Source organism: Sebastes umbrosus, chromosome 17 (assembly GCF_015220745.1).
Source record: "Sebastes umbrosus isolate fSebUmb1 chromosome 17, fSebUmb1.pri, whole genome shotgun sequence".
In the NCBI taxonomy this organism is placed as follows: Eukaryota; Metazoa; Chordata; class Actinopteri; order Perciformes; family Sebastidae; genus Sebastes; species Sebastes umbrosus.
The window spans coordinates 27,767,555-28,055,912 of NC_051285.1; the positions used below are offsets into that span (position 1 = coordinate 27,767,555).

Below are 288,358 nucleotides of genomic sequence, written 5' to 3' on the forward strand. Positions count from 1 at the left end.
AATCAGACTCATACTATATTTCAGTAATACAGCATATTCAAATTTTCAAAAGTTATTCTTACTCTGCATCATTTCAAATGCTAACATCTGCATGAATTGCACATTTTGTTTCTTGTTGTTAATTGTATCAAAATTGATGAATTTACGACTGCAGACTTTTGATCTTGATGTTTAACAGAATTATTTGATAATCACCGTTTTATTTTAAATTTAAATTAAATTGAATTTGTTGTGATGCTCAGATAAACTCACTGATGTAGTCATTTTTTGATACAGATGTTTTGTCTGCATCTTTTGTGTGCTATGGGAGATTTTGAGACCATAGCTTTTAGAGTTTTGCACATTTTTTTTGTTAAATTTGAGCCAAAGCAATTCTGAAATGTTGTAATTAAAGCATTATGTGGCAGTTCAGGTTAAATAAGACAGCACCCTCTGTGCTGAATAGAAAAGATATGCTTGTTTTCCATGCTGGGAATTAAGGATTTTGTCACTTAACATATGATTAGTCAGATCAGATGTGTTCTAGTTTAATGACTGATGCATGTTACATACTGTATGTTCACATTATAAGTGCACATACAGTACAGTTGTCCATTGGACCTCCATATGTGGCTTTTTGGCTGAAGTGCAAAGCAATGCACTAAAAATAGACGTGGGTTAGATCTGTGGAGGTGTCCGGTGATCATCAGGTACAGGCATGTGTCGAACTGAATATTTACACGTGCTCATGTTCACTTGGGATATCCTGTGTGACAGGACTCTTGATCCTGACATATTACACTGTAGTTATACTCCATGTATTACTGAATCATATTCAAATAGTGGTATGGTCTTGCTTGGCAGCGCATTACTGTGGTTTATTTGCTTTTTTTTTGTGTGTGTGTGTACAGATCTGTGATGTATTAGCTTATAAACACGCTTTTGCTTATTTATTACAATTACATTGAATTAATGATTGATTGTAGATGTGGGACACACGTCATAATCAGATATCTGGCAAAAGAAATGGACCTTTTTCACATGCTCTTAAACACAACCTTAAACAATAAATCTCCTCGGACTCACTCATTGGCACATCTATTGATATTTATATCTATTGTCTTTCGTCCTGTTATTGTTAATAACTTTGCCCAACAGGATCTAATCTTCACTGAAGATTGGAGACATGGATCCCATCAGGAATTCAGCATCCAGCTTCGGGTGAGGAAAAAAAAATACAAAATGCTTTATTCTCAATATCACATGAGCTTAAGGTTTGAGATTCAACTTGAGAAAAATCAGCTAATGACATAATATTGACCTTTTCCAAAAAGCCAGGAATGAACAGCTGTCAGGAAGTTGTGCGGTTGCTGTACAGTCATCTCACACAAGCCAGACGGCTTCATGCCAGAGCATATCTGCTGCAGCATCGGTAGGATGCGGACAGATGAATGCAGGATAATGGCCCTGACACGGGTCAGCAACCTGCAGCTCCGGAGCCACATGCGGCTCTTTAGCTCCTCTCCGGTGGCTCCCTGTGGAGTTTTAAATATGGAAATGAATAACTGTTTATTGTTTACATTTTCTTTCTCGTAAAGTTGTGACTTTATTTTCATTAAAGTTATGACTTTATTCTTGAAATCTCCGATTTTGTTTTCCCTCAATTTGCCTAAAATGTCTCTTTTAATGGTAAAGGTTGCTGACCCCTGACCTAACACATATAAAATTGAACCGTCAGCTCATGTGAGGGAATGTCGCCCCCTCCTGATGGAGCTAGTAAATGCACCTCTTACTTACAGATTGTTTCTACAGATCTGTCACGGTACCAATCGGACACAATTCTGTAAACAAACAGGAAGGAAGTTGCAAATGTCACATGGCCCACAAATGCACAGGAAGCGATCTTCAAATGCGCAAATGGCATTCCACGTGTAGAAATAGATGCACAAATGCGTGTTTACCACTTTACATGTAAACCTTAAAATACGTATTCACAGAGTAAGTTATGTGTATTTGCAAATTGCCCTGTATTTCTGTGGATGTGACTTTACACAACACAAATACAAAAATACATGTTTGTGGATAGTGAAATATTTGCAGATCATGGTACACATTTGTGGAATGTCTTCTGTGGATTACAACTAATAAAGTCCAATAAAAACTTCCATACATGTCTCATTCATGCATGTTACTAACTTGATTTCTTCCCCAGAGTCTTTGTGCTTTCTCGTCTCGCAGGTATCCATGGATCGGGGTTACATCTGCTGCCGCATCTGCTGCCTGCTTGAGACCCACTGGTACCATCATTATTATTAGCCTTTTTATTATTATTAGTATTAGTTATATTTCTATTATTATTACAGCTATTAATTCCAATAGTTGTATTATCACTCTTTTACATCCACTGCTATTGATTTTTGTTTTTAGTCCTATTTGTATTAGTTCTTACAGCTGCTGTGCTATTATTGGGGTTGCTATATCTCTCTCTCTCTGCAATGTTTGATTAGCTTTGTCACTATTTGTCAGTGTCCTAGACACTTTTTGTTTGACACAGGATTGTATTTCAGTGGTTCTAATTCCCTTGTTTGAACTTTGTAAACAAATGGTTGACAATGGTAGTGCACAGTAGTAGACTGATATAAGTTATGTTAATGTTAATAACAAGCAGCTTGTAATACAAGTAAATAAATACAATAACAGAGAAATGTCGTAATGATGTGGATCATTTTATTTGACAAAGAAAGGTTTGTTAAAAAAAAAAAAATGACTTAATGCATGCATTTGTGTGTATGAAGCTTAAAGCGAAAGTTCAGACAGGAAGACCCTCTTAACACGCTTTCATTCACAACCTTTCTGTCTCTTATCTCTACTGGCTCCTACTCTATCAGCTGACTGGGTGGTTCATTCTTAGATAACCAAACAGATTCTGCCACGCTCGCTCTGAGCCAATCATATCGTTGCAATCAGATTTTTCTTCAGTACTCCCTTCACCACCACCACCACCACCAGTGTCTAGACTCCAGGGGCGGAATATACCTAATCTCATCACATGCATCACCACCCCCTTTTATATACTACGTCACGATGGACTCTAATCGCTAAAGACTTCGTACTATTCTTCTTATCATGCATGATGTAATAAATTATTGTTCAATTGATATGGGGTCTGATTGAATTACATTTAAGCATTAAAGTTCACACAGCTGTCTTTCCACAGAGCTTTCCCAGGTGGAACTCATATATGCCTCCTTATTACATGGCTCAATTTGTATACATTTTTAACATTTGATTTATGAATGCTTTATTTAGTTATAGTTTAAGTTTTTGTAACATAATGAAATTGTAACATAACATGGTAAACATATTAATACTTTAAAAGACGAGCAAGAAAAAACAAACCAGCAGCAGCAACAACAAAAATGGTGTCAACTTGGCAAGATCAGTTCTTCAACATTTAAGATGTTGTGGTCATTGGTTCTCAAGTTTAATACATTTGTTTGATATTGCAATACGGACTGAGGTTTCACAAACGGCAAAAATGAAAATTAAGCACTCACTCTTAAAAAGTACACTATTAAATCTTATTTTGCTAACCAACAAATAAATGATTTTTACATACGCAAACCAACATGTTGTGATAGTGGTGCCACTAAAGGTAAAGCATTTATCAAGACACAAAAGCCTCACAGATTTTATTAACCTGTTTCAAATGTTAAGTTGTTATCTGTGTATTGCAAGGGATTAAGCCAAATACTTGTTTAAGAAAACTAAAAATACTCTCACTACATTCAAATTCATCATGACAGATTGCAGACTTGCTTGCAGCAGGCACAGGGTTGGCAGCAGCATCGACGGCAGTAATGCCGGAGCTGACCGAGGAGTCCACTGGATGTCTCTGGAGCTGCTTCGGTTTCTTCTTCCTTCTCCTGCTCTTGATCACCTGTGGTCATATCGACCTGCGGTGTTTGATTAGCTTTGTCACTAGTTATCACTGTCCTAGACACTTTTTCTTTGACACAGAGTTTGTCAATCTCGCTGAGCATCTGAACCTTAAGTTGTTGGAGCTCTGTGTATTTTTCATCGAGCGTTATGTGGTCTCTCTCGCTGTCATTTTGGAATGTCATATCCTTACTGACTCCTTGTTTCAGCTTCTTCTCCAATGGTTCCTTTTCTTTCTGTAACCATGTTCTCTTAACAAACTGATTGATCACCTTTAGTCTTTTCTCCAGGTTATTTCTCTTCTCATGGCTCTTGCGCTTCATCTGATCAATCTCCTTCCGTTCCATTTTAGTGTCTTTCCAGATCTTTCGCAGACAATCTCTTTTTGACATTTCCTCGTGTGTAGAATCATCTTGCTCTGAAGCCGACTCGGACAGTGCTGCAAGCTTCTGTTTCTGTTCATTTTTCACTTCTTCATCCTCCGTTAGCGTCAGCAGACCTTCCCTCTCAGTTTTCAAGTATTTACCTTTTCTTTCAAGATCATGTTCATCTCCCTCTGACTTCCCCTGAACTTCGTCAGTCTGGATCGCTACATCTGACACCAGAACAACCTTCTCACGTTCAAACTCTTTAAGTTTATTCAAATACTGTTCCTCGGCATCTTGCTCCAGTGGCCATACTTTTACAACCTCGGTTTGTACGGCCTTGTCAAACTTCAATGTCACCATGTGTTTCTCCACTTTTTCTATCAGGTCATAATAACCAGTGATTTTATTTTTCTGTTTCTCGAGTTCATCACCCTTGTGTTGCAGTATTGAGTTCAGTTGAAGGATGTCTTCATATTTCTGCCCTAATCTGTCCATATTGTTTGTAAAGATTTCATGTCTCCTTTGATTCAGCTGGTTGAGTTTTGATCTCAGATTTCCCATGGATTTCATTAACCTGGTGAGCCGGTCCTCTCTTATTTTCATCTCAGACAGTTCTCCTTCCATCCTTTTCATTTCATTTAACATTTCTCTCTCACTAATAGTTGTCTTCATTTGATGCGGTTGTTCTTTCTCTCTGTTTATCTCATCAAACTGACTGTCTGCATGTTCTGTCTTCTTTTGTAGCTCACGCTTTGTGATTTCCAATTTGCCTCTTTCCTCTTTTACATCTTGTTTCTCTTGTTCCAACATGTCTCTTTGTTTCAGGATGTCAGACCTCATCAGCTCCAAGTCCAGTTTCTCTTTGTTCATCATCTCACTCTCTCTATCCAGATCATTTCTGTCTTGCTTCAGCTCTGCCTTCAGTTTGTTAAGATCTTGTTTGTCCAACTCAAACTTCTGCTTCAATTGATGTTCCATGTCTTCTCTCTGGATGACCATGTCTGACAGCATAGTTTTTAGACTTTTCCTTTCTCCCTCCAACAGCTCAGTGATATGAGCAATGTTTTCTCTCTGTACATCTAGAGCTGTGAGCTTTTGTTCCAACACAGCGTACAGCATTACTACATCTTCATTGTTCGTTTGTAATTTTTCCATTTTCTTTTTCATGTCTTCACTCATCCTTTCATTCAGCTGTTGAAGTTTTTCCCTCAGAGTTTCAACTGATTTCATTTTATTCAAGAGTTGATCTTCTCTTATTTTCAGCTCAGACCTTTCTCCTTCCATTCTGTCCTTTTCATTGTCAAGCATCCGTCTGTCCATGTCAGTACTACTCTTCATCTGATTGAGTTGTTCTCTCTCTCCACTGATGGTGTTCATGGCAGCTTCAACCTCTTCTTTCTTCTTGTTGAGATCCTTCCTCAAAACATCCAGTTCTTCTCTTTCTGCCAATACACTGTTCTTACTGGTTTCCAGTTGTTGTGTTTGTCTTTTGAACTCGTCTTCCTTCAGTTCTTGTTCTTCTTGTTTTGAGATAATCGTTTTCATGACGTTCTCAAGTTTGTCTCTTTCTGTTTGCAGCTGAAGGGTCAGATCTTTAATGTTGCTATTCTCTCTGTTTATCTGAGTCATTGTGACTTGAAGCTTATCTTTTCTCTCCTTCATTTCTTGTCTGTGTTGCTCTAGCAGGTTTATTTGTTTTTTCATGTCTGATTTCATCGATTCCATGTCCAATTTATCTTTGTTCATCATCTCACTTTCTCTATCCAGATCCTCTCTGTCTTGCTTCAGCTCTGCCTTCAGTTTGTAAAGATCTTGTTTGTCCAACTCAAACTTCTGCTTCAATTGATGTTCCATGTTTTCTCTCTGGATGACCATATCTGACAGTGTAGTTTTTAGAAGTTTCCTTTCTCCCTCCAACAGCTCAGTGCAATAAGCCATGTTTTCTCTCTGTACATCTAGATCTGTGAGCTTCTGTTCCAACACAGCGTACAGCATTACTACATCTTCATTGTTTTGTTCTAATCTTTCCATTTTCTTCTTCATATCTTCTTGCATCCTTTCATTCAGCTGTTGAAGTTTTTCCCTCAGAGTTTCAACTGATTTCATTTTATTCAAGAGTTGATCTTCTCTTATTTTCAGCTCAGACCTTTCTCCGTCCATTCTGTCCTTTTCATTATCAAGCATCCGTCTGTCCATGTCAGTACTACTCTTCATCTGATTGAGTTGTTCTCTCTCTCCACTGATGGTGTTCATGGCAGCTTCAACCTCTTCTCTTTTCTTGTTGAGATCCTTCCTGAAAACATCCAGTTCTTCTCTTTCTGCCAGTACACTGTTCTTACTGGTTTCCAGTTCTTGTGTTAGTCTTTTGAATTCGTCTTTGTTGAATTCTTGTTCATCTTGTTTTAAGATAATCGTTTTCATGACGTTCTCAAGATTGTCTCTTTCTGTCTGAAGCTGAAGGGTTAGATCTTTAATGTTTCTTTTCTCTCTGTTTATCTCATCAAACTGACTGTCTGCATGTTCTGTCTTCTTTTGTAGCTCACACTTTGTGATTTCCAAGTTGTTTCTTTCCTCTTTTATGTATTGTTTCTCTTCTTCTAACATGTCTCTTTGTTTCAGGATGTCAGACCTCATCATTTCCAAGTCCAGTTTCTCTTTGTTCATCATCTCACTCTCTCTATCCAGATCCTTCAAGAGTTGATCTTCTCTTATTTTCAGCTCAGACCTTTCTCCGTCCATTCTGTCCTTTTCATTGACAAGCATCCATCTGTCCATGTCAGTACTACTCTTCATCTGATTGAGTTGTTCTCTCTCTCCACTGATGGTGTTCATGGCAGCTTCAACCTCTTCTTTCTTCTTGTTGAGATCCTTCCTCAAAACATCCAGTTCTTCTCTTTCTGCCAGTACACTGTTCTTACTGGTTTCCAGTTCTTGTGTTTGTCTTTTGAACTCATCTTCCTTGAGTTCTTTCTTCATTACTTTCTCTAGTTTGTCTCTTTCTGTCTGAAGCTGAAGGGTCAGATCTTTAATGTTGCTTTTCTCTCTGTTTATCTCATCAAACTGACTGTCTGCATGTTCTGTCTTCTTTTGTAGCTCACACTTTGTGATTTCCAAGTTGTTTCTTTCTTCTTTTACATCTTGTTTCTCTTGTTCTAACATGTCTCTTTGTTTCAGGATGTCAGACCGCATCAGCTCCAAGTCCAGTTTCTCTTTGTTCATCGTCTCGCTCTCTCTATCCAGATCCTCTCTGTCTTGCTTCAGCTCTGCCTGTAATTTGTTAAGATCTTGTTTGTCCAACTCAGACTTCGGCTTCCACTGTTTTTCCATGTCTTCTCTCTGGATGACCATGTCTGACAGTATAGTTTTTAGACTTTTCCTTTCTCCCTCCAACAGCTCAGTGATATGAGCCATGTTTTCTCTCTGTAGATCTAGAGCTTTGAGCTTTTGTTCCAACACAGTGTACAGCATTACTACATCTTCATTGTTCGTTTGTAATCTTTCCATTTTCTTTTTCATGTCTTCTTGCATCCTCTCATTCAGCTGTTGAAGTTTTTCCCTCAGAGTTTCAACTGATTTCATTTTATTCAAGAGTTGATCTTCTCTTATTTTTTGCTCAGACCTTTCTCTTTCCATTCTGTCCTTTTCATTGTCAAGCATCCGTCTGTCCATGTCAGTACTACTCTTCATCTGATTTAGTTGTTCTCTCTCTCCACTGATGGTGTTCATGGCAGCTTCAACATCTTCTTTCTCTTTGTTGAGTTCCTTCCTCAAAACATCCAGTTCTTCTCTTTCTGCCAATACACTGTTCTTACTGGTTTCCAGTTCTTGTGTTTGTCTTTTCAACTCGTCTTCTTTGAGCTCTTGTTCTTCTTGTTTTAAGGTATTCGTTTTCCTGACGTTCTCAAATTGATCTCTTTCTGTCTGAACTTGAATGGCCAGCTCTTCAATGTTGCTTTTCTCTCTGTTTATCTTATCAAACTGACTGTCTGCATGTTCTGTCTTCTTTTGTAGCTCACACTTTGTGATCTCCAATTTGTCTCTTTCTTCTTTTACATCTTGTTCCTTTTGTTCTAACATGTCTCTTTGTTTCAGGATGTCAGACCTCATAATTTCCAAGTCCAGTTTCTCTTTGTTCATCATCTCACTCTCTCTATCCAGATCCTCTCTGTCTTGCTTCAGCTCTGCCTTTAATTTGTTAAGATCTTGTTTGTCCAACTCAAACTTCTGCTTCCATTGATGTTCATTCTCTTCCCTCTGGATGACCATGTCTGACAGTATAGTTTTCAGACTTTTCTTTTCTCCCTCCAACAGCTCAGTGAAACAAGCCATGTTTTCTCTCTGTACATCTAGAGCTGTGAGCTTTTGTTCCAACACAGTGTACAGCATAACTACATCTTCATTGTTTTGTTGTAATCTATCCATTTTCATTTTCATGTCTTCTTGCATCTTTTCATTCAGCTGTTTGAGTTTTTCCCTCAGAGTTTCAACTGATTTCATTTTATTCAAGAGTTGATCTTCTCTTATTTTCAGCTCAGACCTTTCTCCTTCCATTCTGTCCTTTTCATTGTCAAGCATCCGTCTGTCCATGTCAGTACTACTCTTCATCTGATTGAGTTGTTCTCTCTCTCCACTGATGGTGTTCATGGCAGCTTCAACATCTTCTTTCTCTTTGTTGAGTTCCTTCCTCAAAACATCCAGTTCTTCTCTTTCTGCCAATACACTGTTCTTACTGGTTTCCAGTTCTTGTGTTACACTTTTGAACTCATCTTCCTTGAGTTCTTTCTTCATGACTTTCTCTAGTTTGTTTCTTTCTGTCTGCAGCTGAAGGGTCAGATCTTTAATTTTGCTTTTCTCTCTGTTTATCTCATCAAACTGGCTGTCTGCATGTTCTGTCTTCTTTTGTAGCTCACACTTTGTGATTTCCAAGTTGTTTCTTTCCTCTTTTACGTCTTGTTTCTCTCCTTCTAATATGTGTCTTTGTTTCAGGATGTCAGACCTCATCAGCTCCAAGTCCAGTTTCTCTTTGTTCATCATCTCACTCTCTCTGTCCAGATCCTCTCTGTCTTGCTTCAGCTCTGCCTTTAATTTGTTAAGATCTTGTTTGTCCAACTCAGACTTTGGCTTCCACTGTTTTTCCATGTCTTCTCTCTGGATGACCATGTCTGACAGTATAGTTTTGAGACTTTTCCTTTCTCCCTCCAACAGCTCAGTGATATGAGCCATGTTTTCTCTCTGTACATCTAGAGCTGTGAGCTTCTGTTCCAACACAGCGTACAGCATTACTACATCTTCAGTGTTCGTTTGTAATCTTTCCATTTTCTTTTTCATGTCTTCTTGCATCCTCTCATTCAGCTGTATAAGTTTTTCCCTCAGAGTTTCAACTGATTTCATTTTATTCAAGAGTTGATCTTCTCTTATTTTCAGCTCAGACCTTTCTCCTTCCATTCTGTCCTTTTCATTGTCAAGCATCCGTCTGTCCATGTCAATACTACTCTTCATCTGATTGAGTTGTTCTCTCTCTCCACTGATGGTGTTCATGGCAGCTTCAACATCTTCTTTCTCTTTGTTGAGTTCCTTCCTCAAAACATCCAGTTCTTCTCTTTCTGCCAATACACTGTTCTTACTGGTTTCCAGTTCTTGTGTTTGTCTTTTCAACTCGTCTTCTTTGAGCTCTTGTTCTTCTTGTTTTAAGGTATTCGTTTTCCTGACGTTCTCAAATTGATCTCTTTCTGTCTGAACTTGAATGGCCAGCTCTTCAATGTTGCTTTTCTCTCTGTTTATCTTATCAAACTGACTGTCTGCATGTTCTGTCTTCTTTTGTAGCTCACACTTTGTGATCTCCAATTTGTCTCTTTCTTCTTTTACATCTTGTTCCTTTTGTTCTAACATGTCTCTTTGTTTCAGGATGTCAGACCTCATAATTTCCAAGTCCAGTTTCTCTTTGTTCATCATCTCACTCTCTCTATCCAGATCCTCTCTGTCTTGCTTCAGCTCTGCCTTTAATTTGTTAAGATCTTGTTTGTCCAACTCAAACTTCTGCTTCCATTGATGTTCATTCTCTTCCCTCTGGATGACCATGTCTGACAGTATAGTTTTCAGACTTTTCTTTTCTCCCTCCAACAGCTCAGTGAAACAAGCCATGTTTTCTCTCTGTACATCTAGAGCTGTGAGCTTTTGTTCCAACACAGCGTACAGCATAACTACGTCTTCATTGTTTTGTTGTAATCTTTCCATTTTCTTTTTCATGTCTTCTTGCATCCTTTCATTCAGCTGTATAAGTTTTTCCCTCAGAGTTTCAACTGATTTCATTTTATTCAAGAGTTGACCCTCTCTTATTTTCAGTTCAGACCTTTCTCCTTCCATTCTGTCCTTTTCATTGTCAAGCATCCGTCTGTCCATGTCAGTACTACTCTTCATCTGCTGATTGAGTTGTTCTCTCTCTCCACTGATGGTGTTCATGGCAGCTTCAACCTCTTCTTTCTTCTTGTTGAGATCCTTCCTCAAAACATCCAGTTCTTCTCTTTCTTCTAGCATGATGATCCTGTTGTTTAACAGATCTTGTGTTTGTTTCTTTATCTCAGCATCTTTGAGCTGTTGTTCTTTTTGTTTCAAAGCAATAATTTCCATCACATTCTGAACTTTGTTTCTTTCTGTCTGAACTTGAAGGGCCAGCTCTTTAATGTTGCTTTTCTCTCTGTTTATCTGAGTCATTGTGATGTGAAGCTCATCTTTTCTCTCTTTCAGTTCTTGTCTGTGTTGCTCTTGTTTTAAGATAATCGTTTTCATGACGTTCTCAAGTTTGTCTCTTTCTGTCTGCAGCTGAAGGGCCAGCTCTTCAATGTTGCTTTTCTCTACGTTTATCTCATCAAACTGACTGTCTGCATGTTCTGTCTTCTTTTGTAGCTCACACTTTGTGATCTCCAGTTTGTCTCTTTCTTCTTTTACATCTTGTTCCTTTTGTTCTAACATGTCTCTTTGTTTCAGGATGTCACACCTCATAATTTCCAAGTACAGTTTCTCTTTGTTCATCGTTTCACTCTCTCTATCCAGATCCTCTCTGTCTTGCTTCAGCTCTGCCTTTAACTTGTTAAGATCTTGTTTGTCAAACTCAAACTTCGGCTTCCACTGTTTTTCCATGTCTTCTCTCTGGATGACCATGTCTGACAGTATCGTTTTTAGACTTTTCTTTTCTCCCTCCAACAGCTCAGTGATATGAGCCATGTTTTCTCTCTGTACATCTAGAGCTGTGAGCTTCTGTTCCAACACAGCGTACAGCATTAATATATCTTCATTGTTCGTTTGTAATCTATCCATTTTTATTTTCATGTCTTCTTGCATCCTCTCATTCAGCTGTATAAGTTTTTCCCTCAGAGTTTCAACTGATTTCATTTTATTGAAGAGTTGATCTTCTCTTATTTTCAGCTCAGACCTTTCTCCTTCCATTCTGTCCTTTTCATTGTCAAGCATCCGTCTGTCCATGTCAATACTACTCTTCATCTGATTGAGTTGTTCTCTCTCTCCACTGATGGTGTTCATGGCAGCTTCAACCTTTTCTTTCTTTTTGTTGAGATCCGTCCTCAAAACATCCAGTTCTTCTCTTTCTGCCAGTGCACTGTTCTTACTGGTTTCCAGTTCTTGTGTTATTCTTTTCAACTCGTCTTCTTTGAGTTCTTGTTCTTCTTGTTTTAAGATAATCGTTTTCATGACGTTCTCATGTTTGTCTCTTTCTGTCTGAAGCTGTAGGGCCATCTCTGTAATGTTGCTTTTCTCGCTGTTTATCTCATCAAACTGACTATCTGCATGTTCTGTCTTCTTTTGTAGCTCACTCTTTGTGATTTCCAAGTTGTCTCTTTCCTCTTTTATATCTTGTTTCTCTTGTTCTAATATGTGTCTTTGTTTCAGGATGTCAGACTTCATCAGCTCCAAGTCCAGTTTCTCTTTGTTCATCATCTCATTCTCTCTATCCAGATCCTCTCTGTCTTGCTTCAGCTCTGCCTCCGGTTTGTTAAGATCTTGTTTGTCCAACTCAGACTTCTGCTTCCATTGATGTTCCATGTCTTCTCTCTGGATGACCATGTCTGACAGTGTAGTTTTTAGAAGTTTCCTTTCTCCCTCCAACAGCTCAGTGCAACGAGCCATGTTTTCTCTCTGTACATCTAGAGCTGTGAGCTTTTGTTCCAACACAGCGTACAGCATTACTACATCTTCATTGTTCGTTTGTAATCTTTCCATTTTCTTTTTCATGTTTTCTTGCATCCTCTCATTCAGCTGTTGAAGTTTTTCCCTCAGACTTTCAACTGACTTCATTTTATTCAAGAGTTCACCTTCTCTTATTTTCAGCTCAGACCTTTCTCCTTCCATTCTGTCCTTTTCATTGTCAAGCATCTGTCTTTCCTTGTCAGTACTTGTCTTCATCTGATTGAGTTGTTCTCTCTCTCCGCTGATGGTGTTCATGGCAGCTTCAACCTCTTCTCTCTTCTTGTTGAGATCCTTCCCTAAAACATCCAGTTTTTCTCTTTCTTCTAGCATGATGATCCTGTTGTTTAGCAGTTCTTGTGTTTGTTTCTTTATCTCAGCATCTTTGAGCTGTTGTTCTTTTTGTTTCAAAGCAATAATTTTCATCACATTCTGAACTTTGTTTCTTTCTGTCTGAACTTGAAGGGCCAGCTCTTTAATGTTGTTTTTCTCTCTGTTTATCTGAGTCATTGTGATTTGAAGCTCATCTTTTCTCTCTTTCATTTCTTGTCTGTGTTGCTCTTGTTTTAAGATAATCGTTTTCATGACGTTCTCAAGTTTGTCTCTTTCTGTCTGAAGCTGAAGGGTCAGATCTTTAATGTTGCTTTTCTCTCTGTTGATCTCATCAAACTGACTGTCTGCATGTTCTGTCTTCTTTTGTAGCTCACACTTTGTGATTTCCAAGTTGTCTCTTTGCTCTTTAATATCTTGTTTCTCTTGTTCTAACATGTCTCTTTGTTTCAGGAAGTCAGACCGCATCAGCTCCAAGTCCAGTTTCTCTTTTTTCATCATCTCACTCTCTCTATCCAGATCCTCTCTGTCTTGCTTCAGCTCTGCCTCCAGTTTATTAAGATCTTGTTTGTCCAACTCAAACTTCTGCTTCCATTGATGTTCCATGTCTTCTCTCTGGACGACCATGTCTGACAGTATACTTATCAGACTTTTCTTTTCTCCCTCCAACAGCTCAGTGAAACAAACCATGTTTTCCCTCTGTACATCTAGAGCTGTGAGCTTTTGTTCCAACACAGTGTACAGCATAACTACGTCTTCATTGTTTTGTTGTAATCTTTCCCTTTTCTTTCTCATGTCTTCTTGCATTCTCTCATTCAGCTGTTTGAGTTTTTCCCTCAGAGTTTCAACTGATTTCATTTTATTCAAGAGTTGATCTTCTCTTATTTTCAGCTCAGACCTTTCTCCTTCCATTCTGTCCTTTTCATTGTCAAGCATCCGTCTGTCCATGTCAATACTACTCTTCATCTGATTGAGTTGTTCTCTCTCTCCACTGATGGTGTTCATGGCAGCTTCAACCTCTTCTAACTTTTTGTTGAGATCCTTCCTCAAAAGATCCAGTTCTTCTCTTTCTGCCAGTAAACTGTTCTTACTGGTTTCCAGTTCTTGTGTTTGTCTTTTGAACTCGTCTTCCTTGAGTTCTCGCTTCATGACGTTCTCAAGTTTGTCTCTTTCTGTCTGAAGCTGAAGGGTCAGATCTTTAATGTTGCTTTTCTCTCTGTTTATCTCATCAAACTGACTGTCTGCATGTTCTGTCTTCTTTTGTAGCTCACTCTTTGTGATTTCCAAGTTGTCTCTTTCCAGTTTTACATCTTGTTTCTCTTGGTCCAACATGTCTCTTTGTTTCAGGATGTCAGACCTCATCATTTCCAAGTCACGTTTCTCTTTGTTCATCATCTCACTCTGTCTATCCAGATCCTCTCTGTCTTGTTTCAGCTCCGACTTCAGTTTGTTAAGATCTTGTTCATCAAACTCCAACTTCTGCTTCAATTGATGTTCCATGTCTTCTCTCTGGATGACCATGTCTGACAGTATAGTATTTAGACTTTTCTTTTCTCCCTCCAACAGCTCAGTGCAACGAACCATGTTTTCTCTCTGTACATCTAGAGCTGTGAGCTTTTGTTCCAACACTGTGCACAGCATAACTACGTCTTCATTGTTCGTTTGTAATCTTTCCATTTTCTTTCTCATGTCTTCTTGCATCCTCACATTCAGCTGTTGAAGTTTTTCCCTCAGAGTTTCAACTGATTTCATTTTATTGAAGAGTTGATCTTCTTTTATTTTCAGCTCAGACCTTTCTCCTTCCATTCTGTCCTTTTCATTGTCAAGCATCCGTCTGTCCATGTCAGTACTACTCTTCATCTGATTGAGTTGTTCTCTCTCTCCACTGATGGTGTTCATGGCAGCTTCAACCTCTTCTTTCTTCTTGTTGAGATCCTTCCTTAAAACATCCAGTTCTTCTCTTTCTGCCAGTACACTGTTCTTACTGGTTTCCAGTTCTTGTGTTTGTCTTTTGAATTCGTTTTCCTTGAGTTCTTGTTCTTCTTGTTTTGAGATAATCGTTTGCATGACGTTCTCGAGATTGTCTCTTTCAGTCTGAAGCTGAAGGGTTAGATCTTTAATGTTGCTTTTCTCTCTGTTGATCTCATCAAACTGACTATCTGTATGTTCTGTTTTCTTTTGTAGCTCACACTTTGTGATTTCAACGTTGTCTCTTTCCTCTTTTACGTCTTGTTTCTCTTGTTGTAACATATCTCTTTGTTTCATGATGTCAGACCTCATCAGCTCCATGTCCAGTTTCTCTTTGTTCATCGTCTGACTTTCTCTATCCAGATCCTCTCTCTCTTGCTTCAGCTCTGCCTTCAAGTTGTTAATTTCTTGTTTGTCCAACTCAGACTTCTGCTTCCATTGTTGTTCCATGTCTTCTCTCTGGATGACCATGTCTGACAGCATACTTATCAGACTTTTCTTTTCTCCCTCCAACAGCTCAGTGAAACAAGCCATGTTTTCTCTCTGTACATCTAGAGCTGTGAGCTTTTGTTCCAACACAGCGTACAGCATAACTACGTCTTCATTGTTTTGTTGTAATCTTTCCCTTTTCTTTTTCATGTCTTCTTGCATTCTCTCATTCAGCTGTTGAAGTTTTTCCCTCAGAGTTTCAACTGATTTCATTTTATTCAAGAGTTGATCTTCTCTTATTTTCAGCTCAGACCTTTCTCCTTCCATTCTGTCCTTTTCATTGTCAAGCATCCGTCTGTCCATGTCAATACTACTCTTCATCTGATTGAGTTGTTCTCTCTCTCCACTGATGGTGTTCATGGCAGCTTCAACCTCTTCTAACTTTTTGTTGAGATCCTTCCTCAAAAGATCCAGTTCTTCTCTTTCTGCCAGTAAACTGTTCTTACTGGTTTCCAGTTCTTGTGTTTGTCTTTTGAACTCGTCTTCCTTGAGTTCTCGCTTCATGACGTTCTCAAGTTTGTCTCTTTCTGTCTGAAGCTGAAGGGTCAGATCTTTAATGTTGCTTTTCTCTCTGTTTATCTCATCAAACTGACTGTCTGCATGTTCTGTCTTCTTTTGTAGCTCACTCTTTGTGATTTCCAAGTTGTCTCTTTCCTCTTTTATATCTTGTTTCTCTTGGTCTAATATGTGTCTTTGTTTCAGGATGTCAGACTTCATCAGCTCCAAGTCCAGTTTCTCTTTGTTCATCATCTCATTCTCTCTATACAGATCCTCTCTGTCTTGCTTCAGCTCTGCCTCCAGTTTGTTAAGATCTTGTTTGTCCAACTCAGACTTCTGCTTCCACTGATGTTCCATGTCTTCTCTCTGGATGACCATGTCTGACAGTGTAGTTTTTAGAAGTTTCCTTTCTCCCTCCAACAGCTCAGTGCAACGAGCCATGTTTTCTCTCTGTACATCTAGAGCTGTGAGCTTTTGTTCCAACACAGCGTACAGCATTACTACATCTTCATTGTTCGTTTGTAATCTTTCCATTTTCTTTTTCATGTTTTCTTGCATCCTCACATTCAGCTGTTGAAGTTTTTCCCTCAGACTTTCAACTGACTTCATTTTATTCAGGAGTTCACCTTCTCTTATTTTCAGCTCGGACCTTTCTCCTTCCATTCTGTCCTTTTCATTGTCAAGCATCTGTCTTTCCTTGTCAGTACTTGTCTTCATCTGATTGAGTTGTTCTCTCTCTCCGCTGATGGTGTTCATGGCAGCTTCAACCTCTTCTCTCTTCTTGTTGAGATCCTTCCCTAAAACATCCAGCTTTTCTCTTTCTTCTAGCATGATGATCCTGTTGTTTAGCAGTTCTTGTGTTTGTTTCTTTATCTCAGCATCTTTGAGCTGTTGTTCTTTTTGTTTCAAAGCAATAATTTTCATCACATTCTGAACTTTGTTTCTTTCTGTCTGAACTTGAAGGGCCAGCTCTTTAATGTTGTTTTTCTCTCTGTTTATCTGAGTCATTGTGATTTGAAGCTCATCTTTTCTCTCTTTCATTTCTTGTCTGTGTTGCTCTTGTTTTAAGATAATCGTTTTCATGACGTTCTCAAGTTTGTCTCTTTCTGTCTGAAGCTGAAGGGTCAGATCTTTAATGTTGCTTTTCTCTCTGTTGATCTCATCAAACTGACTGTCTGCATGTTCTGTCTTCTTTTGTAGCTCACACTTTGTGATTTCCAAGTTGTCTCTTTGCTCTTTAATATCTTGTTTCTCTTGTTCTAACATGTCTCTTTGTTTCAGGAAGTCAGACCGCATCAGCTCCAAGTCCAGTTTCTCTTTGTTCATCATCTCACTCTCTCTATCCAGATCCTCTCTGTCTTGCTTCAGCTCTGCCTCCAGTTTATTAAGATCTTGTTTGTCCAACTCAAACTTCTGCTTCCATTGATGTTCCATGTCTTCTCTCTGGACGACCATGTCTGACAGTATACTTATCAGACTTTTCTTTTCTCCCTCCAACAGCTCAGTGAAACAAGCCATGTTTTCCCTCTGTACATCTGGAGCTGTGAGCTTTTGTTCCAACACAGTGTACAGCATTACTACATCTTCATTGTTTTGTTGTAATCTTTCCCTTTTCTTTTTCATGTCTTCTTGCATTCTCTCATTCAGCTGTTTGAGTTTTTCCCTCAGAGTTTCAACTGATTTCATTTCATTCAAGAGTTGATCTTCTCTTATTTTCAGCTCAGACCTTTCTCCTTCCATTCTGTCCTTTTCATTGTCAAGCATCCGTCTGTCCATGTCAATACTACTCTTCATCTGATTGAGTTGTTCTCTCTCTCCACTGATGGTGTTCATGGCAGCTTCAACCTCTTCTTTCTTCTTGTTGAGATCCTTTCTTAAAACATCCAGTTCTTCTCTTTCTGCCAGTACACTGTTCTTACTGGTTTCCAGTTCTTGTGTTTGTCTTTTGAATTCGTTTTCCTTGAGTTCTTGTTCTTCTTGTTTTGAGATAATCGTTTGCATGACGTTCTCGAGATTGTCTCTTTCAGTCTGAAGCTGAAGGGTTAGATCTTTAATGTTGCTTTTCTCTCTGTTGATCTCATCAAACTGACTATCTGTATGTTCTGTTTTCTTTTGTAGCTCACACTTTGTGATTTCAACGTTGTCTCTTTCCTCTTTTACGTCTTGTTTCTCTTGTTCTAACATATCTCTTTGTTTCATGATGTCAGACCTCATCAGCTCCATGTCCAGTTTCTCTTTGTTCATCGTCTGACTTTCTCTATCCAGATCCTCTCTCTCTTGCTTCAGCTCTGCCTTCAAGTTGTTAAGATCTTGTTTGTCCAACTCAGACTTCTGCTTCCATTGTTGTTCCATGTCTTCTCTCTGGATGACCATGTCTGACAGTATAGTATTTAGACTTGTCTTTTCTCTTTTTAACAGCTCAGTGCAACAAGCCATGTTTTCTCTCTGTACATCTAGAGCTGTGAGCTTTTGTTCCAACACAGCGTACAGCGTTACTACATCTTCATTGTTCGTTTCTAATCTTTCCATTTTCTTTTTCATGTCTTCTTGCATTCTCTCATTCAGCTGTTTGAGTTTTTCCCTCAGAGTTTCAACTGATTTCATTTTATTCAAGAGTTGATCTTCTCTTATTTTCAGCTCAGACCTTTCTCCTTCCATTTTGTCCTTTTCATTGTCAAGCATCCGTCTGTCCATGTCAGTACTACTCTTCATCTGATTGAGTTGTTCTCTCTCTCCACTGATGGTGCTTATGGCAGCTTCAACATCTTCTTTCTCTTTGTTGAGTTCCTTCCTCAAAAGATCCAATTCTTCTCTTTCTGCCAGTAAACTGTTCTTACTGGTTTCCAGTTCTTGTGTTTGTCTTTTGAACTCGTCTTCCTTGAGTTCTCGCTTCATGACGTTATCAAGTTTGTCTCTTTCTGTCTGAAGCTGAAGGGTCAGATCTTTAATGTTGCTTTTCTCTCTGTTTATCTCATCAAACGGACTGTCTGCATGTTCTGTCTTCTTTTGTAGCTCACTCTTTGTGATTTCCAAGTTGTCTCTTTCCTCTTTTATATCTTGTTTCTCTTGTTCTAACATGTCTCTTTGTTTCAGGATGTCAGACTTCATCAGCTCCAAGTCCAGTTTCTCTTTGTTCATCATCTCATTCTCTTTATCCAGATCCTCTCTGTCTTGCTTCAGCTCTGCCTTCAGTTTGTTAAGATCTTGTTTGTCCAACTCAAACTTCTGCTTCCATTGATGTTCCATGTCTTCTCTCTGGACGACCATGTCTGACAGTATACTTATCAGACTTTTCTTTTCTCCCTCCAAAAGCTCAGTGAAACAAGCCATGTTTTCCCTCTGTACATCTAGAGCTGTGAGCTTTTGTTCCAACACAGTGTACAGCATTACTACATCTTCATTGTTTTGTTGTAATCTTTCCCTTTTCTTTTTCATGTCTTCTTGCATTCTCTCATTCAGCTGTTTGAGTTTTTCCCTCAGAGTTTCAACTGATTTCATTTTATTCAAGAGTTGATCTTCTCTTATTTTCAGCTCAGACCTTTCTCCTTCCATTCTGTCCTTTTCATTGTCAAGCATCCGTCTGTCCATGTCAATACTACTCTTCATCTGATTGAGTTGTTCTCTCTCTCCACTGATGGTGTTCATGGCAGCTTCAACCTCTTCTAACTTTTTGTTGAGATCCTTCCTCAAAAGATCCAATTCTTCTCTTTCTGCCAGTAAACTGTTCTTACTGGTTTCCAGTTCTTGTGTTTGTCTTTTGAACTCGTCTTCCTTGAGTTCTCGCTTCATGACGTTCTCAAGTTTGTCTCTTTCTGTCTGCAGCTGAAGGGTCAGATCTTTAATGTTGCTTTTCTCTCTGTTTCTCTCATCAAACTGACTGTCTGCATGTTCTATCTTCTTTTGTAGCTCACTCTTTGTGACTTCCAAGTTGTCTCTTTCCAGTTTTACATCTTGTTTCTCTTGTTCCAACATGTCTCTTTGTTTCAGGATGTCAGACCTCATCATTTCCAAGTCACGTTTCTCTTTGTTCATCATCTCACTCTGTCTATCCAGATCCTCTCTGTCGTGCTTCAGCTCTGCCTCCAGTTTGTTAAGATCTTGTTTGTCCAACTCAAACTTCTGCTTCCATTGATGTTCCATGTCTTCTCTCTGGATGACCATGTCTGACAGTGTAGTTTTTAGAAGTTTCCTTTCTCCCTCCAACAGCTCAGTGCAACGAGCCATGTTTTCTCTCTGTACATCTAGAGCTGTGAGCTTTTGTTCCAACACAGCGTACAGCATTACTACATCTTCATTGTTCGTTTGTAATCTTTCCATTTTCTTTCTCATGTCTTCTTGCATCCTCTCATTCAGCTGTTGAAGTTTTTCCCTCAGACTTTCAACTGACTTCATTTTATTCAGGAGTTCACCTTCTCTTATTTTCAGCTCAGACCTTTCTCCTTCCATTCTGTCCTTTTCATTGTCAAGCATCTGTCTTTCCTTGTCAGTACTTGTCTTCATCTGATTGAGTTGTTCTCTCTCTCCGCTGATGGTGTTCATGGCAGCTTCAACCTCTTCTCTCTTCTTGTTGAGATCCTTCCCTAAAACATCCAGTTTTTCTCTTTCTTCTAGCATGATGATCCTGTTGTTTAGCAGTTCTTGTGTTTGTTTCTTTATCTCAGCATCTTTGAGCTGTTGTTCTTTTTGTTTCAAAGCAATAATTTTCATCACATTCTGAACTTTGTTTCTTTCTGTCTGAACTTGAAGGGCCAGCTCTTTAATGTTGTTTTTCTCTCTGTTTATCTGAGTCATTGATATTTGAAGCTCATCTTTTCTCTCTTTCATTTCTTGTCTGTGTTGCTCTTGTTTTAAGATAATCGTTTTCATGACGTTCTCAAGTTTGTCTCTTCCTGTCTGAAGCTCAAGGGTCAGATCTTTAATGTTGCTTTTCTCTCTTTTTATCTCATCAAACTGCCTGCCTGCATGTTCTGTCTTCTTTTGCAGCTCACACTTTGTGATTTCCAATTTGTCTCTTTGCTCTTTAATATCTTGTTTCTCTTGTTCTAACATGTCTCTTTGTTTCAGGAAGTCAGACCGCATCAGCTCCAAGTCCAGTTTCTCTTTGTTCATCATCTCACTCTCTCTATCCAGATCCTCTCTGTCTTGTTTCAGCTCTGCCTCCAGTTTATTAAGATCTTTTTTGTCCAACTCAAACTTCTGCTTCCATTGATGTTCCATGTCTTCTCTCTGGATGACCATGTCTGACAGTATACTTATCAGACTTTTCTTTTCTCCCTCCAACAGCTCAGTGAAACAAGCCATGTTTTCCCTCTGTACATCTAGAGCTGTGAGCTTCTGTTCCAACACAGCGTACAGCATAACTACGTCTTCATTGTTTTGTTGTAATCTTTCCCTTTTCTTTTTCATGTCTTCTTGCATTCTCTCATTCAGCTGTTTGAGTTTTTCCCTCAGAGTTTCAACTGATTTCATTTTATTCAAGAGTTGATCTTCTCTTATTTTCAGCTCAGACCTTTCTCCTTCCATTCTGTCCTTTTCATTGTCAAGCATCCGTCTGTCCATGTCAATACTACTCTTCATCTGATTGAGTTGTTCTCTCTCTCCACTGATGGTGTTCATGGCAGCTTCAACCTCTTCTAACTTTTTGTTGAGATCCTTCCTCAAAAGATCCAGTTCTTCTCTTTCTGCCAGTAAACTGTTCTTACTGGTTTCCAGTTCTTGTGTTTGTCTTTTGAACTCGTCTTCCTTGAGTTCTCGCTTCATGACGTTCTCAAGTTTGTCTCTTTCTGTCTGAAGCTGAAGGGTCAGATCTTTAATGTTGCTTTTCTCTCTGTTTATCTCATCAAACTGACTGTCTGCATGTTCTGTCTTCTTTTGTAGCTCACTCTTTGTGATTTCCAAGTTGTCTCTTTCCAGTTTTACATCTTGTTTCTCTTGGTCCAACATGTCTCTTTGTTTCAGGATGTCAGACCTCATCATTTCCAAGTCACGTTTCTCTTTGTTCATCATCTCACTCTGTCTATCCAGATCCTCTCTGTCTTGTTTCAGCTCTGCCTTCAGTTTGTTAAGATCTTGTTCGTCAAACTCCAACTTCTGCTTCAATTGATGTTCCATGTCTTCTCTCTGGATGACCATGTCTGACGGTATAGTATTTAGACTTTTCTTTTCTCCCTCCAACAGCTCAGTGCAACGAACCATGTTTTCTCTTTGTACATCTAGAGCTGTGAGCTTTTGTTCCAACACTGTGTACAGCATAACTACGTCTTCATTGTTCGTTTGTAATCTTTCCATTTTCTTTCTCATGTCTTCTTGCATCCTCACATTCAGCTGTTGAAGTTTTTCCCTCAGAGTTTCAACTGATTTCATTTTATTGAAGAGTAGATCTTCTCTTATTTTCAGCTCAGACCTTTCTCCTTCCATTCTGTCCTTTTCATTGTCAAGCATCCGTCTGTCCATGTCAGTACTACTCTTCATCTGATTGAGTTGTTCTCTCTCTCCACTGATGGTGTTCATGGCAGCTTCAACCTCTTCTTTCTTCTTGTTGAGATCCTTCCTTAAAACATCCAGTTCTTCTCTTTCTGCCAGTACACTGTTCTTACTGGTTTCCAGTTCTTGTGTTTGTCTTTTGAATTCGGTTTCCTTGAGTTCTTGTTCTTCTTGTTTTGAGATAATCGTTTGCATGACGTTCTCGAGATTGTCTCTTTCAGTCTGAAGCTGAAGGGTTAGATCTTTAATGTTGCTTTTCTCTCTGTTGATCTCATCAAACTGACTATCTGTATGTTCTGTTTTCTTTTGTAGCTCACACTTTGTGATTTCAACGTTGTCTCTTTCCTCTTTTACGTCTTGTTTCTCTTGTTCTAACATATCTCTTTGTTTCATGATGTCAGACCTCATCAGCTCCATGTCCAGTTTCTCTTTGTTCATCGTCTGACTTTCTCTATCCAGATCCTCTCTCTCTTGCTTCAGCTCTGCCTTCAAGTTGTTAAGATCTTGTTTGTCCAACTCAGACTTCTGCTTCCATTGTTGTTCCATGTCTTCTCTCTGGATGACCATGTCTGACAGCATACTTATCAGACTTTTCTTTTCTCTCTCCAACAGCTCAGTGCAACAAGCCATGTTTTCTCTCTGTACATCTAGACCTGTCAGCTTTTGTTCCAACACAGCGTACAGCATTACTACATCTTCATTGTTTTGTTGTAATCTTTCCATTTTCTTTCTCATGTCTTCTTGCATCCTGTCATTCAGCTGTTGAAGTTTTTCCTTCAGAGGTTCAACTGATTTCATTTTATTCAATAGTTGATCTTCTCTTATTTTCAGCTCAGACCTTTCTCCTTCCATTCTGTCCTTTTCATTGTCAAGGATCCGTCTTTCCATGTCAGTACTACTCTTCACCTGATTGAGTTGTTCTCTCTCTCCACTGATGGTGTTCATGGCAGCTTCAACCTCTTCTAACTTTTTGTTGAGATCCTTCCTCAAAAGATCCAGTTCTTCTCTTTCTGCCAGTAAACTGTTCTTACTGGTTTCCAGTTCTTGTGTTTGTCTTTTGAACTCGTCTTCCTTGAGTTCTCGCTTCATGACGTTCTCAAGTTTGTCTCTTTCTGTCTGAAGCTGTAGGGCCAGCTCTTTAATGTTGCTTTTCTCTCTGTTTATCTCATCAAACTGACTGTCTGCATGTTCTGTCTTCTTTTGTAGCTCACTCTTTGTGATTTCCAAGTTGTCTCTTTCCTCTTTTATATCTTGTTTCTCTTGTTCTAACATGTCTCTTTGTTTCAGGATGTCAGACCTCATCAGCTCCAAGTCCAGTTTCTCTTTGTTCATCATCTCATTCTCTCTATCCAGATCCTCTCTGTCTTGCTTCAGCTCTGGCTCCAGTTTGTTAAGATCTTGTTTGTCCAACTCAAACTTCTGCTTCCATTGATGTTCCATGTCTTCTCTCTGGATGACCATGTCTGACAGTGTAGTTTTTAGAAGTTTCCTTTCTCCCTCCAACAGCTCAGTGCAACGAGCCATGTTTTCTCTCTGTACATCTAGAGCTGTGAGCTTTTGTTCCAACACAGCGTACAGCATTACTACATCTTCATTGTTCGTTTGTAATCTTTCCATTTTCTTTCTCATGTCTTCTTGCATCCTCTCATTCAGCTGTTGAAGTTTTTCCCTCAGACTTTCAACTGACTTCATTTTATTCAGGAGTTCACCTTCTCTTATTTTCAGCTCAGACCTTTCTCCTTCCACTCTGTCCTTTTCATTGTCAAGCATCCGTCTGTCCATGTCAGTACTTGTCTTCATCTGATTGAGTTGTTCTCTCTCTCCGCTGATGGTGTTCATGGCAGCTTCAACCTCTTCTCTCTTCTTGTTGAGATCCTTCCCTAAAACATCCAGTTTTTCTCTTTCTTCTAACATGATGATCCTGTTGTTTAGCAGTTCTTGTGTTTGTTTCTTTATCTCAGCATCTTTGAGCAGTTGTTCTTTTTGTTTCAAAGCAATAATTTTCATCACATTCTGAACTTTGTCTCTTTCTGTCTGAACTTGAAGGGCCAGCTCTTTAATGTTGCTTTTCTCTCTGTTTATCTGAGTCATTGTGATTTGAAACTCATCTTTTCTCTCTTTCATTTCTTGTCTGTGTTGCTCTTGTTTTAAGATAATTGTTTTCATGACATTCTCAAGTTTGTCTCTTCCTGTCTGAAGCTCAAGGGTCAGATCTTTAATGTTGCTTTTCTCTCTTTTTATCTCATCAAACTGACTGTCTGCATGTTCTGTCTTCTTTTGTAGCTCACTCTTTGTGATTTCCAAGTTGTCTCTTTGCTCTTTTATATCTTGTTTCTCTTGGTCCAACATGTCTCTTTGTTTCAGGATGTCAGACCGCATCAGCTCCAAGTCCAGTTTCTCTTTGTTCATCATCTCACTCTCTCTATCCAGATCCTCTCTGTCTTGCTTCAGCTCTGCCTCCAGTTTGTTAAGATCTTGTTTGTCCAACTCAGAATTCTGCTTCCATTGATGTTCCATGTCTTCTCTCTGGACGACCATGTCTGACAGTATACTTATCAGACTTTTCTTTTCTCCCTCCAACAGCTCGGTGCAACAAGACATGTTTTCTCTCTGTACATCTAGAGCTGTGAGCTTCTGTTCCAACACAGCGTACAGCATAACTACGTCTTCATTGTTTTGTTGTAATCTATCCATTTTCTTTTTCATGTCTTCTTGCATCCTCACATTCAGCTGTTGAAGTTTTTCCCTCAGAGTTTCAACTGAATTCATTTTATTCAAGAGTTGATCTTCTCTTGTTTTCAGCTCAGACCTTTCTCCTTCCATTCTGTCCTTTTCATTGCCAAGCATCTGTCTGTCCATGTCAGTATTACTCTTCATCTGATTGAGTTGTTCTCTCTCTCCACTGATGGTGTTCATGGCAGCTTCAACCTCTTCTTTCTTCTTGTTGAGATCCTTCCTCAAAACATCCAGTTCTTCTCTTTCTGCCAGTACACTGTTCTTACTGGTTTCCAGTTCTTGTGTTAGTCTTTTGAACTCGTCTTCTTTGAGTTCTTGATCTTCTTGTTTTAAGGTTTTCGTTTTCATGACGTTCTCAAGTTTGTCTCTTTCTGTCTGCAGCTGAAGGGTCAGATCTTTAATGTTGCTTTTCTCTCTGTTTATCTCATCAAACTGACTGTCTGCATGTTCTGTCTTCTTTTGTAGCTCACACTTTTTGATTTCCAAGGTGTCTCTTTCCAGTTTTACATCTTGTTTCTCTTGTTCTAAGATGTCTCTTTGTTTCAGGATGTCAGACCTCATCAGCTCCAAGTCCAGTTTGTCTTTGTTCATCATCTCACTCTCTCTATCCAGATCCTCTCTGTCTTGCCTCAGCTCTGGCTTTAGTTTGTTAAGATCTTGTTTGTCCAACTTAAACTTCTGCTTCCATTGATCTTCCATGTCTTCTCTCTGGATGACCATGTCTGACAGTGTAGTTTTTAGACGTTTCTTTTCTACCTCCAACAGCTCAGTGCAACGAGCCATGTTTTCTCTCTGTACATCTAGAGCTGTGAGCTTCTGTTCCAACACAGCGTACAGCATTACTACATCTTCATTGTTCGTTTGTAATCTTTCCATTTTCTTTTTCATGTCTTCTTGCATTCTCTCATTCAGCTGTTGAAGTTTTTCCCTCAAAGTTTCAACTGATTTAATTTTATTCAAGAGTTGATCTTCTCTTATTTTCAGCTCAGACCTTTCTCCTTCCATTCTGTCCTTTTCATTGTCAAGCATCCGTCTGTCCATGTCAGTACTACTCTTCATCTGATTGAGTTGTTCGCTTTCTCCACTGATGGTGTTCATGGCAGCTTCAACATCTTCTTTCTCTTTGTTGCGTTCCTTCCTCAAAAGATCCATATCTTCTCTTTCTGCCTTCACAGTGTTCTTACTGGTTCCCAGTTCTTTTGTTTGTCTTTTGAACTCGTCTTCCTTGAGTTCTCGCTTCATGACGTTCTCAAGTTTGTCTCTTTCTGTCTGAAGCTGAAGGGTCAGATCTTTAATCTTGCTTTTCTCTCTGTTTATGTCATCAAACTGACTGTCTGCATGTTCTATCTTCTTTTGTAGCTCACACTTTGTCATTTCCAATTTGTCTTTTTGCTCTTTTATATCTTGTTTCTCTTGTTCTAACATGTCTATTTGTTTCAGGATGTCAGACCTCATCAGCTCCAAGTCCAGTTTCTCTTTGTTCATCATCTCACTCTCTCTATCCAGATCCTCTCTGTCTTGCTTCAGCTCTGCCTTCAGTTTGTTAAGATCTTGTTTGTCCAACTCAAACTTCTGCTTCCATTGATTTTCCATGTCTTCTCTCTGGATGACCATGTCTGACAGTATACTTCTCAGACTTTTCTTTTCTCCCTCCAACAGCTCAGTGAAACAAGCCATGTTTTCTCCCTGTACATCTAGAGCTGTGAGCTTTTGTTCCAACACAGCGTACAGCATTACTACATCTTCATTGTTTTGGTGTAATCTTTCCATTTTCTTTTTCATGTCTTCACTCATCCTTTCATTCAGCTGTTGAAGTTTTTCCCTCAGACTTTCAACTGATTTCATTTTATTCAGGAGTTGATCTTCTCTTATTTTCAGCTCAGACCTTTCTCCTTCCATTCTGTCCTTTTCATTGTCAAGCATCTGTCTGTCCATGTCAGTACTACTCTTCATCTGATTGAGTTGTTCTCTCTCTCCACTGATGGTGTTCATGGCAGCTTCAACCTCTTCTTTCTTCTTGTTGAGATCCTTCCTTAAAACATCCAGTTCTTCTCTTTCTGCCAATACACTGTTCTTACTGGTTTCCAGTTCTTGTGTTTGTCTTTTGAACTCGTTTTCCTTGAGTTGTTGTTCTTCTTGTTTTGAGATAATCGTTTGCATGACGTTCTCAAGATTGTCTCTTTCAGTCTGAAGCTGAAGGGTTAGATCTTTAATGTTGCTTTTCTCTCTGTTGATCTCATCAAACTGACTATCTGTATGTTCTGTTTTCTTTTGTAGCTCACACTTTGTGATTTCAAAGTTGTCTCTTTCCTCTTTTAAGTCTTGTTTCTCTTGTTCTAACATATCTCTTTGTTTCATGATGTCAGACTTCATCAGCTCCAAGTCCAGTTTCTCTTTGTTCATCGTCTGACTTTCTCTATCCAGATCCTCTCTCTCTTGCTTCAGCTCTGCCTTCAAGTTGTTAAGATCTTGTTTGTCCAACTCAGACTTCTGCTTCCATTGTTGTTCCATGTCTTCTCTCTGGATGACCATGTCTGACAGCATACTTATCAGACTTTTCTTTTCTCTCTCCAACAGCTCAGTGAAACAAGCCATGTTTTCTCTCTGTACATCTAGAGCTGTGAGCTTTTGTTCCAACACAGCGTACAGCATTACTACATCTTCATTGTTTTGTTGTAATCTTTCCATTTTCATTTTCATGTCTTCTTGCATCTTTCCGTTCAGCTGTTGAAGTTTTTCCTTCAGAGTTTCAACTGATTTCATTTTATTCAAGAGTTGATCTTCTCTTATTTTCAGCTCAGACCTTTCTCCTTCCATTCTGTCCTTTTCATTGTCAAGCATCCGTCTGTCCATGTCAGTACTACTCTTCATCTGATTGAGTTGTTCTCTCTCTCCACTGATGGTGTTCATGGCAGCTTCAACCTCTTCTTTCTTCTTGTTGAAATCCTTCCTTAAAGCATCCAGTTCTTCTCTTTCTGCCAGTACACTGTTCTTACTGGTTTCCAGTTCTTGTGTTTGTCTTTTGAACTCGTCTTCCTGGAGTTCTTTTTCTTCTTGTTTTGAGATAATCGTTTTCATGACATCCTCAAGTTTGTCTCTTTCTGTCTGAAGCTGAAGGGTCAGATCTTTAATGTTGCTTTTCTCTGTGTTTATCTGAGTCATTGTGACTTGAAGCTCATCTTTTCTCTCTTTCATTTCTTGTCTGTGTTGCTCTAGCAGGTTTATTTGTTCTTTCATGTCTGATTTCATCAGCTCTAAGTCCAGTTTCTCTTTGTTCATCATCTCACTTTCTCTATCCAGATCCTCTCTGTCTTGCTTCAGCTCTGCCTTCAGTTTGTTAAGATCTTGTTTGTCCAGCTCAAACTTCTGCTTCAATTGATGTTCCATGTCTTCTCTCTGGATGACCATGTCTGACAGTATACCTATCAGACTTTTCTTTTCTCCCTCCAACAGCTCGGTGCAACAAGCCATGTTTTCTCTCTGTACATCTAGAGCTGTGAGCTTTTGTTCCAACACAGCGTACAGCATTACTACATCTTCATTGTTTTGTTGTAATCTTTCCAATTTCTTTTTTATGTCTTCACTCATCCTCTTATTCAGCTGTAGAAGTTTTTCCTTCAGAGTTTCAACTGATTTAATTTTATTAAAGAGTTGATCTTCTCTTATTTTTTGCTCAGACTTTTCTTCTTCCATTCTGTCCTTTTCATTGTCAAGCATCCGTCTGTCCATGTCAGTACTACTCTTCATCTGATTGAGTTGTTCTCTCTCTCCACTGATGGTGTTCATGGCAGCTTCAACCTCTTCTCTCTTCTTGTTGAGATCCTTCCTCAAAACATCCAGTTCTTCTTTTTCTGCCAATACACTGTTCTTACTGGTTTCCAGTTCTTGTGTTTGTCTGTTGAACTCGTCTTCCTTGAGTTCTCGCTTCATGACGTTCTCAAGTTTGTCTCTTTCTGTCTGAAGCTGAAGGGTCAGATCTTTAATGTTGCTTTTCTCTCTGTTGATCTCATCAAACTGACTGTCTGCATGTTCTGTCTTCTTTTGTAGCTCACACTTTGTGATTTCCAAGTTGTCTCTTTGCTCTTTAATATCTTGTTTCTCTTGTTCTAACATGTCTCTTTGTTTCAGGATGTCAGACCGCATCAGCTCCAAGTCCTGTTTCTCTTTGTTCATCATCTCATTCTCTCTATCCAGATCCTCTCTGTCTTGCTTCAGCTCTGCCTTTAACTTGTTAAGATCTTGTTTGTCAAACTCAAACTTCGGCTTCCACTGTTTTTCCATGTCTTCTCTCTGGATGACCATGTCTGACAGTATCGTTTTTAGACTTTTCTTTTCTCCCTCCAACAGCTCAGTGATATGAGCCATGTTTTCCCTCTGTACATCTAGAGCTGTGAGTTTTTGTTCCAACACAGTGTACAGCATTACTACATCTTCATTGTTTTGTTGTAATCTTTCCCTTTTCTTTCTCATGTCTTCTTGCATTCTCTCATTCAGCTGTTCGAGTTTTTCCCTCAGAGTTTCAACTGATTTCATTTTATTCAAGAGTTGATCTTCTCTTATTTTCAGCTCAGACCTTTCTCCTTCCATTCTGTCCTTTTCATTGTCAAGCATCCGTCTGTCCATGTCAATACTACTCTTCATCTGATTGAGTTGTTCTCTCTCTCCACTGATGGTGTTCATGGCAGCTTCAACCTCTTCTAACTTTTTGTTGAGATCCTTCCTCAAAAGATCCAGTTCTTCTCTTTCTGCCAGTAAACTGTTCTTACTGGTTTCCAGTTCTTGTGTTTGTCTTTTGAACTCGTCTTCCTTGAGTTCTCGCTTCATGACGTTCTCAAGTTTGTCTCTTTCAGTCTGAAGCTGTAGGGCCAGCTCTTTAATGTTGCTTTTCTCTCTGTTTATCTCATCAAACTGACTGTCTGCATGTTCTGTCTTCTTTTGTAGCTCACTCTTTGTGATTTCCAATTTGTCTCTTTGCTCTTTTATATCTTGTTTCTCTTGTTCTAACATGTCTCTTTGTTTCAGGATATCAGACCTCATCAGCTCCAAGTCCAGTTTCTCTTTGTTCATCATCTCATTCTCTCTATCCAGATCCTCTCTGTCTTGTTTCAGCTCCGACTTCAGTTTGTTAAGATCTTGTTTGTCCAACTCAAACTTCTGCTTCCATTGATGTTCCATATCTTCTCTCTGGATGACCATGTCTGACAGTGTAGTTTTTAGAAGTTTCCTTTCTCCCTCCAACAGCTCAGTGCAACGAGCCATGTTTTCTCTCTGTACATCTAGAGCTGTGAGCTTTTGTTCCAACACAGCGTACAGCATTACTACATCTTCATTGTTCGTTTGTAATCTTTCCATTTTCTTTCTCATGTCTTCTTGCATCCTCTCATTCAGCTGTTGAAGTTTTTCCCTCAGACTTTCAACTGACTTCATTTTATTCAGGAGTTCACCTTCTCTTATTTTCAGCTCAGACCTTTCTCCTTCCATTCTGTCCTTTTCATTGTCAAGCATCCGTCTGTCCATGTCAGTACTTGTCTTCATCTGATTGAGTTGTTCTCTCTCTCCGCTGATGGTGTTCATGGCAGCTTCAACCTCTTCTCTCTTCTTGTTGAGATCCTTCCCTAAAACATCCAGTTTTTCTCTTTCTTCTAGCATGATGATCCTGTTGTTTAGCAGTTCTTGTGTTTGTTTCTTTATCTCAGCATCTTTGAGCAGTTGTTCTTTTTGTTTCAAAGCAATAATTTTCATCACATTCTGAACTTTGTCTCTTTCTGTCTGAACTTGAAGGGCCAGCTCTTTAATGTTGCTTTTCTCTCTGTTTATCTGAGTCATTGTGATTTGAAACTCATCTTTTCTCTCTTTCATTTCTTGTCTGTGTTGCTCTTGTTTTAAGATAATTGTTTTCATGACATTCTCAAGTTTGTCTCTTCCTGTCTGAAGCTGAAGGGTCAGATCTTTAATGTTGCTTTTCTCTCTTTTTATCTCATCAAACTGACTGTCTACATGTTCTGTCTTCTTTTGTAGCTCACTCTTTGTGATTTCCAAGTTGTCTCTTTGCTCTTTTATATCTTGTTTCTCTTGGTCCAACATGTCTCTTTGTTTCAGGATGTCAGACCGCATCAGCTCCAAGTCCAGTTTCTCTTTGTTCATCATCTCACTCTCTCTATCCAGATCCTCTCTGTCTTGCTTCAGCTCTGCCTCCAGTTTGTTAAGATCTTGTTTGTCCAACTCAGAATTCTGCTTCCATTGATGTTCCATGTCTTCTCTCTGGACAACCATGTCTGACAGTATACTTATCAGACTTTTCTTTTCTCCCTCCAACAGCTCAGTGAAACAAGCCATGTTTTCTCTCTGTACATCTAGAGCTGTGAGCTTCTGTTCCAACACAGTGTACAGCATTACTACGTCTTCATTGTTTTGTTGTAATCTATCCATTTTCTTTTTCATGTCTTCTTGCATCCTCACATTCAGCTGTTGAAGTTTTTCCCTCAGAGTTTCAACTGAATTCATTTTATTCAAGAGTTGATCTTCTCTTATTTTCAGCTCAGACCTTTCTCCTTCCATTCTGTTCTTTTCATTGCCAAGCATCCGTCTGTCCATGTCAGTATTACTCTTCATCTGATTGAGTTGTTCTCTCTCTCCACTGATGGTGTTCATTGCAGCTTCAACCTCTTCTTTCTTCTTGTTGAGATCCTTCCTCAAAACATCCAGTTCTTCTCTTTCTGCCAGTACACTGTTCTTACTGGTTTCCAGTTCTTGTGTTAGTCTTTTGAACTCGTCTTCTTTGAGTTCTTGATCTTCTTGTTTTAAGGTTTTCGTTTTCATGACGTTCTCAAGTTTGTCTCTTTCTGTCTGCAGCTGAAGGGTCAGATCTTCAATGTTGCTTTTCTCTCTGTTTATCTCATCAAACTGACTGTCTGCATGTTCTGTCTTCTTTTGTAGCTCACACTTTGTGATTTCCAAGGTGTCTCTTTCCAGTTTTACATCTTGTTTCTCTTGTTCTAAGATGTCTCTTTGTTTCAGGATGTCAGACCTCATCAGCTCCAAGTCCAGTTTCTCTTTGTTCATCATCTCACTCTCTCTATCCAGATCCTCTCTGTCTTGCCTCAGCTCTGGCTTTAGTTTGTTAAGATCTTGTTTGTCCAACTTAAACTTCTGCTTCCATTGATGTTCCATGTCTTCTCTCTGGATGACCATGTCTGACAGTGTAGTTTTTAGACGTTTCCTTTCTCCCTCCAACAGCTCAGTGCAACGAGCCATGTTTTCTCTCTGTACATCTAGAGCTGTGAGCTTCTGTTCCAACACAGCGTACAGCATTACTACATCTTCATTGTTTTGGTGTAATCTTTCCATTTTCTTTTTCATGTCTTCACTCATCCTTTCATTCAGCTGTTGAAGTTTTTCCCTCAGACTTTCAACTGATTTCATTTTATTCAGGAGTTGATCTTCTCTTATTTTCAGCTCAGACCTTTCTCCTTCCATTCTGTCCTTTTCATTGTCAAGCATCCGTCTGTCCATGTCAATACTACTCTTCATCTGATTGAGTTGTTCTCTCTCTCCACTGATGGTGTTCATGGCAGCTTCAACCTCATCTTTCTTCTTGTTGAGATCCTTCCTCAAAGCATCCAGTTCTTCTCTTTCTGCCAGTACACTGTTCTCACTGGTTTTCAGTTCTTGTGTTAGTCTTTTGAACTCGTCTTCCTGGAGTTCTCGCTTCATGATGTTCTCAAGTTTGTCTCTATCTGTCTGTAGCTGAAGGGCCAGCTCTTTAATGTTGCTTTTCTCTCTGTTTATCTCATCAAACTGACTGTCTGCATGTTCTGTCTTCTTTTGTAGCTCACACTTTGTGATTTCCAAGGTGTCTCTTTCCAGTTTTACATCTTGTTTCTCTTGTTCTAAGATGTCTCTTTGTTTCAGGATGTCAGACCTCATTATTTCCAAGTCCAGTTTCTCTTTGTTCATCATCTCACTCTCTCTATCCAGATCCTCTCTGTCTTGCTTCAGCTCTGGCTTTAGTTTGTTAAGATCTTGTTTGTCCAACTCAGACTTCTGCTTCCATTGATCCATGTCTTCTCTCTGGATGACCATGTCTGACAGTGTAGTTTTTAGACGTTTCTTTTCTCCCTCCAACAGCTCAGTGCAACGAGCCATGTTTTCTCTCTGTACATCTAGAGCTGTGAGCTTTTGTTCCAACACAGCGTACAGCATTACTACATCTTCATTGTTCGTTTGTAATCTTTCCATTTTCTTTCTCATGTCTTCTTGCATCCTATCATTCAGCTGTTGAAGTTTTTCCCTCAAAGTTTCAACTGATTTCATTTTATTCAAGAGTTGATCTTCTCTTATTTTCAGCTCAGACCTTTCTCCTTCCATTCTGTCCTTTTCATTGTCAAGCATCCGTCTGTCCATGTCAGTACTACTCTTCATCTGATTGAGTTGTTCTCTCTCTCTGCTGATGGTGTTCATGGCAGCTTCAACCTCTTCTCTCTTCTTGTTGAGATCCTTCCTCAAAACATCCAGTTCTTCTCTTTCTTCTAGCATGATGATCCTGTTGTTTAACAGTTCTTGTGTTTGTTTCTTTATCTCAGCATCTTTGAGCAGTTTTTCTTTTTCTTTCAAAGTAATAATTTTCATCACATTCTGAACTTTGTCTCTTTCTGTCTGAACTTGAAGGGCCAGCTCTTTAATGTTGCTTTTCTCTCTGTTTATCTGAGTCATTATGATTTGAAGCTCATCTTTTCTCTCTTTCAGTTCTTGTCTGTGTTGCTCTAGCAGGTTTATTTGTTTATTCATGTCTGACTTCATCAGCTCTAAGTCCAGTTGATCTTTGGTCATATTTTCATGGACACTTTTCTGTTCCTCTCTCTCTTGGGTCATCTCTGTCTTTACTTTTTCACCATCTTGTGTTTCCAAAACCACCTTTGTCTTCCCCTGACCTTCCATTTCTTTTCTGTATTCGAACATGTTTGACATCATAGTAATAAGAACTTGCTTTTCTCTGTTAAACACTTGGATGTAACCAAGCAATTTCTCTCTGTTATCATCAAGTTCTGTTTGCTTTTCCTCCAACACATTGCACAGCTTCTGGACATCTCCAGTGTGTTGTGCTAATCCCTCCATTTTGTATTTTATATTTTCTTGTGCTGTTTCACTGAAATGTTTGAGTTTTTCCCTCAGAGTTTCAACTGATTTAATTTGTATTATGAGTTGATCTTCTCTTATTTTCAGCTCAGACCTTTCTCCTTCCATTCTTTCCTTTTCAATGTCAAGCATCCGTCTTTCCATGTCAGTACTACTCTTCATCTGATTGAGTTGTTCTCTCTCTCCACTGATGGTGTTCATGGCAGCTTCAACCTCTTCTCTCTTCTTGTTGAGATCCTTCCTCAAAACATCCAGTTCTTCTCTTTCTGCCAGTACACTGTTCTTACTGGTTTCCAGTTCTTGTGTTGTTCTTTTAAACTCGTCTTCCTTGAGTTCTCGCTTCCTGACGTTTTCAAGTTTGTCTCTTTCTGTCTGAAGCTGAAGGGTCAGATCTTTAATGTTGCTTTCCTTTCTGTTTATCTCATCAAACTGGCTGTCTGCATGTTCTGTCTTCTTTTGTAGCTCACACTTTGTGATTTCCAATTTGTCTCTTTGCTCTTTTACATCTTTTTTCTCTTGTTCTAACATGTCTCTTTGTTTCAGGATGTCAGACCTCATCAGCTCCAAGTCCAGTTTCTCTTTGTTCATCACCTCACTCTCTCTCTCCAGATCCTCTCTGTCTTGCTTCAGCTGTACCTTCTGTCTTTCAATATCTCCATGCTCTTTAACAAAGTCTGGCTTCCACTGTTCAATCACATTGTCCTTTTCAATGACCACATCTGACATTTTTATTTCACCTTCCCTTTCAAAGACCTTAATGTTCTTTTCCCTTTTTACTTCTTCTTTATCTGGTTCCAGTTCACTTTTTGCCTGCTCAATCTGTTTCATTTGTGGCACGTCTTTGTCTTTTTCTGCATGTTCACCTTCTTCTAACTCGTGAATGTCTTCATGGACATCTTGTTTGCCTTTCAACTGTTCAGTCCCAGACAGGTCTTTCAGGTCTTTGTCTTTCTGCTGGTTTAGATTTTCATGGTCTGATTCTTTAAACCAAAGCTTCAGTTTCCTTTTACTTTGTAATTTCTCTTTTCCTGGTGTTTTTTCAAGTTTTTCATGTTGTTGTATTTCTCTTTTTAAAATGTCTGCCTTCTCTTCAATGTCATCTTCAAGTGGTTCATTCACTTGTAACACCAGTGTGTCCTCAGAGTCACTAATCACTTTCACCTCTTCATTTTGCTCTTTTCCACGTTGGACTTCCTTTGTGATCTCTTTTGCTTCATCGTCCTTATTCTGCATTAGTTTCCTTTTAGTTCTGTGGATTTTTAATCTTTTCTCTCTCCCAGTACTGATTGGCCTCTTCATTTCTTTGCGTTCTTTATTTTCTTTCTGCCATTCATCTTTGAGCATCATTGCCTCAGCTTTGAGAAGCTCCTCTTTATTCTCCTGCTCTTTTTCTCTCAGGACTAACTCTTCAGATTTTTCTTTGATTCTCTTCTTTTCCTTTTCTATTGATTTTTGCTCTTTTATGATATTCATCTCCAAATGTGTTTGCTTTTGTTTCATGTCCTTTAAAGCACATATCATCATTTCCTTTTGTCTTCGAATCTCCATCTTGATATTTTCCACTTCCTCTCTTCCCTGGGTTATTATCTTTGCTCGGGCCTTCATGTGACGTTTTTCATCTTTAATCGCTCCACTCAAATCTTCACTCTGTTTTTTCATGACTTTGCATTTCTCGATACATGTCTGAAATAGTTCCCAGTGCTTTTGAATTGGATTTGTGACAGTTGCCATCCTGGACTCTTCCATTCCTACTTTGCTCTTGTCCTTTTGTCTTTGCATCTTCAGTTTCATGATCTCCAGCTCATCCCTCTCTCGGTTGATCCTCTCCAATCGCTGGTCGAACTGTTTCTTCCACCTCTGTGTCTCCCTCTTGAGGGCATCTCTCTCTCCTTTGACCTCTGCCCACATCTGTTTAACTTCCTGCTCTTTTCGAAGGCCTTTTCGAATCATTTGTTGATTTCCTCTTGTTTCGATCTCCAACTCAGACTTCAGCACTTCCATCTCTCTTCTTTCTCTTTTTATTTCTTCTAGTCTGATTTGAAGCCCCTGTTTTTGTTTTTGAATATCGTTCCTCATGTGGACCATTTCATCCGTCTCTGCTTTTGCTTGTGTTGTCATTTTTTCAAAGTCCATCTTTATGTGATGTTTTATTTGGCTCATGTTCTGTCTTACAGACCTGTTCTCAGTTTTTAATGCTTTGAGCCCTTCTCTTTGTTTCCCTAACTGAACATTTACATCTACCAGAATTCCCATTTCCCTCCTAATTATTTCCAAATGTTCATGAATCTTTTGTCTCGTGTTTTGAAGGTCAATAATGGAATCTATGGCTTTCATTTCATCGTTCTTCATGATGCTTTTTTCCTCTTGCTTTTCATGCTCTCCGTATTCTTGGATAAGAGTAGTCTGATCCTTGAATCTCTGCTTCTCCTCAGCCAGGTCCTCCTTCTGCTGTTGCAATTTAATCCTCAACATTTCTGAATCACCCCTCTGTATCACGGTTTCTTCCAGTCTTTGGTCCAATTCTCTTCTTCTCTTTTTGGTCTCTCTCCTCGGTACTTCCTTTTCTCTTTTCATTTCTTCCACTTCCACCGTTCGCACCCTGTCATCAAGCTCCTGTTTCTGTTTTTCGATACTCTCCTTTAAAAGCTTCATCTCATGTATTTCTGCCTCAGCATGTTGTCTTTCTATTCTCACATTCTCCTTCTCTACTTGAATCTGTTGTTTCAACATCTCCTCTCTCTCAGTCGCTTGTTTCACTTGCTCACTTAGAGCCTTTTTCAATTGTTCAATTTCACTGTTTTTCTGATCCAAACTGTCAGTCGTCAGTTTTATATCCTTCTCTAGTTTCTCCTTTTCTGATCTGAGTCTGAAAATGTCATTTTCCAATTCCTCCATTTCTTTGCCCGTTCTGGTCTTTGTGTCCCTTTCTGTATCGGTTTCAGTTCTGTCACGTTTCTTTATGCCTCCCTTCTCTCTCTCTGTGCTTTCCAAGGTAGATTCTCTATCCCTTTTCTGCATGACGTCAGTGTTGAATTGTTCAAGTTCAGCTCTTTTCTGGAATATTAAACAAAGACTGTTTTCAAGTTCTTGTTTTGTAGCCTCAAACCTATAGTTGAGGTCTTCCAACTGTCTCAGTTTTACTTCAGTTTCCTTCATTATAATCTCGATGTTTTCACTTTTCTGTCTGGTCTTAGCAACAATCTTCTCTATGGTGCTCTTAAATTTAGCTATTTTCTCCAACTTCTGCTCAGTCTCTGCAGTTTGTCTCTGCATTTTTATTTTTAAAATATCAAATTCGTCTCTCTCTCTCAAAGTTTTCTCTAATCTCTGATCCAGTTTTCTTTCCTGTTTTTTCGCTGCGATCTTCATCGATTTCATGTTGCTCATTTCTTCCTCCTGATGCATTTTACTTTGACTCATTGCAGTTTTTAGCAGTTTCAAAAGCTCTTGGAATTGTTGCATGTCTTGTATCAATCCTTCGATGCCACTCTCTTCATCCTTCTGATGTCGGTTGATATTTCTTTCTTCAGCTTGGTTTTCAAGTTCTAGTTTTACTTGTTTCATGATTTCTTGTGTTCTATAAATCTCCGCACTAAGTCTTTGTACATCAACACTTCCTGTGTCCTCTTCATCACGACCTCCGTCTATCTCCTCGGTACGTGTCTGTATATCTTCTCTTGACTCCTGACTTTGTTTTTGCTTGTGAACATCATCAATAACTTCTTGTTTCACCTTATTGCCATTCTCCTGTTTTTGCACTTTCAGCTCATATTTAATTATGTCATGTTTGAAAACAGTGGTGCTTTCCCAGACTCTCATTTGGAAACCATTTTCAGTTTCTGGTTTCCGGCTCTGCAGGTCATTTATTTCCTTTATGATCGTTTTAATCTCTTGATTTTTTTCCTCCATGTCCTCCATAGTGTACTTCATTTGCTCCCTTATCTCCTCCTCTCTTTCCTTGAGTTTGGAGATCTCATTTTCCACTTCTCTTACATGTGTCACTAATTGTGTCTGATCCTCATCCATTATTGTTTCTTCATGAATTTCTGTCTGCATCTGTAAGAAAACCTTCTGAGTTTGAGTTTCCAATGTTTGATCTCTGAGAGGGTCTCTGTCTGTTTCTTTCTGTAGTTCTTGAAGTTTAGATGTATTTCCTGAAAAAGTCTTCCTGATTGCAGATTCAGTCAATATCCATCTGCTGACCTGAGCTTTAATGGCAGTGATCTTATCCTTCACAAAAAAAAAGACAGAATTGTCATTGTTTTTCTTATTCTTTCTAGAGCGACCAAGGTCAACAATCCAAAGAACTGTCTCAGTTTTACTTTGACATTAATTGTATTTGTTTTTAAAATTATCCTCGGTTATATTCATTGAGTACTTCCTTATTGTTTAATGATGACGACTTCTATTCTCCCGCTGAGTCAAATATCAAGCAGGAATGAATGAGTGATTTAATATGCAGTGTCAGAATGTGACACAGGCGACGACGACAAGGTGGAAGTTAAAATCACTAGGCCTATGTGTAGAAATTCTCTGTTTTATACATCAGAATAATTTGAAAGACTAAAAATTTAGATAATTTAAAAGGGAAAAAAATAAGAAAAATGTACTTACCATGTGCTTTTTGACCTCTTCCTTGTTGTGATACATCATTCTTTGGACTCCAAGCATCTCCTCCCTGGTGTTCTTCATCTCTGCAGCAGCTTTTTCAATGCTAGCTTTTATCTCACCCACAGTCAGAACGGTAGTTATTGTATCTTCCAGTTTTTGTTCAACCTCCTCCCTGTGTCGTCGAATCTTTACCTTCATGATCTCTAACTCGTCCCTCTCTCTCATGGTCCTCTCCAGCCGTTGGTCAAGCTCTCGTCTCTTTTTCTTAACTTGAAAATTCATCCATTGGATTTGACTCTTTTCTTCGGTAAAGTCCGTCCTGCTTTGCTCGGTATCTTCTCTCACCCTACGCAGCTTCTGTCTGAGTTCTTGTACTTGGAGAATCACGCTCTTCATCTCAGTGTTCACTTTATTCTTGGTGCTTGGGTCTGTGTCGTCTTCGTCAAACTGATTTTCTTCATGTTGTATTATGTCTCTGGTTCTGTCCCCCGTGCTCTCTGACCTCTGCTCCTCAGTCTTAGCTTTTCTTTCCTCCAAGTCTTGTTTAGCATGTTCAGTCTCTTCCATCATCTTGCTGATCTCTTCCTTTTGTCTCCTGCTCATTCTCATCATTTTGGCCAGGTCCTTTTTCTTTATTTCAATCTCAGAGTTCATCACTTCTTTCTCTCTTAATTCTTTCTTTGTCCTTTGTAACAAGTCGTCCAGCTGCTGCGTTTGCCTCTCGGTACTCTCCCTCACACTCTTCAGTGCATTCATTTCTGCTTCAGCTACCTGCCTGTCTCTCTTTATGTTTTCTCTCTCAGTCTGTATGTTAGTCTTGATTTTTTGTATCTCATCTTTTTCAGATTGGACCTGTGCTTCCAGTTCAGTGTCTTCCAGCACGTCCCAAAGTTTCTCCATCTCTTCCTGGATTCGGCTGAGTTTAACCTTCACATTGTCAAATGTGTCTTTTTCTTCTCTCTGTCTCTCTCTGCTTTCCATCTCCGGGACTACGGCTCTCTGCGTTTCAGCAGCTCTTTGAATCTCTGTCCACCTTTGCTTCATCTTGTTGATTTTCACATTCACATTATGTTTGATGTGCTCAATTTGATCTCTATGTTGTGAAACAACCTTTTTATTTCTCTCTAACTCTTGCTTTACGTCTGCCATGTTTTTTTCCATTTGTTCTTTTGCCTGTTTTGCTTCAAGCATTATTTCCTTATTTCTGTTAATGAGACTCAGCAGACTGTCGGCCATCATCCTCTCCGTTATCTCCCGCTCCATGGGTTCCTTACTTTCTTGTGATTTTGTCTCATCGTACTTGATCATTTCCAACTTGTGTCGCTCACTAATGAGCTCATTACGTCTTCTTTCCAGCCTTTCCCTCTCTTGGTGTATTTCAGTCTGCAGTTTCAGAAGTTGCATTTTTTCTTGAGCAGCTTCATTTTTACTCTCCTCGAGTTTCTCAATAACATTTTCTACCTGTGATCTCAGTCTTTTAATCAATAAGTGCTGCTCATATTTTTCAGCTCTCAGTCTGTCAATGTCCCTCTGTTGCTGCTCTGTATTCGTCTTCAGGTAGTCCATTTCATTTCTCTCTCTTTGTGTCTCTTCCCAAAGTTGTTCAATCTCCCCCATTATTTGACATGACAATTGTCTTTGTCTTTTAATAGTCTCCCTTTTGGTTTTCATGATGGCTTTTGTTTGTTCGTCTTCTAATTGCTTGTCGTCTTCCATTGTCCACTTCTGTTCTGTTTGAGTTATCCAGCTGTTCTGTTGTCTTTGCTCTATTGGTCATGAAAAGGGATAGAATATCACTTTGCCAGTCACAATTCATCCTATATCGTGTAAAACCAAGCCAGAAAAAGGCCTACTGTAACAAAGTATTATTACTACGTAACATTACACCACTGCTTACTTCATCCATAGAAATGACCATTTGCAGCCAATATCAATTACTCACAGCGTGTTTCCAAAAACGGAGTAAATCCTTCATGAATTGAAGTGGGTCCAGGTTTAACAACAGCAAAACATATATATCAAGACATCTGTTTACAAACTCTCACACAACTCATGGAGTATAATTTAACTTAAAGGTCCCATATTGTATAAAGTGAGATTGTCATGTCTGTTATAGTATAAAGCAGGTTTAAGTGCTATATAAATACTGTGAAAGTATTGAAACACGGAGAAATACGCACAGCCCATATTCAGAAATTGTGCATTAGAAACAAGCCGTCAGGATTTCTGTCAGGATTTGTGATGTCACAAATATACAATATTTAGACCATTAAACGGTTTTAAAACGTAAACATTCTTAATGTGTCCCAGTTTATTTCCGGTTGCAGTGTATGTAAATGACATCAGCTGACAGGAAGTAAACAAGCACCCAAACTGTTGCCTAGCAACGCAATTCCGTTGAAATTAGCTAAAACTGAGCATTTCAGGCAGAGGGTAAATACAGGCATATTCAGGCAGACAGTGTGAGGAAAATAATTTTTTTTTTAACATTACAGCATGTAAACATGTTCTAGTAGAAACACAAAATACAAGTATGAACCTGACAATGAGCATAATATGGGACCTTTAATTTTTGTATTTAAAACACTTACGCCGCTACCGTCTCATGCTTGCGCATGTGCGATGCAAGTCCGTGCAAGTCCAGACCACAGAGTTTGGTCCAGATGAGTTGTTTTAAATTGTACATAATTATATTTAGCCAGAATACATGTTGAATGCATTCATGTATGTTTATTGTTGAGAACCAAGCACAATCATTTTGAGGAATAGAATAAACTTACCGTGGTCTCTTGGTTGATATGTTTCAGAACTGTTGTTTCACATGAGATCACCGGCCTGAGCAGGAGTGATATAACATTAGAACATTATAGAAAACCCAGCACACATAATATATTGAACGATTGCAATTTATATTATTGATATTCTTTCTTTTCTTACCTCATCTGCCTTTTGTCTTGAGTTGTGTCCAAAAGTCCTAGAAGACGAGACACCCTTTAGCGAGTCGTCCGAGGGCTCTGCTCTTCTGCTTAGGTGTTAAACTCTGTGGAGATCTGTGGGGATGAAGCAAGCTTGCACTATTATCTTTAGAAATATTCCTTATCTCTTCCCTCCATGCGTTAGGCGACCACCAGGTCGGGCTGTCAGATCGATGTGACACCCAGTAAGTTGTGTATGATTGGATGGTATGTGATGTTTGGGTGGTGAAACATCTTGCTCTGTGAGTCTGGTCTCATCTGATAAGGGTGGGGTCCATGTTTGGCTTGGTGGGCACAGCTCAGCTCTCCTGATGTTCATAAGCATTCAATAATCACATAAGAACAGGCTTCCATACTCATATACACGTATTATTTATTAATACACATAGAAAGGGTTGTGCTATGTTTTGATACTTGATATGATAGTACGGGTACATCACATTATTGAAACGTATTCATCAAACATTTGTCTTAGTTTCTAATGTAATCATGCATCAGAATTACCAGCTGACTACATAAAAAGAGGGGGATCTGGGAAAATGTGGGATGTGTAGGCTAAAATTGTCATAAGCTAAATACAAACAGCAACTAAGGTAAAAAGAATACTTGGTTTAAAGTCATCAGTCCTTTTAGTGTTTTGAATGTGTAAAGATTACATATGCATGACGGTATACAGTAGATTACATTTATCCATGAATTGTGAATTTACAGCCAATTCTCCTCGTGCCCAGATAACTAACATGTCAGTAAAGCGCATTGACTTGATTTTGATTGTTTAGATACGTTTAAATACATAAAGTTAACCTGACATTTATTAAAAGAAATGGTTCAGATTAACGTTCATTCCAAACTACCTCTCATCTCTGCTTCATTTTACTCCCATGCTTCATTCAACTGCAACTGGGTTGTTGACGTGACATAGCATTTTCACTGTCACACAAGATAAAATGAATATAATTAGTATATTATACATATATATAATTAGATTTTTTAAATTTTTTAGCCAAATATCAAAATTGTCTTATGATGTGACTGTTTCAAGCATGGTTCAATAAATTACAACTTTTATAAAGTAAAAAGAAAGCATACAAATAGTGATAAATACCTGAGGCATAAGAGTTCATTTATGTTTATTTTAGTAAATACTAAAGCAATCTTTTTTTTTACCATTACATTTTATCACTAAATACCAGGCAATTCAATTGACAACTTTATTTAGTTGAAGGACCCCATTCAAGGCCATGTTACTGAAGCCCATATGACATGTGTACATGACAAGTCTTTGTCTCATAATTGTTTGGTGTGACACCTGTACTTTCACACCGAGAGAATAAAGATGTCACACAAGTGGACAAGGTCTCTTTAAGAAGCATTTTAAATAATTAAATACGATTGGTTTAACTCCATGTTATGCTTTTTTGACAATTTTCAATGTTTTTAAATGCAATAATTACTGCAGTTAAAATATTTTCTGCAATTTTTGCATTTCAAAAATGGAGTTTTACAAAAGAAAATACTGCATATTTGTCAACAACCCAACTACCAGTTTACAGCTTAGTTTAACTGTCAGCTCTTTGATGAGCAGAGTGTATTTTAAAGAGGAAAGAGAGAAAAAACATTTTCTTTTCTATTGAGGTACACCTCCCTCTGGTGGGCAAATTTCAGACCTAAAAAGTACAATCAACTGTGATTTTGTTAATAAAATGTTGCACTAACATAAGTTTTTATTTAGTCTTTATAGAGGAACTACGCCCATTTTCAATTTTCATACATGTTATAGTGTAAGACAGTCCAAAACATTTAAGTAAACATCAACAACTCTCAATGTCTGTTGTAAATTGTATAGTTATGTTTGTGCTTGAAGTTATATTTGATGTATTGTGTATAAAAACATGTGCACACACAAACTGGTTGTCTGCACACATGAACACATGTGCCTACACTGTATATATGAGATGTAAGGTTCTGTTTTCTGTGTGTACAAACAGAAAAAACATCACTTTCTTTAATTTGTATGTTTCCTATGACTTCTCTCTGCATCTTAATTCTGTGTTGCCACTCCAGTTTCCTTATACAGGCTAATCACTATATGTAATAATGTTTGATATTCTATGTATAGGCTATGTCTCTTAACTTAATCACTGGTTTATTCTGGTTATTTAGTTGTAATGTGACTGGTCTCATTGCTGTTGTGGTTGTTATGGTTGTTATGGTACACCCACGCTGCTGCTTGTGTCATTTCCGGTAGAACACTCTTCGTTTGTTCACAGTGAGAGGAGTTGTGTGGATTTTATTTGGGAGCGGCCCTTCAGTCCATCTCCTCTGTTTGTGCATTAAGACACCTGCTGCAAGCAAGAACCACACAGGAAGTTAGGACTCCAGAATAAAAGCATAAATCGCCTTTGCTTTGGGATGTGATGGGAAGTGATCAATGCAATCAATACAATGCAAGTGTAAGTAAGCCTAAGTGAACGTCAGTAAATGAAATGTATACACAAATGCAATATACACAAAGTCTAATTGGACTCCAGGATACTCTTCATCTTCTACAGGTGCATCATTGAGAGCATCCTGACCGGCAGCATCACCGCCTGGGAGGCAAGGCAAGGCAGCTTTATTTGTAGAGCACATTTCAACAACAGGGCAATTCAAAGTGCTTTATATAAACATTCAAGAACATTGTGACAAAGTGCAAAAGAACATTAAGACATAAATAAAACAGTTATAAAAACATTAAAGATTAGAAAATAAAAACAAGCTAAAAATAAAAAGCTAGAATAGAATATAACACACAAAAGTAAAAGCTCTAGTGCAGTATATAAGATCATTATCTGGTTTAATAAAAGGCAGCAGCAAACAAGAAAGTGTTAAGCTTTGATTTAAAGGACTCAGAGTTGGAGTTGGTCCTGCAGGTTTCTGGGAGCTTGTTCCAAATATTTGGTGCATACAAACTGAACGCTGCTTCTGCATGTTTAGTTGTGACTCTGGGGACACTAAGCAGACCTGATCCAGATGACCTGATAGGTCTGGAGAACATAGCAGAAGATCAGAAATGTATTTTGGCCCTAAACCATTTAGTGCTTTGTAAACCACTTTTCTTTTTTTAAATTTATTTACTTATGTGATTTTCTTTTAATGAGCATTGTTGAAGGGAGCCTGAGATCTAAGATTTTCATTGCCAACGACTGCTTCTTTGTAATTGGTTGCACATGACAATAAAGAACTTTGAAAAACTATAAAAAGCTAAATAATAAAGATAAAAACAAATGTGTAATGTTTTAATTTTGTGAATGTAAACAGTAAATATGCATACATGTGTAGATAAAGACAATTACCCTGTTATAAAGTCAAATAGTATTGGTAATTACAAATTATCCTTCACTGTTTTCCCGTCTTGTCTTTCCCGTCTCCCCTTAGTGAGACAAGGTGAGAAGGTCAGTCATCCGTGAGGGACTCGGAGTAGAGCCTCTAATCCTTTGCTGGTTAATGTGGCCCGTAAAGGGAAAGGGAAGTTTGGGTTCCCCTGCTGGAGCTGTTGACCCCGCGACCCGACCCCAGATAAGCGGTTGAAGATGATGATGAGTGAGTGTTTTCCTGTCTTCTGCTCCTTTTCAGTGCTTCATCAATGTGCTACTTACGCCTACAGAAGGCCATGTGTCCAAATGTGCTTTTAGTCTTCGTAACGGGGTGAGTTGCCGTAAAGTGGGAAACTGCCTAATGTGGGACACTTAAAATGCCTAAATGCTTCTAAACTATTATAGTCTTTATTCATTATTTTATATGTATTTATTAATATTTAGCTATAGTCTTATTGTTTGTTTGATGTTGTTTTAGTCTCCGTGTAACATCCACATGTAAGCCTAGGTTTATAACAGAAATAACATTAATTAAGGTGATTTTTAGGCCACTTACCAGACGTCTCAGTGTCCCATATTTCTGACATGACTGTCCTACATTAGAAAATCAAGATTTGTCTGAGGCAACTTGGCACTACGAGTACTGATATGTCTACCATGTCTTTTATGAGTGTGATATCTTAATTTGTTTTTTGGTTATGGTTTGATTAGGACACATCCTGGGGATTTGGGAGTGGTACTGGTTTTGGATTTAATGTATTGGCTTCAATATATTCCAGAAATGTGAAATACATTAGGCTAATTCACCTTATAGAAAACAACAACATCAAATGAACAGAAAGGTGTTTTGAAATCATTAAAAAGCTCAATATTATTATCATCCTCTGGGGGTCATCATAAAGCCTTTAATCTGGAGTGTTGAGTGTCTCTGTTCCTCTCTGAGTCCCTTTAACTTGACATCAGTGACACCCTCACAGAGCACCAATGGGTGCCTCTCTGGACTCTTCTGTCATTGCGTTGGTTGGTTCCTGGAAAATATTGCTTCATACTCCCAATGACCCTCCCACCGCTGGAACAGCTGCATCAAGCCAGCTGGAACATAGACACACTTAACCGGAAGTAACCAACCTTCCTTCAGAATAAAGGAAGAAGCTGTGGCATTATTGAGTGGAAAGGAAAAATACTGGGGAGACTAGAATAAGATTAACTTAAAACACTTAATTGAACGACAGCATTGAATGAAAGGTGGGCATATAGCAGCGCGATGTATTTCAACATTTTTCATTTCAAAATTTATTTCGAACATGTAGAATACAAACAAATTAAGAAATAAAAAATAAAGAAAAAGTGAATGATCGTACCAACAAGTGATCAGTCAGAAACAAGTAGTATTTACATACAATGAAAAGCATAAGAAAAATAAATTGTCAAACACTTGATGTCTTGATTTACATATTCCAAAAGGAGTGAGAAGAAGTATAAACTTATTTAATCCCACCTCTTCTCCATAAATCAATTATTAATTATTAACCAGCTTCCTTATTGAGCCATACATATACTCTAATTAAATTCTCCTAAATTTGTCGAACTCTAATTATTACCTTTTATCTGTGTCATACAGAAATATAAATTAATTACTGATATAATTATCCTTATCAAAATATAAACCTGTTATCAATCCAGAATACCAATTCATTACTTATAATATAACTTAATCACAATACCAATTCATTACTTACATATTTATCTTAATCATTTTGACTAGTTGTTATCTTTTCTTATATGCGCAAATTATTATTTATAATATACAAATTATTATATACAATATGCACATGCAATACAAACTGCAGTACATACATACATACATACATACACATACACATATACATACATATATATATATATATATATATATATATGTATGTATATATACACATATATACACACATACACATACACATACACATATACATACATATATATATATATATATATATGTATGTATATATACACATATATACACACATACACATACATACACATATACATACATACATATATATGTATATATACACATATAAATATACATACATTCACATACATACATACACATACACATACATATATATATATATGTATGTGTATGTGTATGTATGTCTATGTATGTATATATATATATTTGTATATATAAACATATACATAGACATACATAGACATACATACACATATACATACATATATACATATATGTATGTATACACATCTATATACACACATACATATACATACACATATACATACACACATATATATGTATATATTTATATATATACACACACACACATACACATACATACATCGCACATTGCACTACATGCACACATTGCATACCACATATACATATATATAGACATATATACATATATACAATACACAGCATCCAACCATGCATACATTATTCTTATACCCAAAATCAAATATCCACAAATTTGCATTATTCTTTACAGAAAAAGTAAAAAAATAGAAGATAAATGATTTTGTAGGCTTTATTTTGAAATGTGCAGCAGGATGTGATGTGTTTAAAGCCTGCTGTCTAACTTGACAGAGATGTGGACGCACTAAACCTTCTGTAGGAGCTGCGCGTTGATCCAACTCCTCCGACCGCAACAGCTTCTAGTGTTTCTCGTGAGACACGTCTGTGATCATATGGAGGCTTTATTGTGAAGTGAAGGGATTAAAACACGCTGGAGACTTTCTCACTCTCTCCTCTCTGGACTCTTGGACACTCCTTAATTTTTTTTTTTTATTCGCCTTATGTGGACCTTAGTTCAGCAGCAGGATCCCAGCAGACAGTCCCTGGTGGTTTGGTAAGTTCACACTTTGTGTGTGTTTTATTCTAAATGATCGATGAGTTCCTGTTTAAAACACCAGAGAGACTGTTAAAGGATCTATAGGCGAGCAGAGAGCCAGAGAGGCTTCACAGAAAGCTACCCACGAAAAAACACACAATGTAGGAGGTCATAGGATGGTACAGCAGCCTGCAGCCAGAACAGCAACACTACTAGTAACAACAGAATATAACACCAGTAATACCAGCAGATCACTATGGAGGACCACAGGAGGCACAGACATATCAATAAAGCATTTAATTGATTAATAACTAATTGCACAATAAAAATAATAAATATTATATTAATTAATCTCTGAATAAATACACTAAATTACAAAGTAATTCAATTATAAAAATGAAATATTAATCTATAGTTCAAATTGAAAAAAAGGTATTTACAAAAAGACCATAAAACAGTAATTAAGTAAAATACATTAATTAATTAATGAATAAATAATGTCATTATTAAGGGAAATGCTAATGTATAATTATAAAACCTGTATTCTTAATTCAATTTGTGCATCCAGTTATTTATTCCTCTTTTTAAAACAAATATAATTTTAAATTCCATTATTTACTTATGAATTCATTAATGTATTTTAAACTGTTTTTGTGAATCCCTTTTTAATTTGAACTATTTATTGATGGATTCATATTTCATCTGTAATTTTTTTTCTTTTAATTGCCCATTAAAATGTCAAATAAAGAATTTAGTCAATTTATTCATAGATTAATATATATATATGTATATATATATTTGTTTACAAATGTATTAATAAGATAAGATAAGATATTCCTTTATTAGTCCCACAGGATAGGATAGTGCAGAAACAAGAAGCATCAGTAAAAACAAAAAGCAAGATACAACACATTAAAAAACAAAAGTGAAACAATATATAAACAATTTTAATAGAAGGAAATATATAAATAGGAACAATATATACAGTACGGTACATATAATGTCTATTTTTACTGTACGATTAGTTATTAATCAATTAAATGCTTCATTACTATTTATGTGACTGTTGTGGTCCTCCATATATCACAGCATAACCAGTGTAATCCTTAGTCTAACCACAAAATAAAAAAATTTATAATCAGCAGTTTATTACGTGCAATATGGTTAGTTTCATTTTGCAGTTAAATCATGAGTTATTATTATTATTATGTGTGATCATCAGAGGACCACAACACTCCCGAGGGAAGACAATAGCATGCATCAAAGATTCAGACATGAAGCCCACACAGGACTATAATAAACATTTGTTATGTGATTTGATGTATTTTGATGACCTCTAGTAAATCAAATAAGATCACTAAATGAACCGAAGACCCTCTGCACACCTTCGAAGACCTCTGGCGGTCCTTTCCTTTTACAAACAGGCCTGTTAGGCGTCAATCAAACACAAAGAGAGCTTTCAGGTATCTGTTGAACAGTGAGTTATCTAACGGGGGACACCTAAGCTCCAGAGGGTGTACGTCTTCCTCAAACAAACAAAAAGTCAATAAAGATATTGGTTAACACAAGCTGGTGTTATGTGAGACATGACTGTCCCACATTAGAAAATCAAGATTTGTCTGAAACAACTTGGCATTAGAGTACTGATATGTCTACCATTTCTTTTATGAGTGTGATATCTGCATTTCCTTTTCTTGGTTTGATTAGGACACATCCTGGGGCATTTCAGAGTGGGACTGGGTTTGGATTTAATGTTTTAATTGGCTTCATATCACAATGTATTCCAGAAATCTGAAATGCAAAAAATGTCCCACAGTAGGCTCATTCATCCTACTATTGGTTCAGTTCATTGGAACGTACTTTTGTTAACAAACTAAACAGATCCAGCTCTCTTTTTGTTTCATGTAAAAGTGGAGGAATTGACAAGCAGCCAAAAAAAGCTTCAAAATTTGACCGTCTGTAATTCCTTTTCTCGGCTCAGTGCATTTAGGAAATGGCAACTGCTCTCAGTGGCCGCAACCCCGGGGGACGAGGACCCAACCGAAGCAAGGGGCGGATTTTAGGCATCATCGATGCCATCCAGGATGCGGTGGGGCCGCCGAAACAAGCGGCTGCCGACCGGCGGACTGTCGAAAAAACCTGGAAACTCATGGACAAAGTTGTAAGTCTGGAGTGATAAATGCATCAGGCCTGTCTGCCAGATGGTAGCAGATGCACACGCAGAGGTGGAGCTAATGATAAATGGGGTGCACATGTATTCTCTGATCATTCTCTGATTCACTTAATTCAAGTATATGTTTGATATCCTCTAATGTTACACGTCTAGGCTCGTAAATATATGCACATATCTATGATAACTCATGTGTCCATGAACATTGATTTGTTAAACCTAATACAACCAGATGGTAAATAGTGATAGGCCTTCTGCTAACATTGCTAGTTAGTTGGCCGAGGTGGAGATGTGTGTTGAATGCAATAAGGATAATGAAGTAATTTGCATAATGCTCTTTATTTTATGTACTCTTCTATAATACTCTTTTATTATTGACCTCAGTTTGCCTTTGAGCAGAGTTAGAGCTTCAAAAATCTGCATATAAGATGCCATCAAATGTCCATGTGATCCTGCTTGGCTGTTCTGTCAAATGCTTGCTCACTTTTGGTAAATGCTGGAGCATCAAGCAAGCGGTCATTAATGGATTTCTTTTGCCACAGGTCCGCCTCTGCCAAAATCCCAGACTTCAGCTGAAAAACAGTCCGCCGTACATCCTGGATATCTTACCCGACGCCTACCAGCACCTGCGACTTACACTGGGCAAATATGAAGAGAACCAGAGACTCACGCTGCTCAGTGAGAACGAGTACTTTAAAATCTACATCGACAGCCTTATGAGGAAATCCAAACGGGCCATCCGGCTCTTCAAAGAGGGAAAGGAAAGGATGTATGAGGAGCAGTCACAGGACAGGTAAGAGAACGTTTTGATTTTGATTTTACGATGACAATGGAGGGTGACCGTGCTCATGGCATACAGAGGGTAACTGACTTGACCTGCTTTGACCTCTCACTGGAACACCAAAGATTACAGATTACATTTGTTAAACTGGACGCTGGACCAAGGTGCAATCTGAACAGATGAGTTTTCAGTCTGTGGCAGGAGATGGGTAGAGTTTCCGCTGTCATGATGTCAACGGGAAGTTTGATCCACCAACGTGGAGCCAGGACAGCCGACTGTCATGACTTTGTTGAGCTGCAGCCGGGCCCCCTTCGTAGTGGTAACTGGCCGCAGCAGAGCGTAGTGGAGAGATGATTGTTCTGTGACGCCTTCCAGGCACACTGGGTAAAGCAGACAATGTGAAAGTAGATTAATAGATTACTGTTCTGTTGATGATTTAAGCATTAAAATGCTCTTCTTCGTTCAGGTGCCCCTAGTTCCAAGGCTGCATGTGTGCAGTATTCTGTGGGTTAAGCATGTCAAGTAGATGCTGCAGGATGCCCTCTATTCAGCTCAGCTGTCACTGTTGTTTTAGAATAATATAACAGACAGGATGTGAGTCGTCTCTGGCATCGCTGCGCTCGTTTTCTTACTCACTGACAACGATGGTCACGGTGGTAAAACAAGAGATGACAGAACTGAAAGTTTCATCAAAACTAAATGAAGCTACATTTCATCTATAGCTCAGCTTTGTACTTTAGATGTGTATCATCTTACTGCCCACAGCATCAATTTAAATACACAATTCACTCATATCTGGCATACATTGAATTTCAGATCTAAAACTGTGTGGTGATATACCTCTTAGTTCTAGAGCTCACTATATCTTACTTAAGGTGTACTCCAATTAACTCCAACATGATCTTGATCATGAGGAGGCAGGAGTCAATGCGGCGTCTATGTATATGTGTCTATGACTGTGATGATGATGATGATGATGGTGATCTTAAGTGAGAGGTTTGCCCGTTGCAAGGGTTACAGGAAGGACACCCAGCAGTTCTATCCTCTCCACGGTCTAATTTGCAAGCTGCGACATATCAAACACTGATTTTGGTTTGTGGCCCTGTAACCGTCCGTCTGGCATGTCATCTTTACTTAAGTCAGCCCACCGTGATGGTGATGTGTTAGATGCGAGCCTGACTGAGTCGGATTAAAGAGAGAGAGGGAGGTGAAGACGGAGAAGTGAAAGAGAGGAGAGTTGGAAGGAGAACAGAAAGCAGCGGCATATTTAGCAGAAAATGTACGTTGCAGTGTGTTTTGGTTATCTGTGTGTAGCAGCCGATGCTGCTGAATTCTTCATCTTGTGATGCATTATGCTAAAAAATGTCACATTACTGCAATTGCTGACAGGAAGTTTGCCATTATCAAAGCTGCAGTGGGTAGAAATGGAGCAAATATGATTAAAAAAAGTTATTTTTACAAAACGGTCACTATATCCTGACAGTAGTGCATGAGACAGGTAATCTGAACAAAATCCTGTTCCTCTGTGTCCTCCGGTGTCCTCCTAATGGCATCTGCAAGATTTCACAGACCGGAGGAAAACAACCAGTCAGAGCTGATCTGGAGTCTGCCGTCTCTGAGCAGCTGTCAATCACTTGCAACCTCTGATCAAACGGTCAAACTCTGCAGCGCTGATCAAATATGAATCAATATTCTGTTACTGTAATGCCTATTTCTCACCTCAGATGTTTTCAGAATCATCTTGTAGTGTACTGTTTAGTTGTAAAATGAGAAAGTTTGTGACCCGGCAGCCATGTTGAGATCAAGTTGAGGAAATACCAAGCACCGCCCACCAGCCGGAGCACAGCCAATAGGAACGCTCTCTCTCTGAAATGACCAGTGAAAGTCTCCCGTCACAGGCTAGATTTTTTGAAGCCTGAAAACAGAGCCATGAGGAGGAGCAGAACTTTTGTTTTCTCTCAGAACACTTGAATTACAATATACTGAAAGGTTATTATTATGTTTTGCCCAATGATGCCAAAAATATTCTGCCTACTGCCACTTTATATAATAGCGTTTTTGTATCAACCATTTATTTGGGATTATCACAACGAAATTTGCTTTGAGCTTGCATGATTTCCTCTTTAGCAATGACCTAAAACACATTATGATCAATTAGTATTGACTGGAGCAGCGGATGTCAGGAGAATGAGACAGGATGAGTGGAAACTACTAAGTAGTCAAATTGTTATGGATGATAGTAAAGTACTCTGCAAAAACAATGCTCCAAAAAAAGCATAGAAAGTGGACTGCCTCATTATAAACCACTGTATGTTTTGAAAGACACGATACGTCTTGTTTTTGATACCATGAAAGTGAATTTAGTTCTTTATTTGTTAAACAGTTCGTGCGAGAGAAGAGCAAGAGATAATGTCGGGTGTGAAAGAGGCTCCAGTGATTCTCTCTGGTTGCCATGTGCAGAGCAGAGGGAAAATCCCCGTGCACTTTACATCCTGTTCATATATTTCCTCTCTGGTTGAGCTCAGAAAGCAGATTTTTTGATCTATCTGTGTGTTAACAGTATTTACAGTAAACACTACACATTGCTTTTGTACTTACAGTAAAAAAGGAAATCCAAAAAATGTTAAGGATTTTTCAAAACTGACTGTCAAAGTTGATCACGTGATCAGTTATTCCGTACATTGTAATTTAGCAGTTTTTGTTTGGAAGTCACATGATACTACGACTCCCTTTAACGCACACTACTCTCTGCCTCTCACATTTTCGGCAGGTTTAAACAGGTAGGAATACGCTGCGTTTAACATCTTTCATATTTGCATTTCAGAGTCATGCAGGATGTCTCAGCCGTCCTGATAGAAGGACTGAATTATTTTTGATAAGCAGTGAGAGAAAGTTAAAGCATGATTAGTTGAGAAAGGAAAGCTCCTGCTTTAATAGATTAAAACCTAACAGGAGGTCCTTGCTGCCACTTTTTAATTTGGTTATTTAATTACTTAAATTACTTAAAACTTTACTGAATATTGAGTTTGATTTCACCTCGGTTTTATTAAAAAGTGGACACATTATTGCATTACTGGCAAAAACAATTTAGTACGACTGTTGCAGGATTTCATTATTGACTGGTGTTATTGACTTTATTGCATTGACTTTCATTACATTAGGGCGAGCTGTTACTTTGTGGGCAGGTGTTGCTGGACGCCACAAGCATCGTCTGCTGAAGGAGAGTGACTCAGACGTGTTTAGCAGCTTCTTTGTCTCCTCCACTGCTTTGACACATGCTCTCATACTGCACCATCCCTCCTGGTGAACCGGAAGACCGTCCTTCAACCAGGGGTCTCGTTTTCAACAAAGCTGCCCCACCCCCCCAGGAAGAGCGCCGGACTATGAAGCAAATTTTACGTAGTGGCCAAATGGTGGAATTACAACTTCCGTTTCCGTCACGTATCATTCTCTCTTCTGAGAATTAAAGTAAATTTCAGAGTAGGCCGGGGTCTACTTAACATAGAAATGCTGTTGCAGTGTGCTTATTATTTTGCTATTTTCATTCTTTAAAAGTCACCAGAATGCAGGACACAAAGTCTCTGAAACTCAAATCTTTGATTTACAAATCCTCCCTATTTTGAAGTATGATTTGATGAATTTACTGTTTTTCAGTAGTCAGCCGTGCTTCATCAGGGAAAGTGTATAACTCATGTTTTACACACAATATCCTCTGACAAAAGATGCATGAAAGAAGCAAACTGTCTTTGAGGAAGTAGCAAAGTGATCTCACATCTGTCTCCGGGGACGTGGGTACCCATATGTGTCCTGCTGTGTCTTTGTCTAGCACAGGTCTGTTTCATACGCTTCATTAACTGCTGTGATCACCCCCACAAAGCTTTGTTCAGGGCTGCACACCGTTTTGAGCCATCTGATGTTCACGCATCACCCCCCAAGCCCCCAGCCTTCATTGTCCTAGCCTCCACATCTGACCACCTGATCCCCCCCGCCCCAATGCATCTTTCTTTTTCACAAGCTGAGCAAGACATTGACATGGATGTGATAGGAATATTAATTAGGAAATTAAAGGATGGAAGAAGATAGCAAACTACTGTTCTTGTTAAAAAGTTCCTGTCCTTACTTTAAATGTTCATGTCTCTTTGAGTTAATTGTCTTTGACCCTGACGTTATATTTGCCACTTAAGCCTGAAAAACAATTTGCTTTTGTAGCCTCTTTTGAATCAAAATGCCCGAGAGCCCCTCGTGTGAGTCTGCAGGCTGTTTTAGTTAATTAGGCAAATTGGTTTCCTTGACATTTTTTTCAAGATCCTTTTTAATTAAACCTTTTGTAGAACAATCCTTTGGCACCATAACACCTTGGCAGTGACTCTCTGCATTTGTCAAAAGAGATCAGTGTAGAAGATGAGTCAACAATGCACGGTGGCACTTCATTCTTTATTCAGACAGATTCATCTTTTCTCAGATAAAATCTCTTCTCGAGAGAGAGACCTGCTGCTTGCAACCACAGCATAAAATGACATTGACAAACACAAGAGCTCTGGCTCTCATAACTCACTGCTGCAAAGGATCAATTCACTGCATGATATGTAATTTGCTGAGGCTGAGCTGTAAAACATAAAGTTGTTCTTTAAATGGCACCAGTGCTTGAAGTGCCGGTATACTCCCCTTATTCACATGTTGGCCGGTAGAGCAGTCCCTGGGCCCTTGAGCAAGGCACCGATCCCCTAAAAACTGCTCCCCGGCTGCTGTATAGTAGCTGCCCACTGCTCCTAATATATCTACTAGGATGGGTTAAATGGAGTATAGTTACATTTTACTCTGCGCTGTGCTATGTACATGTCTTAATTGCTACATTGAATAAAAGATAGTCTACTAGGAGAAATTGGGTTTGGAGGGACTGTTTTTGACTTAAAATTATGCAATTTTACATTATTAAAATATGACTATTTATAACGCTCTAAAAGTTTAGCAATTACTTTATTATTTATGCATATTACAGCTTTCGTCTGAACATTTAATTCTTCTGGAAGTTTTTGCCCTGTAAAATCCTATTCTGTAAATCAAAAGAGCAGATTCAGAAAAGTTTAAATAATATTTCAATAATTATATTTATTCAGAGAAAAACAGTTCACTAATTATTGTAGAAAAAGTATGTGAACGTTGTATTGATTATAGCACCCTTGTTCTCACCCTTGTTCTCACCCTTGTTCTCACCTCCGTGCCGTGCGTTGGCTCGTCTGGACGCTCTCCACATTGTTTTTTTAATGTTCTCATGAGTCTCGGTGCAAATTCACCGGCGTTGCGTGATTATGAATCACCCAGACAACCTGATATGGAGAGGGCAGAAAAGAGTACCGGCAGCCAGCTTGAGCACTGAATGAGACATCTGCCTCTGCATTAGAAATCTATGAATTTTAATTAACCGAGTCAGAGTATGCAACATCACAATAATGTTCATTTTATACATTTTTGAATGTCTATAATATTTTTAAGCCATTTAAATTAAATCAAGCTTTGTGCATCATTGTAAATATTGATATAAAAACATTGTTTTAACGATAGGAGATTTCTCTTCACCCTGAAGACAATAACAATAGATGTCAGTCGTCATTCACAAAAATATAAATATATAATATGTTGTGTTTTATGACAGATGCGGAAATTACATTTCTGCTCATTTTGCAGATAAATGGCAACTAACAAGGCCTGCTACTTTAGCTTTGACTCTTAGCATAGCATACACATGTTATCATATATATATATGTGTGTGTGTGTGTTTGTGTGTGTGTGTGTGTGTGTGTGTGTTTGTGAGGGCATGTGGCTGGGCTCTTTCATGCCCTTCTGATGCAGCCACAGAGCACGTCTGAAGTGATGTGCTCAGCAGAGCGTTTTATAGCCGGCATGACAAGCGTGGCTTTAGCAGCTTCCTAAAGTGATTGTCTCTAAATCAGCTGGATTAAAAGTGCACTTCTTTTGCCAGGAAGCAGAGTGCAGCAGATAAAAGACAATCTGACCTCCCTCCCTCCATCCATCCACTCGTCTGCTCCCGTCTGATTGTGCAAAGGAACATGTTTGAGGAACCTGCTCAGTAATAAATGAGGAAAAGGTCTTTTCTAGATTACTTCATCACTTGAATATCATGAGCAAATAACTCATTTGTGATTCGCTGACTCTGGAAGTACCAAGGTACACAGTGCAGCTCAGTGCTTAGTCTAATTGCCAGTTTATCAGGGGAATTATTTTAATGATTATGTAGGGGAAGTATGAAGGCTTGCTTTTAAATATTTCTGATTAGAGGTTGAGCCTCTGCAAGCCTGACAGTGTTTGCTATACATCACCAAAGTCATCATTTGGAATTATTCATCAGGAAACCTTTAGAAATCATGATGAATAGAAGTCTGGCAAGCCTTTCCAGTTCAAGGAGAGGAGGTCTCGTATCTCTAGCATCTACATGACAGCCAACTAGTTGATGTTTGCTTTACATTCTTTTTCCCCGAAGTATATACAGAGTTTGCTGTTTGTGGTTAAATATAAGATTACTGTTCTTTACTTAAACTTTATCACTGTGCAGCTGAGAGACCTGGAACCAGCTCCGGCTACAGGTGTCACATTTGTCATATTTTCATAATAAATAGCAATTTATATACCTTCATTTTTAACATACCAAGCTATTGCAGAAGTCATATCACACTGTAAAAGTGACATTCAATTCACCTCATGTTAATAATTGATTATCAATATTTAGAGAGTCTAGTGAAGTTACTTAGTTACTTATTGTTTGGCACGGAGGGATGCAGACACAATCATTCATACAGTAACTTTCTGTTTTCAGAGCTTAGTTGGACTTTCCTTTTACCAGTGCAGGCTGTAGGAGGACAGATGGAAGTGATGTGTCTGACTGCTCGCCGTCGGGCCCGGCCGCAATTTGATCTTTCGGAGGTTGAAGCGGGTTCGGTTTAGGCTATAGAGTGAAGGTACTGACATCATATGAAACTAGAAAACCTTATGAATCCATTGGTACCAACCGTGTCACACTAGCTTGTTAAGAAGGAGGATAAATAACGCTCCTATGTTACGCAAAATTTTGGCGAGGAAAAACTGGCATGGTGATTTTCACAGGGGTCCCTTGACCTCTGACCTCCAGATATGTGAATGTAAATGGGTTCTATGGGTACCCACGAGTCTCCCCTTTACAGACATGCCCACTTTATGATAATCACATGCAGTTTGGGGCAAAATCAATTGTTTTGCATGCAGTATAAATGTGTTGCCTATTCTAAAAAGGTTTATTTCTGTATGACAGTTTTCCTAAAATGTAATTTAAAAAAAAGTAATATATCGCCTTGCTTACAGTATTGCAATTTATTGAATCGTTAGCCTAGTATCATGATACATATCGTATCACCAGATTCTTGCCAATACACAGCTCTGGTTTGAAGTACTAAGCTGAAAGGACAGGAAGTGTTTCCTGGTGACTTTTTTTCTGTCTTTCATTTAATACTCTTTATAGTCTTTATAGCCTAGTCTCATATTTAGTCAATACTGGCACTTCTTGGCAGTCCTCTGATCTCTTGAATCTACGTGCATGATATTTAATGTGGAATGTAGTTAGGTATCCGGTATCAGTTCTGCAGAACGATCTCGTACGCGTCCTCACATGCCGGTACGTCACCGCGAACAGTCATGCTTTTGAAGTGATGATGTCACGCGTTCCCGTGGAAGGCTTTAAAGGCCTGAGCCTGGCTGAGATGAGTAAGCTTCCAGAAAGTAGAACCATCTGGGGAGGAAGCGGAGCAGCAGAGGAGGAAGCCAGAGCGCTTCAGTCAGGAACCAAGAGGCTCAGAGCACGGGGGAGGTGTGTGTGGGTGCGTGGTGAGGGTCGTTGCTAGGCTTACTCACTGCACTCTGACTAAGGTTTTCTCTCAATCTGCTGACACACATTGTGTGGAATGGGCACGGAGGAGTATTTCCTCTATGACTCGAACTTAAACCCAACTCACTCATGACATTTAAGGAATACTTCACCCATAAAAGGACCATTTGACACATTTTAAAAACGGGAAACCCGCTAAAAATAGGCGATAAACTCCTTTCCCATTACGAGTACGCCGTGACGTTGCACTGGCCTGTGTGTGCTTTTTTTTCCTGGTGTGTCCTATTCGACGACATGGATGCGCCAGCCGGCACCAGAAGCAGAGTTAGTAAGATGTTACGCTGGTTAATTATTTTTGTATATATATATATCTCAAACCAGAGTTTGGGATTGTTGGAACAGTGGAAAGTCTAACAAAGATGGTTTTGATGAGTGTGTTTTATGACGATCAGCAAGGTAAAATGACCATTGTCTGACTGGAGTCTGGTGGCTTTGTACGTTAATAAATCATAATAATTGTCCAGATCCCTGTTGATTTATTTTATTAAATATTCACTTCGACGCAGATCACAAAGCATTTCAAAGGAATAGGGGGAGGAAATTAGCGCGTGTACCCAGTCACGTCATGTTTCCATCACTGCCGATCGGAGCTGGAGCCGATAAGTTCCTATGACCTTTGTCCCAGGAATGAATGCTGATTGTAACCTTTCCCACTGAAGACAAAAGCCAGATGTTAGCGGGTGTTAGTGGTATGGTTGGAAGAAAATATCGAGCATCGCAATATTTTGTTTTGTGATACTGTATCGCTTTTCAAAAACCCTGTATCGATTTTTAATTAATAGTTTACATGCGAAGATGAACTCATCCGATACTTTATTTCATTTCCAAAGAGATGCACCATCTCAGTGTATGAGTCCCTCTACGCCAAATAGCAAAACCTCCAACACTCGACTGACCAGTGGTGTAACTTCATCACTGGCTCAGTCAGTCAGGGACAGGTTTCTGTGTTTATAGGGCCGGCCCTGCAGCTGAGGTCATCAATCAAGAGCAATAAAAAGCACAAGAAAGATAAAGAATGGGGGAAAAATACAAAACCACAAGAGTTTGTGTTCATGAAGATGTTTTTTAGCCCATTCATCCTGACTCAGAAGCTCTGATTATATAATGGACGTGTGAAGAGGAGTAAATCACAGATTTCTCCTCCCTCTCTCTGGAAATAGAGACGTACAGTAGGGAACAGACCGTTAGAGTTAAAAAGAGAGTCTAATAGGAAGCACTCAGGAAGAAGCCCAGCTTAAAAACTTAAACTTTATTACACTCATAGGCTGGGCAATATGACGATATAAACCGTCAAAACGATATCAAAATGTCAATGATTTTGGCCGTATTGCCCAGCCCTATTTGATACGTATATTTGGTCATATTTTAGTTTGAAGCTTCCTTCTTTTTCCTGTTAAGTTTTTGTTACTGCATCATGCTGATAATACAAACTCAATACTTCCTGTATCCCTTTCAGATTAAAAGCCCCGTAGCATTTAAGTGGACAGAATCCCTTCATTTCCTATTAAGGTTTTTATTCTGAAACTTTTGCAGAAATTCAGTGACCTGCATGAAACTTTTAAATGTAGTTGAATGTCTTAAAGCTGTGGAAGTGTAGCCTACATTATGATGAGTTTGCACATTATATGACAATCCGGGCAACTGGACAGAGATAGGAATGAGTCTTGACCTTGACCTCCACAGTTTGGACATCTGACCCTGGATGCACGTGGGTCACCTGTCCAACAGACCAGAGGGAGCGAGGAAGTCGAGGATCCATGATCGTCACTTCTTGTCCACACTGAAGGTTGGTGGCATTCTTCTGCCACTTAGGTCGAGGGTGCAGGTCGGGTTCATAATGCCGGATGAAACTCAACCAGAAATGACCAGAAAGGGTTTGATTATGGCGCCATCTCCTCTTCCCAATCAAGTCGGTGTTGATGTACTAAGCTTGAGGAAGAGAGTCGGCCCTGCCACCCAAAGAGCAGGATATTTTGAGTGACTGGGTCAGATCGGCCACGTTGGAGGTGATGTATCCCAATGGTTTGGAGTTCAATATTCCCTCAAAATCCACCAGCACAGTGTGGAGCCGCTCTAGAGGACAGGCATGAGGACGGGCGGAGCACCTCTGGAGGACGACTTGACGGAAGCTCCTTGGGTGGATGACCCCACTGGAGGAAGGCCACGGAGATGGGACCCTGCTGGAGGCGACCGGACAGCAGAGACCGGTGACAGGACTAGGAGGTCTGGCTGGACGTCAGTGGAGGTGACAGCCTGAAGATCTGGCAGGGCGGAGGCAGCAGGGTACCTGTGACACCAGTAGAAATGGATTGGATTTACTATCTCCCAGTTCTCCCAGACTTCAACTTCGTCCGCCCTGGTTTGTCTTTCAAGACGTGGTCACATGGTGCAGCTGCATCTGGTGTGTTTTGAGTGGGAGTAGAGATGAAGGACGTTTTAATCTGTAAAAAGCTGGAAACTGGCGTGGCCTCCTCAAGCTCTCTCTCTCTCTCTCTCTCTCTCTCTCTCTCTGCCTGTCTGAGCCTCTTGGCTCTAGAGATCTGAGAGTTTAAGAACCGCAGTTCTCGTGTGGCCTCACATGCTTGGTCATCTAGTTTCCTGTAGTAATCCTCAGCTTCCATTTCTTCTTCCTGTTGTCTCCGGATTTCTCGGATTTCAAACCTCTCATTCAACAGGAAACACCGCAGGAACCTCAATCACGTTGTCAGCAGGCTTTTACAGCGAGGCGCGGACAGTCATCAATTATCTGACTCAAACTCAACCTAAACATGCATGTGATATGTGATATGTGATATGTGATGTGTGATATGTGATATGTGATATGCTACTTCAGTACACTTTAAAACTAATATTACTGGGGCCACTACAGAAAATTGCAGATGAACATTCATTATGAATTCACATTATAGACACCACCGACTATCCGTGTAACAATTTGACCACAAGCCATGTACTAGATTTCCACCTTGTCTTGTTTAGCAGCTCATTTTCGACCTTCTGTCTCTGTCTCTCTGTCTTAATGGACAGCGTTCTGTAGCTCTTTTCTGTGACAAATGATTTGCCTGAATAATTGATGCTAATAACAATCCAACGAAACAATTAAATCAGCGACTCCTGAGTGCCCTCCCTCTTCCCATTTTTCCTCCGTCTTTCTGCTTTGACCCGCAGTGTGTTTTCACCCAACCGTCCCTCCCACTCCTTCTCCTCTGCACTCTGTATTCTCCTCTTCGCCCTCATTGCAGCTGATTGTCCTCCGCCAGCCTCCATCCTTGTGGCGGCAGCAGCAGCAGCAGCAGCATGTTAGAGATCTGATAGACATCTCATGTTTCTGATAGTCCCTTTGTGAAGCCATTACAGTCCCTTATGGCCACTCTGCTCTCACCGTATCTCTGCTGTCAGCTGCACAAACACACCTGGTCCTATTGGATCAAAGCATGTAGCTTTTATTCAGGTCGAAACATTTTAAAAAAAATGTTGGTAATGGTTATCAAAATGGGAAAGTCTTTTTATGGTACATCATTATCAATTAACTGCATTATTTTGAGACTTCTCTCACTGTTACAGTGAGCTGGAGGAACAACAGTTTGTGACAGAGGTTGGTGATATCTCTGAGGTGACAGGAAACCAGTAGGAATAGAGGTAGTGGGCGGTTGAGCTGCACTGCAGGTGTCACCACAACAACGGAGTGACACCATGTAGGCTGCGTTCAGCAAGTTTGTGTTTTCACCCGATTCGACTGTTTTCAGACCATTAAATAGGTCTTATCACTCGCTATAAGCACCATAGGGGCCTACTATGCCATAGGGGCCTACTACGCCTACTACGTTGTAAAAGTGAAAGTGAAAGTTAAAAGCAACACGTTAAAACATGTTGTAAAACTGAATGAAACGTCATGTTTTGAACACAAACAAAAAGGCTTCTTTAGTTCTAGGCAATAAAACTACAACTTAAAAAAAGTTAAGTATAGGGAAAAGCATAGTGTTTTGGGTTTAAATAATTACGAACACAAACAACTACACATTGTTGGTTTCACATGGGATGCGAACTCTGCTCTCCTTGGTGAAAGTCCTGTGTCCCATCCATCATCCAACCTCCACTCCTTATAGAATATCTAAACCACAGTGCCTGACTTCCGCTTCTGCTCCCGTCATAATAACTACCGTTGCTTAAAGAGGTCGCTGTCGTGTTCTTTTATACCTTCTTTCGGTGATCTACTATGTGAACAGATGATACTAGTGGATGTAGTAGGCCCCTACTGACCCACATCTATGAGGCTTACAGCGACTGATAACGCCCATTTAATAGCCTGACAACCGTCTAATCGGCTGGTGTTTTGCTCTATTTTATCTTTATTGGATATACATGTACTGTATATGCACATAACAGAGCCAGCTGTGTTAGTCAGCCAACAGTTTGTGGACACCCGGCTCCACACACTCTGAGTACATTAGCCCTAATGAATGGGCTGGCTTTCCTGGGGCACAGATTACACAACCAGTCTAATGGCACAGGGCATGGCAAGGACACTCATGGAAGATTAACGAGCCAAACCAAGTAGGATGTTATTGCAGAGGACTTGACCATACAATCTGCCCTTTGTCCAGTGAGATTCTACAAAAATACATCTATCTGTCTCATCGTCAGTGAGCAGAGCATGATGCAATAAGCAAAGAGTAATTGGAGCTGAGCCCTGCTCCACAACGAGGTTTGAAATTGAGTTCAAATCACAAGCATTGTGTAAGAATCGGCAGTGTTTACCTCTGCATCCCAATGGAGGATTTTTTTGGCTGGTCCTTGGTTGATTAGAGACCTAATGCTGACTGGAGAGCATGAAAGCATGAGCATGAAATTACTGAGACGGGCTTGGCTTTGTCAGTGCAGACACGCACACACACACACACACACACACACAGTGGGGTGTATGCTACCGCCAAGGCACAGAACAGTGATTCTCACTCATCCCACTTTAACCTGCAGCTCCCCTCTTTACTTTATTCCAGTCACTACTCTGCAATTGCAATGCACGGGAAACCCTCTGGATTATTTGACATCTTGATCAATCTAGTATGGAAAGAATGCATCTGGTGTTTGCCGTTTGAAGGAATTGGAGTCTCAATGTGTTTTCTAAGTAGCTTATGCTTCTTGTACTCAGTCACAGTCGTGGATTGAGTCACACCACTGTCAGCGTTGTTGTGTTAACCGCATGCAAAAGCCGTGTGTGCGTGGTCAAGGACAGAAAGTATACGCAGCTACTTTGTCGTGAATAATTTCACCCAAACAACATTGAGCTTTACTGTAGTCTGTTATCAGAACACATTTCAATCATAAGATAGATCATACCTGCTTCACTTTGTAAATACCATCCAGATGTATAGGCCAGAGAACTGCACTGCTATTCAGTACCTTCAGCATGAATCAGCAGTCCAACATATACTAAAGACAGGTTTATCATGAGAATAAGTGCACTCTGATTTCACAATAATAATAATAATAATAATACATTTTGTTTGTATAGGCCTTTAAAAAGTACTCAAAGGCACTTGACATGGTAATAATGAGAATAAAAGCAACAAGAACAGCTACACCAATCAAAGAGGAAGAAGGAGGGGAGGACTAATGGATCACACATTAAAAGCAGATTTAAAGCTTCAGTAGGTAGAATATTTTTGGCATCATTGGGCAAAACATCCATAATAACCTTTCAGCATATTGTTATTCAAGTGTTCTGAGAGAAAACTAGACTTCTGCTCCTCCTCATGGCTCTGTTTTCAGGCTTTAAAAAAATCTAGCTTGTGATGGGAGACTTTGACCAATCACAGGTCATTTCAGAGAGAGAGAGCGTTCCTATTGGCTGTGCTCCGACTGGTGGGCGGTGCTTATTTTGTTGCGGAGATATCTACTGAAATGAGCATGCTTGCCCTGGCCCCTTGAAATACCACTTGTACCTGGAGAGGAGGATAGCGAGTCACTAGTCTGCCTTCAGTCCAACATGAGAGGACGGAGAAGTAGAGCTGCCCTGAGAGCTCGTCACGTCGAAGGTAGAGCGTCCGTGTGTTTGTTAATTGGATTAAATCCAAAGCAGAAGAAACAAGAAATTTTAATTGATATTGGAAAAAATGACACAGTGTCACCCCAAACACAGACCTACTTAAGATGATTAATTCAGTGGAGTAATTCTTGAATCGCAGAGGAGGTGGGGTAAACAAAACTTATAGCCTGTCGTGTGCAGGTTTGAAAAACGAATTTAAAAGTTTGGATGATGTGCTCCAGGTACAACAAACACACACACACACACACACACACGCACAAAGCTTGTTATCAGCACCCCACAGCCAGTGAGCTGTCTTTGTCCCACACACTCACATCTTGGGCAAAGTCACCCTGTCTACTGTGTGTTACCCTGAAGTGTTTACGAGCATGCAGTCTAATCTCACAGGGAGCTAGAGACAAATCCCCATCCCAGAGGAGAGGGAGACGAGAAATCACCAACGCTTCCCAAAGAATAAGCTAAAAAATAACTCTCCTGAAGTGTCCTTCCCTGCTTCCCTTTAGGATTTAGGAATATTGCTAATTTATATGTGGCTGCTGGACTGTAAACTTAAACTGCACTATCCCTACCTCAGCTATTTCAGCAGTAATCTCACGACACACTTCAATACCTCATCAAAGTCTAACTGCTGTGAAAAAAGATTTAACTCCACTGTTCTGAAAGTCTTTAATTATCTCTCTCCGGTGGCATTGCTCCACTGTGTTTTATTAATGCAATTTAAATGCAAATTGTACATTGTTTGAATTGAATGGAAATGGATTAGAAAATACCAAATTATGGAGGGAAATATTTGCTCCCACCGGCTGGTGGGCGGTGCTCGGAATTTCTTCAACTTGATCTCAACATGGCTAAGCTAAACAGTACACTACAAGATGAGAACAGTTGATCATCTGATGGCACCATTTTTACAATACCAGCTGTGGTCAGATGTGCAGAACACGTGTTGCTAATGTAAAGATGTAAAGAGAACTGCAGCCTGACTAGCTAAGTAAGGGTGTGTCCATAAATCCTGATAGCTGCCCTGGTGAAGGCCGACACTGCAAACCTGACTGACTATTGATGGTACCGTGAGGTGAGGGCCTCCTGTATATATTGTAAATAATCACTGTTACTGAACTGTGAATACAGACGCTGCTATTTCTAATTCAAACAGACGTTTGAGTTGTCTTTCTTTTTGTGGTTGTGAACAGGATTGAACTGGAACTTAACTTTTTGGGGGTTTTGGGGAAAACAAAGCGGACTCTTTACTGAGTGGACTGAACTCAGAGACTGTGGGATGAGTCTTTCACGTGCACACTCATGCACACACCAATATTGCTTTGCTTGCTTGGTTTAATACACCTATTGAAAACTGAATGGAGTTGTGGTCTATTTGTATTTTGCATTGCTGGATTGTTCTGTACGGTTTGACGGAGCTACTTTCTTTCTGTTTTACAGTTATTATTCATCAGATGTGACTCTGACTGGCACCGCTCAACGTGACTTCTCTTAACATGACATCTACTTGATCAAACATCTTGGCTTGTGCTAGACAGTTAACAAGGCGTTATCGGTTTTAAACAATCAGCACTGAGTTGATTCGAGCAGCTGTGTCACTGTGACATTACATTTTAAAATTGCAGAAGTGACATTGCAGGCTGGGAAATGATAGAGCTGGTTTTGGTTTCGAAGTTATCACATAATGATCTCTGAATGTGATGGAGTGTGACCGTCATTACATCATGCAGGGCTCCAGATTAACTTTTTACATTGGTTGCACTGGTGCGCCCTACTTATTCATTTAGGAGCACCCAAACATTTTCATTACATCTTTTAGCGCCACAATAATACATTTAAAGTGTTTTGTCAGTTCTTCTTCTTTGTAGGCCTAAATTTGCAAATATGTCCAGAATTCTGAAGGTCAAATCATTTCCATATATGCTTAACTGTAATAAGTGTTTCCTCTCTCTTCTGGCCTCTTTTCTGCAGGAGGAACCTGACCAAGCTGTCTCTGATCTTCAGCCACATGCTGGCTGAAATTAAAGCCATTTTCCCCGGAGGACACTTCCAGGGGGACAATTTCAGGATCACCAAAGCTGATGCGGCCGACTTCTGGAGGAAATTTTTTGGAGAAAAGTAAGCTTTGCCTCATCTTGGCTGCTTCTCGTGCAATTACACGCAAAGATTCACTCAGTCAATACTTTATTTTGTTTGCAAAGAGATGCACTATCTCAAATTAGTGCTATGATGTTGGATGTTACTGGGACTGTGATAAATGCAGATCCCGATTTTCTGATTGCATAAAGAAGTAAAAAGAAAAAAACAATGTTTTTTATTCAGATTTAATGCATGTGAGTTCTTTATACTATGACAGTTTTCCTAAAATTAGATTAAAAAATCGCAATCGTGAAACCCTGTATTGTATCGCCAGATTCTTGCCAATACACAGCCCTACTTGTAGCCTTATATGCTTGTCATCTATCCGGAAAAAGGACTGTTGGGAGACCAACACCCTGCATGAACTTACCAGAGGAGCTCTGTGAAAAGGGTTTCTTTCCTCATAAATTACCCAGTCAAGGTCATACTGAATAATTCAATCACAGATTGAGCATAGTCAGCTTCAGTAAATGAGCTAACTCCATTACCTATGTCACATGATCTCTTTCAGATCAATGAATTCTATGTGTTAAATATCTGCATGTGATATATCGAGCTGTTTAAATCATATGTGCAGGATAACCAGCTATACTTCTTGAAGTACAGTTTGCAATTGATTGCAACAGATGCATAATTAAAGGTATCATTCTACGTGTGTTCCAGTAAGGTGGCGTCAGACACAGAAGTGAGCTAATGTATACAGGCAAGTTAATATTAACAGTTGTGGTCGGCCATGTGGTGAGCCACACAGAGATGTTCCCGTCAGTGCAGTTGATTATTATCAAAAGGGATTCTGCCGTCATGAAGCATTCAAGTATTCTTTCTCATTACTATCTCGCTGTCCTTGTGGTGTCTCTTTTCCCTTCTGTCTCCCTCCCTCTGAGCTCATTTTCCTCTCCTCTAACTCTGACTGTGTGCTGGTACTAAAAGCTGTTTCAGCTAGTAGCTCAGGAGCTGCTGTGATATCACCAGCTTCTGTCCAATTTAGTTTATTACCGTCATCGTACCAGCACTGAATTAACAATCAGCTGGCCTCGTAGCGTACTCTGATTCAGAAATCAAATGTCACTCTTCGTTGTGTTGCACACGGCTGGGCATCATCTGAAACCGCCCACTACATACTACTGACGAACGCAGTATGCAGTGTGCAGTACATACTGCGTTCGTCAGTAGTATGCAGTACGAAGCGGTTAAAGCGATGTATTTTGCAGTATGCTAAGCCAGGCCTTTAAACCAACTCTTAAAGCACTGGACAAAAATACAAATTGTTTATGTTCTGTTGGTTTACTTTTTAAGATGCTGCAGGTTTAAACTATTTATTCTAACAGCTCACAGTGAAGTCAGACAAACAGGATCATCAACGAGGGGAGACAGGAAATATAAAACATTGATCCACAACATTTACTCAAACTGCTTTTTCAGTTAGAGCAACAAAACAGTGGACTGATCTCCCTCCAGATATTCTAGTAATATGTTGTCTCAGCAGGTATGTCTCTTTCCTCCTCCTCTTCCCTCGCCACTGCCGGCCGGCTGGCAAGCTTTGCCCGCGGCCGATTGTGGAGCTTTTCAACTCCAAAAAGGCAGATAAACACAGGTTCTCGTTGATTTATAACGCACATTTGTGTTGTGATATTTAAACAAACTGTCCGTCAACAAGCAAATAAAAGCCTCTCGTCTACAGACCGGTCTCTAGAGAGCTCCAGCCAGCTCATAGCGGGGTCTGTGAGCGCGACCGCCCGGCTGGCGAGGTAGTGACCCCGGCAGGCACTAGCTAGCTGTCACTGCAGTTTGCGGAGCTTCTAAACTCTGAAAACATCAGAGCAAATGTTCGCTTCGCCATCTAATATTGTAAAACTGTCAATATTCAAAATCTACACAGTTGATTTCTCGCCTCAAAAACTCTCAGAAGTGAATTTAGTGATGAAGCAGCTACGAAGAATGTAACAAACGTTTTTGGCTGCTGTTGTTGTTGTTGTAACTGTAGCCTGTACCATTCCAGCTATTTGCATATGTTTGGCCACTGAGGCTGCTGATCACACCATCAACAACACATACCTTTTTTTATGTTGACATTTGCTAGAAATGTCATCACCAACCGATACTTTCGTTTCCCAACGGCACATTTCTATCAGTTGTGGGTGAGAAACTTCACGCCCCCTCAGTTTGTACCACCAGACTTCACCATCACTTTAATGTGTAACTCTTTCTGTTCATAGTTTTATCTAATCTAAAGCCATAAGAGCTGTGTGAGTAGAACAAAAGTTCAACCACATCTATGAATCTTCACATCAGATGTGAATTTGCAAAGTTGTTGTCATGCAATTGATGTACAGAAACTCTTTCATTGCATTTGTCTAATGTACATTTATATCTTTTGTCTCGCAAGTTGCTGCATCTTTGCTTTTTATGATTTGGCTCGTTGCTCTCTTGCAGGACAATAGTGCCATGGAAAGTGTTCCGACAGTGCCTTCACGAAGTGCATCCCATCAGCTCGGGCCTGGAGGCCATGGCCCTCAAATCCACCATCGACCTCACCTGCAACGACTACATCTCCGTGTTTGAGTTTGACATTTTCACACGCCTCTTCCAGGTTGGTCAAAATAAGGTTTAAACATGAGAATCAAATTATTTTTACACATAGCACTTAACTATTGGTTCTTACTGTATGCAGATACAACAGGTTTTGGCGTTTACATGCGAGGCCTTTCAAGGAATTCTTCACAAAAAACGTCTTTAGGATCTGTTCCACTGTGGATTACATTTTTACATAATAAGCCAGATATCTGCTGTTGAATTACTGCTAGAAATGGCACCCTTCAACATAATCTGTACCGGAGTAATTTTTTTTCTGAGAACCCAGAGGACAAACCGACAACAGAAAACATGAAAACTGAAATTTCTGTTTCTGTACCAGAGATCGACAGCACCACATGTGACACAGAGTGGCTTCATCTTGATAACAGCGGGAGCACGTCATATCTGATCCTGGGATCATCTTTGCTAGTTTACTTTTCCTTAAATGTAGTCAGAGTGATTCAGAGAAAGGGAGACCATTTCTTCAATTGAGCTGAATAATGTAGATATCAGGCCTCTCTGCAGAGGGTCCCAGTCTGGAAACTCCTCTATCCAACCACATGTTGGTGAAGATGGGAAGGAAGCAAACTTAACTCTGAATAATCTAGAAGAGGAGGCTTAAGTAGAGCATTGATTGTAAAAGGCAGTAGAGGCAGCAGTGCCTGTTTGAGAGCTAAACTGAGTCCAGGTTTAAGGTCAGATAATCCTTCATTATATGTTGATGTAAAGTGTTCCAGCAGCAGAAGGACCTGTGGTATCTCTCTTTAACACACCGCAGGTGAAGCACTGAAGTCACTGAAGGAGCTATTTAAGAATGCACGGGGGGGAAGCGGCGTCTTTGGTAGTCCATCTTCGTTTCCGAATTGTAGTTTTACCACGGCAAACCTGCGTCATAACATCCGCCACCGTCGCATCATTATTACGGAGCCTATAGTGTAAGTGCAGTCGGATTCTCTGAACACCACAGTTGTCTTTTCCTTTAAGTCCTTCTGAATTCTCCTTCACATCTTTCCTTGACCTCATGATGTTTTCCATCCAGGTCAAGGAAAAGTGGTTAGGAAATGACATCAGGACGTCATTTTTTTACTTTTCGACCGCAGCCCATACCGGCCCAGTACTGTGGTCAAAAACAATAAGTAAATAATGAAATTCTTGGAGGCCGAGTCACATACCTTGTTTGGTTTTAAGCAGCAGAAGTTATGTTTGAATATATGCAGAGTCACAATGACGGTGGCTTTGCACCACGGCTTAGTTTACCAATTAACTCACATCAAAACAGCACAGTGACTGGAACAGTGTGACACAGCAGCACAGGATCAAAGCCGTATGTATGGGTTTGATACACTAAGTTAACAGTGGAGGAGCAAAATAAATGTAGAAAATGTTTGGTCTGTTTGATGTTTTTGGTTCTATTTTGGTGCTTGTGTGTGTGTGTGTGTGTGTGTGTGTGTGTAGCTTCCCTCCTGTTGACAGATTACTGGCCATGTGGCTTCAAGATGGTGTGTGGGCGGTGAGGCTTTAAAGCAGTGTTTTACTTTGGCAGAACTTTTGTACTTTGCATGCACACTCTGAACAGGAAAACTGAGATTGTGAATACTTGAGGAATTATTTTGTCAGGGTCAGTGTCCCAATCAAGAGGGTGGAGCTAAGCACAATCAAAAGCTGAATAAGAGATTTTTAGGCGACCAAAAAAGGTTATAAATAACCTTCATGAACTGAAAACACTCAAAGTTAAAGACGAAGACACGTACAACTCCGCCATGGTAGCAACCTGTCAATCACAAGGTAGCCACAACCTAAACCTATGCTCTTAATTAAGGGATATTATGTAAACTGATTATCTGACCGATGGCAATGGTTCTTTCAAGAGGATATTTGTGCAGAATTTCTGGATTCAGTATTTGTGTGACAGCTGACATAAAACGAAGAATCGCTCAAGGATAGCAGATACAATCAGCCTTGATCGGCCCCCGATCTTTGAGATCGGATCTGGACGTCTCATCTATTTGTGGCGGAAGCGCTGACTCAACGTGACTTTATGCTGAACATATGAAAAAAAACATGCACAATGCATATTAATCTGTTTAGTCTGTCTTTTTCAGCCATGGGGATCAATTCTGAGGAACTGGAACTTCCTGGCAGTGACACACCCCGGCTACATGGCCTTCCTTACATATGATGAAGTCAAAGCCCGACTACACAAGTACATAAACAAGCCTGGCAGGTACGGTAACTGTGTCTTTGTTTTAAGTACCTACAAATGTGGTTTCAAAGTATTTCACTACAACATTACATATCCATGACTAAATGAGCAAAGTTCGGTTTATTAAAGGTTGCCTGTAGGGAACTTGATCTTCCATATCTACATGTTGGTATACATGTGATGTACTGTGAAAAGCAACAGGAAACATCAAATAGCAGTTTAAAGATAACAGAGGAATCTGGAAACTGTATTTCTGCTGAACAGTGAGCATTGATGGAGTATTAATACACTTGAGGAATAGAGCAGCGTAGGACTGTGTCCAACAGTTTCTGTAACTTAATGATAACCAACAATCATTTACACCCGCTTCACGTCGATTGGCCAGCTGTGTGGCAGTGAGAAAGTAAGCAGGATTTGAGCTTCTCTCTATAGCTCTCTTTACACAACTGTTTCTGTCACTGATGATGTGAACAACTGATAAATGCCTTCCAGGAGAGACTGTCTGAAAAAGGGTGCTGTTATCCCCACCAATGTGACGGGTGTAGCCATTCAGAACAACTAGAAACACTTCTGCATCCTATATATATATATATATATATATATATATATAATATATATTATATTTGATGGTCCAAAAAGTCCGGTTTTGTTTACCTTTGACTTTATGAACCCCTTCCGTCAGTCACATGCAGCTTCCCCGTTGTTATCTGTGTGCAGACACACAGCCAGGTCTGAAAGTCAACATGCCGTTTCAGAATCCAATTGATCTCCTCAGTCTGCACATAATGCTTATGAATATTTACAACGTGGGTCGCCGTAGCAAATAGCCTTGGAACTCAGGCTCAAAGGCAACGGATATCAGTCGGAAATAGAGAATGTTTATGAATTTGCCAAATTTGCATTTGGGATTATGTGTGTCATAAACAGGCCACGCTTTGCTGTCACACCTCTTGAGTCTCAGTCTGAACAACCTTCCCAAAGCTACTTATTACTGTCGTATATATTCATAAAACATGTCTTTGTTTCAAAGCTTATGACAGCAGCAGGGTGTATATAGCCCCTAAACACACAGCAAGAAGCTTTTTCAGTGAAGGAAATCTGAGAAAATAGTCCACCCTAGGGTGCTGGAAGGTGTGGTTCACCTAGACAGACAAAATAAATCAAGAATAACTCCACAACCACCAGGATTATATGCATGATCTTGGACTCTATGGATAGCTAGGACCTCAGAGAATTCATCCCCAGTTTAAGTAACACTATGCCTGAGTAAGTACACGTTAAGGCCTCGTCTTTTAGAAACTATTCGGGGAAAAAAGACCAGCTCCGCATTTTATGAAGTTTTTAAAGGCAGCATTTTAACACACAGCTCAGCCAAACCTGGTACCGGGTCCGTCCGGTAGAAGAGGTTAAATGTTCATATGTGTGTGTGTGTATTGCAGTTGCCTGCACACTAGTCTCCGAAATGAATGCTGGCAAGTTGTGTTTTTTTTTTTTCCTTCCACGTAGCAAGTTCCTGGTGGGGGGAAGAAAGTAGCTGGAGAAAATACCTTTAACATCAGCGCTAATTCATTGCGAGCAGCTCGTATAGCCTTGAGCTGAGCCATGCATGCCCTGTGATTAACCAATCTTGCGTGGCAGCATGGTAGAGCAGAGCAGATAATGACAGGACAGGAAACGTGTGTGTGTATGGGTGTGTGTGTGTGTGTGTGTGGGTCTGTGTGTAAGTGAGCGTGGAAGAGGCTAGTGTGTGTGTCTGAGTATGCAAATGTGGAGGGGCGCTGATCACAGAGTGAATCATGCAAATACCATTGTTATGAAGCAAAACTGGATCAAACACACACAAACACAGCTGTGTGGGAGAGGGCAGTCATATGTCATGAACCACTACATGTTACCACTTCAACTCCCTCAGACACACACCCACACCACATTGACACACACACACACTTCTACGCATGCACAGGGGATAAGCAGTCTTATAGACTGTTGACAAATCAACTCAGGATATATTGATCATACCTCTGGTAAACAACTAGAAAAAGTTCACTCGGTAGAGTGCAGATCTCCGCCAGGTGTGTCTACAACGACCACTGCTGTTTAACGCTTCCTCTGAACAGAAACTGTCAGTCCGTTGGGCGACGTGTTAAAATCTTACAACCGCCGATTGCCAATATATTTGCACAGGTGTTTCAGCTGGGAGATGTGTTTGAGTGGCGAGTTTGCTCCACCACTGTAGTATTAGTACTATTCTTAATTCAAGTTTCTCTCTGTTACTAAACTAAGACCGGCTTAACTGCCTTGTTAACTCATCGTAAAACACATTTTATTCAAAGTCGGCAGAAACAAAATAAAACTCACCAAAACCATCTTGGTAAGTCTTTCCACTGTTCCAACAATCACCACAACTGTGATTTGGTCAAAATAAAACTCTTAATTCAAAGAGAAAGATGTTGAAGAACAGACCATTAAATTAGCAAAATAAAATGTTAAAAATTGCCCAAAAAAACAACAGTGACTGCTAACAGCTGTCCTCCTACTGACTAGGCTTGCTGCGGTAGTCGGTGTTACACAGTGTTTGGGCATTCACCGATTACATTACTTTCCAACTGCCCCCACCAATATATATATATATATAAAAACAGAAAAAAACATTTAATTAATTTTCTCATATCAGCGCGGTATTATCAACACATAGTCGGACGACGGGTGCTACAAACTGAAAGGGAAAGTGTCTGCTCCAGTGTCGGCAATTCAGTGATATCCCCGCAGTCGTGGTTCTTGACCAGTCTTGAAATAAAATCCAGAGTCCTCTTTTTTTCTGAGACCGAGACAAGGCCAAGTAAAAATTCGGTTGATTCAAAGACGAGACCCAGACCTTCAAAAAGTGATTTTTAAGACCGGTCTGGAGAACAAGACCGATCTCGAGTACTACAACACTATCGACAACACTACACAACAACACCAGAGACCAGCCACACAGCCATCCAACGTTAAAGATCAAAGTAAGCGCTCTACATATTGAGTGTCATCTATTCTTATAAAATATCCGGTGTAATCGGTAACACGGGTGTTGTCACAAGTTTATTGACTGGTCGGAAAATGTCCTCTCTGTGACATCCCTAACCTGCAGTAGGTGTACAAATCAAGAGAGGAACAATTTGTAATCCGTAGTGGAAACAAGAGTCCAAACCGAAGCAGCTGTTGATGCCGTGCCGTGCGGCCCCTAACCGGCCGGTTAAGAGTAGCGAGGAGTCAGCAGCCGATGACGGTATTAAACATATGAGATAAAATATGTGGTTAGTAAATTATGTTTCACTGCAATCACGAGAACACAAAAAAATATTAGGCTGATAGGTCCTGCAGTATGCGAGACAGACAGACACAAAGATGCACACATGCACGCACGCACACTCACAACCGAATACATAATCTCCTGGCGGAGATAATGACATCAAACATGGTTATCACACTGAAAGTGAAGATTACTTTGCTGCATGTGTGATTGTAGAAGCATTTCATTATCATGTTCACAGATAGGCAGATTTCCTGTCCTCAGCAAAGCTCTTCCCATCAGAGGCGAAACACAGCTTATTAGCATCAGTGAAACCGTCTGAAACTCTCAAACCGTCTTCTCACATCTCTCTTCAGTCAAAGCCTCGGAGGATTTAGCTCGGTGCCTTTGTTGCATGTGGAGGTGGGATCATACTGTGGTCAAGGCTCGCTCTAAGCCCGGTACTCGTGCTGCACTGCATTTATAATACCTCTATCTTTTTCACATTCAGATTGCTCCATCTTCTGCTGAGCTGCTTCTTTTGAATTCAGCTCTGATTTTGCACAAGGAAATCCTAAAAGTTTCAGAGACGCAGCAGGAGCACCATTGTTTGTTGCAGTTTTAGTTTTATATAAATAACAAAGGTAGAAAGTTCATATTTCACCGTAGAGAAAAAGAAACAAAATGTTTTTGGGGTTATTGGCTCATTTCTCATTGGATGAAGCTGGTGTAGTTTTAATTATCTCATCTGTTCTACCCTCCAGCGCTCACTCAGGTGTAATTGATCACATCAGGTCTCTGCAATTGCATTAAGAGGCTATTTGAAAAGGCTATTAGCGTTAATTACAGGGATAGACCCGCCGTGGCTGTTGATGAAATGATCCCATAAAGTGCCAAATATGACTAAAGAAAATGTCTTTCCTGACTTTAGGCAAATTTGAAGGACGATTTACTTGTTCAAAGACTACTCGAGAATGGTTTTATATGGTATATGTTTGCACCCAATAATGATATCACCTCAAGTCCCTCTGATCTGGAGCTTCATTTCTTCTTCTTTTTCTCCTTAAACCACCAGCAGCCCACAACACACACACACACACACAAACACACTCACACACACACACACACACACACACACACACACACACACACACACACGCACACACACGCACACACACACACACACACACACACACAAACAGACCATGTTCAAACGGTTGAAAAGATTAGAGCTTGCCTTATTTGTTGAGGCTAGTTGTTAAAGTTCAACTCAACTCTGTTGTGTATTAAACATGTTGAATCCCATTTAGACCGGATCTATTTGCTTTTAAGATATGAGTCCCTCATAAAAACACTACAGGTAATGAACTTCTTTTTAAAACACAAAAATGTGAAATTATTGGTTATAGTATCGGCTGAAAAATCCAATTGTGCTCCCTACAGTTGTATTTATTCAGCATGTTTTATTACAGGTAAACTACAGTGTGCTTTACATTTAAATGCATAGAGTATAACAACAAAGAATACAGAAGAATACAATCCAGGAAAGTGTGACGGTAGAAAATACAAGACAAAAATAAGATCTTATCTTATCTTAATTATGATCATATAATCATGATATGATTCAGCTAAAGGTCAGTAAAGGTACATTAACAAGTAGTTTACTGTTTTTATGACTAGTCAAAGTTTGATAAGGATGCCATAGTGTGTTATCAAAAGTGAATTATAACAGTCCACACACAGCTGTTTGAGTGATCTTGATACATTACTGCAGGAAACTTGACATTCAAATTGAGTTGTGTTGTTTTAACATCATTTAAAGTTTGTTAAACATGTTTGTTTACATGCACTTCTGTCCTCTCTCTCTCTCTCTAACAGTTACATCTTCAGACTGAGTTGTACACGGCTGGGCCAGTGGGCCATTGGCTATGTGACCAATGACAGCAACATACTGCAGACCATCCCTCACAACAAGCCGCTGTTCCAGGCCCTCATCGACGGCTACAGGGAGGGCTTGTATGTCACCTATCACTCCCTCTCTCCCTCTCTAGCTCACTCTCTGTTTGTATATTGATCCGTTTTGTGTGTATGCACTGTATACAAAATGATCAACTGATGCCCCTTTCACATAGAAATTCCACAATACCGCCGTTACGCCGGCTTCTCTCTAACATATTTATGTTTCGGAGGGGAATCACTGTCGCCTACTATTAATGATGTCTGTCTCAAGCTACTTTTTATTGGCCTGACCAGATGATAATGGATGAAGAGAAAATTATAGGCTGCTGTTGTGTGGGAATTTCTGATATGATGATACTAAGGCCATGGAATAGTTCTGCACTGGAGCGCAATCACAAGACACTTTGGGGTGTACTAGTATCAAATATGTGCATTGATTCAGGCTATTTTCATGCTCTTATAATGTGCATAAAATTTGGCATCAATCAACATTCATTTCTAGCGCAACGCTGAACCTCGAATGCACCGCTTATTCGGGTTGTGGTAAAACCGGTCCACACTGGACGCATTTTGCCCCAGTGTGTGATTTTTAGATAGCACGCCACCATCACAGGAGCAAAAGAGGTGTGACGTTTAACTCAACACCTTCTGCGTCCGGTGTGTGTGCGTGCATGTAGTCCCACCGTGCCAGCTGTCCCTTCCACTCAGACATCAGCTCGGCTCTGTGACTACCTCCGCTGGTAGTAGCTCCTCCGCACCTTTCATACGGAGCAGCGAGGCGTAATAACGGTGCAACAATCCCGCCTTGAGCAGGCTGTGTGAAAGGGGCTCGTGTCTCAATCAGTCACATCTGATTTGCATAGTCTTTAGTGTGGTGCCATTTCTGAAAGCCACTTCCTAGATGACACATGTCTCAGACAGACAAGAGGATGTCTTTGAGCCCTCAAGTAGTTTTGTAAGGCCATCTGTTGCGATCATACCTGATAATCTGACAGGCCCCCAGACAAATCAAACATGCTTCCCTCCATTTAGTGCACTTCCCTCAGCCGTCAGTCACGGCTGGCTGAGGCTGTTCAAGGAGCGCTGTGTCTTCTTACAAGTCCACTGTAGCCGGAGAGCGGGGGCGGGTAGGAGGGGGGGGATCCTGTTTGAAGCACCTCTGTTTTTGATCAAGCTGGGAGACCCCAGCAAGTCTGGGGAAAGTTAAGTTCCCATCAGTCCCTCTTTCAAACGTCAATCATTGTGGTAATACCCAGGCTTCTAAAAGCTGAATTCATTTGCAAATTTGACTTTAATTGGAAAAGAGTTTATGCTCATTTTGATCTTTTTTTTTAAGACCTAGTATATATTTTTTATTTAACAGCTGCTCATAGCTGATATTTCAGGTCAGTCAGAAATAAGGATTAATTAAAGTCTCATTTAAAGTAAAGCTATTACTACAAGTGCTCCTATTGCTGCTTGTGGTTCTACCACTACTCATTATATATATATAACATGTACCACTAGTAGGTAGACATGACAAACAAAACATGACTTTGATCAAAGTATTTAGAGTAAATATCTTGCTGTGTGTTTCTACTGCTTATTTCTTCTAATATTTTTTTTCTCATTCGCAGCTACTTGTTCCCCGACGGTCGCAGTTACAATCCTGACCTCACTGATTTGTGTGAGCCAACGCCTCATGATCACATCAAAGTGACACAAGTGGGTTTGTGTGTGTGTGTGTGCTGTGTGTGCTGTGTGTGTGTGAAAACATGCTTCATCTGGATACGTAGAGTAATGTTCATGGTTCCTGCTGGCCATGGGATTGCTTAGCCTCACAAAGCCAGAATACATCATGTAAGCTCAGGCTAGTTCCATAGCTGTACTTCTATGGAAGTTTCTTAAAGTAACCAAATGCTGCACCTTATGGCATGTTAACTTTGTTGTGACCAGGCAAAAGAAAAAGAGAAGAGATAGATGGCAGCAGAGGAGGCGTAAAGACAGTGTGAAACTACACAAACGGTGGAGGGGTGTAGGTTAGGGACGATGGATGGGACACAAAACACAGAGTTTTCACTCAGGAGACTGAAGTTTGCATCACGTGTGAAACCAACAGTGTGTAGTTGTCTTTATGTTCAAAGTTATTTTCACCCAAAACACGATGCTCCCTAAACTTAGCTTAGTGGGGTTTTATTGCCTAAATCTAAAGAAGCCTTTTTGCTTGTGTTCAAAATGTGATGTTTCATTCAGTTTTACATGTTAGAACGAGTTGCTTTTAAGTTTCACTTTCACTTTTACAACGCAGTAGGCCCCTTCTGACCCATTAACATGAGGGCGTGACATGGTGGGAGGCGTGTACATACTGCATGTGTGTGTGTCTGTTCTCTTGTATAGTTTGATATATGCATCACTTGATGACTAACAGGAGTTTTCTCTGCCTGAACAGGAGCAGTATGAGCTGTACTGTGAAATGGGCTCCACCTTCCAGCTCTGTAAGATCTGCGCTGAGAACGACAAGGACGTCAAGATCGAACCCTGCGGTCACCTCATGTGTACTTCCTGTCTCACGGCTTGGCAGGTATCGTAATGAACCGTACTGCGTGTACTCATTTTGACGTCAAATCTTTGAGCAAAGGGGTACATCTGTGGCTTCGACAGATAGCAGTTGCCATTACTCATGTACATGGGACATTGTGTGGTTCATGCCAGAATGTGTCCATCCCATCATTACATCATCTCTGTCTCTGTGCAATATTCTGATCTGATCTGAACATTTTTAACTGTTCAACACTGCTAAAAGGGAGATTAACCCCTTAACTCTCGGACCCGGCCGTTATCTGTCTTTCAGAGATTGTAGCAGGCTCAGTTTTCAGGCTAGAGGATACTGAGGAAGATACTGGTATCATGAAACTAGAAATACATTCTATTATTTATTCTATTACTGGGGTCCCTAAACAGTCTTTGAATTGCATTAATTGGGTATCACTGTAAAGCTGAGACTCTTGTGGATCCAATTTGCCCAACTGTATTCATGTGTGATGATGTTAGTCCCCATAGGAGACATTTTAGTGAGTTTGACCTCACTGTATAAACTGACCTGTGGTGACCTCTAGGATAATCACAGCCTCATGAAACTTTACAGCCACAAACTAGAGACCTAGAGCATTCAGAGGATGGATGGCTTTCCTAGCTAGATTGACAATAAGGGGGTTTCTGAGCAGTTTACACAACAGAAGTGCTCGCCATCCAATCGCCAAAAAATGCAATTCTTGCAGAAATCTCCAAATGTCAAAAGTTTTTGATACCGAATCACAGCATGGCTTTTTCTCTGGTGTTCCTCAAGGTCTTGTTGTCTTAATGTGGTATTTAGGAGGGATTATTGATCATTTTTATAAACTCTCGTGTGGTAAAAAATGGTTAAATTTAGCACCAAATCTGTGTAACAAATGGTATCAACCCAAAAAGTGCTGCAACAATTTCTGAGACATAATAGATCATGGGGATGGCCATCAGGTATTTAGATCATAATGTTCTAACTTTCACTCATTCATTTATTAATTAATATTTATTACAGATTTATGACTAGAACAAATTGACACACAGTGCTTAGCTGTATCTCAAATTAATCTTCAGGATCCCAGCTTTTCCAATTCTAGGAGACATCTTGTGTTGACTTTTATCTACCCCTGAAAAAAAGAGTGCAGAATGGTAAGGGGTGAATAAGCGACTGCATATAAGTGAGAAAAGAATACTGAATAATAGAAGCGGCTTTCAGCCTCCAGTGCAAGATACATGGTATAAAGAAAAACCTCCCTCCGTCCCTCACTTCCTCACGGTGTCCTTGCATCTGCCCTAATCAAATTTCCACATATCAGTCAGTAGCGGAAGTGAAAACTGAGCGTGTGTGCACACAGTATCTCCCAGTGTTTCTGCTTGTGTTTTTTTCTGCCTTCTGCTGTGTGCTATTTTTCGTAATTTGTGTATCCCAGAGCACCCTGTCCTGCCCTGCTGTGTTCATTGTGCTTGTGCACTCATCTGTGCATCAGAAGCTGTGCCAGCAAAGTGTGTTTGTAATTACCTTCCCCTAATGAGCCATTAGCATCGGGTCCAGAGACTCCCTCCTCCTCCTCACCCCTCTCTCCTCTCCTTTGCGTGGGACATCTGTGTTGCAGTCACACAGAGAGAGAGATGGCTCTCCAGACATGTAGAGGTCTGCACTGACTCTGATGCTATTGATCTCTGGCAGGGACACACACACACACACACACACACACACACGTATTCTCTCTGCAGTCCTGGACACAAGCCCAATTCTGTATCAAGGTTACTTTGAGTTGACTGAAAGTACATTTGTTCTAATTCTCAGAGGGGTTCATATCAAAGACATATTAGGCCTCACTTTGAATTCTCTTAGTCAGAGCTGCACGATTATGGCCAAAATGATAATCACGATTATTTTGATCAGTATTGAGATCACTATTATTCATCACGATTATTCACAGATTTTAGGGACAAAATATTTTGATTGCAAATTCACATTTAAATAAACAGAGCGCTGCTTTCACCTCCAACGTGCTTCATTCGACTGTCAAAAAATTCTAAATGTAATCCTTTCACTTTGTTATTTTCTTCTATAGTGGTTATTTGCATAAAAACAAATGATTAGCAAAGAAATGATTTTATTTTCATTGCTAAAAAAAGAAATCTTGGAATTAGTAATTATAATTATATATATATATTATAGGCTGCTTAGAGCTAGTGTCAGGAAGTTAAACAGGTCATAATTCCCTCTCTAATATCTGTATTATATTGCTGTGAAAACATCTCCTTCAAACAACTGTCAATTTCTCGGCAAAAACTAAATTTTATATTTGAACGCATCATGATAGCGTTATAATTCGCCATCGCCCAGTACCCAAGTAGAGCTTGAACGCACCATAACGGAGCTGTGTAGCGTCATGCTGTCAGCAGACGAGCCGGTCACTGAGATCATTCTGAGCAGCATCATGGGAATTAATTACTATATAATAAGATAAGTTAGTTGTTCCAAGGTTGTTGTAATGTTGTTCCTCCACGGCTTATTTTGGATTTACAGTTGTTACAAATTGCAGCTTTATGTCTTCTTCACTCACGCTGAAGAACTTCAGTGTGTGATGTTACTGACTGTGCCGCTGTGTGCCGAGGTAAAACCATCATGTGGCGGCTGCACGTGTGTGTGACCGGCAAAAAAACGGATATATGAGCATATGAGACGCTGATAACCAGCCAGCTTCAATTGGCTGCTGATTGACGGTGCATCTTTAGCCATTAGTTTAGGAAACGCTTTATGCTGCAGAGGTTTCCATGAGCAGAGCATTTTAAATGTGAACACCGCAGTCATGTACATTTAATTATGTGAAGCCAAAACCGTGATTAATATTCGATTAATTGTGCAGCCCCTACTCTTAGTGGTGTTGAATATGCATGGTATTGTTGTGCAGGTGAAACCTATCACTGGAGTCACGTCTGTTTTCTAACTGGAACAGTTTCAATTAACAGTAAATCTTGCATTACGTGTATTTTTACATATCCCAACACTGCGTTAGATGTTTGGCAGTGGGGCTTCCGCGAGGGAGGACATGGAAGATGATTCAGAGGACAATGAGTCAAGGTTTTATACACGTTGAGTGTGCTTTGTTTTTTCAGTCAGTGCTATGATAGTTTCCATTTATCACAAGTCTTTGGTTTGCATTGTGTTAGTAGTCGGAGGAGTTGATGTCTAAATGAACAAAAACATGCTGCACCATTGAAACATCATCGCTTTCAATTCTATTTTACTGACCAAAGTAATGTTAAGATGGAAGTGTTTTTTTGATGAAAATGCAAATAAGTCTTTGCGGTAGCTTCTGTGATAATGCAGTCAGTCTGTGTTTACCGTCACAGCACAGGAAATCATCCTCAGTGGTATTTTTAAAGACATTTTGCATGTCTAATGCAAATTATACCAAAAACATCTTCCCCCCAGATCAAAATGTTTTTGGTCACAGTTGTCACAACAAAGAAATAATGAATTATATTCATTAAATGTGGATCTATTGTCCACAGAATTTAAGTTCCTTGACATGAAAGTCCTTGGAAAACCCTTTTTGAGCAGATTTCGGAGCACACACACGAGTGTTTGGTTTTCTGCTCTGTTCTCAAGAGATTCATTTTTGACGCCTACAAAACTGGAAAGATTTTTCTGGGTGGCTTTCCTCTGAACATGAGCGCAGTCTTTCCAGAGCTCAGTCCTGTGCTCAGCCCACATTAACACTGTTTGTTTGTCATACTTCCTGTTATGACAACTCGACGTGACCCCGCCTTCTCGACAACCTCATTCAGTGATTGAATGACGTCTGTCATCGTGTGTGTGTGTGTGTTATATACGGGTGCTTCGGTAATTAAATATTTTCCTCCACATTAATGAAACAGTGAGTCAGAACGAGAGGGAACCCTCCTACCCTGTGACAGTGAGTAACCCAGCTCTGGTCCGTTCAGGTCGTGACTCACTGGTGGTGGTCCCCCATCTTTCCTCTCACTCTGTATATTAGTCAGCTGGGGTGGATCAGGCAACACTCCTCCGTCACAGCTGCATGATGATCTATGTAATTCCACATCCTGTTTGTTTTTGATCTCTGCAGAATATGAGAGGGTTCCCTTGTTCTAGTTATTAGTTTGATCCTGAATCAGTGCAGAGATGACTCAGACTGACTGAGTGGTTCGGGGCTTTTCTGCGTCTGTAGGTTTCACTCGATAAGGTTTGTGTACCTTAGTAATGAATCATCTATCAAGAGCGTTGGCAGGTAGTTACTAGTTCTTTCCACAAAGTGTAAAGTCAACATTGTCCAGAGTGATGCAAACAGAGACAGCATGCTTGGCAATAAACTCCATATTTGGTGACTTTCAGTTTCAAAAGACATCTAGACGTATGGGCTAAAACTAATTTATTTATTTATTGAGATAAATAATATATACAACATACTAGGGGAGGGGTGGGAATACGATTTTGAAATATATTTTTTAATGCCAGAATCGATATATTTGTTTCATTTGAGTCTATGCAGAGGTAGAAGGAAGTTAATGCTTTTATTGTTGTAGTCTGAGTAACGTGACGTCATATCTGTTCCGTATCCGTCAACCAGAACAAACTAGCCGGTTGGCATGCACCAAAACGAGAAATTAGAAAACGTTGGAGGGTCCGCGTGGATACGACCTGCACCCTCCCATGTTAAATCCAGTGTGGTAAACACTACACATCCAGTAAAGGATGGAAACACTTTGGGTTTCACACATTGAAGGAAAAGCAGAGCTAGACATCACGGCTAAAGCTGCATGCTAACTCTGTCACGGACAAGAAACGTTATCGCATCACGGTAACGTTGCGGTGTCCCTTATAAATTAAAAAGAAAATAGCACTAATCTGTGAGGGGAATGTCTTTATTCTTTGATTTTTTCGGTTGCTGTAAAAAAATAAATAAAAATAATGCCTGACAATGACTGATATATTTGAAAAGTTAAAAAAAAGTTAACAAAAATCTCAAATAGGAATATCAAATCGCAATATTTTTAGAATCGCGATACTTAAAAATACATACCGAATCGGCACCCAAGTATCGTGATAGTATCGTATCGGGAGATGGGTATATCGTCCCAGCCCTACAACGTACAGTGAAACAACATATACGGTCCATACATACATATCACATACTGTATACATACACATAGACATGCCATGACCTAGAGAACCAATCAATCCCCTAAACATATATCATAACGTATACACATATACAATACACATATATGATACATAAACACACCCACATACATCCACGGATAGTGTAATACATAATAATGCACTCAGTCATGCTGCAGAAAATATTCAATATCCTTTGGTACATATTTTTGGTAAATAATTCTACATCAGTGTAATGAGGTCCCGCTGGGTCAAGGCTGCATCCCGCATCCACCTACCCCACAGCCCTCCACAGCAGAGCTTAGCATGTAGATTATTATTTTAAAATACCTGTGATTTTACAGTGTTGAAAGCTGCTCCATTCAATATCTTCATTTTAACAATGGATCTACAAAAAATGCACAATCTGAAGTGTGTCTTACCTGGTAAAGTAAGCAACAGATGTTTGTGAAAACACTCATTTAATTTCACCATTGACATTAAATTCATGAAAGAAGGGATGAGCCGTGGATCAGCCCGGACACTGTCACGACTATACTCTATAATAATGTGAAAGGCGTCACTCATAGTGACAAACCCACAGACAATAATCACCTAAATGCAGTCCCTCCCACCCCAACCCCCAGCTCTACTGAGTGTTTTAGCATCTTTGAGCTCACAACTTGACTGTTTTGGCTCATTCTCACTGCTCTCATCAGCATATGTTCACCAGCTAGTTGCTGGGACATTTAACAGCTAAAGAGCCAGATATTATTCTCAGGAGATGGTGGAGACCAAACCAGAGCTAGAATATTGGGATGTGGGAAGATTTTTTCTCCTTCACCATGACAGAAGTCCAGGAGCAGTTTCTTATGTCCCTTCAGCCATGTCTGTTTCTTCTCTGTCTATGACTATCATACCATCTCCTCCCGTCTGGGATCCCTTCCTTTTAACCTCCCACTCCTTCCCTTCTCCACCCACTCCAATAAGGATTATATTTCAAACATGCCTTTGGTGCCTCCCCCCGCCAAGTCCCCAACCATATGGCCACCACAAATGCAGCTTTGTTCTCTGTAAACATTGTCTGCCTTTGATTGTAGCCCCTGAGTCAGTTGAGAGAGATGCACTGTAAACCAAGACCTCTTTTATCCTCTTATTTATGACCCCTGTTTTACAGGGGCTGCCATGTGGAATATATACATGTGGCCAATGAATGTTGTAAAGTTGCAAAACAGTTTTTCCCTGGAGAGGATTTCACAAACATGTGTCCAGTCGACTTTGCCAGAGTCCTTTCATGAGTCGAGGAAATGAGAGATATAGGGGCAGTAGTGTAGCGCATAACCTTAACCATGCATATCCCAGCTGTGTGCAGAAACCACCTTCCTGCTCGACGGCCCAAGTAGTTCCTCATGTTCCCAAAACACAGCAAGCAACAAAGCCATGGGATCATTCGATTTAGAATGGGGTCACAAATGTCACCGCCACACCTGTGTGTGTCTGTGTGTGTTTACCTGAAATATCCTGTTTGGTGAAAACTCTTTCCGTTATCTGTTCCAGGAGTCGGACGGTCAGGGTTGTCCGTTCTGTCGTTGTGAGATCAAAGGCACAGAGCCCATTATTGTTGATGCCTTTGACCCACGAAATGAGGGAAACAAGATCTTTTTCCTGGACCAGCACAGCTGCCCCATGCTGGAGCTGGATGATGACGAGGACCGAGAGGACTGCCTGGTCATGAACGGACTAGCCAACATCAGGAAGGTAAAGACTTGTCATATTAGGGGAGTGAAAGTGAAGGATATTTACTTTTATCTTTCACTTGAGTTCAGAATTGTACTTTTAACAGTTTGATAAATATAAACAGATGATTAACTCTATTCCAATGCTTACAGTAAACAGCACAACAGCTGGTCATAAATGAGTAAACACCCCTTTAAGAGATGATTTACTTTTCTCTCAGCACTGTGCAGAGCGCCAGAACTCGCCCATGGTGTCTCCCAGCTCTTCACCTGTCAGCCAACACAGGAAAGTCCAAGGAGGAGACACCAGCCACTGCATCCAGCACCTCGGCCTTCCCCCCGTCCCGCCACGACTCGACCTCATCCAGAAGGGCGCCATACGTTCCCCATCCGCCAGTCCCACCGGCTCCCCGAAGGTCAGTCCCAGCATTCCACACAAAAACAACAAGAAAACATGAAAAGTGTTGTGATTTAGAAATGAGGCTAGAATTATTTAGATAGTCTTCTGTCATTTCAGTGAACAAACCATATCTCTCCACCTCTCTAGGGTTCGCCAGGCATGTCCAGGAAGCAGGACAAGCCTCTCCCAGCCCCACCTCCTCCCCAGAGGGACCCACCTCCACCACCTCCCCCCGAGCGTCCGCCTCCCATCCCCCCAGAGTCACGCCACTCTTGGCTCCCCACCACCTCTCCCTTGTCATGTTCCGTCTCATCTTCTACGGGCACGCTGTCAGACCCCCAGATGCCACCTGAGACGCGGTGTCCTAAAGACAGCCACTTTGCAGATGCCCACAGGACCGGATCCGATCACCCGCACCAGCTGGAACCCACCGTGCCCTCTCACCTGAACGGAAGACCACTCAGTTGTCCGTCTGCTGGATTTGGGAGGTTACATCACAGAATGGAGGGGGCAGGAACGTCAGAGAGCTCCAAGGTAGGGCTTTGATATCAGTTTGAACACATGCAGAGTGGCACCCGTCTCCCTCCATGCCAGTATTTGGTGTAGCTCTATTGCTGTCCGGCAGGAAACAGTAGAGCTTTTGCATGTTGTACATGCTGTACAGTGCCAGAAACATGTTGAGATAACAAAAAGGGAAAAAAAGGTGCTATAAAACGGGAGAAATGCGGAAGAATTGTGACCCCCGGAGGAAACCGAGAGAGGGCGATGAAAAACGTGTCTTCCGGGAAAATCATGAGGGTTGGCAAGAATGGAAATAAACACACAGCAGGTCTGTTCAGAGGAAGCGTTAAACAGTCAACATGAAGTGTTACACAGTGAACTGAGGTTTAGCGGCTGCATAAATTAAAATGAGAGTGTATCTGTTGCGTGAGACGTGCATCTGATACGCTTGTGGTACAGATGGGGGGCAATTGTGGTTTGTATTAATTTAATCAAACATTACAGCAGCGGTTGCTGCAGACACATTTGGTGGAGATCTGCACTTTTCTAGTTCCTGACGCAAACGGTTTACCACCCTCATTGTCATAGACAATGACAGTCACTTTGTAGATAAGGAATGCAGCAGGCGCCAGACTGATGAGCTGCTCTGCCATTCTTCCAATGTGTACTGGAAGTGTGTTGGACGGAATGTAAATATGCTAATCTATGCTAAATATAGAAATCCCTGATTGAACTGAAACTCTGACCATTCAAATACAACCAGTCAAATCCTGCAGAGACATTTAGTGGTTAGGAAACCAGAATACTTCTGAGATCAGAAAGTTTCTGTCAATAGCATCGTCACTTTCGGTAATTATCAGGAAGTTGATTTGCATACTTTTTGTCCTCCATATAGGGACACTTTAATTTCACAGATAGGTGTGCGTTGCATATGGAATATATTTCTCAACTAGTGTTACTGAAGGTGAAATGGACCAGGATTTTCAGAATTGTCCAATGATATGGCTTCATAAATGAAAACAGTACTTTGTGCAGCCGTGTGTGTCTGTGTGTCCCACAGGGAGCTGACCTTTACAAGGTTTACAAGATTTGTTTATTGTCACACTACGACACAGCGTTGCACAGTGAAATATGTGTGGAGTACGAAGGATGAGTTGAGGAGTCTCACAGGCTTAGGAAAGAAGCTGCTCTGTTATCTGGTGGTACGACAGCAGACGGCAGCAGGATAAACAGGATAAACAGGCTGATATAGGTTATTTATAAGATGTCATTTTGCTACATTTATGACAGAAATACACTCATCAATATAGGAAAAAAGGAAGCTCTGGGATTGTGCAGCGATAAGACGATCACCACCCACAACATCTTCCGACCACCCAGTCAGACCAGCTAAACCAAACGCCACTGAAAGCGGCCAGGAAGAGAGGGAAGTAGAGTCTGGATAAGGGCTAAGCTAACCCAGCTAGGACCCAAGGCTATTCCACTACCCAGCCTTCTCCTGGCTCATGTCCGGTCACAGGAAAATAGAAATGATGAAATAAGACTTCAGGCTAACCCATTAATGGGAAACCAGAGACTGTTGTGCCAACATCTTTACAGACCTGGCTCCATCATAACATCCCGGATCAATCTATTGCACTTGACGGGTGGACTGTATTCCGCGCAGACAAAACGCAGGACTCCTGCAAAACGAGGGGGAGGCGGACAGACTGTTTACATCAACGATGCTCGCTGCTCAAATGTGGTCAAAGTTGATGGACGATGTTATCCTGATGTCAAATTTGTAATCTTCAAGTGCAATAGCTTGATCGGAGAACGATTTCGGTGGCGTTTGGTCCGGCTGGAACCTCACTTTTGTTGGCTAATCAGGCAGAAGATTAACAGGCCACGCCTGCCCTGTGAATGCAGATTATTTTTGACATGGGATAAATATGAATTACTTAGTCAGAAGATGTCTATCAATCAGTGCTGTGTTGCATTCCTTCTCAGCAGCACTGCTTTTACGTGACACACACGTGGCTTTTCCAGTCAACAAGCCGAAGCGTCCTCGTGTAAAATACGTAACCTCAAGGCTGAGCCATCGGTGTGTGAATGAGTATTTAGATTAGATCCTGAAGGGCAGGTTGCATGGCAGTTGACATGTAGTGTAAAGTGCTTTGAGTGGTCGGAAGACTAGAAAGGCACTATATAAATGCAAGTTCATTTACCATTTACTCATCCTGCTCAGAACACTACAGGCTGATGATTGGACAGAGCGTCCTTTATTAACAGCCGTGACAGCGATGCTGGTGTTGTTTTCACCTTGTGAGTCTGTGTGTGAGTCATCACGGCAAAATGTGGTCCAGGAGACACCTACCGTAGCAGTAGCAGGAACTACCACAGAAGAGGTTTGGAGTACTTTGCCAGGTGTTTATATTAAGTCTGCACAATATGATTAAAATCTGCGATGTGTGATATCATTGTTTAATATTGCGATCATCAGATAAAGGGGGGCAAAATGGACTTTGAGTGTGCACTTATTGAAATGCTGCATACATTGGTGAAACAAGTGTGTGATCGGTCTCACCTTCTTTAGACAGAATAAACCAACTGAAGTGACTTTGCTCAGCTTTGTGAAGCCCAAAACTCGCTCGCTGCTGCTTGCGGCTTCGATTTTTGGCAATTTAGCTTCAAACTTCTGTTGACCGAGAAAAGTGTTTGAACCCGGAATGGCGGCTTCTGGCTGTATTTCATCAAATTCAATTGACATTACCTTTCAGTTGTTCCTTTGTGTTTTTTTTTTATAATTCTCCCCCTTTCTGTTGTGTGTGCAGCCCTTCTCTAATGGTGTGCAAGTCAGCGATGAGTATGACATCCTTCCCTCACGGCACTCGCCAACGCCGTCCGCGCTTGCCAATAGCCACAAGTGAGTATTACACAGATACACACATAATAGAACTATTTATCCAGGGAGATGACCAAAGTTTCCTTGGAAGTATCCTCAAAAAATAATATTGAAATGCTATCTCTGTACGGCACATTTGTATTAATATGAGCAGAAAAGATTGCGGAAGCGTGTGTGTGTTCTCCGTATCCATGCAGTGGTACTTTACCGCCACCAGTGAGTTCCCGGGGAACTTTTTTTTATAGTTCCCATGACAAGGCTGTATTTTAAAACTGTGTATCAAAATAAAAGTATGTGGAAACCTTAAAGACACGATCAGTTGATCACGAATGCAAAATCTTATTTCGAGACTCAGCTGTATCTTATTTCCCGTATTAGACTGAGTAAAGTCATTTGATGGCAGAACTGTGTAAACCAAAAGGGGAAGAGAACAAAATAGCTCAGTTTAACACTAGTCAGTTACTTTTAGCCTTTCCTTTTAGTCTAAAGTTCCATCTCCCAAACCTCCTCCTTTCTTTTCTCGCTGGTTTCAGACTCAGGGAAACTTCTCCCAGTGAGGTCTGGAAGCCTCAGGGAAAAGTCCTGGTTAGAAACAGCTTTAAAAATGATGGCTGAACGTCTAATAGCCTTTTAGCTGCAGCCGGGATTAGATTAGGTATTTCTGTGTATCGGGGCTGAAGTGGAGGCAGGGGATAGAGCTGTCACTTCTGATGAAGCTTGAGCTGAAAGGGGAAGTTCTGGTCTTGCTGAAAACAATTTAGCGTTGCAAAATATTGTGAGTGATGTACACACACTTCCTGTACACAAATGTCTGCAGCTGACTTGTGTACAGTATATGCATCACAACATACAGTAGGTTTTTATTACTATATATATGAAGACCTCCATTCATTCCCTGAACCTGAATGTGTATTTGGTAATTACAGCATGTTTTGGTTTAGTTTACATGCTCATGTTTAATATGTAACAGTGGTTATGGTGAGCCATTTGGCTGGACTGTTGTTTTTTGTAACTGATTGGCCAAATACATTCCTGCATCATTCGTAGTAGACACTTCCTTTCACTGTTGCCTCGTTTAATTATTACTTACAGAAGACACAACAGGTATCGTACTTTGTACCTTTGCTGCACAATAACATTGTACTGTAACATATCAGGTAGGTAATCACAGCTAGCCGGGTGGAGCCAGCTGATAAGTGGTGCTGCTGAATATTTTCACATCACAGTACACAAATTAAAGTCTTTATGAATTTGGCCTGATGGCTCTGGTCTGCAGCCTGATTTTGTGGAATTATAGAGACACTGATCAGCGATGTTTGGGGATATTTATCCATTCAGAAAGAACCTGATTATTAAGGTTCAAACCCTGAAGGGGTAGAACCCTATTGAGTTTGTGCTGGTTTAACATTTTGTCGTCTTCCACCGCGGCTCAAATTGCCGCGAGGGTACAAGCTAGAAACATGAAACTTGGCCCAATAACTGGAAATGGTGTGCAAGTGCTTCCCAAGAAATATGAATCCAATCGGCCACATGGTGGCGCTGTAATTAATGCCCTAAAATGCAAATTTTGAAAGACCTCAAGGCGTGAGTCTGATTGACGAAATTTGACACACATATCCAGCTCAATGTGCTCTGCAGAAAAGCCTCTTCTTGGATCATAAAAGTCTGCCAAGATGGATTTTTTGCTGAGAAACAGTAATATGAATAGACCTCAATAACCAACAGAATTTCCCCAAATTCGATGCACATGCTCGGGGGGGACAAGTAATAACCAAGATCTGAAGTGTCATGTTGATTGGTGTGTGGCTGTGGCATATTTAGCATTATATGCTATATTATGCCTTTGCTCAATTTACTGTGAGCTGGAACGAGCCAGAGACATGAAACCATAACTGGAAATGATGTCCTAATGCTTCATATAAAATATGATCTCAATTGGCTTGATGGTGGCGCTACAATTAACAGCTGAAAAAGTGAAAAGTCTTAGGAAATTGGCCTTAACTCAAGTTGTCTTTGAGCAATCACATCCTGCACTGAGACCTGAACGTGCACACCAAAACCGTGTTTCCACTGCATGGTACGACTCACTTTTGGTACCAGGTCCTTTTCCCTAGCTGTGTTTCCACTGCAGATAGTACCCCCCTCAGTGTAGGCGGGATTCTCAGCTGATCGCCGCACCTGTCCTTATGGCACCCCAGAACTACCATCATCCTCCTAATGGGACTGAGAAGATATCAGTGATTGTAGTTTGAATGTAATAACTATGAGTGACACTAATGGAAAGGTTGGGTTGATTAATCGTGGTCCTCTCTACAGGCCCTCCAACCCTTTCAGCAGCCCTGTGGTGGAACGACAGCGGGTAGCGATGGAGAGGGCGGAGGACGACTATCAGATCCCTTCATCCAACCTCTGCTTGAGCCAGGCTCCCATCTGCATCTCCGTACCCAGCAGGTACCGGCCGTCTTTCACCGTGTTAAAGTAACTATGGTGATACAACAGCGATGTTCCATTAGAGTTTAATTAGGCCTCTGTGAACCAAACAGATTTTCCTCTCATGCAGGCACTTAGAGAACAGCTCTCCAGAGCCCTCCGTCGACGAGAAGAAGCCCCAGCCCCCCGAGCCTGGTGAGTCCTGAAACCAGCAGACACAATTAAACATCACAAGTAGTGAATCTTTTATTTGACTTCCTATGACTGAGATCATTCATCTGATGTAGTGAATGTTGCACTCCATAGTTTTTATTCTGTCTCATTTAAGGATGTTAAACCTGAACGTGCATAACAACCAAGTAGAACGATCTAATGTTCTCTGCTTCTGTTCCTCAGGTGGACACTCAGACTCGGGTAGGGGGTCGGGCTCACGGGTGGCACATAGCACCCTCTGCCCCTTCAACACCAACAAGATACCCTCCGACTATGACATCCTGCTGCCGCCACAAGGTAGCCAACCCCAACAGGATCACATCTCCCCCCCCACACCCAGCCACAGCTCCCTGTCCGTCACAGCCTCTCTGCTCTCATATCCCGGACAGTTTTAAGGCATTGTTGCTAAATCTATATAAATATATCCGTGGACTGTGGGGCGATCACCCTGTTGATCAGTTCATTCTTATCGATTTGTGGAGCGTGACAGCTCGGTGTGACCCGCTGCTTTGCTAGCGCTGTGACTAGAATGCTTTTGCCCATCAGGCCTTGATCCATAATCTCCTTCTGTTTTTAGCATGCGATCCACTCGGAATATTAAACATTTTAAATCCATCTTTTCAGCGGTTGATGCAATTTTACTGCAAAACAACTACTTGTCATCTCTGCTTTGGAGCTTGGCTCTGCCAGACATGCTGTGTTTTCTGCCCCCCCTAGTTGCGCGTGTGATGACGTTGCACAGAAACCCGTCTACAGCCTCCACTTTTGCCCAATGATGCCAATAATATACTGCCTACTGCCGCTTTAACCCAGACTACCCACACCAAGTTTCTGCTCTTCTGCATGTAATCCCATTGCTGGAACTGCACATGGTTTTGACTTCCTAGCAGCATCAGCCACCTCCTCACGGAATAAGTCTAAACTCTGAATCAGAGCAGAGACTTCAGTCTGTTGTGTTTCTGTTGTGTTTCAGCATTAGAAGTTCCCTTCATCAGCCGCCCTCCGTCCCAGCCTCCTCCTCCACCGGCGCGACACAGCTTCACCGACCTCTCCTCCTCTTCTACATCCCCGTTCTGCAACTCCTTCACATCCTCCTCCTCCTCCTCCTCTGTCATCGCACGACCACACCGGCCCTCCTCTGGACACTTGCTGTTAACCCCTGGTGAGCTTGTGACATTTTGTTCCGACCAAATTTGTGAAAAAAAACAACATATAAATGTAGTGCATCTCCTACGGTGTTATGTTAATCTAAGGATTTTCTCTCGCAGTGGATTAAGTGTTTATTATGCTCACCGAATTGTGGAAAATACACACAATACAGACTTACAGATACTTTCAACAGCCGCAGACTTTACCTGAATTTTCTCTTTCGTCTGTGGTGTAGACACAGTGTTGGACATGCTGAACAGTGCTGCTCCTCTTCCTCCAATCAGACGACACACAGAACATGTTAAAGGCTCCAGAGGCTGCCTGGAGTACGACCACGTACCAGCCAGTCAAGGTAGTTACCTCTCCTTCTCAGCAAATGCACACATCGTCCAGGTCTTACTGAGTTCACTTTCACACAAAACATTGGAAAATATACGTAGTGGTAATATACATAGAACTGCATCTTCTCTGTGTTTAAGACCTCAGTCATCGAACATATTCTGACTGGACGTATGATATCAAAACCTTGTACTCTAGTAATTAGAGATGCAGTAAGAAAATGTATGAGTATTGTGCAATTCAAAGAAGAAATTATAGCTGCTGCGCAACGAAGAAGGAAGAAGGAAGAAGGAAGAAGGAAGAAGAAGGAGGAAGATGAAAAAAGGAAGACAAATGATAAATACAGAACAGTTTATCATCTTTAATCCTTTTAAGGCATTAGCATGTTCTTTCTGCCTCGATCGGGTCTCAAACTCACAACCTCAGACACTATATTGGTGAGTTTACTGCCCGGGCAGAACTACCACTTCACACTATCAATCAACATTTATTTGTATAGCCCTTTACAACAACCAAACGGTACCCAAAGAGCTTTACATTAACATCAGGAAATAACAGGAATAAAAACACAACATATTCTAAAAGGCATAGGGAAAAAGTCACAGCGCTACTAGGTATTAAAAGCCAATCTAAATAAAAAAGTCTTGAGCTTAGATTTAAAAAGCCCTAGGTCAGTGACAGTGCGTATATCAGAGGGTAACTTGTTCCATAGTTTAGGAGCAGCGACAGCAAAAGCACGATCACCCCACAGCTTATACCTCGACCTCGGGACTTCTAAAAAAGGTTGACCAGATGACCGCAAAGCCCCGTTATGCTCGCGGAGAGATAAAATCTCGGACAAATAAGGTGGGGCGAGGCCGTTAATGGCTTTAACAAACAAAACATTAAGAGCTTAAAATCGATTCTAAAGCAAACTGGGAGCCAACAGAGCGAGTAAAATACGGTGGGTAATGTGTTCACGTCTGGACGTGTTAGTTAAAAAGCGAGCAGCAGCATTTTGCACAAGTTGGAAGCGCGCGAGGGAAGACTGGTTGAGACTAACATACAGAGCATTACAATAATCAAGTCTCCAGCTAATTAAGGCGTGAACTGTCTTCTCGAGATCGTGCCGATTGAGGAAGGGCTTTACTTCAGCCGGAAGACGAAGCTGGAAAAAGCTTGAGAGTTAATCTGTTTATCGAATTTCAAACAGCTGTCACATGTCACACTATGACTGAGGCAGTCGCTAGGGTTGTATGTAAAGGCAGATTGTCAAAAATTCAGTTTTTGAGACAAAATTCTGACAACGCAGAGATGTCAGGAATGAATTTTAATACAGATTGATTGCTTTATAAGTGACAAATTGAGGTTTAAAAAATGCTCTATTTCCATTGACTGCAGTGGTTCACGTGAGGAAAAAATAGATATTTACCCCCCTTACATCTACCTCAACATGTTGTCATTTATTTTCATGAACATTGGAGCTTTATTTAGCAAGAATTTACAGTAGCTGTGCTCATTACTGTTTACACTAAAACGTTTTGATGCACAATTTTTGAAAATCTGTGCTGGATGGTTTGTGGAGGATGGTCTGAAGATGCAGCACGTTTGGTGTCAATTGAGCAAAAAATGTGGGAGGAGATAAGTTTAATAAGTTTTACAGTTTTTGAGAAAGACAGAGTGATGTACTTCATAATTCAGCATCTGAACATGTCTGCTCACCTGAGCTACATTTTGGTGGAAGTTGCAAAGTCGTAGCACGTACGGCTGATTTGTTATGAATTTTCAAAGTTTTGAACTTTCAACGTTTGCTGCAGCGCCACCATCAGGACTGTTGGCCCACAAAGCCAGTTGAGTAAGTTTAGCATAGACCTGGACCCATGTGGGAGGTTTGGTTTATTGTCATGCATGGGAAGGCAGATTTCCTAGGAAGAAGAAGAAGAATATTGATAAAAAAAACAACTGACAGCAAAGTTACTGTCAAAGAAAAAATCCCCCTCGGTTGAAAGAATCCTCTCATGGACCCAGAGTGTCTCATCAATATGACCGACATGAACAGGAAGTCCTGAGCAGCTCTTTCAATGATCGTAGGAGTCACTTTGTGCAGACGTGCAAAGTTTGTCTGAATTTGAATTAGTTTCATTGTGTTTGATTTCATTACTTTTATTTCCCAAAATGTACCTCGTTTCCCTTGAAGCAGGTTTTACCATCTCTGGCATTCCACTGTGGAGATAATGTGCAGTGAATACCTCAATATCTGCTTTCCAGCTATGAAGGACAGTGATTACTTAAAAAGGTCAAAACTCAGAAAGTATTAGAAACAATGTCAAAGCTTTTGTTCTGTGACGGGCAGCGTTTAGTCTACAAACGTCTCCTTGACCACTTGACACTCTGCCTGTGTGCGAGGAGGCATTTTGACGTGATTTCTCTCCTCTTCTCTTCAAGTATCGATGGACTGTTTGCAGGCCCCCGCCAGGCCGCCCAAGCCACTGCCCAGGAAGATCCCTCCAGACATTCAGCCGGGCAAACCCCACAGCTCGGAGTCGCAGAACGTGGACGCCAAAATCGCCAAGCTGATGGGCGAGGGTTACTCCTTCGAGGACGTGAAGCGGGCGCTGATGATCGCCCAGTACAAAGTGGACGTGGCCCGAAACATTCTGCGAGAGTTTGCCTTAGTGGCCCCGAGACTGAACCTCTAGTCCTAGAGACAGTGAAAGGGGGGAGCTGTGCCTCTGAATGGACCGACTTAAAAAAAAAAAGGGCTTCTTCATTCTGCTTGGCCTGGGACTGTTGGATCTACAATAATCAACAGAAACCCAGACTTTTTTCAAGAGACTTGCCTTTTGTTGCTGAACAGAGATAAGGATGCACAACAAAGTGGCTAAAAACCAAATCACAGTAGAACACAGAGATAAAAAAAAAGGGAGAAAAGACCGTCTGTGAATGATTTAAACCTGTGAAATAAAAGGAAACCAGGCTCTGTGTTGTTTACAGTGAGCTTTGCCGGTGCTGGCCTCTGGTTTTCAAATGCTCCTGTTGATCTCCAGGCGTGGACTGTCTGCCTGTTTTAAAGCCCTGATCCTGCTACTGCTGCTACTGTTCCTTTCACATCCTGCCACCCTTCACATTTAGTTTGAAGGGCCTTTCCATAGAACAACACACCTCCAGCTCTTTTTAGCTTAAATGTACAGCCAATTTGTAGGGGGGCATTTTTATTTACAACCAGTAGGGGGAGCCAGACTCCACCAGTTTTGTTACTTTCTTCTCCTCGTGTTTCCTGTTTCACCCTCCTCTTCCTTTGTGTGTTGACTCCACTTAACAAGATGTGGTGAGTCTGGAGCCAGAGGATGCCTTATTGATTCACTTGTTTCCCCCCAGACCTGGAGAAAAACTGTACCACATCTCCAGAGGAGCACTTTTTGTTAGACTTGGTATCTTCTTTTGGACAAGAAAAGTGAAGCAGGGAGAGGGTGGACGGGTTAGTTCTGCTCTGTGTTTCTGTTACTAGATCAGGGGATTAATCAGCTGGGGCCTTTTTTGTTTACTTTCTTCATCTGAGGACAGCAAGCCTATGAATGTATTTGTTCTTGCGTGAGTGAGCGATACCTTTATACTCTGAGCTCCTCTCAGGCCCCTTCTTTGCCCTGAAGTGATTTAAGTGGTGGAAAATATTTAGTGGATTTCTCAAATGACCAAAAGCCAGACGATCGTGCCTGCGTTTCAGCTCAAGCATTTAAATGGCAGGAGCAAATCTGTCGTGTAGATCAGCGAGTCAGACGTCGCCTGTTAAGAGCTCAGCCGTCACACTGCCGCTGCCTGTCTCCACTTCAGGTACACAGCCATCACACGTCCACATTCCCAACAGCTTTGAGGAATCACTCTCAATCTGATTTGCAGTGAAAGACGCGTGATAGCTCTACAGCAATTATGCATTTTCTGATGTAGAGTTGTAATGTGAACACAGTAGAGATGAACAGAATACTGCAGATGAGTCATATGCACCTTCACTACAGGTGGAGTTCAAACCCATTACCTCAGAATCTGGAATCAGGTGGATTTCTCCGTAACGACTGCAAGCTGTCTCATCAATGCATATATTGGATTTCTTCAAACAGCATTGTTTTATTATGTTTTTATTAGTATGCAAGATCTTGCCAGACTCGTTAGGGGTGTAGTTTACCATAAAACAAGCTATTATTCTCATACTCAAACTTTGCTTTGTCCTATTTTAGTGATATTTCTGGGTTTCCAGATTTCAACAATTTTAGGGTACAATGGTATTCTTATGGATTAAAAAACTGAATTATCATGGTTAAAATCTGGCTTTAAGATTGCTACCTGTAGAATCTGAAATGTGATGACAGTCCCTTGGTAGTATTTGCTTCCATAACAGTCGCTACTTCCTATTTGGTTACAGCTAGATTATTTAAGCAACGTATCTGAATGTATTGTGTTGGGAAACATCGGGTTTAACAGAGATAGACAGCTTACTTATTGGAGTGTACATAGATTGGTAGTGTGGATCTTTTCTTCCTGACAGTACAATGTGATGTATCAATATGATATGGGTCTAACTGTGTCATCCTAACTACTGTGTATCAGGACTATAGTAACTTTTATTATATTAATAGTTGATGCAGCACGCTGAGCTAAGCACCTTGAGACTGTGCAACATCTGGGTCTGTCTGTTTGGACTGAGGTTCCTCTTAGGGATGCACCGATTTGACTTTTTCAGTCCCGATACCGAGTACCGATCTGATACCAGTGTTTATTACACGGCTTTGTTGAATACTTGATTCCGATTGGTCAATCACAGCGTTCTACGTTCTGTTATTTCTTTATAGCAGGCCGCTGCTATGTATAACAGACCGTTGCTATGGGCACAGTAATGATGTTGGTCCTGTTGTCTGTCTGTCGCTGTACATTATCCCTTACATAATTCATAATCTGTATACCTCACTGTGTGTGGAAGTGACTGAGATCATTCTTTTATGTGTTAAAGGCAACAACAGGCTCGACTTGAATGTCACTTTCCTAACTTTGTAAAACAAAAATGTAACAAATAAATACATAGATAACATAAATTCAGTGAATTGGTTATTTATAATTAATATAATAAATCATACACCGACAACTTGGCAAAACAAATCTGCAAAATTAACAGGAATTACAATTACAAGTGTAAAAATGTTTAATGCAGCTACAAATTGGTTAAAACAGGAATTAAAATTCCGGTATGTAATGTGTATGGCATATAAACATAGAATTGAATTAAATAGATCGGCCCCGTTGTCACCGATATCCGATCCGGTATCGGTGCATCCCTAGTTCCTCTTCAGTCCAAAGTGTACCCAGGGACGAGCCGAATAAACGCAGCGACACATAGCGCTGACCCATTTTCACCTTTCATTTCTCTGCAGCCATTATTATGCTATCAGGATTAATGTGAGGTGATGTATTGTAGTTTTCTTTCATGGAGGAGCTTTAATATCTTGATTGATTTAGGTCCACCTGTGATTGAGGCTCTTCACAAAGCAGACAGCTCAGTGTTTCTGGTAAGAAGACTTCTTCACAGTCTGGATGCGTAAATGGAAATAAAATGGTTGAGTTGGAACGCCCTGATAATACCGCAGGAGGAGAAGATGACCCCAGTCCTAATGATACAGCTCACTGACTCACATGTATTCATAATATGTGAGTGAAACCAAACCATGAAAGCACTCTCCCTACTTGAGTGGTGTTTTTAATGTGTCAGGCATCTTAACAGGTTTCTCATAATTGTTACAATAAGATCTTATCAGGTCATCTTAACCCCGATTTGACATTTATTCTTCCAAGCAAAACCATGTTACCATAGCGACTAAAAGGTTGCTGTGTTCATGTAGATATCGTGAGTTTGGCTCTCTGTGCTGCGTAGTCAACCGAGGGAATAAAACGATGCTTGGTGATGGGAGACATCAGTGAATTCGCTCTTAAAGTCTGGAAGTTTTATTGTTTTAATTTGTTTATTATTTTAGTCATCTGGTCAGTGACGGATCGCAGACATCAAATGACCCCACCCCCACCCACGTCTTTCCATAAAGAGGATGTATACACCCCTCCGCCATCCTTTCCTCACTTTTTTTAGAGCAGCACTTTAAAGGGGAACGTCACTGTAGTTTAAAATGCACATATGTTAATATTGGGGCTTCAAACAGTCCGTAGAGAATCAGTGATAAGGAGCGATGCTGTGTGAACCAAGTCTCTAATCTCAGTACAGACACAGATTCACCAAACATCCCAAGCAGCACAGCCATAAAAAAGTATGTCAACTAAACAAAAACACGTATATAAATTTATGATTAAGCACTTAGATAATGCTAGGCTAAGCAGCTTTATCCGCTCCCCTAACTCACCAAGTTAATTTACATTTCAACATTCAAATGATGTTTATTGTCACAATTGATAATGCTATTTGTACTGAACCAGAAAATCCTGCTCTCCTTTTCCAACTCACGGATTATAGCGTAGTTCCTGTTGCAGATTAGACAATGAGTTAACCCTCATCTGGTTTAGAACGAACCACCGCACATATTCAGATATGAAATTCAGTGGCATTCCCCTTTAACCTGTGGCTTAATTTTCGCACTGGTCTGTTTTTAACTTTTTATTTTCTCAAACTTGAACTACTCTGAGCTCAGTATCGTCCGTTCCATTGGACGTGTACTTGTGAAAGGGGGGTAAGTGGCCTTAGGTTGCAAAGGGCAGTTTTTATTTTGTAATGCCATTTTCGTATTGATGTGCTGTGGTGACAAAAAAAAAAAAATGATATGATAATATGTAAAGCATAGAGTAATGTGCAATTAATTTATACATTATTAATGCTTTTCTTGATATGTTATTTTCATGAATAAGTAAATTAAAAAGTCACAATTCCTTTGTTTTATTGAATGTTTTGTGTGCGTGTGTGCGTGTGTGCGTGTGTGCGTGTGTGTGTGTGTGTGTGTGTTTGTACAGCTATCCTTCTGAGGACCGATGTGAGTTTTTAGACCTTCAGAGTGAGGACATTTCGGACAGTCCTCACCTTCAAAAGCCTGTTTGAGGGTTCAAACTTGGTTTTAAGGTCCAGGTTAGAATTGGGTTTATGTTAGGGTTAGGTTTGGGTTAAAACCAGAGATGCTCGGATTACAACACACACAGAGGGAGAGTGACTTCATTCTCTGCTCAGGTAGACATTACTCCTCTATACCTTTACATAACAAATAGTTTTTTACCGCCATATTGATGCTCTGGATATCGTATAGAGAACCTTTAACAAAAATCACCATCCTTATCCTTAAAACGTCCTGAATACATGCGATGTACTCAGGTTTAGTTACTTCAGGAGCTATTTCAGGTTCATAAACATCAACAAATATGCACTGATGGCAGTTTAACTTAATTTGTTGATATACTCTAAACATGATCTGATCTGAGAATTCAAGGTTTAGGGGGTATTTTAATGTTGTACCTTTAGTTGTGTTAGTGTTGGATTGGATTCAGACTATAAATCTCATTTTGGAGTGTAAACATAGAAAACATGACACCTCCAAACATCTCCAACATGATGCTCAGTGAGCTGAATTTCCTGGGAACATAATCTCTTAAGGCCTTTCCCTGCTCTCTCTCAACGACAGCTCACTATATACTACAACTGCTAAAAATGGATTGGATTTCATCGCACTAACACACTCTGGCCTATTTTGTTTGTTCAAGACATCAGATGTAGGATTTGTTACACAACACACTATTAGCTAATGCAAATGCCTTGGACAGTATGTTGGGTTTGAAATGCCAAAACCAAGAGGAGCCAGTGATGTTTTTTTTTTCCCCCACAGTGAGCCAAACTGAATCATCCAAGGAATGTGATCAAAATAGCTGCTTCCTGTGGGTGCTGCGTTTCTGCATCTATATTTTTACACAATGCCTTAGAATTACATGCAAAGGATGCAGGGGCTTAAGAATGAGACTCCCTGAGAAAAAAAACAAAAACAAAAATGTGAATCTGGCAGGAAGCTGAAATAACAACAAGGGCGCGCATCTCCTCCGACACTCAGTTCACTAAATACATTTTTATAACTAGTTTTGGGAGCAAAGACCACGCACAAGAGTATGTAAGTTCATTTCCCCTTTGACCTGTGACAGACAAGTCCAAACATTATAAAACGCTTACCTCAAACCATGGAGCAGGAGCTTTTCCTCAACCCTACAAATAGCGATCTGTTTGAAGAAAATCTGCAAACTCCTGAAGTCCCAGCGTCCTCTCCGTCTCCAACCATCCTAGACCACCATCAACCTCAGTTGCACTCAGCCATCCACGTTCGATTTTGGTTGATTTTACGTGATTTTTGGTTATAGTTATTAATTTAATTGTTAATCAGAGTTCCAAATTGATAGTTTATTATCATTTAAGAGTATTTTTTTTTTTTTTTTTTAATTGCAAGACAAAAGACAACACAACAACAAGAGGACAACAGAACAGTGAGTACAGGCCAGTTAACACATTTCTGCCAAAGGATGAGAGAACCAATTGCATGCGTTGACACACTGACTGAACTCTTTGTCCTTGCTCTCTTTTGAAAGAGAATCGACAGAATCCTTGGAATATAAAGAAGTCATTGCAGTATTCATCACCCACCGAGCCCCGTTGTCTCCTGCTGTAATCATCAAAGGTAAGCCAATTCATGTTTTCGGTCTGTGTTGTAGCCTGTAGTACTATTGTCTATTTCATGTGTGGTGTATGTGGCCGCCGAGCCAGGCTACCGGTATGTTCACGTATTGTTTTTAAACATACTATCCGCTATCCATTACTATCCTGCTGGTTTGGTGATGCTGTTGTGTTGCGTCTGTCAGCTGTGCTGTGTGTGTGTGTGTGTGTGTGTGTGCATGAGTGTGTTTTGGGGTGGAGTCTATAAGGTGGATATATGGAGAAAGGAGAGGTTAAAAAAAAAAATAGAATAAATAAATAAAATAAATAAAATAAATAAAATAAATAAAATAAATAAAATAAATAAATAAATAAGTAGTTAACTAAGGATAACTAAGGGAAAGCACAGGGAAGGAAATTACTAAATAAATAAATGAGCAAGGAACATAATTAATTCTAATCTAAAATGTAATCTTTGTTAGTGAAGTCTCAGTTGTCGTCCTACCCCTCACATCTCCAGGAGATGGGGTAGCCTTCAGTTGGCACAAACAAAGTCACATCGTCATCACACACAGACACAAACCTGCTAATTAGCAGCCAACAGAAGACGTTACATCACAATGTGAAACACTGGAATGATGTTACAGCTGTGTAATTTGTTTTAGGGATCACAACAAAAGAAGGAAATTAAGTCCTGGCTTGAGCACAGTTAAATTCTGAGTCTTAATGTCTATCCAGCTGGATACTTGGAGGCTAATTGGATCTCCTCTAGCTGGAGCCACTGTGGTCTTTCTGCTGGGACAGACACTGGGCCAAAACTGTCTCACTGGTAGTTTTGGCTGCATGTCTACTGTGGCTGGAGAGGATGATAAGTCTGTTTTCAGCTTGCTATGTTGAGTGTTGTGATGTGAAATGAGTTCATGTTTTCACATAGATTTGTGTGAGTGGCAGATGCAGGAATACATTTTTGCTACAGAGAGCATCAGTATGGCTCGTTTCCATATGTATTACCCAGCGTAACCATGTGGTTGTGTTGATGTCTGACTCGATTTCATTAATTTGATGAGCTCTAAATCCTCATTAAGGTTATATAATGGTACAATTACAAACCCATCTGTTCAAAAACACAATTCCCCTTAAAGTATATGTACAAGTCTGTGTGCCTATCAAAGATTGAGCCTGACGTTAGTTCAGGCAGGCCACAAAGTCAAGCTCAGCTCATATCACAACCCGATCAGACATCTAGTCTTTGCCCTCAGACACACCTGTGGACCCGGGGGGGCTTTGCTGCTGCTCTCCCTGCCTTGGGGCACATAGAAGGGGCACGGAGAGGTGCTCTCCTTGCCTTAGGCATTTTACATATCCACGTGGAAGGGCGGCGAGGTCCCAGAACAGAGACAAACTGGCAAATATATATTACTGAAATATAAGTTTTCTTTGACTAAAGTGGTCCTGACTAAACTTAGTTTACTACTGGACCACAAGTCAGTAGCTCTAAACCATGCATGAACCTCCTTGCCAGTGATCCGAATAGATGAATAAAAAAGGTCTTTGTAAATACTGTGTTTTACAAATGTTGTATTCTTCTTCTTCAGCTTGAGGTTGTCTTGACAGTTAACTTCACTTTTTTTTTTTTTTCGACATGCTATACTATGACTTTTTTTAACGTACTATACTATGACTTATTTTCAACATACTATACTACGACTATTTTTCGACATGCTATACTATGACTTTTTCCCGACATACTATCCTATGACTTATTTTCGACATGCTATCCTATGACTTTTTCCCGACATACTATACTATGACTTTTTTAACTCTTTTTTGACATACTGTACTGACTTATTTCGACATACTACACTATGACTTTTCTTTGGACATGCTATACTATGACTTTTTTTAACGTACTATACTATGACTTTTTTTTCGACATACTATACTATGAATTTTTTTTCGACCTGCCATACTATGACTTTTTTTTTGACGTACTATACTATGACATTCAGTAGCTCTAAACCATGCATGAACCTCCTTGCCAGTGATCCCGATTGGATGAATAAAATAGGTCTTTATAAATACTGTGTTTAACGAATGTTGTATTCGTCTTCTTCAGCTTGAGGTTGTCTTGTCAGTTATCTGGTTGAGATTAGTCCTTGATGTCAGTGGTGCAGTTCAGTAATTGCCATGTGAAGATGCACACTCAGCTTGATGATTAATGATCATGAAGCATGATGGAGTAATGTATTTATACAAAAAAACAACATACACCAGACTTAATACCGTTTTTGTTTCAAAATGTACACTTTATTGTCAACAGCAGTACAAAAACAAAAGTCTGTATTTACAACACTACTATGGCCTTCTCATCTTACCATCTTTGGTTTCACTGCTGACCTGATTATTTGAAAAGGCATGAGAAAACAACGGACTTAGGTACTGAAAATGTTGATCGCAACCATCCCACAACACGATTACACATCGCTGTCATTTTTGAGGATGCTAGGTGGGAAAGTGCTCTGTATTGGTATTTTCTACACATTGTTTTTAAAAAAAATATAAGCAAATGAAATGTCATCTCTTTAATTCAGTTTGGAGAACTGGCATCCAAGAGACAATCAACTGGTTCATGGTTCCTTCAAGTTAACATTCAATATTTTATGATCAACCAACATTATCTGCATCTGAAGCTCTTGACGTCAACTTTAAATACTGTGATTTTTACTTTCTTGCCAGGTGCTGAAAATCATTGCAGTCTACAAACAGAAGTTGTTGCCAGATGATGACTCAGACTTCTTACAAATCTGACTACTGGCAACAGTCCTAAGCCACTGGTATTCTCAGAAACATTAGCAAATAGTTGAGGTGAAAGGTTGATGCTTCTTTATTATTTATCAGAACAACTTGCATCATACATCCAGTGTGTAAATGTATTCAAGAAGTTTACATGAAGTGAACTGAATTATACATGTTAACTAAGTGTATGATTCCTCTCAAACTGTCTTAACAACCATGTTTCCTCGGCAGGTCACTGGGGTGTTGCATTATGTGCAAAATGGTATAAACCCAGACAGCTACCATCTTTATGCACCTCATCTAATCTCCCAATCTCAACCACAGTCTTCAGTAAGGGTTATCCTTCACACCACTGAGCTAAAAATGACATCATAATAATAATGATACAGCAGAGACTAAGCACAGATACTGCATAGCCTTATTCTTATTCACTCTCATGTAACACTCCTACTACATAGTACCTTTCCAACACTCGATGCCTTCCACGTAAGCTTAAAACAAGAATGTTCTTGCATGCTGCAGCATTGCCATCCAGGGAGGTTGCACACAGAATATAAATACATCAAAAACACAAAAACAGATTTCAGACCTGGCATAAAGTAAAGCTCTTCCAAAAATGAAAGCGTGAAAAAGAAAATGGATCTGTCGAGCAGACAGATGACATGAAGACGACAATGTAGTGTATTAAACTAAATCACAGGTGAACAAACTCGTTTTAGTATGAACTTAAAAAAAATAAAAATAAAATAAAAACATTATGGCAGAACATACTTTTGCATTTCTTACAAGTTGTTGTACTTTTCTGAGGACTTCTTGCCTTTTCATTTCTTTTTGCCTTTTCAGATAAAACTATTTGTAACATAAAGGAATTCAAAAGTCTCCTTTGAGACTAACAAAAAGAGGGGAAAATTAACGGTAATTTACAAAAACAACTTATTAGTGGTTGAGTGTGTCATAATGTGCCATTTGCAAATGTCCAATTTACCTCTGCACAAATGTAATTTTAAACACAGTAAGCTTTTTTTTGAGGGGGGGGTCACAGTTACAAAACTGCATGTACATATAGAAATCATTCTTAGTAAATCCAGCTCCTTATTTATTATCATGATTATAACTATGACTCTTTCTGCAGTGGCATCCATCAACTAGACAATCTATTTACCAGAAAACTAGAGAACAAAAGTGAAGAGGTTAAGAGATGTTGAGGTTATCTTAAAGTTTCAGTAGGGTTCAACACATTCTCACTCCCAACTCGTCAAATACCGCCGCTTGGTCAGTGCCCCTCGGCATCGGACGCCGACGCACCTTTGCATCACGTTTGTATGGACCGAGGACAGCCGATCAATATACGCTCATTACATGCATAGTGACCTTTCAAAATTAACTTAGGTTTAGGAAACGGTCGTGGTTGAAGTCAACTTCACTGACTAGCGACTCAGGGGACTGACGATACCAACAAGTCACGTGACTAAAGACTGACATGACGTTACCTTTAGTTCCACACGGGACACAAACAGCGGTCTCCCGGTTAAATGTCTTGTGTTTGTTTGACCTATCCACCAATGAGTGGACTCTCACGCTATTAATACTACGTGACTTGCTCCGACCGTCGAATAACGCCGCGGGGGGATTTAAGTTGAAGTTGAAAGCCTGGCTCGTCATATACTGTCGATAAAGGTTGCCTCTGTGCGTCGGTTTCCGATGACGAGGGGCGCTGCCCAATGGGCAGTATTGGACGAGCTTGGAGTGAGACCTGGTTGTAGGGTTATACAGCAGTAAAGTGTATTTTTCTCTGAGCACAGCCAAACAAAGGCTTTTTTCCACACACATCGCACAAAAAAGTAAAAAACAAACAATAAGAACTAACATTGGCATGCTCAGACAGGGCGCACGCATAATTGTGATTTGTTATACAGGCCTTAAAAAGTGTACAAGGGATTTACATTCTTTGAATAAATTCAAGAACAAACAAAAAAAATCCTAAAGGAAGAAAAAAGCAGCAAAAAAAAAAAAAAAAAAACACCACACAGCCTGAGTGGAATTGCTCAAACAAAACTTAACAGGGAGCATTCACCAGGAACACAAGAACACAAAATAAAACAGTAACACGACTGACTTCAAACAGTGAGGTGGGACAGCAGGCTGTGGGCAGGCCTTGGTGGAAAATTACACTGGTCGTTGCTCCTTATGTGGAGCCTGATGGGTGCCTGATGCGTGTCAGCAGCCGACTGGGAGTCTGTGTTTTCAATGTTGCATGGCTGCTTTCAACTGCTTCTTCCCCACAAAGACATACAGAGAAATAAAGTCATTATCATTTCAATCACGTAAGATTTTAACTTATAAAATAAAAAAAACAAAAACTATACACAAATATCAATTCATATTCATCTTGAAGGATAATTCCAGTTTATTACAACATAAACCTTATTTCATTAGTTTTGGCCATCAGTCCTATAAACATGACAACTTGTACTCACCAAAGTAACTGCTGAGATCTGGGAACACAGCCACTCGACATACTATGACTTTTTTATTACTTTTTTCGACATATACTATGACTTTTTTTTGACATACTATACCATAACTTTCTTCGACACACTTTTTTACCACTTTTTTCAGCATGCTACTATGGCTTTTTTTTTTTTACCACTTTTTTTTTTACATATTTATGACTTTTTTCTACATACCTGAATGAAATAGTCAAATACACAAAGAAACATTTTTCAAGTGTATTATGTGAAATAGCTCAGCTGGTAGATATCTGATTGGTATGCTTAAGGTTGTGAGGTCAATCCTTATGATGGGCAGTCAGTATTTAGGTCTAACCTCAAATGAAGAAGTCAAATACATAAAGCAAAACTACTTCAGTGTATTCGGTCAGATATCTCATTGTGGTATATATATATACACTGAATACTACGAGGGTTTTTATCGACATACAGTACTATGACTTTTCTTTCGGCAAACTGTACTATCACTTTTTTTGATATACTATACTTTGACTTCTTCATGACTTTTTTTCTACACACTGCCACCCAAATGAAGAAGTCAAATACACAAAGAAACATTGGTTCAGTGTGTAAATGAAATAGCTCACCTGGTAAATATTGGGTTGGAACTCTGAAGGTTGTGGGTTCGATCCTTATGTGGGGCAGACAGTTTTCAGGTCTAACTTCTAATGACGAAGTCAAATATACGAAGAGAACAGTCCTCACTGCGTGTGGCACTGGTGGCTGGGTTGCTGAGTTCTGGTTCGGGCTGCGGTAGATCGGGGTTCAATCCCCACCCTCATCAGTGTCCGGTGCCCGACAGTGGAGTGAGACGAGCGTCTCCTCCCAGGGTTTACCAGAGATACAACTGGGGGGTTATGCATCAGTATATATGTTAAATATATACTTTTATGCGAGACATACAATATTGTATGCGACGCATATAATGTTATTTAATATATATACTTTTATGCGACGCATATGATATTATATGCAACATTATGTGCGTCGCATAAAAGTTTATATATTAAATAATATTAAATAACATTATATGCGTCGCATATAATACTATATGCGTCGCATAAAAGTATATATTTAACATATATACTGATGCATAACCCCCCAGTTGTATCTCTGGTAAACCCTGGGAGGAGACGCTCGTCTCACTCCACTGTCGGGCACCGGACACTGATGAGGGTGGGGATTGAACCCCGATCTACCGCAGCCCGAACCAGAACTCAGCAACCCAGCCACCAGTGCCACACGCAGTGAGGACTGTTCTCTTCGTATATTTGACTTCGTCATTAGAAGTTAGACCTGAAAACTGTCTGCCCCACATAAGGATCGAACCCACAACCTTCAGAGTTCAGAGTTCCAACCCAATATTTACCAGGTGAGCTATTTCATTTACACACTGAACCAATGTTTCTTCGTATATTTGACTTCGTCATTAGAAGTTAGACCTGAAAACTGTCTGCCCCACATAAGGATCGAACCCACAACCTTCAGAGTTCCAACCCAATATTTACCAGGTGAGCTATTTCATTTACACACTGAACCAATGTTTCTTCGTATATTTGACTTCGTCATTAGAAGTTAGACCTGAAAACTGTCTGCCCCACATAAGGATCGAACCCACAACCTTCAGAGTTCCAACCCAATATTTACCAGGTGAGCTATTTCATGTACACACTGAACCAATGTTTCTTTGTGTATTTGACTTCTTCATGTGGGTGGCAGTGTGTAGAAAAAAGTCATGAAGAAGTCATAGCATGTTGAAAAAAAAAAATCATAGTGTAGTATGTCTGTAAAATAAGTCTTAGTATATTATGTTGAAAGAAAAGTCATAGTACTGTATGTCAATAAAATCCCTCATAGTATTCAGTATTCCAACCAGATATCTACCAAAAAGAGATATCTGACCGAATACACTGAGGTAGTGTTACTTTATGTATATGACTTCTTCATTTGAAGTTAGACCTAAAAACTGACTGCCCAACATAAGGATCAAACTCACAACCCTAAGCATTCCAACCAGATATCTACCAGCTGAGCTACTTCACATTATACACTTGTACAATGTTTCTTTGTGTATTTGATGTAGTATGTCGAAAAAAGTCATAAAAAAAGTCATAAAAAGTCGAAAAAAGTCATAAAAAAAGTGATAAAAAAGTCGAAAAAATTTATAAGAAAGTCATAATATAGTATGTCGAATGACTTTTTTCGACATACTATATGATGACTTTTTTTTAACATGGTACGCTATGACTATTTTTCAACATACTACACTATAGCTTTCTTTTCAAGATACTATATGATGACTTTTTTTCAAATATTATGCTATGACTATTATGACAGTTTTTCGACATAGTATGATTTCTTTTCGACAATGATCTTTTTTTTAAATCACTGAACAAATCAGTGATGTGGAAGCAGAGGCCTGTACTATTAAGTGAGTTGAATCTGAGGGGTCGCAAGATAATTAATGGGATAAGATAGAAATAAAAACAAAATTGTGTGTAATTGGTTGAACTAGTCCCAACCTCTTGACTTGTGCTGTGAAGAGGGGTCCAAAGTAAATATAGATTTGTTTCAAGGGTGACAAGCCAAACAGAAAGGACACCACTGATCCAAACCACTTAATTTGGAGTCAAAACCGAAAGTGGGTGCATCTGAAATGTCGACAATAACTCCTCATTACACGGGAAAGTCTGAGGTTAAAGTTGAAGCTGGGAGTCAGTCTGTAACGTATTATGGATTTTACAAGGTATTTATTTTATCATTCACCTTTGTTTTCTCTTGACCTGTTTATTCTATCTGTCTGAACACCTGATTGTTTGTTGTATCATTATGAGATCTCAGCAGTTCATTTGCTGAGTACTCAAAGGAATGATGGACAAACCTACAAAATAAGACACGTAATAAACTGAAATTATACTTGATAACTTGCATATTGATATGGTGTATGTACAGATTTAAAAGGGACAATTTCTACCTCTTTCATCCAATGTAGTACAGCCTTTAAACAGTGTGATTGTTCTCCTCTAGTTTCTTGCTCTCCTCAGATGTTCCAACCTCCTTCTCACCAGTTTTCCAGCTTCCTTGTCTGTGTTGAATACAGAATTGCAAAAGCGTGAAGCACCAATACTACGGAGTGACCTTCTCATCCTGCTCCACACGTCACTGTAAACTCATCTCTTCAGTATACACACATCACATGCTTACTTTCTCAAGAATTTTCTAAGTTTTTTGCAAAAACTAATTTTATTTATTTTTTTAATCTCATCACAAAACATCAAGTCAAATAGCAAAAGGAGAAAGTCTCTTTATGTAATGCATAAATCGTTGGCTTACTACATAAAGTATACTTGGGGAAATATACTTGAACTTTACTTCACAAAATAAACTTGAAGTATACGTCTTTTTCGAGTAGAAATTCAGGTTTGCACACCAGTTGGTCTTGCACACCGGTGTGCGCTCAAGTGTGTGTTTCTTTCCATACCTTGAATTCTTCATGTACAGCCAGTAGATGAGTCCCACGATGCCAGCGATTAAGAGGAGCCCTACCACGAGTCCCACTATGAGCGGGGCCTGGTCCTCCGACTCCGCGTCAGTGCCTGAAAACAGACAGCAGCACTCGGCTTCAGCTGGAGGACTAACACGTGCACTCTCACAGAGAAGCTTTCCAACGACGAAGCAATAAAGTCACACTTTATTGCTTCGTCTTGTGTTTATAGTTCAACAACTTGTTACTGTAGAGACATGAAACCACTCTGAGTTGAGTTGTGTTTATATTCCAGGAAACCAGCAGCATATTTTGGAAATGGTGGCTGACGTGTTTCTATTATAGAACAGCGGAGGTTTATCGGTGTGTTAGGGAGACGAGAAGATCCGTTCAGTAACTGCACGTTCTGCTGCATTTAGCAAATACTCCAACCAGTCTGTTTCAGTCTGACTCACCATCACTTAACACCATCACCTGCGGCTGTCAGGCGTGTGGAACCTGTCACTGTCGTGCATAATTTGTGTATCCTGTACGCCGTATAGTATAATTAAGGGTTACAGTGACTTGTTTTGTTGACATGAATTAAAAATGTCAGATGATGGGAGACTGTGTGCAGCTACAAATCACCGCTCAGCGGACAGAAACATGATTACTCATCTAAAACGTTTTAAAAATTATTATCAGCTATCAGCAGTTAATGAAGTGTCATCTTAAATATACTGTATAAATCTACAGATGTTTTATAACTAGAAGACCATATAATGTACTTTAAATAGAAAATACTTTAAAGCTCTCCCCCCCCCCCCTCCAGTGTATTTTGGCATTTTTATGATATTTCAGATTTATTTGAGTAATTTCCTGACTAAGTTGAGCCACACTGTTTGCCCTTTTTTTTGACAAATAACTTAATTTTGTTTTCATTTTATTTTTCAGTTTACTCCATCTTAGTTTAGTGTGTTTATTTTCACAATGGGGCATTTGTGTAAGCGGTGAATGGATGAAATCAATGCAGTGAATTACACAAAATCCCAGCGGCAGAATTAAAACAACACACTGACTGTCTCTCTCAGTCGCTCTCTTCTTTACCGTCTCCTCCTGCTGGAGATAAATGAACGGAAAGCAGCCGATTGCCAGCCTCTAACAGGTCAGTACACCGAAGAGCGCACAACTTTCAGCCCGAGACAAAACAAGAGAAAAGTCCCGTTAGAGTAATAGACGAATTACAATGCAGCCCGGTGCGGTGTCGGTGCTGGAGCTGAGGAGAGAGCGGCCGGTGAACCACTGCATTTCAAACGGCGAACCTCGGCAACATGTCTATCCGTCCTCCGGTGCGCTGTGGCTGGCGTGCGGCGGTGCGGTTCCACGGTGCAGCAGCAGCCGGATGGCCGCCTCGCCAGGAGGACACGGCGAAGAAGAGAGCGAGTGAGAGAGGATCAGGTGTGTTGCGCTAATTCTTGTCTCATTTGTCATCTGGTAAACAGTAAATTCATCTAAACTGGTTGCCATGGAGCCATGGTGACACATGGATGGTCTGATGACTGTGTTTTCATCATTTTACAATGCGCAGTCCTTTAATATTCATCAGGCACTGTTCAAAATCGTTCTAATCTGCCTGAGAGCTCCTCTGCAGGATTTAGCCAGACAAATAATGAAGATGGAAAAGCTGAGGTGAGGGTGCATATTCAGACAGGATTGTTAGATTGACAGTTTAATTTAGTAAGTTTTACCTCAAGAGCAGGTTGATATTTTTGAAAAGAAACTTCTATAGAACCTCTTAAGAAAGTCTAGAAAGTAAAAGATAAGGGCAAAGAAAACAAAATCTTACCTTTTTCCCCCTTTTCAGGTTCCTTAAAAACTGAAATCAAACATAAATAAATTAGAACTCATAAAAATAAAAAGGCAAACGAACAAACAAATCATATAATATGCTGTTTGTGTAAAAAACAAACTAAATTCTGCACTGATCAGATGTGAGCGAGGCCTGGCGGCTAAGTGCAGCCTCACAAAATGAAATCAAAAGGGTGTTTATTTCTGATAGTGCCTCACAACTAGCAAACTGTACCTTGGAAAGAAGAAAGCAACAATACATTCTAAAAGCACCAATTTACTATGCTTTCAGAGCATGTCAGGCAGTGGCTCTTACTGCACAGACAGGTTTAGCACCCCAACAAACAAGCAATGCTGCCAAATCCAGAAGATAAAGTGAAGGAGGGGAGACAAAAGAAAGAATGATTATCACAGACAAAGTGAAAGAATGAGGAGGAACAGCACGAGCACAGTATGAATGCATGAAATGATATCGTTGTAGCATTTAACATTAGCCTTTGACAGTCCCAGCCTTATCCTTTTTGTTTTGTTTCATTCCAGTATCCGTAGGCGGCGGATGTGGCTCAGATGTTGAGCCACCAACCGGATGATCGGTGGTTCAATCCCCCGCCTCTCCAATCTGCACGTCGAAGTGTCCTTGGCAGCAGATACTGAACCCCAAATTGCTGCAGAAAGCTGAGCCATCGGTGTGTGAATGAGTATTTAGATTAGATCCTAATGGGCAGGTTGGATTGGATTTTACACAGTGCACAATGGTAGAATGTGATGATGCACAGGGTAAATGTCATGGCCAAATGCTCCATTGTGTGCACATAGCCTCCTGTAGTGGATATCAGGAGTATTTTATTGCCAGATTCCCTTTCAAGAGGTAGAAAACACATTTGGCACACTTTGGGTATCCAAGTGGCCAAATGGAGAGTCCTCCTGGTCCTATCCTGACTAAAACCTTTGTAGAATCTATGAGCTTTGTGTTATTTATATCTGCTTTGGCACAGCTGTAGTCAAGGAGTTGCTGAATGAATTCAGTGGCATCTCTGTGCATGGCATCATTGCTATAATGGTGTTATCCACTGTCTAATCTAGAAAACATTTTAGGCGAGGATAAAAATGTAAATTTTTCTTTTGGTTCATCACAATTTACTCAGGCATAGTAACAGTCACAATGTGACTTACACTGGGGATGAATTCTCTGATGTCTTACCTATCCATAGAGACCAAGATCATGCATATAGACCTGGTAGTTATGGAGTTATTCTTGATTTATCTTGGGTATGTGTGTCTAGGCGAACCACACCTTCCAGCGCCCTATAGGGCTTAAGAGGTTACCTTCATTACCGAAGACGAGGTGCAGACACGGTGAGGTCCTACTGTTATAGTCAGTGTGCATTCATTAAAATAAGAAAGTCATCCTGAATGCTCCCCGTTATGACTTTGTCCTCTAAATTGTGTTCTGATCATTTTTCTTGATCTTTGGTCGGCTTCATAATGACAAAAAGAAAATCTCATTTGGACTCACTTAGACTTCAGGTACATCTGATCCAACAGACACGATCATTATAGTGTAGTCTAATTATAGCAGAGCCCGTTATAGTGTAGTGTAATTGTTTTTACGCCACTGAGGAATACGGATGAACGAAAAGAAACCTAATATTACAAGTCTTAAAACAAAGCTGCAAAGAATATCCCTGTGATGAGCAAAGAAATCAATACTCTAGATGCACTGAGTCTTGTGTTAAACATGATATTCCAGTATGTATCATTCATACTTCATGTGTTTAATATTTGGTGTACAGTATTCTTATATTCCAGATATTATTAGTTAACTTTCTTTTTCTTATATTTATAAAACCCCACATTTATATATATATATACTTTGTTATTCCTTATTACATTAAGTTTGTGTAATGATGCAATTTCACTGTGAAGTTTTATCTCCTGGGTTGATCATAAAAGATAAGATAGCTCTCACCCAAGCAACTTGAGTTGTCCCAGAATGCAGAAAGGCTTTGACTTGTTTAGATGTTTCATTTAGCTTTTTTTTGTTGTTGTCGTAGCACAAGAATTGCAGTGTTATAATGAGCAGTCATTAATAAAATGAGGCTCCAGCAATCAAGCTGCAGCTGAAAGCTGCTGGCAGAGATTCCCTCTAACTGTGAATCCACACTGGCAGTAACACAATCATCAAGTTACCAACAGCAGTTTGTTTCCTACAGAGCTGAGCTGCAGAAGAAACTCAACAAGGTTATTGGCTGGGAAAAAGCTGTCACTATCCTCTGATTCCATGCTTTAAGGAACATTTAAAGCCTTGCACTGAGAGTTAAGCTTTCATTTTAATTTGTCTCTCTCCGTCTTCAGTTTATGCTGTTTAATTAGCCCGATGCATTAACTCTAAACAACAGAAGGCAGTACCACAGTGAAGCGAAAGAAAATACAAGATTTGTCTCTTCAAAGCCGTAGAACTTCCACTAGAAGCGTTATTATATCTCATTCATCATATCTCGCATTAACTTACCAGAGGCTACATTGATGGTCTTGGTATCTTCTCCCAGCATGTTGATGGCGCTGCAGGTGACAGTCTGATTCACCTTAGGGACCACCGTGATCTTACAGGTGGCCTTGCCATTGGCGTAGGAGCTCTCCTCCTGGAGGCACAGCAAAAAAAACACACACACATAAGAAGCTTCAAACTACTCACACACGTAGCAGCCTCTCTTGTTGAGCATTATCGACTTTTCCATTCTACAGGATGTTATGTTCAGTATATTGCTCGATAAGGTGGGGGAGTGGTGGGATGGCGGGAAGACAGATAATGGGAGGAAAATATTGCAAATGTCTTCATCAGACAGGAGTTCTGAACTCTGCCGATACGCAGCGGAGTCGAGGAAGCAAACTCATTCTCAATGCAGAAGTAAACACAAAACACTTCCTTGCCAACAGAGAGGTGTGCCTCATTGTTAGAGCATTAACCGGCTCATGATAAGGCCTAGAGTGCCTCATCACAGAGCATCTTGATGAGTACATTATTCATTAGAGTGAATCATGTTCACCTGCTCTGAGGCTGAACTTGTTGTGTGTGTATATATATATTTATATATTTATCCTCACGCAGCTGCGACTGATGCGTTATGGCTCCAGCAGTTGCCTGTCAGGGAGATAGTTCACAAGTTCCAATACATGGCTGCTAAAAACAGTTCTGCATTATGCATACAGCCTCAACGAAACAACACTGTACAGATGGCTGTCATAACGGAGCAAAGAGTGAAAACCTCAGTAGGAGCTCCTTTTAGTGACAAGGATCCTCAAAGAACACTTTAATAATGACACCTCGCTGCACTGTTTTGCTGCCGTTACCAGTCACGACAGCAATGCTGGTATTATTTTCACCTTGGGAATCTGTGTGTGTGTGTGTGTCATCATTGCAAAAATGTTGTTTTGAGTACTTTGCCAGGTCTATATATATATATATAAATATATATATATATATATATATATATATATAAATATATATATATATATATATATATATATATATATAGCTGTCCGTCTATGGACAGATTTCTGTCACCTTGATAGCGGCACAACCGTACAAGATGCAGTCACAAAACTTAACAGGTGTGTAGTTGAGATCAGAATGAAGGTGGAGTATGAAGATGGGTGTGGACCAACACCCCCGGGAAGGCCGCCGGTCGTTGATTCCAGTTTTCGTAGTGGCCAAACGGCGGTACTACAACGTCCGTGTCCGTCACGTTTAAATCATTAGGTCCTAAAAGTTGTCACTAACAGCTGAATCCAGAGTTATTTCCCTTCCTCCGTTCATGTGAATGAGACCCAGACCGAGGCTGGAGCGAGGGCCGGGAGGCGGAGTTAAAGGAAACGCTACTGAACCTGCTCTACGGTCCTGTTGGATGCGGAAGATCGCCGGATGATCCGGGTACTTTATCTCTCGGCAGTCAAGCCATTTTGGCTTCATGCGCCGCTGAGCAACTCTCATAGGAATGAACAGGAGCCTGCCTCCAACGCTGTAACGCTGACCGATAAATCATATTTTCATCATCATCCTCATCATCATGATATGAACATGATTGATGAACACATCGCAAAAAGGCGGTCTGAAACGTGATGAATAAAGAAAAATTATTATATTTAGGGATGGTTACCGAAACCCGTTATTAAACGGGCTCGTGGGCTAAAGACTGTAGTATTTATTATCTGCTGCAGCCTCTTCCTGCTCTGTGTCAGAGCTCTCCACACACATAAACACACACACATAAACACACACTTACGTTTGTGCCATTGACGCTCCATTGGAAGGTGGGTTCTGGGACTCCCTCAGCCACGCATGTCAGAACTTTGTTATCACCAGCACGATGCTCGTTTAGACTGGTGATCACAGGCTTTCCTGATGCAAACAGATTATGTTGTTACTAACATAGTTTAGTTCAGTAACATTTTATTACACACACATATGTCACGTGCATAGCTCCCAACTTGTCTTCTCTCAGACCTTTTAAAACCACATCTTTCATCAAGGACACTCAGACCCACTGAGGTCAAAGTTAAAGCTCAGGGGTGACCGAGCCTTTTCAGCTCTGGACCGCTCTGCCTCCACATGTCGGGCTGTCCCCCACACTGCCTGTTTTAAATCAAACCTTTTATTCCGTGGCTTTTGGCTCAGCATGAGAGTTGCCTTTCTCTAATCCTTTTTCCTTTCCTATTGGTCTTAACGCTTTTATTACTTTAATATCCTGTTGGTTTTAAATTGGTCTTAGTGTTTTATTGTGTTGTTTTTGTGTTTAATTGTACAGCACTTTGGTCAACTTCTGTTGTTTTTTAAATATGCTTTATAAATAAATTTGGATTGGATTAGATTGGATGTGATATTCAGAGTTTACAAAATGTTATGACCTCAAGCATTTTCCAGATGAAAGCAGGGTGCACTTATGGATTTCAACTATTATTCAAATATGATTTAATATTTTCATTAATGAAAGACAGAGATACACTAGACAGTGGATATATACAGTATAATATGCAAGTGTGTATCTCAAAGTGAGTGTCATATACTCAATGTACACTTCAGGTATCAATCTTAAAATGTTATAATTGAACCCTGGCAGGTTTATGATTTATTCAAAGAAGAAGAAGATTGTGCGACTTAATATAAGAGTTAGACATGTTTAGTGTTCCACTCATTTCAGCCAGCAGAGGAGTTAACTATGACGCGCACACACACACACACACGCGCACACACAGACACACTTACTCACCTTCTACGACCAGTTCAAAGCTCTGACGTCGCGTGATGCCGGTTATGGAAACCTGACACTCGTAGACTCCTGCATCAGCATAGGTCAACTCGCTAAACACCGGCTCCTTCGTTGCCATTCCATCCTGAAAACCATGAGTCACAATGTCAGTATGTGTTTTCTAAAGCAAAATGTACCTGTACCTGTAATTTAAATACCACAGTAACACACGTCTAGTGTCATGTTCACTTCTCCAGCTCTACCGAGGACAGGCTGTAAATGTCTGAACGCAAGATGTCATCTGTCCATCTATTTCCTTTACCCACTTCTCCTGTTCTGAGTCACAGGAATGATAATTTCAAGGAAATACAGTAACCATTTTACTATATAGTATTTCATCATTGGCTTTTTCTCATATTTTATACTACATGAAATTGACCCAATATATCAACTATATCTTACTAGGTTTCTACTACTGCGACTCTAAGCTTTTGAACAATAGTTTCCCTTTACGAACACTTCTAAATCTACCATCCCTTCTATAAATGCAGCGTTATGTGTTTTCTTTTATGTTTTTTTGTAGTTTAGGCTGTCAGATACAGCGCAGAAGAAATCGTCCGACACTACCATCTAGCTCCGGAGGTGGAAAAATAAATCAGCAGCGTCCAACCACTACTCACAGTATATACGAGTCAGGTTTGATTACTGGCTTTATTTTGATACCACTTCTCTCCGATCAACGACCCGACCCAACGTTACCTTCGTCCATGTCACTTCAGCGTCACCCGAGGCGCTCTTCTCCATCTTCACAGACAAGTTGTGCCCTAATGTCTTCACAACCTCCCCAGTGGGAGTCAGACTCAGGTCCAGGTCTGCGAAAACAAGACAGAAAAAGGACGGTTCTGTTGAGTCATATGGGTTGTTGCAGGCTGTCAGAAGACACAATTCACTGCTGAGAGTTCGGTTTTTATGTCTTCTGTATTAAGAGCCAAAAGATTGTTTTTTTTTTAACACATCTGCAAAAAAAAATCACAAAGATCAGACAACATTCATTCAGTATTTGCTTACAGAAAATCGGCCTATCATACATCGTTTAAATCTTCAGTAGGCAACAAGTTTTTGGCATCAGAGGAGATGTACGTTAGCCGGAGCAACAGCAACGTTCCATCGATACACACACGGTCACAAAAATAACTTAAACAATTCCCAGTTTAGGGAGTTGTTGTATTCTTTCCTCAGTTACTAACTCAATTCAAAAGTTAAAGAGCTGAAAAAACACTTCTTTGTTTGAGATGTGTGAAGCTGCAGTACGGGACGTAGAGCGGGGGAAAATGAGCCAGACTTATTCTTTATTACAATGATAGGGCCCATTTGAACTGGAGGCTCAGAAACATACACCTGGGAAGAAGGGAGTAATTACTTGAGGGAGTGCTGGTGGATGGTAGGAGGGAAAACAGCTTATCAGTTGCCTGAGCTCCTCGGCCGTGCACCCAAAACACTTTTGCTCACTCGATGTCATAAATTTCTAATTAGTTCTCCTCCTCCCAGCCTGACACTCCACGATCTGCCTTCCTGCCAGGCTGCGCTCTCAAAGTTTAAATTTGATTACTGTTTCTCTGCTCTCACGACTTTATTTACAGTGAATAAAAAGTGTCTTATTATATTTATAGGAAGTTAAGAAATTCCAATCAAGGTGGAAAGAGCGTGAGGGAGTTTTGGGGCTCGAGGGAAAGGGAAAGCGAGGACGACGGTTGGAGGTTTCTGTCTTGTGCTGCAGCAGTGATTTCCCTCCTTGTTTGTGGTACAGTATGCTCAGGCTCTGCATGTGTCATGAGTACTCACAGCTAACAACAATGTTTTCGGAGGCCTCCATTTTCTCGTTGTCAGCCAGGGAGCATTTGTATTCACCCCCCGCATCTCTGCCGATATCAGTCAAAGTGTAGGTGTCCGAATTTTCCACCGGCATTTTCTGGCCCTGGTGCAGAGAGAGAGAGGAGCAGGAGAGAGGTGCTATTAGCTTCAGTCATTCTTATATGATATCAGGAAACGAGGAAGAAAGTCAGATTGATGAGGCAAATAGGGCTTTTAAAAAATCCATAGCAATAACTCAAAAGCAAACACTTGAAACTGAACCATTATCATCCCATTCTAGTCTACTTTTTGAATATATCTTTTTTTTTACGCTCGAGACAATTTCAAAAGAGGAAATTCAAATTAGTGGTAGAGCCGGGCATGCACTGTACGACTTTGGAAATGTTGTTGTGTACTTCCTACTCCGACTGTACGAGTAGATCGTTTGCGATGTAAAGCCAAAGCTCACGATGTATGAGCTCACACTGTACGGTTCAATCGTCAGCCACGACCTTTGTCCATCGGCTCGTGGCTCTGCTCTGCCTCAACTGTGTGACAGCCTGTGGTCGGTCGACCAAAATCGTACAGTGTATGCCCAGCTTAAAGTAGTAATGACAGTTTGCCACTGCTTGGATGGTAAAGCAACGGCTGAATTCTCAACGACCAACTATTATTCCAGAGCAGACAGCCGTACGATGTTTGAGGTTGAAGTTCGGGCTCTGACTGACCTTGATGTGGAAGAAGAAGGAGGTAGGTGGAGGGTTTCCATCAGCGAAACACTTCAATGTCACGTTATCTCCTTCTATGACGGGACCCTTGGACAGAATTTGGAGGCTCACCTTCTCCGACGGATCTGAGAGGTTCGGAGGGCAAAGGGGGGAAAAGGGAATGATAGAAAAGAGAGAAAGGAAACACATGCGTCAAAGCTTCATAGACACACATGACTTGCTACTGCCAAGGCCTTCCAAGTTCCCCGCTTTCATTTATTGATCCCAAACCTCCCAATCCATCAGCTCTTCAGAGATCAGGGACGTGATCAGGAACATAACAAGTGCACTCACTGGAATTCTCCCAAAACCCACCAAATCCTGAAAAATCCTTTAGCCAACCGCAGCGAAGGCTCAGCGAGCACGTCACTCACTGCGTCGCCGTTACGTGCAGTTTCCAGAGCCTTGTGATAAACCGCCTCCCACGACAAGTTGCTCAACTATCTCAACTGGCTGCGACTGTTTCACATGTGGTGAATAGAAAAAGTCTCACCCACACACCAAAGGCACTGGGCACTTTTCTTCTTATGTCCAATTTCTATACAGCACTTCTATACATTCTTCTTGAATGCATTCATCCTATAAAGTATTCATCAAACTATGAATCCATGAAACGATAAGCCAGACTGTAATTATATAATAAGGGGTCTATTGTAGCTAGATGTCTAGCAGTGTCCTTGCAACAGCTGAGGTCCTGTTGTCATTGTAGTATAAGTCAATACGCACCGTTTATACTTTGTCATTACCTACAATGACGCATGGACTCCACATTTATTGTTTGTGAATACAACAGCATGTTGATTATTGAATTAGACGGCAGAAAAGAGTGAGGTAGATTTTTATTTATTTATTTGTACTGTTACTCAGGATGACTCTGTGGCTACACTGGAAAAGAGTGACTCATGACAGAAGACCCTATTTCAAAGCTTAAATTTCTCTTTTATTATACTCATAAATGATCAAGTGTTAAATCAAATAAAAGTATTTCTAAAGGTCCTACTTTTCTAAGGCAGTTTCACACTGTGAACATCTCACAGCTAGGCTCCTGATTAGTCTCTCTCTATATATATATACACAAAATGATTGCTAGAGTTGTCCAATTAGAGCGTTTCAGTTCCCACATCTGAATCAGCCAATCAGTTCAGTATTGAGAGGATTTCATTCACTTCATTCAATTTAACTAATTAAAGTCAGCCTTTTAATTAATAATTAATTAATCAGAAATAAGCTTGAAGAACATTACCTTGAATCATGGTGTATTTGGTGTGTAGAATAATAATGTGTCTGATGCATTTTACATTTGTACATTTTAGACATTCTGCTGGTTGGGAGTTGACGGTGAGTGAGCGAGCATCTTCATCGTCTTTCATGCAAACGCTCATGGACACAACTTGATATACTGCAATTCTCTTCATGAAAATATGCAAAATATATTACATTTCTGCAAACTTGTATTGAGATGGTTTGCATCTTTGTATCCACTCTACATCTCAAACAGATCCTGTGTTAAGGAGGAGATTAAATGTTTTCTGCTGCTGAACTTTGGAATATTAGTTGAAGAGAAAGTTTGGAACTGCAAGTGAGGACATTTGGTAAAACCTTTAACCTCCTTTGACTAGATTACTTCTGTTAACATATTTAAAAATATAATATAACAGGCCTACTTAATAAGTAGATAAGTAAAGCTTATTTCTGTGTGTGTCTGCAGTGGCTATTTGTATAAATCTTCATTCCCTCTGTCCATATTTTGTACCTCTGAACAGGAGTACTATAAAATACCAAACACACAATTTTCAGCGGTGCTGCTTCTCTTCCAAAGAAGCAGCACTTCTACTAAACCTTAATAAATATCCCCCCTAGTGTCAGATCATTAAACCACCAAATAAACAAGTATCATACTTGTATACCTCGACTAGATAGACACACTCAATCTTCTTAACAACCTACCACATGAGAACAAACAGAAGGTGTAATACAGTTATGGAGCCTGTCGGCGGCGCTGTGTTCCACTTACAGTGAATGGGGAAGGGCTCCAGGTCGGTGTCCTGACTGGTCAGCTCATGAGTGGACACGCAGGTAAAGACTGCAGCGTCGTCCTCCTTAGAAGCTGCGTACATGAGGGTGGAGGAGGTGGTGGAAAGGCCCGTGGCTGGATCCATCTTTATACTGGGGGTGATCACAACAGCTGCAGAGGAAGGGATGGACAGACAGGTGACAACCACACACAAGTACACACCATAGTGACTGCAGCTAGTAAGACGCAGTATCATATTATTCCTTTGGTGGCAAGTAAACAACGTGTTTCTATTGGCTTGGGTAAATACGAAACACTATGATTTCATTTTCACTCTCCTGTCATCGTACTAAAACACTTGATGGCCCCCAGAGGGATCTCCATATGACAGCATCTTGTGTGACTGTTGGGTAGTTTCCGAGTGTGTCAGCGTTACCTTTCCCGTCGGCTACCAAGAGCTTTCCATCCTTTTTCCACGTGATCGTAGCTGAGGGGTTGGCATCTGCCGCGACGCATGTTCCCACCTGAACAGAAACAATAAAATATGAAACAATAAAACAAAGTGTGCACACTCACAAGACTTTTTTTAATTCTTTTCTGGCATTTAGCTCTAAGAAGCAGATGCAGGAGGACTTTACAGTTCCATTTATTTTATTTTACTCTGGTTTCATCAGTATCCACTGTCAGTACGGATGAAGTTTGATATTTATTAACTGAACAAATTGAAACTGTCTGTTTATGCCCTTAACCTGCATTGACACATGAATACATCAGTATAACATTATCTTGTGTTTTTAATGGGGATGGTGGTGTAAATATTATTCCTGAGGCTATTTTCACCCTGAGAGGAATAATAAAAAATAAAAATAAAAATCTGCTCAAAATATCTGCTATTAGCAGCTTCACTCTAAAACTATGCTAATTAAGCCCTAATGTCTCTGTCCTGTATAATGTAACGTCTGCTTTCCAACATTAGCGGGAGAATGTTGGACTTAGACCAGAAAAGACAAACAACTTTTCTCATTTAGGAATGAACTAGTTTTTGTGTTGCTATCTCGTTGCCACATCTCCTGGACTGAAGGTCAGTAACGGTTAGCAGAGATACGTATACTGTGTGTGAACCCGACAACGAATGAGAGTCATAAGAACATTCCTTTTCCCCCCCAAACCGGTTTCATATCCTGTACTACGGCCTGCACGTGGCTCACTGCAAACATGCCTTTGAGTCTTCTGTCAAGAAATACAACAGACAAACAGTATCTCACATGGCTTTTCCACAAAAACTTTAAATCATCTTGTTAAGAATTCTTAAAATGACATCTACTCCTTCTCCCTCATTAAAAAAAAATCCAGAATCTATGAATATGCATATTGCATATGCAATCATGAAAGTTTAACTGCTCGACACCTACTTCACTGAAAAGTCCATTATTAGTGTATGTTTGCTGGAGGCGTCTGGAGTTTCTACATCACACTTGTGAAAACTCATGGACCACCACTGGCTACCATTTAAGACGAACAGAGAAACTTTCCTGCTTCATCACGACTGTGAAAACAGACTTATAGTGTCAAACTTTGCATAGTGCAGCTTTAACATCCATGCAGGAGGAACAAAGCTAAAGGCATTTATTTATTATTTTCATCATGACTCAGTTCTTCATCTTATCAGACACGGCCAGCTCTGATGATGGTCAAGAAAAAAGGGCAAGAAGAAACCGACACCGGTCTCACCCATAGTAAATCAGATCCACTAATGAGGTCCATGGGTATAAATAAGTAAGCAGTGATACTACGGTGTAGACCTGGTGGTGACTCAGTGATGTATTGGTGGAACATGTTCTTATCTGTACTGTGTCAACATCTGATCACGACTCCTGATCATGTTCATGTCACACAGACGGTACGATTCCCATGTTCCAGGCTTGGAAATAATGTTTGGTGTAACGTAACTGTAATAAACATATTTACTAAATTGTTTATTGCCGGGTATGATACGTCAAATTGGCCCTCGGGGACATTAAAGCTTTACTGGACTTGACTACAGATGAACACGCTGTCTGGCAGTGCTTCAGCCTTACAGTTTCTGGTTGAGCTTTGAGCCAACAATACAAGTGAACTTCATGGACATTTCCACAATATCAACAAGTAATGTAGTAAATTAAAGCGTACATGCAGCTGAAATGTATTGTAAAGACGTAATTATATCACCATTCTCTCTCCCCCCTCCCTACCTCTCTCTCTCAACCCAACCGTTGGAGGCAGATGGCCGCCCACCCAGAGCCCGGTTCTGCCTGAGGCTTCTACCCGTTAAAGGGGAGTTTTTCCTTTCCATTGTCACATAACAATGCATGCTCGTGGGGGATCTCTTGTTGGGTCTCTAAATTATAGAGTACGGTCTAGACCTGCTCCATATGAAAAGCGTCTTCTGTTATGATTTGACACTATATAAAAAATACATTTAATTGAACCATAAATATCAGAATAATATATATATTTTTTTTAGCTTGGGGCTTTTCAGCTTTGTAGCAGAATTTTATTTTTATTTTATTATTTTTTTTACAGTGGTAGTCAATCACTGAGCAGATGAAAATGCCAGTAGGTGGAGAGCGATTGTGAGTTCTTGAAATGCAGTGCATCGTTGAGCGTCATTGTGCCAAAGAAACCTCCTGCAGGTATATTATGATTATAAGGTAAGGTGAAGCAGGGAAAAATGATGAGCTTATTGCACTTTTAAGAGAGAAGTGTGTGTGAATGTATGTGGCTTTGGTTGTTGGCCAGAGAAATGCAGGAGACCCCCCCCCCTCCTCCTGCACTTAACAAAAGCCCCCTTTAGCTTCACTCCATTGACAAATTACAATGGCTTAAATTCCACAGTGTCAGTTGTGCTGCATATCCTTTATTTCAACCAACTTCAGCGTGTACTGTACGGTCTGATCCAACAGGCTGGAGAACGCAACGTTATTTAACTTGACAACAGGAGGAAAGAATGTACCGTCCAAGTCAGATAACAAAAAAACATCCCCCAGCAACCATCCATCGTCCGATAGCCTACAGTAATACAAACTAAAGAGCTTTTAACATACTGTAGGTCCAGGAGGGAGAGCTCCATTTAAATGAGTTACCATCAGGCCAGCACTGGCTCCGATCCAAGTATGTATAACTTTTACTTTTCCCAAATGCACCGTCCACTATCACATGCAAGGGAAAAATAATATCTCATCTACATCATCTCCTCCCCCGTCTCATCAAACTCATGAACTTTTCAAAACATTCTGGCTTGGTGTAGTGTATGTTGCACTCCTTCTACTATCCCATACAGGTTCTTAACATGTGCTAGAGTTAACTGTGAAAGAGCAAGTCACACCAGGACACAGTAACTGTTGGAAAATGTGACCCTTTGTTACTCATTACAACTCTGCGGATGTTACACTCTTTCTTAATCATACTTGCTAACCCTCCCGATTTTCCCGGGAAACACTTTTTTTCCTTTTCGTTATCTTATCCTGTTTCTGGAACTGAACATGTGTGTGTGTATAATCCCGACTGTTTCCACCCGGACGAAAATAAAGCTACACCAACTGTCATTTCCCGGCGGAAGAGAGTCGTCTATGCTCGCGACGCAGCGCAGGTTGAGCTCATGTTTAAGCTTCGCTCGCCGCTGGGTTCGGCGCACATAGTTTATTTGTCAAAAAGGTTCTAAAAATAATCATGTGTCATGTCTTTAAATTGTTTATTTGTTCAGATAATTCAGGTATTGAGAAACAGAACAGGATTACCTGAAAATGACCTGAACGGTTTAACTGATGATGAATAAATGATAAACTTTGTGCTTGAGGAACTGCAGGTACTGCCTGTCTGATACAAGAACAGAAACTGGTACAGCGCCTGCTACGAAGCATCTGACACCAACCCTCGGATTCAGCAGCATGGCTCGCTTCATTTCTTAATAAAAAATACACATGGGCTGACTTTTTGTGATCAAATGAAAATGCAACCTCCACTATTCCACGACTGAGACAGCCAGTTGAGGCTCGCTGCATTCTCCACCTCTCAACATGACACTTTCTTCTAATTTGGAATTCCACTTGAGTATGAAGCAGCCGTGCCCTCCGTCATCCCTCCTGCAACTTATCAGAACTGAAATCCCTCTCTTCCACTCCCAATTGTCTTTCTTTCCCTACATCTCTCCCTGTCTCTCTCCCCTCACCACAGAAAGCTGTTCAATAGAACCTGGATCTTTAGGTGGGAATACCAACGAGTCAGCAGTATTCACTTGATCCATAATAAATGTGTAAACACTGCATGTGGTAGAATAAATGTGCATTGCTTGCTAGAGAGAGAGAGGAGGCAGATGGCCACTGTGAATGTGCTGCCCAAAGCTTTTAAAAAAGTTCTTTCTTTTATTCCAACAGATACTAAAGTGGATGTGACAGTGGGTGTGTGTGTGTGTGTGTGTGTGTGTGTGTGTGTTCAGGGAATGAACGTTAAATAAGAGAGAAATTCTTGCATGAGTGGGTGTTTAACTATGAATGAAAGTAAGTTCACATTTTGCAAACGTATGCATGCATTGTTCTTAAAAGGGACTGTATGTCACTTTTTACACGGATAAATCGTTGTTTTATTGCCAAATGAGACAACTTTCTGGGTTTCCTCTCTCAGCCTGCAGACTGTTTTTAATGTGAAGAACCCCGGCCCGTTTTTTCCGGGAAAATCAGATGGATGTGACGTCATGATTGCACGTGAGTGCCATAGCCGTAGCTAACGTTCGATTAGAAATATGGATGTCATGAGAACCGATACTTCGGTACCAAGTTGATGCCAAAATTTAAAAAAAGCGTGACGGTACTCTTTTTCTACAGTACCGAAGGTACCGTACGATGCCTGTAATGGTCATTTGGTAGGGACCGGACATTTTACAAGAAAAGATGACGATCAATATGTGCAGAGCGCTGACTCTGATCTTTACCGTCGGGTGGCGGTGTGTCTGGCCTCTTCGGCCCATGCACACTAGCTGTGACAGCTCCAGCCGCCTCACGGCGATTATCTCATTAACGTTATGGTTCCCTTATGGTGATGGGATTAAACATGAAATATTGCCAAATAGGTGCGTTTACTTTTCGCTTCAACATCAAATCCTCCTCCATTTCTCGGTCTGTCAACTCTCTCTCTCGTCCCGTGTGTGAAATATGACACCCGCTGCTCTGAGCTGACGGACCAGATGCATTCACGGTCATTTCACTGTATGGAAATTGCGATTCGATATCATGATCTATTGAGATTTCTGTTAACTTTTTTAACACTAGACCAGGGGAAAAAGTTAAATCATACACTTCTAGGGACTTTTACTTTGGAAAATATCTAAATAAATACAGTCAGAATTTTTGATTTTCTGATTCTTACAGCGAGTCCCTTTAAAGCCCAGAGACACATGCTGTCACATCCTGACATTTGTCGTGTTTGGCACGTCAAGTGTTCTCCAACAAAAGCATTTCAACAGCAACCATGCGAGACATTTTGATCCCGAGTTCAGTCATCTTTCACCGCAGCCTTCCTTTGACGGCAGCTGAATCATAAATCTCATATCAACTACTCTTCTTGATCTCCTGTAACGCCTCAGGGCTGCTTGGACTGTGTGTTATCCAACATGTCAGCTAAGAAGCTGCAGCACGGCTCACTTCACAAAGTGTGCCCCCCCCACGCCACCAGGGACCACAATGGCAACTCATGCGATACTCTCAACTGGTTTTCATGTCACGTTCTGAGCGGTATTCACCGCCGTATCAACAGTATGATAGAAACTCAGTCAAACAGAAAAACAGCAGTTCCCAGAGTGGGTCAATATTTACATTCAGTACATAACACAGCTGGAAAAATACTATAGCCGAGTACACATGCATTTACGTGTGCAGAATTAATGTAGTGTGATGAGACGACTTCACACTTCGCACTGTACAGGACGCTGAGATGTGAATCTTACCGTTGTTGCTTTGTCCTTCTGCAACACTGCAGACTTGTCCATAATCTGGACTGAGGTCGGTTTTTCTGCAAAGACAAAAAGAAACTTTGGAATCACAAAAGAGTGGCTTTGGGAGATTATGCATAAAGTTGTTCAGATGTTCTTAATAATGTCAGTAATTTCTAAATGTATCTACAGAACTGAGGGGCACAGTGAGGACAAACACAAATATTTCATCTAAATGCTCACTGAAGCTGCAAACTTATTGCATTGTTAATATTCAAGCTGTAGGAGATAATTTCAACTTGTCCTCTGTTAACTATAAACTAAAACTCTCTCTAAGGCCATATTGAGCTATTCACGTATGTCCCATTTCATGCTTGGGTTTGCAAAGCCCATTAGCAGGTGATACATGGACAGTCCTGGGTTGGAGGAAACAAAAGGGACAAATCCACATTGAGTTTTAATGTAATTAAAACCAAGCTGTTTGTTAGGAAAACCACCATGGCACTTTATGTGAGACAGGGACACAGTGTCACTGTGAGAATAGCGGTTGTGAGGCAGCTCTCCTCTAACTCTCTCCCTCACTTCACACACACTTTTGGGGCGATCAGGACTACGCCCAGATTCGCCCTCTTTCGCCTGAAGCTGTCTAAAGTCTGACAGATAGACTCTCCTGGACATTACAAACTTATACACCTCTAAACCACCTCCAACTGTCATCTGGTGTGAAGCGCTTCAAGCACAAAAACCACTGATGTGCAGAGGGAATGTGGCTATGGTGGAAATAAACGTATTGGACTTGAAGACGTGTTCTTGTGGTTCTAATCGATCACCTGCAGTGCGCTACGATTTAAGTGAATCCAGCATAGATATATAGCAGGGAAGCTGCACCTTCATCACAGCAGTATTATATAAAAAATATATAACAATGTGATGGAAGAAGAGTATTAGTAACAGATAAGGCGTAGAGCGGTACTGCAGCAGTGAAAACGCCAACCCACAAAACGATAATAATAAATTCAGATGAAGTTCTGTGAGAAGTTGATGAGAGAAAAGTTGCTAGAATCAGGAAGACACCACAGTAACTGTAGAAAGAGCTGTGATGTGTCGAAGTGGTGAGAAGAGAGAGAAGAGTCACTTTCACCGGACTGCTTCTCCTCTCCGTCGATTTCACGTTTCTGAGACACACGGTAAAATAATACTGTAACATGTGCTCTGTGGTGGATTATGTGTTTGCTGAATTAAATTACAATTGGCCCATTCGCAGTGTTTCAGTTTATTAAACTGATTTCATTTTCTTTGAGCGCAGGAGATGATGAATAAATGATACTGCAGCAGTCTTTACATTCATCTGGCAGCGTTCACTTCAGATTCATGCAGAAATGTCTTAGGTTCAACCTCGTCAGATTACCATCGTGACTTTTATGTAAAAGCTCACTAAAACCGACGGAACATTTATGTAACAGGGTGCACGCTGACACTTACTGATTTAAGAGAAAAAAAGAATTTCCACATAAAAATGCCTTAAGTGGAATGATTATATGTTGATGTTGATTAATAGCGCAGACACACCGCAGACACACATGCTTAGCGCGACAGCTACTGTCATTTTTGGGAGGTTAAACATTGTTTTAGTGTTTTGTGTCAGTCGTGAGCTTACTGTGAACGACGACAGAGACGGGGTACTCCATGAGGTTGGAGCCTGACACCACCATGCAGGTGAAGGTTTTCTGGTCTTTGAGTGAGCCCTGCGTGATGCGCAGGCTGGACTCGTCATCGATGCTGACCCGCTGGGCATAATCGTCGGTGGCCTGAATGGTGGCCTGGTCCTGGCTGACCTGTTTGATCAACAGATCGCCAGCATTGCCATCATCTTTTTCCTGAAGAGACAGAGAGGGGCAGAAAAGTTTTTGTAAATCACAGTTCCTCATTCCTCAATTATAATTATACTTGATGTACAAAAATGTAACAATACAACAAACCTCCAAAGAATATCTAACTGTGATATAATTCAGAGTTGCAACACCATGAAACTGGAATGTCACAGTAATTAGAAGAGGTACACACTGCCAAATTATTCTCTCATAGTTTCATATTACTCGCTCCCTCATACTGGAAGGTCTGAGCAGGATCATATTGGACATTTCAGAAAACCTCTGAAGGAAAACATTTATTCATTTAATTCATGAGAGATTAAAAATGAGTCGATTTTCAAAGCGTTTCAATATAATAATGTAAAGTGTTTTATATGGTCATAGGATATACTCTATCTTCTCAGTAAACTTAATATGGACTGTTATCATATTATATTTGTTATCATATTAGGACTTCTTTGGTGACGTCACATATTCAACAAGACTTATTTAATAAATGATGTGTAATACATTATTGTTGAAATGCGAGTCTTTTTTCCTCCGGTGCATGTGGTAGGGCCGTGTATTGGCAAGAATCTGGCACTACGATACGTATCATGATACATTGCAATATATTGCAATACTGTAAGCAAGGCGATATATTACGAGTTTTAGATATAATTTTAGGAAAACTGTCATAGTATAAAGAACACACCATTTTAGACTAGACAAAATGCATATTTTTGTGTATTTCAGAATTACTCATATGAGAAAAACCACAAGCTTAAAAATGCTAAATATGCAAGTTTAAAATGTGTCATTCTTCCAGGAAAACGGATGTGACAATGTGTCATCACATATGCCAAAGAAAAGCAAAATTATTTCATATGGTCCTCTTCTTCCACGTCTTTGAATGTCTTTGGAAAGTGTTGCGTTCAGTAAACCTCAGACACTTCATAGTCAGTATCTACTTACGTATTTCCATTTGACGAACATCAGATCCTGTGGTAATGGAGCTCCACCGTTGCATGGTATAACGATGACCTCTCCATATGTGGCAGTCAGACTTGTCGTACCCAACCCTGCAACAAAAACACAACAGACTGTTAACAATTATCACAAATATACCGTACTATCACAAGACCCACTCACACGTTAGGGCTGCACGATTATGGCCAAAATGATAATCACGATTATTATCACAGTTATTCATAGATATTAGGGACAAAATATTTTTATTGTTGTGCTACATTCTAACCGTCAAAAATTCAAAATGTTAACCTTTTACTGTTTTTGTCATCTATAACGGTTATTTGCATAAAAACACACAATTTAGGAAATAAAAGATTGTATTTTTATTTAAATATTTGCTTCGATTAAAACAAAATCTTGGCATTAGTGGTTCTAATTATATATTAGAAGCTACTCAGAGCCAGCGTTAGGAAGTTCAACATTCCTCTCTAATATCTAACCATCTTTCTCACCAAAAACTACATCTTAGATTACATTGGAACGCATCACAATAGTGAAATAATTTACCATCGCCTGATACTCATTTTTACTGAGTAGAGCTTGAATGCACCATAATGTGCTCCGTGCTGTCGGGGAATGAATTACAATAAGTGTCTGATTAAGTTAGTTGTTCCAAATGTTTTATGTATGTTCCTCCACGGCTTACTTTGGACTTACAGTTGTTACAAATTACAGCTTTATGTCTTCTTCACTCCGACGACATGTTGTGTGTGTGTAACATTACTGACTGTGTCGCTGTGTGCCGACGTAAAACCATCATGTGGCAGCTGCACATGTGTGTGACCGGTAAAAACTTGGATATATGAATTTGCATCTCTAGCTGTGAGTTTAGGAAGCACTTGATTTATGCAGCAGAGTTTTCTATATATCTTAAATGTCAACATCGCAGTCGATCATGTTCATTTAATTGTGGGAAGTCACAATCGTGATTCGATTAATTGTGCAGCCCTATCACAGGTGTGCAACAACAGTGGGAGCTTTTGACCAGAGAGCTGCTGGTCGGGAGCCTGATCAGTCAAATCTGGGCAGGTGAAGTGAGCTCTCTCCCACACCTCGAGTAGCGTTACGATGTGCTCGTGCACATCAAAGCCCAAACGTTCCGATAGAGCTGCGTTACAGTCAGTCACAGGATGTGAGAATCGTCTGAGATCATAGGAAACCCAGCAACAACAACAACAAAAGTATGGAACTGCTTGTGGGATTCACACTTTTTATGTGGTGAGGAGAAACCCGATGTCTTAGATCACTAGATCTGGAGGCTTTGATCAGTGGAGAGGGCAGGAAGAACAGAGGAGTCAGATCAAATATGTGGCCCATATCCCTGTGATCCGAGCCTTCGGACACCCTGAAAGAGGCTGTGGTTAGACTGGGCAGCTCCTCCAAAAGCTCCTCTAGAAATGGATGAGTTTTAACAAAGCGAATAAAGCTTCACCACGCTATGTTGTCACTCCAAATGTCACGACACCACATTTCAAGCATGCCTCCCCATTAAGTCTGATGAGGTCGAGCCCGGCGGGTCAAGCTCGGTGCTCTGTGTGCAACGCGACGAAATGGGTCTCCTCTGACCACAAAAGTGAGGGAAGCACGGAGGTGGAGTAGTTACTATGGCGTTGCACAGCCCAGTCATGTGCAACGTGGGAGGAGGGAGATAAAGAGAGGGGAGAAGATGGATGGACGGAGGTCAGAGCGGAGTGGAGTGACACCAAGGTCTTCACGCTCCAACTCTTTCTCTTTGAGCTTTTTAGCTAAACAGGCAGAACAAGAAGCGCTTCAGATTCTGGTCATTCCAGAGAGATGAGGACAAGTGCAGCTGCTGACTGAAGTGGCTGCTTTTGCTCAAGCCGTGCCTCTTGCTCATCTTTCCATACTTTCTGATTTTTACCGATATCGAATCTTTGACTACAGTTAAAAACACAACCATGCATCTAATTCTATTCAAAGTATGTCGACAGTAATCAAGCAAAATATTCACACAAACCACAATTAACAAAACACGATTATTTTTTTTCTATCAATATTAACTATGTTTTTATAAACAGGGACAATTTCACCAACGGCACCGTGTCATTACTGAATGCATCGAGGCTGTAACACTTCAGACCACTCTTTTCTTTTCTTTGAAGATAAAGTAGTAGTAAAGTGGGTTTGACACCTCGTAGCAGAAAGGAGGGAAAAGAAAGAAAAGGTACAGAAAAGCCGTTTTCCACCCTGACAGGAAAAGAAGGTTGGGGGGGGGAGGGGAGGTGAGGAGATAAATGAGACACACCTGTGAGCTGGTGGGGGGGAAGGGAAATCAACTAACCAAAGCAGCATGCAGGAGAACAGAGAGTGGCTTTAGGAGCAGTTCAATTCAGTTTCTTTGCTCTTAAAAGAAAGAAAACGGTGACATATATAACCGTAAACTGAGCAGCAGTTGGATACTTTCTTGGACAATAAGGCGCTGCTGTTCTGCTGATCCCCGGAGCAGACAGGATGACTGTGTTCATATTGGAACTGTGTGGATGCGACTGTGGTCTCCTTGCCTTTGTTGTAAGATAAGTCTCCTTTACTGAAACTCACCCCGTTCATTCAGATTGGAACGGACATTCAAACTCCCCCTCCCCCCTCACACACACATTCACCCCCACCCCACATCGTTTTCATCTGGAGTCCTCATTTAATGAAATGATTTAAAGGACATTTGGTTTTCTTATCTGGACTTAGATTAACGGTTATGTCTTGTATAAAACTGTTTTGAGTATGAACCATACCTTTTTGATTTGATTACTGCTATTTGGGTTAAATACAGCAAGATTTAATATGATAAAAAATGAATTAATGGTTTGTGTTTTGTTTATCTTGTTGCAGGAGTAGCAGGCTATCCAGGCTATCTCTCCAGTCTCCAAGTGGTTTCCAGTAACAGTTTTGTCTGGACCGCAGAGGGCCAGCCCTACAAACACTAAAGTCTGTCACTAAGTGACTGACTGAGTGATCAAGTTACACAATTGGTCGGCCGAGTGTTGGAGTTTCCTCATTGGCCGTTGCTCTTTCAAAATGAAAAGGCGGGAACAGTCCTTCGCGAAACTTGGACCAAGCTGTGAAACTATGCGATTTAGCTCTAACCAGATTCAGCAGTGGCATCATCGCCTATTTCTCGCTTAAAATGTTTTCACAAGTAGATTTTGGTGGATTGTTTTGACGGAATAACAGAAATTTTGTTGTTTGAAACGGCTAGCAGAAAACCATAAACCAATCGGGTGTGTTCAACGATGTCACCGCTTGAACGGCCAGTTGAGTGGAGCAGCGCGTCCTCTAGTGTCCTCGCCGGACCTGGTGGACATGTACTGCTGGATTTAATATTATAGACATGACCACTGACTATTTGTAGAACAATTCAGCCACAAATTCACAGACTGACCACGTACGGTCCAGACATATACTCTGTTTGAACGAGTCTTGTTTAAAATCACAGGGTATCATTTTTGAGTATTCTCCTGTCTGGCGCCAAACTCTTATTTTGGATATCGGGGAGTTAAACCTACGCTACGTGCTAAGAGTGCATCCAACCACCAACACAGATTACTACAGTAATCCTGTGATAATATTACACATTCACCAATTCTGCTATTTGAAGTCAATCAGCCTTTGCGTGAATATTAACTTCCTTATCCTGCAAAATCTTGGCAAATGCCAGGTTTGACTTGTGGTTCTGTTTATTCAGAGAATAGCCAGCATTGTTTGAACGTCTAAAGAAATACATCAGCTGTGTGAACTTCAAATAACACAAAACTTCCATCTTTTGTTTTTGTTTGTTTGTTCAAGGAAATCATGCACCAAGCTGCTTTCAAATTAAAACAACCCTGTACACAATGTGCAACTCTAGTTATGGTTTAATGAATAAGACTGCATGTTTTCTCTGGTAATGCAAGGCACAAGTCACATGGGAATGCAGCTCAAAGAGTCAGCTAAATTTATCATCTTTTGAACACATAACAACAGTTATGGAGAAATAAACAAACTGTCTCAGTGAATTCGAGCTGGATGGCCAATTATGAGAATCTGTTTGCCTGAAAACTTCAGAGTGCAGCGAACTAAAGTGGGACCAAAAGAAAGAGAACGTCGTTTCCCTGCCCAGTTTCTTGTCACTGGATTTCACGGTTATACAAAGGTGACAGTTGCAATTTGCGTGCAGAACTTTGAACAGGTTATATGAAACGGTCTCAACTTAATACTGACACCTATGTTTTATTGAGCTGCAATACCACGATAAATCTGCCCCAAACCTCATTGTAGTTCTGAGCATGTTTAGTTTTAACCTCTTAAGCCCTATAGGGTGCTGGAAGGTGTGGTTCGCCTAGACAGACATACCCAAAATAAATCAAGAATAGCTCCACAACAAGGTCTACATGCATGATCTTTGTCTCAATGGATAGGTAAGACCTCAGAGAATTCATCCCCGGTGACGGTAACATTGTGACTGTTACTATGCCTGAGTAAATTGTGATGAACCAAAGGAAAAACTTACATTTTTATGCTCACCTAAAATGTTTTCTAGATTAGACAGTGGGTAACACCATTATAGCGGTAATGCCATGCACAGAGATGACACTGAATTCATTCAGCAACTCCTTGACTACAACTGTGCCAAAGCAGATATAGATAACACAAAGGACATCAATTCTATAAAGGTTTTAGTGAGGATAGGACCAGGAGGACTCTCCATTTGGCCACTTGGATACCCAAAGTGTGCCAAATTGGTTTTCTAACTCTTGAAAGGGAATCTGGCAATAAAATACTACTGATATCCACTACAGGAGGCTATGTGCACACAATGGAGCCTTTGGCCATGACATTTACCCTGTTTATCATCAAGTTCTACCATTGTGCACAGTATAAAACCAACAAAAAAAACCAACTAAATTGTATAATTTTGACTCCAAATGGAGTAGTTTTATTATAATAATGAAAAGTAAAACTTAGATAATAACAAATAAGATAAATAATGATGTAAATAAGATAACAAAAAATAATCAAAGTACATGTGCATTCAATATAAAAACGGTCAAAAGTATTATAAAGTAAAAATACAATTTCTTGTGCGTTGCATTTTGTAAGTAAAATATTGAAATCATTGCCAAACAAACATTGTTTGGACAAAATACAAATGCAAATGGAATAAAGTATTGACTGAGTTCATCTTTGCATCTAAACTATTGATTCAAAATCAATACAGTGTTTTTGAGAATCGATACAGTATCGCAATTCATAATATCACAATATTTGATTTGTTTCGATATTTTCTTACACCCCTATTATAGACAGCAGACTGTCTTTGGTTTACTTTACTGTAAAACACTCTCCTCTCCCAAAAATCACAAGTATTAGAGTGGTTGCATTCTTTTCCGCTGTGCAATCTTTCTGGTGGGTTATCTATCTCTATCTATCTCTAACGTGGACACTTTTTCCTTTCAGTCTGGCTGCAAAGCAACTTTGAATTTTTAACAACAGCCCCCGCTTTTTTTACCGCCACATTTTGTAACCGTCTTTCACAAACAAAAACATGCAACCCTCTCCGTCCTGAAGTCTCTAGTACAATAACAGCAACTGAGCGCAGTGACATGAAAAGGCATCGACTGAACACGAGGCCTACACGAGGAACACGGTATATATTACTCTAACAAGAGCATAAAGACTTCCTCATGCAATAATCATCCCAGTCAGCCTCGCCTGGCAACTCAAACTATTATCCAGAGGATAGGTGTTCGTGAACTGGCGCATAGCCCCAAGCCATGCCAGCTTGCAGCTGTCACAGTGAAATGTGATTCCTCGCGTCAAACACAGCCTCCAAATCAAACTGGAACTGTGATTGCACCTCCCCCCCCTACACCAGCACCACATCCCTCCTGAAAGAAAAAAAAACACTTAAACTCAGGGAGTTTGGTGGATTGAACGCTGAGTGACAACACGACGTGACACTGCGACGCAACAGAAAACTGCCGGATACGTCCCTCATCACCTTCAACGCTGCCAGCAAACATAACAAGACTCAGCTTCTTCCTTTTGCAGGTGTGGAGTGTCGCGGCTTTGGGACAAACTCACTCGGTCCTTTGTCAAATGTGTTAGTGTCAGTGTGTGTGTGTGTTTGTGTGTGTCAGTGTGTTGCAGCTCAGTCAACAGCAAAGGCCATACGTGAAGACAGGTATGTTGGAGATGAACTGTGCCTCGCCCGGAAAGTAAACAACAACAGGCGGCAGCAGTAGCAGGAGGGGCGGAGAGAAAAAGCTGCGGTCAAGTCGGACAGTTTTCAGCACTGAATATACATGAAGCCACAGAAAAAGTTACTTCCTGTTGGATCCGATCTGTAGGCCACTTGTAGTTTTCAGACCACGTTGGGATTTATTTATATTTGTTTGTAAATCTATGTGGAAATGTGCGTGTATCTCGTGTGGCTCTAAAAACTGCGGCCGCCTCGATCTCCTGAGGTTATCGTTGCCCACGTGTGCATGACGTCAGAGCAAATCGGCATCGAGTCGGACACAAATCTAACCGGCATGAATTGCGCGGCGATCGATTCTGAGCAGGCCTGACTCCTCTTCAACGAGCCTTTTAGCAAAAAGATGTTAATGACTTGACCTCACGGATCTACCAGACGCTTGATAATTATTTTACCTTTGATATCAAGTAATAATAATCTTAGGCTGCAGTCAAAAGGTAAAAAGAAAATGACGTCCTGATGTCTTTTCCTAACCACTTTACCTTGACCTGGATGGAAAACGTCATGAGGTCAAGGAAAGATGTGAAGGAGAATTCAGAAGGACTTATAGGAAAAGACAACCGTGTTCAGAGAATCCGACTGCACTTACACTATAGGCTCCGTAATAATGATGCGACGGCAGCAGGTGTTATTCTGCCGTGGTGAAACTACAATGTTCTGAAGATAAACTACAAAAGGCTCTGCTTCCCCCCCCGTGCGTTGTTAAACAGCTCTTTCAGTGACAGACTGCTTCACCCGCGGTGTGTTAAAGAGAGATACCACAGGTCCTTCTGCTGCTGGAACACTTTACATCAACATATAATAAAGGATTATCTGACCTAACGTGGACAACCGGTGAGAAATATCACTTCATTACCGAGGTTGGAGGGGAAATAAAAAAGGAATAACCTACAGGCTTTCCTTTGGTGAAGGATGCTCCAGTGTATCTTATGCTAAAGGAGATAATAAAGGAAGCATTGAAGCTCCTTTCTTTAACATTTAGAGGATTCAAACAGCTCTTATGGCTGCTACTCAGATACTTCAGGGTCATTTCACTTTGTCGCTCTTTTAGAAAACATCAGGCAAAGACAGTTTTAGTGCATTCACAGGTATGTGTGTTTGTATGTTTACCCACAATAACAAAGGAGGCAACACATTTATCAACCCATCTGATTGCTGTGTCTGAGCATTCAGGTATAAAATGCTCACCACGATCACGTTTCTCTGCTTCTATCAAGCTCGGCGGACAGCAGAGGAAACATTTGCATGTGTGCTGTTACGCCGATAAATAATGTTGGAGGGTAAGCGCTCGTTCAGGCGAGAAGTTGATTATATGCATTAGCATAACAACGCATCCACTTGTCTCTACTCTGGAGCGTAATGTGAAAAAGCTTGACATTGCTGTGATGGCTGACAGTTTCCCTTCTCTCAGAGAGGTGTAATTTATATGAATGCTGGGTTTGTGCTGGATGGTGTAAAAAAAATTACAGTGGCCCTTATATGCCCAAGGGAAGAAGTGTGAAAATATCTGCCACGGTGCAAAATGTAGTTCCCTTTAACACATGAGAGATGATTGAGAGCAGCATCCTCACACAGGCTGCATGGTTTGAGTTTTCTAGTTGAGCATGTGGAGCTTAGATACACACTATCAGCAGTTTAGTCGGCTATACAACAGTTTGTAATGTAAAAGTTTGTCTTTCTAGTTATTGAAGTTATGACTAGGGATGTACCAGCCCCGATACCAAGTACCGATCCAATACCAGTGTTTAATTAATAAACTGTATGCCTCACTGTGTGACTTTATATGATTATTTTATGTGTTGAGAGAACATCAGCCTTGAAATAAACTTTGCTTTCCTAACTTTGTAAAGCAAAATGTAACAAATAAAATGTTATTTATCATTAAAATAATAAATCTTACACCAACAATCTTCAAAATGAACAGGAATTACAGTTAAACATTTTAAATGCAGCAACAAAATGGTCAAAACTTAAACAGGAAATCAAATGCCAGTATATAATGTATATAGTATATAAACAGATCTGAACTGGAATAGCGATATCTCATCTAGCTATTTGAGTCGGTATCGGCCCGATCAGTATCGGTATCAGTGCATCCCTAACCCCTGACACTTTCATGTAAAAGTATATTAATGTACATTCAGTTCATGAAAGGTTTTCCTGCTTAAAGTTGCTATAATCGATATAATAACAATATGAAAGGTGTCTCTGGTAGTGATGAGAAAGACCCCTCGGCTTTAAGGAGCCGGTGAGTTTCAGCTCACTGTTTATCCGTCTGGTTCTCTCTCACTGCTCTCATGACGTTGCTCTCTGCAGCCTCCAGCAGCTGTTTCAGAGAAAAACACTAAAAATCCACTATAGTCGACCTGCTCAGCAGCAAACTGCAGACAGACAAAGTTGGAGTCTAGAGACTCGATTAGCAGCTAAAGAAATAGATATTACCCCTCTGGAGTTGGTAGAGACAAACAACTGAGCTAAAAGAACATTCGACTTAAACTCCTCAGGTGGACACACATGACTGCTGGATGTGTAAATAATCAACTTAAAGACCCCCTCCGGTGTATTTCAGCATGTCTATGATATTCCATATTTATTTCAATTACCGATCGCATATCAGCCCACGTGCCGCCAAACAAGATGAGTGTGTGAGCGAGCCAGAGAGAGATTGTTTCTGCTTGAGTATGGATGCCTATCTGTATGAGTCATCAGAAGGGTTTCTGCCACAGCAGTGATCAAAGGCAGACTGAGAGTCAGACCGGCTAAAAATGGAAGCTTGGTTTGGGGGGGGGGGGGGGGGGGGGGGTAAGCAGCGATCCAGCTCTGTGGACTCTGTGTGTCATCAGCGTATGCAGGTAGGAGGAGATGTTTATGCTTCACCCACACGATGTCTGTCGCAGGCCTCAGACCCCCTTCCCACCTCGTGTTAACAACCTGCTGTTGTATAGAAGACAATACCTGGCTGCAAAGTCTCTTTTAAGGGGTCCTCCTGTGTTGCCCTTCTATAAAGTTGAGGCACTAATGAGAGATCTGAAAATCTGTGCAGCAAAGGTGTCCTAACTTTTTGTCCTTACTACCCATAATGCAACATAACGCATCTTTCCGTTACACCCACCTGGCTGGAAAATGCCCTTCAAACCTAGTTTACCACAGCTAGGCTTTCTGTGTTCTCCTCATGACAAGTAAACTGAACTTGATGTGTACGATAGGTGGAGTGTCGCTTTACGATTTGTCCAGGAATTTAGTAAAATGTCATTACAAATACTGCTACACAAATTCACCATAAGAGTCCTGAAGTGTCCTGTGATTGGTCAAAGTCTCCCATCACAAGCTAGATTTTTTTAAAGCCTGAGAACAGAAGTATCTCAGAACACTTGAATTACAATATGCTGAAAGGTTATTATGGAATTCTTGCCCATTATGCGAAATATACTGCCTACTGCAGGTTTAAGATGCAAGGAATAAAAGGCTTCTTGAAACACAAGTGGTGCGATGTAGGGAATATTAAGGACTTCTTTAGGAAATGAAGGAGGGCAGGAGAGATGATGGCAAAAAAGAAATGTCACAGGATATTCAAACAAGTCAAAGATGCTGGAGCTTCAAGGAAAGAGGCGAAAGGTCTTGAATGTGGGATGTTTAGCTTGCAGTGTTCTGCACAAAAGGGGAGAAAACATAAATAATGACTCTGTAGCCGAACCATTCAGCTCCACTGCTCTGAGCCCTCGACCCCTTCATCAACACAGTGGGCAGAATAAGCAGCTGGCACTTCCTACAGTCACACATAATGGTCCTCACCTGGTGAAGATGCAGCCACGCTGCCCTCCTCGGCCCAAAAATCAAAAAATGAAAGCTGTAATCTTATTTCGGGAGACTGTAATTGAAAACAAGCCAGCGTTTTCGGGGCCAGGAAGTGTAAGTTAGCAGATGGTAATTAGCTCCAGCATGATCCATGGATCAGATTAAGGCCAGTCTCCAGCACATTAGAGCTGTGCAGCTAGGGGAGACGTTTGATCCCGCAGTTTACATCTTAATTTGAGCTTTTCTGGCAAATGTAAGGCTACACTCAGATGGAGAACGCCTTCCCCTCTTCCAAAATAAATCCTCCTTTTAGCATTCTACGTTGAACTCCTTTTTTATAATTCAAATGCATCCCCACTCCTGAAAGACACAGCGTGGCATATTGATAAGATGGTCTGCAAGAAGAGGGCAAGACGAATCATTCTTACCAAGGTCAAACGGCGAGCATATGGAATGAAAACATCTTCCATCTTGGCTGGCGTGATGATGTGAGATAAATGAAGAATCTAATGTTTTACACAAACCTGTAATCCTATTGTCATTCTCTACTGCCTCCATCCCCCTCCCACCCAGAGATGCTGGGTTACAACATGAGGGATTTGGGATAACTCTCAGAGGTAAATGATGGATACAATGTCAGCACTTAAAGAGGACAGTCCTGTGCCATCTGCAGGGTTCCTCACCCCACTGTAAAACTACACCTCGAAGGCCAGCAGCCAAGCTGTTAGGGTCAGTGTCGGTAACGGATCGGGTTGCTGGCACTTAACAGATAATTTGTCGCCAACATAAACGGCAATCAAGAGGCCATATGTACATCAATGCCGATGTCAACATCTCCCGGCAGCACCATCTGTATCAGAATACATTCAAGATAGTAGTCAATGTAAACCTCCTACATAGTCTCACATTACCAACCATCATTTGCTATAACGCCTAATATGAGGTACCAAAAAGGTCCATTTTGATCGGCTGGCAGACGGACATTGTTTTTCATTGATTTTGTACATTACAAATATAGTTAAATCAGTGTGCGACCGTGGTGAGTAATGATATTAAGACCGCGTAAACACGAGGGCTGGGACGATTTGCCTATCTCCTGATTCAATACTATCACCACACTTGGGTGCCGATTCGATATGTATTGCGATTTTTAAGTATTGCGATTCCATATTACGATTAATTGTTAACTTTTTTAACACTAGACCATGGGAAAAAGTTGAATCATACACTTCTAGGGACTTTTTAATTTAACATTTAACAGAAATGTCAGTATATGGGTGCTCTACAGTCGTAGCGTCGGCCCATTTGACCACGGAGATGAAAGTGATGGCCGGCTTGACCGCCACGTTACCGCGATACGATAACGTTTCCTGTCCGTGACAGAGTTAGCATGCAGCTTTAGCCGTGATGTCTAGTTCTGCTTTTCCTCCAATGTGTGAAACCCAAAGTGTTTCCATCCTTTACTGGATGTGTAGTGTTTACCCCGGGTTTGTGAGGGTGCAGGTTGTATCCACGCAGACCCTCAAACGTTTTCTGCTTTCTCATTTCGGCTCGCTGCGGTTTGTTTTGATTGACGGATACGGAACGGATATGACATCACGTTACTCAGACTACAACAATAAAAGCGGTAACTTCTACCTCCGCATAGACTCAGATGAAGCAAATATATCGATTCTGGCATTAAAACATTGATTTCAAAATCATAAAAAAAAGAAAATCTTGATACATTTCTTTTCCCACTCCATATCTTCGCCTCTACATTGTCCAGCAAAACTGCTTGACACAAATATACCTTGTATCATTACAGTAACAACAACACCGAGCCTTCAGCAGATAAAGGGCAGCCTCTTCGTCTGCTCAGCATTTTAGCAGACTACATCAGGAATCAGTGATTTTATATTTCCTGCTGTCGTATAGCTCAAGTATAAACATGTATATCTATTTTCCAATCAATAATACAATCTGCCTGCAGACACAAACAGTACCCTTCTATGTGGATACTTCACGATTGTTACCATTCAGTTCACAATCAAGAAAACGTCACCACCCTTTGTATGTAGGATTCTACTTTAAGGACACGCTGACACATATCTTTGGTTTGAAAAAAAAAGTCACGTGTATGGAAATAACAGAGGGATAACTTTTTTTGGTGGACTTTTCCTTTGAGCCGTTTCAGAGTGGGAGCAGTAAAAACCGCCGTCTTGAAACCTGTCCCAGTAACCACACACAGAGCTTCAAACACCCAGTCAGGCTAATCACAGCTTTTGTTACAGTACAAAGATGTGTGCAGGGAGCCTCAGATGTTTCGGAGTGCTATAAAAACCGTGATATCCTCTACAGATGAGGGTGAAAGTTCTCCTGTGGCTAATCGCAAGTCCTGGAACCATGAGTTATATTTAGGCTTGAAGCCCGAGAGGGGCAGAACACATTTTTGACATCTTCCAAAGCAGTTTGAGCCACAAATGTGTACCTCAACAGAACTCAAACAGGACAGAGTTTCACCATATTAACCAAGATCTGAAGTGTCATATTGATCTGTGCATGTGGGCATGGCCTATTTATCATTATATGCTATATTATACTCCTTTGCTCAATTTGCTGTAAACTGGAACGAGCCAGAGACATGAAACTTGCCACCAAAACTGGTCATGATGTCATAAAATATGATCCCAATTGGCCCGATGGTGGCGCCATAATTGATAACCAAAAAAAGTGAACATTTTTAAAAGGCCCGCCCTTCACACCACAAGTCCGATTGACTTGAAATTTGACACACACGTCCAGCTCAATGTGCTCTGGAAGCCTCAAGATCTATTAAAGTGGCAGTAGGCAGTATATTTTTGGCATCATTGGGCAAAAATTCCAAAATAACCTTTCAGCATATTGTAATTCAAGTGTTCTGAGAGACTTCTGCACCTCCTCATGGCTGTTTTCAGGCTTTAGAAAAGGCTGACTAGATTGTCCGCAATTTCGATATTTTTTAAAAACACATTTTCGACATCTCCTCCTAAACCGTAGGTTCGATTGCAACCAATGTTGACCAATGAACTTTAAAAAGGGCGTGGCTCAGCACATAAATAGACCCGTGTAGACAACCATTGGGCCACAGTCATCACAAAACCTGCAGGATATGTCCTCACAAATACCTGGAACATACTCTGGAAGTTTCATTCAAATGGACCACTAGGGGGTGCTACAAAATGCAAAAAAAAAATGGGTGTGGCATATCACAAATCAGACTATAAATCAGAAATGATTTGTCCAATCATTACAAAACTTGCAGAATATGTTCTGATTTTGGCGGTTGAGCTGCTTCCTTCTGTTGAGCGGAAAAGGACTTGAACCCGTGATTGCTGCATGTGGCTTTACTTGTTGCTATTTTTACTCGTCTTGCAGAGATCAATTAAGCGTGAAGACGAGGTCCCTATGGTATTAGCACCTCTCTGTCTTGCTCCACGCGGAACAACAGATGTACAAAAAAGTGGAGGTGGAGTTGCGACCTTTGCTTTGACACTTCTAATAAAATCACGTTCTAATAAAATCAGGCTTTAGGCCAAACAAGCAGCTCTATACTTTTCCATATGCCCTGTGCACTCATAATTGTCTCACATCTTTTTCTCACACACACACACACACACACACACACACACACAAGCGAGTTTGCTGCATTCCAGCACAGGCTTTAGAAACTGCTTGCAGGTTTAGGCACGTCTCGTCTCCAAAAAACTGGCAGCTGAAGCTTTTAAAAACCATCACTGCAAACCCAGACATGCTAAATGAAAAAATAAGACAAATAGATCCTTTTTTGATATGGTGATGACAGGGGAATGTTAAGTATATTAAAGTACACTTAGCAGCTGCACAAAAGGCAGCAGACAGACAGTTTGTTTACCTGTATTCTTCTAATCTGTCCTATAGCTCTGCCACTACAGAGAAACGCCTATAGGGTTGCTTTTGGCAAGACAGCTCAGGTTTTTATGACATGCAGAAAAAGTCAGCATGGCTTCCACGTTGCCAGCTGGATTTAAAAGAAGGAGGACAAGGCCAGTGACTCGGAGGTCAGAGCAGGCCTGGTGTGTCCCAGTGGATTCCTCTGGCACAGTTTAAATTACTGCCTCTGACCACCAGCCTGCCTTGAAACAGAGGGCAGATGTTTAGCGCATTCCTGCCGGCTCTGTTTTTCTCACGCACACATGCATACTAAGTTTTACAAAAAATGCTGTCATGGATTTATAGGAGCAGATTTTAGCTCTCCCCTAGCTCGCTAACATTGCTATAGTGTTACTAAGATGTCTAAACCTTACTGACCCATGCATTGAGAATATGGAGAGTGCTGTAATGACAAATCTCTTGGGGGGAGGGGGGGCGATGGATCACTGGCTTTCACCAGTCATGACTGGCTTCCTCCCTTTCTATTATTCCCTCCATCCGTCTCTCACAAAGCTTAATGATAGAGCAGCTCTTTGTGTCTTATTATGGATCTTTATAGATCGGGCTAATTAGCAGTTGTTAGTCAGCTAAGTGCAGCTGCCCCCACCTCCAACACACACATGCGCACAACCTCCGTTTCACAAGCTGAGGTAGTGTACATTTAGAGAAGACGAAGCCACTCATATGCGGTACCAAGCCTTGAGGCTTAAGTTTGGCCTTTTGGCTGTATAGTGCATTGGTTCCCAATAGGAAAGTCACGATTCTCCAAATCCACGATTCGATTTGACTTTCGATTTTAAGGTTTAAGATAAGATTTAAACATGCCGTTGTTAGACTATGGGGTCTTGATTCGTAAAGATCAACAGATCATTGGTTTTATGCCCTGGCAACTGTCATTTACACTTTCGAATTCTTCTTTAAAAAGAGAACTAAACTCCCTTTTTATTTATTCAGAAAGTGTTTCAAAAATTTGACTTCAACAGTCTACAATATGTGTGGAGTTTGCATGTTCTCCCGGTTTCCTCCCACAGTCCAAAGACATGCAGGTTAGGTTCACTGTTGACTGTAAATGTCCCGTAGGTGTGAATGTGAGCGGGATGTACCCTGCTTCACCCAACGTCAGCTGGGATCGGCTCCAGCCCCCCCGCGACCCTGAACAGGATAAGTGGTTACAGATAATGGATGGATGGAAATTCTTTTGCCAGCGATTGCTCAGAAATTACATCAACCTAACAATAAAAAACTCAACAGAGTAATAAAAAAAAAGTAAAAAGTAAGACTAATTTAGTAAAATAAGTAAGTAAAAGCAATATTGTGCATGATATTGAATATATAATATTGAAGAAGTAATACTATTATTACTATTATTATAGTCATTGTGTTACTTATGGATGGAATTATAGTGAAAATAAATTATTCCAGTTTTTGCCGGTGACCTCCTGAAACCCCCTCAAGGACCCCTGGCTTTAAAAACCACCGGTGTAGTATTTCACAGTATGTGACAAGAGGACCGGTATCAGGGATTGCTGTGTTTGAATATTTTTGGTATGCAGTGTGTTATCTGTCCTCGTGTTATTCACTGCACCAACTGCCAGCAGGAGACATCTTGACCTCCATTAAGGAAGAATCGCTCTCAGCAGTCTAATTAAACGGTGCAGTCAGACCTGTTTTTGCAGTCTGACCTGTCTGGGCTGAATCATCAGTCATTTTTCTATGAATTAAATGAATATATTGCGAGAAAGCATCAATCAGTGAACCAATTTCATTTGATTTAATATATGACTCACTGGAGTGAGGCCTGCTGTCAGCCAGACGGCTCTGCATGAACAGAGAGAGAATGAGAGCAAACAGGAGGTCTGAGGCTCGACGGTTTCATCATTTTAAAGACACGCGGACGCTTAATGAAACCTGCCTCCATTACTGAAGGGACCGGTAGAAGAAGATTTGACCACAAAAGGCACTATTTAAACTACTTATGACGGAAATAAACCGTGTTAAAAGAACACTTCACCCACAAAATGACCAACGGAGAAAAGTCTTGATCAATTGAAGTAAATGGAGGACGCATTTACCAACAGCGAAACTATATCAAAACATGTGTTGACAAACTCTCGCAGTATAATCTCATTTATGCATTCGGATATTGCTCACTACTTACTGGATTTTTCCAAAAGAGAAGGAAGAATAAGAAGTTAACCTATGTAGTAACTTTTCAAACTGAGAGATCATTTTGAAAAGTTACTACATAGGTTAACTTCTTATTCTTCCTTCTCTTTTGGAAAAATCCAGTAAGTAGTGAGCAATTGTTTAGTTTTTACTGAATATTAGAAGGCAAACTGTTACGTTTATGCTGACATATAAAACACTTATGTTGCTGCCATTTATGTATATTCTTAAAATGAATTCATTCATTAATTGTGCGTGTTATTTCGAATATTTTCGCCGCTTTATCTTGCCGTCGGACGGCCTTTTCTGATGGGGAACTGAGCGGACAGTGAAACTCATCCATGCTCTCTTCAAAGCCACCAGACTCCATTAACAATAACAGTGTAGATAACTTTCTGCTGCAGTACATTGCTTTGCTCCCGTCTGTTTCTCCAAACTGGGAGCGTGCCGACCGTCATCTACTGTAGGTAATACACTGACGATAAGTACCTAAAACAACCCTTACTATCCCTTTAACACTTCCATACGCTTCATGAGTTCATAAGTAACACGTCCTGCTTGTCTGCAATTTTTATATGTAGAAATGTCACTACTTCTTTTCCAACTTTTAAACTGCATGCCCTGTTTTATGGTTTTGTTCTGGTGTATTTTAGGAAGACTTTTGTAACACGTTGGCCGGAGACTACAGATGAAAAATAGCCTTTTGGCTAATTCTGTCATTTTTAACACCACATGTATTTATTAATTTGCGCTGTCCCTTCTAAACTAAACTAAACTATTAGAAGCACAGATGTCTATTTGTTACAATCCACTAATAAGGAAAACAGAGAATTGTATTTGCTACGTGTCACGTCATTCCTTATACATGAAGTAACCTTACTTACTCTCATCCCTTACTTTTCTCTTGCTGACCCGAGTGTACTCAGTGTGGTAATGATGTCATATAAGTACTACTTCTAACCATCAGTAGCAAAGCCCTGCAACATAATGCAAACTGAACTGAGGCCGACAATGAGCACAATCCACTTTATTATCTCTTCCTCCTTTTTCCCCACCCACACCAGCAGTGGGAAAATACACAGCTTTCTGAGAGAAAGAGTGTACAATCATTGTGCCACACACTGCCTGGGTACATTGCCAGATGGCACGCCTATCAAATGGCCCTGAGAATCCAACAGACAACCCGTGTTCCCCACAGTTAATGCGCCAAAAAAGACGAACAAATACTTACATAAGCCTTAGCTTCAGATGCTACAGAAAATAAGGAGGATGACAGAGACATGTGGAATTTTTCTAACAAGCAACAGAAAGGAATATTTCCCCGGGAGGGTTCGGCTCTAACATCTATTCACACACAGACATGGTTTCTTTTGCAGATATACATGCTCTTCGTCTGGACTCTGCCTGGGCATTAAGTTGTTTCAGAAGGGCTCACCGCCTGCGGCTACTGTGAAAGATTCTCCTAACACTGCAGGTGTTACAGCACAGCCCTGTCATTACCCTCCCTCCCGCTTCAGTCCACCCTCCTCAGCTCCTCGTCTCTCCTGTCTGTTTCAAACCAAGTTTTAGAGCCTGAATAAGTGCTTTGATCCAGCCCTAATCCCTAGCCATGCTGCTCAACAAATTTACAGTCGGGAGCAAATTGATTGACAGTTCATAATCCCCTTCTGCATGCACTAACACACTTCAGTACCTGCCTTGTCCTCACCCCCCATTAATCAAAATCAAGTCCTGCACAAAACAATATGTCTTTTCTTTGGTATGAGGTTTAGAGGCAGCTGGACAGCCTGACAAGGTGGAGGAGGAGGGAGCGATAAGGCAGCGCTCTCTTTGTGTTTGCTTTTGCCTTCGGTACTGAAAAGTAGACCTGCATTGGCACACACACAGTGCTGAGTTAGCACTCCCCCGGGCCTACCTAGATAACACTATTTTGACACACACATCGAGGCATGAATACATGCATACACACTTCACTTGTTTTTCCGTTAGGCAGTGTGCATGGAAAGGGATGCAGGTGGTCTTATCTAAACAAAGTCCTTGAAAGCAAATCTTGTCCTAATGTATGAAGGAGTTGGAGACATTTAAGACTAATGTTTTATGTTGCACTCTATGCTGCAAAGTCAACTGTCCCTCAGGGAAGAATAAAGTTGAAAGTTGAAGATTGTTAAACAATAAAGTTGTCAATAATAGAGCTGAAATACAGCAAGCCATCAATACAAGGCACATAAAGCTCTTTTGTTTCTCACATGAGTGGACATGAACAGGAATGCAGGGAGGACACGGCCTTGACCTGATGCTACATTCAGGCACCAAAAAAACAGTCCTCTGCTACAAATCATCACAGCCCGACATGCCAGGGTTGTAAGAGGCAGCGGGACAACAACGGGACCGGAGGCCACGGATGTTTCAAGTGTTTTCATTCTGCTACAATGGGTGGAGATCAGATTCCCTTCATTCCCGCAAACACTTGCCACGGCCAAAAACTCCTGGCATTCCCAAAGTAAACAAGACATGGTTCCCCTTGGTCAGGTTTCAGAAACTACATTTTGACATCTTTAGCCGTCTCCATATTTGTATCTAACTGAAGGTTTTGATATTAACTTCATTTCATTGTCCTCAAGCTTGGTGATTTGAGTTGTTGGAAACTTTGTACTGAAGGTCATCTAGTGAGGAAAGCTTGGCTTTGTCATTATAAGATAAAATAAAATAAGATACTATCACGATACTTGGGCCGATTTGATATGTATGTATTTCAATTTTTAAGTACTGCGATTCTATATTGCAATTTGCGTTAACTTTTTTAACACTAGACTATGGGAAAAAAGTCGAATCATACACTTCTAGGGACTTTTAATTTGAAAACAATATCTAAATGAATGTGTAAAAATGTTTGATTTTCAGCAGGTATGTTGTCAGAGATGTCCTGAAGTCAAATATATCAGTAATTGTGAGGAATTATTTATTATCCAGCAACCCAAAAATCAAAGAATAAAGACATTTCCCCTTACAAATTAGTGGTATTTTCTATTTCATTTTTAAGGGACATGAAATGTTTTATACCTCTGGTTAATTTTTCTAGCTCTCCCGTCAGCTCCGTTCTCTTTCTCCATCCAAGGTCAGCTCCATCGGGGCCGTTTGAATGCATTCAACATAAATGTCAGTATATGGGTGCTCTACAGTCGTAGCGTCGGCCCATTTGACCACGGAGAGGAGAGCGACGGCCGGCTCGACCGGAAACATTACCTGTCCGTGTCAGAGTTAGCATGCAGCTTTAGCCGTGATGTCTAGCTCTGCTTTTCCTGGTAATGTGTGAAACCCAAAGTGTTTCCATCCTTTACTGGATGTGTAGTGTTTACCACGCTGGATTTAACAGGTGATGGTGCTGCAGGTCATATCCACGCAGACCCTCCATCTTTTTCTGCTGTCTTGTTTCGGCTCACTGCGGTTTGTTTTGGTTGACGGATACGGAACAGATATGACGTCACGTTACTCAGACTACAACAATAAAAGCGGTAACCTCCTTCTACCTCCACATGGACTCAAATGAAGCAAATATATCCATTCTGGCATTAAAAAATCTATTTCAAAATCGCAATACATAACTGAATACATTTTTTTCCCACTCCTACAATATACCAAAGTCACAATGTACATACACGCATAAAGCACAGATCATACATACACTCATGTATGAACGTGCTTAGATTCACATGTTGGGTGTGAGGCAGCAGTTCTTTTAAATAATAAAAGGTAATCAGTACTTTCATATTGGCATTCTGAACAATCTACAACACTTCAGATTCTGGGTTCATAATGTGTGTTATGGATCAATCATAATCTTCTGTGCCTCCCTAATTCTCCCTCACTGATTCATTACATATTTTCGCTGGCTTATTTTCTCCATATTTGATGTTTTTGGCCTTCTTGCCCTTCAAGCACTGTTTGGTGAGTATGTTCGTCTTCTCAAATACAAAACTATTCATGAATATGATTTGCAGAATATGGATCCGTCTAGGATAGACTGTTGTATCACACAATAAAATGCATCGTCTTCTGGTTGTTTTTCCCCAATTTCCAGGTGACAAATTATACATTTGTCTGTTTGTACTCTCTGTACACCAGCTACTTTTTTACTTTCACCCAAGTAAATGTTTACTCCAGTAATTCAATTTGACTTCAGTGAGGAAAAAATACTATTTCCCCCGAACAGGAAATTGTGGCACTATTTTCTCTCCTGCGGTTCCCACCGGCCCCCGTAGCCTGAGGAGAGAAACAACGGAGCTGAAAAGTGAAGGAAAACAGCCTTTTACCATCCTGCCTGAGCTGAAAAAGGTGTTGTGTAGTCCGCTGGTGAAGGCAGAACATTGTCTATGCAAATATTGACCATGTGTACACAGACACACACTCCCTGCCGGATAAAATGTTGAACAGGTGGCTCTCTCTATGTGTGTCTCCTCCAGCCATGAGGCCAAATGGATAGAATATGTCAGGGAGGTCAAACAAGCTCTTCCCACTGCCTCTGAAGTGTCTCAGTGAGGGGGTAGGGGGTGTGGGTACTCTGAGGTCTGAGGGGGTCAGCTATTTATATTTCAACCATGACAGAGAGAGAGAGAGATTGATTAAGGGACGCCCGTGGGTTTAAGTAAAGCCAGAACAAAAGGCGAGTGTGATTAAAAAACAATTGACCCAAGAAACAAAGCAATGAGACTCCTTCTGAGAAGTGGAAGACATTAAAAGGGTCACAGAGAAACCTTCAGTGGGGATGAAACATCACAAGCAATAAAAAAATTCAAGTGATTTGAAGATCTGGCCATTAAAAGCTTGATACTCGAGATGAACGTTTCAGTTGCGACCTCAGGTCAAAGGTCAAATGAGACGCAAAACAGGCTGATAAATCATTGCGTGCACACGTTAAGTTAACTAAATTGTTTTGTAAAAAAGAGATAAGTATTTGATCAGTTTACTTTCACATTTATGCTCATATGTCTGCTCCAGCCGGCTATTCACCATCTATTGTAGGTGAAATATAGATCTATTTTATAAACCTGTCCTTCCTGTCCTGGGAAAAAAATATTTGTGAAGGCTATCAGCTGCTTATTCAGCCACTGTTTACCGCTGACTGACTGAGACAAAATCAATGTGGAAGTGGTTCTGTTGGTCTTCTCGTGGTTTATGATTCTCACAGGATCCAGTGTCCTTAAATCACATGAAATGTGCACGTAAGCAGCCACCGCTTTGCATTTTTTAGAACAGGCTGACTCAGAGCTGATCATTTTGCATCTGAAAGAACAAAAGAAGTGCATCTCATTGTGATGTTGTGTTGAGAACCTTTTCCCTCCTGCCTCTCTGAAGACACTGTATGTTATTACTGGTCTACTCCCAAAGCGCAACACACACACACTTCATTTAAACTTCCTGATCAGCTGCAACTTGGCCTCTTTGTGCTCCCCCCATATGGGGTTCCCTGTAGATGGAGGAGGAGATGGAAAGGCAAGTACCCTTGAGACTTGAAGCTAATTCATTGTCTATGGAAAAAATACCCTCTGCTGCTTCAGCAGGCTGCGGAGGCACCAGCATGTCTGGAGAGCAACATTATGCTCGTCAGCGGGGGTGGACACAAACATAAGACCATCTCTTGTCTAAAAGAATAAACCTTATTTACTTGCTAACCACCTAATTTGCCAAAAAACAACGGGCACTGCCAGCATTTGTTTCCCGAGCTCAGGAGCCAGTCTGCAATTAAGAGCGACAAAGAAATGTTGACTTTCAGCAGATGTCCAGTTAGTGTGGATGCATAAAGTATGCCTACTCAGCGGAGGTCCATTACCAGAAACACAGAGAGAGAGTCAAGTCTCCATGTTTATCTGAGTGGACATTAATGGACACTATTAATGGACACAACCCGTCAAGTGATGCTATCCAGGAAATGGTTAAAAAAGCGTCCGTCAGCAGCAGCGAGCTCCGACCTCGGCTGATATGGAGGAAAGAGACGCTGAACAGAGTTGTGGATGGGAGCTTTATCACAACGAGGTCTGTGGACGGTTATCTAGAGAAGACAAATCCAAGAGGCCTATTTTAGCCTTATCTGGGAACGATGTAGATATCAAAAGGATTATCTATCAAATACCGTGGAAAAGATTTTCTGTTTGTGGGATTCTGACATTTAAGAGGAAAGCCAGAAGTCGCTATAGTAACTGTGGGTTTGATTAACCCTCGTCCAACCGGCTGGGGTCCCCACAGACCCCTCAGAGGTTTACTCTTTGACAAATCTCACAGCTGCTTTATTCTATCATTCCAATTTTTCATGACTTTGTCAATCGATTTGTTTCTAATGATTTCATATCGTTGTTTTCTGTTAATTAGTTTAACTAAATATTACTTGTATATAATGGACTGGAAAACTAAAGAACATGAGCCTGTGTGTTTTTTGTCTTCCAGAGACATACAGTATATGTCTCCTCTTTGAGAAGATGATGTGGGTTTGTTCAGGTGTTAAACAGGTCAACCGTGCACGAGGCCCCACTCAGATTTCATCCTCTTTGCATCAGCCCCACCTTCAGTCAGAAGTCTTATCTCTCGGTTTCAAAATGACAAGCCGGAGACAATGGGGGGGACATCATGCTCACTCCATGCACCATTACTCACAACTGCAGTTTCAACTCAGGGAGTTTTTGCCTTTGTGCCTTTTTTTAAATTAAAGTATTGGTCCCATTTTATAATGCTTTCTTAACTTGAAATAATACTTCAATTTGAAACAAAAAAAAAATCCAATTATGTTGGCTGCAGATATTTTCCATCGTCCGTTAAAGAACCACGAAATGGGGTTCAAAAGATTAAAAAAGTTAACAAGTGGCACTGCAGCTTATCACTTGTGAAAATATGGCATGCAGACGGGGATCAAACAATACACAAACAATGCACAGTTAAATTTATCAAATGTCTCTCCTCCACTTTATCCTAATTAGACAGGCAGACAAGCATGAGTGTTTAACAGTCTCAGGTCGGAAATGGAACAAAGGTCAGACTATGGGGCCTTTAGCTGCAAAGGGAAGAAGAATAACGTTTTAGTCCCATGACAAGTAAGATGTGACACAGGAGTGACTAGAATTACAATGCCGGGAATGTAGCAGCCCGGGTTCTGCAGGTTTGTCAGTGTGAGTTGAGGATGAAACAATGACAGGAAATCAACAGCTATGCTGACAGCAATCTGCTCTGCTGGAAAAGATGTATCCTCAAGGTGATGGCACCAATTCATACAATGCCAACAGCTGATTAAGGGGAAATTAATAATTTCCTCTGGAACAACTTGACAGGCAGCAGAGGGTGATTAAAGGACTCCACTGCTAAATGGCAGAGTTGGTTTCAGGCAGAGTTCCTCATGATGATTTATTGTTTTTTATTGCTTTTCTAGTGCAAATAAGACAACTGACAGACTGAAGTCTGAACAGGCCTACTGAGCTTTATAATTAGGGGTAATGATTCATCTACTACATCGATAGGTACAAGTTGTCCTTCACGGGGGACGTATATCGATCTAAAATCAATTTGCACCTTGTATTTAAGCACGACAAACGTCATATGGATGTATATTTTAGCACTCTTATTAGTAAAGAAATGTTACTCGAATAACGTACTCGACGTGCTCCAGCAGCGCGTCTCAGAAAGACGACAACATAACGAAAGCACGGCTGATGGCGAGGAAGAGCCAGACGAGAGAGAGTTTTTCAAGCCCCGGTGGAAACCTTTTGGCTTCCTTTTTTTGTTAAATATTAATGCTTTTGCTTTGGAAAAGAGAACAGAAGCAGCAGGTTAAACCACTCTTTATTAAATTTGAATAGAAGATTTTATTTTTTGTTAAGTATTGCACTGCCTTGTATCTTGAGATCTGAATCAGCAGGTCCTGCAGTTGCACTTTATCATTTTCGAATAAAAAGTGTATTCATATTCAAACCTTCGTGCATTATAAAGTGAGAAACTCTATAGAGGTAGGGGTCTAGAGGTGATGATCACATAACAGCATCTTCAGCTCTGATCTTTAATCATGCAACAACCTGAATGCAACAGAATGTGAGCATGTGACATTACCACACAGGTCCTCCCGTATAGAAGACATGCATGAGCACGCAGGAAGGTTATATTCCTTTCAGCTATGTTTTCTACAATAACTTGAACAGGTGAAGACAAGTCATGTACATCGTGTACATCAAGTATATAAACGGGTGGTGAGAGAACCAGAATGAAATCTAGTCTGGAACAGCCTGTTTATTCTGCAAGAGACAGCAACTGGTTATTTAAAGTTGTGTAACAACTGTATGTGTACAGTATGTATTGTATTGTGCACTGTCAAAATTCATGGAATTTTTGCCTTTTTTTCTGCCTACTGAAGCTTTAAATGCATATAGCAAGAGTAAAAAAAAGACAAACATTCAATTTTAAGTGAAAACTTTCTCAGTGATAAACATTTTTTTTTAAATACATCACCAGGAAGAACTCACATAATCCACATCCTGCTCCAGCCCTGGTTTAAACCCTTATGTGTTTAAGAGAGTTCCCGCTGACAGAAAAGACTTGTTCTAGTGGTTTAATGTTATTGTACGGAGACACTGTAGGTGGAGTCGACTCCCTTAGTCCGCTCAGTCTGAAATACGAGTTGGAATTTCGCCCTCGAGCACTGAACCAGTTTTCTTACTATGATCACCTCCCGAAGAACTCTGCAAGTTGTAACTTGACCAACAAAAAGTGTTTCGAATCTCCAGGCTAAAAGTACAGACTGTTCCGCTCAATATGACCAGCTCATACACACATCGCTAGTCATCCTTCCTTCCGGTTGCTACATACAGTATAGGCCTACAGCCAGAATGGATGTCGTGACTAAGTTTGTATTTGGAGCAAAGATGTCTTCAAATGAGTGAGACTGAGATGGATGAGATGACTTATCTCCCCAGGCGGTTCTGTTTATTTATTTTGCACATGATTAACTGAATTCACTGAGCATCAAAACAGTCAATAAGCCTATCAGGGCAACATCAGGCTTCTCGACTGCACCAAAGCATCTCTCTTCAAAGCTGCATGTCACGGCTCAAGCCTCAGGAGTGAAAGAGAGGTAGAGAGGGAGAACAAAGCTTATCTATCCCTGAATGTTGGGCGCATTTGCATATCACATCGTCTGTGGATGGAAGCAATCCTTTCTAACTTTAAATATTTGAAATGACAGTTCTGTCACCATCCTCGCTGTGTATCGCCTTCAGCAATTCTACACAAAGTGTAGATAATGTGAGAAGAAACAAAGTCTGACGGAATGATGAAAAAAGTGAACCCATGATCACACCATCTATGCCATTAGACAACTTACGGATAAACTTCTAACTCCTTTTTGGACACAATTGTGAATATTAAGTAGCAGTGGTGTGTCTCCACCTTCAGACAACCAAAACTCTTTACTGTACAGCTCTCACTGGAGTTAACATTATGGTAAAACTAGGACTGAGCACTAAATCATGTGCGTTCACAAAGTGATTTAATCATATTCTTACGTGATGACTCTTGTGTTTGTTTGACCCATCCATCCACCCACCCCAACCTTGGCGCCTCTCGATGCGGACAGAGTGAATGGACGACTGGAGCAGTTGCTCTTATAGTGCCGCGGATCGAATTGCAGTTAGTTTGAATGCATTGTACGTTGGTTTCAGATCCCGAGGGGCCGTGACAAAATGTTGGTATTTGACGATCTGTGAATGAGACCGGGCTGTGTTCCACTGAAAAGCTGTGTGTGCTCCAGTGTCTTGTGTCTGTGTTGTTGCAGAGAGAGGAGCTTCCTCTTTTGAAGGCAAAGTGGCACAATGTGGCATCAACCATACAGGCACAACCAAACGTGCTGGCCGAAAACACCCGCTCCATTGCGAAGTGAAAGCCAATGACGTGGCAGAAATTTCGGGGTGGCCAATGACATTGTAGCACCGGCCACCCCTATAAAAAACAGCAGAGAAGAAGAGGGCCCAAGCCAACCCAGGTAGTACACAACTAAACTGGGTGTAGCCGTGGCCTAAGGATAGTGGACAGCGAGGTGTGCTGCCTTATGTATTGGCGGGCAGTGGTTAGCACTGTCGCCTCACAGCAAGCGGGTCGTAGGTTCAAACCCGGCTTGGGGCCCTTGGTTTGTTTAGTTTGCATGTTCTCCCCGTGTTAGCGTGGGTTTTCTCCGGGTTCTCCGGTTTCCTCCCCCAGTCCAAAGACATGCAGGTTCATTGTTGACTGTAAATTGCCCGTAGGTGTGAATGTGAGTGTGAATGGTTGTCTGTCTCTATGGGTCAGCCATGTGATAGTCTGGCAACCTAGGAGAGGACAGGATAATGAATGGATATTACTCATAGAGTCCCGTAGAGGGCGGAGCCTGTGTGAGTTAGAACTGTTTTTCCAAATATGTACCAACTGGTGCTGTTGCACAGACAGTCGTAAACGAGAGGATGTGAACAATACTAAATAGGCTTGCACTTAAATAAAAGGGAGAGAATCATACTGTGATAAGACAAAGAAGAGAAGCTATAGAAAGTGCAAGCCAAAGCGAGAAAGTCTTTAAAAGGAGTCGGGGACTGGAGATGAGCCAGTTCCCTCAGTGGCCTCAGGTTAGTTTTATTAGTCGCTCTATATGTCAGCAAGAGAGACAGGAATGGATGGTATGCGCTGCACCTTTGCACCATAGCTGCGTGGGGTGCCTCATAAATGAGGAAAAAGACCGCCTTTTCTCTCTCACAGCCTTATCTGTTACTTGGGTGGCCGCGGCAGCATGCAGCAAAACTGTACCATCGGTTTCAGTATCGGACCGCTTTGAGACTGTGTGTGCTCTTTGTCTCGCTCGCCTAGATGGAAAGTAAAAGCATCTTTTGAAACAGAAATTCCACCCTGTTTCCTTATCAGTTGTAAACACGCTCGGAAAAACCTCGCATAAGCTTTCAGCAGTAGAGTTAAAGGAAATGTCAGAGAGACTGACTCATGAGCTGCTGCTGATACGCCCTGCTGTTGAGTTGAGAGTGTTGGTCTCAAAGAGTTGGTAGTCCGGGAAGAAATACCTGAGTGCTGAGACTATCCTGGTGGTGGTGGTTGGTGTTATCTCTGACTGGTCCACAGGAGATCACCCTGGTATTTCCTCAATAAGGCCCAAAGAGGCAGAGCTTCCAGTGGTTCTCATCCAGTCCCAAAGTTAAAATTAGACCTTAATACCCCTGGCACTCAGAGCGGAGTACAGCAGGGTACAGCAGGTCAGGACCAGATGGAGTTGGGTTCTGTTGTAGTGGTTTTGATGAAGGATGGGAAAAAGTGTTTTCCCAGTGTATAATATGTACCTGTATAGTGTTCTTTGATTTCCAGTTCATGAGGGGTTCTTGCAGACAGTTAGAGCCACAAGGAGTAATCTAATCTTTGGAGGGTGTTATAATGGATATGTGTCTTTAACAAAATGAGATAGAGAGAGATAGAGAAGGAGAAGGAGAGATTAAAAAGGAGGAATAAGGAGAGTACGTGTGGGGTGAGATAGAGATAGAGACAGAGAGAGAGAGGGAAAGGGTTGTGTTCCTTGTCGTTGAACTAGTTTTTTGTTTATAGTGCTCAAATTTCACTACAAGCGCCCGTGTTCACTGGTTGGAGTTCTCCAGTCCCAGACGGTGTACGCAGTGGCATGTGATGTTGTTGACTGTCTCCGTGGGTAGTTATAGTTGTGTGGTCATGAATTCCTTCATTGATTTTTTTGGGGTCGTCTGGGGGTTTGTCTGGGAATGGAAAAACTAAATTGTCTCTCATGCTGCATGCTTTTAAGTCCAGAATAGTCTCTTTCATGGCTTTGTTTCAGGTGGTACCAGAGGTGAACTGGGTGGTAAGAGTGTTAACGTTGTGTTGTGGTGATTTGTTTTCCTTCAGTGAGTATTTTGTCCTGACTGAATTCAAGGATTTTTTGGCGCAGTGCCTGGAATTCCCTCTGCAGCACTTCAATGACGCTGGTGTCAAGTCCAGTAAGTTTATTTACAATGTAAATGAGTATGACGCTCTCCTCTGTTGCAGCATGGAGGCTTTGGAGATGAGGATGGTGTTGCACCCGGGTGTGAATCCGGAGTCTTTTGGGATTTGGGGGTGGAGTTGGCTTTCCCCTTTTTTTTTGTATTGCCTGTTTTGTCTTTGTTCATGATTCGAAGCCTGTTGAAGGACTCGAGTGTATATTGTTCCAAGTGGTCCAAGTCGTTTGATGTTACAGTCCGGTTTCATGTCCAAAAGGGAGATGCGGTGTTGGATCAGCAGTCTAGCAGCTAGAGGCCGCCATCTGCGATACTGCACCGCCTGGTGAGAGTTGCGTTCACAGTGGCATTACCCGCCTCAACAAAAACAGGTTCAATTATCATGTACCATGGGCGTTGAATGCTTGTAATACAGCAGTGAAAAAACAAAGCTACAAGCTGTGCCTTCAGGCTATTTCTCAGATAGCTGGTTGTGTGTAATGATGAGTAAGGAGAGCCGGAGATGACGTCAACAGAGTTTCTGATTTTTCAGATGTCAAGAATTCAGCCTGAGCTAATCTTTAAAAGAACTCTAAATGACAATCAATCAAACCTGTGCAATGGTGCCTGAAATATTATCTTGTCTAATGACTTCAAAAACATACTTTAACAGGCATCACATGTGTTTTAGCACGCATACATTAGTATACATTCTCTGCCGTGTCCCTTAGGTGGGGGGATTTTTCAGGCTCTGACAGAAACTGTAGACGATACCATCTGTTTGCTCAGTTGGGCACAGCAGGAGAACCAACCAACCAGCATATAAAGCCTCTATCTCTGGACTCATCTGACAACTTCTGACATTATTAGCATTTCAGGCAGGTAACAAGGGTGTACCGCTGTTTGCCAAGAACACAGACCGTACGGCTATTGGGTCGGCTCTTTGGTTTCAGCTCATATAGAGAACATATTTCTTGCTTTCTGAAGCAGCGAGATGAAGACAAAGAGGAGCCAATAACGGGTCTCTTCAGTTATAGCGGAAAGTCTCCAGCAGTGCCTTTGACAGCTCTGGGGAAAAGTTATGCTGCAGATCATTTACAGACGGTCCTTTGCTGCCTCAATGCAGTATGTTTAAACCCATCATTATTTATTTGACAAACAGGTTTCCATCGCCTATTTACTGCTCCAACAAAATAAAAAAAAACACCTCAAGCTGGTGTAAAAACAAATCGTTGTTCATATGACAAAGAAACCTGAAAGATCAGACGGTAAGAATTAAATTTACTGATAAAAAGATCAAATCCAGTTTCAGTCCTGTGAACATTGATGGAAAATGTCAATAAATATTGACACAAGAGTTCCTTTTAGATAACATCGTTAGGCATACGGGCATCATCGTCTGTAATCTCACGTGAGGAGCAAAAGCTGCTGTCACATTACTCCTCAGTAAGAGAGGAACAGTGACAGACACACCGTGTCCGAGTCAGACAGCGTCCGCTTTCCTGAAGTGTCCTTCAGCAAAACGCTGAATGACTATCGGCTCCGGGGCTGCTGTTCTGTAGCTGACCTGAAATAATCGGAGGATCTCCCTGCAGCAGCTAATAAAACATCAAATTATTATGAACAAGGGGAAAGGAAGTGGTGTGTACTCTTGAGACTGTGGCTCTGATGCACAACAAAAGAACAAAACTAATTACTACGTATTTCAAATGCATGAAACGCCACGCACCAGCCTTTGCCCCTTGTAGCATGATGGCTGTTGTACACGGCCGGCATGACTGGTTCATAATTGGGTGCTTGTAAGGAGAAAAGGAAGGGCAACAAAGAGCACACAGAGTCACAAATGCAAAGAGACGGCGACAACTTTCTACAGAGTTTGGCAGTTTCACTGTAAGGCTTCAACTAGTTGGTTGAATTTAACCCGAACCCAGAAAAACAGAATAACAACGTTTGTAAAACTGTTTTTCTCCTATCAGGAAACAAATGGAAGAGTGATGCAGAATAAGCAAGAGAACTAGTCAGAGAAAGGGCTACAGCTACAGCAAAGTAGATTCACTGAGACAAGCCCATGGCAGTAAACACAACTTTAAGACAAGCATAATGCCAGGGTTTAGGGACTTAGCACAATTCAAAGGAATAATCTCCCAATTACTGTATAGACTGTGTAAACAAACAGTGCAGCTCCAGCAAAGAGACGTCTATAACAGCACGCCAAACTACTTTTTGATGGGGAGGTGTGAAGTGAAACCATTTCCAATTCCCCTCAGCCACATTTTTCACAAAGCCCAACAATAAGGTAAGGCATACTGTGTTTATTGAATATCAATTGTACCATGGAGCTGCCGCCGGATGTGCTCGAGATTTAAGACCTTTAAGACCTGTATTTTTCTTCTTGTGCTATAGGTGTTGTTTGTCCTTAAAAGAGAGTAGCACTCGATTTCAGATTTATTACTTCCAATACGATGCACGATAGTTAAAATATTAATATTAAAGACATTCAGCCGCGGCTTAAAAACATGAAAGCAAAAAACAACTACAAGGCCGGTGACGGAGCCAAACTGCTGTCAACATTTAACACTTCTGGAAAATTTCAAAGCTGCAGATTCTGTTTAATATTCAGCCAGAACTACACATGAAAAAAAATAATACAGTATTTAGCAGCCGACACAGGTGACTTCTGAAATTAAGGCTATTCCGCTGGCACATAAACACACCACAATAGTTATGGAGGAAGAATAAAATGTCAACTCAAATATAATTAGGATCCTCTTTGAGGCCGTTGTCTGTGCTGAAAATGCTGCAATAACAATAACTGACACAGATAACAGTTGACTCAATTATAACATTCAGGTGTGCTTTATATCAAAATCTGGTGCTTTTAGCAGCTGTGACAGACGCCTTATTCATCTCCTCTGCTTTGTTTTATATGTGTCATCACAGATCAGAAAGAGGGACGAACCCTTTCTCTTCAAGTCTCGAATGCTCATTAAATACAGATCTAAATGTTCTACGAATAGTAATGGCAGACTTCAAAGCGTGAGATTCGGCGGTAATCCCCTTAAGATGCATTAATGTAAAACTCCGCAGATAGTGTGAACACGAGGATGAGACCGGGCAGCATTCCTACTTCACAGGACTGAAACCTGAGAAGCTCGACAGCGCTACAGAGATCCACAACTAATGTCATATATGGAGCATCATGTTGTACCAGCAACAGCTTCACAAGCACAGAAGTGGCTGTCAGCTTTAAAACCAAAAGCCTGGGCTTCAGGCTGCGTAAGGTTTAGGATTACCAACAGAAACAGCATGCTGGAGGGATAACAGCAAAAATACACCCGCAAGATTTTAAGGGAAAGTAAAGGAGGGAATTATAGAAAAACATCACAAATCTTGTCTTATAGACTGCAAAATGCCTCATGGATTCTACTGAATAATAGGGGTAAATATCAGGATATTATGTTTTGTGATACGGTATCGATTCTCATATTGATTTTTAACTAACTACGTTTACATGCCAAGATTAACTCTATTGCATTTGCAAAGATATGTGTCCCTCAAAGGAGCGCTATGATGTTGGATGCTACAGGGACTGTGATAAATGCAAATGCAAATCCCACTGTTCTGATTACATAAAGAAGTAAACTAAACTAAACTTAAATACTCAGATTTGTATGCATACTGTGGTGTTCTGTGTCGCGGGTGCAAGCGGCCGAAATGGGTTTCCTCAGGAGGGTGGCTGGCGTCTCCTTTAGAGATAGGGTAAGAAGCTCAGTCATCCGTGAGGGACTCGGAGTAGAGTCCTTGCTCCTTTGCGTCGAAAGGAGCCAGTTGAGGTGGTTCGGGCATCTAGTACGGATGCCTCCTGGGCGCCTCCCTTGGGAGGTGTTCCAGGCACGACCAGCTGGGAGGAGACCACGGGGAAGACCCAGGACTAGGTGGAGAGATTATATCTCTACTCTGGCCTGGGAATGCCTCGGGATCCCCCAGTCAGAGCTGGTTAATGTGGCCCGGGAAAGGGAAGTTTGGGGTCCCCTGCTGGAGCTGTTGCCCCCGCGACCCGATCCCGGATAATATATTATCATGGTATCATGATACGTATCGTATCGTATCGTCAGATTCCCTACTGAATATGATTTTAATTTTGTGATAGTGTCATTTTAAGGTTCTATCTGACTTTTTTATGTTTTTGTTTTAGATAGAAACTAGAAAGAAAGTACACTTTATGCCTGCTGGGATGACAAATCTTTCTTGTTCAATAGCTCACAACTGCTCCAACAGGATGTCACAGTTAGAAGCTCGCCGTTTGTCCCCGTTCATGCTGGAAACAATTTGAAAACAGAAGAAGAGAAACAAACAAGAAGTGGCCTCAACTGAGCCAGATCTTAAGAGATGGCGTCTGACACTTGGTGTGGTCAAGTCCCCACTGATTGTGCATCTAAATGTTTTATTCCCGAGCTGCTGTATATATACATACATGTATACTACGTCTCTGGAAATGAGGAGACACGTGTTTATGCAGCTGAAACTGACTCTCATCCCGATGTTGACTACTCTGATCAAGGTGTGTTTATCATTCGAGCTCAAGGAACTGAGGAATGTTTCTTGCATTCGCACTCCCACGTAGACCTTGTAAAAGAAAATAACTGCCACTTTGGCGGCAACGCTCTCCTCCACACAAATTGCTGTTAATCAACCAAACTTTCAAATCCAGAGTGCAGCTGTACCTTTCTCCCACAGCATCTCTTAATCTCTGCACAACCCAAAAAGTATCAGAACAAGAAATATTTCACAATAAAAGAAGTCTGAAATTATTCACCACGTCTTCAGTGGCAATTAAGAAAATATGAGGCTGCAATGGAAGTAGTTTATCCCTCGCAGGCTCATTCAGTCTGTTGAGTCCAAAGCATCTTGGCTGTTAAATTAAAACATCCAATAGCAACAGCACCATTATTTTGATGCTTATGATGAATCTAAGAGCTGAAGCGCTGGAGACTATGTAGGTGGTGGAAACTTTAGCTAGAAATAACACAAACAGGGTGATGAACTGTGGTGCTTTCATCAAGCATTAGCAACCTTTAGGGGGAGAACACGAGATGAATGCAGGCTTTGTGAAGCCACGGGGACACACCAATTAAAAGTAGCAAACAATGTCAACATGACCCACTTTCCTGTCTCCTCTTGCTGCCCATGTTGTCAGCGAGGCGGACGTTGCAACACATCCCCCTGCCTGTACAGTATTAGTCCAGAACACAGCGCTGTGCCCTTTGCCCCCAACACCCCCCAAGGCTTTTTAGTGCTCTACCTACATATACACTGTGTAACACGATCTTTTGGCATGCAGAGAAATGCTTCTCGGTCAAATCCAGCTGTCTTTAAAATGACCAGGACTAGTCTGCAAACTGACAACATGCTTGTGCAGAAATTAAACATTGTGGAATAAAAGCTGGAGGACGTCACAGACCAGACGTCTCGCTGACAAATCTAATTATCTTGAAAAGAGTGACTATCCCTGTGTCTTTTTTTTTTAAAATGCTACACTTGTTTTGACCGGCTAAACAAACTGATAAGATTCAGGCTGATTAAATATCTGCATCAGGTGGACTTGAAGTTTCAAGAATAATGACTGAGTTCATTATGAAGTATTTAATGCAGTAGCTCACATAACTTCATGTTCAGCTCAACAGAAACAAGCTGACCTGAATCTCTCGTGAATTGCAGGTCAAACAACAGGTCACATTCTTGCATCTCAGATATCAGGCGTACTCGTGTTCACAAATATGCAGCTCTGTGTGTTTAGTTTACAGAAAACCTGGTACAGTCTGCTGGCCAATTAATAGACATCTGAGAGAATACACAATTCACTTTTAACTGCTGTCAAAGTTAACGCCATAATAACGCAAATTATTTTTTTCTTTAACGCAGTAATGCAATCAATCTTTCGGAGGTTGTAGCGGGCTCAGTTTTAAAGCTAGAGTGAAGATACTGGCATCATATGAAACTAGAAACCCTAATTTGGTAACATGTCGAGGTTAAATAACGCTCCAAACTTAACGCAAAATTTTGGCGAGGAAAAACTGCCATGGCCACTTTTACAGAGATGCCCACTTTATGATAATCACATGCAGTTTTGGGGCAAGTCATAGTCAAGTCAGCACACTGACACACTGACAGCTGTTGTTGCCTGTTGGGCTGCAGTTTGCCATGTTATGATTTGAGCATATTATTTTATGCTAAATGCAGTACCTGTGAGGGTTTCTGGACAATATCTGTCATTGTTTAGTGTTGTGAATTGATTTACAATAATGAATATATACATACATACATACATGTATAAAGCAGCATATTTGGCCACTCCCATGTTGATAAGAGTATTAAATACTTGACAAATCTCCCTTTAAGGTTCATTTTGAACAATAAAAAATCATTCATCTTTCTTATGTCCATTGAATAAATAGCTGGTTAAAAGGTCTATGACACTAGGACAGACTATTTTATCCCCATTAATGTATCCAGGTTGCCTATTCAGTGGAGTAATCGAACGCTTTAAGGATCAATGCTATACCTGAGACCTGCATTTCTTCATGACCTCATAGATTCAGAGACTGAGTGCAGCACTAGTCTGTGCAATGTCTCCATTAACTTTACCTGTGAGGCTCGATAGCCAGCTGTAGTCAAAGGCATATCATATCTCCAGGGAGGGCAAGGCTGCTGAATGCTTTTTCATCCAGACCTCCTTCAACTCAATGGTAATAGAGCTTTTTCTCCTCTCCCATTCCTTTTAGGGGGCCACTCTCAGCTGCAGCCGGCTAATTGACATCTAAGGCTGCAATAATGGCCACATAAGAGTCCAAGCCGAGTCAAGGCATCTTTTACGGCTATTGATTTTTTGTGTGTGTTTTGAGTGGGTTATAATAGGATCCCGGGAGTTTTTTTTTACCATTCAGTTCAACAACAGCTAGTCAGAAAAGAGTGCGGTCAGTCTGGAATAAAGGAAGATGCCAAGTCCTACGAATATCTCAACCAGAGGGTGGAGCTCATTAAGTCACAGGTCGTTCCAGTCCTCAATAGCAGAGTCCAAGGTTCAGTACAGAATATAAGCCAAAAAATTCAGTGTTCACAACAGATCAGTGTCTCTGTATTCTGTTCCCTCCTTCTCAGTTGGCTAATTTATTCAGTGAGCCGCACATCACAAATAAATTCTATCTTTTATTTAAAGCTTCTCAGTGGCCTTCTCTGTGCCGCACTGGCTGGTGTTTCTGGATAAGGAATAACCTTTTATCTACATAAATAATAGTGTTTGTGCACACAGCATGCTCATTCATTCGGGACCCTAATCACACACACGCACACACACACAGCACCGGCAACTACACAGATATGAAAATGGAAAGAGACGCCTTCGAAACACCACGATCATGATTATTTCTTTGACTGCCAATTAAAAATATTGAGGATAAACATTTTACTTCTCAGTAATTTAGCTGTAGCTAATAGAAGTAGAGGTGTCACAATTTCAATTTTAAATCAGAAATCAGATTCCAAACTTGATCATCAAAAACAGAAGCAGGCTTGATAATTATCTCCGCCTACCTTCATGTGTTAGAAGGAAAATAACAGCCACTTCACTCAGTTAAAACCATAAACCAGCACAAAAATCACTATTTCCACCATCAGCCGCCATGCTCTGAACAGACACATTACATTACAAACACCAAACACAAGTAACATTTGCATTTTGGAACATAAAACAGGAAACTGAAACCACTCAGTCCAGCACTCGGCACTAGGCAGGCATGATGGGAAACGTGGGCCGTTCCTGTCGCTACGATACTGAGGGCACTTCCTGTATATGCCCAAGGTCTATGGAAAGGAGGCTGGGTAATCCACTTCTCCTTATACATCCATGCATTTTACACTACGTGAATTATCCTAGCGGCCTTTAGTTATTTAGTTCGTTACTTTTCCTTTCTCATCATAGCTCTCCTGCTCGTACTTGGTTTAACATGAAGTCGCTGCATCTCCCGACAGAACAACACCACAGTTGAATTTTAATCCTACATGCACGTTTTTTTCAACTCAACATTGTTGAATCAGAGCAGCTGATGTCGTCAGCGACAAGCGGGACTGCAGAGTGTCCTCTCAGCTCACAGACTGTGTCCAAAGCAACAAACGGCGACAAACAGCAATCAGAGGAGAAAGAGAGGAGAGAAACAAGCGGGACTGTAAATGACAACAATCATATTCTTTTAAATTACCGCCTGATTTCAGCACACTTTGTAACGCACTGCAGAAGGATTTCTGTTTTGTTTTTGTAATGATGTCAGGTTTTTTTATACTGATGTTGAAAAGATGCTACTTTTTATATTGCAGACTGTTGTAGTCGAACTTTTGAAACACTTTCTAAATAAAAAGGGAGTTCAGTTATCTCTTTTTAAAATTTAAAAATGTAAATGGCAGTTGTCAGGGGATAAAACCAACGATCTGTTGATCTTTACAGAATCAAGACTCCGTAGTCTAACTGTGGCATGTTTAAATCAAAAATGTAATTGTAGATTTGGAGAATCGTGACACTCCTAAATAGAAGGCCCCATCTCTGTGACGGTCCACTAACAGCTGCAGACCGAGAGGTGTCTTCAGCAGATGACCATCAACGGCCCGCTGCTTCACTGTTAAAGGTTTTTATATGTGCTCTGCCACCAACACCAACTCCATCAACATCAGCTTGGGACTTTCTAGTATTTTCTTTTTTTTTCTCCAGTAATTGGAAACTGAAAGGCCAACCTGTGGACCCCCCCACACCACCCAGCCACCAAGCTTTCCTGTCACGCTCTACTGTCCAGTCACATTCTTTAATAGATAATCTAATTCTTCCTCGGCTCCCAGGTTATATATTTTACATGTCTTCCTGAGATTAGTAGAGGAAATTATTCTCATCCAAATCCCCAGGGATATGTTCTTCCATCAATGAGCAGAATATCAATTCAACCGGGAATAGAAAACATACCGGTGCTTGACTCTTGTTTCACCCATCAACAACAGAGTCAATAAGTCAGACACACAAGTTACTTAACTGCTTCCACTTCCCTGCTGCCTTATTTCATGAGCATTTACCCCCCTAGAGTTTGCTCTTCAGAAGGGGGACTTCATTAAATTTTAATTTTCCTGTACATTCAACAAAGCTGCAGCTCTCCTCTCAGTTTCACTTCTGGTTTTGATACAGTCACGCGGCCATGGAACAGTCAAAATGACATCATTACAGGACGGAAACAACCTGACTCTTATCACAGGGCGCGGAGTATAACACATGAGTCATGCTGCCTCATGTGAGAAGTTGTGTCTGTGTGTGTGTGTGTGTGTGTGTGTGGGCGTGGGTTTACCCATGACATCATTTTAGTCTCAGCTACTGTTGCGGCTACTTCCTGGGCATTTTGGAGAGCAAGGTGCATTTGTTTTTGATGGGGGAAGTTGTTGAAAACTGCAGTGGAAACTCCACATATATATTTTCTGTACTTCCCAACACACAAGCTGCAGCCTGATGAGAGGCCCCCAGCATTAGACACACTTCTTACCTTGACAAAAAGGGACTGAGAGGTATAATCCCCACTACGTATGTTAATAATTAACCGTTTAACCGACATTAAGAATTTAAACAGATTAATGCTATCGGTTAAAAAAAATAACTAAAAAGCCGAGCAAAGCTCAGAGGAGTGTCTTGTCACTTAAAGGAGAACAGCTGGTCCACCTTAACAGCTCACCTTAAGCGAGTCTGAGCCGGAGTTGCAGAATACAGGAAGTTGGCACATAAGCGTGTTTTGCCATTCATGCCACCGACAACCCAACACTCACTGCCGCCACACCCACACTCGTTAACGTTACGCCAGGCAGACACACTGCTGATAACCTGCCAGCTAAACTAAATGATGCGGTGGAGACTTTTACTGGGACGATCCACTGGGCGTCACGGCTGCTACAGTAACTCTCCCAGACGGGTGAACGGGGGACTCAGCTGTGTGTTGTGCTCAAACACTGCAGCTGGTGATAAATGATGGATTCAACCTGTTTGTGCATCGACTTGTTAGGCACTAAAAATAGCACCACTGCATGCAACGCACCAATCTTGTCGGTTAATAATCGGTTAATGAGGGTTGGTTATCGGTTAGGAAAAAAAATGAAAAATTAGCATCCCTCAAGATGACCTGATTCTGTTGTTTTCTTCAGTCATTAGTCTCCCTTTGCTCTGTGCTGCAGTTAAACAGGTTTCCTCTGTTAAACATTAAAACTATTATTACTGCCTAAACATAAAGACAGAAGACACTGTTCCATCAACATTAACTGTGTTGTTGTAAATCCATTAAACTGTGGTCCTTTATCATAAAGCGTCACAGCCTAGTCAGGCTAACCTGATGGCTCATTGAGCTTTGCTGATTGCTGATATGGGGAGTTATCAGTCGACTATTTCCTATGATGCTAATAGAGGATGTGAAGATGCAAAGTTTCCATGTATCGCTTGAATGTAACTTCTGTAAAAAAAAACAGACTAGAACTGCTTTCCAAAGCAAATATAGGAAAGGAAAAGAAGGAGGATGCTGTAATTTATCGATACTCTTTCCACGTCCATAATTAGTGAACTGTTCGTCATATCTTTTTTTATTTGTGAACAACATTTCAAAGAAGTTTATAAAGTTAATGTTTATGATGAAGCTGTGTGCAAAATCCTCTTGCTCGCTGATGTATTTTTGCAGCAGTGCGAGGACAGATTATTAAAGACGTCAGCGTTTCAGCCACCACGTGTGTCTTAGGGACCTTTATTTATTCAACAGCATGTTTTCATTTACATGCGGATGAGGAGAAAACAAGTGAATTAATTAAACAGAGCCACATTTTGCCGACTGAAGCGTTAATTCAGCCTTAGTGAGGAAACTGCAGCGCTGAATCACTGATGTGTTACCCACCCTACTGTAGACTACTGCAAACAACTATTGTGTGTGTGATGGCAATAGAATCTCGCATTTAGCAGCTTTAAGATACCACTGCTGCTGCTGGAGGTGAAAACCTCCCAAATGTCAGCTTTTCAGAATTTAGATAAAACACCTCCCTTCATTTATAGACCACTAAGTCATTCACGGTTTGGAAATGATTTCACCAGCAGCACACGGGAGATGGAGGACCTTGTAAACCTTTAACCCCTCTCACATGACAATAGCAAGTTATGGGATGTTTATGTGGCGTGTCTGAACAGTGGAAGGGGTAATGGGGAGTGGGGGTTTCTGGATAACGGATCAAACTAAAGCCATCTGACAGAAAGATTTAGGTGGAGCTTCAAACACACTGTGACCTTTCAGAGACTGGCTACTGGGATTGTTGGATGAAGGTAGTAGAAGGTAGCTGCCCCCCCTGGCCTCTCTCTCCCTCTCCTCACATATCCACCTCTAACCCCTCCTCCTCACCTCCTCCTCCTCCTCCTCCACCACCGACCCCCACAAAGGTATTTTCCCTCCAGAAAAAGACGAGCCATTTTACATGTCGGGGCAGATGGAGATAGCATTTCAAGCCGTCCTGTCCCGTCCCCCCCGAGCTAAAGCAACTCAAAGTGTAACTGCATACCATACCCATTATCTTGTCTGGCTCCCCCCCCCACACTATCAGCAGTAATAAGCAACTTATTAACCCCTGTTTTTATTTCCTTAAAGAGAGGATAGTTTGGTTTAGTGCATATTATCCACAGCCTGAGGCATTAGGTCCATTTCAAAGCACTTGTGTAGAATATAATTACAGCCTGACTGGAATGAATTATAATCCACGCTCAAAAAGGGATCAAAGCTTGACACCAAAGGACCAGGTACTGTAATGGGTCCCAAGTCCTCTGAGAAAAAGTGATGTGATCCGAATGAAAAAATGGGAAATTTAAATAATGCTACAGCAATAAGATGGAGGGACATCCTGCCATTGGGAGGATTAATTGCTTATCTGGCAACACACCAATCTGTAGAGAGTGTTATTAACTGGTGGTTAATAAATATCTGGCAGGTAGCATGGCTATTTAAAAAAAAACAGTGATCATTTAGATTCTCTTCACTGCAGTGCCAGGATGGAGCCAATAAGAAACAATGTAAAGTTACATTTTATTCAAACTTATCTTTTACGAGTCTCCATTAGATGCTAGAATTAAAGGGTAACTTCGATATTTTTCAACCTGGACCCTATTATCCCATGTTTTTGTGTCGCATGGCGGCGGCCGCGTCGCGTGGAGGCGGTGTGATTCACACGTTGGGTGTTCAGACCAGCTGCGTTTCTGCTGCTGCTGTCAGCCCTTTCTTTCTACATAGAGTTTGCCTTTCATAACGGCCATTTCATTTCATTATAAATGTCATTTATATGTATTTTAGATAGAGAAAGGTTAAGAAACGTGTGGTAATTTGTAAATAAAAGTAATAATCCACAATTAAAACCCCGTACTATATTCATTCATGGAGCTCTGCAAGTCACTGCATGCTCTACAACACTGTCCAGTGTGTAAGCAGGAAGTGTTGATTTAAAAAGAAATCTTTACTTTTTTTTCATGTCCGTAATATTTTCTACAGATACAGACATCGAAACTGTAGTAATGTTGCTGATATGATGCCAATATACTGTCAAAAGATCACTTTCACCGCCATGAGCTGCTCACGCAGCTGTTCTGTCCTGGGCTTAAGTGACTAATGAGAACAACACTTTTTGAAATTGGTCCATGCAGTATTGAGGGAGTACACTGCAGCCACCAGACGCTAAACGGGCTGTAATGTAATCAGTTGGGGCAACCTCGTAACATCAGTTTACTTCCACTAAAAGTTCTTGTTTTTGCCACCAACTGGCTTAATAACATTATGGAAAGGACCCTACAAAGAAATAGGAGTGATATATCAATATATTGATTCAATGATCAACGACCCATTATCATCGATGCAAAGTGAAAACATGGATACATATCATCATCTCTAAAATAAACCTTTATTTTTAAATTCTCATGGCAAGTCTGTGTCATCATTTCCATCCAAGCACACCCACTTCCACTGAATTGTATATGACGTCCGGGGTTAGATTACGTACGCTGCGTTTTCACTTCTCCATTTGTGCTTTGTCATTGAAGGTTTCTGACAATGATCTTTCTGAGAGCAGAAACATGCTCATATTTAGTTCAACAGTATCTCTACAGCTGCACTGGACAGTAAAATCTTAGCACCTTGCAGTTTTAGCCAAGATGAAGGACAGAAAAATACAATACTATCGTCCAGTTTTTAACACTGGAAAATAAAAATGCAGTAGACCTGCGCTACCTGGCTGACAGCTGGTGAGTGGAACAAAGGCCATCTTATAAAGGGGACAAGGCTGCAGGTCTCTGTTATGGATTTCATTAGTGAATGTTCAGAGCAAAAAAAGAGCGAGGGTGCTGCATTGCTGTTGCTTCAGGTATCCTAATAGTGAGACATGAAATATGATCCAGGAAGTCCAGTATGAGTAAAAGATTAGTTTGAAGGCTTATAGAGACTCACAGAGACAGGATTTCACAACTCTAGAAAGTCATCACGGTGACAATCATTTCATCTTTTGTTGCAACAATCACGAGGTAGAAACAGCGTTAATCTAACCGGGACTGTGTGATTGCATGAACCTTTCTCTTAAAATGCCTTTCTCTGTCACTAATGATGACTTTTCCAAGCAGTGTTAGCCATTCACCTCTACATTTTTTTTCTTCTTCCAACAGCCCACATTTTGCAGTATCCGCTCACATCTGTGCTGGCAGCTTACCGCTCTAAAGTCACCCTGAAAAGCCTCCCATAGCTTCAAACTGAGGAGCCTTTGAACGCATCCCCCCTCTTTGATGTGAGGAATGCTACAGATCAAGCTGGAAACTAACTTCAGTCGCTATCTACTGTCATTATGTGGAGGATAAATATGGATTTTTATCGTTAATGAAACGTGACCCCCGCCGACCCACCCCCCCACCTCCCACACCACCACCCCCCCCCCCCCTAAAAGAAAATGATGCCTTCCCTCCTCCTGCGGAGTCAGTGACCCGGAGACAGGCCAGATAGCATCAAGTGATGAAGATATTGTCCCTGGCTGGGTTGAGCACCAATCACCCCCCCCCCCCCCACACACACACACTCAGCGACCAGTCAGATAGACACCCCCCCCCTCCAGTCGCTCTGACAAAGAGCAGCTCTGTAAATGCAGAGAGATGGCAGTGACTCAGACACAACTCAGAGATAAGAGCTGTGGGTATACTCATCAAGACTGATCCTGTGTCAGTGACACAAGACAATGTCAGTGGTGCCAGCGCTGGTGATAATGCTTGAACTCTTTCAAAGCCCACTTCCTGTTTTCTAACCAAGAAAAGCTACTCTCTATCAGCATCAGAGAGATTATAGGCTACAGGGCCAAACCACCGACTCCCAAAATAGGGCTTTGTAAAGCCCCAGTGGACATTTCTTCTAAATTTTCCAGGTTGTACTCTTCAGTATGATGAACATTCAGTTTGCTTACACTGGTGTTACCGATTACGCTGGACATTTTACAAGAAAATTTGACGCTCAATTTGTGTAGAGCGCTGACTTTCATCTTTACCGTCAGGTGGCGGTGTGTCTGACCTCTCCGGTCCAGATTTCCACGAGGCCTGCCTCAGCAGTCGGTGTTACCGGTGTTACACGGTGGTCGGGTACACACCGATTACATTACGTACCCACCGCCCCCCACCGTCGTTTTGCTTTTTTTTTTACAGAAATAAAACCCATTTAGTTCATTTTGGCGTTTCAGCGCCGTGTTATCAACACATAGTCAGATGCTACAAACTTTAAGTGAAAGAGTCTGCTCCGTACGGAGTCTCAGCTCAGAGCAGCAGGAGTCAGATTTCACACACATGGGAAGAGAGAGAGAGAGTTGATAAGACAAGACGATGTGAAGCGAAAAGCAAAAGCGCCTTTTTGGCAATATTTCAGATTTAAACCCAATGCTAGAACATAACGTTAATGAAGTAATCGCCGCGGTTACCTCATTAACGTTATGGTTCCCTTATAACATTGGGTTTAGATCATGAATGTATTAAGAGAACTGGATACAGCGTTGGAGGCGGGGCCCCGTTCATTCATATGAAAGTTGCTCAGTGGCGCATGAAGACAAAATGGCTCGGCTTCCGTCTGGAAAAGTACCCGGATCTTGCCTCGGTCTGGGTCTTATTCACATGAACGGAGGAAGGGAAATAAGTCTGGATTCAGATATTAGTGCGTTTTACAACTTTTAAAAACGAATCATTTAAATAAGGACTATTAGAGTGTTCGCACTGGGGTGTTTATTTACCTCAAAACAAATTATCCTCCGAGTTACAGACGTCTCTTTCCCAATGTAAGTCTATTGGAAAAAGTATTTTTGGGCTCAATGGCATCATGTGACGAACACGGAAGTTGCAGTACTGCCATTTGGCCACTACTAAAGTTGGGATCAACGACCGGCCCGCTTCCTGGGGGCTTGGTTTAGATATGAAATATTGACAAATAGGCGCTTTTGCTTTTCACTTTGACACCAAATCCTCCGCCATCGTCTCGTCTGACAACTATTGTGTGTGAAATCTGACTCCTGTTGCTCTGAGCCGAGACTCCGTACACTCCCGACACTTTCACTCTCAGTTTGTAGCGTCCGTCATCCCACTATGTGTTGATAACACGGAAAATTAACTAAATGGGTATTATTTCTATTAAAAAAAAAGAAGCAAAACGACGGTGGGGGTGGGGGTAGGGAGGTCTGGTGGGTACACCGGTATCACCCACAACGGCAGCACGCCTATTAGATGTTACATTATTCCACACAAGAAGAAAGAGTGCTTTCTCAAATACTAGTCTACAGCATTTAGACCTTGAGAGGGAAAGCTGTAACTTGAATGACAGAGTGTGTTATTCTGGCCTCTGATTGGCCCATTCAAACACACTCACACAATAATAAACACGCACATAAGAGGCTTGGATTACAAAACATTTAAACAACCACACATCCTTATTTAAAAAGCTAGCAGAGCCCTCCGTGAATTCATGTCAATATATTTATTTATTTATTAAATTTTTAAATAAATATGTATTTATTTAATTTTTTTAATAAATATTTATTTTATTTTTGAATAAATATAAAGAAATATGTATTTATTTTATTTTTAAATAAATATAAATAAATATTTATTTATTCTATTTTTAAACAAATATAAATACATATTTATTTAATTTTTAAATAAATATAAATATTTTTTTAAAAATAAATATAAATAAATATGTATTTATTTTATTTTTAAATAAAAATACATATTTATTTATTTTATTTTTAAATAAATATAAATAAATAGGTATTTCTTTTATTTTTAAATAAAAATAAATAAATAAATTGACATAGCTATTCATAGCTATAGAGTTAATATAAGGAGGAAGACTCAGTTTCACTACGCAATACTTTCCATTCATTTCTTTTAAACGAGAGGCTAAATAGTTGTTTTTCTATTGATTCAATGATGGATTTTCCAAAAGTCTCACGTACATTTTATTGAGTCACTGCAGCCTTTAAACAAGCGTTAAAAAAAGACTAAGAGAATAGAACGATACATTAGTAACATTCTGGAATGTTAACATGTAACATTCTGGAATGGAATAAGAGTAACATTCTGGAATGGAATAAGAGTTCAGGTGTAGCGAAGTTGCTTCAGCCCTTCAGGTATTTACATTCAGGCAAGTTAGTAGACTAAAGGAAGCCGAAACGTGGCTCCAGAATAACCTGTCATATGATAATGTGAAAGCGCACCAGCAGGCAGGCGCGTGTCCAAACTCTAGTGAAAGCTTTATTCTCACTGCGTACAAACGAGTCTTTACCTTGAGGAAGAGTCCCGACGCACACAACAGACAGCAACAGGAACACAGCAGCAGCAGCAGAAGAGGGATCCATCCTTATTATTAACAACGTGGAAACCTCTGGAAACCTTTGAGAAAACGTCTGGAAACCTCTGGAGAGCTTCAAGGAATGAGGAGTTGTTGTCGGTCCGAGCTGTTCTAATGTATCTCAGGCCTGTAGCCAGCAGATATGACTGTGTTGTTTGGGAGAGGCTTGGAAAGTCCGAAACATACCAAAGTGTGCAGCCACAGAGAGAGAGCGCAGGTGAAATACAGAGAGCTGACTGAGAGGAGGAGGAGGAAGAGGAGGAGAGGAGGAGGAGGCTCTTCAGGGCTGTGTCGCCTTGAGGTGCTGTCGGAAATGTGGACGCTCCCAAACGCACATGAGAGTCCAAAAAACAAAGCCACAGGCTACAATTTAAAAGTCTACATTTTTGTTTCAAAGTAGTCTGATATTTCTTTAGTTGAGGAAGTGTATAGAGCTGTGAGGCATTCATGAACCAATAAAAAGGTATGTAAAGTAGACTACATTAGCACATAGCCTATCAAACTTATAGGGTACGGAGGACCACGAGTGTCACGGAAAATAGTGATAAAGCATTTAATTAATACAATAAAAATAGGGATAAATAAATTTGTTTAAAAGTTCAATTCAATTTGATTCAATTCAATTTATTTTTGTATAGCGTCAAATCATAACAGAAGTTATCTCGAGACGCTTTATATATAGAGCAGGTCTTAGACCGTACTCTATTAAAAAAAAGTGTATTTACTAATCTGTATGAATGGACTAAATTATAATTAATTATTTGACATTTTTAATTTGAATTTACAAATGAAACATTAATCCATCAATAAACAGTTCAAATTAAAAAGGGGATTTACAAAAACATCATACGTTAATTAATTAATTCATGAATAAATAATGGCATTTGAAATTCTATTTGAAAACTACAGTTTAAAAAGAGAAATAAATTACTGGATTCGCAAATTGAATTAAGTATACAGATTTTAATCAGGCATTTAAAAGGGCAACTTCCATTTTCCCTGCTGCTTTTCGTACATACGGTGCCTTCAAATGTGGTGGTCGTGTTTACCATGTTTATGAGTTGGGCCCATATGAACGCCCCGTCATGTCATATACACGACCTCGGAAGTGGAAAGTTTCTGAAATTTCCGAGTTCACGACTTGTGACGTGTTTTTTTCATGTTGACAGAAATGGCGGAAGTTATGGAAGTTATTTCTTCGGTGCATAATAAGTAATTTTTATTGTTTTTCTTCGTAATTTTATAATACGTTTGAGGAAAACGTTGATATTCCCAACGGCTTCATCTTTCTCCTCTGTCATTATACCTTTGCATTTACTGCATTATGTTACCCACTTGCTAGCTTGCTAAATTGTTAGTCTCCGTGGGTTCTAGACGCCGGCAGTAACGTTAATGTTGCCGTTGCTTAGCAGCGGTGTTCTCATGACTTAACCACTTCAACGCCGAGCATATCGTGTACACGACTTCCCATGTTGTAAACCCGAGCTCACGAGTTTCATTTGAAGGCACCAATACATCCATACATACTTACGTATTAGCTATTAGGCTAAATAGAGAAACTGTACATGACTCAGCAGAAATGAATAGCTAATGGCTGCAGTAAAAGCGGCGGGGATTAAAACCTGTATTCTTAATTCAATTAATTAAGATGAATAAAAGAATGTGTAAACAAATTTATTAATGTCTATTTTTATTGTACAATCATTAAATGCTATTATTACTATTTCCGTGACTCTTGTGGTCCTCCATAATAGCCTGCATTAAACAAGCAGAAACTCAGTATCGCTCTGTGAACAAAGTGGACGCTTACTGTATAATATTATTGGTTGAGATGACACATTATGCAGGTTATGGTGTAAGACACTGCAAATCAATTCCTAGCCTGTTTGTTCTGGATAGATTCCTTTCCCCATACAGATTGCCCCCATGGTTTATGTGCTTCAGACTAATGCAACAAAACACAATGGCTTATTTATGTGGAAATACATTGGCAGATAAGGCTACTGGAGCGAAGCCCCACCTGCTGCAGCAGCAGGGTATGTTTGTGGTGGTGTAGTGGTAGCCTACTGAGTAATTTAGAAATCAATATAATTCAGGATTAATGCATGACATGAAACATCATCGGTTGCTGCTGGTATTTATTCTACAATTTAAGGTCAGTGGCTGATAGAATAGTTATAAAAAGGTGTTTTAATCGTGCCCCCAGGCTCACAATGTCAAGTGCCCCGAGTGTGGAATAACAACAACACGCCCAAAAGCCTTTGGTAATGAAAGCGGATGGCACAAATGTGATGCTAAGTAGGTCTGGTTGCCTTTTGCCCTATTTGTAGAGTAGGCTACTGTTCTCGTCATTAGCTCATAGTTGGCAGAAGTTGGTATTTCTTAAAAAAGATATAGCATGCAGTCGTGTTTGATGTAAATTATCTTCTACAGCACACATTTGAAAGTCTACTTTTTGAATAAAAGATCAGGCTTTCAGTATCTGAAGCATCTTTCTGGGAGGATTACCAAACATGAAGGCAGCAGGACAGTGCAGTAAAGTGGGGCTTGCTCAGCAGAACAAATATAGCTCAAGGCTAATAAAACTGACAGCACATACCAACGGGGAAATTGAGCAGTATGTTGAGGAGAACAGGCATGTCAGATGTATGTCGGATTATCACCTGTGTTGATCTATGTGGGAAATGTGAAATAGCCATTATGTCAAATTGTAAAATTGTGTTGGTTGTAGCCACCTTCCAACTAAAAGTGCCTCTGTTCACGAGGCTATCTTGTGTCGGCCCATTCCCTCTAATATCGCTCTGTAACTGCGGACATCCAAGTAGCCTATCAAAACTATGACACATCTTGTTTTTCGACCTAAAACACTTGAACCCATGGGTCCTGTTGGACTACCGCAGGCTAACTTCTCCCATGTGCACCTACTGAAGGCTTTTGAAAACTCAGAAAAATGTACGATTGGCACCCGAAGGCAGCTTTTTTTTTTGCTCAACCTTCAATCCAGCGTTTTCAATAAAGCAAAAGTGAATTATCATTTAAAAGAATCCCCGTGTAAATCATTTCCAGAAACTGTGAAGGGACTCTCTGAACCCACAGAGGTTTTCCCCACAAATCTCCTTCCTGTAGGCTAATGCTGACTACTGAAATACCTTCGTGCTGTTGTGACTAGCTCCTTACCTGAGGGTATGTTAGAATAGTAAACTTCCCCCCTTAAACAGAGCAATGTTGTCTTCATTTTCAAGCAGTAAAAACAAACAGACGTTGGGTCCTAAATAAGAATAGGTTATTAAAGATATCATTAAATATATTTCATGCATGATGGAGTTCGGTAAGGCTGGATATGAAAATCACATGACATCACATGGTAACTTGTTAGAGGAATATTATAGGGATAATGTTTTTTATTAGGGGCAGCAGCCAGAAACATTGGATAACAAAGTTTAACTTTAAGAAAATATAGTATAAGGTAAGATAAGTTATTTATTCTATTCTATTGTGGACATAATATGACATTTCCGAAAGTTGAAACCTTCACTGAAAGTAAATAAATAGATCGATAAAACTGATGGTTGGTGGATTCAAATCAAGATAATAAGGAAACAAATAATTTGCATCAAATCATTACAGCGTCTCCTGATGGACTCACCGGAAGAATTAATAGAGTAAAACTGAATCTTTATTGATTATATTTAGCTGGGGCTGATAAAATTCAGTATTGTAGCTCAGGGTATACTGTAGGTTAAATTCATATTTTATTTTCTGGTAAAGCTCAAGGTCAGTAAATGTATTATGAGTGCTTTTTCAGGACTCTAGCAGCCAAGGTAGATTTCAATGAAATCTTTTTGATGTTAAATAGAATTGATTTTTTATGCTTTTCTCCGCTTCTCCCCAATGAGGAAATACTTTATTGGTTGCTGTATTTTGCATGCACACACAGAGGCCAAGGGGTCAGTTTTAAAACTGCACCTTTGGAGCTGGTATGCATTCAGGGACATTCAGCAGCGTGGGTTTTCACAGAATGCACCCAGGAGATTCAGTTAAAGCATGGCCTTTGAATTGAAGTCACACAAGTGGACCACTGGGTACAATTCAGCAGGCTGATAACATTTGACATGGCCTTGATAAATAGCATTCAGAGTTGTTATGGTGAACATTTGGAAGAATGTGAACTCGTAAAAAAATCATAGCATATGGAGCCATTATTGTAGCAAAACTATTTGCAAATGTGTGTGGAGAAATGGGTAACTGCATCTCAGTGTGCGTTATTAGATTTGTAAATGTGTAAAAGAATCTGTAAATGTGTAGTGAGATTTGTGAACGTTTACAGGAATCTGCAAATGTGTGGTATTCAGATTTGTATAGAGATTTGTAAATGTGTAGACAAATCTGTTAATGTGTACATAGATGTTATTGGCTGAAAAGTCGCAGTGTTTTTAGGGTCTGATTGCAGTGGCGGAGGGGCGTTCCTGTAGAGCATGACAGGAACGCCCACTGCTTTGATGAGCTTGTGGCGTACGGGAACGCCCACTTCTTCTTCTTTTCTACTTTCTCAATGCACAGCTGGTTCTGGCTGTTATTACCGTATTACCATCGTCATAAAGACACAAAAATAGACAGGAGACAACAGTAAACCAAGACGAGCTTTATTCATATGTTATGACTCAGTCTATAGGTTATCTTGTGTATGTTATGTGAGGACATGTGGATGTTTATGGTGGCAGTTCAAGCACACATATTTGGATATTGTGATTTTTCTGCATAGCCACCTCACCTTCGGCAAAAAGGGCAGCGATACCCGAGATTTATTCAAGTTCGAATTGGTACTAATTATCTATATTAAGGTCACACTAAGCAATTAGTTAGCTATAGTTTGTCCCACTTGTTTTATCAACGTAACATATAATGGTAAATGGTTTAAGAATTTGAGCAAAAGTGAGTTAAATCACACCAAATGCAGTAAAGTTACTGGGTTCCTGTTCTACGTTAACCAATGATCTACTGGTTGCACTAATAACAAGACCCAAAATCCAGAGTCTCCGGTTTTATATAAACGTTATACCTGTTGAGGAATCGTGTCTGGTGGCGGCCATCAAAAGGGACTCAAAAACCACATTACACATGTTCATTATTTGTAAAATGTGTATGTTGTCTGTATGAAAGGTGAATCACAGAGGCTGGTGGAAGCCTCACTGTGGCAGGCAGGTTATTCAGAACAGGTAACAACCACCAGCCTGCTCCCAGCATATAGACCTTTTCAAACATGACAACATGAACAGTATTAATGGGCCTCTTTGTGTTTCCTAATGCAATGTTTGTTAATGCAGTAGCTGACAGGAAGTAAACTTGGGCCAAGGCTGTTTCCTTAGCAACAGAATAGTGATGAAAAGGCTCTCCTATATGTATATAGGCGAGCTAATGAGGAGCAAATGCGGAGCAGCTGTTCAGGAAGGCAGCTGATAACAAGGGCAGTCAGGTGGTCAACAGAAGACAGACACTCAGTAGAGACATCTAGTGGACAGGTGTGGCATGACACAATACACAGAGAGGGCATCTTATTTTTCTTATTCTCTCTTACCTCTTTCTCCGCAGACAGACATTAAGAAAACTCAAGACTATGCAGAGACGCTGCACTCTCTAACTGGGATTACTTTTCATTTTGCCATTCCATATTTGTGTTAATTGTGTAATATTAAAATCTTAAATGTTTTTGTTCGCTGGAGACCGACTAGAACCTTTGCAAAGCCCTCTGGTATACACAGTTTACATTTCAAAAGTACAAACCAATGAAGCCTTTATTTTTAATTTAAACCCCCGGCAGAGTGCTTTAATTAAATAAAAGCCTGAACTTCCCATTCAACACACACAGGAGGGGTTTTGGGAGTTTGTTTTTGTGTAATACATATGCTGTATTAGAGGCATAGCTATTCAGCAGGTGAGAGATTATATGACTAAGCACAAACGAATGATTAAAGTGCCTCCTGCTGGTTCATCTGAGGAATTACTGTAGAAGGGACTAGGCAGATGGCAAGCAAATTTCAGTTTCTTTTCACTTTTTCGCAGACATAAAGGTGTTTTTCATCAATTCAATGTTTTATTTTCATCTTCGTATTACAATATTATGCACATAACAGATCTAGGTAGAATAAGACCAGATCTGAGGAGAAGATGACCTGACCTGATCTGATCTTGATTCCTCAAATGAAGTCCATGGAATGAAATTCATGTAATTACATATACATACAGCGGTGAGTAGCTATAGCTACTTTTGCACCTGGACATAAACACATATACTTGGTATGGTCAGGAGCTGGTTCTTCAATCTTATTAGAACAAAAATGAAATTTAGGCAAAGACACTGATCAGCCATAACATTAAGACCACTGACAGGTGAAGTGAATAACATTGATTATCTCGTTACCATGGCACCTGGCAGTGGGGGGGATATATTAGACAGCAAGTGAACATTTTGATAAATGGGAGAAGGTGGCCTGGTCTGATGAATCCCGTTTTCTTTAACATCATGTGGATGGCAACGAGTTGGAGGTGTTGACTCGGCCTCCAAATTCTCCAGATCTCAATCCAATGGAGCATCTGTGGGATGTGCTGGACAAACAAGTCCGATCCACGGAGGCCCCACCTCGCAACTTACAGGACTTAAAGGATCTGCTGCTGACGGCTTGGTGCCAGATACCACAGCAGACCTTCAGAGGTCTAGTGGAGTCCATGCCTCCACGGGTCAGGGCTGGCTACTCAATATTAGGCAGGTGGTCATAATGTTATAGCTGATATATGTTTATAATGGAGAGGGATGGGACAAAAACTGGAAAACTGCTGAGGTCAATGACCTCTCCAGGTCACCAGAGATCAGATACAAATTGCCTCCATGTCTGAAATAAAACTTTGGGGTATGTAGATTATACACTGACACTTTTCATGCTTTAGTCATAAAATGCACAATTGGTTTGCCTGTCTGCCCCACTCTTCTCTCTCTCTCCCTCTCAGTAACTGAGCATCTCGCTGATAGAGTTTCCCTTTGAATCCGTGGTGCCGTTTTCAGCAGAACTGAATAGGAAAGTCCATCCCATTATTTTTCAGGCAGAGTCAAACAAAGCTTGTCATGTAGATGAAAGTCAACAGTGCCAGTAAGCACCCGGTCGGCTGAAGTTAGCAAATCCATGAGCTTCAAAACACGGAGCAAGATTGCCAGGGATGGAAGGTAACTGCATACTTAAGACTGCTGTATACTTCAAAGGTGCATTCTTGCAGCAAAGTTGTCACTTAACCTAAAAACATGTAGTCAGTTCAGAAAAGCTGCTTGCTTCACAACTCTCTCCGAGCTAATTTAACCAGGAAGCCAGAGAGAAAGATATAACCAAACACTCCACGCCGTTTACTTCAACGTTAGCAGAAAAACAAATGTGGGTCTCAAGTTTTTCTTCAAAAAGCAGAACAAATGTGTACTGTAGAAGATAATCCACCACAGTTACTATCTTCTTTAATACAAATACTAACTTCTGCCAACTATGAGCATGACAACAACAATACGCCACCGCTTTCATTGTCAAAAGCTTTGGCCATGTGTATTGTTGTTTTCCAGTATCCTGATTCCACAAAGCAGCTGGGTCGATATGTTCGTGAGAGCTTTCCCACCTCCTTTGTTTGACCAGCTGTTTTTGACTCCTAGTTATGACGGAGTGGTATTAAAAAATAAACCAGTGTTGTTTTTGTTTTTTTGTATTATTGAATCCTCACGAAGGTCAGGTTAAAGAACAGGTTGTATAGAAAGTGACAGAGTCTGGTTTCAGTGATATGTGAACCTCCTTTGTTGTCTTAGGTCTGCTGTAAAACTAGATACATCTTCTGTATGCTTAAGGTGGGATTTAATGGGGTCATGGACAAACACAGGTGAGTGGAGAATAGATACATGTCAGTCATTATCACGTGTTCTGGTGTTTGCTTCTTGCAGGAAATCTTTTTTCTTGGGACATAATTTTGAAATATCTATCAGCTCTATTTATCTAATGTAGATACCGAACTGAAAAACGTTCTCTTTTTTTCACATCACTGTGAAATGAAATCACCAACAAGGGATGCCATAGGGATGCAGAAAAAAACTATTTCAAAGGTATTTTTCAACCTGGCTCTATTTTCCCATTTTTTTGTGTCTAAGTGACTAATGGGGACACATTTTTGTTTTTAATATCGGTCCAGTATTGAGGGATGACAACCAGCAGCCACGAAACAAGCTGCGAGGGCAAGTGAGCAGCGTTAATGTAACGTTACGTCCACTAAAAGTGCTTGTTGTTGCCACCAACAGGCTCAGATTGTTATTATAAGTGTCTGACAACATTATGAAAAGGAGCCTAAGGAGAAATAATATGTTTTTCTCAATCCCCCTCCTTATCATTATCAACTCTTCTAAGCAGCTCATGGTCCCCCTACAATTTGCTTATTGCTCTGTGAGCGGAACAGACAATGCCATAATAGCTCTTTTATACCTTTTATATGCTTCTGGAAGGCTGTAAAAACCCACGCATGACTTCTTTTTTGCAGATTTCTTGTCGGCTTTTATTATAATCCACCCACTGATCCTGGATGACAGACTGAAAGAGAACAACCTAAACTGATCACATGGATTTTAAATCTCCTCACGGGAGATCCCAAAGGGTGAGGATAGGCAACACCTTATCAGAAGTGCATTTTACCTCAATTGGCACAACAGTGTTCTGTCACCAATGCTGGTTATTTTATTCACGGACAGTTTCTGCAGCAGATTCCCCCGGACACCATATTATAAGTTTTGGGGATGACACCGCCTAGGTCAGCCTGTTGGAGGAGCATGACTTTGAACATGGCTCAGCCCTACATAAGTTCATCAACTGGCGGAAGCATCACATATGTATCTGAACACATCCAAGAAGACCAAAGAGCTGATCTTTGATTTTAGACGTGATCCCCAAAACCCACTTAAAGCAGCAGTGGGTATAAATCCATTTTTTAAAGCCTGAAAACAGAGCCGTGAGGAGCTGCAGAAGTCTAGTTTTCTCTCAGAACACTTGAATTACAATATGCTGAAAGGTTATTATGGATTTTTTGCCAAATGATGCCAAAATACTGCCTACTGCCACTTTAACACTGATTATAAAATTCTTACTCTATTTTACAAATACAGTGAAAGTTTTCTCAGTCTCAGGATGTGAAGGTTACAAAAGTATCAGTTATATAAAGTAACGATAATTGTCCAGGCAGATTGCTGGGTATTGATATTTAAATGTAAGAATATGAATTAATATGATGCAAAAACCTAACTAGAATGGCACTCGGAGGGCGCAGACCTCCGCTCAGCTTGCGCCATCATCCACATGTATTTTTGTTTATGTCGAGATGCAGAGCATCATAAAACACTTCATTCAAACTGGACAGAAACAAAATAAAACTCAACTATACCGTCGTCCTTACTCTTTCCAATAATCACCAAGTGTGCTTTGGTCAAACTCAACTGTTATTGCACCGAGTTTAATGTGGAAAAACACCAAATCTACAATCCGGATCATGATCCAGATCGCCACCAAAAAATAATGGATAGTTCATTGTGCCACACCCCACCCCTCCAAAAAATGTAATTCAAATCCATCGCGGACCTTTGGAGTAATCCTGCAAACGGACAAACGGACAAACCAACAAACCAACGCCGGTGAAAACATAACCTCTTTCCTAGGCCTTCGGCCTTGGCGGAGGTAATAAACAATAAAAACAATATATTGAACAACGACTCTCAAAACTCTTCACATTCTTTAATGTCAAACTTTGCTTGCAACATGTGACCTGAAAAAAAATAGCGACAGTGTCACTAGTTTAGCTTAAATTAGCTTAAATCCCACCTATTTAAACTCAGTAGAATACAATATGAATTACATTTTCTTCGTAGATTTGTACTCATATATTTAGCATTTTACACTACAAACTAGTTGTTTCTGTTATGCTTTTCAAATCCAAACAGCACGAGTGCAAAACACTTAAGCTTTTCATCATATAATGCAGCATTTCTACTGCAACATCTCTTTGTGAAAAAAGTTCATCTTGCATTCCAAATTAGTCTGTAAAGTACATTTCTAGTACATCTAAGACCAAACAGGTGCATGCTACAAGAGAAAAAAAAAAACACATTAAGAGTAACATTAAGCTGAGCATAGTTCTACACCATCAATTCATCCAACAGGTTAGCTTGTCCAGAGCGGTGCATACAGGGGCCTGCTGCTCTCCTTTAAAAGGGCCTGAGCCTCCTGTAGAGGACAGCTGCCACAGCTACAACCACGACGACGGCCAGAGTGAGGACGCCCACCGCTATCCCGAGACCCATCCTGGAGTCTGAGTCACTGCTGCTGGACACGGCTGCTCACAAAAACACAAACACGTTCATCACATCTCGACTCACACAGCATCGTCTTTGTACAATGATCAGGCAGACATGGCCTCTAGGCAATCATTGATCACTCCCTAATTAATCATGGTTTTCACCACCATGGAGATTAGATGAACTATTCATATTCTTCTTAGAATAAAAGTTTCATAATTTGGTGAACTAATAAGAAAAACATTATAAGGAATAAAACAGTATCATACCTTCCTCTTTAGATATCAGCGCTGAAAGAAAGAAAGAGATGAAAGGAGAAAAGTAATTAGTAGATTTAATGCTCATTTCTGAGCTATGACACATATTCAAACATACCAGTAGTTAAAGAGTCTGAAGTAAGCTTACTACTGCACAACATACATGTGTTGAGAGCTAGTAACCCTCACCAAGTACTTATCAGAGATATACTTAACAAAAGTATACTTAAGTATACTCGGCACATACTGGCAAGTATACAGAAAAGTCTAAGTATATTTGGCTCATAGGCCTACTTGTACTTAATCTTTCGATCGAGATGAAAGTATAATGAAGTATTCTTGCCTTATAGGCCTACAGAAAGGTATACTCGGCTTGTTGTTTTTGATGGAGTAACTTATTAAATTGTATGAGGATGTTTCAATATGAATTTACTTTGATTCATCAAGAATGTTTTAGTTTTTTTTTTAAATAATTAGACAAGTTTCCAGTCAAGTCTCAGGTCACTGTGTGTGCGACTTCAGTGCAACTCGAGACTCGAGTCCCCGTCACTAAGTATACTTGCAGTATAAAAACTATTAAACTAGTTGTTTACTGAGACTATACTTTAGTATAAAGTATAAAACTAGTAAACTATCAGTATACTTATAGTTTAGTTGCAGTACAAAATAAAACGTAGGTGTTAACTAATTCTGAACTCAAAGTTTATTATTCTTATAGTTAAAGTATACTTAAAAGTAGGTCAATTTAGTCCCAAGAAGTATAAGTAGTACACGGCTCTAGACAGATTTCTTTTTTTTTGTCTCTTTTGATAGTAAAGGTTTCTGACCCCTGATCTAAATGTTCAGATTGCATGTATCTGGTTGCACTTTGCATCTCTGATGTGATGTCATGATAATGAGTCATTGTGATGCACTCATAAAATATAACATTTCCAGTCAAGTGATTATTATAACATAACCTTGTAGACATTAGACATACAGCGATGTTTTAACTGTAACACATCACATCTTTTTATTTTACTCTTCATGTTGTTGAAGCCTCGTGATCAACATATGATACATACAAACAGCCTTTACTTACAATTCTCATTCCTGGTGACGATGGGAATAGCTGAGGACAGCGTGGTGGCTTCTGAAACGCCATTGGACTGAGCATCCCTTTTCCTCCTGTTGTTACATTGCTGCAGATGAAGGAAGAAGGAACGTAACTAATAACTGAAGAGGAGAAATGGCCTGGATGTTCTTATTACTGATCCTTCACTGACCTTAAAGTCACCGCAGGTGCTGATCTCACAGAGTCTGGTGATGCAGTGCAGGTAGTAGGTGGACACCGTCTCGTTCTGCTGCTCAACGAACCTGAAGGCCGGGAACGAGAAGCGGGCGTGGTGGCTGTCCCCGTTCTCACTCATGGTGGTCATCTGGTCCTTAGAGCACCTGTTTGATATCACAGTGTTGTTGGCCTAATACGGACTTTGATTGTCTCTTCAGAATGAGATTTGAGGACTTACGAGACAAACAGGTTGAAGAAAGTGGAGTTGGTGGGTTGAGGAGAGAGCGAAGCGTAGCATCGGTCCATGAGGACATGGTACCTGGTGGGGGGGAGAACAATGGGCTTCAGAGGAAATTTGAACTAAACTTTGCGAAAGCGTATTTAAAAATAGGGGTAAAACTCAGAAATTCATATTATCACGGTACATTGGCCTGTATTTTTTAAAGACTTTTCTGTCTTGTACACCAGACCAGAGTCAGCAGGTGGATGCTCTTACTGATTGGTCAAGTTGGCTGCTTTGACCTGGACAAAGACGTCAGTTCTCAGCTCTAAGCCCAGCGACGGTATGACCAGAGGAGTGATGTAGTTGGCATCCTGTCAACAGAAATGTTTAGTTCGTCAGCTGTAAATGCTGCTTATAATCCCCAACAGATTTTATACAGTTCATTTGGGACGCTTATTGTTTGCTGATTCTGGTTTGTACAGTGTGTGTGTGATGTTGTGTTCGCTGTGTTTCAGAGCAGAGTTGATTCAATTTGAAAGAAAGTGAGTTGAATTTCTGTATTGATAGTTTAGATGAATAAAATGCATAACCGACTTTTGCACTTTTGGTTGTAGATTCTACAATGAATGCCACTTTATATAATGTCTGTAAGAAAACTCAGTGGATCGTGTGGACATGCTAAATGTTGACATAACCAGTTACACTACTTACTTTAGATAGAACACGGCAACAACAAAGCACAAGCAGTGTTAGACTAACTGACTATACAGCCAGCACCTCATCATAACACATCTCTTTCTCAACTTACACTGAATAGTTCCATGCTTAAAGTACTGATGAAGCTTCCATTGTTGTCCCTCACCGCAATGGAGGACGCTGACCTAAATGGGACAAAGGGGTGGCGTCAGAAACATCCTACATGTTACTGACCACCAACAGAGGAGAATAGATGTGTACCACTTCATAAATCTGTGGATTGTCTATTGTCTATTGTCCATTGTCTATTTCCCTATTTTTTGAAGAGCTGTGTCTTGATCGTAGAGACAACAAGGGATTGAGCCAAACAAGGTTAACATCACATTTTAACATGCTTTCAAACTGCTGCTTTTATTGGAGGAACACAAGCAGAGATCTTACACGTCCACCTGGGTGTTGTTGATGAGATACTCCAAAGGGTAAGCACAGGAATAGTAATATTTGAGCTCAGCGTTATAGGTGACGACCCCCTCGGTTGGATCGTGGGAGCGCACCACACCACTGACGTTAACCGTCTGGATGTTGGAGAAGTCGGCAAAGATCCCCGTGCCAGCTGCACTGGTGGTCTGAAGGCAACATAGTCAAGCACAGAGAAGAAAAAAGAAGGATGCTTTGAGTAAACATGTGGATTCTCCCCTTATTTCACTCTCTTCTTGTCCGACCTCTACTAACCAGGAAGGTACTGCCACAAGCGTTGGTCATGTTGATCGGGAAGGTGAACCTGACAACAGGCGGGGTGACGGATTCATCCAAGGTTCCTTTACACTCTGGCTTGTCGAACAGGTGGTTGAGGATGAGCAGAGACTCGTTGTAGCCGGTGTAGACGACGGGGCAGATCTGGATAGCCAGGCTAACCGAGGACGTGCCACATTCAACTGCGATGTCGGTGATTTCTATAAGAGAGAGGGAATGGTACATCATGAAATTTACACCTGTGTGGCAGAATTGCATTCCTTTAGAGGTCAAAATGAAATCATAAGCTTGACATAAACCATGCATGAGAACATGCCTTTTCAGGACCTGCATAGGATGCTGAGAAGTGACATAAAACACATCAGAAAAAGCTGAAGCAGGCATACCGTACCTGGACGTCTCAGTTCATTTTGGCATGTTAACTGACTGCTCTTGGCCACCATGGAGGCCAAGAAGAGAAAGCTAAGAAGCTTCATTTTTTGCCTTCCTTGGTATGGAGATATCTGTAAAAGCAAAAAGATGATGATGCATCAAAAGAAGCTGAAGTTTCTGTAGATGTTATTGTTGTTACCTTACTTGCCACCCACCTGACTGTCGCTGCCCTCTTTCTCTGCTGGTCTCCGGCTTTGAACAACCTACAGAGTTTGTAAGATTCTTATATATAGCTATGACACGTTTTCAGGATTGGACAGAAACAAGGTCAATGTTGTTTGGTGTGTCCACCTTAACTTTAGTGTTGGAGAACAATTCTTTGGAACAGGGTGTTCCATGGACCATACCTTGAGGGTGTTTAATGAAACCCTACACAGTAAGTCTTTATGGACAGACCAGAAACAATGGCCTGCATCCTTTTCTTTAAAATAAAGATTCCCTTAAAACGCCAACATGAGACTTGATGAATTAAGTGTTGAATCCCTGGGGATCGTACACAATACTCGGAGGCCCTTTTTAGGTGAGAGTCATTGTATTATCAATAACAGGGATATCGTTTATCGTCACCTGAAGACGATCCTGTGGGATAGTTCCACATCCCAGAGGTCGCTGTTGGTACTGCACTCGGATGCTGTGTTTACATTGAGGAATCTTTTATGGAGGTCTACACAGTGGTTCACCAGTTATCCAAGTGAGAATGACACAAAGCAATCTGAATTATGAATTAAAGCTTCAGTAGGCAGAAGGTTTTTGGCATCATTGGGCAAATATTCCATAATAACCTTTCAGCATATTGTAAAAAGTTAAATTTTCACGTCTTTTACATTATAAAGCAGGTTTTAGTGCTATATAAATACTGTTAAACTATCAAAACGCTCAACATACGGAGAAATACACACAGCCCGTATTCAGAAATTGCACGTTTGAAACAAGCCGTTAGGATTTCTGTCCATTTGTGATGTCACAAATATACAATATTTAGACCATTACACGGTTTTAAACGTGACCATTCTAAATGTGTCCCCAGTTTATTTCCTGTTGCAGTGTATGTAAATAACATCAGCTGACAGGAAGTAAACATGGACCCAAACTGTTGCCTAGCAACGCAATTCCGTTGCAATTCCGTTGAAATGCACTAAAACGGAGTGTTTCTGACAGAGGGTGAATACAGGTATATTCATACAGACAGTATGAGGAAAATAAAGTGTTTTTTTTTTATATTAAAGCATGTAAACATGTTCTAGTAGAAACCCAAAATACAAGCATGAACCTGAAAATGAGCATAATGTGTCCCCTTTAATGAAAACTAATGTTTGAATGGCTGCTGCTCAGTGTCACCATAGTTACACAGTTGCTATGGACTCATAGCTTTTTGTTTCCTGTCAGTGACACCAAAACACCTGAGAGGCCACATGTAAAGGCTTGAGCTTGGTTCATGTTGTCAGGGTGGAAGATGTCCTCCATTGTTTGCTTTTCCAACCAGTCACACTATCTAAGCCAGACCTTTAACAAAGGCCATTGTTCTGAATGGTGTGGCGCACCTGTGGAAACGGATGAATTCAGCCTTACAGAAGCTGTTAATTCCTACATCCTGACATAAAGCGTTTTCATTCTCAAAAGGGAAATCTTCCACACATATGAATCAATTCCTCCCTCCAGTGTTGCGCTTCTTAACCCTCTGAGACCCACAGCAGACCCGTTTTTGTCTTTTTTTAGCGGGGTACAGGATGTCTTTAGGGGAAGACAGCAGGTCAGCAGTAGATGTCACATAGAAGTGGTGTACATCATCTGAAAGCTGAGAACCTGAAGATTAAGTTGACATGCAGCTAAGCACTGTGTGACAAGTTGTTCACGTCATAAATTTGTAATTTGTTAATCAAAAACTAAATTGGACAGGTAAGCTAACATTACTGCCAAGCGTGTGAAACTCAGTCACGTTCAGTCTCGCGTGTGTCGCCTAACTGTTTTGACTGAAGGGTGCTTCATTGAGCTGTGAGTGTGACTATAAACTGAGTTCACTCCATCACGGGACGGTGGGAGGGCGTAGGGACCGGAATGGAATTGGGCCCATAATAGATGCAATTGACACTTCTTAAAGGTCCCATATTGTAAAAAGGGAGATTTCCATGTCTTTTATATTATAAAGCAGGTTTAAGTGCGATATAAATACTGTTTAACGATCAAAACGTTCAATATACGGAGAATAACACACAGCCCGTATTCAGAAATTGGGCGTTTCAAACAAGCCATTAGGATTTCTGTCCATTTGTGATGTCACAAATATACACTATTTAGACCATTACACGGTTTTAAACATAAACATTCTAAATGTGTCCCAGTTTATTTCCTGTTGCAGTGTATGTGAATAACATCAGCTGACAGGAAGTAAACATGGACCTAAACCGTTGCCTAGCAACGCAATTCCGTTGAAATGTACTAAAACGGAGCGTTTCAGACAGAGGGTAAATACAGGTATATTCAGGCTGACAGTATGAGGAAAATAAAAGTTTTTTTGAACATTACAGCATGTAAACATGTTCTAGTAGAAACACACAATACACGTATGAAACTGAAAATTAGCACGATATGGGACCTTTAAGGAGAAAAGATTTTGATTTGTGGAATATTTTCCATGTTTTTCAACCCCATGGGTTGCCCTATTGCTAAGGTATGCCTGAGGGCCTTACTCAGGGTTTAGAAAAGCACCATCTGTGCATGCTTTTCAGGTAAAAATAGAAATTAATCTGTTTTTATTTAATCTCCTTATAAAAACAGACTAGACGCTATTTAAAGATAATGCAACAAAGCACAGAGCTCTTTGTAGTTGAGTTGGAAATCCAACATTATCTATTATAAAGTATCTGGTCTCTATCAGGGGAGATTCATTGATTTTACGTCAGGTTTGTGCATTTTTAATGCAGCATGGTAACAATTTCATCATAACTGATCATGATGGTATTTGCGAGATTGATGCAACTATGAAATTGCTTCATTTTGTTTTATTTAAATAGCTCTAACCTCATTATCGTCCTTCTAGTCGTTGACTACAATTCTCCATTTGAGTTTATGAGGAAATTCATACTGTATGTTTAGAAATATGACACCATATATAGCAAGTTTTAATCACAAGTCAAAGTGCAATATGCACAATTGTACACAATTTGTACATTTCAGGAATAGATCATCAATGGTATTTTAAGAACACAGTTTGGGAAACTTATACACAATTACATCGGGTACATGTACAAGTAAAACTTAACAGTTTTATTGCTGCCACATTGCATAAACTATTTAAAGAGTGAGTGAGTTAACATATTTAGGTAGAACAGACCTGTCGATTGATTAATCATAAAACTACCTATCTAATATGTAGCAATATTAATAAATTAAAGATAGGCTAATTATTATATAAATATACTTTACGTCAAGAAAACTTTAAGCTTAACATCCAAGCCTGAGGCTTTCTGTTAGTTCACTTAATCACTTAAACAAAGGTTTTAACTTTTAATTGTGCTTTTATATTTCAGCCTCTAAGCAGGAAGAGTTTTACCAACAGATTATGCACTATTATAATGTACTGTAAATCTTGTAATTGATCACCCTGCAATTGAAAGCTGTATAGCTGAGGTATTGAATTAAGTTATGAGTGTCCCCGCTATGTGGGTCAAAGCTGCGTGACAAATAATCACACGCAGGTTGAGGCCTAGCCTGCCACATGGTTGAAACACAAAGTACAGAACAACATATAAACATCCCAGCTTTACTTCTACACTAATGCACATTGTACAGACCTGTTAACAGTTCTCTAAATCAACATTTAGCTTTTATTCTCCTGTAAAAATGACTACATGCACCACATCGCGTCGCTCGCCCATCGTTCGGCGTTGTCGGTTGTAGAAGAGTGTCCGCAGTGAGTCGGCTTCATGGTGCTCAGTTGAAGGCCGGGTTGCGAACTCCAGACAAGGTGCTGACTGGAGCGCTTTTGCCTTTGAGGAGGGTGAGGGAGAAGATGAAGAAGCAGACACTCATGACGCCCAGGATGATCAAGCCCGAGATGAGAGCGCTCGTCACTGTGTTCATCTGAAACACTGGAGATTTCAGATGGGCTGGAGGAGCACAAACACAAAGACACAATCAAATCTCTTCATATTTCTAACACCCTGAATGCAACTCTCCTTCCCCCATATAGAAACAGCTATTGGTGATGCACAAAGGGTTTTCTTAGTCCAATTTATTTATTGGTTTGTTTTTCTTGTTCCTCTGAAAAAATTATTAAATATTACCAATTTCTTATGGTATGTTATGTAACTTTCGCGCGGTGCAGTAACATACAAAGTCGATGCAAAGAGGTGAAAAGACATAAATTCAAGCTGGGCGACGCAAATGCCGACAAATAATGCATACACGCGTCATTTCCGTCATTCGCGGGAGTTGAAATATTATAACTTGAGCAGGAAATTTGTGTGACGCTGTGTCGCGAAAGCCTGCAGTATTGGCATTGAGATTCTCCTCCTGTCGTCACCGACGCCCTGACGTTGTTGAATCATAAATGGAGGATAAATAAATCTTGTATGATTCTGTGGTCACCCAGAGCTACGATAGTACATCATATCTGTACACAGACCGGACCAAACTCTGTGTAGAAACCACAGACCGTCTACGGTAGAAACAACAACGTCGCTGCCGTATTCATATACGTAGACGATGTTATGTTGAGTGTTGACGGAGCAGCTATAACGTTAGCAAAGTCTAGCACTGATCAATACAAACTCCATTCAGAAAACAAGCCATTTAAAAGTTCTGTCCTGATTGGCCAGCTATGCAAAATTCAGTTGACGAATGCATGCATGTGATTGGAGGTAGAGTATTACCCATAGAGTCCAGTACAGGGCTGCGCCTGTGCTCATAGAACTGGGGTTACAATATCGTAACTTGGTTATGTAGCACAATTAACTAATTAATGTGCAATTAGTAAAGGCTCATGCCATGTAACTCATGACATGCATTGAACATCACAGGATAATTAGACATAATAGTGTAGAAGATTATATGACACATTTTCCTTCAAGTTGAAGGCTTACCCGATTGAGAGTTGTTGGTTGGCGTTTCATCTGTGAAAAGAAATAAAAAATTGTAAAGGGCATTTAAGGATGACAGCAAGACATAACAATCACACAGTAATTTACTGCGCAATAGCGTGTGATTAATTTCTTGTACAGTATATGAGTCAACAGGATGCCTTCAGGCGTTCTCTGACTATCTAGGGCACCCGGATAAGTTCTCACGATCAGTCAACAAGTCATACTCGAGTACCGAGAGTACTTGCAGATATAAACAATTGATGGATTTGTTAGAAATCACAGCAAAGAATAATAAAGTGTTTAAAGTATTAAAATAGCATATCAGGTAGGAATAAAAAGGCTCCACAGACAGTAACAGTTCTGTTTGGATAACGTCCAGAGAATAGGGTGGTCGGTGGGAAACAGACACTGAGAAAAAGGAATAACAGAGGAAGGAGGAGGGGGAGGAGGAGGAGGAGGAGGAGGAAGAGTGTTATCAGACCGTACCACTCCGAGTGATGATCGGCCCGGCAGTCAGGACGGCATTCCCAGATGCAGTGTTTGATTCCTTTCCCTCTAAGACGTCTCTCTTTTTCCTACTGCCACAGATCTATGCAAGAAAAAATTCTCATTATAATGTAATCAGGAGACATATATGGTAATTATGATCCATTAATGCTGCCTTCTTACATTTTACAAACCATATTTTTTTCCTTTTCTGAGTTATATTGGGAGTATACTGACAGTAGAAAGGAACCTGTTTCTATATATCATGCTACTTTTACAGATTACAAATAGCCCTCAGCTGCTGTCAATTAGGCCCCAATTACTAATTAATGACTAGAAATTTATGGATAGCCTGTCATTCAGACTTGGTAAATATTATTATTATTATTATTATTATTATTACTATTGAAGTATTCAGGTTATCAGCAGTGGAAGAAATATTCAAATCCTTTACGTTTATAAAATAAATACAATAAATAAATACAATAAAATAAATAAAATAAATAAAAAAAATAAAATAAATAAAAAAAATAAAAAAAATAAAAAAAATAGAATAAAATACTCCAAGTCCTGTATTCAAATTTCTATTTAAGTAAAAGCACTAGTTCTAGTATTAACAGAAAAATGTAGTTAAAATAGAAAAAGTAACAGTACTCATACAGAATGTCCCAGTGTTATGTTGTTATTTTAAAATATTTGATTATTATTACTAATGTAAGGAGAATTCAAATGTACATTAGATGGAGCTAGTGTTCACAATTACATACTGTTGGGTCGTTTAATTCATAAAAATACATTATATTTAATGAGATAAGTTTTGTATGTGTTTGTATGTCCACCACCGATGATAATATTGTATGAGTCGCATGCTTCCCTCATGAAATTAAGCTCTAGATGGGTTTAAGAGGGATACTGACAACATATGTGTGGAGTATTTTATCCTATAATAGTTTTTCATGTTAAGTGTGAAAGTGTCCTTTGTTAGTCTCACTGGCATGAGCATCGGACAGTCGTCTGCTCGACACAGTTTGGTGACGCAGTGCAGGAAGACGGTGGACATCTTCTGGTTCTTGTGCTTTACAAAGCGGAATACTTCAAAGGCAAAGCGGCCCATTTGGCTCTTCCCATTCTCGAAGACAGCGGTCTGGGGGTCTTTTTCACAGCTGGCACAGAGGGAAAAAAACACAATATGTGTTATCAGAAAAGAGAGCAACAGAAAAAAATAAAATCTGAACAAAAAAAAATCAAATTTGAGTTACCTAAAGAAAAGGTCGTAGCGGAGGTCGTCGTTGGGGTTTCCAGAGGGCGTGGTGTAACAGTAGTCCATTAGAACGTTCCATCTATTTAACATTAAAGATGAGTAAATCCAGAGTTCAGGGATTCAAATGCAAATGAGATCATGTCAATTGCTCAACTCTCCTGGTGATGATATTTGTGTTTTCAATAGATAGAACTATCTATTACAACCCTGTCTCCTAGAAATTACATTTATATACTTATTTGTTTTATCAATTATGTTTTGCAGGGTCATAGAGAGATGGTCAGGATGTATGGAGCAATTTGGTTAGGGTTAGGAAAGGTGGTGGTTTCGCTAAAATGTTAAAAGAGTACATGACGTGTCTTCAAGTCACTTTTGAAGTCCCCCTCCACTCAAGAATGTCTTTTACTTATTGTTCCTTCACATGGATTTTGACGCTTAAAGACTGTTTTCAAGTCGATCTGCTGAAGAAGGAAAGGTTCTTTGTGCTCATCTTAAATCTTTAACACATGTACCAGCAGGATGTTTGTGATGTTTGGAAGTGGTCCAATATGTAACTTACACAAGTGTGGAAACTTGAAGCCATGCAGGGCACTATACTGTACACTCACAATGCACTTTTCAAAAGGAGACATCGTGTGTCCAGCAAATAAACTTTTGAAATGAACAATATTATAATTCAATATGTATAAAAGAAAGACGGGAGACGGACTACGCTCTGATTACTCGGTCCTTGGTCCCCCCACACCCTGCACGGTAAACGACGCCTGACCAAACTGAAATTCAGTTTGACTCTAAAATGAGTCCTGCGGCTCAAAACTTGGGCTAAAATCGTACAGTGTATGCCCAGCTTTAGCAGAATGTATTTACAACAACTTTCAAACATTAATTACATTATAGGTGATTTTAAGTGCAAAAAATTAGGAGGAAAGCAGGCCTTTGATATCTGGAGAAAGCCACTCAGAAAGCTCTCAGCCACAGTTATGGGAAGTTCATGCTGTTTCACTATTTGTGAGTATGTAAGAGACTTTGTCAGAATTCATGAGATCACACAGAAAACAAATGTCTAAGATCAGAGACAGTCAGAAACAAGACAAGTCTTTCTCATCTGTGCACTGCATGCGTCATCAATAGGAAACACAAAAGTCCTTCTCGGGTGAGTAAAATGACACAGATAACAGCCTGATCCTTCCTAAGTTCTGAGTCGGGCTGCATTTCTCATTAAAAAAGTAATCCTTATAAGAAGTGTTATATAAAAATAAATAAATAATTGTTTTATTTTCCCTGTGATCTGGCATCACCTAAATATAGAAGAGATCAAAACTCCAGCAACACTTTATACTCTCTTTATACTACAAGTGCTGCTGGATGTTTGACCTCTGCAGACTTTTCCCTTTTCTCCATGCACCTTGGAAGTAGGTAGTGTCGTGCCAGATGTCCACACTCTGCTTCTACAACACCTAAATACAGGTCAGTGGTGTTTGTTCTTCACATTGTGTGGTGTCATTTTACAGCCACGTGTAGCGTTCTACACGGTCAGTATGGGTGTGGGTTCTCTAACATTGAACTTGTACTAATCACATTATTTCCATTCAAATAATCAGACTGATTACCTCCTATCCAGGTTACTAGCTCTGACAGCTGCAAACACCCGCGTCTTCAGGGTCAGTCCTGCCATGGGGATGGACAGCTGCTGAACGTACGATGAGTCCTGTACATAAAACCAACAATAGCATTTCAGCATGTTTTGTCACTCTTTCCTTTAACCCTGTTGTGAGTGGTTTCAGTTTCACTACACTTCATGAATCCCCGCTGTCATCTGGTTTCCATACTGTCCCATTTACTAGTGATTGCTTCAAACTGACACGTGAATTTAGCGTTAAGCTTTGACATTAATTGAAGGTAAATTGAGTATAATCTTCTCCAATTACAGGATTAAAGGTAGTTTGCTGCCTACTTGGGCTGCATAAAAGGGGTTGGTATCCTCCCCATCTTCTACATGGATCATCATTCTCAGAAATTGCTGAAATTCCACATATCTGCAGAGCTTTGTATGCTCTTTGATGCATGCTGACTATGTCATTGGTATATATAGTGGACATTTGTCTCCAGTGCAGCAAAATAACAGATATTTAGACTCAACCGATGTGAACTTACATTGTAAAGCAGTAGGTTCAACGTGCTGATGAAGGTACCGTTGCTCTCCTTCACTGAGATTGCAGCTGCTGACCTTCAATAAAGATAAAAAAAAAACATCAAAGCTGAGAGCAAAGAGCATTTTGAAAGGTGATTCTGATAAGTGACCTTTGTCTGATGCTGGCATTTGCATCTTTTTTTAAAATCTGAAAATAATTCTGTAAGCGTAGATGTTGCTTTACTTGATAATACTCACAATATAAATAAAGAATAACAACACTGTCAGCTCTGGGAGGAACCCGGAGAACCCGGAGTCAACCCACGCTAACACGGGGAGAACATGCAAACTCCACACAGAAGGACTCCAAGCCGACCCTCTTGCTGTGAAGCACCGCCGTGCAGCCCATGTTGGATGGCATAATGATTTGAATTTGAACTACAGCCTCAGAAATGACCACACAGATTAATCAGCACCTCTCTGATACAGACAGCAAAAACTGAACGGCATAAATTCTTACAAAAACTGTATTATTTGTTTCAGGCCTGCTGCAATGCATTGCATTATATTGTATAGTTACTTGTGGTATTTTGTCCACCCCCTGTATTTCAGCTGTAAAATGTCCCCTCATGTCTTTTTCTTGTCCCACCTGTTGGGCACACCAGTGTAAGATTTTGTATAGCTAGCTGATTCTCTGTAGCACCCCACTAAAGTCCTTTCAAACCAATTTAGAAGTGGAAGTGAGACTTACGAGGCCAGCTGTGTGTTGTTGACCAGGTATTCCAGCGGGTAACTGCAGCTGAACTTGTACAGCAGACCCGGCAGGTAGCTGATGATAGTGGGGGGATCCGGCGTGTCGATGTACCCTGATATGTTTCCAATCTGCACCAGCGACAAGTTCCCATAGGCGTTGGGTCCTTGAGCCGTGGAGACCTGGAGTGAACAACATCAGTGTTAATAGCTAGACAGGATATTCATTAGAGTTATCTGCAACGTCATTTTGCACAGTCAAAACTCTAATTCAAGATATGTCATATTCTATTTTGACTAGGCAAAACTCTAATTTTAGATATCCGTAATTACACCAGTATGATTCAAACTGCTTTTGCCATTCATGTGTATGGGGTTTGTCATTACGGATATCCACAATTCAGTTGTGGATATCCATAATTCACATTGCGTAAATCCGCAACTGAATTATGACTAGTCATATGGGACGGGAGGAGAAGCTATTCAAACATACTATGTCTGCTGCACTGCAGGCGTACGGGTTTATAAAGTGTGTCTGGAGACAATAAATCTACAACACGCTGTAAATTTCTACCACAACTCTCTAGTGAACAAAGCTCTCTTTGGCCACAGATTCCTCGATGATGAGCTCTTTTTCTATTTCTTGTCATTTTCTAACTATCTGATCCACAGCGGTCCCTGAGCACTCGTCTCACAGCCGGCACACAGAGACCGATGTTATGTGTCCAGCTCAGAGGACTAAAGGCTGTTTGTAATTAAAATGAGGTTGTAGCTCTTTGTCTACCTCACTACGGTTAGAAAAGAGCCTTCGTTGGTGTTTTAACAACTTATGAGTTATTGATCCGGGAAGTTTGAATCTGTGAATATCTTTTCCAACTTTACCGAACTATCAAAGTTAGTAAAAGCTTCTGCTGACACTTTTCGGATGCTTTGTTGGGCCGATATCCAACAGGAAGCCTTGATGAGCAACGTCAGGCACAACAACTCTGACTAGTCATAATGAGGTTTGAGATATCTGTAACTGTTATTTAGGATAGTCAGAACTGAACTACAGATATCTCTAACTGTCGTTTTGACTAGTCACAATGACGTTATAGATATAAGAATTCTGACTGGTCACAATGTAATTGTGTATATCTCTAATGTTAATAGTCAAGCTTAGCTAGTAAATGTTAAAACAGCTTGCCATAGGGTAACACTCCTCCTCATGGCTCGCTATACTGACCATCTTTATCTTACTGTGGGCACACCGGACAGGGCTGATACCATCAGCCATACCACTGAGCATGCTAATGCACCTCACTAATCCCCAACTCAATCCCCTTTTTTATCTGAAAACTGACCCTCCAGGAGCCGGCTCAACACTCAGCGAAAACATGAGCTTGCTCAGCAGAGGTTCACTTTAAACTCCCTTTAAAGTGTTTTAAGAATTGACAGTTTTCAGCAGGAAGTGTCTGCAATGCATGCCTCATTTCTGAATTCCATGTAGCATGATAATATTTTCTCAGAGCTATATTAGTATTACAATATTTCTGACAAGATAACTATAACAGCTAAAGCATCAAATCCAACTCCATCACCAACAGTGATGCTGACAGTAATACTGTACAACAAACAACTATACCATTCCTTCTCTTCTTACCACCAAGGCATTGCCACAGGACTCCAGCGTCGCCAGGCTGATACTAAAGATTACTACGGTGGGGAAGGTGTTGTTATTGATGAAACCGCGGCAATGTGCGTCTCCATGGCGACCGTTGAGGGCCAGGTCAGTGTCTGTGTAGCCAGAAAAGAGGACAGGGCAGAAATTGATCTTGAGGGTGATGGTCTGCACCCCACAGTACACACTGATATCCCTCTCCGCTGCAAGAGACACACACACAGAGACAGATGCATACAGACATAAAATGAGTCACAAGATGTTTTTGTTATATAGATGAAATAAATCAAAATTAACTTAAGAAAGAAGTGCAGTTCTTGGTTTACAGTCCGAAACCATCATGTTAAATTTTGTTCAAATCATAAATCAGGAACTGGTTATTATCTCCTCTTTGGGATATGTTGCCAGTTAGAGGAGAACTTTACTTTAAAGATGTAAATTCACATGTAAATTCCATCCAGTAATTCTGAAATTAAAAAAAAAGTGTTGAGTTCCTCACCGGGGAAGCGGCTGTGAAAGTTGGCGTCACAGTTGTATCCATTGAATTGAGCTCCGACTGATGAAGCCTTACTAAACAGTAAAAGAATCAAAAATATATGTTCCATTTCAGCACCTGAAACAGAGCACGAATTTGCACTTAATGTAAGAAATCCAGTCATCTGTCACAGAGAAAGTTAAATCCATAATAATATTTAATTCTTTTTGCTGATAATGTGAGATTTTCCCAGAAGATTTCAGTTATCTCGCAACAGTTTTGACTTCAGAGGACCTTAAACTTTCATAAGTTTACCAACCAGAATCAAAGCAGACACATATCACATGGAATTATCTCTGAACACCTGCAGCTTTGGCAGCAAAGTTATAAAAAATGATGCTGGATAATGTGCCGATAACTACAAGTAATGGCTCCTGTGAAAACCTCTTATCACATAATCCTTGTCAGTCACAGATACAGAGTTTCAGTCCTGAGGAAACTGCTAAATTAAAGGAGTAATTGCTCTAAATTCGTAGTTAGCGTCTCTAGCTCTGACAGCAGACGATGTCGTTCCTGACAGCTATAGAGGTAAAAAAGCAGACTCTACGAGAAGCACGACCACTCACCCTGGTTCCTGGAAGCCAGCGCGTCAGCGGTTCTCCATAAGCTTGGGACAGACGGTGGAATGGTCCGCACAGCATCCCTACCCGACGACTAGAAACAGGACTCGGGAGCAGGGGGGGAAAAGGGATCCTACACATAAGAGATTCATTATTTGAACATGTCAACAAAAAAAGGGCTGTCCAGAGTGAACATGGGAAAGTCCATCAAATCTGAATGTGTTATACAAATCCTTTCACGTTCGCAGAAACATGAGCAGGTTTTGAAGTTTCCCACTCATATCCTTTCGGCCCAATCTGGCTGTGTCACCGCTCACAAATGGTTTGACGCCGCATGAGGTCCAGCGGCGGTGGGGGGGGAGAATTATCTTTTCATCGCTCCAGTGGCCCTGGCCTGCTGACTGAGCCTTTCCTTTCTCCCCGGGCCGGTCGGGGATTGCAGAGCCCACTGCGCGGGCTCTTGGCCCCCGGAATCCACACTTTTCATGCTTTGTGTGCAGCAGTCCTCAGTCAGCACAGCAGCAGGCAATCTGCTCGGTGGGGCTGCGAGCTGCTGCCGGCCTCCTACCTGATCCCCTAACTTTGATTCCTGCATGGTCACAGGACTCCCCCACCACATAAAGAGAGCAAAGAAAAAGAAAGCAAAGTTCATGGAGTTTCAAGGGATTAGCCGAGTCCTCGCTGTTCCATCTTCCATATGGACAGCAGTATATGTGACAGTGTGAGCGAGACAGAGGACTCGCAGCGATCCTGTGAATATGGAATATGAGATGGAAATGACATTGCAGTGGCAGATTCGAGCAAACTTCTCGCTTTAGGTCCAATGGAAATCAAAAAAGGCACTTGTTTGGTTACTCTCTTCTGACTGTTTGAAAATCCACCACATGTGTTTTTCCTCTCCATCACCAAGATTATATCACACTACTGTAGCTTCAAAACAACAACAATCTGTCCTCAGCTTTCACAATGGATGACATCTTGTCTTGAAAACAACTTAAAGTATTTGACTTTGCTTGAAATCATCTGGCCACAGTTAATCAGGTGTAATATGCCCTTACCTCGCTCTTCTCAACTGAGTAAGAGTATCTTTGGCTTTGGTGTTTTCATCAGTTCTTTAAGGCTTCGGCAGTCACTAAGATTTAGAGATCAAATCCATTTTCCACCATGGTCTTCCCGTTTAAAACATCTTGAAGAAGCGGCCGATGCAAACTGGACAGCAGCGACTTATCCGCAGCTCGAGATATGTCAGTCGCGTTCCTTCATTGCTCCGATATTCACTCGGAGAGCTTCGTAGGAAAGTGAGCACTGGCGGTTGGGGAAAAGCAACTTCTTATTTCTAAGGACGTTTCATCCAGATAAACTGTAATTACCACAATCTTGGCCAAAACACTGGAGATTGTACATTGCTTCACTGAAGACTGATAACAATCTAGAGTGCCCTGGCAGCTCAATTATCCACAACTCATTTCATCACTCTATATGCCAGATAGTTAGATTCAGTTGGTCTTATCAGTTGGAGAGCATCGTAGTCCACAGAACATGGCAACCATGGGGGCTAAACACACTATTTTGGAACTTTTCATCACTTTGCAGAGACAGACAGATTGCCATTGTTGAACCACAGCACTCGGATGATTGTCTGACTAAATCCTGAGTGCTTCTTGAAGAGTATGTGAGCTCCCTATTGGCCGTTTGTTGTGTGTGTGTGTGTGTTAATGGCTGGTCATGTTATAGGACATCTATGTATTCATGGAAATTCTACATTATCTTAGCAAAAGCACCAAAACAATGTATGGAGGTAAGTGAGTGACTTGTTGACAGCTAGTTTCATCGGTGTTGAGGTTTTACCGTAGTATTAACAAAGCAATGGCAACAGGCAGAAGCTTTACCTGACAACACGGCAACCTGTAATTACTCAGTCTGGAACATTAGGGACTCTCCTTAAGAACATCATTTTCAAAGTTCAAGGTTCAAGGTTATCTTTATTGTCCCACGAGGGGAAATTTGTTCTGGAGCCGCAGGTTTTGTGTTGATGTGTCATTGATGTCTTTTTGTAATGTGTTTTTTTATGTGAGGGGAACCGATGGATGAGTTGTTTGGAGAGAGAACACCGTTAACTCACACACACAGTAACCGTAATCAGTTAAAATATCCATTATGCAACCAATCAGGTTAGGATCCAGTTTAAAATGAGCCTCTCTGCAAGCAGGAATGACTGGATGGTATTCAATGCAGAAGAGAAATCAATAAATTAGAGTCTGGTATGAGACTATGAGGCCCTCCAAATGATGGTACAGAGAGTTAAACAGTGTAACAAACTGAGAGGGCTGAGAGGAAAGGGCTGCATTAGTCTTACAGATGGACAAGCAGCATTCATATGATGGGCTGAGTACTGATCATATGACTGCGGTTCCATGAGGTAGGTGTGCTGAGAATTTTTGTCCCAGCATGTACTGAGGCAACACATTCATTCATAATCTAATTTTAAGTGTGTTGTTACTGGGGTCATTTTGTTCCACATCGTACTCCACAATGTTTCCATCACTGTTAAACAGTCTACGAGTTGTATGACGTGTGAGGTCCTCCTCCCCATGGACAAGCAAGACAAAAGCCTTATATCTCTTAAAAGCAGCTTTAATGCATAACTCAATTTTCAGCAAATTGAGTTATGCAGTTAATCATTTAATACATTTTAGTGTTCGATTGAAAAATCCAATTTTAATGTCAAATGAAATGTTCTGGCTCCATCGGTCTTTAACAGTAAGAACCTTGGAGTTGAATTGATTTGGTTTGGTTCTTTTATGTTTTTAAACTTCATGTATTTTTTTAATTTTATTAATCTGATTCTGTTTTATCATGTATAAGTTATAAGTATAGCATAAGTTTCCATTATCCTGATTTCTTCTTCCACAGGTTTTTGACCTGTTCTCTGCCAGCGATCATTGTTGCTGATGATATCTGGCCAGTGGATGTTTAAGATCCGCCTCAGGCAGGTTGTTAATGAATGTTTGTACTTTTGTTATTGTGGTCTCGGTTGTCCTCCACGTCTCTGAACCGTAGAAGAGTATTGGTTTGCTGTTAGAGTTGAAGAGTCTGAGCTTTGTCCGCCGGCTGATTTCTTTTCGAGCTCCAGATGTTCTTAAGTTGTTTGAATGAAGCCCTCGTCTTTCCGATTCTGGCTCTGACATCTGCATCCTTCCCGCCCTGCTTATCGATGACACTGCCGAGGTAGGTAAAGGCTTCTACTTCAAGTGCTGTTCCCTCCAGGGTCACTGACTCTTCGCTGGTTGTGTTGACCTTGAGGACTTTACTTTTCCCTTTATGGATGTTGAGGCCTATTTGTGATGATGTGTCTGTCACATGTCTACTTGTTTTCATAGCACAATAGCATTTATTGTTTATCATATCAATACATTTTCAACTGCATGTGCATTTACATAGACAACAAACTGAGCTCTTTGTTTTCACATGCTGTCAAACATACAGTATATATGCATTTTATATGCTATGAATCATATACTGTTTATTAGATCCCTTCCCTGTGCATCACGTGGGAGCTCCTGTATTAGGCAGCGATAAACAGCTCAGACTGAGTTTCTTCTGTTTCACAAATAATCTCTTATAGGTCAAATATATCAACGACCTCGGTTTTGGTGGTAAGGTCTCAGAAGAATCATCCTATTTTTCAAAACTCCGATATTTGGTTCAAACTATGATAAAACTAATGATGATCTCTCTCGACAGAAAAAAAGATCTGAGGATCCTTTATCTGGAGCGAAATCAATCTAGACTGGGTGCCGTCACACTGAGCTCTCTTCAGCAGTTTGAGTGGCACACAAATAATTCTGCGTGTTTGACTGAATGAAAGGGCAAGTCTCTCAGCTTTTGTTGGCTAAAATGTCATCACTTGGCATGCATACAAGTAGCCAAGTCTTTGCATCATTTTCAGTGTCCCTCGGAGAGTATCCCTGTATAAGCTTGTCCTCCCTGTTGACATAGCCATTATATACAGGATGATGCATTCTCTGCCTGAACAATATAGCTGTTGCAGGAGAAGGAAAAAGCAGTTAAAGCATGGCTATATTAAATGATATGTTACTTATGCTGAAATCACATATAACATTTGAATAAACACTTTTGGTACATATTTCTTATGTATTATAACTTTTGATTAATTTGTGGATAGGTCAGCTTAACATTTTCTTCATGATGGCGTCTAATTATCATTACCCTCACATATCTGGAACTGTAAATGCCCCTCAACTATTGACTCTGAATGTGGTACAATGATTTAGTTAAAATAAATACATTTTAATGAATTTAGCTAATCCGTAAGATAGTAAATCAAAAAGTGCCTCTGTATTGCAACTCAACATACAATGTAAAATATAATGTCCTTTACTATCCTGACTGGAGATTGATGTTCAATTCTATTTGTCTTTTTAGGATTATTGTAAATTAAAATACAGATTAAAGTTGAGGTTTTTTTATAACCTGAAAAACGGACTTTGCAAATCCGTAGAGTCTGCAGGTGTTCATATACTGCCCCAACAAACTTCACCAACAAAGTAGGCCAGTCTGTGAATCCTGAGAGGCAAGAACTTTTGTTGAGATAATGTTTGTTTGTGGCATTGATTGCGCCACGGCCGGCAAAGACAACTGCCCCGGGGCCCAAGAATTTCAGGGGCCCTGTAGATTCACTGTGTGGCATATACAATAGTTTGTGGTAATTTTATTCATTGATTAACACAAACCGAAATTAAAAGTGTGCGTAACTTGTGTGTCAGTTGCTTATCTTTCAGCCCTGTGTCAAAATCTTCTCTTCATAACTTTAATATTAAATTTGATTTTAAATCAATCTGCATTTAATCAACGAATAACTAAACTAAGTTGGTGGCCAGCCATGGATGCATTAAGAGAACTGGATACAGCGTTGGAGGCAGGGTCCCGTTCATTCCTATGAAAGTTGCTCAGTGACGCATGAGGACAAAATGTCTCGACTTCGCCTGGAAAAGTATCCGGATCTTGGGCACATGGAACATGCGCAGTAGAGTCCACTCGGTCACATGACTGAAGGAAAATAACTCTGGATTCAGCTATTAGTGCGTTTTACAACTTTTAAAACCTAATGATTTAAATAAGGCCTATCAGATTGTTCGTACTGGGGAGTTTATTCACCTAAAAAAAAATCATCCGCTGAGTTACAGACGTCTATTTCCCAATATAAGTCTATGGGAAAAAGTATTTTTGGGCCCAATGCATCACGTGACGAACACGGAAGTTGCGGTTCCGCCGTTTGGCCACTACGAAAGTTGGGATCAACGACCAGCGCTTTTCCTGGGGGGGTTTGGGGAGCCAACAGGGGCCCAAGCACCGCTCCCTCTCTGATCCAGGGCCTGCTAGCGGTAGCAGGTTTATCAGCCGTGGATTGTGGCTCCTTAGAGCTGGATGTTATGTCGGGGACGTTTGTTATCAGTGCCAGGCATCCTGAGATATTATCCTCATGCGCTTTGAAATATTCTTTCTGAAAAGATGTGCAGCTGAAATGTCACATCTCATTTATCAGATAATGAACACTGTCAGTGTCCAGATGAAATGTATCTCAGTGAAGACTCTTTCTCTGTTGGAAACATTGAGACAGAAACAGACAAAGTTATTCATATTAGGCTGGTTCTCATAGGTGAAAAATGATTCCAGGACTCCAGGAATGTCTTATTAAACATCACAGACTGATGATGTCCAACAGAGTATAATGTGGAATATGTTAAACTGCTTCAACAATTGATCACATAAATACATTTGGTCAACAAGGATCAGGAAACTAAAATAAATATGAAATGTGTCATACACAAAACATGTGTTATTGTTTTTAAGGTGATTTGTGGAGGTCTCTGTAGGTACGGTACATGCAGTGCCATAATTACAAGTGTTGACCACTAGATGTCCTCAAAGTTATACCAAATGTGTGATTGTGGGGGGAAGAAGAGCATGTTCAAGTGCTGTTGGAAATACCAGAACTAAATATTCTACAGTCAGCATGGAGGAGCTGATTTTAGGCCTAAACTAGGTAGGCCTAATACAGGAAACATCCTGTGTAGGTCCCTAGTGCTGCTTGATGTGCTCATGTTCCTAATTTTTGGGGTCTACATGGGTTTTCATGGGGTTTTTTATTCTGTACATTTTTTAACCTTGCACCTTGTGCTTAAGCTTGTGTTCTGCGAGACAACTAGACTTCTGCTCCTCCTCATGCCTGTTTTCAAGCTTTAAAAAATCTGACCAATCACAGGTCATTTCAGAGAGAGAGAGCGTTCCTATTGGCTGTGCTCCGGCTGGTGGGCGCTGCTTGGTATTTCCTCAACAGATCTCAACATGGCTGCAACTTTCTCATTTTACAGCTAATCAGTACACTACAAGATGTTTCTGAAAACATCTGAGGAGAGAAATAGGCATTACAGTAACAGAATATTAATTCATATTTGATCAGCGCTGCCTAGTTTGACTGTTTGATCGGAGCTCGCGAGTGACTGACTCGTGGCAAAGTCCCGCCCCCTCCGGTGTACCACCATGGGACCTTATTTTAAAAAAAAAAGAATGGTAGTCAACGGCAAGAGACAAAATATGATAGATATTTGATCCTGTTTGAATTGTGCCATGAATCACACATATATTTGTCAACTTAAAACATAATTTTGTCAAGAAAGTCGCAGTTTGTTGTAAAACTGTTGAAGTATGAGACTGTGAATGTACGTAATAAGAAAAGAAGGTCGCGTAAGGGACGTCCCTCCATGTCTGTGTGTTTCGTACTGGGATGAACTCACATGAGCAACGAGTCTCGCTCGTTCTTTCGCTTCCCGCCTGATAAAAAACACCATATATTAGTTTATATTATTTATATAATATATATAAATATAAATAAATATATAAATAATATAATAATTTATATTATTATTATATTATTTATATATTATATTAGTGCGTGGAACATATCTAAGTTAGGTAGCTAGTGACGTATATTGTGTGAAAAAATTAGATGTTCATGTTTTTTTTTATTATAAAGCAGGCTAAAGTCCTATATAAATACTGTGAAAGTATCGAAAAACACTCAATCCACAGGGAAATACACACAGCTCGTATTCAGAAACTCTGCATTTGAAACAAGCTGTCAGGATTTCTGCCCATTTGTGATGTCACGAATATACAATATTTAGACCCTTGACACAATTTTAAACGTAAACATTCTAAATGTGTCCCAGTTTATTCCTGGTTACAGTGAATGTGAATGTCATCAGCTGACAGGAAGTACACATGGACCCAAGCTGTTGCCTAGCAACGCAATTCTGTTGCAATTCCGTCAAAAAGCGCTAAAACGGAGCTTTTCAGACATAGGGTGAATACAGGCATATTCAGGCAGACAGTATGAGGAAAATACAGTTGTTGTTTTTTACTTTAAAGCATGTAAACATGTTCTAGTAGAAACACAAAATACAAGTATGTACCTGGAAATGAGCATGATATGGGACCTTTAATTTGTAGCAGTCCACCAACCTCACAAAGTGTGTAAATATACTATTATAGAAATAATAGTGGTTGTTAATTTTATCACTTTCTGAAAGTGAATGCTATTAATATATGTGAATAACTCTTAAAAAAAAATCACAATTGACTCTGGTACAGATTTGTTTTTAGGTTCCACCGGAAGAGGAGGGACTTCGCCTCAGACAAGACCGGAAGTGACATATGTGGACTAAAAAAATAAAGGCTTGAACTAACTATAATCCCAAAATTGGTTTAAAATTTAAAAAGGTTGTAAAACCAATTTTTTGTTTTTACTACAAATCAAGCCTTGGACTAGCACCTTAATTTGTAGGGAAGCATTATTGAGGAGTTAATTTGTTGCTCGGCAACATCACAAAGTGTGAAAATATACTATTTTAGAAATAATTGGTATTCTGGATTGATAACAAATTCATATTTTGATAAGGACAATTATATCAGTAATTAATTTATATTTCTGTATGACACAGATTAAAGGTAATAATTATAGTTAGATTAATTTTAAATAATAATTATAGGTAGGCAAATTTAAGAACATTTAATTAGAGTATGTGTGTAGCTCAATAAGGAAGCTGGTTAATAATTAATAATTGATTTATGGAGAAGGGGTGGGATTAAATAAATTTATACTTCTTCTCACTCCTTTTCGAATATGGAAATCAAGGCATCAAGTGTTGACATTTTATTTTTCTTACGCTTTTCATTGTATGTAAATACTACTTGTTTCTGACTGTCCACTTGTTGGTATAATCATTCTTTTTCTTTATTTGTTTTTGTATTCTACATGTTTGAAATACATTTTGAAATGAAATGAAATAATAGTGGTTGTTCATTTTATCACTTTCTAATATATGTGAATAACACTGAAAGGGTGGGGGGATACTGTTTCATATGTTGTTTAAAGGTCCCATATTGTGCTCAATTTCAGGTTCATACTTGTATTTAATATTTATACTAGAACATGTTTATAGTCTGTAATATTTACATTTAAAACTGCGTAAAGGGTCTAAATATTGTATATTCGTGACATCACAAATGGACAGAAATCCTGACAGTTTGTCTCAAATGCAGAGTTTCTGAATACGGGTTGTGTGTAATCCCACAGTTGATGGCTGATAAACGGTTCAGTTTTTTTTTTTGTTTTTACAACAAATTAAGCCTTGGACTAGCACCTTAATTGGTAGAGAAGCATCAAATTAAGTCCTCAATAATGCTTCCTTGAGGACTTAATTTGTATCTGCACCAACATCACAAACTGTGTAAATATACTATTTCAGAAATAATAGTTTTTTGCACCTGTGGATTGAGTGTTTCGATACTTTCACAGTATTTATATAGGATGCTTTATAATAAAAAAAAACAAAACATGAACATCTCACTTTTTTATAATATGGGACCTTTAAAAAAAAAAAAAAAAAAAACTCAATTGAGCTTTTATTGTGAAAAACACCGTGTCCCGGAAGTGAGATGTACTTTTTGTCCTGGTCTCACTAACGTTCAGTAACGTTCCGGTATGTGAGACTAGTACGGAAAGACGAGAAGACACTGGACGACAGGGCTCGAGCATTAGACTGGGTTGGTATTTAACTCTCATGGAGATGTTATTAAAGGTCTCAGTCGGTTTATAGGAGGTTTAATCTGCCTTTAGTCCTCTGTAACGGCTGTAACGGCTGCTTCGTCTCATTATGTCTCTCTGTCTGTCTCTCTGTTGTCTCAGTGTTGTCAGAAGAGCTCCACACCGACCAGGCTTTAACTCCTCTGGATCTTTGTACCCGTTCCTCTGTTACCCGGTGCTCGTTTTTGGTTGAACCGTGGTTCGGTGCTTCAGGATGTCTGGTCAGAGCATCACGGACCGGATCACCGCCGCTCAGCACAGCGTCACCGGCTCCGCCATCACCAAGACCGTCTGCAAGGCGACGACCCATGAAGTCATGGGGCCCAAGAAGAAGCACCTGGACTGTGAGTACCACAGATATCCATACCCATATATGTACATAACTGGCTTATTTCAATACTGCTGTGCTTTAACACCAGGATATGATAGTGTGGGCTGTGAGGCCTCCTGCACATACATGTCAAATCAAAGCTAATGTGACATTAAAGCATACTGTGGTCCACTATTACATCTCATTTAGTTTTTATAGTCATTCAATACATAGACAATGTATATTCAATAGTAGTAACTGGTAACTGTGAGAAGGGGCTCAGTGTTAGCAGCTTTGTTAATGCTGTTTTAAATTATTTTAAATTAATAACCTCATTCTCTAGGCAAATAAATGATTTACTTAGGCAATGCATATAGCCAAATAATCCAAGTTAACCTAAGGTTACTAAGTTATATATATAATATAATAATTTCAGCCTGAATTGTCATGAATCACACTTCAATTTGCTATTTAGGTTCCAATCAAACAACTCATATTTAAGTTATATTTCAGCTTTTAGAAATGGCCAACATCTTATTCTGCCAAACCTTTACAATGCAGCACCAAAACTAAGCATTTAATTAGAAATAGTTGCTGCCTGAGGCTTTAATTAATAACTTAAGCTAGTGTGATATTAACCCACACTGTCTACGATTAAATGTAATTTAGGCGTTTTTATAGACATTTAATAGATGTGAATTGTTAATTTTATCCTCTATAGTAGTAAGGCTAACTGGTAACTGTGACAAGGGGCTCAGTGTTAGCGGCTTGTTAATGTTAATTTTATAGTATTTTAAATTAATAACCTCATTCTCTAAACAAATGATTTACTTGGGTAATGGACATAGCCAAATAGTTTAATCCAAGTAATTTAAGCAAGTTACTTAGTTGAAAGAGCTAACTTGTATAGCCTATAAAATAATAATAATTTCAGCCTGAATTTTCATGAATTACACTTCCAATTCGCTATTTAGTTTCCAATCAAACAACTCATCAATCAACAATCAATCAACATTTATTTTGTATAGTCCTTTACAATAATCAAAAGGTACCCAAAGTGCAACAAGTCTCACTATTTTATTCTGCCAAAACTTTACAATGCAGCACCAAAACTAGGCATTTAATTTGAAATAGCTGCTGCCTGAGGCATTAATGTAACTTTGGCTAAATGGAGTCACTTTAAAAGGCAGATTATTAAAGTGAGGGGGTAGGCGGTAGATTATTTTGTGCATTATTGGGCAAAAATTCCATAATAATCTTTCAGCATATATGTAATTCAAGTGTTCTGGGAGACTTCTGCTCCTCCTCATGGCTCTGTTTTCAGGCTTTAATAAATCTAGACTGTGATGGGAGACTTTGACCAATCACAGGATGCTTCAGAGAGAGAGAGCGTTCCTAACGGCTGTGCTCCAGCTGGTGGGCGGTGCTTGGTATTTCCTCAACTGATCTCAACATGGCTGCTGGGTCATAATAAACTTTCTCATTTTAAAGCTAAACAGTTCACTACAAGTTGTTTCTGAGAACATCTGAGGGCAGAAATAGGCATTACAGTATCAGAATATTGATTCATATTTGATCAGCGCTGCCTAGTTTGACCGTTTGGTCGGAGTTCGCGAGTGATTGACTCGTGGTTCTCAGAGACGGCAGCTGGACGGCAGACTCCAGATCAGGTCTGACTGGTTGTTTTACTTCGGTCTGTGAAATCCTGCAGACGCCTTTATGAGCACCAGAGGACACAGAGGCACATGCACTACTGTCAGGATATAGTGACTGTTTTATAAAAATAGCTTCTACCCACTGCAGCTTTAAATTGTTTTTGAGAATGACACATATTCCGGCTACAACTATGTGATTGTATTAGGACTCATCACTTAAAGCTCAGTAGAATATTCTGTGTAGGTCAGCAGTAACAGTGCATGTCTAGTCAGTACAGACAGTATTTCAGGATGTGGCTGTGGACTTCTACAGAAATATCAAGAGCACACTAGCAAATCAATTTTTATGAGGGTCACGACCAGATCCATTGTAGCCATCTTTCAGAAGAAGGTTATTTTAGTTCTCAGTGGTTATTAATAAAGGTATCTATATCCAGCTGGGTGGACTTTTAACAGTCCTCCTCTCTTAGTGCATCTGGAGAGGTCTGGCTGGATAGTTGACACAGCTTTTGCACTTCCTGACCTTTGGGTCATGTTTGAGTGTCAATTTATCTTTTCCCAGACTCCCAAGTCACATGTATACGTTTCCCTGTTTAATTATTAGTTCATATTCAGCATGCATAGCATCACATAGAGCTTACCAGTCCTAATAGATCGTAATTTGCAAGATTTTGTCATGTTTTTATACATTGCGCTTATTTGTTTGTCCATGAACTATCAGCTTAATCATACTCAGAGCAGCTAAGTGCTCTCAGACAGCTGGACATGAATGTGCTGCTCTTCTCTATATATAGTAGGAACAGGGTGAAAGTAATCCGTTATATTTTCACATATTGGCACGTTGGGTCATCATTAGCTGTGATCATTTGTACAGGTATTTGCTAACGGTGTGCATTACTCATCTTTTATCAATCATTTCAGTTATGTGTCTTCAGTGATAGACAATCTTAGATTTTGTCCTACTTCTATCAGCCTTTGCAAAAAGAAATAAGGCACACCATGCAGGCAACAGAACTTGGTAGCACTTTGGTCCACAAACAGCAAACATGCAGTGCACCTACTATGCAAATGGAGTTTTAATTTGAATAGCAGCTATCAGTCTAGGTAGATGGTATAAGCTTCTCATTTACATGCCTGTCCTACACAGAGATATTTATATCTAAGTATTCGCGTGTCAGTCGGTTGTAGTTCGAATGGTGGCATGATCTATAAGCAGAGATCTTGTTCGGATGGTTATTGTAAGGAATTGATGAATACATAAAGTTTGTTTAATCACAGTGCTCTTTTCTGTTATATTAACTGGCCACAAACAGCATATTGCAGGCAGCTGCTTGCTGCGGTGTGGAATCTACTTCAATTTACCTCCTATTTTTAGGTCTTGCTTGAGCAAGGATCGTCATGTTTGATATCGGAACAAGTGGGTTTTTTGAATAACTACACCTTTGAGCTGATGGAGTATACAGTAATGAGGCCATGTCCCAGTGACCTTGCTTTCACAAGGTTCCCAGACAACCAGGTGATATGTGGCTCCTCTGTGGAGCTGCTGTACTGAAGCCTCTCCCTGAGGTAATCTAGAGACCCGCTGCCTAGCAGGAATCTCACTCTGGTTTGAGGTATTTAATGAGGGCTGAAACTTGTTTGGAGTTTCCCTGACCAGCCAGGTATAGCCCTGATGTGTCTGGCTGCCTTTCCTGTGTTCCTCTTGTGTCTAGATTGCAGGTGACTGAGATATGGCCCTTTCCACCGTCTTCGTTGAGTTTGCAGCTGGACCACAGTTCACATTCTTTAACACTGGCATGCTAGATAAACGCGGTCACATAACTTCCTCTGCAGTTACCAGACAGGGTGAACAAATCAACCTCTGCTGCCAGCTTCAGCTTAATTACTCGTGTGTTTGTTTAAAGTAAGTGTGAAATTCTGGGAAAATTTGCACCGAGTGACTTTAGTGCAGTTTCTATTAAGCAACAGACTTTTGGACACGTGATCTTTGCAGCTCCACAGTTTTGTAATGTTGGCTTTAGTAGTTCCTCCACTGAGAGTTGCTGTTGAATGCTGGTCAGCCCAAGTTCATGGCAGCAATGTTTTTTTGTCCAGGTTAATTGCCATTATGTAAAGTTCATTACACACTGCAAGCGCTCAAAGGTCTCTCATGAGGTAATAAATATATGAAGTCAGCAGTGGCTATTGACCTTTGGTACTGGCATACAAATCTTGATTCAAGAAGAACGACACATAGGATTTGTAGTCATATGACTGGACCCTGTGATGTCATGTGGTGCATTATTTAGAAGCTGCAGGTACCCATGTGTTAATTGATATTGTTGTCACATACTGTTGTGGTGGTCAGAGTGGCTGCCTCAATTTTCTGCTCTATTCACAGAATTGATCATTTCTTTCCCTCCTGCCTCCCGTATCAGGGTAGTGGATATGATGTTATTTTGTTACTTTGCAACAGAAAAGTGAAAGGGAAAGCCTGAACATGCACTTGTGCTCATGTTGGAGAATTGTTTTAGGCAGTTGTGAAATACAAACGGAGCAGGCCTATACCACTTCCTGTTGAATACTGTGATTGGTACACACACACACACATCAGCAGTAATGTCTCTGAGAAAACTAGTGTTCTAAAACTGTCCTGCTCATTTCAATAATGTGACGACAGCTTTGCAGTGGTGATACTTGCTTAGCAGTTCTTTTATACCTGGGTTTAAGTCAAATGCTGCGTGTGTGGAAGGGGGTTGGTGATTGTAGGTTTATTTCAGGCTCTACACCTCCAACAAGACATTTGCACCACTTCCTGTTACAGGGTGCAGAGGGTTTGGTAAACAGTGTGCTCTGCTGATATGTGTGCGATCAATATGTGCATATATTTGGCATGCACATTTTTTTTTATTTCCCATTATTATATGAAGGACACATTAATGATTTAGATTATTAACTGCTCAAACTGATAGCAATATTTAAAATCTAAACTGATCTGTTTTTGTATAAAAATTGTCAATAGATTAACATATTTAATTGCGATTAATTGCATGATTGTCCATAATTAATTGTGGTTAATCGCAAATTAATCACACATTTTGTATCAGTTCAAAATGTACCTTAAAGGGACATTTGTCAAGTATTTAATACTAGCAAATATGCTTGCTTTATGCAAATCTATGTATATAGGCCTATTTATTATTGGAAATTTTAAAAAATTTAAACCCTCACAGGCACTGCATAGTATAAAAAACATATGCTCACACCATAACATGGCAAACTGCAGCCCAACAGGCAACAACAGCTATCAGTGTGTCAGTGTGCTGACTTGACTATGACTTGCCCCAAACTGCATGTGATTATCATGAAGTGGGCATGTCTGTAAAGGGGAGACTCGTGGGTACCCATAGAACCCATTTACATTCACATATCTGGAGGTCAGAGGTCAAGGGACCCCTTTGAAAATGGCCATGCCAGTTTTTCCTCGCCAAAATATAGCGTAAGTTTGGAGCGTTATTTAAGCTCCTTCACAAGCTGGTATTTATCTTCACTCTTCACTTTAAAAACTGAGCCTGCTACAACCTAAAAATCGCAAGTTGCGTTAATGCATTAAAGAATTTAGTGGCGTTAAAACGATTTTGCGTTAACACATTATTATCGTGTTAACTTTGACAACCCTAATAAAAACATTTCTGTACATTGAGTGGCTGAACTTATCTTAGGAGACAGTGTTGAGAAAGCCTCCCCTCTTCCACCTTTGGTCAATCCATTTGTTCACCGTTTGCCACAGTTTGTAGTCCATGAGGTTATTGTGAGAGGCGCTTATGTTCTGACAGTCTCACTCACACCCCTGACCTACATGCAAATCTGTATGCAATGAAACTGTGGCGCTCTGAAAGATCTCATTCATGTCTCACCTGTTTTGAGTTTGATGGCTGGATTGTGGCTTTGGCTTCTTCTGGTTCTCTGTTTCCACCATTTAACTGGAATTGTGTGGCCTGTGAGGCAAGTGGACATGGCTGGCTGTGGTTGGATATTGTTGTTATGTAAAACTACTCAATATAGGAATCCTGGTTTACTGATTTGCAGACATTTTGGATGTAAACTAGGTTTATGAAAGAGTTTTAGTGCCAGAGAATTTACTGTTAATAAAACCGTAGCATGTTTAAGCAGAGGCCTTACAAAATTTCATTTAGGCAATATGTTCTAGAGAATAGAGCAGGTTTATTTGAGGAGTCAGATTTGGGCCTTTTCAAAATTCTAATTGGTGTTATTGCTTTGGCAATTTGATTTGCACCTGTTTATGCAGCATGAAGTATTGTTAAATTAGTGCCCCCATAGCTTCACCCTCCCCACGCTCAATGCAGTGCTGGCTGCACAAGTAGCATGTGACTGCAGTGGCATCAAGTGACGACCCTTAAAAAGAGTGCTGACGCCCTGTCCACCAGCTGAGCTGAATGGAGCCCACTGTGACTCTGAAAGGCCTGTGAGATTCAATGGCACAACTCAAACTAGCTATCATGACGTGCTCGGTCAACATGTGACACCTGTCTGTCGTCCGATTCTTTAATCTTCAGTTTCTCAATTTCATATATAATTGAGACACAGAATGCCACTGCTCGTCTGTAAAGCAGATTACAAGTAACTTATTCTGATGTATACACCTCTAGCCGGTCTCCTACTAGCTCTTCAATGAAACCACGCAAAGTATCTGAATTTTGCACGGTTGTGGGTATAGTTTCAGGGGCTCTGTGTGCGCTGTAGCCCCCCATCATGTTCAGAGTAACTGGATCGTAAGGATAGACATTTCCTGAAGCAGGAAGTGTTCCTCTAGTTCCTAAAAGCGAGCCTTGGATTGCCTAGTATAAACAGCCCAACAGGAAGTCATTATTTAACCAATCCCTCTCCAGAGCACAGGGGAGCGGAGCTGATGAAATGTGAGATTGGCCGTTGTACCTTTGATGCAACTTCCTGGCAATTATGCTGCCGATTACAAGCATACATGACTCCAGCAACCACACTCGGCCACCGGAATGTCGACTGTTATAATTATGGAAACATACGTCATCGTGCAGACATGTTATTTATAATCACGTTATCTTAAGATTCCACAGGATCTCCAAACTGAGCTGCATCTAATTGAGAACTGGTTGGGCGTTACCCCAGAACATAGTACACACATTTAGCAAAGCTGCTAAAGTAAAAAGCTTAAATTAAAGTGCCACTGTGTCATAAAGCAGCAATTTGTACCACAGATCACTAATTAAAAGTCAATGAGTCCTGGAATAGGCTCTCCTTTCTGGTGGTCTGTATGCGTTTGCGATCTTGAACATGAAAAGCTTTGCCGCTAGTATCTAGCAACTTTATTTGATGTGTCGGGGTTCTCTGTTTAATGAAGCTTTTTAATTAGTAGTTTTATTTGCACTTGAAACACAACACAACCAAATCTGACTTTTAATACATTTATTGGAAGTTGGTGACTAATTCTTATCTGCACACAGGCCACATGTCTAAGTAGTTTGTAGCAGGATGGCTGTAGAAGGACCAGCAATTTGTTGTCTCTTTATTGAGTCATCTTTATTTATTGACTTTATTTATATTTAGATTAAAATCCAAACTGAATGCAGTTTCATGTAACGGACAACTTGTGTGGCTTTGTTGAGTCAATAAAACACCAGCTGGGGCTTTCTGTGTGGAGGTTGCATCTCCAGGTGCTCCAGTTTCCTCCCACAGTCCATAAACATGCAGGTTAGGTTAATTGAAGAGTAAATAACCCGTGAGTGTGAATGGTTGTCCGTCTCTATGTGTCAGCCCCGTGATAGACCGGTAACCTGACCAGGGTGTACCCTGCCTCTTGCCCAATGTCAGCTGGGATCGGCTCCAGCTCCCCCTGTGACCCTCTAATGGAGAAGCCGGTATAGCTAATGGATGTTTGATAGAATATAATTACACAGTGTTTCAAATAGAAGTACTGAAACAAAAAGAAGTGTTGTTTTTTTTCCCCCGAATACGTGTTAATTTACCTCGTAAATCCATTGCACAGTAGCACTTACATCCTCTTTGCGAAAGAGATTACTCATCACTTCCTTTCTCTTGTACTCCGTGGACTGTCAGTCAACTCCATCTGATAATGCAGCCATCTTCACTGAGCTGCTTAAATCCTCCACACTGTCTTTTCCTCACACTTTTGGAAATCCTCCACGGACACAACCCTTCCCCAAATCCTGAAAACCCTGCATCTTACGACAAAGCCCTCGCCTGAGTTCTACCAGCTGCCTTGTTTTACATTGACTGATGTAGGTAAACATCATATGTGTGGTTCGTGGCTCAATTCAAATATTTGTCTCTCTCCATTGACTACCGTTCATATTTTTTCCGAAATAAGGTCCCATAGGGTCCACCGGAAAGGGGCGGGACTTCGTCTCTCTATGTGATGACATGTTTTGTTGTTGAGCGCACAAAAACAAATTCCTAATCAACTGCAGTTGTAGCAATAAAAAAATACAATTTTGAATCTTGATGGGGTAGAGAGTTTTGCATCATTAGTTTGTTTTGCGTGGGAGTCGGTGGTTCAGTCCGTAGTTTGTTCCTTTTGCTTTTATTAGTGCGAGATCCCAGACAGTGAACACGGGGAAAGGTCACGTGGTTTACGATGTCAGGTGGGAGTTTGAGTTGGGTTTTCATGTTTTCATTTTAATGATGTTTAATTCCAGTTAAAAGTCCCCATTCTGATCACTCTACCTTGTAGTTACAGTAAATCCAAGTTTATGAATCTCCACTATGCCTGTATATGGTATTAGTGAAATGAAAAATGATGATAAAATGAGCCTGCTGGCCTCTTGAAGTGAACGCAGGCCAGTCCAGCCCACAGATGGAGTGTGTGGGTTCTATAAGCTTCTTGTTACAGAGCATTTAATGACATTTTAATGTGTGCTTAGTGGCCTCGCCAACATATGAAAGAGAGAGCAGGAAATAATGTTCTTTTTGTCTTGTGTGGCACGTTGTGTCTCAGGAATTTTGCTGACAGTAGACTTTTAAATGTAGTATTTGCCAAGAGCTGTGTTAATGTTCTTTGGAAATAATTGCGCAAGAATGATGATTTTTTACTAAAGCTGCTTTCAAAGAGAAGGTACTTTGCTTCTGCTTTTAACAATTTCAGTTCTGTTCCAGTAAGAATACATTTTCGGGAAGTTGGTTGGCCATTTTACAAACTGTTGCTTTGACACATTCTCAGAATAACACTCAGTAGCTCAACACAGTCGGCGACATTTAGCTGATGAACTGGAGTTCTGAGTAGCTACATTTTACAAGATTACATTTCAACACATCATGATAACGTCATAATATACCTTCAGGGCTGCCACTAACGACTCATTTTCTATCAAATAATATATTGAATATTTTACCAATTAGTCGATTCATCTAAACAAAACGTTTTCCACCAAAGAGTCAAATTGACTAAATCATTTAAGCTTATTTTTTGATAAACTGTAGGACTTTTTTTTAAAAAAGTATTCATTGATTATGCCAACTAATCGTTGCAGCCTTATTTACCGTCACCCGCCAACAAATTTTTACTGAATAGAGCTTGAACATGTCATAATGCAATCTCTGTTAACGTTAGCTGTTAGCTCCGGACAGTGCCGCCCACTGGCTGCTATCCGCTAACATTAACTAGCTCTCCTTCTGCTGATTTCAACTCGGATTTGTTGTTTACATTCTAACATTATCAGGGATCGGTGAATCGAAAGCATTAACGACGATCTCCCGATGTTATGTTTCTTACTGAATATTGGCTGATGACAATCGGCAACCGATCAATCGCGGCATCCCTATTTTAAAGTGACTTCAATAGCCACTTTATCATCAATTTCTTTCTTTTTCAAGCGTGATATTCTTGTCTTTCTTTAATTCAAATCATTTTAAAATGCACTGAAGACTATCCAGTTGCTAATTTGTGTCAGTATTAGAATACACATTGAGAGCCTGCATGTGGGAGGGCAGCACCAGAAGTAAAGGTCATGTTTTTTTATCTAATCTAAAGGGTTTGTTCTCTGTACATTAGCTATTTAAGGACATCTCAGACTCAACACTGCATTGTCACAAAGGGCTCAACTTTGATCAGTCTAAGCAGTAGTTCCTCAGCCTCAGCTGTGCTTTGAGTTGAATGCAAACATTAAAATATAACTGGTATAGGATAAGAAACCAGGGGAATTTAAGTTGACATTGTTTGTCTGTACATAAGACAAGTTTTGCTTATCTGTGCGTGATGACCTCAGTGGCTTCAGTCAGATATATTTTAGTATTATAACTCGTCTGATGAGCAAGATGTTGTGTTATGTTATACAAATCAAACTTCAGGAACAGCAGTGGAGAAGGTTGGTGGTGAGTGGTGAGCACAGCCATTTCAGTTGCGTCTGAAAAGCCCTTTGTTGTCACATGGGTGGCCTATTGTGGATGTAAAAAGCAAAAAAAGCCTTTTGTGTGGTTTCAACAAACACTGAGGAGGATTCATAGACCACCCATGTAAACAGCCCTCAATGGGTAGCGGAGCCGCCTCAAACGCAACAGTTAACATGAACTATTAACTTCAACAAGCTTTTTCCCATGTTTTATTAGTGAGAAGACATTACTGTTATCCCTAGTGCCCTAATTTAAACCTATACTTTGTCAATTTATTTTTAATCTACAGTAATACCACAGCCAACAAAACAATTAGAAACATGCAACGGGGATATAAAATGGAACTTGTGAGTGCTGCTCTTAATTTCACATACTGATGAATCAGTAGGGCCTGGAGAGGATCATTCATCTCCCCTCAAATATAGAATTCACATGAATATTTATTTACATCATCTGCCAAGCCTCTCTTTTTGGCATCTGAAGTGAATATTCGGATAACTGGGATCACTTTCAACAGTCAGTCTGTCACGTGATTTTCTAGAAGAGGACAAAATAAATACATTCATTTGGCACCTCATTGAAAATTAATATCTGATCACACGTCCAGATTTATCGTTCAGTAACTGATTTTCCAGATTCATCACGAGTTTCGCTTCATTGTACAGGAATGTCTCGTTTCTGTTTATTCGCTATATGGACACAGCAATCAGAATAGAATAGAATATCTTTTTTGCCATTGTACAAGTACAACAAGATTAAGTTAGCAACTTCCGTAACAAACACAGCAATCAGTTGAGCTCCGTCATTTTCAGCTTAATATGATCTCTAGGAAACGTCAGAGATGAATGAATGATGATACATCCACAAAGTAGATATGTTTCATTGAAGAAGGGGCCATTAGGTTTTTGAGCCAGCGTTTACCTTTCACATATTTCTTTCTTCAAGCAAACACTCACCACTAAATAAATCAAAAACTGTGGCATCACAGGTTATTATCAAGTTCAAGTGTGAGATGTGCAGTTCAGAATGGACACGGAGAGGGAGAGGGCTCTGTGGACGGTCTAGTGAGGTCTGGCATCATTGATCAGTCCCATCATGGCTTTGATGGAAAAAGGAACCAGCATTTGCTTTCACTTCAGGCAGCCCCGCTGCATGCCCCGTCAGTTCAGAGGAACAGATCAGAGGAAGGCCCACTCTTGTGGTTATGTGTGTGAATAGAACGGAAGTGTAATGGGTGACGTGACTTTTTCTCATGATAACACTGGGTGTTTTCTCAGGAACAGTATGAATACATTTCGGAAATAAAGCCTCGCTTCTCGTCACATTTGTTGTCCCCTCCTAAATTTGATTTAAAGCTTCAGGAGGGAACTAGTTTTTGGCATCATTGGGCAAAAATTCCACAATAACCTTTCAGCATATTGTAATTCAAGTGTTCTGAGAGAAAACTAAACTTCTGCACCTCCTCATGGCTCTGTTTTCAGGCTTTAAAAAATCTAATTGGCTAATCACAGGTCATTTCAGAGAGAGAGCGTTCCTATTGGCTGTGCTCCGGCTGGTGGGCGGTGCTTGGGATTTCCTCGACAGATCTCAACATGGCTGTCGGGTCACAAACTTTCTCATTTTACAGCTAAACAGTACACTACAAGATGTTTCTGAGAACATTTGAGACGAGAAATAGGCATTACAGTAACAGAATATTGATTCATATTTAATCAGCGCTGCCTAGTTTGACCTTTTGATCGGAGTTTGCGAGTGATTGATAGCCAGATCTCATAGACGGCAGCGGGACGGCCGACTCCAGATCAGCTGTGACTGGTTGTTTTTCTAATTTGTTGAATTTGAGGCGTTGTGTTTTTTTAAGTAACTACCAACTGATCAGGAGTTAAGATGAGGAGACGATCCACTTCATCATGTTCCCGTACCTTTGCTTTCTAGAACTGTTTGTTTGTTCTGAGTCTCTGTTTACCTGAACTCTGACTCGCCAGCATTCCATTGCCTTCCAGTATTTAATCCATTGTGTTCAGTATGATAAAAGCTAAAAGAAAATCTGCATTGACCTTTTCTCTCTTTCTTCTCCCTCAGATTTGATTCAGTGCACAAATGAGATGAATGTGAACATCCCTCAGCTGGCTGACACGCTGTTTGAGAGGACCGCCAACACCAGCTGGGTGGTTGTGTTCAAGTCCCTCACCGCCACACACAATCTGATGGTCTACGGCAACGAGGTCAGCACTTAAGTAACAACTGAGATATATATATATATATATATATATATATATATCTCAAAGACAGTAATGTCGGCCGGCGATCCTGCGGGTCACACAGGGTTGAATAATCTGATAAAGGTTTCACAGAGTTCGTCATATGTTGTTTTTCTTGCAGAGATTTATTCAGTATCTGGCTTCAAGGAACACACTATTCAACCTCAGCAATTTTCTGGACAAAAGTGGCCTACAAGGTATATTACCAACACTGTGATAACCCTTTGAATACTCTCAACATTCATCTGTGTAATGACATTCATCATGACCCCCTCACTTCTTTTCTTTGTAATGCAGGCTACGATATGTCAACGTTCATAAGGAGGTACAGCCGCTACCTGAACGAGAAGGCTGTGTCCTACAGACAAGTCGCTTTTGACTTCACTAAAGTGAAAAGAGGGTAAGGAGCTTTCACTTCTTGGCTTTCACTGTAAACTCACTGGGGTGTCGGTGTTGACTTGTACCTGAGCCACAAAGCTCGATGTTGATGTTCTTGTGCCAGAAACTTGAAACCCCAGGGAAGTGTATCCTTCAGCCCCGTGACAGACGAGGCTGAACCGTACTGAAAGATGACATTGCAATAGTTGTTCTACCTGCAAAATACGTTGTGACACTTTTGTCAAGAGTTGAATAAGCTCGTCCGATATTATGCAGCATTTTACCTCTACGGCTCCATTTGGGGTAAAAAAAGAGCTCCTTATTTTGCTTCACTTCACCGTTTGAAAGCCAAAATAATCCAAATCTTCTTATGTTTGATGGATTTTTTTTTTTTCATTACTGATTATTTTGCATCTACCGTATTGCAAATAATAGATACTGATCAATCAAGACTTGAAAGCCCGTTTCCAATCGGTGGCAGCGCGCTCAAAGATGTCTGTATTAGATTACATTTATTACTTTCCTTTTCTCTGCACAGGTCTGATGGAGTGATGAGAACCGTGAACACAGAGAAACTCCTCAAGACCATACCTATCATCCAAAATCAGATGGATGTGTTACTGGATTTCAATGTGAGTGCTCGGTATCAGCTGCACTGGTTGGCGTCTAAAATCTGTAGCTGACACTTGAAATTGGAAATGGTCGCCTCTGACTCAACACCTCCACCTCTCTTCCAGGTCAACGCCAATGAACTGACGAACGGTGTGATCAACGCAGCCTTCATGCTTCTGTTCAAAGATGCGATCCGACTGTTTGCAGCGTACAACGAGGGCATAATCAACCTCCTGGGTAAAAACAAGCGTTTGGGTTGGCATACCGTTGCATATTGACTATTTGGGGTTGGACTGTAGGCTTTTCCTTCCCGTCCTATGCCTTACACTTGAAGGGATCACTACAGATGATGAGGGACTGTGGCCACGGGACGAAAGTTTAAATTAATTACTGCAGACGTTCTTTTCAAGTATTTAATACATTGCATTGAACTGTGAAAGCGAGGATGTGCTTAGAAAATGTGTTCATTAGTAATCCCGCAAAGTTCATTTTAAGTCTTTAATTAACAGAAAAATGGAGGACCGAAAAACTGTTGCTTCCTGGAAATGCAGACCTCACAACAAGCTTATTTCAAAGAATGTTTAGGGGGCTGTCACAAACTATTTCCAGGCAGACCTCATGAACTGTTTTCTGACCATAAATTGAATATGCAGCATGCTTTCCTTTCTCCTGTTCATCTCACCACTCACCTTGGTTTCACCTTCTTGTCATCAAAAAACAAATTTCAGTAGCCCTCGTTTGCACACTGTGAAACAGGAAAGAAGGCTATGATAGGGCAGATCATGTTGTAGTTGGAATAGAACATATATATTTGATACTGTACCCATAAGACTGTGAATTGTGTTTTGAAAATATAAACTTGTTCTGTTAACAGAGAAATACTTTGACATGAAGAAAGTCCAGTGCAAAGAAGGACTTGACATCTACAAGAAATTCCTTACACGAATGACGAGAATCTCAGAGTTCCTCAAAGTTGCAGAGGTAAGTCTGGAGCCTCGATCAGCCAGTCGGGGATTACAAAGGCTCCTCATCATTCAGATGGGTTGGCTGTTTTCTTCTCATCCGAATCTGATGATCTCTGTTCTCTTCCTGCAGCAAGTCGGGATCGATCGAGGAGACATCCCAGATCTGTCTCAGGTAAGCCGAGATGTAAAATCCAAAGATAATAAGCATTTGGCATCTTTGCAATTACTTTGAATAACTTGCCTTAACTCTGCACCCCTCCCCTCTTTACTGGCTTTGCTTAACTAAAAAAGAATGGCCAAATGGGGAATTAATATTCTATATATTATACTGTGATATCTCTAAGCATATTTGCAAGCTTTCAGTGCATATGCTGTGGGTCATTATGTGTGCCCAAGTGCTTTAGTGACCTCCCTAAAATGATCTTGCAAAGTGTGGCTATTATTGTCCTTTCACAGGCTGCTAACCCCTCGCAGCTTCAGGCCTACTGAGTTTTAACACCGAGTGCTGTGCATGCCGGGCAGGCAATGCATGAGCCCTTTATTGCACTTACAAACACCTTCACTCCTGACCTTGCACGTCGTACAGCAAATAAAGGTGTGAATCAAGGGTTTTTTAGTGTGCGATATGTAGATCATCTGATATAGACCTGCTGAAGTGGTGCTTTGTATACAAAATACACGTTTTGAAAGTCCCCGTTGTTCGTTATGTATTCAGTCAAACTACTCTACTACTAACTGTAGCAGATGAGCCACAATTGGAGAGCTTTCTCCCAAAGGTTTTTCTTAATAATATCTTTGACTGTTGCCACCTTTATTTTCTGTATTTTCCCCCTTCCTTCTATCTCTCCATTTTCAGTTTACAGTTTGTGTAAGTATCTGAACCTTTTCTCTCTCTGTCTCTGTGTTTTGGGAGTATCTCTGTTTGTGAAAAATGACTTGGCATGCTTCAGTGTTTTTTCTCTTCTTCAGAGGACATCATGTATTAGACATTCCTCAGCCTTTTGTAACTTAAATGTGTGTCAATGACATTCACACTAGGCCCCCAGCAGCTTGCTCGATGCCCTGGAGCAGCACTTGGCCTCTTTAGAGGGGAAGAAAGTCAAAGACTCAACAGCAGCCAGCAGGTAGGTCTGCTTCACTTCATCTGGCTCTCTGCCCATCCAGGCTCATGTTTGCTTCAGCAACTTGATAGTATTGGACTGATTTGAAGGTTTTTTTTCAGCATGCAAAATGGTAAAATGCACTTTTCTCAGAGTTAAACGAGAAACAAGTCAACTTTAACTTTTTTAGTTAATAAAAACAAACGCATGTACAGGTTATGTTACACATTGCCGTTCATATCCGTGTCAGTGGCTTAGATCAGTGATTTTGTTGAGTTAAGAATATTGATGGCATGATTTGGGATGAAGGACTTTTTAAGCACATTTTGAGTTGCCGGAGGGACTCTATAGACTCTATAGCGCCTCCTGGAGCTCAAACTGGCTGAAGAGAGGATGAGAGTCAGAATACTCCTCACTTTCTTCCTTGTCCTTTCTCTAAAAACTCCCAAAGTCAAGCTAACGCTTTTGGGGTTTACCAACTATTTAGCTTGCCATTGGCACAACCCCAGACAGTTTATTCTTCTATCTACAGTTTAGGAGACCGTTCCAGGCAGGAAAGGAAGGTGAAAGGTTAAAACAATCTCAACGATAGTTTTTGTGCACTAATTCTTTCTGTGTCTGTTCCTCGATTCAGGGCCAGCACCCTCTCCCATGCGGTCTCCTCCCTGGCCAACACCAGCATTTCTTTCACCAAAGTGGACGAGAGGGAAAAACAGGCAGCCCTGGAGGAAGAGCAGAACCGCCTCAAATCACTAAAGGTACATTTTCTTCGAACTCCAAATTGCTATTTATCGCTCCTGATGAGCAGGTGGCACCTTGTATGATGGCCTCTGCCACCAGTGTATGAATGTGTGTGTGTGAATGCTGGCTTGTGTTGTTTAAAGCTCTTTGAGTGGCTAACTAAGACCAGACACGTGCTACATAAATGCAGTCCATTTACCGTAGCCATGACAATTGTTAGTAATAGTATTTGAGTAGTAGGGTGTCCCCGTGGTTTAGTGGTCTAAGATGTAACGTAAACCCCTATTCCCTGTCTATCTCTACTGTGACCTGCCAAATCATACTGAGTAGTTGGATACAGGTTAGCGTCCGTGTTGCTAACACTATCTTGATGGTAGGAGCAGCGTCTGAAAGACCTCCAGAAGGATCCTACCGCAGCAACCACAGACTCCTCCCCGGTCTCCATGGTAGGCGGGACCATCAACTCAGCCCCAGCCATTGACCTCTTCTCCACCCCCAGCTCCACCAACAGGTGAGGCCACAGGACTTCTTCAGTTCATCTGAAGACACAGACACTGTTTTGCTGTAGCAGCAGTACTGATAACACTAGACGCAGCACAACAACATGCAATAAAAGTGACAATACTTCTGTAAATAGGGGCAACATAACACGCTAACATACAGTAACATTATCAACAGTTTTAATACCATAATTTGTACACAGAAATAAGAATGAAGAAGATATCTTTGGGTCTCCCTGCATTCCTCAGGACAACTTCTAATAGCAACTTTATGTTGAAGCTTGTGTTTGGTCAATGAGTGACTGATTTATCCTCCGTGCCCTCCATGTTTTCCTGCTCATTCCCTCCAGCACCTCCAAGGCAGCCAATGAACTGCTGGACCTGCAGCCGGCTTTCCAGCCGACGCTGCCTCTCTCCGCCACCAACACATGGGGAGGTGAGAGCGTTCACACTTCAGTCCACGCTGCTACCACATTTACAAACACGCACACTAGGGAAGTTCCTAACGACGTATTTCCCAGAATCGTATTTGAAAAGAGCCATGGTTTGGCATCGCTTATAGGCTACCATTAGTATTTTATTGTGAAACTTTTATTACCTTCCATCTTCTCTTTCCCTCTCTCTCAAACACACACACACACACACACAGCGAGTGACGCGGCACTCAGCCCTCAGTCTTCTCGGTTACGTTAATTGTTGCACTTCTCAGTCCAAAAGTCACAATTTATTGAAAAAAGACAGATGTAATCATTTCCAAAATTCGACAACATGTTTTTATCTAACAAAATATTCTGCTTCAGCTGTCTCTGGATATCAGCCCCTGTGCTGGACTCTGACCATTCTGATAATGAAGACTCTTAACCCTGTGGACTGGTGGACTGCTTAATACAGCCGTGATAAAACTGGTCGTCAGACCGGATATTTGGGCCAATAGAGAGCCGAAGTCCCGCCCCCTTCCGGTGGACCACCGTATGACGTCATTTCGGAAAAAATATGAACGGTAGTCAACGGAGAGAGATAAATATTTTTTATGATCCCGATAAAGTGAGACTTTCTTGACTTGCAAAATGATCTTTTAAATGACAAACATCATATGTGTGATTCAACGGTATCAAAACATATTTGTCTCTCTCTGTTGACTATCGTTTTTCCAAAATCAGTTCCCATAGGGTCCACCGGAAGGGGCGTGACTTCAGCTCTCTATACGAGCTGTGAAACAGACTGCATGATATTTGCCTGTCACTGTATCTTGAACACGATTTTAATCCTTCTCACCTGCATCAATGACATTTTCCCCCTTGCACATCATCTTGCATGCACTTTTTTAACTTCTCTTTTACATGTTCTCACCCTCCTCTCCGCCATAATCTCTCTGTTCCCTCCTCTTTTTCTTTTCTTGTCTTTCTTTCCTCCTCCTCTGCTCACTCAGATACTTTCACCTCCGCTGCAGAAGCTGTGATGGAATCCATTCCAAACTCAAACCCTTTCCTCACTCTACCTGTTGTCGATGCTGTCCACCCGTCCACGGCGTCCTCGGACGCTGGCAGCCTGTCCTCTAGGACACCTAGCCATGAAGTGTTTGGTGGGATTGTTTTGCTGCATCTTCTCTTAGTCTAGATTTCATTTTGTGTCTACACAACATGTTAATCTGTTGTACTGATGTCTCATAACATCATCCTGGCTGATGATTCATTTATAATACATAGAAGTGTATATCAGAGCTGTAGGGAAAGAGCGGGAGGAAATGTCTGAAGTGGTTTATGTTCACTGGTCAGAACATTTCTTGACACTTTTCTCACATTCATCAGTGATCTGGCATGCCGCCCTACACCAAATATTTGTTTCCGTCCGCAATCAGGCTAAGTTTCCTCATGTTTGTTTTCTCAGCTCTTAACTCTCTGATTAAGGCTTTGGTATCTTTTATTTGCTTTCTGTCTTTCTGTTTGTATTTCAAAGGCCAAAACACTTTGTTGTCCATCTTTATCAGCAGTATTTGTGTCTTTCTCCAGATCATTACAATCCCTTTTTTGACTCAAGCTCTTCCCTGGCATCTGATCTCGATGCTGCCGTGCAGATAGAGACATTTATCACAGGTACAGACGACTGTCTGGCTGCTGGGTTGCTGACATGAGAGTAGTGAGATGTGTTGAAATGTTTGTGAATTGCTGTGAGTAGAATTAGACTGACGCCGTCTCTCTTGGTGAAGAGTTAACACAGAGTGCTCCTGCTGAACGTGCCCGCCTCTCTCCCTCGCTGCTTCCTACCAGCCTCTGGTTGTGAGCCTGCATTGTGTTGTGGTTGCCACTAGCTGTGCGCGGCCCTGAGTTTTGCCCTGTATTTAGTCTAGCCCTGTGTTGAGTGCCGGCTTCCTCCGCTTTTGTCCTGCAAATCCTGATCTTTGTTTTTCCTCCCACAGTTGCTTGGCTTCCTTGTTGCTCTTTCACCGCTGTATTTCTTTTCTGGTCTCATATCTTCATAATCGTCTCCCCCTCTTCCTCCCTCTTCTCTTCTTTGTCCGTCTGGTTCTGTTGTTGCCAGACTCCTTCTGTGGGCCAAGCCCTTACAACACCACTCCACTCTTCCATTCTGAGCCCCCTGCTGTAGCTGGTCTATTCAGAGGTAGGTATTCCCCGGTGGATCAAAGTGTTACAGGTCCTACTCACATTATCCAACCTAATACTGTTGTTGTTTTGTGTTGGACATTTTCTCCTGGGGAAATGTCTGCATGGACATTGAGGTTTTTACAGGCAAACAGAGGTATTGTGGTGTCAACATCTGGATGCTGTAGTTATTCGTTTTCTTTTTTTCCTCAGCAGGGTTCACAGCCTCCCCAACACCTCAGCAGCCCCAGAACGCTCAAGGCCTTAACGTCGACTTTGACTCAGTATTTGGCAACAACGCCAATGCTAACAACCTGGATGCTTCAGGTAAGTGTTGTACTCCCTACATAACACTGATATTTTAGCTTCCCATGAGCCTTCAGGAGCCAGCAGACCTCATGTACTCTGCTGCCCCCTGAAGGTTTGGGGGACAGATTGCACGTTTATTAGATCATGTTGACACCGTTGAAAATCAAAGTGCTAGACTTTGGTTTGTTGTTGTGTGGTTCATGTGGACTGTGAATATTCTGAGCATGTTTATATTCACTGATTTCACTGATCAGGTGAACACGAGTGCCCCTTTCTCCTTTTGTTAACCTGCTCAGTCAGAACAAATAGCAGACAAACCTCAATGAGAGCTTCCTTAATGGCAGAGAGACATTTTATGACCATGAAATTGATTGTACACTCTGTGCAGTACATAAACCATAAGACAGTGAACACAGGTGAGAGTTTCTGAAATACCCTGCCGAGCACATCACAGATAGCAGTCGTCTTTAGTATTTCTCATCTTTGAATATATCCACTCAGTCGTCTTGTGCTTTTGCCATCTCTTCAGAATATTTATGTCTAGCATGCACAGGTGCAGAAAATCATGCTGTTTTCATTGTGTGTTACGCGTGGCCATGGAAATCATTTCAACTGAGAGGGACTCTTCAGTTTATTTATTGTCTTTTTGACTATTGTAATGTAACTTTTTTTTACATGTGAATTTAGTTTTTTTTTTTTTTAGATATAGCTCTGTTGTGTGTAGTATTTTAAAATCTAAATATCACTTGAAATGCACATTGATGTAATTACTAACGTATGTAATGGCCTCTACGCCGCATTTAACACTGTATGCTACATGATTATGATTAATGAGACATATGTTTTAAAGCTGCAGTGGGTAGAAATGGAGCAAATATGATTTAAAAAAGATCACTATATCCTGACAGTGGTGCATGAGACAGGTAATCTGCTGAGGAAATACTAAACACCGCCCACAAGCTGGAGCACAGCCAATAGGAACGCTCTCTCTGTCTCTGAAATGACCTGTGATTGGCCAAAGTCTACCATCAAGGACTAGATTTTTTAAAGTCTGAAAACAGAGCCATGAGGAGGAGCAGAAGTCTAGTTATCTCTCAGAACACTTGAATTACAATATGCTGAAAGGTTATTATGGAATTTTTGCCCAATAATGCCCAAAACTTTCTGCCTACTGAAGCTTTAATAGTCTTGATTTTGATAAATACTGTCACTGGAGTGTGATTGAGGACTGTTTCACCCTTTGCCTCTTTAGTAGTTATACCATCTGACATTGTGTGTACACGCTCACTGGGTTCTAGGCTGCTCACGGTCTCACATCCGTTTTTTTTTTTTTCTCTTCTCCCTCGTCCTGGGGTTAAATACACTCCCTGGGTCCTTGGCTTTTTGCATGGCATATGCATGACTGGGTGAGTTGACTCAACACACACACTCTCACACAGTCTTGGCTCGATGAGTTTGTTTTCTGCTTCCTGCTCCATCCACGCTGAACATGCTCTCTCTGTCCATGTGTGTGTGTGTTCAATCTCTGTACCGTCCTGTGTTTGTCTTTGTTTGTTTCCGTGTTTGTTGTCTTCACCTGTTCTGGGCTCCCCCAACCTCTCACCCTCCCCTCCCTTCCTTCCTTTCCCTTTTGTCCTGCCCCCTTTTGATTAAGATGTGTTAGGTGGACTCCTCAAACCCACAGTGGCAAACTCACCCAATCAGGCCATGACCCTGAACGGCCAGCAGTCCCACAGACTGGTTTCACACGACCTGGACTCGTCACTGGCCAATCTTGTCGGCAGTAAGTTCCCTTAATAAATAGAACTAAATGTGCTATAAGCACATTATTAGGAGGGGTGTAAGAAAATATTGAATATCAGGATATTATGTTTTGGGATATTTGATCAATTCTCAAAAATACTATTGATTTTTAATTAATAGTTTACATGCAAAGAGTCAATACTTTATTTTATTTACAAAGAGATGCCCCCTCTCAGTGTATGCGCCCTCTCAAAGTAGTGCTATGATGCTGGAAATTTGTACCAAACAGTATCAGTAAAGGAGAATAGTTATACAACTATGAATTGAAATAAACACAAACATGTATATCGAATGTGTAAAATGTGATTAAGTTTACATTTTATGCATCGTATACAATTGTGTGTGTTGTTTTTGTGACCGTGCATTCATTACGTTGCTTCTGTCCTCTTTTAGATCTGGGAATTGGCAACGGCACAGCCAAGAAGTAAGTGCACTCGAGTAATAATTAACTTCATTCCCTGATCCTGCATAAACTAAACTTGACTAACATTTTTTTTTTTACTTGATCTCTGTAGTGATCTTCACTGGAGTCAGCCTGGTGAGAAGAAGCTGACCGGTGGAACCAACTGGCAACCCAAGACGGGTCCTTCTACCACCTGGAACCCTGCAGCCATGGTAGGGCTCTCACTTTATGAGACAAAAAGAAAATAACACGTAAAATTACTACTTTATAATATTATGACTTTATTCTATAAATCTCAGATTTATTTTTTTTCATCAATGTGGCCCTAATACTCCGTTGTACCGTCGTACAATAGACCTACAACAATAATAAATAAAAATGAAAATGTAAACAAAAAAATTCCAGAGGGAGCCAATGGAAAGGGGCTAAAGAGCCGCAGGTTGCAGACCCGTGCCCTATGACATCACAAGTTTGAGTTTTAGCACTCTAGTTTCTGGATTTGGTTGAGATGTTCATGTTTGCTAATATTTTTTTAGACTGTAGGAAGCACATGTATGAATTTTGAATATGGGCGTAGTTCCCCTTTAAAATCTCTCCCAGTCAAGCCGTCCCTGCCAATTCTCCTCTTGCTGACTTGCCAGTGTAAGGTGTTGAGTGATGGTGGAACCAAGTCTTTACTGGATGGCCTTCAGTTTCTCCTGTATTGTGTATTGTGTATTATGTACTGTGCTTTCTTGGCTCCTGAGTGTCCTTTTACTCTTGTTAACTGGTGAGGTGACAGCTTCAACCTCTTGTGTCTGCCTGTGATGTCCTATTGAATGGCTGTTGATATGAGCATTCAAGTGGGTCTGGAGCTTTAGTTCATTACCCTCTTCCCATTAACTGTTTCACATGATGGCAGATTGATTTCAAACTGTGTGCTTTTATTGCACTGAAATGTTTGCTGTTGTCCTCGAGGTCTTAGTTGTTTTTCAAAGTCCGTATTTTGAATTATTCAAGAAGATGCCAGTCGGAGAACAAACCACCAAAATAAAACTACCGATGAGGTTCAAAATCCAACAATTAAATTGATTCATATCTCATGACTTCAACGATTTGTTGACTTGTCTGATTCGACCCAAGCATGACGCAGTTATTGTAATCTGAAGTTTGTGGTAACACAATTGTTGTTACCATGGTTACTAGGGGTGGGGGAAAAAAATTTAGATTTTTTTTACGATTTTTTAAATATATTTTTTTTAATGCCAGAATCGATATATTTGCTGCTGAAGGATGCAGGATGAAGGAAGTTACCGCTTTTATTGTTGTAGTCCGCGTAACGTGACATCCTATCCGTTCCGTATCCGTCACCAAAACCAACCATAGCGAGCCAAAACGACAAAGAAGAAAACGAGCGTCCGTGTGGATACGACCTGCACCCTCACATGTTAAATCCAGCATTGTAAACGCTACACATCCAGTAAACTTTACTAAACATCCAGTAAAGTATGGAAAAACTTTGGGTTTCACAATTGACAGGAAAAGCAGAGCTTGACATCACGGCTAAAGCTGCATGCTAACTCTGTCACGGACAGAAAACGTTATCGTATCGCGGTAAAGTGCGGTCGAGCCGGTAGTCGCTCTCATCTCAGTGGTCACATCGGCCGACGCTAACGTTAAATCCAATGTGGTAAACACTACGCATCGGCTGACGCACCAGAGTACGATTACTGTGTCAAAACCGCACCACACAAACCGCACCGGAGTTCAGTTAAAACGGACTAAATATTGGCTTGTGAAAGCGCCATATGAAGCAGATACACACAACATCCCTCGGTCATTAAAGGCCCCTAATGTGATGCAAAAAAAACAAGCCTTATCATGTCATTATTGACTATCTGAGGAGTGACACGTCCACGAAACAAACCAAACATTGTCAGCGAGGAGGAATTCTGAAGGAGAGCTCTCGGTGCAATGAAACAAGCACAGTCTGTGATGAAAGCACCAATTTTGGCAGCAGCGTCATGTCTGACTCACTTGTGCCTCCCTCGCCAATAACTGAATAGTTAATGAAATGTATCCGTCCCAAGAGGGCTGTGCGTTAGACAAATCTGGGTTTGTTATCACTGCAGGGGCTGTTGGGGGAAGCAAGGAAAAGGAAAGAGTCTGTACTTTATTCTCTCTAATCTCTTTCCACAAGGAGCACCTGCCAGTAACCAACTTCTACCCCCAGGACTCAACACACTCTCCTTTTTCCCTTTACTTCTTCTGTCATTCAGAAAAACCATCTGATCCAGCTGATGAGATTAGAAGCCTTTAAAGTCTTTTAGTAGTATTTGACACATTTTCAGTGGAAAGTTTTGTGGCATAAATGCTGTTTCTCAGCCTCTTTCCACCTTCATGTTTTGGGCTTAACACTGAACATGAAACGTGTCTGGAACAGTTTGATCAAGTAATCGCCGTCTGCACACAACGTCAGCTGTGTCAACGTCAATCCCAAAAGCTTCAGTTCTTCATACAGTGGATAGAAAATGAATACACCCACCTTCGATGATTTTACATCTTGTTGTTTCGAGGTCTGTAAACTTCATATATTAAAGTGAGACTTGTTTTGTCCTGACCCAAAGTATGCAACCTACCAGTCTTTTTGGGTAGCTCTGCACAAGGTTGGCATACCTGGAGTTGGAGATCTTGCCCCTCTACTCTTTGCAGAGCTGGGAGAGGTTTGTTGTGGGATTTAGGTCACTCCAGAACATCCTCCTTGTTCTTTGGAAGCCACTCCATGGTAGCTTTGGCCTCGTGCTTTTGGGTCATTGTCTCGTTATATTCAATTCTGACCCAGAAATTGAGTCAAATTTGCAGACCTCTTCAGGTTCTTCTCCAGAATCTCCATGTATTTGGCTCCATCCATCCTCCCTTCAGTTCTGACAAGTTCCCCAGTCCCTTGAGATGAGAACCATAACCATAGCTTGATGTTTTTTCATCAGCAAGCTTGACAAGTCCGAACAAGGTCAGCTTTGTCATCCGACTGCTCTCTTAAGAAATAGAAAAAACAATCCTCCCGCTAAGAACCTTTGACTGTGATAAGAGGCGGCAACTCTTCCAGAAGCCTTCATCATGACATATTCCTGAATAGATTAATTTGAGTTACTGTGATTTAAATGTTCGCTGAAGTCTAACTAGAATCTGATAATCTAATAATAAACTGTTCACTGTGAGCAGGGTACGGCTGTGTCCTGATTCTGTAGAAGGAATCATCTTGTCTTTTGTGTCACCTCAGGCACCATCTGTCATGACATTCCCTGCAACCACACCGACAGGCATGATGGCATATGCAATGGTAAGTCAGCTGGGACTGTGACACACACACGCACACGCACACGCACACGCACACGCACACGCACACGCACACACACACACACACACACACACACACACACAGACTCTGCAAGGAGGAGATTTCTTATATATTAATTAGTGTGTAGCAGGGTGGGGGAAAAATCTATTCAACTATGTAGCGCAATCTTTATTTTATTTTTTTTTCATGATTTTGAAATATATTTTTTTAATGCCAGAATCGATATATTTGCTTCATTTGAGTTTGTGCGGAAGTAGAAGGAAGTTACCGCTTTCATTGTTGTAGTCTGTGACGTCATATCGGTTCCGTATCCGTCAACCAAAACAAACCGCAGAGAGCCGAAACGAGAAAACAGAAAACGGTGTATGGTCCGCGTGAATACGACCTGCACCCTCACATGTTAAATCCAGCGTGGTAAACACTACACATCCAGTAAAGGATGGAAACACTTTGGGTTTCACACATTGACAGGAAAAGCAGAACTAGACATCACGGCTAAAGCTGCATGCTAACTCTGTCACGGACAGGAAACGTTATCGTATCGCGTAACGTGCGGTCGAGCCGGCCGTCGCTCTCTTCTCTGTGGTCAAATGGGCCGACGCTACGACTGTAGAGCACCCATATACTGACATTTATGTTAAATGCATTCAAACAGCCCTGATGGAGCTGACCTACCTTTGAACAAATACTATGTGTAAAATGTTTTTTTTTTGCGTTAGCGGTAAAAACAAACCGACTGTGATGGAACAAATAATTGACCGTGTGTAGACGGAGCTCTGTGTATTTGGCTGATGAGTGATGATGCTCACTGAACAGGCTGCTTTCCTTCACAGTGTTGTTTTCAGCTCCTAGATCCTAGCAATAATTCTACTTTCCTCTCCCATCAGCCTCCCCACATGGGCTCCATGGTGATGACACAGCCCTCCATGATGTACACCCAGCCTGCGATGAGGCCAGCCAACCCCTTTGGCGCCAATCCAGGTGCACAGGTAATGGATGTCCCAGTGGCTCAGTGACCCAGCCTGTCTGAACTAGATAAATGTTTGTGTTCAAGTCTTCCATAACACATGACAGTCGCCTCAGCTCTGATGCTCCTCTTCTCACTTGTTATACTCTAGATTAGCATTTGTGTGAGCTCCCAAATCTGACTCTGTATATTATTAATATTTCATATTTTACACTGCTTTCCCATGTGGAGAGGAAACGCTGGAAATTCGAAAAAAGGTTGAAATATCGCAAGTTTTGACGCTTTGCTGAGGTGGAAAAGTTGATGTTGATAAAAAACAAAATGCAACAAAGTGCATGACATCCACACAGTATGTTCATTACGTGCATTAGTAAAATAAATACTGTAGTAATGCATCAGTTTTATTTTCTGACCAGACACCTGTAGCGTAGTTGTTCTTCTGGAGTTCCTCTCGTATCACCGGCTCTCTGTGACTCAGTCACTCCTTCCAGTCTCAGCCCCCTCAGAGCAGCAGGGAACCTCCTACTTGCACAGCTCCTTCTGCAGAATTTCCTCTAGAGCCTCTTTAGGTACAGCTCTTTTCATCTCCAGGTCCTCAGTGTGTCAAACAAAGCGCATGTTTGAGCAGAACATGACTCACTACACTTTCCTGTGAGATGCTGGCTCGCTGCTTTGCACACTCCAGACTAGTGTCATGATGAGATGTGAGAGTTTGAGAATTACACTTGAAGTCTCATGCAGACATGAATTCCAAGTCCATGGACAAAGTGCTAAGTTAAATCTGCAGTGGGTAGAAATGGAGCAGATATGATTTAAAAAAGTTATTTTTATTTTTGGAGCGTTGGAAGTCTGGATACTGGTCTTGCATTACTGTTTTTTCTTTTCTCTTACCAGATGCAGTTTATGTAACCTGAAGGAGGTTGAGGGGGGTCTTTCCCATCTGAAGATGATTCACGACAGTCAACTATCCGAGCAAACCTGCAGTTTGCTTCTAATGAACTCGCCTCTCTCTGAGAACAAAAGGCCCAAATAGACTTGTTGAATAAAATCACGGTGACCGGGAGCGGCGGCTCTGACCATCTCAGAGAGGCATCACAGTGGACATTGTGCCCATCTAGTCATGTCGAAGTCATAAGAGGAGAAGAAGAGTGGGCCGGGATCAGCCCCTACTTCATCCTGGACGAAGAGAAACACAACACCCAAGGGGGAGAGAGCTTTGACATCGCTGCTCATGTACCTTGGGGGTGAAGAAACAAAGTTGGGTTGTTGTCACACATACACGCTGTTTGTCTTTTTTTGTTCCTCTTTCTCCAGGTGAGGCTGGGAGAGTCACTTCTTTTGATTATCAATCATGATTACCTTTTTAAAGCATCCCCCTGATTAGGAAACTCTTCTTTATACCACCCATTTTTACGTATTGTTTGCAGTAGACATTCCTTGTGTATTGTTTGTATTTATTTATGATTACCTACAGAAAAAAAAACTAAATATAACTACTCACTGACCTCCTTGTGGACGGTCTTCAGGTTTATACATAGGTATGATTGATTGTAGAATTGGATTTTGAGTGATTGAGATTTTTTTTTTTTTCAAAAAGAAGTTAATATAAAGTTTAAAGAGAGTTTTTGCTGTTGGGGCACGAAATAATTCTCTGTACTCGCATGTTGCCTTGTACAGTTATCAGTGGCTCCAGGGGTCACACTGAGGATGTGTATGAACGTAATAATTCATTAACGCCGTCACGTCGGTTGGGGTTGATTTCTACAAATTTGGCGAGGGAACATTTTTCACAAAGCACTACATTTTGTTGTCGAGGCAGCGTTGCATTGGAAAGGAATCTACATTTATGCTTTTGACGCTTTTGGCATGCCATTTATTCTTACATTTAACAAAGCTCCTGGCTGCCCTTTTCCAACCTGAATGTGCAGGGTCCCTTTCATGCTCAGATTATGTTTCCATAGGCGAGCACCGGGGTATTTAGGACAATGTGGGTGTGGGGGGGTGTAGGCTCAGGTCAGACTGGTAACAGAGGGACGGGGGTGGGGGCAGAGAGGTCTAGTTCAGGAGAATAGAGCACTGTTGATCGGTGCTTTGTGTATATAAAACTTTTCCTGCCAATCACAGGAGCGGGCGAGTGCAGGTATGAAAGATGGTCTGAACATAAAAGTGGCCCATAATCTATTAACTGAGCATATTTGCTGCATTGTCCCTGCAGATTATATTTTTGTTTGTTTGATTTTTCCAATAAAGTGCAAGCTTCCACACTTCTTTGGCTCCATATTTATTTATCAGAAAGAAAAAAGAATCAATCTGAAGTGCATAACTATATATATATAAATATATATATATTTTTTTTTTTCTATCACATTACTGATTTTGAACATAATACATCACTTTTCCAAAATGGGTTGGTTACATCTTTCCATTCACCCGTATACCCAGACATGAACTCTGAGACCTCGGTGTAAATAAAAAAAACTATAGTTTACAAAATGATAACAAAATTAATTAAATGATTTGCATATATATATATATATATATATATATATAAATAAATGTAATTTATATATACATAAATGTAATTTATGTATATATATATATGAAAATAAATTTAATTTATTTATACATATATGAAAATAAATGTAATGTATTTGCATATATATATATAAATGCAATTAAATTAAATTTATAAATATATATATGCATATAAATGTAATTTATATATATAGATGCAAATAAATGTAATATATATATATATAAATAAATTTAGTTTATATATATAAATAAATTTAATTTATTTGAATATATATATATGCAAATTAATTTAATTTATAAATTTTATATATATGCAAATTAATTTAATTTATATATACAAATTCCCACATGCAGAAATGCTAACATACCGGTCTGTCCCAAAAAAAAGGGGGGTACAGTCTCATTAGTACGTGTCAAATTCAAGAAGTTACGTTATCAGGTCTTGATTCCAAAAATGTGAGGTATAAATCCCTTATTTTATAAAAGATATGACTTTTTTATTTGATTGTATATGTAAGCTTTCCAATCCCAGTGCAAGAGGAAAGCTCTGTTATCCAAAGGTTCAAAGATGTGTGGAGTTTTCCTTTTAATGGCAACATTCAGGAAGTACTTGAGTTCACTTTGTGGACACTGAGCCAAGTCCAAGTGGCGAGGAGTCCCACCCTTCATCATTCGGGATACTTCTGCTGCTGAACCCACAGGTGCATCCATGTCCAACACACACACGCACACACACACAGAGGGATCTTGATATAAAAGCTACATCCTGCTTGGCAAAGCGTCTCCAGCAGCAATAAGAAGATTCTTTGTTGTGCTGCCACTTCCCCTCAGTTTGGATGCAGCAGTAGAAAGATGCAAGTGTGTGTTTGTGTGAGACTTTCATGATAGAATTAATTGGCGAGTTAATGAAAGCCGTACTGTTCAGCCGAGGCCTTCGTTTTCAGATAAACTGACTATTCCTTCCCTTCACAAAATGAGTTGGATTGGAAAAAAAAGCACCAGCCTTGGACTCTGGATTAGGATTCACAGGGAAACTGAAAACCTATTTACTATAAAAAAAATAATTTAAAGAGCTTTGATTTCAACAAAAGTATTCAGATATTTTAACTAAATTAAGGCGAGCAATTTCCACTTTGCACTTACACTACATCAACTGTTCAGGCTTTCATTAAGAGCTAATTAGACGTTGGATAAACTAATGCTGAGATAGTGGCGACTATCAACGGAGGATGTGCATTCCTCGGGCCCGAGATGTCAGCGTGGATCGTCTACCACACAGCTGGCAAACTTGCAAAAGAGACCGATATATCTGTCAATGTATCTCCTGTAGTGTCAGGAATATATCTAGAAAATGTTACCAGTTTTCCAGATTCTTCCAGGTAGAAGTATGATTTTTATTTTTATGTTAAATTCTGGAAATTGTCCTGTAATATGAAAAACAATCAGAGTTTCTAGTGGACGAGTAAAGAGTGGAGCTCTTCTGCCACCTTGTGGTCTACAGGTCTCAGCTGAGAGAAGAGCTGCTGTGTTTTATGTTGTTTATTGTTCTTGTGCTTATTTATTTGTTAATTGTTCATTTTTATATAGATTTTTTTTTTTGTTGCCACTTGTGGTCAGCGGAAACAAGTTGTGAACATTGACGTATCACCTTTTAGGTTGACGTGGTGAACATGTGGCCTTATGTACGCAAGCAGAACGTTATCATTAATTTAGTGTGTGTGTTTGTGTCCACATGATCCACATCGTTCACGAGAGCACTTTGAGGAACTCCCGAACCCGATCAACACGTCCTCCTTTGAGGAGGCAGAGTTTGAAGACTCGGAAGAGGACTTATCCATATCCCTGGCAGAGGTCACTGAGGTGACGAGGCGCCGGGGTGGATGAGATTCGCCCTGAGATGCTGAAGGTTCTGGACATTTCAGTGTTGCGTGGAGGTCGGGGACAATACCTGTCGAATGGAAGACCAGGGTGGTGGTTCCCATTTTTTAAAAGGGGGACCGGAGCAGAGGGTGTGCCCAGACTATAGGGGTTTCAAACTGCTCAGCCTCCGCAGGAAGGTTATTCTACAGGGTGCTGGAAAGGAGGCTCCGACTGATTGTGTCCTGTGGGGGTACTGCGGAAATACGGGGTACCGGAGTCATTGTCACGAGCCATCCGGTCGTTGTACGACCAAAGTGAGAGCTGTGTTCAACATGTTTCTAGTGGGTGTTGGCCTCCGGCAGGGTTGCCCCTTGTCACCGATCCTGTTTGCGATTATCATCAGGATGACTCCTGGACACCTCCCTTTGGAGGTTACCCGGGCACGTTCAACTGGTAAGAGGCCCCGGGGTAGACCCAGAACACACTGGAGAGATTATATATCTCGTCTGGCCTGGGAACACCTCGGGGTCACCCAGGAAGAGCTGGAAAACGTCACTGGAGAGAGGGACGTCTGGAATTCCCTGCTAAGCCTGCTGACCCCCGCGACCCGGCCCCGGATAAGCGGAAGTAGATGGATGGATGTGTATTCATGCATTTAATTATTTATTCCCAGCTTTCATTTATTTAATGTTTTGATTATTAATTAAACTTCTAATATATGCATTCATTTATTTATATGTAGTAGTGGCCTAAAACGCCTATGTGAAGATACAGGCCTATGTCGGTTTTGTTTCATTCTATAATTATATAGTGTCAACTACTCTCTTTTTTTTTTATCAAACCAGATATTTACATGAGACATCTGACTATTTTATTATAGTCTATCTTGTCATCATATAATGGAATATCTCATAATAAGGATAATGGTTTAATGTTATTCACAAAGCTGACAGAGTAAGCAGTGGGAAGCAGAAAACATCCTAAAAGCCATTAAAGTAAGACCACAGAAAGGTCAGATTACAGTAATGTAGAACAATGTATTAAAGTGTGTTTGCAGTGAGACAGACTGACTAATGTTCAGCAGCTCCTCCCACCTGCAGCAGCAGCAGCTCAGGATCAGTTGCAGGTTGGTTTTCAGCCAGCAAGGAGCAACAAAGAGAGGTGAGCTGACTGCTTTCTCACTTCACACTTGTCTTTTCTGTAAATGATGTACTCCACTCTCCTCTGTATGTTGTTGTTCTCACACTGTTAGTGTGTTGTTTGGGAGGAATAATTAGTACTTAAAATACTCAGTAAAAGGTGCAGCAAAGGGAGATCCAAATGAGCAGTGAGGTTAATCACAACAGTTTCAGCTGTGTTGCTCCAACGTCACTGCAAAAATTCTTTACATTTCATGAATGCATTTTCATACCTACGAATTGCGTAGTGAAATCACAATTACACAATCTTCTACCAACAACATGAGTGGTTGGGGTTTGCTAGTGTTTTTCTAGTGGTCACCATTTTTAAATCCCTATTAGTCGTTGCTTTTTAATGCTTTATTTTGACTTAATATTAATGCAAATGACAGTATAAGTAAGGATTTGAGTCTTTGAAACCTGGTGCTGCAGACACAGGGGAGACACCAGCAGAAGTTAGTTCATTAGTTTGTTTTTATGTCAATATCACAGGTCAAAAATAATGAAGAGAAGAGAGTAATGTAGCTTGTTGAATCTTCAGTTTTCTCAAGGAAGTCCAGCAGTGATGAGGAAATAAATCACCACTACCACTACAAGGAAATACGTCCTCCTTCAGCTAGACTTGCAACATTCTTCTTTGTAAAGAAATGAAGTACTCCCCCATAAACCTGCGTGAGTTTACACAGGAAAAGTTATTCACGACTGCTTACAGCTCAGTCTTCTTACAGCTCAGTCTTCTTACAGCTCAGTCTTATACTGGAGAACAGGAGGCGATTACAGCTTTCCTAACTTGGATAATGAATAAACAACGGGAACAAACCACAAAGACATAATTTCATAACTATTTTCTAAACAGCAGCTGAATTAAACTCTTTTCTTTAGCAAATATAGGTGTGCTCATTTCAACAAAATGAAGCTTCTTTTTTTTTGTTTCAACATGACCCTCAAACCAATCAAGTGAAGTTTCACCAACTGATTCCCACAGTCCTCTCTCTTATGTGGGTGGATATGGGCACTGTTAGAACATGCAGGCATTCCTCACAACAACTTTCTCTTAAAGATAAAGTAGCAGCTCGGCTGAGATTAAAACAAACTGAAGTTGTAACTGCTATTAAAAACAAATGTGTATATCGTTGTTTCACTGACTACAGTTCACAAACTCAAAGATCAATACAGTAGTTTATGTTTTTATCAGGTTAGATGTATGTATCATAACCTTGGCACACTGATAGATAATATTCTCTGATAGGTCGGCCTGCTGTTTGTGTGGCAGACACCAGAATGACAGACAGAGGTAGGAGTGAAAACGAAAGAAGCATTTTTAGTCAGAATAGTTGTTGTGGTGGCTTGATAAGATATGATAAGATAAGATATACTTGTATTGTCCCCGTGGGGACATTTTTCCTGGACTCCGTCCAACTGCAGTTACAAACACATTAAAACAACAACAACAACGACAAGAATAATAAACGCTTCCACATAAGACAGGGAAACAGTTTCACAGAAAGATGTTTCAACACATACACAGTCCATGTACTGGCACATACCATCACACACACCATGGCAGGTATTGCACCCAGGTAGTGCACTGCACCGTCTACCATTTTGCCCATATTGCACAGACAGTAGCCCAATAAGACACAGATGCAACATATTGCACTGTCCTAACTTATTGCATTGTCCCTGTGTAACACATTGCAATATGACTTTTTGTCACAAATTGCACATCCTTTATATTACACTTATGTCACCTGTTTGCTGTCTTAACATATTACACTCTCCCTGTGTATTTTGCACTGTCCTTATGACAGCTTTATATCACCAGTCGTTGAGAGGTTTAATGGACATCGGCAAGAATGAATGTTTGTAACGGTTCAATCTGCTCCGTGGGACTCTATATATCTCCTGCGGGAAGGTAAAAGTTGGTGATATATAGAGTCCCACGGCTTGAATATCAAGCCATAAACTGTTGCTCTGGACTCTATGATGGGGAACACTGATAGTACATGTTTTTATTATTGGACTCATTATTAAAGTGGAGAGCGGAGAGCTCAAGTTGATTGGCAGCTGTTAAATCGACTGATCCATTAATCATTTCAGCTCTACTACCAACTGTTGTTGCTAAAAGAGAAACAGACTTTCATCTGTAAGTCTCCAATAATAAAAATCATTTTTTTCTTTCAGGTTCAAACAGCTTCAGAAAGCAACCCCATCAGCTGCATATCCAAAAGAAGAGTACATGCCTGAACTGTCATCTCAATATATCCTTTTTTATAATGGATAAAGTACAGATCACACAGTTTGTGTAAACCACTCACACTGACTTGACTTGGAGGAACGGATCGAGACCTTTGGGAGCTTCAAGAGGAACCGTATGAAACGGTGGTCATGTTCAGCCACTAGAGAACAAACTGAAGGCGAGCAGCAGCAGTCACCATGATCGACCTGAGCTTCCTGACGGAGGACGAGCAGGAGGTCATCCGGGCCGTGTTGAGAAGAGATGCTGAGCTGAAAAAGGCTGAGGAGCAGCGAATCAAGTGAGTTTCTTGTGTCACTTGTTGAACGATTGATGGATTTCATTAGACAATTTCTTAAAAATGCTTGATTTGTCACAGATGAGATTGCGTAGAGCGGACACAAATGTCTGTTCTGAATCTTACAGAACCGTAGAAAGTACATTTATTTGCTACCTAGAAGTTCCAGGTGTTTCATATTTGTTTTTTTTCAGAAGAACTTTTGCAAAAACTTTTAATAATTTTCACGAGTGTTCTGAATAATGAAATAGTGACTGTACATTTCCCGCTGATGTGTCTGCACTCAGGAACCTACAGAAGACTGTGAGGGACAAAGGCCGGCTGAGGTACTTGACTGGAGAATGGTTCTACGAGACCAAGCAGCTCCGTCACCGGGATCGCATCCACGGCGCCGAGATCATCAGGGCCTCCATGAGACACTCGCATAAACCGCTGACTATATGTGAGTCTTCTATAGCATGCACTGCTCTAGTCTCACATGAACATTGTTATATGAGCATAATGCCTTGAAGGGTTGACATGCTCACCAGAGTATAAGCTAATATTGAACTACCAGTTCAATTCATCACTTGTCCCACTACATGTAGCTTCATCATGTTCTCATCCCAACTCCATACAGACACTTTTGTCAGACACATCGGCGTCACTGTTCGGTCGCAGTAAACACATGCTTAATGTTGTGAATTAAACAAAAAACACCTGCTTAGGATTAAGCAACAAAACCACTATAGTTAGGTTTAGGAAAAAAAACAGCATGGTTGGGCTTACAATTAGAAAGTTTCTGACGGAATGCAAAACAATGAATGGTGAACTGTATTTACCAGTATATCTGTGTGCTGTGTTGTGTGTTGCAGTGGAGCTCTCCCAGATATTGCCTGGGAAGCCCAGTTTTGTCAACAGTGAAAATACAGAAGTCTTCGTCCCACCCGTCCTCCGTGGAATCCTTCAAGAGCCTCAGATGCATCTCAGCAACGCACGGTGAGTATAGAGACCCAAAGAAGTGTAGTCTGTGAGCAGAAGTCACCCGTTCATCAGCTGGATGTGCACATAAACAACTGCTTGCTAACAAGATTAGCAACATTGGATGTTTAGATGCATCTAGAAAGTATTTAGAAAAGGTTGGATACTTGTTCCGATCACTCGTCGTGTTGTTTTAAAGGATAAGGCTGGTGTTATTCTATATTTTTCTCCCATGAGAAAGACCAAACTAGACAAAAATAATGCACATTTGCTGCTGTAGTGAGTGTTTCTGGGTGTATGTGAGATTGATGGTGTGACTCTGGGCTCTGGATACACACACAATACTTGTTATTAGGAGTAATTCAAGTGTTCTGAGAGATAACTAGACTTCTGCACCTCCTCATGGCTCTGTTTTCAGGCTTTAAAAAATCGAGCCTGTTACGGGAGACTTTGGCCAAACACAGGTCATTTCAGAGAGAGAGAGCGTTCCTATTGGCTGTTCGTTCAGCTCGTTGGAGGCAGCTTTAAATCACCAGCGATTACTGTTACTGTTCTACCCACTGCAGCTTTAACAGTAGAATAACAGAGGGATTTTAAATTGAAAGGAGATTTTATGCACGGTCTTCACACATTGTTGGCATGTTCAAAACTCCCATTTTGGTTCACATAAAGTGTTTAAGTGTACATTTAAAAGAAAAATCTTGCCTCGTGCAACTTTAAATAATCTCCAGAGTACAACTTTCAAAACTCATGTAGAAAACTCAACATAGCACAACATGGTCTGTTTTGAGCACCGTCACATGCTGCACTAGTAGAGTAGGTTTATTTAGCTGTGACTGCTAGTCAGTGGAGTCGCCCCCGCTGTAAATGGATGCTTAGTAATTGACCAAATGGTAATCGTCTTACAAGGTCAGGTCTCACATGGTCGTGTTTTCCACTGCTTGTGAGGAGTGATCAGACTTACAAGTATCGTACACATTCTGCACTACCTTTAGTTGGGAGAATTTATCTGCCTGTTGTTGATAGCCATTATATAAAACTGTTATATTGCACATCTTATCTTTAGAAATAGTCATTGCATCTTGTCATCTTTTTTAGGTATGAAAACCAGAGACCATATGAAACTCCACAAGATACACCTACAACTGTTTTACAGTCACCCACAAAGGTTAGGATTCTGTCTGGAGACCTGAAATCATTTTTTAAAAGTTGCGTGTTAGTCCATGCTTCAGTGTTTGCAGGTGTTATATTTAATCAATCTTCTTTTGTTGAAGCAAAGACAAAATCCATTCAACATCAACGTCACTGCAAATCACGGTGTTGAAGAAAAGCACGGTCGGATGTTGGACGGAGCCGTGGATCAAACCCAGTCACCAAACGAGGGTGAGTTTCTATACGTTAACTCATCATATTTGTGCTATTTTTAATATATATTGTGAGTGTAAGTGACTTCTAATGATACATCCATCATGTGTTTTGAATTGAGTGGACTGCTCGATGGACAAAATCGTGAAAGCGGTTACATTACAAACCAATGTAAGTCTGGTTCTATAGCGATCTGCTTGACATCCAGGTGTGTGGGTCCTTTACAGCATGGCATGAGCGGCGGTTGCATGGCAGTGGAGAGAGCATGTACTGGGTGCTTTCTAACAGTTTTATCATCTGATTTCAATCCATCTTGTTTTTGTTGCAATTTCAAGACATTTTTACAGAGTGGTACAGGAAAAGTGGACAAACTACAACTCTACTCTCCACAGTGGAGGACTCTTATAATTTAATCAAGCTGAAGTCTTTGTATTTCAGCCAAGCGTGTTTTCTTCCAGTCACTGTGAAATGAGTTAGTGAGCTGGGACCGCAGATTTTTCCCAGAGGAGTTTGTCAAAGTGAAGGGAAGTCCGAATACACGAGGCTGCAAGACTAGCCAGAGGATTACACAGAGATGAATTCCAAAGCCTTAATCTTTACCGCATGACTCGCTGGAAGTTTTTCACAGGAGGGATGAAAAAAAATGTTTTTGTGGGAGAAAGTTATACAAAACAACTGAGACAAATAGTGACAACAAGGCACTATTCTGTCAGTTAATAGCTGTCCATACTGAAAACGGTGCTTCTCTATCACAAAACAATTTGCCTACTTATGTGTGCAAGGCGCGGTATTAAAAAATAAATGGTGAAAGAGTAGTTTCAGAACTTAGTTTCAAATAAACAGCAGTGGGTTTTATCAGTAAAGACACTCACCCTTTGTTTCGTCTCATACAGAGAACAAATAAATAGTCTAAAGTTGTTTCAAAGTGCCTGATGTTCCTCAAGACGTCCACACTAAAGAGCCAGCCTAAATGTATAAAAGACAATAAGTATTCACATCCTTTAGTTTCATCATCATAACCTTTATTTAACTAGGAAGTCACATTGAGATTGAAACCTCTTTTACAGGGTCAAATAGCAGCATCCGACACATAACAAGACAACATTGAATCACAACAGCAACAATAGGTACGACAAAATACATTACGTCATCAAACAGTGCATTAACAGCGCAGCATGTTGGTCGTGTGTTTGTTATTTAATTGAAACAACTGCAGCTTGCAGTGACCACGTCCTTTATTCTATGTTTAAAATCATTTAAAGAGATAAGGGTCTCAAGTTTAAGCTCGGCCTACAGATCATCCGTTCCGTAGTGGAACAGGAAGGAAAAAGTTCCTTCTATCAGTACAGGAGCTGGCAAAACTTTAAAATGGTGTTCATTTGTTTTTCTTTCAGAGCCTTTACCATCATCTGATAGCTGCATTTCTTATACTAGTAACCTTAAACAAGACCCTAACGATAGCCCGATCACCCAGAATGCATCTGTTCCCGTGCCAATGCCCGATAACAGAGCAGTCAGCGCCAGCTCTCAGGATTGTTTTGTTGAGGAAGACGAGCCAGGAGATCAGCAGACTAACTCTGCTGCTCTGCGGGGCATCCTCAAGCACTTGATCACTTCTAGCTTCACAGACTCCCCGTTGCCTTCACGCCTGGACCAGTTAGAGAGTCCGGTTAGCCTCGATTCTCTCGCTGAGATCTGGATAGACAGGAAGCAGGTGAGGTTCAGCTCCACGGTCGGTCAGATCCAAGCGGCGTGGCAAGATGGGAATGAGCTGGGAGAGAACAGTTTGCTGGACGTCGACTCCATCGCTCCACTTGAGGAGGAAAGTAAAAGTGACCTTGAGAATGCTGGCAGTACCACTGTTGGCAAACGCAGGCCTTTACTCAATCAGAGTCACGTGGATTCACAGGAAGGGGAACTGTATTGCAAAGATGAGGCAAACTTCCAAGAGCAAGAAGCTGGCCAACACCAGGTCCTTGGTGGTAAGAGTTTTATTTAAAACCAATGAGTCAACTAAACAGCCAATCAATAAGTCAAACTAACAACCAGTGACCTCTACACATTCATAAACATTTAGACATACAAACATAATGTCCATGCTGCTTGTGCACGTTCTTGCATGTCGCAAAATATGTGCTCTGTCTGCTTATAGAGACCGGTGGATAAGAACATCTGTTGTGATTGTATTATTGGGTTTTATTGCACCTTGATTTGCATTATGGTCCATAATGTCTCATGCCATGTGTTGGACTCTTTCCATTGTTTTATTATATCACTGTGAAATAAAGTGTGACATTGCTGATCCCAAAGTAGACTGTATGAGTGGGGCAAAAGTGCAGCCTTAATAATTTTGTGTTTTTATAGCATATTTAAAATTATTCTGATGAGACAATTGACCTTTCTTAAGTCCCGCCCCTTTTGTGCTATATGCTACATCTGGCCGTTTGCCAGGGACATCAAAGTTGCAAATTTTCAAATCTTATACACAGTGGCCTTTAAAAGGATGTCAGAAATAGCATTTTGCATGTGCCCCACTTCATTTGACGGTGATACTCTAAGAGAAATCCTTCACAGCTATCTTATTATACTGTGCAGCTATCTCACAATACTGTGCAGTGTTAAGCAGATATAATGTTCCTGACTGATCCAGTATGTGGTTTCTGTCTTTGCAGATGTCTCTGAGCACTGTCATTCAGAGTCCCTAAGCCCTGTAGTCTCCAGACTCGTTCCTGCAGAGCAGGAGTCAGGTAAGCCTTTTCAACTGGAGACTGTTGAGCCTGAAGATGACTGTCACTCTCAGGCTCTCGCCACAGACCGGCCAACCGGATACAACATTCACCACCAAGACCTGCCTGAACAAAGAACCGACATTTCTGTTGAGGCCACCTCGGATACCAAGCCGTCTGATGACGGCTCAAAGGGTTCATCTAGTGCCGTTTCACCGATGCTTGGACAAAGACTGCTTGGAATTTTTAGAAGAGAGAAATCTGCTGAAATACAGAGTCCACAAAGAGAAGAGGTGAAGACACCTGAGCGGAAAGAACCGGGCAGCACCGATAATCTCTCTCAAGGTGCTGCAGATATGAGCGTCGACCAACCTGCAGATGTCACGCAAGAAGCTAAACCCTCTGAGATAACAGAGGTCAGCCCACCACAACTTACAGCACTGCAGAACACTCCGTTTAAAGAAACAGTAACCTCAGTAGATGCAGACGGAGTTGTACAGTCTCCAGAGAGACTATCCGATCTGAAAGCTTTCTATGAGAGAGAAAACAATGGTCCCGAAATAATGTTTACCGGAGAAGAGGCAAGGTACGAAGACATCGTCGAGAGAGGAATAGAGGCTTCAGATGGCAGTCCAACTAACTCTGATGTGGAGAGCATAAATGATAATCTCTCACCGCAAATGGAAATGACAGATGAGGATACTGCTGGCTGGTTCCAAGAAAAGATTTTGTCGCCACAGACTGACTGTAGCTTCTTAGCAGATTTATCTAAAGAAGATGGCACATACAGAGCTAACCCCGTCCTCATCTATGAGGAGACAGATGACTCTTTAACAGAGTCACAGAGTTATGAGTCACAGGAAAACGTCATCCCTCTTGTACGAGAGAGGGATAGTCCAGTTCCCCTTCCCAGGCAGTCCAGTTCCAGTCCTCAAGAGTACAGGCCGGCCGAGATCAGTGAGGTTAAGCATGTCTGGAAGGAGGAGGAATATACAGGACCCAACGTAATCGCTGCCAAGGAAGCCTCACATAGTTCAATGCTCAGTAACAAAGTGGTTTCCCCACAGTCTGATCCGAGAACATCCTTAGATAATAGAGAGAAGTCTGAGAGAGAGGCACCAACGTCTCCATACAAAACCAAGTTATTTAATGTGACAGACAAGGGCTTCGTCAGTCAGACTCCAGACAGGTCACCGCTGTGGGGTTCTGGTAGCACTGTGGATGTACAGCCAACATGTCAAGTCAAGGCTGATGCAGAGTATAAAGAAAGGCCCCTCAGTCCCAGTAAAACCCAAACTCCGAGATCAAAAGAACATGATGACGAAGTCATAAGGAGTCCGTCTAAGACCTTCCATCCGAGGGCCCTTCCTAGAGAATCCTCTAGTCCCAAGAGATCCAAGCTGGAAGGGTCTCCCTTAAAAACCTTTCCGATAGACATCCTCCCCCAAACTAAAGTCGTCGAAGAGCAACCCGGGAAGCCGACACCAGTTCCAAGACAGAAGAAGATTCCCTCACACGAAGCAAAGCAGACACACACTAAAGCTAGCACAGACACCCCCTCTTGTCCTCTCCCTTTACATCCAGTGGACCGAGGGACTTATTTATGTGATGCAAATACACAACAAAGTAGTTCCTCTACTTCGCCGCAATCCCAAAAAGCTTCAGAGAAGAAGTCGGGGACCTTTCCGCAACTCGCCCGATCTCTCATCCCTCAGGATTATGAGCACTACCTCGGGCCACAGGAGAAGTCCCACATCCCTGTTTTTCACCAAGAGAGATCTGTTGTGGCAGAGAAGGATGCAGAACACACACCGCAAAACGCCCTCGGGGAGTTTGTGGGAAACCAGAGCGACCGTCCCACCGAGGGGAATCCTCCCGGAATCAGCTCTCGGATTGTGCAAAATAAAGACGGAGACTCCAGCCCGAACACAACGACCAGGGCCTGGTCTTTGTCTCGGGCACGTTCAGGCAGTGAGCTTTTCAATTCTCTCCCTATTTCTTTTATTTCTTCAAGAAAAAAAATTAAGAAATATAAACCAGTTAGTATACTTGTCCTGACAAATTCCTCAGTTTCAAAATTCTTCTACATGTTTGCACAATCTACCTTAATGTTTCTTTTGTATTTCCGTTTCAAGCATATCTACAACACGTGTTTAGATCTAGCTGCCATTTAACCAGTAGAAATAGAAACTGCTTAGTTTTTTTTAGTTGACCAGCTTTGTGTGATTAAACAGCTGCTGTTGCAATATCTAAATGGTGGCTAATCACTACAATGAAAACACTATAGAGTCAAGTTCCTAGTGTTTAATCTGATGATTTACTAAGCATTATACTAGCACTTGTTTTCTATTAATTTAAACAGAAGCATTTATATTTCAGCAGATTGCTTAGTAAATCAGAAACTGTGTAACATCTCTGTTGAGTCTATTTTCTAGAGCTGTTTCTGTTTAATTCGCGGCAGGTTATGATGTCGGTTCTAGTCCCATCATGTCGGCCCTTAAACGATTATCTTCGAGGAGCATGTCCTCGTCCAAAAGCCTGGAAAACCTCACCTCACAAACAAGTGAGACAACTACTTTCTTCCTCGGCAGATACTGTAGTTCTTTAATACAAAGTGTAGCCAGTGCGTTATTTAATGTTACATGATATTATGGGAGAGGTATGTGAATAATAGCGACTGTCTCTTATATCTCATATTTATTTATCTGGACGTACACAGGCTGGGCAATGATTTAAACATAATTTCAGAGATGATCATTATATGGTTATTGTAAGAGATTCAGTCATATATTTCTTCCTCCATCAGCCTCGACGCTCCCCAACTCAAAGCACATGAAAACCAGCGTGTCGGTGACTGCTCTTCACCAGGATGAGGTAAATGACTTAATAATTAAGAGCTAAATGATTGGTTTGCTCTTATGGCTGATTTTAGTGATGTCTCATGTCATTCATTCGTGCTTCTTCTCTGATATCAGACGGACAGCGACAGCACTTTTGAGACCAACTTGCGCTGGAGAAGAAACACAGGCAGCTCCGCATCTAACTTAAGTCTCTCCTCTGGAATGGCCTCCATGTCGTCTGTATGTCCGCATGCAGCTCACTAGATTATATGTTTATGATAAAGAAAATACACAATGCATATACAGTAGCTTGTGAGCTACATCCGTGGAAAGTTCACTACAAGATTAGTCTGAATCTTTTGATGATTTGACGTGTCATGTGGCAACCAAGTTTCTCATTAGATTAATTCACATTTCAAAGATCAGTATGCAAACATCTTTTTATAAGGATGAGGCTTACTGTCTTACGGTCAACAAATCCGCTGAGAAGACCAAAAACAACAATGTGACAAATCATCCCTCAATACTTAAAATGATTCATGTGGGGTTTAGGTTCTAAAGACAAACTACAGACCATCTTGTGATGGGATTACACCAGCCGCAATGCCTAATCGGGCCAGGGGCATAAAGTGGGGGGACGCCCATGGCCCCCTTTCCTTATTTCCTACCCCACTACTTCCCTTGCTTGGAACTCACCTATCTTCATACTCAACCTTCATTTTGATCTTAACTACACACCTGTAAAGTTTTGTAACTGCGTCTCGCACGGTCGACACATTTTCACTCCCAACTCGTCAGATACCGAGGCTTGGTCAGTGGCCCTAGGTCAGTTTTTGACGAGTCAGAGACGCCGTATCAATAAACCCTCCTTACATGCATAGTGTCTTTTCAAAATAAACTTCCGTCTTCACAGGAAGTTAGGTTTAGGCAACAAAATCACTTAGGTAGGGTTAGGAAAAGATTAGGCTTGTTTGAGATTAGCTTGCTGCGAAAGTGGACAAGAATAGCCAATTGCAGCCGGGGGAGGAAGTCCAACAGCTCGGAGTTGGCTTGAGTCGAGTTGTCTCGCCTAACTTTACTTTCAATGTTATCAAACAAAGAAAAATGTTCTCCCCTCGTCCTATAATGGTCCTAAATCAATACGAGAGTACTTCCTTGTTTTACGAGTGAAGCGGTGCGCGAGTTAAAGCCACTGAAGCGGCGGCACCATGTGTGTGTTTTACCAATCAACGACGAGCAAACTCCACCCTAAAAGTTCCTTTCCTTCAGAAAGTACTACCCCACGACCAGGGCCTTTTTCGGAGGGTAAAAAGGCCACGTGAAATGACCCCAGAACTTAATTTAGACCCTGGACCCTGCGGTGGAAATGCAATGAGTTCCTCAAAAGGTTCTTAGTTCCAGGTGGAAAGTTCCTGCGGTGGAAACGGGGCTTTTGTCAGACCCCTCGACATCACTTTTCGGTCGCAGTAAGCGCGTGCTTAATGTTGTGAATTAAACAAAAACACTTGCTTAGGCCCAGGGAACTAAACCGCCAGTCATTGTTGGGCTGTGAAAATGATACTGAACGCTGTGAACACAGGACACGAACGAACAGCTCTCTCTTCTGTATTTATACGAATGAGCAGGTCAGCGGCAGCATGAGCAGCATTTACCCTGCAGACTTTGGTGATATTGATGTGCAGGGAAGCATCCAGTTTGCCGTGAACTACATCCAGAAGCTCGGAGAGTTTCACATATTTGTGGTGCACTGCAGGGATCTGGCCATAGCCGACACTAAGAAGAACTCCTCTGACCCGTAAGTGCTCGCTTTATACTGGATGATCAAAACGGCAACAAATGTCATGTCATCCAGTGATATTTGTGGTATAAAGGTTGGAGAAAGGGGACTGGCAGATCAGAAAAGAGGCTGTGTGTCATTCTATATGTTGTAGTTGAGAATGTAACTCTACTGTCTGTTTACAGTTATGTGAAGTGTTACCTTCTTCCTGACGAAACAAAGTTGGGAAAGAGAAAAACCTCTGCAAAAAAGAAGACTTTGAACCCCACCTACAATGAAATCCTCAGGGTAAGAATTCCATATGTAGTCTTTTACAGATTTCTCATTACATGTATTCCATGTTTTACAAACATCTCTGTTGCCTTCTTCCCTTTTCATAGTTTAAAATCTTGATGGAAGTGTTGAAAACTCAGAATTTGAACGTCTCGGTGTGGCACAACAGCACTTTTGGGCGGAACAGTTTCCTGGGCGAGGTGGACCTGGATTTGACAGAGTGGGACTTCAGCAACACCCACATAAATGAATATGCACTAAAAGCCAGGGTAAAGGTTACTTTTCTTTCTTTTTTATTAAGTGCGAAGAGACATAACAGGTGAGGCAAGACAAAAAAAACAAACAGACGGTACATCTGTTCTGACCAGCACTCAGACCCAGTGAGAGGGAGCCTGTTCCTGTCGGGTCAGATAGTTTTTTTTAATGTATTTATTTACTTATTGATTTAAAGGTTCCATATCGTGCTCATTTTCAGGTTCATATTTGTATTTTGTGTTTCTACTAGAACATGTTTACGTACTTTAATGTTTAAAAAAACCTTTAATTTCCTCATGCTGTCTGCTTGAATATACCTGTATTCACCCTCTGTCTGAAACGCTCCGTTTTAGTGCATTTCAATGGAATTGCAACAGAATTACTTTGCTAGTCAACAGCTTTTTACTTCCTGTCAGCTGATGTCATTGACATACACTGTAACAGGAAATAAACTGGGACCCATTTAGAATGTTTACGTTAAAAAACGCATAATGGTTTAAATATTGTATATTTGTGACATTACAAATGGAAAGAAATCCTGACGGCTTGTTTCAAAAGCTCAGTTTCTGAATACGGGCTGTGTGTATTTCTCTGTGGATTAAGCGTTTCAATACTTTCAAATTATTTATATAGAACTTAAACCTGCTTTATAATATGAAAGACGTGAAAATGTCACTCTTTACAATATGGGACCTTAAATCAATTAATTAATTAAGAGAAAAGAAATACAGTAATAATAATGCAGTAAAGGTTTATTTTTTATACGCAGTCTGTCTGTATTGTAGAAGTGATTTGATCAGATGTTTACTCGCCTCCTTCAGGTTTCAGCACAAAGTCCAACAGCGTCTCCTTCGCATCTGATGGACGGCAGAGGACGGATGAGAGTCGCCCTGAGATTCCTGCCGCAGACGTCCCACAGTGAGCCGATGACCACTCAGATTTGATCAATTTCTTTCCTTTTGAGTTTTACCACTTAATGTTTGTCTGACTGCATCCGCAGGTAACAGAACCTCCAGGATGGAGACCGGTGAGGTGCAGATCTGGGTGAAAGACTGCAAGAACCTTCCTCCAGTCAGAGGAGTTGTTATCGACCCATTTGTGAAATGGTAGGATGTCCTGCAAACTGTCAGGTCACCGAACGGAGACCACAAACATTATGAATCATGAAAAAATACTGACGAATTGCGTAACTTGGAAATATTCCATTCCATTTTTAAAACACAACTCATTATAAAATGTTATTTCACACAAATTATTATTGAACACTTTGTGTTTCTGCATTATACCTCCCTCCTTTCCCTCTGCTGCAGCGCCGTACTTCCTGACACGAGCCGGAAAAGCCGCCAGAAGACGCGGGTGGTGAAGAGGACAGCCAACCCGATGTTCAACCACACCATGGTGTATGACGGCTTCCGACCGGAGGACCTCAGAGAGGCCTGTGTGGAGATCACGGTGTGGGATCACGACAGACTGAACAACCACTATATCGGCGGACTGAGGATCGGGTTGGGGACAGGTGAGACTCCACTCCGCTGTTACTATTCTCTCAACACAGCTGCAATCTGGATACCTTTCATACATGAGTCTGAACACCTGGATTTAAAGTGTGTTCACTATATCTTGACATATATCTTATCTGTAAAATGAGAAAGTTTGTGACCCGGCAGCCATGTTGAGATCAGTTGAGGAAATATCAAGCACCGCCCACTAGCCGGAGCACAGCCAATAGGAACACTCTCTCTCTCTGAAATGACCTGTGATTGGTCAAAATCTCCCGTCACGGGCTGAAAACAGAGCCATGAGGAGGTGCAGAAGTCTAGTTTTAGTCATAATTACAATATGCTGAAAGGTTAATATGGAATTTTTTGCCCAATGATGCCAAAAAACATACTGCCTACTGAAGCTTTAATGCTATTATTTCTGTTCCTTTCTGTGCAGGGAAGAGTTACGGAGTGGACGTGCTTTGGATGGATTCGACGACAGATGAAGCCACTTTATGGCAGAGGATGTTAGAGTCTGATGGTGACTGGGTGGAGGATGCTTTACCTCTGAGGATGTTCGTGATGGCAACAAGCATGTCGAAGTGAGAATGTGTTGATAAATGTGTGGACACTTCATGGGAGCACACTGCATGCACATTCAGATGGATCTACAACCTATATACACTATGAGTGGAAGCAGCAACCTTAATGTGTGTGTCTCTGTATAACTGATGACCATCGTATGTATGATGAACGAGGTACTTTAGTTTGTATAGCCCAAAATTAAATTTGTTGTCTCAAACATGTAATTATTTATACATATTAAAAAAATTATACGAAATCGAGCAGAGAATAGAATCGAAGTTGTAAAACGTTACACATTGTTTAAATCTAAATATTCTGATTTGTATATAGTCCTGTTGTTCTATCATGTGATTACTGCGTCAATTCTATCTTCAATAAACAGTATATTTGTGTGAATTGTGATTAAAGATTTAATTCATGTTTCATTCAGCAGTTAATTATTTGATTCTCAGTAGTTTTCCACGACATTCAGACATTTGTAATGCAGCATGTTCATTTGTGATTCTCTGTGGCAGTAACTGCAAATTATGAGCAATATCCATAAAGAGTAAATACGGATTAACATGGACTTTGAGTCCTTTGTTGTTTGATCTAAACTGTATTTCTCTTGGTGCTGTTATGTTCACTCTTTTCAAGTTATTAGTGTTAGATGCTTTATTATCTTCACTGACCACTAGAGTCTGCTGTTGGGCCACAAATGACAACAACTCATGAAAGCCATGCTGTATTTCTGAGCCCTTCTGCAGCTCAGTGCTGTTTACTACCAATAACAACCACACAGGGTTGAGTGATATTACACAGTACCTGCACTATTTTGAAAGAAAACACATTGTTTTTATCTCTTTATTCGACATACCCGAGAAGTCTATGTAAAATATGAAAATTGAACTTTAATAAAACAAGAGAGAAAAACATGTGCATACTTCATTTATATACATTCTATGTATTTATATTTCAGATTTCAGCCTTTAGTTCATGCTTTTCTTTTTTTTAGGATAATTTGTTTCTCTAAACATACTACTAAATTAAAATATTACTACCCTTACGAAAAAGTAGTGTACTTCAAGTCTATTTTACGTAAAGTTCAAGTGTATATTTCAAGTATACTTTATGTAGTAAGTATACTAATATCAATGTTCTATCAGTATACTTAGTTTTACTTATTGGGACTGAATTGGACATTTTAGTTATTTATTATTAGTATTTAGTTTATAAAAGAATACTTTTAAGTATACTTTAACTATAAGAATAGTAAACTTTGAGTTCACAACTAGTTTACACCTAAGTTTTATTTTGTACTGCAACTATACTATAAGTAAACTGATAGTTTACTAGTTTTATACTGCAAGTATACTTAGAGATGAGGACTCGAGTCTGCGACTTGGACTTCTCTTATTATTTTATTATTGCTATCATTGTTATATTATTATTATTATGAACGGATAATCCAAAAACGTAGAAAATTCTTGATGAATTGAAGTGAATTTGTATCAAAACATCCTTTTACAAAGTCTCACACACTTTAATAAGCTACTCCGTCAAAGAGTAACCACAATTACAAGCCAAGTACACCTTTCTGTAAGGCAAGAACACTTCATTATACTTTTCTTAAGTACATCTCGATCAAAAGATTAAGTGCAAGTGGCCTACAGTATAAGCCACATATACTTAGACTTTTCTGTATACCTGTCAGTATAAGCCAAGTATACTTTTGGTAAGTATATATCTGATAAGTACATAAACTGAAAGTATACTTTAAGTTTAAAAGAAGTATAATAATAGCACACTTGAACAAACTTTTTTTTTTATAAGGGTACTACTACTACTACTACTACTACTACTAATATTATTATTATTATGATTATTATGATTATTAATAACAATAATACAAATCATAATAATAATATTAATATGAATATTAATAATAATGATAATGATAATAATAATAATAATAATAGTAATAATAATAATAATAATAATAATAATAATAATAAAAATCATAACAAATCATAAAAAATAATAATAAAATAAATAAATAAAATAAATAAAATAAATAAAATAAATAATAATAACCATAGTAAAACAGTACCCAGTCAGGGAAGTCAGAAAATGAATAAGACTTAACAGAATTATAATATTTCCTAGAGTACCTTTAAAGCAGCAATATCTCGACTCTTACCTTCGCACAGGTCTAAAGCTCTCTCATTGGTTGATCCGCCCTGATGCGACAAGAAATCCTGCTCTCTGATTGGCTGTCGCGTCCTGTCAATCAAGCCTGGAAGCAGCTAACCAGCGACCAGCCTCTGCGTTGCTAAGGTAAGTTAAACAGCTGCGTCAAGCTCTAAGCTTTGTGCCGTAAAGCAAGACGACTCTGCCTTCAAAATAAAATATGGGGCGTTTACTTTGTATTATCAGAGATATACTTAATCAAAATTATACTTAAATATAATTGTTTTTATACTGCAAGTATACTTGTATATATTTGTTGCCCACTTTTTAGCAGAGATGGTCATGTTTAAAAAATCTCATTCTCACTACACTGACTTTACTAATTTAACTCACAGTTTGTCTCTTCATTATATATTATTAAACATATAAATGGAAAGTAATAGACAATTCTATACTCGACATTTTAAAGAATACTTTATTATTATCATTTTTTAAATTTATTTATTTCATTCTATTTTTTTTATTTGACGTTGTTTTCTACTGTGTACTTATTGTGTTTGTTTCTAAGCTCAATTACATGGAAATTTGTTTATAAACTATTGTAATTACACTATATTATTAAACATATAAATGGAAAAAAATATAAACAATTCTATACTGTACTGATAGTTTATTATTTTATAATTGTAGCCCACTTTTTAATTATTAACTTATTTATTAATGTAATTTATTATTATTATTATTATTATTATTATTAATTTATTTTATAAAAAACTAATTATTTACTTATTGTGTTTGTTTCTAAGCTCAATTACTTAAAAATTGGTTTATAAACTATTGTAATTACATTATATTATTAAACATATAAATGGAAAAAATAGAGACAACTGTTTCAAAGCTGTGAGATGTATCATTCACAACTGAAAGCAGAAAACGGAAGTGGTGCTTCTCTTTGCTGCCAGCTTTGTTCCTGGCACTTAAAACTGTTGGTGATGCTGTCAGTTCATATGGCTGCCTCTACCGCTGCTGCTGCTGCTGCTGCTGCTGCTGCTGCACACTAGACTACATGGTTACAGAATAAAGAGATGTGGCAGCTCCAGGACAGTGCTGTCTTCTTCTCAGAGGAAATGTCCTGCAGATGCACACTCACCATTTTATGGACTATGAGCATACATGGAGTCGTTTGAGAGCCATGCGTTTTCTCCCACCACAGTTGGCAGGCAGGTATTTTCCTTCAGCAGCCAGGAGCTGCACTGGGGATGCATCTCATCTGATTTAGCCTGAATGCTAGCTGACTAATGAACAACATGCATGTTTTCTTATTTACCTGTAGTTGCAACTTGGATATTGTTTTTTAAATTTAAAATTTTTAAATTTCATCTCATGATGGGGTGCACAGTAGTCCCTCCATAAGTCTGAACCTGCACCCAGAAACTCTGTGTTAGCTAAACCCTTCATTTCTTTTTAAACTTGGCTTTAATGAAGCCTCTCTGGTGGAGCCTTTCATCACCTGTTCTGTCTTGTAAAGCAGGTGTAAGAAACTTTAGGTGTGTGCACTGTCAGGTGGGATAAATGATGTGGACCAGACCCAGGAGGACTGGCACACTACTACACCGACTGGGTGCCACTGTGGATGGAGTTAACCCAGGCCAGCACTCCTCCTCCTCTTCCTCACCATGGGGACACTGAACCAGCTCTTCTTCATCCGACTGTGAGGACTTGGTGTGTCTTCAGTCCTGTCTTATTGGACCAGCAGTGAATCAGTCATGACAAGGCAGGACTGTGGGCCAGCTCTTCAACCAGAGGAGGTTTACTTAAGTGGACCCAGACAGAAGTAAAACACAACCTCATGTGCAGAATGTGTTCTTACACCAAGGACCCTTGAGTTACTGCACACACACACACACACACACACACAGTAGATACAAGTGGATGAGGCATTGCTAACGAGGGATCTTATCTGTGGATTAATGCTGGTACTGTCATCTGAGACAGACAGAGACACCTGGGATCACATTTTTTCATTGTGCTAAAATCCAGTCTGTGGGAATTCATCCTTTTCTACCTGGACACAGACAGCCACCGCCACCCGCCATCGCCACCCTCTTTAAGTTCTCAAGTTGTCAAACCCCTTCCTGTTTCCTGTCATCCCACCAAAGGAAGAACTTTTTTGGACCATGCATTGACAAGACTGAACTGGAAGCCTTAGTGAGAGTCAAGTTTACACGGAGTCAGCCATGCCTATCAGAAAAAAAAGGTGAGTTCCTGTATACGCCGTAAAGTGGGACACTAATGTGGGACAAGCTCCAGTGGGTGTAGGTCAATACAAACTATTGACATTTAAGTTCTTTCTAATATGCCTAAATGCTTCAAATCTATTACAGTCTTTATTTATTATTATTTATATAGTCTTATTGTTTGTTTGATTCTCCGTGTAACATCTGCATAGAAGCCAGCAATCATGGGAGCATTGCACATTGAACCTTGAGTGTTTCCTACATTAATTGATTTTTAGGCCTTTTAACAGACGTCTCAGTGTCCCACATTTCGGACATGACTGTTGTCTGAGACAACTCGGCATTAGAGTACTGATATGTCTACCATTTCTTTTATGAGTGTGATATCTATGTGTTTGTTTTTTTTGGTTTGATTAGGACACATCCTGGGTTCATACCACAATATATTCCAAAAATCTGAAATGCAAAATATGTCCAACATTAGGATAATTCACGCCCTGTGTGCCAAAGGTAATGAGGCCATTTGCTCCTCCAGCTCTCATCACACCCTGTAAATACTAAATGTGAATGATAAGGATACTGTCACATCACCAACACTGCATCGGTCAACAGTTTATAGTAACCTCAGAATATACAGTACATAAGACTATATGACCAAAGGTGTGTGGGTATTACTCCACACAGATAGACACCAGGGCTCCTTCCTTTACTGTATGACAACATGACAATGACCCCGGCACAAAACCAGCTCCATAAAGACATGCTTTTTGTAGTATACTGACTGTGGAAGTACTTGACTAGCCTGCACAGAGCCCTGACCTAAACCCCCCATGCAACACTCTTTGGGATGAACTGGAACAATATTGCGAGCCAGGTCTTTACTGTTGGACCTCAGTGATGCTCTCGTGGCTGAATGGGAGCAAAGCCTTAAAGAGTGGAGGCTGTTTTATAGCAGCACATTCATGCCCATGGTTTTGAATGGAATGACATGGTCGACTATCACATATGTTTGACCATATGTTGTGTATCATCTCTCCTTTTCTGATAAGATGTGAGTGGGGTTGTTTGTGCAGCAAGGTGTGCAGCTGTAGAGGAGGGTAAACCCACCTACACTCAGCGTACTCATCTCTATATTTACAGACTCTGCTCTGATGTACTTTTTTGTGGCCTAAATTTGTCATCATATATTTTATTTATAAATATATATATATATATATATATATATATATAACAGGCAACAACAGCTGTCAGTGTGTCAGTGTGCTGACTTGACTATGACTTGCCCCAAAACTGCATGTGATTATCATAAAGTGGGCATGTCTATAAGGGGTAGTACCCATAAAACCCATTTTCAACACCAAAATGTAGCGCACGTTTGGAGCGTCAGTTAGCCTCCTTCATGACAAGGTGGTAGTATATATATCACAAGGTTGGTAGTTGGATGCCCGGTTCCTCCCGTCCGCATGTCAAAGTGTCACACTGAACCCCGAGTTGCTCCCCGGATGCTCCACAGCAGCCCACTGCTCCTAATGCTTACAGGTTGGGTTAAAAGCAGAGGTCATATTTCATGTATGTAAATGATGATTGAAATAAAGTATTTTTTATGTTATCTGCCCTCCTCCTCTGCAGACACAGCTCGAGCCCTGGGGCTTTTGGAGGAGTACTGCACTAAACTGAGGAAGCCGGAGGAGCAGCAGCTCAAAACTGCCATTATGAGAGTGATGGGGATTTTCAAAAGCAACCTGTTTGAAGCTCTTCTCGGTAAGTCAGAGAAGCACCACCGATCCATCCAGCAGCTGCTGTCAAGTTCATATTGTGGCGGCTTTCAGAAAAAAACAAAAGAATTCCAAATCAGTGTCACATTTTTAACGTACTAAAGGTACACGTGACTGGCTCTGTACCAGCTCAACAAACCTTCTAATAATCTGTTTATTTTGAAATAAACAATAAGCAGATAGATGTTTATAATCACAGTGACTAAACAATGAAAACACATCATGACTGCAGTCTTCCTAATGTTGATCAATACAGTCTTGACACCGCGCAGGTCTCTAGGTACATGTGCAGACAACCTGCTTCAGCGATGCTGGAATCAGAGTCGGGGGTGTATTCATTTGTACGTCTTCATTTTGTTTTTAGCAGATTCAACAGATTTTAACCTTTGTCGAATATATTCAGAATTTTAATAGCAATCAGTGACTGTGATCGGATCGTACCTTACCTCAGAACATTGCTCCGTCGTGCAGTCTGTCGTTGAGTGACGGGGTGTAACTCTATACACTGTTCATTATGGAGTCATCTGCAGTGACTGACCCCGGGTGGAAACGTGATATCCTGCTCCCCCCCGCTGTCCGTAAGGAGGTGTTTGCCAACCAGCTCCCTCCATGTAAGGACTGCCGTGTCCTATATGATCGAAGTTACCTCTCATGTGAAGATGTAACTACCTGTAATTTCACCTCCCCCCCGGCTAAACCCCTCTGTTGTCCTTGTTGTCCTGTCGTTTTATTTTGATTTGATTTTTGTTAACTTTTTTAACACTAGAAGGGAAAAAGTTGAATCAAACACTTCTAGGGACTTTTACTTTGGAAAATATTTGAATTAATACAGTAAGAATGTTTGATTTTCAGCAGTCAGAGATGTCCTGAAGTCAAATATATCAGTATCATCATCAGGAATTATTTATAAAAAAATTTCCAGCAACCCAAAAATCAAAGAATAAAGACATTTCCCTTGCAAAGTAGTGGTATTTTCTTTTTAATTTATAAGGAACATGTAATGTTTTATACTTATAATCCAATCAATCTTATTTTCATATATGTATTTTATACAGTTCCCTTTGTTAACACCTTATTTTGAAAACCAGACGTAGTCACACGCTTATACTTCTGCTCACTTTGTCTCTAGCTCTCCCGTCAGCTCCGTTCTCTTTATCCATCCATGGTCAGCTCCATCGGGGCCTTTTGAATGCATTTAACATGAATGTCAGTATATGGGTGCTCTACAATTGTAGCGTCGGCCCATTTGACCACGGAGATGAGAGCGACGGCCGACTCAAACACACACCATAACATAGTTAGCATGCAGCTTTAGCCGTGATGTCTAGCTCTGCTTTTCCCGTAATGTGTGAAACCCAAAGTGTTTCCATACTTTACTGCATGTGTAGTGTTTACCACGCTGGATTTAACATGTGAGGGTGCCGGTCGTATCCACGTGGAGCGTCCACCGTTTTCTGCTTCCTCGTTTTGGCCCGTGGCGGTTTGTTTCGGTTGAAGGATACGGAACGGATATGATGTCACGTTACCAAGAATAGCGTTCTAGCGTTGCTAAAACACAATGTTGTTTTCTCCGGTTCCCTTACGTAGGTTCCCTCGTGTGGCGTGGTTTGGAGATTTTCAGCCGCCTGTGTGCTCTGGACACTCGGCTGTGTAAATGGTCCAACTTTAACTGGTTTAGATGTGTACAGAATTGTGATTTTTGCGAGATGCCTTCTACAGTTCAGTTGGTTTGCACCCATGAAAAATGTGACCTATTGTACAAATGGCCTGTAAGAGATTATTGCATAGCAGTGGCAATGACAACCAGATTAATGTAACTTTATGTTGTTGACAGTAGCACTCCAAAGGTAAGCTTCCACTCTAATAAATGTATAGCCTAACACCTGGATTTAACCTGGCTCTCTCGTCAGACTGACAAGATGATCAGTGATTCTTATTTGGTTGTTTTGTGTCACTGGCACCTAAAGAAATGTCCTCTAAAACACCTCAATGTGTTTAAAATAAAAGTACAGTACAGTACTAGCCTACATATAAATACACCAGTAAAAAGTTAAAACCGAGTTGCATTAAATCTTCTATGTTATTTCGATTGATCAGTGAGGGGTACTCATCCGTGCAAATTAAATAAAACTAATGAAAAAATATATATATTTTTTTTACATTTTAATATATTATAAGAGACTCTGGCTTTCATAGATCCATTTATCCCTGACAGAGGTCAACTGAACGTGTTTGGCATTACGTTTACATAATATGTAGGCTAGCAGCTGTCTGGCTTACTCATGTGTGGCATTCAGTGTTTACCAGAATTTATTTTGGGTTCACACCATTCACATTCACACTATTTTAGGTGTCATTTTTATATTTATATTTTCTATGCCAGGATATTTCATTCCTGTGATCTTGTTAGCTTGTACTGCAAATTCAATGCTCAAAGCTAAATGCAGCGCTGGATACTGTGTATATGACATTAGTACTGTACACTAACGAATACAGTAGGACTGTCACTTTTTCAAGCTCGTACGAACTAACGTGGAACTAGTTTGAATGAATGGAACTTATTCTAAAATCTGCTGTAGAATTGATGATGTTCCTTTCATTTGTGGGGCCGCCCAGTGCCTCATTCACGTGATCCCTCGTATTTAGTTGTTGTGGTAATGTTATAGTTATGATCTTCCATTTTGCTTTACGTATTGAACCCAGTGGGCAACCTCCGGGTCTGAAAAGTGAAGCTAATGCTGAAGTGCCTTAAACTTGCATTCTTTCTAACAGCCAGCAGGGGGCGACTCCTCTGGTTGTATAGAAGTCTATGAGAAAATGAGCCTACTTCTACCTTGATTTATTACCTCAGTAAACATTGTAAACATGAGATTATGGTCTCGATCGCTAGTTTCAAGTCTTCTTCAATACAGCATGATGTTCATTTAGTAAATTATGGTCCCATTTAGAGTCAAACAGACCATAAAGCAGGGGATGCTTTAGGGCGTGGCTCCCGTGTGATTGACAGGTTGCGACCACGCCGTTGTCCGGTCAGGGAGTTGTCCGTGTTTTTGTCTTACAACTTTAAACCTTTTTCACGGTGTGTTTTCACTTCATGATGGTTAATTGAAACGTTTTGGTCGCCTAAAAACATCTCATTCAGCGTTCGGTTGCTCCACCCTCTCTCGTCATTTCTGGTTGCAAAAGATCAAGATGATGACGGATAAAATGCCGGCTTCAAAACCGTAGTCCACAAACCAACGGGTGAAGTCACGGTGACTACGTCCACTTCTTATATACAGGCTATGATTGAACAACAATAGCTTGCTGGACTACAAGGTGCCCTGTTCTTAATGTGCTGTATTACAGGCCTGATTTTAGAGTGCACATGTAGACAGTGGTCAAGCTATAAGGTTCTGTTCAGGCGCTGTGGGTCGACCTCATGATCTCCACACCACTTAAAGGCTTTGACCACCTTCCTCTGTGAAGGTTTATCATTTCTTACAGTAAACCTTAAGTGCACTAGTGACTGAGACTTGAGGGACGTTGGAGAATCAGGCGTATCCCAGCGTGTTGGACAAACCATACTGTACATTCTCTGACTACAGATCTTTGTAAAGCTATCGGCACAGAGTCCAGCTGCTTCAAGTTGAAATATTTCTAATATACAGTGAAGCTTAGATACTTTTTTACCATGTTCCTTTTTCTTGTGACAGTTTCAAAATGCATTTTCACTGAAATGGCATTGTCTTGTTTTGTAAACAGTCTGCATGCTATCAGCAGGATCTGAAATTAGCACCCACCACCCGTTGGGTAAATTGTTGGCAGTGGCAGGTAAAATCGTCAGGCCGTCCGCCACTTTGTTGGACAGAGACAACACTAGAGAGGGGAATCGACAGTCGGCTCCTAGTCGTCTGATTCTTTGGAAATCCTAAGGAATGATTCCTTTAATTACATAATTAAAACTACAATATATATATATTTTTTTATCAAAGCACATATTTAATTTAAAAATGCAATCATTTATTTCCTAATCATTTGTGTGTTTTTATGCAGGTAACCACTATAGATGTCAATAACAACGTACAGTACCCTCAGACCCCTGGATAATAGGGCTCCCCAGAAGCTACGGTGTAATTCAAACACTGGAATTTACCATGCATGCAATATTTTTTGTGTAAAATATATTGAACATTGAATGACTCCTCCATTTAGCGCATGGATTTCAGAAGTGGCAGATAAAAAGTTAATGAAAGACCCTGGCTATCAGTCTTATAGTTGCATAAATCTGGCTTATTTTGTTGCCTCCTGTCACTGATGAGTGATGAGTTGGAGGCTGACTAACCTCTCACCCTAACAGCCACTCTTGAGGTTGAAACACTGCAGCAAACATTGCAGCTGGGACTGAAGTATCAGCTGAGATACTTGGCAGAAGTGACACAGAAGTAGGACAGTCCAGCAGTGATCCGCCGCCTGTGTAACCCAAGATGCAGACTGTGTCACTGTTTCAGTGAGGAAGTCTCGTTGTTCTGTGCTGGGCTGTGTGCGATGGTCAGGATGGGTGTGATGAAGGGGGTAACGTGCGCCAAACAGTGGCTCCACTTTGCATGCGCTCACCTATAACCAAGGTCACAATACATGACTTTCAAAGTCGTCAGATCCCTGCATAGTGTATCACACTACACAACTTGCCGCCTTGTAATTGGGAGTCTTGAAGTCGTCGTGGTGTTCACACTACATGATCTGACCAGCAGCAGGGGGGGGGGTCACACACTACAAGATCTGTCACCGTGAGGATTTCCCGATCAGGTTTCCAAACTACGTTTTGCTGCGAAAACACTCGTTTCTCGCGCTCTCATTGGCTGTGGCTCCCTGACAGACTCCCCGACAGGTCCACATATTTAGCATGCTAGATGTCTGGAATGCGTCTGCCATGCATCGAGCACCGAGCCAACGCCGATTTGGGTTTTTGTCGGTAGATCAAAAAAAAGTGGAAGCTTGTGTAGTGTGAACCAGGCCGTCCACACATAACCCAGAGCTATTGGTGTGCATTCTTACCGTATACTCTAATTGCATTTGTATGTTTTATCATTACAATAATCCTGCATGTACATGACCAACAAGATGTTAATTTGTGTCTCAATCCTTTCTGACAGCCCATAGCTCATTGGTTTCCTACTGAAAATGGAAATCTTTAAAAATGGGTCACTAATATCATGTTATGTGTCCATATTTTCATAACAAAAAATAAGCTTGTCTACTACGGCGGCACAATTCTTGATAAAATGAGAATTGATGTTTGTTTTTTTTGTAAGAATTAAGATCACTATTCTCTCACGTTTCTCAGGGAAAGCGTTCATTTTCTTCTGTAACCAAAACAAATGATTGATATTTGTGCTATTTGCATTTCTTGTCTGTAAAAGTGTCTTACAAAAGATACAAATCAAGTACATATATGGACTTCTATTAAACGACCTTTATTAAACACGGTCAACAACATACCTCCACATACAAACAACCATTGCTTTTCCCATCTTTTCATCTACATCCCCGTCAACCCACAGCAGGGAAATATAGTCAAACATGTTGGCATCACCAAAAACAAGATTCACATGAGAAGTGATGTCTCCCACAACTGCTTTAGTTTCCACACAGCAGTAGAGAAGATGATACTAAAGGAACCTCAAACCTACCGCCTCTCTCTGAACCTAACCTACCGCCCTGCTCGCTGGCCTCCTCTCTTAAACCCTGATATCGTAGTCAGAACGCGGCAGCCCGGGGTTTCCTTGATTCTTCCATGTGGCTGGTTACTAGGGCTGTGTATCGGCGAGAATCTGACGATACGATACGTATCATGATAACAGGGGATACGATTCAATATAGTGTGATATATTGCGATACTGTTAGCGGAATTAGCGATTTTTAAAAATCTAATTTTAGGAAAACTGTCCTCGTAAAAAGAACACCACCATATGCATAAAATCTGAGTGAAATAAAATGTTAACTTTTTTATGCAATCTGAACAGTAGGCTCTGCATTTTGCATTTATAACAGTTCCTGTAACATCCTTCATCATAGCACTACTTTGAGAGGGCACATAATGAAATCAAGTGTTGACCGAGTTCATCTTTGCATGTAAACTATTAGTTAAAAATCGATACAGTATCACAAAACATAATGTCCCGATATTCTATATTTTTGATATTTGCCTACACCCCTACTGGTTACATAAAATGAATAACACCAGTGCTAACCAGACTAGTCCTGGAGTCTGGTTCCCATATTGCTCTCAGCTATTCCTGGTTGTCTGTCACAACTAGTTTATAGACTCCTCTCCCTTCTAGCAGCGGTGAAATGATTGTCACACCTTCGTCAGCTGTCTCTGCTGGTTCTCTGTGTTAACTGTGTCAGTGTATTTCTATGCATCTATGCTGGGGAAGCTGTTGGTACACAGATTCTGGTAACACTTACAAAACCCCAAACAAACAAAGGCCTGAATATATTAACAGTTGATTTTTTCTGTTAATGTAATTGTATATCTCTTCAGCTTCCCTGTCTGTTCCTTTTCTTTTTAAAATCAGGGTGACAATCCAAAAATAACTGTTTTCTTGATAACAAATATTAACTGTGTGGACAAACTCCATTAGGAGTCGTTTTTTTCATTTAATGTGTGGATTACATTTTATAATCTTTTCCCTACGTTTGATTGCTTACATAATATCCTGCAACAGATGTTCTCCAGGAACACGCTCATATCTTTCACTCATAATGTTGCGCATGAAAAATGTTCCAACAACAAGCCGTCATTACAAAGTAATAATGGTTATTGGTCGTCGTTGACCGATATAGAGCGAGCCACTTATAGTTAACTAATGTCATTCATTCATCAGAGACCATTAGTTCTCATCAGGATGTATTACATTGTCTAGAAGCAGACAAGTGTTTGCTGAACGTTTGTAATTGTCTAGAACTGGACACAACTCCATTTTCATGGCTTCTTGTTTGTTTTTTTCTTGATCACTGCATTACACTTTGTTAGTGTGCATGCAGAGTTGTTATACACACTCATTACTACTCACTCAATAAAGATGGACCCTTAATGTCTCACCAATTCCTTTGGCGGTGAAGATGAGGAACAATAGGTCCATGCGATGCAATCAAACACGGTTACAACTCTGCGATGGCATAAATGCCTCCTGAAATAGATGTAATCATCTTACAAAGCATTAGGTGCTGTCTAATCTGGTCAGTGGCGTGGGCGCCCTAGCTAAACCCCATCACTGCAGAGTGGATCCGTGTGTGGATTAACCCATTCATCATCCCCACTACTCAATCACTCATCTGCACAGTTGAAGGACTTACTGATGTGCTTCCAGCTGAACAAGCTTCGTACTTCCTTTGAGTCAAAGTGCTTTTCAAGGTTGCTAATGTTTTCCCAACAGATTCTTAATTCTCAATCCTGAAAATGAGGATGCCGTTATTGTCTTTTTAACTAAATTGCAACATATACATGCATGCACACTTTGATATGAATATCAATATCAATGTGGGCCCATTTTAATGAATTGGTTTGAAATGTGTGTTGGTTCTGATAACACAGATTCACTCACACTTATACAGTCACCAGCACTGAGGTGCCCTTGAGCAAAACCCTTAACAGCAGCTTCCAGGTGACAATATGTAACTTGCTTTCAGTGAAACTCCGTGGACAAAGTGTCACCGGGGCGGACTGTCCTTAGTGCGCCCAAACCGTGTCGTGCCCCCAATGCGGGGCCCGGCCCATGTAAATGGCACCAGGGGTCTGCGGCGATGTCTGCGACCAACCCGAAACATGGACCAAGGAGTCTAACGGACGCGCGAGTCAGAGGGTGCAAGCAAAACCCCGTGGCAAAGTGAGGGCTGGCGCGCGCCGGCTGAGGTGGGATCACCGGCCCGTCTCGCCCTCACCGTCAGGGTGGTGGAGCGTGAGTGCGTGCGATAGGACCCGAAAGATGGTGACGACAGGTTAACATCACGCTGTCGTAAAGTGGTATCGGAGCCGTTTTGCGAGTACGAGTACATGAGCACAGTATCGGACCCGATACCCGATCATCATATTGAGATATGGAGGAAAACATTGGACAATAAGCTGTCCAAGTTAAAATGTGCTTGAGAATTTGACCTATGGTGAGATTAAAATGCAAACAAATTCATCATGTGTGTTATCTGCTTTGAGTTGATTTGCACTTTGGATTTATGTTGTCTGTTGGCGGATAGTCTTGGCAGTGTTGCAGCGTAATATGTATTATGAAAAGTTTAAAAAGTACTTTACCTTTAGGGGCTGGGCCAAGGACTTGAAAGGACTCACTCAGATTCACCATGTGATGGTGCAATGTGAAGACAGTCATTTTGGCACAACGGCTCTGCTATTTCCCAAATCATATTGATGTAAATGCTATGATTAAAGGTCAGAATCTAAAACTTTGAAGCTGTGCGTAGATGATGGTACACTTTAAGTTGCAATATTTACAGAACTCAAGCATCGCATTGATTTTGATTGGTATCAGCTGACTCTGGAAATTACCATATAATTATTCAGCAATCAATGTTCAGTCAAGACGACGAGGCGGTATTTATAATATCAGTCTTATGCCTGATGCTACTGTTTCTCTGTGTTTTACAATCGGTTTGATATAAACACTGAAGTCCCTGATGTTTGGCGTTTCCACTCAGTATATCAACTGTTCCTTTACATGAGCAGCAGTGCATATTTTGGCACTAAATACTTCGCGGTAGGTTGACCTCATAGTGAAGCATATGTTCTCAAAGCTGTGCTGTAAAACTGCGTGAAGGAGATGTTAATGATGACTGCTTTGTGTGCAGCCTGGCTTACTTTAGTAGAGTTTAGCATTTTAGGATATTGGATGTTATATAAAGGCTGCCGTGTGTTTGGTCATTTTGTGGTGTGCATGTTTGTAAAGCTGGGTTTTGCAGTAGCTAAGCTCTTATGCATGATGACTATACTTACTTCATTAGAACTGAGTATCTCGTCTGCATCACAGTCCACCTGTAACGCGCTACAGTGACACATGTGCTCACCTGATTGAATTTGGAAGCTCAGGTGGGATTCGTAGGGGTCCTGATGTCATAACCGTTGTCTACCAATGTGCTCCACAAAGATTTTTAATGAGCTCTATCTGTCATTGTCTGATGAACAAGGCTGGTCGGTCCTTTTAATAGGATGTGTGTGTGTGTCTCTGCTCTGCTGTCTGAGAGACATCTTCTCCTGGGAGGCTTCATTTTCTTTAATCTACTCTCAGTGTTAATTGAATCTTTCCCAGGCAGACTGACAAAAAAAAAATGTCTGTTCAGTACTGATGCTTTTTATAAACATGTAGTTATTGAAAACAGTGAGAAGATATACTGGACAAGATATACATAAGAGTTACTAAACATCGGCATTCCTTAAGGATCTATCCCCTTTAAGTTTCCAAAGCTTCACCAAGTTCACAATTCTCCAAAAATGTAAGATTATGGAATCCAAACCTCATGAAGTTTGGCTGATTTCGTTTTCATTGTGTAGGTTACTTTATCAAGGACAAGGCATGCAGCAACTCTTTAAGCCAGCGACCAACAGAAGGGATTTTACATCCTTCCAGCAAAGAGAGCGTCTTGCTTGTAATCGACGAAAATCAATCCTCTGGGTACAAATTCAGTACCGATACCTGTTCTAGTTCTTGTCCTTCAAGTTTGGTGACTCCTTTTTTTGCATTGTATTTACATGAATTGTGCTCTCACACCTAACCGTTATGGTGTTTTCAGGTGGCTTTGGTCTGGCTCCAATCATATTGTGGTTCATTTGTGGTGTGAAAGCAGAGCAGACCTTCCCGCAGTGCTGCATGATATTAGATATGTGATTTTAGCATGGATTCAAAAGATAAACTACTGTTATCCATCATTATCTACCGTTGACAGAGATCTCTATCTGCGATATGTTAGTGCAAGATAATTTGATAACCGTGGTAACACGTATGTGCATCAGCACGTGTGCGAGGATTTTTCCTCATCAATCAATATGTGTAAGATAGTTCAAACTGAGGTGTGTTGTGCTTTTGTCCTACCCTGTGTTTTGCCCCTTGCTCAATTAAAAAGTAAGTGAGATGTAGCGACCACACAGTTAACTATTCCCCATGGTATTCCTCTTTTTTGATCCTGTATCCTGTATCTACTTGACCATCATTATTTCTGACATGTGTTGTCTTATTGCAGTCTGGATTAATAGTGCACTAATAATTCTTAAATGTTATAGATGAAATTGCATAGCATTAGTTAAAGGTAATCAAAAGGGCACCGTGGAGGAACACCCCACAGGCCAAACTTACTACTAATACGTACGCACTAATGCCTCCTGAGTTGCATTCTACAAGGTCATGTAATGACTTTGCTACTTTTTTTCACAGAAAAAAAAAATTGATGCAAACTATCAGTGCTTCCTCACTTAAGATCAATAACACGTCCCAGCAATCAGCTAGAACTATAAAGATGACTCATCTTGATGTCATTAACCTCACAACTCTTGATGAAAGTGTCTTACATCTCAAATCCTCCATGTGCTGCCTCCATTCACTGCACTCAGATTTTTTTTGTCGCCTAGCAACAGATGTATCACACCGTATCCTAAATGGATGGGAGCGTCCGACTATCGCGCTTGTAGGTATCGTGTAGCATCGTGACGCTCTCTGTCCACACTGAATCTGTTAAATCTGCACGTCTGTTACGTCATGTAAACAAACCACGTACATATCAGCCTGCTCCAAATCAGACTGGACACGTAACCAGACATAACCACTTAAAGCGACTCTAAGTAAGAATCAGAAATGCTTGTTAACAGCGACAGATGTGGCCGTCAAGTCAACGAAAATCAGCGTCCTGTTGCTCGCGCTTGTGTTCGCTCTACATAGACATGGACGAGCATCGCTCAAAACAGCGAGGCGATACACGTCAGTTAAAAGCACAATATCACTCTATATTTCAGCTGCTTGGCAGTAATGTTAGCTGACCAGACGAAGGTCTCTCCATGAATCAGCGCTGATACTGTGTTGTCATGCTTCAGACTCCCGTCGTCTGCAGTGTGTAGTGTGCGCGCATGCACGTGAGAGGTGGAGCAAGTGAGAACGAGCGCGGTGTGTGAGTGAAGGCAGGCAGAGGAGCAGAGCAGCATCGACTCCGGCCCTGGAGACCAGGGTTATGGTCTCACCTGTGTCTTCTGACCACGGTCGAGGGGCTGGAGCAGGAAGAGTTGACACTGTTTAACAGACGGGCTTCACTAGATATAACTTTGCGGTTTTGGTACCTCTGTGTAGTTTGTGTTGGAACAGCGTAGCCACATGCGAGCGTGCATGGCACACAGACCTGATTTCTACGTGTAAGAAGTTACAAACAGTACCTTTCAAAAGATGGGCTAGTAGTACCTGCTATCTTCCTACGTTTGTACTTTTAAAAAAACATGTTTTATATTGTGATATTTAGCCGACTGGAAATAACATACAATATATCCAACAGCGAGTGGGTTGTTATCTCGTGATCTTCTCCAGCTAGCTGCCACCTTATTTAGGATTCTGTATTGAAACGAGGAGGTATGGCCCGATAACTCCTCAGGTAAGATGGGACAACACAACGGGCAGTCACAAAACTAAAGGCAACAACATATAACTTTTTGTCTTGGTCCCAACCAAATATATATTTGCAAGTCATACTAAGTTACATATGAAATGTGCCAATTAAATAGCAAATATTTCATCATATTAATAAGGAGGGGAGCCCATTATAGATTATAGAGAAGTTATAAATCATTGCTGTGAATCCCTTTAATATGGCGGCGTAATTGGCACATTTTATATGTGATTTATTTAGTATGACTCGTACTGTTCCAAGCCAGGTCAAAGGTCACAAGTGTCACTGATAGGGTTTAAGGGTTTCATGTTGTACTTAATGGATTACAAGACTCCTCTAGAGCTTAAGATCAAATAGATCATCTGTTGGAGCAGTTGTTAAGATCAGGGCACAACATTATTTACTACTCTCCGTCAACGGAGGCTTAACAACAACAACAACAACGCACATTCTTTAACACACCTCTACATCACACATCACTTTTATACTGCCTGGACTACCGTCTGCAAATACAGAGTAACATTTTAATGATTTTTATGTGAGCATTGTATTGTAAATTTCAAAGCTGCTCTTTCCAGTATTTTTCAGTTTCTCAGTGTCCCTGAATGCAACAGTGGTTGTTACTGATTTAGATGATCATGGCTGCCATCTTGTGGGGAGAGAGAGAGAGAGATTTGTAATGAGTTATGTTATCATTAGACAAATCCTGTCCCACCAACACAGTGGCTGTTTTGCATGTGAAATGTTTATGAAGCCTGGTGTGTATTACATGCATCTGAGTGAGGAAACAAATCTGTAATATAGATGTAAAGAGTATTGTTTTGATTTGACAGATTTACATCGTCCCAGACATGGAAATCTATGAAGCATCAAGCCTCGTGTGAACATTTAGAAGACAGCTGCTTTGAAATGCGCAATAAATAATCTCCACACATCCGACACATCATCACATATTCCAATACAAAATTTAATCAAGTATTTTTGAGCAGACAAATGGCGCCAAAATCTCACAATATACGTCACTAATACCTTTTCCCTAACAACACTCCCCTTAGCTGTAATCTAATCACAACATACCACTCAGCCTGTCGTGAGCTTTTCACTTTGAGTTATCAATTATGGCAATGTGAAAGTTAAAAATCCTTTTTTCCAGCTGATAACCAATGTATGTATGTATGTATGTATGTATGTATGTATGTATGTATGTATTTTATGTATATGGGTATTTGGTGTTGTTCAGGTAGTGCAGGGGTCAGCAACCTTTACTATCAAAAGAGCTATTTTAGGCAAAAAAAAGAAAATCTGTCTGGAGCTGCAAAACATGTGATCATTGTGATGAAGGTAACACAGTTTATAGTCTAAGTATATAGTATATAAGTCTAATGCAGTGAGGGCCAAAGAGACAATGTACTACGGAGTATTAGGGCCACATTGAGCGGAAAACAAATCTTAGATTTCCAGAATAAAGTCAGAATATTACGAGGATAAAGTCGTAATGTTATGAGAATAAAGTCATAACTTTGCGAGAAAAAAAAGTCACAAAAAAAGAACAGTTATTCATTTCCATTTTTAAAAATCCACCTGCAGCCACTGGAGAGGAGCTAAAGAGCCGCATGTGGCTCCGGAGCCGCAGGTTGCTGACCCCTGCTCTAGTGCAAAGTATTTTAATTATTGTGTTGTAAATATGCATAGATACTGTCCTCTACTGGTTGAAATCCAGCTTTTGCAATTGGATTTTGCTATTAGCTGATGTGGAGGCAGGTTTCGTCACCAACCAACCCCCCCCCCCCCTATAAACCTACATCTCCACTCAGGACTCTATAGACTCTATAGACTCTATAGACTATAGGCTGGGGGTGAAAGGCCTCTGGTGTTACGGTACATATTGGAAAATATTTGTACTCTGGTATTGATTTCAGCCCTAAAAGCTTTGAGCTTCTGTGTACAACAGAAATGTCGCCCTACCCATAAAAAAGATGTTGGATCTATTCTAGTGTTCATTAAGTATACCAGGTGCAATTGCCATAGTAACGACTGGATGAGGCAATGTGTTGCTGCAGTAACTAAATGCTAAAAATGAAGTAGGCTGTTGAAATGTCAAGCCTTCATACCTGTGCCCACACAACACAATATCTCTGGTGTATTTATCCACTTGTCTGCTGCTGTATTCAACATCTTCACTTGAGTTTGATATGAAGTTGAGATGGAGTAATGTGGATGTGTGGAATATATACAGTATAGGTGGACTGTACAGTATTTGTAGGTGAAGTTGGGGCTCCAGTAGAGGGAGCCAGAAGACTGGCTTTACATCCAGCTCCACTGCTCCTCATCCTGTGTCAGGGTTGGTGCTGCAGGGAGCAGTGGGACGGATCCAAGTGAAGACAAGACAGGGAGACTTGTGCAGTCCAATGGCTGCATTCCAAATCACATATATTACTTTATACTGCAGCTGCCCTTATAAAGTACATACTGTTGCATGCAGTATGCATACAATCGGGACTTCGTCATAACTCCGCCTTGAACTTTGATCCTCTTGCTAATATATCCGCTGCGCAGAGGATTGTGGGTCAGCTAGAAAAGCATGCTGGTTTGCATACTGCAAATTACTGGATGTATTAGGACATCCTGGTATTTTTGGCAATACTGCATTTGACATACTATGTATTGGGACATACTAAATCTCCTTTCTTTCATACCTTAATTTAAGCATGAGCTTACAGTCACAGGCCGGTAACAGGCAAAAGAGGTAACGAACCTATGTAGCAAAACTCCAGACAGCGATGAAGACGAAGACGAAGACGAACCGACAAAACATAAGGGACAGCACAGAGACGAAGGCTGCGGTCGAAAAGTATTTTTCTCTTAGGAAGGTTCCTAACGGAGTGAAATGACCCGTAAGTATCTCAGTAGCAGCCGTGATGAGAGCTGTTTGAATCCTCTAAATGCTGAGGAAAGGTGCTTCAATGCTTCCTTTCTTATCTCCTTTAGCAGAGGATACACTGGAGCATCCTTCACCAAAGGAAAGGAGATAGTGTCATCCGCAACTTTTAAAGCGACGCACCATTCTGCAATTCATGAAAACAAACGATATGTTTATCTTGCATAATATTTTCATACAGTCATATACTAATTGGGATTCATGTTTCAGTTCCATTTCACTTAATTATATTTATTTATTTCAAACAAGCAACAAATAAGTAGAATAACAAATAAAATGAACAGTAAAAATATAGCTAACAAATAATCAACATCAGTAAATATTACGTCCAATAAGGAGGAGGAAGAAATATACATTGAATGGTTCTACTCCTTCTCCATAACTCAAACAATAACTCAGTATTCATCATATAAACTTTGTGGTAGCCTGTAGGTTATTCCTTTTTTATTTCACCTCCAGCCTCGGTAATGAAGTGTTATTTCTCACCGGTTGTCCACGTTAGGTCAGATAATCCTTTATTATATGTTGATGTAAAGTGTTCCAGCAGCAGAAGGACCTGTGGTATCTCTCTTTAACACACCACTGGTGAAGCAGTCTGTCACTGAAAGAGCTGTTTAACAACGCACGGGGAGAAGCTGCGCCTTTTGTAGTCCATCTTCAGAACATTGTAGCTTCACCACGGCAGACCTACGTCAACATCCGCTGGCGTTGCAGCATAATTACGGAGCCTATAGTGTAAGTGCAGTCGGATTCTCTGAACACCACGGTTGTCTTTTCCTATAAGTCCTTCTGAATTCTCCTTCACATCTTTCCTTGACCTCATGACGTTTTCCATCCAGGTCAAGGAAAAGTGGTTAGGAAAAGACATAAGGACGTCATTTCTTTTTACTTTTGGACTGCAGCCTAAGTACCCAAAGAAAGGAGGGAGATGATGAGGGACAGGTGAAACTTCTAAGGGCGGGGCAGACAATCACACATGTGGGAAACAAACAAAGGCAGGAAGTCAAATAAGACGAGATACAAGAGGAGAGGACTTTCAAACTAAAACAGCTAAACACCATGACATCCTGCTTTTGTTAAGACTGATTGAAGAAAGACCAAAACCCTCATTTCTTTAGCTAAATCATCCAGAGTTGTCCAGATCAGGGGTAGTGTGTGCACATTGCTGAAACCGCAGCAGACTCTGCAGCAGCGTTTACTAATGATGGTGTGACGCAGACGTGGCGTTTTAAGTCGTATGATGTGAATACTCTTTGTTATGTAATCCTAGACGTTGTGCAGCTGGTGTACCGATGCAGATCTCAGTACTTTATTATAGTTGGAGCTGTCAGCTGAGTTATTCCTCCCACACTTGTGAGGTCATTAAGACACCCACACACTTAGCTGACCCTGCTGCAAAACGCTGCGCTTCACCTCCGCGTCACGGCTGACCTCACAGGAAATTGCAGCCACACACGCATAAGAGCTACCGTATATATTCTGGTTTTTCATCCTCCCACCATGCTTTGGGGCGGTGAGTAGGCATGGAATTAACATGGAGCTGTGGGTTATGATTCATCAATTACTGTTCGTCTAATGCAGTTACACTGCTAAATCCCATTTGGTTCCCAATATCTGCCATGAGGTTATTTCTCAGTCAGTGATATCTGTGTTTATCTGCAGTGCAATGTTCATCAGCAGGGGGATGCAAAATGAGCACAGTGTTGTTAAAACATGCTGAAAATATTAAAAAAGAACGTCTTTTTTCCTGCTGTGCTGTTTTCAGGAGGGCTCAACTTGTGAGAGGGAGTTTTGACTGAAGGGAGAGTAAAACGAAGTGTAAGGATCCGACACTTGAAGCTTTCAGTCTCAGATCAGTTGGTTCCAGAGGCAGATGTCACTGGAGAGTAGTGGGAGTTTTACATGATATGATTATTCCATGTCAACATCACTAAAAAGAAGTCTAATGGAACAAACACACAGACAATCAGACACTTCTCAAGTTTATATTGGAGTAGGAAATGATGCTGAACAGTAAAATGATTACCCAAACCGTCCGGTCTTAACATCCATCACAGTTCCTCGCCCTGTAGCAGTACACACAGACAGTCTGCTGGACAAACAAGTCCGATCCACGGAGGCCTCACCTCGCAACTTACAGGACTTAAAGGATCTGCTACTGACGGCTTGGTGCCAGATACCACAGAATGCCTTCAGAGGTCTAGTGGAGTCCACGCCTCGACGGGTCAGGGCTGTTTTGGCGGCAAAAGGGGGACCTCCTCAATATTAGGCAGGTGGTCATAACGTTATGGCTGATCGGTGTATATCCTACAGTATTTCCTTTTGTGAATTTCAGAGGTTTCATTGTCTGTTTACTGGTCCTGTATTTAGGTGCATCACTTATGGGACAGCTTTTTCTTTATAGATTGATTGATTTTATTAATATATTGTTTTTTAATTTGGCTACGTGGGCTCCTAAACTACATTATTGTGCTCTTGGAATATGTGTTGTTATTAGTCAATATTCAGTTTGTGTATTACTATTGTTGTGGCTGTATGTTTTTCATAAAATCAGTTGACATGTTTGGAGCAAAACACTGCAGCTCCATTTTAAGCCCAAAGCTTCGGTTCTGTGTTTTCATGTTTTCTCAGAAGTGGATTTCAGTGTCGTCTCTCTCCTGCAGCGTGCCGGTGTCCAGTCTCACAGTGTTATTTCAGAGTTTACTGGTACTTGTTTCCATGGAGATGCTCCGAGCAAAGTGCTGGATGTGTCTAGGACAAAGTTCAGACATGTTGCAACACATTTTGCATGTGTTTTTTTAAGGCTGGCCCACACTAAAAGATTTTTAGCAGATATTGAAAATGTGAAAGAGCCCACACATAACAACGTGTTCGATTTAACAGTTTGGTTCCTGTAGTGTGTGGAGAGCAACAATCTGGCCAAAACAACACAGCGCACACTAACAGATTCATTCATGAACAACAAGAGTCCCGACTCAGAAATGAGTTTCTCTTGAGCAATGAGCAAAATCTCTCGCAATCAAACGGGACTTTAGTATGAACAAACATATCGGACGACGAGCAGGAAGAATTAGCGGGACTGAAAATTTCCAAAAATTGATTGAACATGTTTAATTTTTGCGTTTAGAAATCGGTGCGGTCAGGATGGACTTCCTCACCGATCGAGGGATGTAAAAAACACTCTTAACACACCTCACAACACAAGAATATCTGCAAAGATCATCTTTAGAACCATCAAAAAATTCTGGCATTTCTCCTCCCAACTTCTCCCTCACATAGACTGAGTTTATATTTTATAATGAAATGCAAAAGAATAGGGTGAATCAGAGCTTAAAGTGTTAACTTCCTCTTGCAGTCATTCATTTGAATCCTCCTCTCACTGTTAACCCTGTGTGGAATTATCCACCCACTATACACTGCTCCTTTGCTGCAGTAAATTCAGATTCTCCTTTGCGTTCAACATTCACATTTTTGTCTCCAGTGGTGATGCTGCTGCTGCTCTCCAAGGGAAGCAAACATGATGTGAACTCCAGACTCAATGGTGTGTGAAATAAGGGGCACAATTGTTAGTGAGAGGTGGAACCGAACCACCGCTCTTCTGTCTCCAACACCGTCCAGTGATAAAAAAATAAAACGTTCACTTACAGAACTAATAGTGGGGCAGCTCAGCTGAAATATTCGTATTGCATTTTACGTTAAAAGCAACAGATTTGGCACAGATGTAGGTTTATATGTAATGATAAGATATAGATATTTGGGCGCTGCCAATTTGGCTGCCATTTCTCAATGGCGAAAACCAAATGAAAGGAGCATGGTCACTTCAGGGTCAAACTTCACCCCTTTGCTTTCATGATAAAAAGACAACCAATACAGCGTTAGAACGGCAAGATCTTCAGCTTTCCATCGGTGTATTTCTCTTTTAATTAGCAGTAAAATTGACAAAGATATTGCTGGATAAAGTTCAGGATTGCCGGTAACCTCTAGTCACAGGTCGCATGAGAACTTTTTAGTTTGGGTAGGCGCTTCAGGTTCATACGACAATGTTTTTTATTTTTTACAACGGCCTTCACATCTGAACAAGGGAGCTGGTATTTGTCTGGTCTCTAACCTGTGACTGTCTGAGAGCATTTGAAGAATTTCTATTTAGCCATTATCTACTCCTGTCATGTCTGTCGCCACCAACTACAAGCTCTTCCCCTGAGGCAGGAAAAAACTGTGAAGACTTAAAGTTCATCTCATTGTCAGTGAAGTGTGAGTCTGTAAGGCTGAGTGTCCGTACAGCCTTTTTCTCTGGCAGAAAGGCCGGCAGGACGCTCTGAAAAGTTCAGAGATTTTATAACTAGAAGCTCTCCGAGCAGCCGCACAAAAAAGTTGGAGCGCTCTGAAAAAAGACGCTGGTGTTCAGAGAGAAACACCGTATGGACACTCAGCCAAATACTGCAGTTATCATTTATATTATTTATTATATTATATATATTCATTTCCTGTCTAAATTGTGAGAGTTTGGTACAAAACTGCATCCCTGCATGGATTCTTCTCATTTTAACATCACAGATCTGACAGTGTTATTTCCTTGAGGGAGTTGAGAGCCAGAGGAGTGAGCAGTGATGTATTACCAATAATTGGTCGCCTGTGTGCGTGTGTGTGTGTGTTGGAAGATAGAAGGATTAGCTGGCACCTTCGTCACTGTGGAGGAGGGCTAGCTGTTAGGGAGGGGATGCAGCTGGAATAAATCGCTCCCCAAAGAAGCACAGCTACACAGGAGCCATCACTGTGAGCCCCATGCCCACTCCACCCACCTGTTATTATGTAAGGATGAAGGAAAAAAGATCAGCTTTGTGACAGTGTGTGTGTGTGTATTCACAATGCTTTGTGTAAGTGGAATTGTGTGCTCGTTAAAGGAAGCTACCAGTAAAGTCGCGAAAGAAAGGACGCAAATCTCCTCAGATCCTCCGTAGAGTTGCTTAGGAAACCAGAGAAAGGTGCGAGAGCAGCATGCAAACAGTCGCTGGCGAGTACTTGAAAGCCAACAGAAGTGATGTGATCAGAGAAAATGCCTTCAAATGATTATGACAGTAATGGAAATGTGCGATGCACTGCACAATGTACGTTAACAATCAAAGCATTACAATTAATGAGCTTTAATTCTGAAACAAAATATAGTCTACAGTAATAACACAGGGGGAAAAATACATTTTTGAAATGACTTGATGTTCTAGTAATCAAATTTCTATAGTTGTCCTTTATGATGGTGACGATGAAGAAGGAAAAGACCTGAACAACATCCTCATCATGATGGGGAAAGTATATATATACAAAGCTACAAAAAGACAGCAATTAAACACTGAACGTTTATGAATAGGAATATCATTTTTGAACGTGGGTGGGATACTTTGAGTCAGGGTGAAGATTGGAGTTAAACAAATATTAATAAATAAATAATGTCGATAAAGGTCAATTAAGGGGATGTAAATATGTTTGCATAATATACATATTTAATATGTTTTTTTTAATGCTACGTGTTGTTGCTGCTGTCTTTATGCCCCTTTACAAGTATGTGTATGTATTCCTTTAACCTTAAATAAAATAAAAAAAAAGGTACACTGACCCGAATAGTGCTAGAAAAGTAGTTTATAGTAAAGTAGCACCGCCTCCATCAGCAGGTTAATGTATCAATAATGTATTACACTCTGACGGGGCCTTTCTACATGAGTACTTTTACTTTTGATATTTACTTTGATTTACAGCAGGTGACATTGTGAATGCAGTACGTGTTACCGTGTGAAGGACGATGTTTGAAATGAATGACTAGTACTCGTTCAGGTTACTGTATGAAGCGCGTGCATGTGCCCGGGCTCGTCTGGTGGAAGCAGCTCAGCACAGAGAGGGGAGAGCTGCATTCTACCACTTTAACTGCCTACTCTGATCTACCACTTGAATTACAATATGCTGTAAGGTTATTATTAATGCTGTCAACGCAATGCTCAGTTTTAAAGCTGGAGTAAAGATACTGGTATCGTGTGAATCTAGAAAACCTAAAGAATCCATCGGTACCAACCACGTCATACTAGCTTGTCGTGAAGGAGGTTAAATAACGCTTCAAACTAAATTTTGGCGAGGAAAAACTGTCATGTCCATTTTCAAAGGGGTCCCTTGACCTCTGACCTCCAGATATGTGAATGTAAATGGGTTTTATGGGTACCCACGAGTCTCCCCTTTACAGACATGCCCACTTTATGATAATCACATGCAGGTACATTTGCATAAAGCAGCATATTTGTCCACTCCCATGTTGATAAGAGTATTAAATACTTGACAAATCTCCCTTTAAGGTACATTTTGAACAGATAAAAAATGTGCGATTAATCACAATTAATCATGGATGGTGATTAATCGCGATTGAATATTTTAATTGTTTGACAGCCCTAGTTATTATGGACTTTGACGCTAAAAAGAAAACTGCCTACCCCAGCGTTAAACTTCATCAGATCTTGTCCCATATTCAACAGATTCAGACTTTTTTCCTTTTTAACCGAACTCTGTGGCTGCTGTTTGGTGCACAAACAGTAAAAACAAACTCTGCAGCCCGGCAGTATTGCATGTGTGTGTCATGCCGAAGAGCAGAATTCATGCCATCACAATACTGCTGCCAAAAATACTCACCAGACTGGGATTTTGTTATTGTATTTTATGATAAAGCTTATGGATTAACAGTTAATGCCGGAGGCTTAACAGATACTTCCACTGTTAAAGTATAATTACATGATTACAAATTTTTAGCAAGCACATGTCATCCTGTTGTATAACTTTCTTTTTTTCCTTTTTTTGACTCACATTTTACAAAAACTCTACTGTATTTGTGTGTGTATTTTTTATATATTATTATAAGAAATGTTACTGATTGCATCTTTAACATTAACCCTCTGAGACCCACAACAGACCCGTTTTTGTCTTTTTTTAGGGGGGTACAGTGGGTCTTTAGGGGGAGATGGCAGGTCAACAGTAGATGTCACATAGAAGTGGTGTTCATCATCTGAAAGCTGAGAACCTGAAGATTAATATGAGATGAGCTCAGCACTGTGTGTGCCATAATTAATCAAATATGAAAATTGAATTCATTATGGCTAGATCAACTTGACACACACACACAGTGATGAGCAGCATCTCAAATATATATATAATATATTTATTCTGAAAATATGTGCAGGACAGTGTTGTAGAACATGCAGTGACTTGCATGGCTCCATGAATGAATAATGTACGGGTTTTAATGGTGGATTATTACTATTATTTGCAAATGAGCACATGCTCCCTAAACCTTTTCTGTCTAAAATAAATAAAAATGACATTTATAATGAAATGAAATGGCCATTATGAAAGGCAACCTCTATGTAGAAAGAAAGGTTTCTGCAGAAACAGCTTGTGTGAACAACCGACGAGTGAATCACGAAGCCGCCACGCGCTCCTGAGGTCTGTCCTGGGCGTCAAGGGACTGACGATACTAATGAGTCACGTGACTAACGACTGACGTAATAAGATAAGTCAACGTTGCTTTTAGTTTCACACCAACAGCGGTCTCCTAGTTGAAAGTCCTGTGTTTGTTTACATTGTTATTGATCTTATTTGTTATTATCTAAGTTTTACTTTTCATTATTTTAATAAAACTACTTCATTTGGAGTAAAAATTACATAATTTAGTTGTTTTTTATTTATTCCGTGCGTCGGTGTCCGATGCCGAGGGGCAATTACCGAGTGGCTGTACTGTGTGTGACCGAGTTTGTAATAAAAACAAATCACATTTATTGATAATGAAAATCGTTTTTAGTTGCGGACATCTCATGTTGACTACAATGCACGGAGCTGTTCTGAAGGAATTTAAATTCAACTCGTACTATGGGGTTGATGTTCAGGTGCACCTAAACACTGTCTTGG

At 40.6% G+C, this 288,358-nt stretch overlaps 9 protein-coding genes and 1 long non-coding RNA gene across 69 annotated transcripts in view; 4 read left to right on the forward strand and 6 right to left on the reverse strand.

The window, feature by feature from the left end:
- Window positions 1-2,684: 2,684 nt before the first annotated feature.
- Window positions 2,685-9,566, reverse strand: LOC119476035 (trichohyalin-like). The gene has a single exon (XM_037749210.1). It carries the CDS (start codon window positions 9,564-9,566, stop codon window positions 3,777-3,779), a length of 5,790 nt encoding a protein of 1,929 aa, XP_037605138.1. The 3' UTR covers window positions 2,685-3,776.
- Window positions 9,567-11,227: 1,661 nt separating this feature from the next.
- Window positions 11,228-41,782, reverse strand: LOC119476036 (nesprin-2-like). Its single transcript, XM_037749211.1, has 16 exons — window positions 41,670-41,782; window positions 41,513-41,567; window positions 38,736-40,498; window positions 34,363-38,351; window positions 33,305-33,486; window positions 32,861-32,968; window positions 28,677-32,080; window positions 26,883-28,349; window positions 25,943-26,555; window positions 22,404-25,603; window positions 21,242-21,509; window positions 17,459-20,902; window positions 14,838-17,119; window positions 13,676-13,943; window positions 11,281-13,336; window positions 11,228-11,240 (listed from the first exon to the last, which is right to left on the reverse strand). The coding sequence occupies exons 3-16, from the start codon at window positions 40,446-40,448 to the stop codon at window positions 11,228-11,230; spliced, it is 23,007 nt and encodes a 7,668-aa protein (XP_037605139.1). The 5' UTR covers window positions 40,449-40,498; window positions 41,513-41,567; window positions 41,670-41,782.
- Window positions 41,783-47,673: 5,891 nt separating this feature from the next.
- On the forward strand, window positions 47,674-101,206 carry cblb (Cbl proto-oncogene B, E3 ubiquitin protein ligase). Its single transcript, XM_037749488.1, has 19 exons — window positions 47,674-47,930; window positions 49,894-50,073; window positions 50,625-50,875; window positions 66,814-66,960; window positions 69,415-69,571; window positions 71,658-71,779; window positions 76,908-77,045; window positions 78,605-78,692; window positions 79,417-79,548; window positions 86,218-86,418; window positions 86,618-86,812; window positions 86,944-87,330; window positions 90,111-90,202; window positions 92,498-92,632; window positions 92,742-92,806; window positions 93,008-93,121; window positions 93,798-93,986; window positions 94,209-94,325; window positions 96,737-101,206. The coding sequence occupies exons 2-19, from the start codon at window positions 49,906-49,908 to the stop codon at window positions 96,988-96,990; spliced, it is 2,952 nt and encodes a 983-aa protein (XP_037605416.1). The 5' UTR covers window positions 47,674-47,930; window positions 49,894-49,905; the 3' UTR covers window positions 96,991-101,206.
- Window positions 101,207-105,241: 4,035 nt separating this feature from the next.
- Window positions 105,242-178,107, reverse strand: alcama (activated leukocyte cell adhesion molecule a). 7 transcript variants are annotated; one of them, XM_037749541.1, is made up of 16 exons: window positions 177,301-178,106; window positions 132,239-132,345; window positions 131,071-131,290; window positions 129,429-129,493; window positions 123,888-123,975; window positions 123,452-123,622; window positions 121,399-121,523; window positions 120,662-120,794; window positions 119,579-119,691; window positions 118,841-118,964; window positions 117,857-117,972; window positions 116,086-116,215; window positions 113,572-113,601; window positions 111,744-111,858; window positions 111,237-111,347; window positions 105,242-108,023 (listed from the first exon to the last, which is right to left on the reverse strand). In XM_037749541.1, exons 1-15 carry the CDS (start codon window positions 177,371-177,373, stop codon window positions 111,263-111,265), a joined length of 1,695 nt encoding a protein of 564 aa, XP_037605469.1. In that variant the 5' UTR covers window positions 177,374-178,106; the 3' UTR covers window positions 105,242-108,023; window positions 111,237-111,262. The 7 variants fall into 7 exon arrangements, with proteins under 7 accessions (XP_037605469.1, XP_037605468.1, XP_037605471.1 ...); XM_037749540.1 differs by having other exon boundaries at window positions 105,242-108,026; XM_037749543.1 differs by having other exon boundaries at window positions 111,237-111,349; window positions 111,749-111,858; window positions 177,301-178,105.
- LOC119476239 lies at window positions 173,389-174,562 on the reverse strand. The gene is made up of 2 exons (XR_005203975.1): window positions 173,734-174,562; window positions 173,389-173,565 (listed from the first exon to the last, which is right to left on the reverse strand). It is a non-coding gene; the product is annotated as an uncharacterized LOC119476239 (long non-coding RNA).
- Window positions 178,108-187,503: 9,396 nt separating the features above from the next.
- LOC119476224 (zona pellucida-like domain-containing protein 1) lies at window positions 187,504-191,511 on the reverse strand. The gene is made up of 10 exons (XM_037749567.1): window positions 191,311-191,511; window positions 190,899-191,119; window positions 190,608-190,792; window positions 190,279-190,351; window positions 189,744-189,841; window positions 189,486-189,566; window positions 189,243-189,411; window positions 189,059-189,158; window positions 187,990-188,010; window positions 187,504-187,758 (listed from the first exon to the last, which is right to left on the reverse strand). Exons 1-10 carry the CDS (start codon window positions 191,393-191,395, stop codon window positions 187,631-187,633), a joined length of 1,161 nt encoding a protein of 386 aa, XP_037605495.1. The 5' UTR covers window positions 191,396-191,511; the 3' UTR covers window positions 187,504-187,630.
- A 2,927-nt stretch (window positions 191,512-194,438) lies between these two features.
- On the reverse strand, window positions 194,439-204,653 carry zpld1a (zona pellucida-like domain containing 1a). Its single transcript, XM_037749559.1, has 11 exons — window positions 203,822-204,653; window positions 203,220-203,333; window positions 202,703-202,923; window positions 201,062-201,243; window positions 200,334-200,406; window positions 199,790-199,887; window positions 198,178-198,258; window positions 197,910-198,081; window positions 196,919-197,021; window positions 196,433-196,462; window positions 194,439-195,457 (listed from the first exon to the last, which is right to left on the reverse strand). Exons 2-11 carry the CDS (start codon window positions 203,323-203,325, stop codon window positions 195,282-195,284), a joined length of 1,242 nt encoding a protein of 413 aa, XP_037605487.1. The 5' UTR covers window positions 203,326-203,333; window positions 203,822-204,653; the 3' UTR covers window positions 194,439-195,281.
- An 8,138-nt stretch (window positions 204,654-212,791) lies between these two features.
- Window positions 212,792-241,574, forward strand: picalma (phosphatidylinositol binding clathrin assembly protein a). Of its 28 annotated transcripts, none has more exons than XM_037749500.1 (24): window positions 212,792-212,944; window positions 213,090-213,328; window positions 225,414-225,556; window positions 225,714-225,789; window positions 225,890-225,992; window positions 226,509-226,602; window positions 226,708-226,819; window positions 227,457-227,563; window positions 227,678-227,719; window positions 228,404-228,415; window positions 228,586-228,671; window positions 229,282-229,405; window positions 229,766-229,899; window positions 230,239-230,324; window positions 231,318-231,470; window positions 231,898-231,981; window positions 232,427-232,507; window positions 232,702-232,815; window positions 234,452-234,580; window positions 234,994-235,024; window positions 235,116-235,215; window positions 238,263-238,322; window positions 239,228-239,329; window positions 240,202-241,574. In XM_037749500.1, the coding sequence occupies exons 2-24, from the start codon at window positions 213,199-213,201 to the stop codon at window positions 240,214-240,216; spliced, it is 2,118 nt and encodes a 705-aa protein (XP_037605428.1). In that variant the 5' UTR covers window positions 212,792-212,944; window positions 213,090-213,198; the 3' UTR covers window positions 240,217-241,574. The 28 variants fall into 28 exon arrangements, with proteins under 28 accessions (XP_037605428.1, XP_037605432.1, XP_037605436.1 ...); XM_037749504.1 differs by having other exon boundaries at window positions 234,461-234,580; XM_037749508.1 differs by having other exon boundaries at window positions 234,482-234,580.
- Window positions 241,575-244,770: 3,196 nt separating this feature from the next.
- Window positions 244,771-260,238, forward strand: sytl2a (synaptotagmin-like 2a). Of its 4 annotated transcripts, none has more exons than XM_037749445.1 (18): window positions 244,771-244,863; window positions 247,065-247,417; window positions 247,702-247,856; window positions 248,269-248,392; window positions 249,473-249,542; window positions 249,649-249,757; window positions 251,134-251,721; window positions 252,412-254,436; window positions 254,927-255,028; window positions 255,272-255,339; window positions 255,441-255,545; window positions 256,931-257,100; window positions 257,268-257,370; window positions 257,463-257,624; window positions 258,432-258,528; window positions 258,611-258,716; window positions 258,921-259,126; window positions 259,549-260,238. In XM_037749445.1, the coding sequence occupies exons 2-18, from the start codon at window positions 247,317-247,319 to the stop codon at window positions 259,695-259,697; spliced, it is 4,440 nt and encodes a 1,479-aa protein (XP_037605373.1). In that variant the 5' UTR covers window positions 244,771-244,863; window positions 247,065-247,316; the 3' UTR covers window positions 259,698-260,238. The 4 variants fall into 4 exon arrangements, with proteins under 4 accessions (XP_037605373.1, XP_037605375.1, XP_037605376.1 ...); XM_037749446.1 differs by lacking the exon at window positions 244,771-244,863 and adding an exon at window positions 246,154-246,174; XM_037749447.1 differs by lacking the exon at window positions 254,927-255,028.
- A 2,602-nt stretch (window positions 260,239-262,840) lies between these two features.
- Window positions 262,841-288,358, forward strand: part of dlg2 (discs, large homolog 2 (Drosophila)) — a 162,331-nt gene continuing 136,813 nt past the window's right edge. For 19 of the 24 annotated variants that reach the window (XM_037749456.1, XM_037749458.1, XM_037749461.1 and 16 more), the window contains exons 1-2: window positions 262,841-264,099; window positions 265,710-265,843. In XM_037749456.1, coding sequence (XP_037605384.1) covers window positions 264,083-264,099; window positions 265,710-265,843 — 151 coding nt within the window. In that variant the 5' untranslated portion in view covers window positions 262,841-264,082. Of the gene's footprint in view, window positions 264,103-265,709; window positions 265,844-288,358 lie in introns of all 24 variants that reach the window. The other 5 variants (XM_037749471.1, XM_037749478.1, XM_037749483.1 and 2 more) reach the window with 3 other exon arrangements.

Coding starts and splice junctions, on each gene's coding strand:
- LOC119476035 (XM_037749210.1), bottom strand. CDS start 9,566: ATGCTGTACGCTGTGTTGGAACAGAAGCTCACAGCTCTAGATGTACAG.
- LOC119476036 (XM_037749211.1), bottom strand. CDS start 40,448: ATGGAAGACGACAAGCAATTAGAAGACGAACAAACAAAAGCCATCATG. Junction 38,352..38,735: donor AAGAGGTCAAAAAGCACATG/GTAAGTACATTT, acceptor TTTTTTGTGAAG/GATAAGATCACTGCCATTAA. Junction 21,510..22,403: donor AAGAAGAACAAGAACTCAAG/GAAACCGAATTC, acceptor CGAGAACTCAAG/GAAGACGAGTTCAAAAGACA.
- cblb (XM_037749488.1), top strand. CDS start 49,906: ATGGCAACTGCTCTCAGTGGCCGCAACCCCGGGGGACGAGGACCCAAC. Junction 86,813..86,943: donor GTCCCACCGGCTCCCCGAAG/GTCAGTCCCAGC, acceptor CCACCTCTCTAG/GGTTCGCCAGGCATGTCCAG. Junction 90,203..92,497: donor GCGCTTGCCAATAGCCACAA/GTGAGTATTACA, acceptor TCCTCTCTACAG/GCCCTCCAACCCTTTCAGCA.
- alcama (XM_037749541.1), bottom strand. CDS start 177,373: ATGGATCCCTCTTCTGCTGCTGCTGCTGTGTTCCTGTTGCTGTCTGTT. Junction 123,976..129,428: donor AGAAGGACAAAGCAACAACG/GTAAGATTCACA, acceptor GTTTCTGTTCAG/GTGGGAACATGCGTCGCGGC. Junction 111,348..111,743: donor CTGTACATGAAGAATTCAAG/GTATGGAAAGAA, acceptor TATTCAACACAG/ACAAGGAAGCTGGAAAACTG.
- LOC119476224 (XM_037749567.1), bottom strand. CDS start 191,395: ATGAAGCTTCTTAGCTTTCTCTTCTTGGCCTCCATGGTGGCCAAGAGC. Junction 189,567..189,743: donor GCAGCCAACTTGACCAATCA/GTAAGAGCATCC, acceptor CCCCCCCACCAG/GTACCATGTCCTCATGGACC. Junction 189,412..189,485: donor TTCTTCAACCTGTTTGTCTC/GTAAGTCCTCAA, acceptor GATATCAAACAG/GTGCTCTAAGGACCAGATGA.
- zpld1a (XM_037749559.1), bottom strand. CDS start 203,325: ATGGAACATATATTTTTGATTCTTTTACTGTTTAGTAAGGCTTCATCA. Junction 198,259..199,789: donor GCTAGTAACCTGGATAGGAG/GTAATCAGTCTG, acceptor AATGTTAAATAG/ATGGAACGTTCTAATGGACT. Junction 196,463..196,918: donor GCCGATCATCACTCGGAGTG/GTACGGTCTGAT, acceptor TTCTTTTCACAG/ATGAAACGCCAACCAACAAC.
- picalma (XM_037749500.1), top strand. CDS start 213,199: ATGTCTGGTCAGAGCATCACGGACCGGATCACCGCCGCTCAGCACAGC. Junction 213,329..225,413: donor CAAGAAGAAGCACCTGGACT/GTGAGTACCACA, acceptor CTTCTCCCTCAG/ATTTGATTCAGTGCACAAAT. Junction 232,508..232,701: donor TGTAGCTGGTCTATTCAGAG/GTAGGTATTCCC, acceptor TTTTTTCCTCAG/CAGGGTTCACAGCCTCCCCA.
- sytl2a (XM_037749445.1), top strand. CDS start 247,317: ATGATCGACCTGAGCTTCCTGACGGAGGACGAGCAGGAGGTCATCCGG. Junction 249,758..251,133: donor AACCCAGTCACCAAACGAGG/GTGAGTTTCTAT, acceptor TTTTTCTTTCAG/AGCCTTTACCATCATCTGAT. Junction 259,127..259,548: donor GAGGATCGGGTTGGGGACAG/GTGAGACTCCAC, acceptor CTTTCTGTGCAG/GGAAGAGTTACGGAGTGGAC.